Genomic DNA, 288,358 nt, shown 5'->3' with positions numbered 1-288,358 from the left:
AGATGGGTTCTTGGGAAATAAAAGCAGGCAGCAAGCAGGGCTGGAGGTGGAGTTGGTACCTGAACTGAGCATAGCATTCTGGTGGGGGAAGGTAGGCATCCACCATTTATTGACTACTGTCAAGTATTTACTTGACATGATTTCATCTAATCTAACAATCCCATGAGGCAAGTCAACTTGTCATTTTGTCATTCCTTTTTTTTTTCAATCAAGAAACCTAAGCTCAGAGAGGCACAACAACTTGTCCAAGATCACACAGCTAGTAAACGCTGGAGCCAGAGTTTGCATCTAGGTTTTACTGGTTCTGAGTTTTATGCTTTTTCCTCTAGAGTCCAATTGATTCCAGAATTGGTTAACATCAGTTTCACCCAAGAAGAATTTTGAAAATACAAATTCCTGAAGCCCATCCCTAGAAATTCTTACTTCTAGGTCAGGAATGGGACTAAGGAATCTATATTTTTAAAAGCCTTGATGATTTTCCGGTCAGGGAAGTTTAAGGACTCCTGGTCCATTCCAGAATGCTGCTCCCATATCACAACAAGACAGGATGGTTATTGTGCCTGGGCCCAGTAGTCAGTGATGCTGGGGTGGGGGATGGTGGGGCACACATGTGAATCTCACACAGTGCACGAAACCCCACAGTTGGCCCTTGCCAGTTCTTCATCTCATTTCTCCCTCTCATAGGGTCAGAATTGGGGAAAACCAGCCAATTAAGAAAGCTACTAAAACAAAAAAATGTAAATGTAACAAGATAGAAGAAATTATTAGCAAAACTCCTTAGAGAGAACTGTGTTTATGGTTGAAAAGAAGAAGCCTCTTGGGATGGGGACTGGGACCACAGAGGAGAAGCTGAGGGGCCACCAGCATTCCCCACGCCCCACTGCTTTTTCTCCAGGCTTAGTAAACTTCTCTAAATTATTTAACAAATATATTTTAAAATATTGGTTTGAAGAGGCACAAAATCACTGACCAGGCTCGTGCATCCCTGTATTTTGGTACTGCCTTGTCTCACACCATCTCCTCACATTACCACTCCTCTCCTGCAGGTATCTGCACATCTGTTCCCACTGCTTAGAATACTCATCTGCTCTCTTTCGCTTCTTTGCCTTCACCTATCTTATTCTTGTTAGTTTTTCAGCTCTTGGCTGAACAATTTCTATCTCAGGGGGGCTTCCCCAACTTCCAGTTTAGGGACCCTTAGTGAATATTCTCACAAGCCCCTATCATAGTATTCATCACATTTCATTGTCATTAGTTATCTAATTGTCTGTTTCCCCCTAAACGGTGATCTCTGTGAAGGCAGGGACCTTTTTGTCTTGACCACTGTTTTCTCATAGTTAGTCCAATGCTCATTAAATTTTTACTGAGTGATTGAATGATCTGAGAGTCTGAGGCTATGTGGATAGCGAGCTCCTCTACTTAGTAGGGTCGAAAGCTGGGACTGTAACTGTGATCAGGAACTTCAGTTTATAGAGTACCTAACTTTACCAAAGCTCAACCTTATCCATATTATGGTGCCAAGAATGTGAGAATCAGGAGCACAAGGTTCATCCTTTGGCCACTGGCTTAACCTCTTCATCTCTCAGAGCTTTTCCGAGTAGCAAAGTAAATTGGAGGAGAGCACTTTGAAAACAAAACAAACATGAATCCACATTAGTGGAGATGTAGAAGACATTGGTCATATTTAAAGGTTTGTGACTGGGATGAAGGGGCTGCATTCTGGTTCCCATTTTTCCCACCTTGAGCCATACGTCTGGTAGAGTCAGTGCAGGCCGCAGGTTGGAGCCCCTCATCCGCTCCCACTCATCACCACTATGATCTGGTTGATTCATAAAGTTTATAAGTTGCTGCAAAGGAAACAGGAGGAGGAGAGAGCACAAACTGGCAGCATTTACTGGTGTAATAATGTGGTAGATCTGTCAAAAATACTTTCCAGATTCCTCTTTCTCTAGAGGATAATTTCTGCTAGTATTTTGAGATCACAAAATTAAATACCTGTACCAGAACTGCCCTCTCTAAGCTGACAATGCGAGAACTCTGTCTCAGCTTCTTAACATGAGAGCTTTGAAATAATAGCTGCCCTAATGAAGTACCATAACATTTTAGGACAGCTGTCAAATGGGGGTAAGAAAGAAAAACAAAGATCCCTACAAAAACTAGGTAAAGAATTGGAAGTAGTGTTGCCAGATTCAGCAAATAAAAATTTCTGGGACAATATTTATGTTAAAACTATTTGTTGTTTATCTAAAATTCAAATTTAACTTCGTGTCCTGTATTTTAGCTGGCAACCCAAATGGTAAGGCCTTCTTCTTCCATTAGTTCTGTTCTAATTATTCTATAAAGGAAAAATAAAGTGTTGTTTTGTAGAACTATTTATTTAGTAATATTTAAAGCATACATTGTTTAAGTGCTTTGAATATCATTATTTATTTCCCTTAAAATTACATTTGCTTTTAAAATAGCCAGTCTTTTCCCTCATCTTTTACTATAGAAGATTAGAATTTAGTTTACCTTTTCAAATCTTTCATGTATTGGGATCTAATGTGTTTTAACCTTAAATCAAAAGGAATTTTTTTTAAATTCAGTTTTATTGAAATATATTCACATACCATATAATCATCCATGGTATACAATCAACTGTTCACAGTACGATCATATAGTTATGCATTAATCACCACAATCTATTTCTGAACCTTTTCCTTACATCAGAAAGAATCAGAATAAGAGTTAAAAAATAAAAGTAAAAAAAGAACACCAAAACCAACTCCCCCATCCCACCCTATTTGTCATTTAGTTTTTATCCCCATTTTTCTACTCATCCATCCATATACTAGATAAAGGGAGTGTGATCTATAAGGTTTTCACAATCACACTGTCACCCCTAAATCAAAAGGAATTTTATCATTATTGGTTTTGTAATTGTATTATAGTTCAATAACATGTATTACCAATATTATCTGAAGACAAATTTAAAAAAATCACCATCTCACTCAGTGGGAAATCTTGGGCATTATGTGGAGTAAAGAGTCAAAAGACATGGAAATTATTCCTTAAAATTGTGACTAGCAACACAGACAAAATGCTGGAAAGTGTGGTTTTGCTTCTTTCTTGTGATTGGAGACCAGGATAAACCCCTCAAGTCAGTGTTTGTTGGTCCTAGAGCAGGAAATTTCAAGATCTGTGAGCTTTACTCTTGGGAGATTCCAAGTGCTACTTTCAAAGGAGTAGGATAGCTGCTACTTCTCTGTGGTTGCCTTGTATGATAAAGATTTCTCTTCTTTCTAACAAATTTATTTTCTGATTTCAATAGCAATCCTTTTGTTTTAAGAGAGACTGTGTTGGAAATAGATAAATGTACATAGAATAAAATGAAATTAACCAGAAAGAAAATTAAAATTTTACATTATTCTATTATCCCACTAACTAGAGATAAATACTGCTAAATAAAAATACTGACAATGCAAGGTTAAAAAAAAAAATGAATCCTTCAGAAAAGTCTAAAATGCAAAGCAAAAGTCTCCTCTTCCCTCTCCCCATTCTGTCCTGCATTCCAGAGATATTGAATTTTAACACAATAAGATCATCATTTATACTACTTATGTAGGTATTTCCTGTAAAAGCCACTACTATAATATTGCAAGTTCAATCTTTGGGAAACAGATTCTGAGAAGATTTGTGTGCAGGAAGTTTAGTTGGGAGTGCTTTCAGAATCAATACATGAGGCAGAGGGAGAAGTTGAGCTATGATGAAACAAAGAGAGATCTGGGACTGAAGAGATCTGGGACTGGGATGGCTCTTCAGTATTGTCCCAAACTGAGGCAAGGAAGCTGAGCAAGATCAGTCATTGGATGCAAGCTACTGCCAGTAGGTAGCATGTCTTTCAGTAAGACAGCACTCTTTGGTCAGGGCAAGTCTGAAAAAGTGACTCAGCTGAAAGTTGTCAACACTCCCAACAACAGAGGAAATGAATGCCTCAGTCCTGAAAAAGGTGGAGAGCTGGCAATCTGGGGAGTATTCCACAGCATCCAGTACAAGTAGTGTCATTGGACCCACAGGGAATGAAATGTAATCTTATCACCAAACCTTAGCAGCTCAAGGGACAATATCTCAAGCACCAACTTTTAATGGATTCTTTTAAAATTTCATTTCAGCTTTTTTCAATTTTTGTAGATCATATTCATCACTATTTCTAATTTTTGTCCTCTATATTGAATTTCCTTTGAGTTTTGGTGGAATACCTCCTGAAGTAACTTTTTCAAACTTGGTATGTAAGTGGTCCAACTTCTGAGTCCCTTGTTTGCCCAAAAATGTCTAGTCCAAAATATCAAATTGTTTAGCCCTCACATTCCATGGATAAATTGGCTAGCTATAAAATCTTAAATAAAACCATGTTCTCTCAGAACTTTGAAAGGCTTTGTCCTATTATCATCTACCACTGCTCTTGAGAAAAATGATGTCAGCCTGAATCTCACTGCTTTATGGACAATACAGTTTTTCTCTCTGAAAGGTTTAGAATTTTTTATATCCTTATAGTTCTGAAATTTTATCAACATATATCTAGATTTGGGCCTTGATTTCATTCATTCTGTTCAGCTATCAGTGGAATTGTTTTTATTTTACTTTTTATGGAAAATTTCAAATGTATTCAAAAGTAGAAAGAATATTATTATGAACTTCCATATATCATTATCCAGCATCAACAATTATCACCTCATAGCTAATCTTACTTTTCTATACCTCTACTTATTCCTCCCACCTTCTCCTACCCTCTGAATATTTTAGAGCAAACTCCAGCCATTTCATTTCACTGGTAAATATTTCAGTACGTATCTCTAAAAAGATAAAGATCTTTAAAAAAATCCACAATACCATGATTCCTAAAAAAACCAACAGCATTTCTCAATATCATTGAATATCTAAAGAGGTTTCAAATTTCCCTGATTGTCTCACTTTTTTTTATGTTTTATGAACTCTATTTTTAACAAATATTTACATAAACAATAAATGTGGAAAGCTCCAAGGTCCAAAGGGAGCAGATGAGCTCTTACAAAGTGATTTTTGGGTGTGTTCAAACCCATTGTCATTCTCTAAGAGCACTTATATTCTAAAAGCAGCACAATTAGCCTGTTCTGCAGGAACCTAATCTTGTTTGCATAGGATTGTTGAAATAGTTTAAGATTTTGCTTTAAAAAATCCAACCATGGAAGATGATGACAGTCTGGTATATTCAACATGCTATAAAAAATATTCATTCTACATATCCAAATTAGGAAGTCTTCTTTTTAAAATACCCTTCAGGCTTCCAGACTCCTCCTTCAATTTTCACTTTCATGTAAGTGCCAAAGAGCATACAGTAGACAGTTGCAGCAACTCCAAAGTAATCAGTCTGGTAGTTCCATGGTTTCTTACAGAGCATCTCGATACACTGTTTCACCCTTTGCTGTAAATGTAGCTCCTTTTGGAAAAAGCTTCATATCTATACTCTGAACAAGGTCAATCAGTGCCAGACCAGCAGATAAATCATCATCTCTACTGTCCTGTTCCAAAAGTCTGTTTCCAAGTAGGAAATTGTCTGGCTGAATGTCCCCATGAACAATTTTGCAGTCATGAATTTATTCTACCATGTAGAGCATTCTGATAGCAAAAGAGATGATTAGAGCTTGGGGCATCACTTTTTCAGGTGTATTTTTAAAGAGGTTAATGGCGTTTAATAGTGGCCCATAACTGACGAGTTCTCCTACTAATACACTGCCATTCTGGAATAAGTGGGCAGAATAGAACTTGATAAAAATGTGCTGCATACTTGGCTTGAGTCTCTCCATCAGCTGGGTCTAATGTAGATTTCCCAGGGGTGAACAGATTTTTGGAGTTTTAAAACAATTTTCTGTTTACTTTTTTTATTAATCTTATCTTCATGACAGTAGCTTCATGGACTTTAGCAAAGGCTTCTCCAAGAAGATAAACAATGCAGACCAGAAAAGAACCAATTGAAATTCAGTCTTGGGCTTGATGGCTGAGAGTCTATTAATATTTGGATAGGAGCTCACTGGTTTAGAAAGCCCAGATAAAAGTCTGGATCCACTTATCATCCCACGAGTTCTCAACAACGAACTTTGGAGCATCTATTTCCAACTGAACTATTTTGCATCTGCTCTTCTTGGAGCCTACTACTGTCTTCTGGTGGGTCCTCTGCAATGGCAAGGCCAGTGTCTGTGAGTTGACAAGCCTCAAGTCTCTGCTTGGCCCCACTGATAAGTCTACCACCTGCAGCAGGTTGGCTCAAGGGTAGGACTGCTGAAGATACATCTACAGGGAACACTTGTTCAGGGATTTTTTTCTTGAATTGAATATAATTTTCTGGTTTTTTGAGGGCTCTACCATGTTTTCTTCCCAAGAATCCAAAGCCACATGGGTAAACTGTTTGGCTATCACATTTTCTTTATCTTCTAGAGCTTGCTCTGAGCCTGCTGGAAGCTTGTGGAATGGTGTAGATGCAAGCTGCATGGCGGACATGAAGTCTCCTGGGCCCCTGGGACTGGGGCCCAGGGTGTTGTTGCAGCATACCGTGGAATTATCCCCAAACTTTTCTGGGTGCAGCGCTTCATTTGGTTTTGAAGCAAAGCTGCTTATAGAGTGTTCTCCAAAGGTCCTAGCTCCCATGGGTTTGATTTTAGGCTGCTGTAATCCAAATCCTTAATTTTCTTTGTTTCCATCTTCAAACAAAGGAAAAGCAGATGACAAAGAAGAGATAATCTTGATTTCCCAAGCCCCAAAAGACTTTGCAGTTTTTTGAAACTGGGCTTCAAATGCATCTTCATTTTCATCTAGAAATGACCATTTATCTTTGTCATCAGAAATATCAGGAAGTGTAGGAGTCTGAAACACAACCATGATGAAACCCAATGCTTCTTTTGTGTGGGCTGTGGGTGATAGCTGCACTTTGGATGGTGTTGCTTGAACTGTTCCCAGCGATGTGTTGAGTTACATGAAGAGAATTTGTGCTCACAAACCTATGGGTTTCACATAATTCTTTTATCACTGCTCCACTCTGTGACTTGAATTCATGAGTACTTTTTTATTCACAGATCTGGCATCCTTTCTGGCCACTGTAAATACGGAGTCTGTCACTAGCTGGACTGTGCAAGGAACAGGAAGAGAAGCACTCTGGATGGTGGCTGGGAACACCAGAGCAGAATCAACAGCATTTGCCATAGGAAGGGTACTGCGGAAGTGTCTCTCTGGGTTTCTCGTCCATTTTCATATAATGTGTGTCTTCATTTACCCATTGTTCATGCTTTCTCCATTGATTATATTTCAGACTTTGTTTTTCAAAGAATTCTGATTCTCTATAAATTAGCTGCTCCTTGCAATACATAACAACTTGCTGAACATCAGCTTTGTCTGCCAAAGAGGGGTGCACAGAATATACCGATTTGGAAATCATGACCATCCTTTGTTCCATATTTGACTTTATCATAAGCTGAAGATATCACTCCAGAAAGTTCTGAACCATGATTCTTGGAAACACAAGCTGAGTTATTTCCTGGATTTGATTTTGACATTATCATTTGGTTTAAAATCTGAGCATAATTCAGAGGTTCTGAGGTTCTAGCTTGAGCTGTCAAATGAGTCTCAGCAAATAACCTGTACTGTTGATGCAGTAACTCTTTAGGTTCCTCCTGGTTTTGAATTCCCCTTTGAAAAACAGCACTGGCATGCTACAGCTGTCCTGGCCTTTCAGGTGGCTAGCCCAGGGTACATACAGGCATGACAACAAGGTCCCAACCCCATGGTACTCAAAAAACTGATGACTGTCACTATTGCACTCAGCAAATTTTAAGCATTAACTGATGAATCTTGGGTCATTGTGGTACATCTTCTTATCTAAAAATTCCTTCATTAAATGTTCTAATGGAATTGTTAAATATTCTTTATTCCCAGGAAAATTCTTTTCTACCCACAGCATGTAACTTTCCCATTCAAGTGGGTCTTCTCCCTTGTAGCTCCACATATGGGCCTCAAACATTTGCATGCAGCTTTTTGGATGTTTCATATGCCGGTCACAATTTTTTTTAATAGTTTCCTTTTAGTTTTTTACTCACATTTGAATGAACATGAATGCTTTTTTGTTGTTTAATTAGAGCAGTTGTAGGTTTACAGAAACATCATTCAGAATTTGAGTTCCCATAAACTGCTACCCCCCTAACACAAACAGTTTCCCCTATTAACAGTTTGCATTAGTGTGGTATTTTTGTTTCAATTGAGGAAACAATATTATTATAATTTCAAATATAGTCAATAGTTTACTTTATGGTTTACACATTATATTTTCAGTTCTAAGGGTTTTTTTTTTTTTTTCTTTTAATCAAAAGTCAAATATGATCCATTTGGAGAGAAGATGGTGGCATAGAGAGGAGTAGAAGCTAGTTTGTCCCGCTGGAACAACTAATAAACAACCAGGAACAACTAGTAAATAATCTGGAATAACTGTGGGGGGACAAACGTGACTGTGCACTCATCATACACCAACCTGAATTGGGAGGAATGCCTGAGATCGCAGCATGAAATCTGTAAGTAAAAACTGCAGATCCAAGCTAAGAGCCCCCTCCCTCCACTGCCCAAACTGCAAAGCATCACGGTGCTAGAGAGCAGCACTCTTCAAACAAGCAAATATAGCTCAGCTGAGCTCCAACTGGGGTTTTAATTAGCAAACATGGACTGCTCAATACAAGATATGAATCCCCAACAAGCAGACAGAGGCTTTTGGTGATGACTGACCTTGGAGAGCAAGAGGGTGGCTGTGGACTGGCCCTGAAGGGGGCTTTCTGTCCCTTTTATCCCAGCTCAGCAGAGAGAGCATCAGCCATTTTCAGTTTCCAGCACTCTGTCCCAGACAAGGGTGGAGACAGCACAGGCAGAGAGTCTATTCAAATGCTAATGACCTCTCCCTGGGGGGGTGGGTATCTTCCCTATGAGGAAAGAGGTACGGCCCAGCTCTACTACCCCCCTTCTATTCAGAACCAGACCCCAGAGCATGGGGGAAAATAGCCATGGGCCACATCTCCTTACACCATTCTGGAGTTACAGGCTGACAGGCACCACCTGCTGGGCAGAAGTGATTTGCGGTCTCACAGGGTGTACCAATCTTCTAAGACACCCTCAGGGAAACCAGATACTATTCCCTCCTTCCAAGACCTGAGCCCATTCTGGTCTGGGAAAACCTGGTTGGGGTAACCAAGGAAACTAGATGTCTAGACAACAGAAAACTACAACCTACACTAAGGAAAATGAAGTTATGTCCCAAAGAAACAAACTTACACTTCAACTGAGATATAGGAATTTAACAGCTAATACTAAATCAATTCAAAAAGTTTAGGGAAGATATGGCAAAAGAGATGAAGCATAAAATGAAAACACTGGGTGTACATAAGGTAGAAATCGAAAGTGGGAAAAAACAACTGGCAGAATCTACGGCACAACACAAGAGATGAAAGACACAATGGAAACATACAACAGCAGATCTCAAGAGGCAGAAGAAAACACTCGGGAATTGGAGAACAAGGTACCTGAAAGCCTACACACAAAAGAACAAATAGAGAAAAGAATGGAAAAATATGAGCAACATCTCTGGGAACTTAAGGACAAAATGAAATGCAGGAATGTACATGTCATTGTTGTCCCAGAAGAAGAGAAGAGAAAAGGGGCAGAAGCAATAATAGAGGAAAATTATGGAACCAAGAAGTGCAGTGTACCCCAAACAGAATAGATCTGAATAGGCCTACACCAAGACACTTAATAATCAGATTATCAAACATCAAAGATAAAGAGAGAATCCTGAAAGCAGCAAGAGAAAAGCAATCCATCACAATCAAAGGAAGCCTGATAAGACTATGTGCAGATTTCTCAATAGAAACCATGGAGGCCAGAAGGAAGTGGGGTGATATATTTAAGATACTGAAAGAGAAAAACCACCAACTAAGAATCCTATATCTGACAAAATTGTCCTTCAAATATGAGGGAGAGCTTAAAATATTCTCTGACACACAGACAATGACAGAGTTTGTGAACAAGATACCTGCTCTACAGGGAACATTTAAGGGAGCACTGCAGACAGAAAGGAAAAGACAGGAGTGAGAGGTTTGGAAATCAGTTTTGGGAGATAATAGCACAGCAATGTAAGTACACTGAACAAAGATGACTGTGAGCATGGTTGAAAGAGGAAGGTTAAGACCACGTGGGACACCAGAATGAAAGAGGAAAGATAAAGACTGGGACTGTGTAACTCAGGGAAACCTAGGTTCAAGGATTGTAATAAAAGGTACAAATGTGTTTTTACATGAGGTATAACAGATGAATGTCAACATTTCAAGTTGTTAAAAATAGGGTGGGATTGAGGGGAAAATACAATCAATGCAAACTAGAGACTGTAAGTAACAGAAATATTGTATTATACTCCCTTTAATATAACAAAGGCAATATACCAAAGCTAAATGCATATGGGGGTGCATAGGGGAAGGGTATGGGACTCCTGGCATTGGTGATGTTGTCTGACTCTATTCTACTTTAGTTTCATGCTTTCTTTCCTTTTGTTGCTTTCTAGCTGTCATGTTTTTTTTTCTCTCTATCTTTATTTTTTCATTTTCTTTTGTCCCTCTAAGTTCTTTGAGTCTTCCTCCTTCTTTGTGGAAGAAATGGAGATGTCGTTATATAGATAGTGGCAATGGTGCTGAATATATAAATATGTGACTGTGCAGGGAACCAACAATTATTTACTTAGGATGGAATGTATGGTGTGTGAACATTTTTTTTGACACATTTTTTGAGACAGTTTTCTGTCTCAAAAAAAAAATGGGCTGATGAAGAAATCTTGAGGGCACTATATTGAGTGAAATAAGACAGACACATAAGGACAAATATTGCAGGGTGTCACTGATATAAATTAATTATAATATGTAAACTCACAGACATGAAATACAAGTTACCAGGATATAGAACAAGGCTAAAGAATGGGGAGCAGTTGCGTATTATGAGCAGAATGTTCAACTAGGGTGAACTTAAACATTTGGAAATGGACAGAAGTGATGGTAGCACATTGTGAGAATAACCAGCAGTGCTGAATGGTGTGTGAAGGTGATGGAAATGGTAAGCTCAGAGTCATGTAAGTTACCAGAAGGAAAGTTGGAGGTTGAAAGATGGTAATGTATAAAACAGTGAATCTTATGGTAGACAATGTCTGTGATTAGCTATACAAATATTAGCAATCTCTCTCATATACTAGAAAAAATGTATGTGTGAGAAGTATATCCAATTTTTTTCACGTGTTTATCCAATTATCTCCATAGATTTCTTTATAGATTTCTTTACCCCGAAGACTTATATTTTTCTTGACTCAGAAAAATTTTCTCCTCATTTTTGTTTTCCTTCTTTACTTCCTCTCCTCCTCTTCCTTCGTTTATTCGTTTCCCCTCTATTGTCTCTGGGCTGAAAGATGTCGAACTTCCTGCATCTTTACCCTATATCCTTTTTCTGTCTCAATTTTATCTCATATTTTCTATTTCTTAGGTTTTCTACTTTGTGTAACAGCAAATTTCCTTGTGTTCATCTTCCTGACCACCAACCCAATCTTCAGTTCTGTGTATTTTGTTCTTCAGACATTGGAATGTTAGCTATTTTTAGTATTTGTTGAACTTTTAAATTTTGAAAATATTTCTGATTTCCTGGCACTCTATGTTATCATCTTTTGATTGCTCTTCTTTTCATAGTAGTCTGCTTCTGTTTAACAGATTCAAGGTTTTCTTGACTCTCTCTGATTATGAAAATTATAATTTTTAAAAACTTTTTATTTTGAAATAACTATAGATTCACAGGAGGTTGCAAAGAAGTGTAGAGAAAAGTCTTGTGCACTGTCTCCTAAGTCCCCTCCAATGTTAACATCTTATATAACTATAGTATAATATCAAAACCAAGAATTGGACAAACCATTCAGATTTCATCCATTGGGTGTGTGTGTGTGTGTGTGTGTGTGTGTGTGTGTGTGTGCGCGTGCGTGTGTGTGTGTGTGTGTAGCTCTATTCAATTTTATCACGTGAGGCCTTGCATAACCACCACCTAATTAGAATTTTAAAATATATTTTTAGCTCCCTGAATTATCTTTCTACTTTCACCTAAGTGAACTTTCAAAGATTTTAGGTTTTTTATTGTGGGTAAACACTAGTTTCCGGCTTTATACTGCTTGCATGGAAAGGGAAAAAGAGGAGGAGGAGGGATCCAACCTATTCTGTTATTCCAAATGAAGTTTTTAAAGTAATGACCTTGATTAGTGCCTCAAGGCTTAATGTTGGTTCTCAACTTGGGCCTCTTCCAGGGCTTCCTAGGGAATGACTTGAAAAACATTTGGTAATTTATGCTAAAAATTTTCTTGCTCCGTTTTCTCTAGTAATCTTATCCCACCTTTTCCTCTAATATTTCTTGCAACTTTCTGGTCTGATACTGGCTCCTTTTGTTGTTTTCTAGCACAATGTATATTTGTAAATATGAATTTTAATGATAATGGGAAGAGATGAAGGTAGATACATGTGTTCAGCCTGCCATTTTGCAGCAAATGCTTCTCAATGCCGTCTTAATTCAACAAAAAATCAAATGCTAATTTCTTTTTTTATTTATTTTTTTATTTATTTTATTTTATTTTTATTGAGATTGTTCAGATACCATACAATTATCCAAAGATCCAAAGTGTACAATCACTTGCCCCTGGGTACCCTCATACAGCTGTGCATCCATCACACTTAATTTTTGCTCAATTTTTAGAAACTTTTCATTACTCCAGACAAGAAATAAAGTGAAAGATGAAAAAAGAAAAAAAGAAAAGGAAACTCTAATCCTCCCCTATCCCTAACCAACCCCCCTCAATTGTTGACTCCTAGTATTGATATAGTACATTTGTTACTGTTTATGAAAAAATGTTGAAATACTACTAACTGTAGTATATAGTTTGTAATAGGTATATAGTTCTTTCCTATATGCCCCTCTATTATTAACTTCTAATTGTATTGTCATACATTTGTTCTGGTTCATGAAGTGATTTCTAGTATTTGTACAGTTGATCATGGACATTGCCCACCATAAAGAATCAGACAATACCACCAATGTCAAGTGTCTAACATGCCTCTCCTATCCCCCCCTCTTATCTGCATTTACCTTAGTATATCACCTTTGTTACATTAAAGGAAGCATAATACAATGATTCTATTAGTTACAGTCTCTAGTTTATGCTGATTGCATCCCTCCCCCAATGCCTCCCCGTTTTTAACACCTTGCAAGGTTGACATTTGCTTGTTCTCCCTCGTAAAAGAACATATTTGTACATTTTATCACAATTGTTGAACACTCTAGATTTCACCAAGTTACACAGTCCCAGTCATTATCTTTCCTCCTTTCTTGTGGTGTCTCACGTGCTCCCCATCTTCCTCTCTCAACCGTATTCATAGTTACCTTTGTTCAGTGTACTTACATTGTTGTGCTACCATCTCCCAAAATTGTGTTCCAAACCACACACTCCTGTCTTCTATCACCCTGTAGTGCTCCCTTTAGTATTTCCTGTAGGGCAGGTGTCTTGTTCACAAAGTCTCTCATTGTCTGTTTGTCAGAAAATATTTTGAGCTCTCCCTCATATTTGAAGGACAGCTTTGCTGGATACAGGATTCTTGGTTGGTGGTTTTTCTCTTTCAGTATCTTAAACATATCACACCACTTCCTTCTTGCCTCCATGGTTTCTACTGAGAGATCCGCACATAGTCTTATTAAGCTTCCTTTGTATGTAATGGATTGCTTTTCTCTTGCTGCTTTCAGGATTCTCTCTTTGTCTTTGACATTTGATAATCTGATTATTAAGTGTCTTGGCGTAGGCCTATTCATATCTCTTCTGTTTGGAGTACGCTGCGCTTCTTGGATCTGTAATTTTATGTCTTTCTTAAGAGATGGGAAATTTTCATTAATTATTTCCTCTATTATTGCTTCTGCACCCTTTCCCCTCTCTTCTCCTTCTGGGACACCAGTGATACGTACATTATTGTACTTTGTTTCATCTTTGAGTTCCCGGAGACGTTGCTCATATTTTTTCATTCTTTTCTCCATCTGCTCCTTTGCGTGTAGGCTTTCAGGTGTTTTGTTCTCCAGTTCCTGAGTGTTTTCTTCTGCCTCTTGAGATCTGCTGTTGTATGTTTCCATTGTGTCTTTCATCTCTTGTGTTGTGCCTTTCATTTCCATAGATTCTACTAGTAGGTTTTTTGAACTTTTGATTTCTGCCGTATACATGTCCAGTGCTTCCTTTACAGCCTCTATCTCTTTTGCAATATCTTCTCTAAACTTTTTGAATTTATTTAGCATTAGTTGTTTAAATTCCTGTATCTCAGTTGAAGTGTACGTTTGTTCCTTTGACTGGGCCATAACTTTGTTTTTCTTAGTGTAGGTTGTAATTTTCTGTTGTCTAGGCATGGTTTCCTTGTTTATCCAAATCAGGTTTTCCCAGACCAGAACAGAGGGAAGAAATATTCAGTATCTGTTTTCCCTGCGGGTGTGTCTTAGAAAATTGCTCCACCCTTTGATGCCTCAGGTCACTGTGCTTTTCTGCCCAGCAGGTGATGCCTGTTAGCCTATAATTCTTGACTGGTGTGAGGAGGTGTGGCCGTGTTCCCCCAGGCTCTGGGGTCTGGTTCTGAATGGAAAGGGCCCCACCCCTTTCCTTCTAGAGAAGACAGAGCCCCCAGGTGGAGGTCATTAGCATTTCAATGGTCTCGCTCTCTGCTTGTGCTGTCTCCGCCCTTCCCAGAGTCACAGCCCTGGAAACTTAAAATGACTGGGGCTTTCTCCACTGAGCCGAAAAAGAAACAGATAGTCCCCTTCAGACCCAGTCAAGGCGACCCTCCGGCTCTCCCAGGTCAGTCGTCACCCAAAGCCTCTGTCTGTTTTTTGGGGCTGCCTACCTGTAGTGAGCAGTTCACGCTACTGAAAGCCCCAGTTGGAGCTCAGCTGAGCTGTATTCGCTTGCTGGGAGAGAGCTTCTCTCTGGCACCACTCGGCTCTGCAGCTCGGGCTATGGGGGAGGGGGTTTCCCGACCTGGTTCCGCAGGTTTTACTTACAGATTTTATGCTGTGTTCTCGGGCATTCCTCCCAATTCAGGTTGGTGTATGATGAGTGGATGGTCTCGTTTGTCCCCCCACAGTTATTCTGGATTATTTACTAGTTGTTTCTGGTTTTTTGTAGTTGTTCCAGGGGGACTGCTTAGCTTCCACTCCTCTCTATGCCGCCATCTTGCCCCTCCTCTCCCAAATGCTAATTTCTTACATCAGATATTGTTTCCAATTGTTTTATGCCCGAATTCCTCAATTAAGAAATAGATTTAGAAACCTAAGAACTTGCTTTTGATTGCATATCATACTTACATTTATTTACATAGGAGCTACACTGTGCCAGGAATGTTGCTGCTATGATCTGCTGTTGGCCTTCACGCTCAAATTCTGATTCTTGGCTACATAGCTCAACCTACCATGGCAGTAACAATAGGAAGTGTCTGACCTCCCAGATAAACTTTTTCCTTAACCCTTATTTGATAGATGGGTCTTTCAAAAGGTTGGAAAAGGCATATCTGAACTACAAAGCTCAAGTCATGATTTCTGTGCTTTCAGAGTCAAAGTGCATAAAATACTCTTAATCTTAATTTAATCCGGGAAGACACGTTATCGGATAAATGGAATACATTAAGATAAAGCTGTTCTGTTGGTATGGGGAAATACAGGTCTGGGACCAAGGAGAAAATTCAAGGAAATGGTGCATGGATCAGGAGGCTCACCAGCTGTTTTCATTCCATCAAATGATCGAAGAAATGTACATGCACTTAAACTGAAGCAGAATACTTTACAAAGAATTTCCTGGAAGAGTGAGGATCTTAATGTAGGAGATAGTTTAATAGCTTCCTCTAGAATTTGGAAAGGTTTGCCCATATATACAGGCCATAGATTCTTATCTGGGAGATGGGTTCAGTAGCTAACAGCTTCTCGGTGTACTTTCCAGCAACAGGAGTCAGTAATTTAGTGTACTTAAGTAGGGATTTCCCTGACATTTTTGCATTGAATATGAGAATAAATAGGTAATAGCATATCCATGTAACTTGCTAACATGTCATTTAGGCTGCCTGAGGGCTGCAGTAAATTGTCACCTTTTAAAGTGGATACACAAATGCTAAGCATCAGTGATAAGATCATCCTGTGTTTTATTATTACTCTTCCCTTCTGGTGATGAGAAATGAATTACTCACAAGAGGGAAAGGTGTATTGGCTTAATAATTTGTGATTAGATATGCCACACAGCAAATGTGAACTTCCCATTCCTTTTCATTTTTTTCCCCAAGAACAATAGAATCTCATTGTTGTGTATTGAAATGATATTAATGATCTTGAATCACCAAAATATTGTAAACATGTTGACCACAATTAGAATGCAAACAAATTGAGACAAACTTGTTCTTGTAACAATGACAACCAGACATCCCTGCGCAGATCTGATATGGACTTCCTTGCTGACTGCCAAAGGGACAGCCCCATGAAAAGGACATTAAAGACCAGAACTCTGAGGCATAAAAAACAGTGCAGGTGCCACTCCTGTGAGTGTCGGGTAGAGGCAGATTGACACCTAGTTGCTCTGGCTCCTGGCTTCAACGCCCCTGCTGTGCTGCAAGGCTCACTGTCATCCTTACCACGCAGCAACCAGCATCTCCTGCTCAGAGCTTTGGACCCTTCACTAACACTGTGTCGGATCGGCTCCCAAGACCTCTCACTAAAGGTATCTGCTTGCTTTGTGTCAACACCTGAGCCAGTGGACTTTTGGGACTCCCGTGTCCTCCTCCTTTAAACGTGTTGTGTGCCCTCAACCTGGTTGTCTGTTGGTTGTACCGGTAGCGTTGAGCATCCAAACCATTGGTTGTGCCAAATCTGCTCTTGATTTGCGATCATTTCTCAGGTCATTTTACAACAATTTTACAGCACTTACATGACACTCATGAATGTAAAATACCTACTGGAATTAAGTGCAAGTGAGAATAAAGCAAAGGAATAAACTAGTGGTTGGTGACTATTCTATTGTTCTTTCTTAAAACAGTACCAAGAGACAGCTTATAATAGTGATATTAACAGAGGGCTTGTTATGGACTACTGTTCTAAGCACTTTAACAATAATAGCTTACTTACTACCTACAATTCCATGAGCAAGATACTGTCATTATCTCCATTTGAGGGATCTGAAACACAGAGATTAAGTGATTTGCTCATGGTCATACGGAGAGTACTAGGTACTATGCTAAATTGCCCTTAATGAATTACTGATTTCCTGACTGTATTCGAGTTTGTTCAATATTGTGTTTCCAGGGAAGACTCAATCAGTTTTTGAGAAAACATGGCATTCAGTTCAATTTCAAATTAGGAAGAATCTTTGGCTTAATTCCTTACTCTCTTAAAGTCCCTCAGAGCCCTTATTTGGATAATTAGTTGCAAACAATATCAATTATATGTAAGTGGACAAATTTAATTACTACAGAAGAACAATTGACTTTTTTAATTATCATTGATTGCTCAGTGGTTATCTCAGTGTAAAGACTGGTACATTCTTAATCTTGAATTTAATTGGTTTATTAAGTCATCCAAAGTTGACACCAAAGTAAGAGAGGTGAATTTTTCCCCTGCTCCCTTTTGTTCTCAATGAAAGGTAAACACCTTGGCAGCAGAAGACCTTCAACAACAACAATGATAACAACAACAATAATTAAATTATCTGTACATTTTCGGAGGATTTTCTCACTTTTTATTTTGGGGGATTTATTAGATACAGTGATACGCTAGTTTTCCTAATGATGAGGACAGAACTTGCCATATTAGATGTCTCACTGAATGCTGGCATTTTTAATCCTTTAAGTCAAATGTTATTATTCACAATGAAGCCAGTTAAGAGCATAAGGATTATTGGAAATTGACATGGATTTAGAGAGATAATAACTGAATTCTACTCTTTGATCTATTCTTACCCATACTCCTTGCCTCAGTGATAACTGGCTATGTGATTTTTTTGTCTCAATGTTCTCATCCTTAAAATGAGGATAATTATATCTGTCTTACTTACAGCATGGGCAAAGTCTATGACAGTGTGTTGCAAAAACGTTAAACATATATAAATTCAAGGATTATTTTATTTAACATAATCTTTGCATTGTTTTGCTATAAAAATATTGTCTGGCACTTATTGTATCAGTTATCTATTGCTGCATAACAAAACTACTCCAAAACTTACTGCCTTAACACAACCATTTATTACTTCTTATAAGTCTATAAATCAGCCAGGTGTGTTCTGCTGGTCTGTGACAGTCTCAGCTCAGCTGTGCCTAGTGAGCTTGCTTATGTATCTATGATTAGCTGGTGAATCAGATGGTAGCTGGTTGATCTAGGATGGCCTCAGCTGGGATATTTGGCTGTCTTTCATGTGGTCTCTCATCCTTCAGCAGACTAGCCCGGGCTTGTTCTCATGGCAAAGGGAGAGTAACAAGAGAACAAGTGAGTATGCATGAGTCTCTTGAGTCTTCAGTTCAGAACTAGACCCCTACATGTCCACGACATCTACTGGCCAAAGAAAGACTATATGTGAGTCCCAATTCAAGGGTTGGAGGTGCAAATAAATTCTGCATCTTGATGGGAGGAACTGTGAAGTCACATAGTATGGAGGGAAAAACTTAGAGCCATTTTTGTAGTCAATCCACCACAGAAATCGAGTCACATATTCAATGTAGAAACTTGATTGTTTTTATCTATTTTACCATGGCAGTGATTTTTGACATTTTCAATTTTTAGGTTACTGTACTATGTATCTTTATATATTCATAGTCATGGCTTGCTGCCTATATATAACTTAAAAATTTTCAATTATTGTGACCAGTTCTTACCTGGAAAATCTATTAGATCTATTCTTACTTATTTATGAACCCTTATTTGCTATATGAGCATTTGCATAAAACAATAAAACAACCAGAAGTTCTTATTAAAATAACTGTTGAACTCCTGGAACTTAAAGGGACATGACAATGTGTTTTGCCCTCCTGGATTCTCTTGCACTGACCTGATGAGTGCACTTCACTACTGGTCCTATGAACAGTCATAGTAAATGGAGAATTGAGATGATATAAATAGAAAATTCAGATCTCCAACCCTGCCCTTGAAAAAGGAAGAGAGGGATTTTGGTTTTGTTTTATTTTACTTGAGCTGGAATGAGCCTGACTGATGTCTAAATTGATTAAATTTCCTGAAAATGTTTTTAACTCTCAAGTTCATTTAGATTTAGGCATTGGGTTGAGGTTTGTCTATAAGATGCCAAACATCTGGATGATTTTTCTCAACACTGCCAAATACACTTCTATGTGTGGAGGAATGTTCCAGCTTTTGCATTTACTTGGCATCCTATATATGCTCCTCAACCAGATTCACTGCACTACCCAGGGTAACTCTAGAAACTTGGAACCAAAGGACTTGTTTCTCATTAGGTTTAATTCTAAAAGCTGTAAATATGAGTACAACGTGCACTGGCAATATCCTGTAGAGTCTAACATCCCCTCTCTCTGTGTTCACATTATGTTCAAAAACTTCTAAAGCATATTGCCATAACATTTTCTAAATCACTGTATTGTACTTTAATGTTATATTTGGCAAACACAATCTAAAATATAATAGCTAATAGTGCAAGCTCATTTTATTTGCATATCATTGTTAACCACTTTCATGTACTACTTACCAAATGTGTCAGATTATTACGATCTATTTAATGACTTAACGGATGAGATACATTGTTCTTAAATTCAATTATACCCTTTGCACCCCTGGAATTAAGGTCATGTCAGCATTTCTATTATATAAGTGCCTGGTTTTAGCAGTTTATTACAGAGCTATAAAAATTGGCTTAAGACTCAAAACCTTAGTAATAAAGATCACTGCCTGAGGGATTTTTTCCCCAAATTTAAAATGTATGATTTTTTTGTGTGCATCTCTTGTTTTCTAAATGTTTTAGGAAAAATTCGATTAAGGTTCTTATATAGCAGAGGGAAAATTCTTTCATTTCCTGTTTGCTTTATAAGACTAGGCTTTTCTACCTTGCTGAATAATTATCTCTCAGACAACCTGGCTTTTAATACAATCTCTGTTTATTGGTTGTATAACCTCGAGCTGTTGCTTAGCTACTGTGTACCTCAGTTTCCTCATCTGCAAAATGGACTGTTAATGGTATGCAATTCATAGAGTTGTGGTGAGGATTAAATGAGTTAATATTTACTGTGTGCCTGGAGTCATACACATTAATTGCTCAACAAAGGTTAGCTTTTATCATTATTAGATAGTATATTTATTACAGATCCATTCAACATTAGAGAAACATCTGCAAAGAGCAAGCTATTGAGGTGAGATTTGGCATTCACAGGAAGGTATGGAAGAGGCTATGGCTTTAAGACAAGTGAATCAAGTTATCTTAATGTCAATAAATTGTTTTTTAAAAGAAATTATTATTTTCATCATTCATCTCTTGATTTGCTTAGGAAAAGAACAAGATTTCCTTAAAGTAGTTGTATTGGGGAGCTCATTGGCCCTGCAGTGTTAAAACATTCCTATATGCATTGATTATGAAACACTGTAGGCAATTCAACGCAGCTGTATATAAATTTCAAGAAGCTGGAAAACTTTTCCTGCAGGCAGGAAAAAAGCCACTCCCTTATGGTCTATCTTCTTTTGAATAATTCACTGAATTCAATTTTATGTTGACCAAGGGCTCAATTTGTTCATGAATGACCTGCAGGGAAATTCTTCTCTAAAAATTGGAAAGAGGCTGATCCATTGACAGGAACTCTGCTTTCCCAATTCTTGCACTCACAGCAGAATCACTAATTTCTTAGCTGCCATGACCTCCTGTTTCTGCAGGGGCAGAGCACTATGTGAAGGACCCCACACAGGGATACTGCAGCTGTGTGATTATACATGACCCTGCACACAGGTGGGTGGATGCCCCCACACTGTGTGATGTACCATATTGCAAAAGATTCTGAAAAGTAAAATAAATGGGATAGGATCCAAAGCCCATTGAAGGATTTTAATTAATTTTTTAGGGACTTTTATTTCAATATACAACACCTGAACACTGAAAATTATAAATCTGAATTTAATTAATTGACTAAGTTTTCACCTCTATTAAAAAATCTTTTGGCTGTTCTATTTGATCTGATTTGGGATGAATTTGTTGTGTTTCTCCCTGACATAATACAGACGACATTCATACAACTACAATCTGTTGTTTTCACTGTGTCCTTATACAAATAGAATCCTAGAGCTGGAAAGTCCTGCAGAACTCATTTGGCCCTGAATTCTTACAAGTGAATATCAAATGCTTCACTGCTCTGTTCACTTGATTTCCTTTTCTTTTCTTAGGGAGAAAAGCTCCACAGTCTCCAATGGGCAAAAGTCTAAAAGCTGAGAAAAGGTTATTGTTTAAAGTCATTGCCAGGCAGATGTCCCAAAGTTAAAGGAAACTAAATGAACAGAGAAGACCCAGAAAAAACTCTGTAAAAAGTGGTAAGTTTGTACAGAAAAACCACCTAAGTACTGCTCTATTCATTTCTTTCAAATATGTAAAAAGAAAAAATTCAAGCATAGCTTAAAATAACCCTGAACTATTTGCTAGTGAAGACAAGCAAGGTAGTTGCCATTCAGGATTCAAGATAATAGAGCATTTATGATCTCATTGGCTGTCAAAAAAGAAAGTTAGAGAAATGTCAAATTTCTTTTGAAAATTCAGTTGATGGTTAGAAGAGAAGGCACACCATAATTGATCAGGAACCTCAATGGTGGTATGACTTCTGAATAAATCTGGCATATATCAGTTGACGAGAGATCATCAATAGCAACTATACAAAGGAGATAATGTTGTTCAGTGATCCATGTTATATCAATACCAACAAGAGATTAATGCAGAGTGGTGATACAGTATCTTGAAAAGCCATTACTGCTGTTTTAAAAACTCTACTTAACCAAATTAACTGGGGAAGTGGTCAGTGTAGATAATGAGCACTTATTTTTTTCTTAAAATATCTACTGCAGGTATCATTCAACTGGAAAGTAAAATGCTGTAGTTAAAACAGAATCATTTACAATGGAGTTGGAGATGAAAGCTCTAAAACCAAACAAATGTACAGAAGACTGCTCAGAGCCCTCATGGATCGTGTCTTTGTGAATGGCACCCCCTGGAGCTGGGCATCTTGACACTACAATGCAGTAATAAATTAATCAAGGAGCTTAATCTTTAAGTTAAATGTCTATTGATCAGCAATGAATTATTATTAATCCATTCAATAACAGGCACTGTGCAAGATGATAGACAGCTTGGTTAATTTGAAGAGAATGCAGACTTTACAAAGGGATAATGAACTGGCTATGAAATCTGAAAGATGTTTTCAATGTTACAGTTGGAGAGTCAGTGATATTGTGCTGCACCATAATATTAACTAAAGAAAAATACCTAATCATAAAACAAGGGACAAGTTAATATATGTGCATCAACCTTCCCATCCCTTCACTGTGAAAACATTTTCATCCTTTTAATCCCAGCTCAGATGACCCATGAAGCTCTGTGAAGCTTTTTTACTCAAAAGGGCAAAATTAATAATTCTGTGACTCCAGAGTATGTACATATACTTCTAGTACTGCATTCATCCCATTGTATTCTGATAATTTGTTTATGTGTTAGTTTCTCTCTCATTCTCTCTCTCTCTCTCTCTCTCTCTCTATATATATATATATATATATATATATATATAAAATGGGAATTCCTTGGGACCATATCTTACTTATTTTTGCAGTCCTGGGCACAAAGCACTTGCGTAATAATGTGTATTGAATGTGTGTGGTTGGTCAATACATTAGAATGTGTACATGAGAACATGACTGTTGGCCAGCATAAGCATCTCCCTCCCAACTTGGTAGTATATTTCATAGAGAGGCAGTTTGGACAAGGAGTTGGGGACTTAGAATGAGTTCTTGCTTCCCCTCCTTGCCAGCTATATAACCTTGGGTGATTATTTGACTTTAGTGCCAGAGCTCGCTTATGTAAAATGAAGATAATCAACTATTGCACTGGGCTGTTAGGCCAATGAAATCATGTTTACAAAAGCACTTATAAATTATAAAGTGCCATATATCAATATTAATTACGATTTATGGCTTCATCTACCAGATGAATTTGTGGAGTCTATTTCTTCTTTTCAGATGTGATCCTCTGCAACACAAGTCATAGAAACTTGTCCCATTTGTTTCCCCATTTTTTGAAGTAATTTAGAATTCTAATGCTGCTCCCACCTTATCCTTAACACAAAATTCACTGCCAACTATAAATATAATGGTGGTAAACTCACTTCTTTCTGTTACTAGCCCCGTTTTTGGCCCTGGCAAGGTAAAAAGTAAGAAGATATGGTGAAGAAATTCTGTAATGCAGAATTTGCATGATAAGAGAAATTTGCAGTTTGGCCATATTTTTTACACATCGTCTAAATATTTTCCAAATCTTTTGGACATAGCGATTCTTGATATGTATCCTTAGGAAACACCTAGGAATGTGTGCAAAGAGTTATCTGGTAACAGTTAAAAAAATCTAAGTAGGCTTCCTAAATTTCCAACAATTGCCAGTCAATTTAAGAATTCATGGTACATACATGTAATGAATAGTGTGTAACCATTAAAAATCTCATTATAGAACAATACTTAAAATACAGGGATAGGTCATGCTACAGTATTAAGTAAAGAAAGTTACAAAACAGCATATATGATATTACACCAATTGAGTAAAAATAATACAGCTATATACATATATAAAAGAAAAACAGTGAAGGTATACAGCAAAATGTTAATGGAAATCTTTGGGTGGCAGAATTATTAGAGATTTTAATTTCTTCTTTGTACTTTTTTTATTTTATCATTTTTTCAGTGATCATGTATTACTTTTATAATCAGGAACAAGATATAATTAAATAAAAACTTAAGTATTTCTCCTCCAAAGAAAGCACAGTAATGAACTCCGAAGTATTTCAGCTATGAACATAATATAACTGGAAATAGGGAGGACCATAAAAAGTAGTCACTGGAGGCTAATATTTGAATGAAAAACCCAAAGAGCCTGTTTCGAATCATGTTGACTTTCACATTGCTAATATAATTAAAGCAAGTAAATCAATTGGGCAACATGCCACTCACCCTTCAGACACACGTCACAGCTGTCCGCACGCCCACAATCTTCACCTTGCTCACTTTTTACAGTTTTTAATATGAATATCAATCCCCTTTTTCATAAGCCTAACATATAAATGCCACAAACCCACTGAGGGATTTCCCCAGGCTTTATTTTAGGCTCCACAAGATAGGATGTAAAAGAGACCTTTCTTTTGTAAAGCGATTCTATAATTCTGTCCAATATCCATCATTTTCAAGACCAAGTAATCATATTTAATAGATCCTAAATTACGTTCTGTCAGGCAAGGATTCCCTTGATGATATTAACCAGAGAGGAGGACTGACAGTCAGAGACCAGAAAGTAAGACATTGTGCTACAAAGGGCTTGCAAGCTTTCCTTTGCATGGGGTCGGCCTCGCTGTGGGTCAGAATCTGGGCCTCCATCACAATCCTGGGCTTTCCCTAAGTTAACCACAACCAGCCCCTGATTTCCTGTCCTAAAGTCACTTAAAATTAAATTATTTGCACATTTTTTGACCCTTTCCTTTGAGGAAATTGTCACTGTTAATTTATTTTTTACAGTAGTATTCTAGTGCAATAGCTAGATGTATAAGCATCTGCTTACCCTAACTCCATTCTAGCCTCTTATAGGGAAACTGAAAGAGAAAATATGAATGATGGGAGAAAGCTGTAAAGATGCCATCATTGCTTGTGCTTGTTAATATGCATGTTAAAAAGTGTAAGGCTGGAGATTTTGATAGGAAAGATTAGATTATAAGATCAAGTGTTCCTTTGGAAGAGGTTGAAATTTTGGTCTAGGTTTTCACTAGAAGGAAATGTTCCCATCCCTCCTTCTTTGAGTATCTCTATTGCAGTGACTTTTATTTTTGGGATTTTAAATCTCAAAGATGAAGGTATTTAAAAATAAGTATTTTCCACAAATCAAACAACATTTAGATTTTTGATGCTTCAGCTATCAAAATAATTCAAGCACAAATCCTTATTTTAAACTGAATCTTCATTCAAAATCCAACCATTGATTTTGCTATGTGCCTAGCCCCTACTGGTGCTTTATGTACATTAACTCATTTCGTTTTACAAAGACGTACAGATATTTTTATCCCAATTTTAGAGATGATGGCTACAAGCCAACAGTTTCCTTCTCACTTCTAAAATCTCAGGATGGCTTGAAGGCCAACAGTTGGGCTACTCTCAATTTTTGATGATCTGTCTCATCACGTAGTAATTGGCTGTTCTTGTTCTTGAAAGTATTCCCAACCCAGTTGCTCCAAACCTCAATTTAATGCCCATCAAAATGCAATTCTCGCCTAAAGAAAACTGTTACAATACTGAAGAGTAGAATAGGACAGAGGGGATAATGGTGGTCAGTGTTTAACATTTTAGAATAAGAAGTGGGATGATGAGCATAAGACGGTAGAAGAAAAGCAAAGTAAAATATTAAACCATTGTCAAGATAGTTGCTTTAAGATTTTGAAGTACAAAAACATTTTACACAAAGGGACAGATTATGTCTGCTTTCTGGCCTTCATTATTTCTGGCAAATTTTCTTCTCTCCATTTTCATGTTCCTCAGGTTTCTCTTTCCCTTTGTTCTTCTTTACCAATCATTTTACTTTTACTCACGTCACTTCCTTCTTACTTCTGTCTTACCATCACTCCTTCTCTTATCCCTTGTTTTTTCCCCTTTCCTATGCCTAAAAAAGAGAAAAAATAAAATGAAATAAATCCAGCTCTTGCACCTGCCCTTTAAATGTAGTAAAACACAGGTGCAAAAACTGAAGGGAGGAATTGGCTGGTTTCATGATTGTTTCTTCCATCCTTCGTCATCAACTCCTCTCACTATTCTTTTCTTCTTTACTTCCTCCTTTCCAATAAGTCACTTCCCTCTTTGCAATAAATCACCGAGGTTAAGATTTAAAAGCCCTTTACCATATTCTGATACACTACAGTAGTTTAATTTTCATGTCGGTCTAACCCAAATTGGTTTCTCATTGACGGAGCTCAGCTGCTACTTCCTTGCCTGCTGTGTCTGCTGAATGGAAAGTCTCAGTAAAATCTATACTATCATTTATTCTACTGTGGAAATATTTAAGAAGGCTGGTATGGGGTGATTTCTTAATTTTTTTTTATCATAATACAACTATTAGAGTAATGAAAATTTTAGTTTCCCTGGTAATGAGATTAGGTCCAAAGGGAATGGTTTTTAAAAATCTATCAGGTAGTGAATTTTGATGAATAATTTTTTTCTGGGCTTGTTAATATATTACCTACCTTCTTCTCAGTGCTATTATATTTTTTTAAAGAGTTGGTATTTAAAATCTTGTAATGGAGTTATTTTTAAAGTTTCTATTGTGTTAACATATGTATATTTTCATCATTTTCAAGTGTATGAGTCAGTGATATTAATTATTACACTTACAATGTTGTGCTACCATCACCACCATCTAACACCAAAACTTTTTCATTGCCCCAAACAGAATCTCTGCACCCATTAAGCAATAATTCCCCATTCTCTCCTCTCCTCTAGCCCTTGATAACCTCCAATCTACTTTCTGTCTCTGTGAACTTTCTTATTTTAAGTATTTCATATAAGTAGGATCAGACTATTTGTCCTTTTTGTGTCTGGCTTTTTTAATGTAGCATAATGTTTTCCATTATCCATGTTGTAGCACGTATCAGAAGTTCATTTCTTTTTAAGGCTGAATAGTATTCCATTATATGTTGTATATACCACATTTTATTTATCCATTCATCTGTTGATGGACACTTGGGTGGTTTCCACCTTTTGGCCATTGTGAACAATGCTGCTATGAATTTTGGTGTTCAAGGATCCGTTTGAGTCTCTGCTTTCAATTCTTTGGGTTATATACCTAAGAGCAAAATAGCCAGGTCATATGGTAATTCTATGTTTAACTTTTGAGGAACCACTACATTATTTTGCACAGCAGCTGCATTAATGGGGTTATTTTTAAAATGATTTTTCTATATGCCCAACCATATAATGTCACAGATTACATTTTTCAGGGAACTTTGATAACATTATCTATTTAATTCTCATTTGAAACAACAGACACTTACCAAGCATTGTGATAGACATTATGGTTCAGATGAGAAGTTGCAATCTTTTCCTGGAGAAGTGATAATCAAGGTAAGACTCTGAAGAAGGAACAACGTCCCAAATTTCCTTTCATTTTAAGGGGTGAGGGCCTTCAGGTCCCTCTCTTGCTCTCACTCTTCCTTTCTAACACGACTAAAATTCATGTCTCATTTAGAGACACATCTATATTCTTTTCTTTCCTGTCTTCACTTAGTGAACACATCTAACTGCAAGTATGTGCCACATTTCTATTTTATGTGTATTTTCTTCAACTGGAAATTGGGAGGGTAGAGAGGCTCTTGCACAAGAAAGTTGTTTGCTGAGCAAATCCCTATGTTTGATTAGCTGTGTTTTGAGGGCAAAGGAAGAGCTTCTGACATATGGAAGAAAATCTGAACACAGAACACTGCTTTCTTACCTATAAGTTGCATAGAAAATACCTCATCAATTTTCTAACAGGGATTCATTCCTTTTCTTTTCCCTTTGATACATGATATTTGGAGAAATTTTGGACTTTATTTAGTTTTACTTATTCAAACTCTCTAAGGAGGTGAGAATAGTGCTCCTTTTTTTGTGAGGACACTGCCTAAAGAACTCTTTTATCTCATGGCCTGTTCCCCAAACAAGTTAGAAGAATACCTTTCAATACCAATTTTATTTATGATGTATTTGTTTAGATGAAATGCTTGCCCTACTTCTAACCCTCTGCTTCCAGCAGTTGGGCTGTCTACCCCACCTGCTAGCTTTCCTTGCTCAGGAATCAAGATCAAATGCAGGCTATTCAGGGGCCAGATGAGGAGCCCCATGTCTGTTCCGAGTTGGTTTTCTTGTTGGATCTACTAGGATTGGCTTTAGTCATTTTTCTCATTTTCTACGGGCTGGGTGTCCTGTGAGGAAACTGACAGCTGCTCAACCTCCTTTATGCTGACCACGTGCCTACACTGACCTCTCCAGGTGCCTCTTGTGAGGTTCCTGCTAACCATCTGCTCTGTGCCTGCACACCTGGTCTCTATTCTCAGGTGTCTGTGCTGTGTTTGCCCTGTGCTTTGCCTCTTGGGCTGATGTTTTGTTTCATATCTTGTCTCTTAAAACAAAACAATCATACTTTGGCCATGAAATTCTGTGTAGATCTTTGACTCTCCCCAGACTCTGAAAGTCTCAATTTTTCCCAGATGGTTTCAGCCTTACAGGAAGAGAAAGTTAGATGCTCTTTACTGGAAAAGGATAGGATTAATCAGCTTTTTAGGGTCAGCAAAATGAGATTTATGTAAGAGCCTTGTAACTACTCCAAAATGCATGAAGAAAGCCCCTCTGGATCATTTTATGCAGAGGCCAAAAGTTCCAGGAACCTGGGATCCTGGGATAAATGTCCAGGATTCCTTATAGCCTTTGTTTATTACTAAATTCTCTCTGTAATGTATGTACTCCTTGGCAATAAGTGAAAGTGGGAAAGGGGAGAAAAGGAGTGGTAGCTTACCTCCACATCATCTCTAGCTGGCTCACCAATGGCAATCATACTTTTCTGCATAGCCCCAGGCAGGCTAGCACCACCCTCGATATGCTGAGGGCATCAGTCAGGGTCCCGAAAGGAAAGAGAAGGCACACTCAAAGCAGGGTTACTCCGGGACTTTTAACGGAAGAGCCTATTTGTAAGGTGGTAGACAGGTTTAAGGGAAACAAAGGATGGTGAAGTAACCCAGGTTATCAACAGCTGGGAGTCTTTACCAGCCCCAGGCTTGAATGGGCAGGGGGAGGAAAAGTTTTCAGAAACCTGAGAGATAGCTGAAAGCGTCAGAGAACACAGCAGGGCCGGGGCTGTTCTTTTGGACGGAAGGATCCATGGCAACCCTTTGCGTACAGAGAAGGACTTTTGATGTCCTCCTTCTCCTCCCATCCTCAGGTCTCCGCCCGTCTCTTGCAAGTGCTTCCGCTGGGTGAATGTAACTGGAAGGCCGAGGGGAAGGAAGCTGGGTGAAGCAGCGAGCGGAGGTCAGCTTCCCAGGTCCCAGAGCAGGACTGGGAGGGGTGGAGACTGGGTGGGAGGAAGCGGATGCTGCAGTTACCTGGTGCACTGGGTAACTGAGCCTTAGCTGAGGTTGTCTCTTTACACAATAAGAGGGCTGTGAAGTGCTGAGAGAAGTATGGCAAAAAGTCTCTTTGAAGCTTACCCAACCATTTTATTTTCTGTGAATATGCATTTTTCTAAAATAGTCAAATAACATGGTAGGTAGTCCCATATTGTTAGGGTCTCCCTGGATCTCTAACTTGCAGAATTGTCTTAGCCCTTCAGACTCCAGCTCCTCTGTCTTGAGGAAGCTGTTCCAGGGGTAACTTCACTGGTGACTAAACTGCAATTTCTTTGATACCCTTTGTGGCTGTATTTCTTCCATAATGTGTACAAAGCCACAAACCAAATTCTCCTTCACTCTCTTTCACTGGAGATTAACCTTCTTTAGGAAACATGTCTAATAATCATGGGAAGCTTCAGAGAGATTTCTCCCTCCTCTACCACCCTGACACACATACTCCTGTGGAGAATTTAAAAATAGGGTTGTTGTTGCTGTTTTATCTTGGGAAATAGAAATAGACCTCCCAATAGAGCGAGAAGCTTAGGAGTTCCTGAGCTGAGAGGCTGGAGACCCATCTAGATGTGCATTTATGCAACTTTATGATTCAGCATTTTTCCTAGAAATAATTCAGTGAAATTCATATACGTGAGCTCCCAAGGAGTATGGGCAATGTTCTCCAAGCTCCAAATGTAAGTTCTCAAAATAATATAGAGGGGACAACATCGACAGCAAAGGATGTTACTATTTTTCATGCATAAAGTTCTTGAATTCTGGGTTGAATGGAGTTTTAGCCTTCTGTAAAAAGCATATTAAGAAAGGAGACTCTTGGAGATGGTGGCCTCTCCTTCACAGTGTGACACAGTCCCACTGCCTGCCCCCTCCAACCCCCTGCAGACATCTGCTCTGGGGAGGGTGGAAACCGAGCTCTGTGGTTGCCCAGTCCATGCTGGGACTTGCCTGCTGAGCCTCAGGAAGTATTATTCAGCCATGGAGGGTGATGCGCACTTAGGCTGACCCCTTGGCAGGAGCTGTGGTGAGAACTGCTTTGTAAACTGCTCCCAGCCTCCCTGGGAGAGCAGAGACCTGACAGGGGCTGCTTGCCCAGGCCTGAGGACTCTTCCCAAAAGACAAGGTAGCCTTGGAGCGCTACACCAGGTGCTAAGCAGCACATTCCCCATGACTCAAGGCGCAACTAATGTTTTCTGCACTCTTGGTTTATGGGGTTTGGTGTTCATGTCTCTGCTGGAGTGAGGGTGACCAACTTGTCCTGGTTTGCCTAGGATATTCCAAGTTTCATCACTGAAAGTCCTACATCCCCTCACTCGGTCATCCTACTTAGAATCCTGGACTGTGGGTGCAACACATCTGAGAGACGGAACCACCAAAAGTCAGCTCTCCTCTAGGAATTGAGTCCTTTGGGAGTGTGGCTGTCACATTACATCCTTGTCCCATAAGACCTGTAACCCTGAAGTACTTACCCCAGCCCCACAGAGCACTTTGGGTTGTGAGTGAGTGAGGGTGCAAGTGAAATAATGCAAGTTAAAGCCTTTTGTAGCTTATAACACACTACATAAAAATAATTATTTTAGTAATATCAGGCTTTTCTTTACTGCCAACCCCTAACCCTGAGCACATCTGAATCCTTTGGTTTTGGGAAAGAAAAAGAACTAATAAATATTAATTCAACACATTAAATAACAATTTGATACAATTAATAATTATTTAATATATTATAATAAATATTAAGTGCCTCATGGGTCCCCTGAACATTGTGCTCAGCACTTTAAAACATTACGGCTTTTCTGTGGAGAATGCAGGGGTATTCGCCTACCCCACCTCCATGGTTGCTAACATGACCACAGACATAGGGGACTGGTGGTTTGATGGGTTGAGCCCTCTACCATAAGTTTTACCCTTGGGAAGACGGTTGCTGCAAAGGAGAGGCTAGGCCTCCCTATATTTGTGCCTAAGTGTCTCCTCCTGAATGCCTCTTTGTTGCTCAGATGTGGCCCTCTCTCTCTGGCTAAGCCAACTTGAAAGGTGAAATCACTGCCCTCCCCCCTACGGGATCAGACACCCAGGGGAGTGAATCTCCCTGGCAACGTGGAATATGACTCCCAGGGAGGAATGTAGACCCGGCATCGTGGGACGGAGAACATCTTCTTGACCAAAAGGGGGATGTGAAAGGAAATGAAATAAGCTTCAGTGGCAGAGAGATTCCAAAACGAGCCGAGAGGTCACTCTGGTGGGCACTCTTACGCACACTTTAGACAACCCTTTTTAGGTTCTAAAGAATTGGGGTAGCTGGTGGTGGATACCTGAAACTATCAAACTACAACCCAGAACCCATGAATCTCGAAGACAGATGTATAAAAATGTAGCTTATGAGGGGTGACAATGGGATTGGGAAAGCCATAAGGACCACACTCCACTTTGTCTAGTTTATGGATGGATGAGTAGAAAAATAGGGGAAGGAAACAAACAGACAAAGGTACCCAGTGTTCTTTTTTACTTCAATTGCTCTTTTTCACTCTAATTATTATTCTTGTTATTTTTGTGTGTGTGCTAATGAAGGTGTCAGGGATTGATTTAGGTGATGAATGTACAACTATTTAATGGTACTGTAAACAATCGAAAGTACGATTTGTTTTGTATGACTGCGTGGTATGTGAATGTATCTCAATAAAATGATGATTAAAAAAAAAAAAAAACAAACATTATGGCTTTTAATCCCTTCTATCAATCCTCTGAAATAGTTATTCTTATTCCCAGCTGTCCCTAGAGTCGATTTCATAAGTTCGGAAGCCCTCTTCTCTTCTGGTGTAGACTAGGAGCTGATAAAAACAGAGTAAGCCCATTTAAATTAGTAGGGCATGCTCTCCAGGATGGGCCTGTTATTTTGCATATCAACATAAATCCTGTGTGAATACTTTTAGCTAGCAAGGGGCTATTTTACTCTGGGGCCCAAACCTGTTCTTGGTGGCCCTGCTCAGGCCTTGGGGTCTGCAGTCTGGTGTAAAGCCACCGCCAGTCATCTGGTACAATCCTGCATCCTGAAAGGCCACGGGAGCTCGGGCTCAACAACACTGTGATATTCATTTGAAAGCTCGAGTTTCCAGAAAATGTCAACAAAAATATTGTGCAGATGTGATAAAAAGTAATTTTCTAAAATATATATTTATATATACATGATATGGGAAGAGTTATTGAAGACAGTCTATTACCTTATTACATTTCCATCAACTTTTTATTTATTTATGATCAAGTTGAAAATTTTTCCCCAAGATTCATCTTTTACTTTTCATTGAGTTAAAGTGTATTCTTAAAACTACAGAAGTAAAGTTCACTTCTTATCACTAAAGGTCATAGGTTTTCCATGATGCTAGCTTTCTTCTGATACACACATTTGATAGAACAATTAAAACATAATATTAAATCAGCTTCCACTTATCAAGACACATTGTTCCCTCAATGCACATGAATTCCAGGTCCAAGACACCAATTTGCTCAACAGAAAGAATGTGAAGGGAAATCTTTTACTCTGTAATAGCAGCCAAGTTGGAATTACTTTATCCAAAGTAGAAATTTCTCTCCATTAGTCAAATCAAAGTGCTCAGAGCTTTCAAAGAAACCAATTGTCCATATATGTGAGGACCCTCATGTATACATTTAATACCTTTCAATGAAATTTCTTAGCTACACAAAGTAGTAAAAAAAAAAAAATCTATCTATCTATCTATCTATCTATCTATCTATCTATCTATCTATCTATCTATCTATCTATCTATAAAATCTCTTCCTAAATGTTGTTAAACCAGATTCTTAGACAAATAGATTATAAGCCTGGGTCAGTTTTATTTCAATCTAGCCTTTAAACATGCCAATTCAAGATTCTCTTTGGGGATTTTATAGGAAAAGTGAATGGTTAATCATTGTTAGACTGGGTACAAGAAAAAATAATGTCTGGTTAAAGATTATTAGGCTATCCATTCAGCTGGATAGGTAACCCTGGCTTCCCATAAGTCCTTAACCTCATTGAGGTCTATCAGAAAATTGCTGAAGCATTTTAACAGCAATGCTAATTATTTCCCAGAAGGAGGTTGTGAATTATATCATGCAAAAAGTTCTGCCCACACCAGGTTTGGGACAATTTTTTTGTTCTCATTGTGAATAAAACTTTTGTGCCAAAAAATTATCATTCATTTATTTTTTTTAAATAATAATTTTTTTTCCTAATATAGATTTAAGGTAGCCAACCCTTTTGGAACAAAGAGATCCAATATTTCTTACTTAAAAGAGTGCTGCAAGATTTGAGAAACATGGAAGTTAGGCAAATGCTACCTTTCTGAGAAACAGTGTGATTGCATAAATGGAAATAGCATGAAAGTAAATTGCAAGTGTGATTTTAAAAGAATGCCAGCAGACTCTGGATCTATCTACCAATTTATAGGAAGTACATTGCAATGAGCAATATCCAAATGTAGGAAATTCTATGGTACCAAAAATCTGGTATCTTCAACAAATAAATTGCAAGGAAAAGAGGAGGGGAGGGGAAAGAGGGCATTAGAGATGAAAGGGAAACCTACACAAGACACTTAAAAGGCTGATCAATCACAAAGTGTGGACCTTATTTGGATTGTAATTCAAACAAACACAAAATAAAAAAAAATCATGGCATTCTTAAGGCAGTAGAACTTTTACTGGATATTTGATGAGATTAAGGAAGGAATTATTCATGTTAAAATTGTGATCATGCTTAAGGCAGTAGAACTTTTACTGGATATTTGATGAGATTAAGGAAGGAATTATTCATGTTAAAATTGTGATCATGTTAAGGTTATATTTTAAAAAGAGACCTTATATTTTAGAGATAGTGAAAATTTTGCAGATAAAGTGATATGATATCTGGAATTTGCTTCCAGATAATACAGGAGAGAGGGAAGAGGGTGAAATAAGATCAGCCTGAGTTGAAGCTGGGTGATGGGTACGTTGGAGTTCATTATATGAGTGTGCTTACTTTTTACGTATGTCAGGCATTATATTTCATAGAAAGTATCAATAAAACGATGCCAGCAAGATTGGCTTTCTGAGCTGTCAGTACTTTCATTGCTGTCCTGGTCAAACTCCTACTCTAGAGCCTACAGCCCTACAGTCACAGGGGAGCCCTGTGCACCAAAAGTAGGTTGGGGGCAGCAATGCCGATTTACATGTGCAGACATCACACCATAATATATATATGTGAAAACTGTTCCATTAGAGCATAACATAATGGAAGGAAAAATTATGACCAGCAAAAAAAAAGAAAAGGCTGTCATTTTTCTGCATTGTAGTGGAGGGGTAGCACTCATCTCTCTAGAAAATAAAGACTTTGATGGGGTTTATTGGTTGTGGATAGAGAGGAAGGAAATAAGTGAGGAAGTGCATGGTCCCAAATCTGGTCTGGGATGGAACTGTTTTGACATAGGCCTCTTCTGGGAATAATTAGCATCCTTAATTACATCCTTGAGAAACTTTGCTGAGACAAAGACCTTGTCCACCTAGCTGACAGTCTGGAGCTTGATAATCTTCAACCAGATGTTTATTCTTTTTTCTGTCTACATTCTTCCTCTTCCTCCTTGATTTCTTTCTTCTTCTTCCTCTTCTTCCTCTCTTCTTTATCTTTTACCCATTCTTCTTTTTTTCTATAAATGTTTCTCCTGGACAGAATTCTTGATTTCGCTTCCTCAGAGCCCTTTGTCCTGGCAACAAGCTTGGAATGAAACTGATATTTCTTTTAATTAATCATTCTCAGAAGTTGCTTTAATCAGTTTTTTTTAGTCACATGGAAAGAGCTAAATTGTTCATTGGTACATAATAAATGACAGGAATGATGGAGTTTCTGGTCCAGCAGCTCAAGGTGTAGAGGGGCTGAGAAAAAGAATATGGAGAGAGAATATGGGACCCTGGAGGGATACAGCTGGGGAGAGAGACCCAAGCCCAACATTCAACTTGACATTCATTTCTGATTTGTGTTGTTACGACTGCTCTCATTGCCCATCTTAGTAAATCACAATCCCATCCTTCTAGTTGCTCAGGCCAAAAGCCTTGGTTTCATTTTTTCTTCCACTTATTCTCTTACATCCACATTTGATTCATCAGAAAACTTGTTGGCAGGCAAAATGTATGCATAACAAAACCACTGCTCACCACGTCCACTTCAGGGCACTGGTTCCAGCCACCAGTTCTAATCTGGGTTATTGTAACAGTTTCCAAACCCATCTTCCAGCTTCCACCACTGCCTCATTCAGTCTCCTTTCAAACCAGGAGCCAAACACAAGTGAGACGCTGTCACTTGTCTACTCTGAGCATTCTAGCTCCAGATTAAAATTCTATGTGTGATCTCTCAGGTCCTACCATAGGCTTTACCTCTCAGGCCCCATGAGAGAACATTGTCCTCCTCACTTCAGACTTGGCACACAGTCAGTGCCTTACAGTTTTCAGGGGGGGAGTTGCAGTCAAGGACTCAGCCCACCCCACTTCCCCCAGAAGGCCGGTCGTCCTCCTACACATACCTGCATTCCTGGTCCGGGTACCTCCATTGGGAGACCTTCTTATCCGGGACCTTGTCTGATGCACTTCTCTCCACTTTGACTCACTTCCTTTCTGCTCCCAGCCCTTCCCTTCTCTCTACCCTCTGGTCCACAGGTCTAGCCTTTTGTTTGGGCCTCCTTGATAATGAGACCATTTCCTTTCACTGTCTGCACTGCATCCACCTAATCCTCACCTATGTGTGGGGAAAAATGGAATTTTAGGGAGCAGGTGCCTCTTTTTACTTCTTGCTTGTACTGCCACAGTAAGTAAATAAAGCCTTGATTGTTACTTTCAGTTTGGCTTGTTGTCCTAATTGACCACCTTGACTCCTGATTGTTCAACATACTCTAGATGGCTTCCTAATTCACTCTGAGTAAAAAGTTAATGTCATCACAGTGGTCTACTGGCCTGCACAGTCTGCTCCCCACCCTAACCCATGCCTGTTGCCCCTCAGAGCACATCTCTGTTCTCCTCATTCATTCCCACTACGGTCGCATTGGCCTCCCTGCTGATTCTGAACTTTACAGGCATGTTCCCCGCTCAGGCGCTGTGTACTCGATCTCCATCTGCCTGGACCTTCTTCCCAAGCCACTCCAACTGCTCTCTTACATACTGTAAAGGCTCTTCAGTGAAGCCTCTAGATTCTTCCATTGAAAAAATTCACACCCTCCCCTCAGTACTCTCCATCTCCCTTCCCTGTTTTATTTTTCTCTTATACATATTATTATCAGACACACTATATAGTGTCTTATTTATTGTATTTATTGTCTGAGTATTTCCACTGGAGCGTAAGCTCCACAAGGGCAGAAGTTTTTGTCTTTTTTGTTTTCTGCTCTATCTTCAGGACCTAGAATAGGGCCTGGTCCGTAGTAGATGCTCAATAAATATTTGTTAAATGAATGAATAAATTACCAACACTAATAAAATCTGGCATGTATAACACGCTTGTGTGAGTGGTGTTTGGGGGAATGAAGCAAAGAGGCTGAGAGCAGGGCAGAAAGGGTACTGGATTCAAGCGATGAGATAGTGGGCTAATACCAAGAATTTAATGGTAACAGATGTTTCAAGTGACAAGTGACAATGGAATTTAGGTCCCTGGGAAGCCTCAGGGAATCTTTCTGACCTTTCATCATAGCCTGAGTCATTTTATTGGGATATTAAAATGAAGGTGGCTATAGAAGTTTGAAAATGTTTGAGACCATCTGGTAACTTTGATAAAATTTAAAGTTACATTTTACGGAAAGATTAGACATACTTTCTAATACTAGACATTTATATACCTTGGATTTTCTTAATTTTTTTTCTCAGAAAAAAGTTTAAATATTTGAAATAAGGCATCTGGAAATCCTAGTACCTACCTTAAATGGGATAGAGATATTCAAGTTTCTATTCCAGATCTGACAGAGACAAAACACAACTTCCAATGTTGAAACTGTTGGGCATGGGTATGGGGCCTTCTGCATTGGCCACTTCTTTGGGGACCCTAAGCGTGGAAGGGGCAGATGGGGAGATACCCAAAAGGTAGGTGGAAGGGGCTGTGGTGGCAGGTGTGGTCCATCCCTAGAACAAGGCTTATTTCTACATTGGCCCAGTTGGCCAGCAGAGGCCTGAATACAGTGGGACTCATAGAGGAAAGCAGTTATTTTAATTGGTAGTAAGAAAAAGATAAATGGAAAAGCAAAGCAGTTCTAATACAAAAATAGAGACAATACATGCTTCTGCCCTCTCTTCAGCCCTTTTCATTAATTTCCCTGTGGTCAAGGCAAAACCCAGCATGCCCCTCCTCCCTACCTACCATCCCCCAAATCTTTCAACCACAGACTGTCATTTTTGAGTTTGCTGCCTACTCCCCCAACCCTTCCCACATAACCTTTTAAGGCTTCTCTCAATGTTTAATTTTGTCTTGTATAAAAATATTGAGGCTCACATTTGCCACAGGTACAGCACTGCTAGAGCTGGCCATACTGCTGAATAAGTATGCATGGGTGCAGAAATTCAAAGAATTGACTGAATATTCTGTGTTTATTTTGGGCAGTCATATCAGGGTAAAAGTGGTGGCATTGCTCAGGTGAACAAAGAGGGAGGGCTTGAATTCATTCCCCTGGGGCCCTGTCCAGCTTCCCTGAATCCCTGAAGGTCTCCAGAAGTGCCTGTGTATCCAGGAGGAACACTGATAATTGCTAAGGGTGTTGACAGACAAGCTTGCTACAGGGGTGACAGAGGCCCTTGGCACTGGTATGTATGGTGTACCTGTGCATGTGTCTGGGAGGTGGGGAGGAGAGGATGAGCTGAGAAGAAAATTGACCTTTAGCTAAGGGCAGCACAGGTCTGGAGTCCAAATGAAATTTGTGGGTAGACCTCCTCAGGGGTTCCAGCAAGACCATCAGCAAGAGTGGAGGTGAGGTCTTTAGGTAGCCAGGAAGCACCACTGGCCCCTGGCTAAACTTACAGAGACACCAGAGGACAAGTGACACAAACAGCAGAAGCAGCATTTAACAGGGCAACAGCAACTGGGTGAACAAACAACAAAGTCCTGCAGACATCCTACCCCTGGACCCACCTACTATGAGGATTCAAGGTTGCTGGACAAATAGCCTAACTCCATTTATATTCATGGATTCACTTGCTGTCTTGGAGAGAAGACAACAAGGGTGGGGGGTGGGGTGGTGGGGGTGGTGGAAGACTGAACAATTACCAAGTACTTTCATCTAGAGGGTAGGAGCATCAAAAAGAAAAGGGGGCTGGAGACTCTAAATGGTTGCACTGGACCAAGGTTTAAATCAGATTGGACCTTTAGTTATTTTTTCTCCTTGATACTCAGTAGTTGGGAGTTGATGAGGATGGTTCTATCAGTTTTAGACAGACACCACCTTCTTCACCCACCTGAGCATAAGAGTAAGTTGCACCTCCCAGTATGTACATGATTGTAGGTACTCCTGTGTATAATCAGGTCACACATTTAAAAGCATCTGGTGCAGTGGAAAGAGGGTGGGCTCTGGACTCAGATATATCTAGGCTTGAATCTGGCTCATCCCCTCTACTCCCTGACTGTGGGAACTTGGGCAAGTTATATAATATCCCTGAGTCATGATTATCTGTAAAGTGGGTTAAATATTATTTACCTTGGGGAACTGCTCTTAAATTAAATGGCTTCATGAACATAGAGCCTAGTGCAGGACTTGTCATACAGTAAATACCTAACATGTCAATTTTCTTTTCTTCCCACATTAAATAACTTTCACACTGATAAATGACAAATTGTTTCCTAGTTAATTTAGTCCAATTAACTCCCAATAAATTGACTTTATTGTTTGGCAGGATCATCCAAATTAAAGTACTGGTATTTAAAAAAAGCATACCATTTTTTTTTTTTTTTTATGATGAAAAAACTTATATTTAGAGTTAGCTAGCTGGACTTAGTTTAGAGGATCCCAATTTTGTTGGCAACAGCCAAAGCATCATAGTCAGGAGCTGGTTGAACATATACCTTCTTCTCTCCATCGGACATGATGACCTTGGCCACATCAGTGTCATAGAGCTTCTTCATAGCCTGTTTGATCTGGTGCTTGTTGACCTTGACATCCACAATGAACACAAATGTGTTAGATCTTCATTGCTGGCTCGGTGGTAGGGGGAGTTGATGATGGCATAGCAGTCAAACCTGTTTCTCCTGGGGGTACTCTTCTAAGGATATCTGGGCTGTCTTTGGAGTCACAGTGTTGTAGTTTGCTAATTTGCCAAAGTGCAATAGACCAGAAATGGGTTGGCTTTTACAGTGGGGATTTATTAACTCACAAGTTTACATTTCTGAGGCTGTGAAGATGTCCAAATCAAGGCATCAACAGGCAATGCTTTCTTCCTGAAGACTGGCTACTGGCGATCCTCAAGGCACATGGTGATGCCAATTGGTCCTTCTCTCCCAGGTTTCATTACTTCCAGCTTATGGCTTCAGTGGCTTCCTCTCTGTTTCTTTGATTTTTCTGTGTTTTCTGTGTGTCCTTCTCTCTCAGCTTCCCTGTCTGTCTTCTGTGTTTCTCATCCTCCTATAAAGGACTCCAGTAAGAGGATCAAGACCCACCTTGAATGAGGCAGTCACATCTCAACCTAAGATCCTACTCACCAGAAGATCCTACATACAATGGGTCCACACCTACCATAGGTCCACACCCACAGGACTGGATTAGCTTTAAGAACATGATCTTTCCTGGGGCATGTACAGCTTAAAACCATCACACACACAAGGTGTTGGGCTACGGAAGGTGGGTGATGTGAGGATCTCATTTTACGGCCATGGATTCCTTTCAGCACTCCCTCCTTGGCCTTCAAAGCCTTTGAGTTGGTTTCAGTTTGGGAGGGGCAGGGTCTTCCTTCTTCACGCTCCGTGCCATCTTTATGAACCAGTTTTGTATTTTAACCCAGTTCCAACTATGATCTGCAGATGTCTTTGGGCATCTTCCTCAGGGCACAGCAATGGCCAGAGAAATAACAAATGGCTCAGCCATTTGTCTTAATGATAAAGCACAGGGATTGGTGTGTGAGAAGGGAAAGTGCTGCTCTCTTTTCTCATTGCCTTAGTCTCCTCAGTGCCCCACCTCAGGGAGAGGGAAGGAGATGTCCCCGAAGTTGACCCTTACAGACCACACCCACTCCCAGAGCTTTACGGTGGGTGTGTAATAAAAGAGGGCATGCCATGGAGCGTGGGGGGCCAGTTAGATCCTGGAGGTCCTCCTGGTGCCCCTGCCACTTCAACCAGGATGGGAAGTCAGGGCAAACACCTGGTTTAAAGCTGTTTACAGAGCATCTTCCACAGGTACCTGCTCTTTTTCCATAAGTGATTTGACTAGTATGATTGACCTGGGTAGCAACCAGCTAAGAGAGAAATTTTGTCACATCTTGCTGTTTGGGACTAAACATTTAGCATTTGTTTTAAATGACCCAAGGAACTCAAAACAAAAGTAAAGACCATTGAAAAGGTGAAGAGAGAGGATTTAATAAATCATTTGAGCAATATTCTTAAATGACATTTTCCATTCCATGAAAATAGGATTCCCCATAAAATGGATACAAATATATGTTCATGAATTGATGGACCTGGCCTCTCCTGGGCTACATTTTACCTGGCATAAAAGGCTTCCAGTAAATAATGTAATATGGGGCAGCAGTGGGTGAGCAAAGAGAGGAGAGACTGAATCTCCCTTCTTTATTCCATTTCATCCTGAAGAGGATAAAATTAAGATTTGCTTTATTTTGGGGTCAGGGCTCTGCAATTTCTTTCTGACAAATGATTGAGACAATTTGAATGGAATATGGTTTGGCTTTTTACTTTCTGGATTTTCTCAGCCCGTTTTCTTCTTTTCTTTAGTCCCCTGGAGCTTACGACTGACTGGCTCTCATGAGCAACCTTCAGTAGATTGTAAACAAGTCTCCTTCTCTTCATGGGGTTATTATGCATCTGTTTTTATTTGCCCTGCTATTAGTTTATGGCAAACTGCTGTGATCAATAGCAATCATAGAGGACGAGAGTGAGACAGTATCTGCGTGTTCTGTTTATCCTCACCAGAGGATGATACTCCCTTGGAGACTCACATGGGAGCCAAAAACCTCAAGGAGTTTGCTAGGGCAGAGATATCTGAAGTCAGGCAGGGGATGTGAAGGAAAAAGACATAACATTTGCAAACATAGATGAAGTAATAGGATGTTGGATCAGGAAGGAGCCCTTAAGTCAGGGAAGGGTGGAATATGGATCAGACTCAAAACTGTCTTTGGGATTGTTTGGGCTTGCTTTCTGTAGGGTCTCTTGTTAATAGGTAACCATATATCCTGGTATGCTCAGGTAGTTCTGGTTTATGCCTGTTGCCTGGAGCAGTTATAAATAGCACCCCCATTCACTCTTAAAAGTGTCCTGGTTTGGATGATAAATTATGTTGTCACTCCACCTATTCATTTCCATAGACATTCCATCAGAATCCCAAAAGCTGTGCTTGACAGTCCAGTAAACCATATACATAAAGCTTCATAAAGACCAAGAAACTGGTCTAGAATTGGACGAGAGTTTTCTTGGCGAGGCAGTGGATTTCTCAGTTATTACTAGGTATTCAATTTTAATCATATCCAAATTTCTTTGGATCCTTGCTTCCCTTCTTTCCTTCTGGCTAGAAAAGTGTCATTTTATAGCTATTACTCTGTAAATAGCTTGTTTCTAAAAATGTATTCAACTATATATTAATAGACAGCCACCTTTTTTCAAGTTTATGGCCACTACAAACAATGTATACACATATATACTTCAATTTACTGCATTTATTTTTGTTTCCTCATCTGTAAAATGAAGAACTCGTAGGCTTGGTGGGAGGATTAAAGGAGATAATGCTTAAAAAGCACTTAACATAGTACGTTGTACAGACTAAGTATTCAATAAAATTGGCCCCTATTATTATTATTATTTAAATATTATTGATTCCATGATTTCTTTGTCTTTCTCATTCCTGAGCCCTTTGACTAGCTGAAATGAAGACCCCTTGTGGGAAAGCCCGTCCTTTCAAGTTCACAGGCAGGGCCATTGCATGTCTACATAAAATGCCTTCCTGAAGTGTCACTCAGAACCTCACTGAGGGTTCCAAGTGAGGTCCCCAAAGTTCATTTGGTCTATAATCTTCCTCATTCCCAATTTCAAAGCAGATCTGAGGATTTATTCATTTATGTAGGGGCTGAAATGCCATTTTAATGTTGCCACTTAGACAACATCAGACTTTTCTCTCATCTCTAAAGTATAAAATTCAAAACACCTACAGCAATGGGTCTGTGAGAGATGGGAGGATGAGAGTGGTCCTTCAAAAGGATGCCAAGCAGGATGTGATGGAAGCAGTGGGCCTGACACTATTTTGACATGAGGTTTGTTTGGAGGGATTCCTGTAGAGACTGGCAGGGGACAAGGCAGGGTGAAGAACTGTCTCAACTTTTATGTTTAGATAATATGTTTTTCAGATGTTCTTCCCAGCCAGAAATTGTCAGTATGATAAAGAGACAGCTGTCTGACCTCAAAAGAAGGTGACCACCTGCCTCCTAAATAACTCGCTGCAGTCCTGGGCTTCCAAAAGGAGCCATCTCTGGATGAAACCGATTTTTCCTCTTTGCTGTTTTTTTTTCTTCTTCTTAAAAGCTTTGAACAACATGCCAAAGGATAAGAAAGGATGGTTTTCTTCAGATGTGCAAAGCTTCCTAGAAGATGAAAGATCTAAAACGCTTCTCCACCACCTGTCCTGGGGAGGCAAAGAGAAGACTTGACTTCAGATGAGAAAGCTTATCAAGTGAAAATTCTGCTCATCAGAATTTTCTTTCCAGTTCCCATCCTACAGAGGCACATCTTGACAAGCTGTAGAGTCTCTCCACCAACTAAAAGCAAAAAGCAACAAGACAAACTAACTTGAGGTGGGGATAAGTAGGACTAAGAGTTTATGAAGCTATTAAAAATGAAGAGACAATGCCAATTTAACCCAATAAAGAAATAGAAAACAGGAGACACAAGAGAAAAAAGAAGAAAGATAATTAAGACCTATTACCCATGTCTAATCTTTGTCTACTTTTAGAAGATTGACAGAATTTAAAACAAGTAAAAATGATAATATGGACTAAAAAAATAAAGTTAACAAAACAGATCAGTAGGTAGTTACTGGATGCCTACTCAGTGCAAAGTCTCTCTTTTTCAGGGCCATTAGAGTGACAGCACGGATGAGTTAAATCCACAGTCACTGAAAACAAAAATTGAGCCTTTAGTTTTAACTTTTTCCTCAACCAGAGACTCAAATAAAGGTAAAAGGAACCACTAGAGCTTCAAAAACTTTCTTTCCTCTCTCTGTACTAATGAGTTATGAAAATGGCTATAGGTAAAAATGAGGAAAGGGAAAACCAACAAGACTCATTGACTCCATTGGATATGTCTGTGGAAAGACAAAGGGGGATGGAAATGAACTGTGATAGCTGCATTACAAAAATTTGCATTAAATGCTCACAATAACCCAGAGAAGTGGAATTTGTATCTCTGATTTATGGAAGAAGAAATTAAACTTCTAAGTACCATGGTCAAAGTCACACATCTAGATGTGGTAGGGGCAATATGTGAACAAAGATCAGAGGAGCCAATGTATTTGCTGTCCAGCGAGCAGACATACTTGCTCCATAATCTGAACTGAGATTGAGTTGTGAAAGATTCTGCAGGGTGGGGGCCAGAACTGGTGCCCAGGCAAACCAGAGCCACAGACCCTCTGGGGTCATGGTGGAGAAGCCAGGGAGGCAGTTCTCCAAGGCAGGAATGAAGCACATGCAGCAAGGAGACACCAGGGGCTGTTGAGGGATAGGTGTGTGTGTGTGCAGCATTTAACAACCACAGATACATAGACCGCTTTCCCAGACGCAGGGAATGAAAATCTCTAGGAGGTTTTTTTTTAAAAGAGCTCCCTAGGGGATTGTTCTGTACACTAGGGTTGAGAACTTTGAACTAGTTTGAGTAGGATTCTGTTTTTTGGAGGGACCTGACTCTGACTGACCCCAAAGTCCTGTCCTTTCTACTACAGTACATTGCCTTTCCTTAGTATAAAAATGCCATGATTATTTCAGGAGAAAGGTAGTAAAGAGAAGGAGAATGCAAAGAAGGAATCTCACCTGATGGCTTCTCCTCCTCCTAGACCAGCTAATTGACACATTTGCTTTAATTTTTGTACAACGTTATTAGATTTGCTGCAGGAATGGAGAATCTCTTCTCTTGGGGAATTGTAAAGAGAATACACAGCCACCTACTAGCACGATTCAAGTGCAAATCCCTCTGCCTGGAAGAAAATCCATGAGTGTGTCTTTCAAGCCCGAGCCCCAAGATGATCATTGTAAGACACCACACCAAGTTCTTTACTGTGTGTTCTGCCTCCGGGACTGAGTAAAAGGAGACATGCCAGGCTCATTCTAGAAAATGCGAATTCTACACCTGAAGAGAAGAAAATTAATTGTGAAAACTAAAATTTTCACTTACCTACAGCCTTCTGAGGAGGATAGATCTTAATGAGGAGTCTTGGTTTGCTGCGTGGGGTAAAGGGGGTGGGGGATATCATTTTGGAACAAAGGAAAGAGCTAAATTGTTTTGCATAAGAAAAGGGATGTGGGGAGGGGAGAGGCTAGACTGGTTTTCAACCTTGATTTCACATTAGAGACACTGGTGGAAGTTTAAAACTAGGACACTGGGGCCTCCCTCTCGGAGATTTGATTCAATGAGTCTGGGTGGGTCTGGCATATTTTTGAGAACCACTGGTATAGAGAGAGGAAGATCAGGTGGTTGGGATTTCTTGAAGTTTTGTTGTGCTATAGAACATCTCTGTCTCTCTAGAGCGTTTTTCAGAAAATACAGAATAATCATTAACACTTAGGAAGTTTGAGTTTGTCTTTTTTTTTTTATGCAATGAAGTATCAAGCCCAGCTTCAAAGTGGGTGTAGAGGGAAGGGTGTGTGCTCATGTGTCTAGGTGGCACTCAGGCAAAACATCTGTAATAGTTCCAAAGCAACAAGGAAGGAGAGGGTTGGTAATGCCCTAAGTGGACACAAGCTGTTAGTGGTTTTGTCCCTTTTAAGTATGAAAATATTTCCAAGTACAGATTTTTTTTTGTAGGATAAAAGTACAGCACTCACATTCCTAACAAGGAATTCTAAAACCAAACAAAAACAAAAGCACACAGCAAAGTGAATACCAACGGAAAACCATCCTTTCCCCTTGACTCATGTTTTGTCTTGGACATTTTATTATTCAGGAGCTGTAGGTGGTTTGTACATTCTCCAGACCTTTGTTTCCGGGACTTGAAGCCTGTCACTGCTCTTCTGTAGAGTTCAGATGGAATGAGGGGCTGTGGAACAGAACAGGATCGATGCAAGCCGAGGCCAGTACAGGATAGCTCCCCCAATTCTAGTGGATTTACAGGTGAAGGATCCCTCAGTTTTTAAAGATGAAAGTGAGATTAGAGCATAGAAGATTTCATTATGCCATCCATGGGGAACTCTGACAAAATATTCATTAGTAAGAGAAGTTGAAAGCTTTGAAAAGCAGTGCTTTCAATTTTTGACGTTTTGTTAGAAGGCTTGATGAATGTACCAATGAGGATAATGACACAGTCACTCATTCAAGATAGTTTTACAGAACATTTAATCCATGCCAGGCAGTGTGCTAGGCACTAAAGATGAACTAGTCTTCCCCCTCATGGTCAATTTTATCCTCTCCAGGCTTCATTCCGTTTTGCATTTTTCAAAACAAGCCATGTACAGCCAAGTTTGCTCTGTCACTTAAAGCCTGATACAGAGATGCTGATCTGAGGAATGTTGTATTCAAGGCACCCTCTTCTATCCAGGGCTACATCAGCTTCACCACGTATCCAAAATAGGGCTGAGGTTCCTGCTCAGAGCATTGAACCTAGAGTTCATGATAGAATTTTCCTTCTTGAAGAAGAGCTTAAGTCCTACTCAGTTCTCCTTAGTAGTAGCCAAAACAAAGCAAATGAAAAATTCTCCCACAAAGTTATTAAAGTCCACAATAATAATATACAAATTTAATAAGAATATAAGATTTATATTAGTCACATTACTGTTTTCACTGTTGGCCTATGATGATATATGCAAAGTTCAAGTAAAAAACAGGTTCTCTTCATTTAAAGGAAAGCGAAAGTAAGAAATCAAACCAAAGCATATCTGGAAAACCCAATTTGCTAACTCTTAGGCTACAAAACTAAAACTGAGCCAGAGGCCAAAATGATATCTTGGCAAGCTAAAGTCACATTAATCTCTGGAAAGGAGTATGTGTATGGGGCATGGGGTGGGGTGGTAGGAGAGGGCTGGAGGTTAGGAAGAAGGCAATGATAGTCCTTTATTGAAAAGCAAATGGAGTCAAATCAGGGAAACCAACAGAATCTTAGGTCCACTTTTCCAACCTCAGCCCAACTCAAAGCAAATTTGCCTTGTCATTTTTCAAGAACATTGTCTAAGATGGTGGCTTGTTTATTTATGTCCTAGATGTACGGATTGACTTTCCTCCCGAAGGCCTCTCTGCTAAATTTAAACATGGTTTAGATCTCCTCTTCCTGTCACTGCCACCTAGCTCAAGAGAGAGAGAGAGAGCTGTGTGGTCCTGCTGTGCAATAATAATCTTTCGCAAGTGTTTGCAACCCTATTTGACACATTCATTTATTCTTGCATATTAAAGCATCTTTCTTGGAGAGAGGAGATTGACAACAATTTCCAGCCAGACACAGTGTGCTCTTTCTTCTTCAGTCTTGTGTTTTTCTAATTGCTCCCTACTCAGCCTCTGGGGTCGATTATTTTCCTTTATCATCACCCATGTTTCCTTCTCTTGAAAAGCTACTCATCTAGGTGGTTCTCCATCTTCCGGGCAGATTCAGCTGTCTTTCGCCACAACTTTGAAATCACAAATCAAATGGTCTTGTTTGCTCAATAAGTGCTCTTCACTGAAAAAAAAAGCACGAAGAAAACAAATGAATAAATGAAGAGGTTGAGCAGTCATCCGGAAGGGAGCTGTATATCTTGGGAGAAAAGGTCAGACTTTTCCCAAAAGGATCATGGGATTCATAGAAGGAAGTATACTACTGAGGTGGCTAAATTTGTTTCCTTGAATATCTTAAATATTGATAATAAGATAGCCAAAGTCATTCTAATTATATGTGTGTGTCCTTGTGTGATGGCATGGCCCAGACAGAGTTATCAGTAAAGACCCTTGCATGGCAATCAAGCACTCTTTCCCTGATCTGTGAAAACAGCCACCAGTAAGATTCACTGTGTGATGATTTTCCACTCCTCTCTACAGGGGCTCAGACTTCTATTGAGTAGAAGACTTCTAGAATTCTAGTACATTCGTGGTTGGGTCATCCGGCCACAGATTAAACAGCATGTGTGTACATGCTTGGGAGAGAACTGGCCACTGCACTGCCTGATTAATCTTCATCGTCATTGTTAGTTCGATATGGGACTCTGAGGGCAATGGGAAACTCATGTGGAGAGCCGCCTGCCTTGTGAAAATGTCATTCCTCACTTCTCCTAGAGGGGATGCCTGGGCCACCTCTGCAAGCCTCTCCTGGTAGAAGGAACATTCAGGTAGAACCTGAAGTGGGCTGAATTAGTAGAAGATAGAACAAACAGAGACAACAGGAGCTGATTCTTCAATAGAAGGGTTATTGTGTATCTGGGATATGTTTTATCTTTATCTCCCCAGCACCTAGAATAGAGCCTGACACATAAGAGATATTCAAGAACTGTTTGCTGAGTGACTGAATGAATGTGAATGAATGCTTTAAATGGCACTGCCAATGAGGACAGGTGACTTGGCTGCCTCGCTGCACAAAGCTGATCTTTTGAGAGAATCCTAGGCCTCGTTCAGCTTTCCATCAAGTTAACAAATATTGAATATCTCCTACATGTCGCTTAGCGCTCTACCTGAAATTATTGAGTTCATTTATTATATGAACCTCTTTCTACCTGTGCCCCCACCAAACTGGGACCTAGAATATGAGCTCTAGGTGAGCAGTGACCTGTTCTGTCCTGTTCACTGCTGTGTCCTTAGCTCGTAGCACAGAGCTGTAGAGATGGGGAGGAGCCTTCAAAATGTGGCAGAACGAATTTTCTGCCAGTGAAGATTTCCCAGCTTGCAAATGGCTCCGATTTATTACCTGGGCTGAAACCCAGTGGTGGCTGGGGGAGGTGGCTCTTGTGTTGGGCTACCCTCTCATCCACTCAGCTGTCTCTGCTTCCTCTCCAGCCCCTTGCTGATCCTGCATCCTGCACCTCGTCCTTTATTAGAGCTGATAGAAAAATTCCAAAGGTTCTCCGTATTTTCTCTAAGTTCAGTTTTTTAAGATATAGAGTCTGGCATTGCTTTACTTTAGTCATTTCTGCTCTTACCATATTTCATAAAATCCATAAAATGCTGGAGGTTAAAGGTGCAACTTTCCTCTAGTAGAAAAATGCTTGACTAATGCCTTTTGGCAAAACCATTTTCTTTGTGCTGCTGGAATAGGATGGGTCTCATAAACTTCCCAGACTTCAGGCTAGAAAAGAATAACTCCTAGACTGAAGGCGTCTGCAAGAATTTTCCCAGGCTCCAAAGGTCCTTTATTGGACAGTTGCTTCCTGAGCCCCTATTCTGAAACTGACTTTCTCTTACAGGAGAGAAAGCAAGAGGGTAGAAGATATTTGTGTAGCACCTACAGTTTACAAAGCTTTTCCATATGTTATCTCTTTTAATTCCTTGCCATCAAATTGTGGAAAATGTGTTATCCTAGTTTTACAGATGAAGAAATAGAGGCTTAGAGAGGGTAAATAACTCACTACAAGGAATGGAGTTGTCATTCCAATTCAAGGCCTCTAAATGTGAACCTGAAGTTTTTTCCCACATCCAAACTATGTCTTACATGGGTTTCTGGGATTTGCTATGATGTTGCTGTTGCTTGTTTCCTAACCACTTGCCTGTGGACATTATGGTTCTCCAAATTTGCTAAGCCAGTTCACAACTTTAGGCTTTTGTGCAATGTTGTATCTATCACTGAGAATAACTTGCCCTAACCTTTGCTTATTTGTTTAGGTAACTCATATTCATCCCTTAAATCTGAACTCAAGAGAGATAGTGGAGCTTAGGGTTAATAAGAGTAGGCTCTGGAGTCACACTATCTGGGTACAAATCTTAGACTTTTTAGGGGCTATCTGACCTCTTAGTGCTCAGTTATCCCATCTATACCATGGGGAAAATTAAAATGTATATGTTCAAGGGCTGGCAAAGAAGAAATGTAAATACCACATTGCTCAAAGTACACTCACCTTGCTGCTGCTACCCTCCAATTTAGAACCCCATTACCAGTCTCTCTCACTTCTCTAGAATTGCCTTTTGATCCTCCTGGGGTTTCCAACCCAACACCTATCCCCAGAGAGAGGAGAGAGAAGGAAACATGAAGGAAGAAAACAGAGAGAAGAGAAAAAAGGATAGCATGGAGCAAACGGAAAAGATTCAGATACAGAGAAATTTTGCCAGTTGAAGGGAAAGAAGAAGGAATATTAAAGTAAATGTATAAATATCATTGGGGGAGGGTTGGGGAGAAAAGAGAAATAGCTAAAAGCGGCACTGCCTGTCCTGGGAGACATGTCCTGGCTCAGAAAGATCTGCTCCAAATCCGGGAACCAGCATAGGAGTCTGGGACCCAACTCGGTGAATTTGAAGGAGTAGAAGAAAAACATGAAAAGAGCTGGCTTATGAAGGAAGAAGGAAGGATGACAGGAATCGTCTCTGTATAAATCCAAGTGGCAGTTGGGATGTATTTATGTTTTAAGGATTTTTTTAAAGGACAACAGGCTTTTTATACACTTTTTTGCTTAGCAACAAGAGTCACAAAAGGCATGTGTTCAGTGATGATGTCAGTTGCTCAGCTCATTAAAAGATTAAGTGAAACACTGATGACAATTACACAGCACTGAACACTTTTGTCTGCCAAAATGTGCCTTTCAGTGTAAGACAAAGTGGGTCAAAAGTTCGTTTTCTTATTTTATTTCCTCCTATCTCACTGTTTTGATGGAGTTTCCTTTCGATGGAAGAAAAGCTCCCCTTTCTACCTTTCTCTAAGGTACCATTCATTCATTCATTCACTTACCAAATATTTTCTGAGCCTTTACTATGTGCTAGGCACTGTGTTAGGTGGGAATATGGTATTAACATTCCCATTTTACCATGAGTGAACAGAGATTTAGGGAGGTTAAGCAACTTTCACAAAATTCGTACAAGTGCAATTAGTATCTGAACAAAGTAATCTGATTCCAGAGCATGTGCTCTGCATAAGTAGAGTTTCAGTTTAGATCATCCAAAAGCTGAATCTGAGCGTGCAGGTAGGATCATTTGGGAGGTGCTTGGGTGGACAGTAAAGACTTTCCTGTCTGGATTGCATCCCCTTACCCACTTATTACTTTCCATGTTCTAAACCACCATGTCACTGAACTGAAGTAGATGCAGGCACAGATCAGGAGTTTTGTGTTATAAAAAAGGTGTCCTCCTCTACTGCATAACTTTGCATATAGTCATTTTCTATTTATTTATGGTTTTACACTTCTAATTTTCAAAAATTCTCTGAATTATCCAATCTGTATTTAACTTTTGGGTAAACCAACAAGAAATGCAAAAATGATACATTTCTTTCCCTGAGGAGTACTTCGGTAATAATTATATATTTGTTTAACCAGGTGAGTAACACCAAAGGAGATTGAGTTGAAAATATGCCAATTTTGATTATTTTTTAAATAAAAATGTAATATATGGGAGGGAAAGCACGTATCTTCAGAATTGTACTTATTTACAAGTTAGCATGCTAAGCAGGGTTTTTAGACCACATTAGCCTCACAAACAGTGACATCAATATTCATATGGCAATTCTAAGTAGCAAACTCAATCAGTTGTCAGATCAAGAATACTTTAGGCTCTATTTTCCAACTCCAAATCTGCTTCTAAACCAAAATGAAATGGTATAAGAGGTAGAATAAAAGAAAACAGTACTAAATTCTTCTAGAGTTGAGATTTGCCACTAGTGAGCTATATAAGCTTACACCAGACGCTTATCTTTTAGCTTTAGTTTCCTGGTCTGTTAAATAAGGCAGGGATACATGATATATGCACCCCCCACCCCCAACACTAATTGGCATAAGATTCTGAGCTAGTAAATTCTGAATGGGAAGCAAGTACCTAGAATTGAGTTGTCTACTCTTTATGTTTATAGTTAAAAACAAGGACTTTGGAACCTGACAGCTCTGGGTTTGAAACCTAGTTCTGCTGATTGTAAGCCTTTGGACTAGTTGCTTAACCTCTTTGAATATCTACAAAATGAAGATGATAATACATTCCTTTCCATCAAATTTATACATGCTCAATTCTCTTCCATTAAAAAAAAAACAACAACCTTCTTTTGACCTGACATTTCTTTCCTGCTATCACCAAGTCTCTTGCTTTCCTTTCACAGCAAAACTTCAGAAGAAGTGTCTACAATATTGTCTCCACTGTCCCATCTTCCTTTGACCCATTAGCCTATGAAAATCTGTCTACTCTTATTCCTTCCACTGCTACTGTTTTCACTAAGGTTACCAATGAATGTCTTCTTGCTAACTTTTCTCATTTATTTCTCAACAAAATTCAGTGTAGTCAACCACTCTCTCCTTCTCAAAACACTCTCATCCTTTGGCTTCCAAGAATTTGCCTTCTGCCTCCTTTTCTCTTCCTTCTCAGTCTCCTGTGTGGGCCCCTCTTCTGCCTCTTAGATGTGTTGTTATCCCATAAGATATTATCCTAGGTCTTCTTTTTTTTCTTTCTCTCCAAAATCTTCTGGGTATCTAATGTATTTTCTTGTCGTCAAGTTCCATCTACCATAAAAGTTGATGACTCCTGAATCTTTACCTTTACTGCAGAGTTCTTCTGAGCTTCAAATCCATGCACCCAGCAATACCCATCATCTCCACTTAACTGTCCATAGACATGTCTCACAATATGTCCAAAATAAATCTCATTATCTTTCTGCCCAAATTTGCCCCCATATTAGTGCCCCTATGTTAGTGATGGAACTACCATCCACTCAGGGGGTCAAACCAGAAACCTGAGCATCATCCTTTTCCTTCCATTACCCTCATCCCCTTCAATCAAACGAGTCTTTTTGACTCTCCCTCTTGAATATCTCTTGAATCCATTGATCTACTCCATCTCAGTGATTGCTTTCTGATTCAGACCACCATCATCTCTCATCTCGATTACTACAACATTCTCTTCATTGATCTCATTGATTAGTTTTGCTGCCATTCCTCACACTACAGCTGAATTGATCACATCATTTCCCTGCTCACAATCTTTCAACAGCTTTACATTGCCCTCCAACTAAAGTTCAGACTCTTTACAATGACTGACAAGGCCTTTTGTGATGTGGATGTCACTCATATCTCCAGCCTCATTTTTCCCTCCTCTCCTTGTTTTGTCCCCCCAGGGGGCTTCTTCCAGTGCCTGAGACCAGGCATGTTCTCTCCCATCCCTAGGCATGTGTGTACTTGTTGTTCTCTTAACCGGAAAACTGTTCTCCAAGCTACATATGTATCACCACCTCAAAGCCTTCCCTGATCCACCAAGCTCCTGCTAGATGTATTATCTGTATGCTCCCCTCTGTATTTGCAAGAAGTTAGACGAAAGAATTGTTATTGGATGCTGAAGACTTAGATGTTGTCCTATCATTTGTTCATTCATTTAGTCATTCAGCATATAGTTTGTGAGAGCTATTGTGTGCCAAGCAACCATGCTTTCAAGTTTTTGGAGATTTATCAGTAAAAAAATACAAAAGGTCCCTGCTACTATGAAGATTACATTGTGCTGGGGAGAGAAAGTAAATAAGCAAACGAGCAGACAAGATAATTTCCAAGAGGTGATGAGATGTATGAAGAATGATAACGTACTGGGTATCTCTCTGTGGGAGGCTGGAGGTGGATTAGGGCTGAAAGATAGGAAGGCACCAGCCATGCAAGGAAGTAAGGCTAGAAACTTACAGAAGGGTGGAACAGTCAGTGCAAGTTGCCATCCCATGCCTTTCCAGTGGGTCCCCAACCAGCCAGTGCCTGAAGTGTAAAAGAAGCAGCCAAGATTCCATAGGTCACTCCAAGGACCAAAGTCAAGGGATTTATTAGGAAGGTCCCAAACTGCACTTAAGTATAAGGGGACATCACAGAAAAATAAGTGACGAAAGGAAGAGGCGAGCCATATGATTTTTTTTTTATCAGAAGTTATGCTTTTGGTAAAATGTCATTTTTTTTTTCCTTCTTGAGATTTTAAAACAAGGTTGTCTTAAAACTGGATACGAAATCCAAAACGGCAAGAATGCAAGCTTAAGGGACTTGCAATTGAACCTTGCGCTTGTGCTGATTGGCCACTAGAGGGCAGGATTGCCTATCAAATGCACCGAAAGAAAGTGGTGCGGACTGTTTTAGAGGGAGAAAATCAATCCCACTCGTAAATCTATTCTCCCATCTCCGTTTCCCATTCTTCTCTTCCTTCCCCATAATTCTACCCCTTAACCTCCTACTGTCTTTATATCCACGAACACAAGCTCAGTGTTCTGGCAAAGCTTTACCTTTAGAGAAAAACCTCTGACTTGTTAGGAAAAAATAAAATCCTCACAGTTCACCCATTGAAGATACTTGGATACTTTCCCTCCCCGTAGACCCTTTCAATGGGCAGCAACCGGGATCTAAGGGGCTTATGGGGCAGTGGTTGGTTCATTCTGTCTAGTTCTTCAGGATCAGACCTATAGTTCAGCAGAAAGTTTAACGTTTTTAGCCTAGAGAGCAAGGACGTTTGTTCCTTCCGTGTGTTGTGAGATCTACTGTCAGTCGGCAAGATGGGTGGCGGCAGAGGGCTTCTGAGCCTGAGGGGCCCGGGGGGCGCGACGGCCTTGCTCGCTCCTTCCCCAGCAGCCTGAGCACCTGCGTCCAAGTTTCACACTCCTTGTGCTTGTTTTTGTTCTTAATTGAGGTATTTTCTGAAAAGTTGTGCAAGAAAATGGGTTCAACAAGAGAAGAAAGGGGGAGAAAGAGACAGCAGAATTTTAACTGTAGCTACACAGGAAAAAGTGAGAATTTTAAAGCTCGTTTATAAGGAGGACCCTGCTTCCTTCCAAAGAGGGATGTGAGACATCATACAGCACAAACATGTATTACTGTGCATCTAGGGTAATTTATTCATTTAAAATATATTTTCTGCACTCCTTTATGTGCTAGAAGCTAGGGGTATACAGGTGAACAAGACATACATGGAGCCTACTTTTATAGTTTGTGCTTTAATTAAATAAGGGTATACATGAGAGCAGAAATCATATAAGGAAGCACATGTGTGTTGAGGGCTGGTTCAAAGCAGAAAGGAATCTTAAATAAATATCCTCATCTCTGACACACTCATGTATCCAGATAAGGAAATAGTGGCTCAAAAATATTTTTACAGATCCAGAGATGAAACAATTAGTTGATTCAAGTGCTAAATTTTGCTCTGAGTAAATAGGAAAACACCCCAGGTTACTTAGCTTTCAGCATTTGATAAAAGGAAACAGAATAATCAGGTAAGGGAGACTTCTTTGGGGGGAGAGGCTTTAATTTTTTGAAAAAATGATCATATGGATCCTTATATGACGGATGCTGAGGGACAACGAAACATTCTTCATATGCTTATTTTAAAATGGTCAGCCGTTCATGAAATTTAACCTTATAGAATTGAGTTATATTTCAGTAAAGGCATTTCTGTGCAGGGTTAAGCTACTACATAGCCCAAGAATGTTACTTTCTTGAGTCTAATTTGTCATAGGGATAGAATCAAAATAATCTGGAAAAATGTTTGACTTTTTTAAAGTCCAGAATTGAACAGCCACTCAGCAAGTACAATTACTGCAACAAGTCAGTGGAAACCATGCCCTGCTCCCAACTAGGATGCTGGGGCCAATCAGATCTTTTCTTAATAACAGGTTTCTAGGCCCTAAACTTTCTGTCTAGTTGCCTCAACATCCACTTTTGGCTTAAGTAGACTTGTCTTAAAGGAGAGAAATAGAAGGGAATACCAGTAAGAAAGAGATCAGGAGGTTTGAATATTGTTGTCTATCTTACTTTTCATTAGAATATAAACTCCTAGAGCTGGAATTGTATCTTGGATTTCTGGTTCTGCTGGTAGCTCACTGTGCTCAATAAAAATTAATCCATCAATCAACAGGACAGAAAATCCTATCCTGCCAGAAGCAATCCCTCGTGTTTGTCCCATACAAAGCCAACTGCAGTGTTAGGGTGTAATGGAGACAGAAACTAAGGAAAGTGGCAAAAAGAAATTTCCTAAAACATGAAATAAAAAATGAAACTGGATGGGAAGAAAAAATAGGTAACAGTGAAATAGTCAGGGAGAGCTACTACTCAATTCAGTTTTTTCTACTGTCAGTCCCTTTCAACTTATCCTCAGTGTACAGAAGTTTGACTACAGGGCTGACATCTTGGACTGCCTGCGTTTCCCTTTCCAGGAGATGCTGGTCAAGGGGACACGGTCCTTTGTCCTTACAGTTCACCCAGAGGCCACTCACTGTGACACTCCCAGCAGGCTTGCCATCTGCCACCGGTACCAGCACATCAGCCCCTGAGTTGCCCTTGCTCAGCCTTGCCTGGTCAGACAGCAGCAAGAGGGATTAGTCTGGGAGCAGATGAACAGGAAGCTGGGAAGACAGAGGACTAGTGACTCTAGAGTGGCAAGATTTGGGGAGGAAGGTGAGCCAGGCAAAATGGAAACCCTTGCTGTGCTGAACCTCTTGAGAATTGACCAAAACTTTGAGGTTTTTCTCCAGACAGAAACATGTGCATATGCACTCACAATTTTGCATATAATTTTATGGAACCCCGCCTCTATTACATACAAACACACCTCTGTCCTAAAACTTACACTCTAGAGGCCATGGGCTTTTAAATCCTATGGCAATTTTTTTTATATTTAAAGACTCTTTCTTTTCCTGATTATAGTCTTGAATGTTTCAAATACAATAGTTTTAGAAGCAATTTCTAGAACATTAAGAAAGGTCTAAATGGAAAATGACAAGGGTAAAATCATTGGTGGTGGATGTTTTATCTCAGGTGGCAAAGCACACTTGGAGGTTTCTGCATATTCACTGTCCTAGTTTTCTGGAGCTGTCGTAACAAAGCACCGCAAACTCGGTGGCATAAAATAAGAAGAACTTATTATCTGCAGTTCTGGAGGTGAGAAGTCGGAAATCAAGGTGTCTGTCAGGAGGGATATGCTGCCTCTGAAGGGGTGAATCCTTCTCAGCCTCTTCTGGCTTCCAGCATTTTCCAGTAAACCTTGGTGTTCCGTGGTTTGCCACGGCAGCACTTTGACCTCTGTCATCAAATGGCGTTCTCCCCTCTCCTGTCTGCCTATCTGTCCAAGTTCCCCTCTTCTTATAAGGACACAGTCATATTTGATTAGGGCCTGTGCTAATCCACGTTATCCTCATTTTTACTAATTCCATCTGCAATGACCTTAGTTCCAAATAAGGTCACATTCTGAGGTACAGGCAGTTAGGACTTCAACCTGTCTTCAACCCATAGAGCTCACTTACCTAAGAATAATTTTGTTGGAAAAAATAAAAGGTTCTGTTTTTTTTACCAAATTCCAGGGGGCCCGAATCACCTGATATTTGAGTATTCAGGGCTCTTTTGGGGGAAATAACACACACACACACACACACACACACACACACACACAGGAGCCAGAGCAGTTTAATCCATCTGGCAGGCTCATGCACACTGACCTGAATGGAGGGTACAACATCTCCAAGTCCAATTAAAGACGTGTGAGCCACAAATCACACATTCTTCAACTCATTCAAAAAAGGAACATGAGGCTCATTCTGATCTTTTCTTGAAGGGCACATCTAGGGCCCTTGGCTTATCTGCTTTCCAAAAACTGGGCACAGAAGAGGTTTTCATCTAAGGACAAAGGGCTACGGCAGCCGCGCCTGGACAGCCTGCAGCCAAAGACACAGGAAAGACGGGCCACCTGCCCTCATGGCGTGTGGGGGAGCAGAAGGGGCAGAGGTAACAGCTGACAATGAGAACGTGTGGAAGGAAGTGGGGCGAAATCAATAAAACAGAGATGAAAAAATAATGTGCTCTCCACACCATAAAGGAAAGCCTTGATGAAGGCCCCAAGTTAACTCCCATAATGCTTTCAGGGATTAGAGAAACGACACTGTCAAAATGCAACATTAGTTTTCTGAAGCCTACAGGCTGAATTTTATTTATTTAAAGTTAACTCCCATTATAATAATAAAAAAAAGATAGCATATTCTACATCAAAGGGAAAAAAAATTTTCCTAATGTGTCCATTTCTCTTCTGAAGTGCACGAGCTGTCGCTATATGCTTTGCGGTGTTTGCCCAACTGTGCTTGCTTTCCTTTGCATCAGAAAATGCACCGTAAACAGACTCAAGCCTGGGTCTGCTGCTTCTTGATGCCAAAATGGCAATTGTTTGATTTGTGTGTGTTTTAAATGCATTGTTAGTTTTAACTAAGTTTTGTATGTGCTCTAGGAATGATGTTTCAAAGCAGGAGAGAGGTAGAGGGAGGGGGAGAGGGAGGACGAAGGAATGAGAATCATAGATATGAAATCAGTCCTTGGTAAATTGTACAGAAGTGTGTGAACTGCAAGCTGTCAAGAGGATTGGGCTGGAGCAGCCTTTGGGGAAATAATTCAGTCTTCTGTGCTGACCATTTCATCCCCCTCTGGAGTTTTCAGGAGGTGGCTGCGTGGGTCAGCTAAGAACTTGACCTCTTGGTGAGGACAGCACTGCCTGTCAACCAGCTTCTGGATGTCATTTCCACGGCTGTGAGAATAGACTAAAATGACCATGTTTCTAAATTGCTGCTCTTCTCACTGTTCTCCAAATATATCTTGCTCACTCCTGAGTCTGAGCTTTGGCTAGTTCTCTGCATGTGCAGAAGTCAATTTTAGTATAACATGGTGGCTAAGCCCATGGACCCTGCTGTCTGACTACCTGGGTTCAACTCCCTGCTCTGCCAATCACTAGCCATATGGCAAATTGCTTAACTCTGTGCCTCAGTTTCCCCAACTGAAAAGGAGGATAATAAAATTACCTACTTTACAGGGGTGATAGGAGGAATGAGTAAGTTAATTTATGTTAGTTGCTTAGATAGTATCTGGTGCATAATAAGGTCTTTATTATGCAGTGTTTGTGATGATGTTGATTGCTATTATTATTGTTATTTTTCTGGTAACAGCACTACAATTTTTTTTCTCTGGGAAACCACCCCTTCCCTGATCTTGGTCTGACAATACCTGCCTCTGTTCTCAGGGGGTGCACATAACCCAGACCCAGGCAATCAGTGAGTTCCACCCTCCTAGTCATGGTCATCTATTAAGGAATGGGAAAACGATCTAAGTTGATCCAATCAGGGTAAACAAGGAGTTTGTTTAGAACTATTGGGAAAGAGAAGCTGCCTTTTGTGCTGAGATTGTTAAGAGTGTAGGATATAAGCCTGGGGCTGTTGGTGGAGACCACGTGGGGTCAGTCAGTCTGAGATGGAAGTCAATGCAGAGGAAAGCAGAGCCAAAAAATAAATAAAGAAAGAGAAACCAATTTAAATTTTTGGACCACATGGTCCCACTCATGCCTGAAGCCTCTGCACCGCTCCTTCATGCATAAGCCAGTTTGGATGGAGCTTTCATCCTTGGCAATCAAAAGGCCCTGGGCCTTGAATGATGGATAGGATTTCAGTAGGTAGAGATAGGTTGTGTTGTTCAAGGTGCAGTGCAAAAGTCACCCCTTCTGGAAGTGATGAAGTGACGCCTTCTTTTCTAAGTTCCCGTGGCTCCTACTGTCAGAGCAAACCATTTGGTATTTAACATCCACATTAGAAAGTTTATCATTGCATATGCATTTACTCCATCTCTCATCTATGGATCCATTCCATGTTTTACTCTTTGGTGATCTCAATAGCCACTAGCACATCTGGTATTTTGCAGCAAGCTTAACAGATATTTATTATTTGAATTCCTTGTATCATCTAATGTCCATCAGAAGTGAATTACTTGTGACTTTGGCTACCCTAGTAGACCATGCTTGAAGGAATGTAAGCATTGGGAAAAATGAAGTAGACGGGAGGTGGGGCAAATGGGGTTGTATTGTTCACATAGGAAACTTTCAAAGGAAGGGCATAAGGAAAGAGCAGCAGAAGAATGTGGACTTTGTTTATATGCATCCCACGTGCCTATAAGGGTTATAAGAGCAAGGACGGAGTCTATTTTTTAAAACACTGCTCTCAGTGCTTGGCACAGTGCCTGACATACTGTTTGTAGGTGCTCAATAAATACTTGCTGAATGAATGTTGAATGTTACTGTGCAGGGGGCCCAGGTCAATTACTAAACCTATATAAAACATGTGAAGGAAATTAATTAAGAAATTGCTAGTTCTATGAAGCCAACACCTTCCTCCCATTATTCTGAGCCCTTTCTACCATCACCTCATTTATCCAAATTGTAATAGTAAATAAAGCCATTCCTAGGATGACAGATGAGGTGTCATGACAATAGCATGTTTGGAATTTCTAGGGCTGTAGGAAAAATGAGGTGAACTCCAGATCACACAAGGAAAGGCTTACCATCAACAGACTGAGTGATTGGAGGGGTATGAAATCAGAATCACAGATTTAGAAAAAGGTACAGTTATTGGAATGTTTGATATATACACAAAGAATTCTGGGTTTTGATTGGTCTTATTTTCTTAGGTAGCATTATGTAGTATTATTTCTACAGTAGCTTTATGTACTATAAGTTGAAGAAAATACAAACCACTTTTCTCCTAAATTAGATGATCTCTTCCACAGCACGCAGTAATACATTAGTCATCCCCTTTTCCAATCCAATATTTTTCCATCCACTCATTATTCACATGTCAAAATTATTACCCTACAAACTTATTTTTAGTATGCCAATGCTCTCCTCGATATCATCCAGTTGCTCCTACAGCATAAAATCCAAGCTAACCCATACAGCAAAGGCCTTCAATAGTTTGATCCTGTCTTGGTTTTCCAGGCTGTTACAACAAGTACCACACAGTGGGTTGACTTAAACAACATGATGTTATTGGCTCATGGTTTTGAGGCTAGAAGAAATCCAAAATCAAGATAACAGCAAGGCTCACTTTCTCCACGAGGTCTGTAGCGCCTGGGGCTGGGCTGCCACAATCCTTGGGGTTCCTTGGTTCATCTCTGCCTCCTATCACATGGCAATGTCCTCTCCTATCTGTCTGCTGTTTGCTTCAACTGACTTCCGGCTTCTATCTCCAGTGTCTTGATTCTGGTTTCTTCTCTTTATAAGGCCTCCAGTGATCTGTATTAAGACCCATCCTCATTCAGTTGGGCCACACCTTAACTACAAACATTTTCAAGAGGTACTATTTACAATGGGTTCAAACCCATGGGAATGTGGATTAAGATTAGGAACATGTCTATGTTGGGCACCTAATTAAATTTACCACAGACCCCAACCCAACTTTCGATAAACTTTTCAATTGTTCCTCCATCCAAGCCTCTAATCCAGGCATCTTTTTGTTCTTTTTACTGTCCTTCTTACTTGCTTCCCACCTCTGTATTTCTGCATCTGTCAGCTGATGTAAGCCTGTGTTTTCTTTTAAGTAATAAGTAATATTCCTTAACCACTTCAACTGAAGATAGCTTTCTTTCCTTGACTCCTAGAACGTTTATGGTCACATCACTTATTCCTTGCAGTGCCTCAGATTATTATTCTCACATGTGAGTGTGTCTTACATCCTTCACTATGGATATCTGTACTTCTTTGCATTTTGCTTTATGTATAATACAGATTATTTCAATGATTGTTATGGTAATTACTCAGGCAATACACATTTAGGGCCTTTCACTGTTCATGCCTGGAGAGGTATTGCTCTTTTTCAGTTAGTGATGTCAATTACCATAAAATTTTCAACTTTATAAATACACCTCATGGCTGAAATTAATCAGAATTACTTTCCAAATTTTCTATTTCTAAAGAACTTAATCTACTAAGAGCTTTACAAAACAGTAAGAAAAAGACCAAGTACCCATTAAAAAATTGAAATAGGATATGCAGAGCGTAATACAATATGCAGAAGATAAGCTAATGAGTGAATAAAAAGGTGCTCTTCTTTACACAAAATTAAAGAAGGGCAAATTATAATGTGATTCCATTTCTCACTTCTGAGATTGATAAAGATTACAAAAGAATTGCCAGTGCACAGTGTGAGCCAATGTGTGGGGAAATAGGAACTCATATACACTGTTGGTGAGAATGTAAATTTGGTATAACCTCTTTGGAAGGCTATTTGGCAATATACATCAAAATTAAAATTCACCTAAGATTAGGCTGAAGAAGTCCACTTTTAGTAATCCTCCCTACAGATAAACTCAGATAGATGCACAAACATATATATTAAAAGATGTTCATTGCAGTGTTATATACAATAGCAAAAGACTACTTAATGCCTGCAATTCAGAGGATTAACCCAAGATTAAGTAGCAAGCTGTGGTGGTAGGTCAATCCAGACAAACTAACTCCACTCAAATGCAAGGCTTTACTGTGCCATCTGAACAGACCTAGGGCCATTCTCTTAGAAGCTCAAAATTCTTTACAGACATTGTTCTGGTTTTTGGTCAGAGGAAAACATTGTTAGAAATAAGGCATAAACATTACTACAGTGATGAAACAAGTCAGCAATACATACAGGACTAGAATTCCAATCTTCCTGACTCTCAATCTATAAAGTACTCTGCCATTTCTCATCTCAGTTTTGAGTCAACACATATTTATTTAGCTCATTTATGTGTCTGCAAAAAAAAAAAAAAAAAATGTCCTAATGAATTTTTCAGGTTGTTCTGATAGCTGCTCTGTTTTGAAGTATATCTGATGAATGATTTATATATTAGATTTATTAAAGACATGTCCATTACTTTGGGGTCTAGGGTGGATATTTAAAGGAAGAAGAATATGGCATATTCAACCCAGCTGCTAAGATTCCCCATAAAAACCTAAGGGATGGCCCAGCAGGGGAAGCCAGATAAAAAAGCTGCCCCAAGAAGGTGAGTGGGCTTGGTCTCTTTAACTCAAGATGCGGAAGCAAAACCACCACAGAAAAGAGTCTGGTCACTATTGCTTGTGGCTTAAAACTTCAAACTTCTTTTGCAAAAGCAGACAATAATCTCCTGCTTGGTTTGGCTTACCAAACTCCCACTATATTTGGACAAAATGTAATTTTCAAAATAGGATGCAAACACAAAAGTCATGGTGCCTGTGAACTTAGGAAGGAAGAATGATTCAAAGTACAAAGATCTTTCCATAACACTGGGCACATCAAATTCGAATTTCCTCCCAGGAAATCAGCTGTAGAAGGGGTACTAGATGGACAGAACATAAGGGTTCAATTTGCTCTCCCTGACTCTATTCTCTAATTTAATTTTAAGACATGCCAAAATTTTCTAGGATTTGGGGAAGGAAAAGGCAAAAATATTGCAAGAGCGCAAGATTTCAAGATTCAGCTCTGAAAGCTAGACTGGATCAGTCTGCCAAAAATATGAAAACATAAAAGCATAATAAATTTAGATAGTATATATTTCTTAGAGTATCAAATGGGTATCTTATTAGGGTATGCAGCTTAGAAGAAGTGGCTATGATTTAACTTGGATCAATGATAAGTTTTCCTATTTTAGGATTTCAGTGTTCATTTAGGGAACCATAGTAGCATGTAGTACAAACCCTTATTTAATCAATGCAGTCATTATTTGAAATAAAAGTTTTATTCAATCACTGTATTTTGATAGACTAGACTATTTCACGCGGGTAGGAGATAATGGATTGAAGAAAGTGTCCTTGAAGGAAAGTAGCTGCTTCAGATCTCTCTTACACATTCCCAGGAGATAGTTTCCGATGCTGTCAAGACTTCAGAAGGCTGGCAGGGACTGTGAGTCAGCCCTATGTGGTATAACAAATCAGCACATGAACCAGCTAACCATGTAACTGGTGAGAGGAAAAAATGAAATCATTCCTGCTTAAAACCTCTTGGTGTCATCTTTTAATCTATTTAGGGTGATTGGCTCAGCTGGGTTTATAGCAACCTAGCCATGTGCATGGTAAGGACTTTCTAGAAGCCATCATCAAAGTTAGTAACTCTGATTCTGAGCTCTGCAAGCTCCATTCGCTTAGTGATTTGTCCGTCTCTCTTACTGCTGGACAATTAGAGAACTAGCAGGAAAAACTCTTAGGAGAGATGACAGAAAGATTGAGAGACTTACTACAGTAGAAATGCACATACACAACCCAGATCTGGAAAAAATATAAGATACTGTATTTTCGAAGTCTGGTACATTTAGGTAAGAGGGAAATCAAGGCTTGTTAAAAAAAAAAAAGCCCATTTTCCCATAATTGCCTACAACTTTCTTTGAACACTGACAGTCTTCTAACACACTTTTGTGTTTTGGATGCTAGAACAGCCATCAGTCTAGACTAATTTTGATACTAACAGTCACTAAATCCTAAATTCTTCTGGCAAGAGGGGGATGGCTAATAAAACTCAAAGAAACAGTAAAATTGGTCCACATATATATTTTAAAAGACTTCAGAATTAAAAAATTAAATACATATTTGTGTACCCCAAGATCAAAGCCTCGCTAGTTAAAGTGATGTGAGGGTCTACCACTCAATTGCAAACATTCCTAAAATTTCAAATCTTAAAGGCTTCTCCCTCAAATACTGTGGATTTCTTGCAGCCATATTCTAAACACAACAAGACTGCTACAAACATCTCTAGGAAATGCTCTTTGGCAGTGGATTTGGGAAATTACGATGAAAAAAATACTAATACGAGTTGCATAAAAAGATGGTTATGCTATTTCCTGAACATTTAATAGTTATTTGCATTTATTTACACAAGCAAGTTGCATCACCATATTGATACAAACTGTTACTGTTAAAAATTTGAGTAAGTGAAAGGGAGAAGAAGAAAGGGGAGGAGAAAGCAATCAGTGGTTTGGTAAGGGCAGAACCAGCAACTCCTCCCTCCCAAAAACATTTCAAAAACTATTCTTTCCCCAGGGGTGATTTCAAATTTTCCCACCTTGAAAAAGAAAGGGAAATAACTATTGGTTAGGGAGGAGATCCCTTATGAGCCTTTCTTGAACTTCTGCATTATTACTCAGCACATGAGTCAAAGGAGGACAAGGACAGCTACCCACCTTCTGAAATAAGGCAGCCTGAGGTTCGACCGGCTCTACGTCCAGGCCACATTCAGCATTGCATCCACTAGGTCTTGCACCTGAAACTCAAATGCAGTGCTGAAATACATTGGATTGCATGTGACTGCTTTTTCTAGGTACAGTATGAGAGCGATTTATGGGAGAAGGAGCAGAAGTGGGGGAGTCTTGAACATACAGCGCACGGATAGCCTTCATACTGCCCAAGAATCCTCTGCCCACTCTGTACTAAAATGGAATCAGGGAAATTTGGTGAGGTCTAAAAAGACTCTCAGTCAACATACGGTACTATATTTTGTTTGGGATTAAGACCATTTTGAAATGTTAGCAAATCACTGTTTGTTTGTTTTTCCATATGAAAGGAGCCATTTATGCCAATGGATGTTTTGTGGTTCCTGAGGGGAGTGTAATCTGAGCTATCAGGCAAGAAGAACCCATTTGCATTCTTATCTAGACCAGAGTTTGTCTAGTTGAAGTGCCCAATATATGCACCTTTAATACTCAGGCTTTTAACAACTGCAAAACATACAAAAAGTATTACATTGCTTTCCCATTTTCGCAATGCTAGGAAAATGCTAGCTTTTGTACTTTCTTTTCCTTGGTCTGACAGTGGGGCTTGGCTTTTGACAATTTAAATTCTGTAAGAAAAGTTAGATTTTTGGAGCACTATTTTATTCACTTATCAAGGAAGCAGCACCTTTCCGAAATATATAGACTGGTGAGCCAGGAAGTCTGAAGGAGTAGATTTAGGTGCACAAGGGCCTTCTTTTGAAGATGCTCACCATATAAACAGTAAAGAGGCACAGAGTGTCTACAACTATTGCTTGTGAAGACATACCGGATAATGGGCATGAAAGTGCTTGGTAATTTGTTAAGTATTATGTAAATGCTAGTTATCATTATTGTTAGTATGGAGAACCTTCTAAGAATGAGAGTGAACGAAGAGGGGCATCATGGAGAAGCGGGGGAGCGGAAACCAGCCTGGCCACACAGAACCAACACAGTTTAATATGAATGTACTGAAGGTTGACTATGTGCCTGTGTGTACCAAGGTGAATAAGATAAGCTCTTTGACCCTTAGCAAATGTCAACATGATGCTGAAAGAACTAGGGATGCTTAGAAGAAGGTGATTACCTCTGTCTGTGGAAGTGGTGAGTCCAGGTTGCGGAGAGAGGGAAGTTTGCAAAGTTTTTATAAAAAGAAAGTGACATGTTAAGATTCAAAAATTGAGCAAGACTTTGCCATGTGGATGAGGTGGGGCAAAAGGATGACACATGTTCAAGGACACTGATATGTCAGAGTGTCTCATGTTCCTGGGAAAAAGCACACAGTGTGATGGCAGGACATAAAATACATGGGAGATAGGCTTGAAAAAGAGGTTGGCATCAATGTGTGAAGGGCCTTGAATGCTGTGTGAGGGGATTTGCACTTTATCACACAGGCAGTAGTGAATGAAAGCAGGTCGCTTATTATACTCTCAGCATTTCTTTACTTTCTGTTCTTATCTGTTTCTCACACTTTTATCTTCACACCTTTCCCCAGATTCCAAATGCCTTGCCTTCTCTCTCCCAATTCCCCAAGTCCCATAGCCAAAGGTCATCTTTTCTGGAGGCTTAAGTTATTTTTCCATTGACTCCATCCTTGAGAGGTAAATTGGTAGCCTAGACCTTCTGCAAACTCTGCCACCAATTTGACGAATCTCTTAGATCAAGTCATTCCTGCAATTTGTTAAGAACTGACAATGATGGTCATCCACAGAGGTCTTATCAGCCCAGTTGAGTTGGGGCCCCAAAAAACATCCACTGACTGGGTCAGTAAAATGTGTCTAAAATTGATGCACACATTCTCCGGCCTATTTGTTCTCTCTCTCTCTTTTTGTATATGAATTAACATAATATCTATCAATTATGGAACACAGCCAAACAGTTAAAGACAAGTTCTGAGATTAATTGGAACTGCATGCCATTCCTTGGAGAAGTTTTAAGAGGAACTTTATTGATTCATGTTTATATATCACAGGGAATAGTGAAAGTCACATTCACCCTTTATTCAAAATAAACCCAGGTCACATCTACTCAAATAGCTCTACTGAATATTCTGACTATGGTGGAGAAGCTGAAGGACACTGCTGAATATACTTCTGGTGGAAGAATGGGCTAAATATCTAAAGAGGCAGAAAAAGTCTTTTATTATTGTATTTTCTGCTTCTGTGTACAAACCTGTAAATTGGAAGTAAATGTTAATGCCTCTGATCTCTAATTCTATCTCCAGTACACTATTAAAAAGCTACCATTTGACCAGGAGTCAGTTCTTATTTCATTTACAAGTCATTCTTCTAACAGATTTTTTAAAAAATCCATTACAGGATTTTAATTATAGAAAGGCCATTCTTGAAGAAGCAGTATATGAAATGATTAAGAATAAGGGCTCTGGTGTCGGACTCTCCAGGTTCAAGTCCTGGTGCCTTAGTTTGTAACGACCTTATCCAGGTCATTTAAATCTCTTTGTGCCTTAGACACTCAACGTGAGGGTTAAATGAGACATTGCAGGTAAAATGCACACTTCATACAATAGTGGATAAAAATAATATGCTATATAAAAAAGAACATTTTTTGCTCAATGCTGGGCCTCAAAGTAAACTGGAAAAGCTTCAGTATACCGTTTGGCTCTTTCCACATGGAATGAAGTGAGTTGACAGGGAAATCATAAAGAATATACAACTCTTAACTACAACGACAACTCTGATGAGTGGGCTAGAAATGATAATGTTGACTTAACTGATAAACCACAAAGCCAGGAAAATAAGTCCTTTTATAAGTTTCAAAACCGTGGATCAGAAGAAGCTGGCTTTTCACAGCTCCAAGGGAGCTAAAAGTTGAGGGAGTTTGTGTTGACAGGGAATATTTTTGAAACGTTGAAGCAAAACATGTTTATACCTAGGCAGAAAAATTTGTTTTGGGTCTTTCTGCATGACAAAGGGGCTGTGAATTGCAGTATTACAATCGCTAGCCCAGCTTTGCACAAATTAGAAAAAGATATTGCAGAATGGTGTTGAGAACCGTTACTGTGAAGGGCTCCCTCCTCTCATCAGAGTGGCACAGCTATTGTTTGGTCATCTAAGGACTAAGCCAGCGAATCACATGGATCATTTCCCCTCTGGGTAAGTGGGTCACAGGTACCAGAACCAGTGTGGGTGTCTTCTTGTCCATCTGTTCTTCCAGCAATGTCTGGAACCCTAAAATGCAAAAATTTTAAAATACTGAGTTTTGGATCTTGACCTTGCATGGGGCAGACGCACAATCAATAGCTGTTGAATAAATTTATCTACCACTGCAAAGTCCATTTCTTTGGCGGTCAGATGGGGACAAAGCCACTTGTATCCTGTATGGGTTGGACACCCAGCGTCCACTCTGTCTGGTCCTGTGGTATGTTTTGTTTGACTCAGGAGTTCTCCATTATCACACCAAATGGAACTAATGTTAAAATATTTCCCAGGGCCCCAATTTTTTCATCTTAGCAGAAATTCTATTTTTAACACATTGAAAATAAAAATGACTTCTCTTGGATCTGGAAATGACATTCAGGTTAAAATTATTTAAATAAAACAAAGGGAAAGCTATTCTAAAGAAACATGTTAGCAAAGTCAAATGATAGAGGGCACTTGTTAACTAGATGATGTTAATCAGAGAGGTGAAGCATGGGATATTTATGGTACATTATAAATATTGAGTCTGAAGGAAATATTAAGTGTATATTTTCACTAATAAATAATAAAAGCACAAGAAGAAAACAAAATCCTTCTCACAATATTACCCAACTTATTTGTACAACAAAAATTTCTCATATGGCAGAATTTCCTCTTTAAACTGAGAAATTCTTTTGTAACTTAAACTGTCACGAAGTTGCCACATTAGACTAATGACCTTTAGTTATAATTGGATAATTGAATTTTAAATTGTCAAGAAAATGGAACTGAAATTCATAAAATTTGCTGAGAGAATAACTCTTTGATACACATTTGACAATCTGAAAAATACCAGAGTTTTTAAAAAAAAAAATGAACCTGCTTATTGAATTATCCAAGGGCAAAGCAAACACTTGAATATTCTTTTTAAAAGCATATTTTTCCCTCATGATCTCAGGATTAAAAAATAGCTCAGCCACTTTTGTTGAATTTTCAATGCATTTGCTTTGTCTCCTTTAGAGTAACATTTTATCAGTGAGTATTTTTACATGGCTCTTGCACCCAATATAAGGTGCATTTATAGTTAACTTTTTATTGTAATAACATTTAATAAGATACTTACTATGATGCCCAATCTTTAATCGTTAATTAAAACTGTGGAAGAAATAAGCAAATTCTTTAACTTGGGTAAAAATTTTAATGCATAGGAGTTAAATACTTTGAATATGTGTAGATTAAGAAGACTAACCATTTCTGAATTATTCCACATTGAAAACTGTTGACACCAGAAGGCAAGTATTGACAGAAGTAAGGCTGATCAATATTCAACCTCAAGGGTCAAAGAACTTCATGTTTGGTGCAATAAGCAACTTAGTTTAAGTATTATGGTGTTTCAGTAAAGTAACAATTGTTAAGGGTCAGGCAAGGTTTCTGTTATAAACCCTAATTTGGGGAGGCTTGCAATGTTCCAAAAGTATCCAAAGGCACCAGGTAGTATGATTTAAGCAAGATGATGGCTTGGAAATAAATAAAAAGAAAGGAAGTCATTACATTCAAAATACAGAAATTAAATTATTCCCAGTGCTTTTTCCATTCTCCAGATTCAAAACCCATCTTTTCTCACAATCTCCACAGATTTTTATGAAATCTCTAAACCCAGGAAGCTTTAGATGATAGGTAAATCTCTTTTGTGTTTTTAAATGGCTTGAAATCATTTTACTTTTGAAAATTATTTAGCATATGCAAGTAGGTTATAAATTATAAATACTACCAAAGGGGGTTCTGTATCTATTAAGTCAGATATGGTCCAATGAAATCTCAGAAACACCCTCTACACTTTCCACTTAGTTCTGTGTAGAACGTTAGTACCACATGGAAATCATTTTTCTTCACTCAAACATACTTGATCATGCTGCTTAATGAATTGCTTAAAGTTTGGTTTTTCAGCAATTTGACTTTTATGTAATTAAGAAATAGCGCTTTAATTATTTCCTTTAAAATTTATATTGGATACATCATGATTTGAACTGAAAAAAGCAAATAAAGTAAATATATTAACATTTTATAATAATAAAATGATGAAATAAAAAACAGGTAATTACATAGACACATATATTGCCTGGCCCGATTCCTTTATTGTTATCTTTAACATTAATAGGGTTAACAAAAAAAGTTTCAGATTATGGGATTTGGGCTTGAAAGAAAGGATGGCAGAGCTGAACATCAGGGGAGCCTGAGTCTAAAGTACTAACTCAAGTGCTTTCTACATATACTGAGCCGCATATAAACAAAACTTCTGACTCTTCAAGTCCTTCCTTGGGCAGACACTAAGTGCTCTGCCCTCTTGTGACCTTTCTTCTTGAATTTAGAATGTATAGCTACATTCAAACAACAGAAGTGGGCATTGATCAGTCAGGGAAGAAGCCATGCACTTTCAGTTTCCATTACATTAAACAAAATACTCATTAGTGCTTGGCATTTTCCCAAGCAGACACAATCTAGGTGTCCACTGAGGCCTCATTGTGCAGTTAAGAAGTTTAAAAAGACCTTCTAGCCATCAGCTAGGGACAATTAAGAAATGGGTAAAACTACTCTAGGGTAAGAAGGCTGGAATTACTGGAAACAAACACACACAGAAAATCAACTGCAAACTAGATAAAATATCTTTATCTTTAAGATCTGTTAGATATTCAAGGAGAGACTATCTCTGCTTAATAACCGTCACTCTTCTTAATGAAACCACAATGCACTTTACTATGGAAATATTTAGTCATATTAAAACCAAACCACATCTAGATATGTGGTTGAAAAAAGTCTGATGGAAATCTGTCATCACGACCTAATTGTTCCTACCATTTACCCAACAAGGAAACTAAGTGCTACTGTTACTAAGAGGTCCTAATAATGTCAGCTCTGAAAGCCGATTCCATTAGAACTGTTGAAACATGTTTTATTGCTAAACATCCACCCCCAGATTCAAAACAGCTTTTAGAAAATATTACTGAGAGCGACTGTTTGCATGCAGGTCAGACTCACTAAACTGTTTTCCCAAATATTTCCTTCCTGCCTGCCTTCCTGCCTTCCTTCTTGCCTTCCATGCAGCAAACATTTGTTAAGTACTATCTGTCAAGCACTGTGCCAAGTGCAGGGGTTACAACTGTGAGCAAGACAGACAAGGCTTGGGCATACATGAAGTTACAGGCTAGCACATGAAGCAAAAGCCTTTATGTGATCACGATTGTCATCGGTACTAAGGCAACTGTACTTGAGAAATCTTCATGAAATAAAATAAGCTAATTTCAAAAATAATTCATGTTACCTGTTCCTCATCACCTTCCCCCCACCCACCCAGGGTGAGGGTAGGGAGTGGGAAGAAAAGCCTTTCATGCAGAAGCTTCTCGTATCTTGAAAGGAGACATTTATCTTTCCACTTTAGCTGATACAAGCTAGTTCTAGGATCAAATGTGAAATATGAAATCTTTCTCAAAAGGATGCTGTGTAATCTATTTATAAGGAATGTATGAAAGAATAGGCAAAAGGAAAGAACATATGCTTAACATGGAACATGAAAACCTCCTTGAAGTTTCCACAACATTCTCCCACTGCCTTTCAACTCAACGACACCATTCTATCAGTACTTAACACAGATCTTTAAATCCCAGAGCTCATAATGCTTCCCAGATACAGCTGGATGGATCTGACAAGCAGGATGTAGTAGAAAACCTCACAGGGGATAAGGTTCCTAACAGTCAAGGAAGAGTTCAAATCCCCGAAGAGGTGCCCCTGGTGTGCAGAGCACTTAACCCTTCGACCAGTACCAACATGACTATTCACAAATTATTGATGTCCCTAAATCCCTGGCAGATTGCAGACAGTTCTTGTATTCACTGAAGCCTAAGCATATGGCCACTAATGGGATGGATTAAAAAAAATACATACACACATTCAGTCTTTGCTACATGAACGCAAAGCCACTGAAATGCTAGAAGGTGATTGAACTGGATGGAACACTGTTAAATACATGCTTAGCCTCATGTTATGGATCATTTCCATTGACATCTATCTGCAACCTTGGTACAGTTTAATTAAAGCTGTCTGGAACAAGTCTGCCCTCTAAATGATCGGCAGTGCAATGAAAAGGTGAAACATGAGGAGGCTTGAGGCCTTTTTTTGTAAAGCATTCAAATGACTGTCTCTGTGGTTAAGAAGAGCAGCAAGGAAGAAATTCATTTTCAAAATTAGCCAGTCATTAGACTTTTATACATGAAAAGGCAAGCTGCCTTCTGAGGTCGTCTTGGAATACTAGAATCGGAGTTTGGTAATGTCAAACTTAAAACTTCAAAATAGATGTACACAATTTTGGTCCTAAAGCAGCAAATACTACAGCAAAATTTCTTACTGGTAATTATTTTGCAAAATATAAAATTATAAAATTATAAAATAATACGTTTCTTAAAACAATTTTGCAACTAGATGGCAGGAACGTTATCTAATTTGATTTTATAGCATAAAGGATAATAGCATGGCAAATGGATAGCTTCAAACAATTAAAATACTGAATACCCTTGATATTTCCAGCAGCACTTGTTAAGGTGCCAGAGAAACAAAATTTTAAAAATATGGATCCAGGCAGAAGAAATGTGGGATATAGTTAAGAGATTGAGTATTAAATTAATTAATTATACTGATTTCTTTTCTATGGCACTTTCCCTTATTTATTATGATTCTATTCAAAGAGATGTAAATTAATCTATATTTATTCTTTCATACCAGAACTAGTTGTACCTTATAAAGGTGTCCAAAGGACTTTATCATCTTTTCAATATTTCCTTCACTGGCTTCTGCACACAAATCCAAACATTTTTTTTGTATCCATTTATATCATATGACACTGAGTTAAACCTTGTGCTCACCCCTCTGCCAAAAACAACCTTGACTCTGTCTTCCAGGGAATTTCCATTATAACATATTCATCCTGGCTGGTAAAAGGGTTAACAGTAGCATTAACAAAAAAGTACCTTTAAATTCACTTAGGATGCTCTTCAGGAGTACCGATCACCCAGTGGAGGATGGAACTGGAGAAGGTCTAACCAGTGGGAGCTAGAACAATGGAAGAATTAAAAAATGCTACCACTGCCAGAGATCTGCGTGAAGCAGAGAAAAGGGAGAAAAATATCCTGGCTTCTTGTCTGCCATCCTCCAATCTCCCATCAGTGTCTTCCATTGGCCAAATCTAGCCAGAAGCTGACAAGGAGCTTAGGAAATACAGCCTGCAGGGTCCATCTTCTTATGATACAGCGCAGAGTAGGGGAAGGTGAGGAATATTTATTAGAGCAAACAAGCAAATACTCAGCAAAGGGGCTAATGAAAAATAAGGTAACATTGTTATACCAGGATCCTATCATATAATGGGTTTTCAATACCAGGGAGAGAAGCTTAAACCAACCAGGCTAGAGGGAGTCACTTTAGGTTTCGGGAAGGGGATGGATATAATGAAATTGGCATTTTAGGGATGTGCCGGTTTGAATGTATTATGTCCCCTAGAAAAAGCCATATTCTTTGATGCAGTCTTGTGGGGCAGATGTTTTAGTGCTGATTAGATTGGAATCTTTAAGTGTTTCCTTGGAGATGTGACTCACCCAACTGTAGGTGATAACTCTGATAAGATAATTTCCATGGAGGTGTGGCCCCACCCATTCAGCATGGGCCTTGATTACTGGAGCTGTATATAAGCTCAGACAGAAGGAGCAAGCTTGCTACGGCCAGAGGGAGACTTTGAAGAATGCACAGAAGCTGAGATAGTAGCTGCAGATGAGAGAGAGTTTGAAGACGGCCGTTGAAAGTAGACTATTGCTCCGGAGAAGCTAAGAGAGGACAAACACCCCAAGAGCAACTAAGAGTGACATTTTTGAGGAACTGCAGCCTAGAGAGGAATATCCTGGGAGAAAGTCATTTTGAAACCAGAACTTTGGAGCAGATGCCAGCCACCTGGCTTCCCAGCTAACAGAGGTTAAAGACCCCTGGTTTATAATGTTTGAGGTGCTGAGGAAAATTCAACTGGAGATAAGGTACATGAAGATGACACACAGGAATGGAAATTTGTGATAAGTTGGTGCTGGAGACAAATATTCTCCATAAAAGCCAATCCATCTCTGGTGTTTTGTATTCCAGCAGCATTAGCAAACTAGAATAAGGGATATCTAGTCAGAGTATGAAAAAATATTTAAGGCAGGGAGTCCAGAAAGGAGGCAGTAGAGATTAATGATGGCCATCAATTGCTTGCTTCTCCTCCCTCCCCTTGAGAGGTGGGGTACATTTCTTCCCCTAACATGGGTTGGCTGCGACCACTTTGATTATTAGAGTATGGCAGGAGTGATGCTATGCCAGTTCTGAGACTGGCTTTTAAGAGGATGAGCAGAGTCCACATTGGTATCTTGCAGCCCTGAACTGCCATGGAATAAGTTCAACCATCCCGTGGAAAGGCCCTGAGATGTCATGGGCAGGCAGAGGGGCCCACCTGAATACAGGTGACCAGCTGTCCTGACCCAGGCATCAGGTATGTGTGTGCAGGAGCCTTGGGCCCTCAAGACAAGCCCAGCTGCCAGACAAATTCCAATGAGTGACTCTGGTTAATGCCACATTGAGCACAAGAATCACCCAGTTGAGTCTGGCCCAGATTTATGGTCCACAAAATCATGAAATACAATACAATGTTTGTTGCTTTAAATCACTAAGTTTTGGGGTGGTCTGTTTTGCAGCAATAGATAACTGGCATGGAGGCTATGCAATAAAATGAGCCTACTGTGAGAAGGCTGAAACTAGAGTCATAGTAGTAGGAATAGAGTAGCGGCACACATTTTTGAGAAAAGATCCCGAGTTTACCTTTGTGTTTATAATGGGTTGAAGCACTTTTTTTCTGTAAAGGGCCAGATAGTAAATATTTCTGGATTTGTGGAGAACATAGTCTGTGTCGCTACTACTCAACTCTGACATCATAGGGCAGAAAAAAGTCAGAGACAATATGTAGATGAATGTGTGTGGCTTGGTTTCAACACAACTTTACTTACAAAAACAGGTGGCTGGCTAGAGTTGGCCCACAGGCCATAGTTTGCTGACCCCTGGTTTATAATGTTTGAGGTGCTGAGGAAAATTCAACTGGAGATAAGTTACATGAAGATGACACACAGGAATGGAAATTTGTGATAAGTTGGTGCTGGAGACAAATATTCTGAAAGACGGACAAGGATGCCAGTTAACTTCCTAAGGGTGCTTCTACTTCATTCTTTCTTTTAAACATTAGTGGGCTGAGGGATTGCTTGAATTTAAGGTAGCTCCACAGAATCAAGGAATTTACAAACTGGAGACATGCAGAGGACAATATCAAACTGATTTTCAGATATATTATTAGCAGTCCTGGGTCTACTGTTAATGGTTTTCGAAGTTGTACAATTTCAACTCAATCTATTTTATGAGTAAGTTGGACTATCCTAAAATCATTTTTTTCTAAGCATGGCTAATACATTCTAATTTTTAATTTATATCACATTCATGACTTATTTGGACAATTAGGAGTTTGGTAACATTTCTTGCTCATATTTGAAGAGCATCTATAACATTAATCTCAAAGTATTTCTATCCCAAACTATTCTGAAAAGTCAATGGTTATTTTCCATAATTTATGATATACTGAAGGCATTTTATCATGCTATTTACTGTTATGTCATGGAAAAAAGTGTGACCTTTGAAGAAATAAAACAAGCAGTTTTGTAGTTCTCCTGCATATCTGTTAGGTTTATGGATATTTATTTTAGGCTTTATAAAAATTCGGTCAGGCAGCTAAACAATTTAGACTCACACAGCATGTAAATTCTATTAAACAAGGGCTCTTTGCCCTTTCACCTACTGCCCTATTTGCGGTTGGCACAGTGGTATAACCATTCAGAACAAACACTAATGGTCTGCTTAAAATCCTTAATATAACTAATGCAGCTATGCTCGAGGATTCTAGTGAATATTCAAAGGGGTTTTTTACCCATTTAAGGCAGAGAATGATTTGAACAGGTCTGTTTTTGGCCACAAAAAGAGAACCTGGTTAAGAGGTGAAACCCTCTTGTAGTTCTTACATTTGATGAAGCACAGACCTTTCCACATTCCCGCATAGACCTGTGACCTCAAGCCCTGGCCTTTAAACTGTGTTTTCCTCCTACAGAGCTAAATGATTAGTAAGGTCCTTCTATTAGATATGTTAGCAGTTTCTGCTAAAAAGAGGACTGTTCCTACATAAGCTCCTATGCAGGACCATCTGTTTAGCTCTAATGGTATTTTCTTTTTTCACCCTTGTAGCTTGGTTTCAAACTCTGTCTGGGACACCTGCTAGATGTGAAATGAGATTGGCAGGTCTCAGCCCATTTGCGGCTGGCTGAAATTTCCCATCTTCCTTTCCAGAAAAATGGTCCATAAGGAAATTAAGTTGAGAGAGTTAGATGACACACATGGATTCACGTGTAGGTGTACTGAAGGCCTAGATAATCTTCCTGTGTGAAAAGTATGATATAAATTCAACACTGGTTCATTGGTTCATCCTCTTTGCCTCTCAGCAGCTCTCTAGCATCTGAAGTCTCCTGTATTCTGAAGATGATGCAACTTTAGGGACTTTTTACTATTCTGAGCCACTGCATAATTTGAGCGGAGATTGTAAAGTAGCTTGAAATTGGCTGTGATTTGCTGCTTCATTTAAACAGGGATGGTGTATGAAAATAGTATAAGAGGTACATTTTCTGTGCTTTTGTACATTATGTAAATAGAACTTATGTCCCTATAAATAACCAATAGAGAATATTCATAGTTTAGGAGTAAACAGATTAGACTCCTTCAGACTATACATTACCCAAGAGAGAAAGCAGAATACCAAAATTTATTATAACCCAAGGCAATATTACCATAAAGTGGTATGTATTTTGATTTCAAAAGTCAATAAGTTCTTTTCCATATAAATTTAAAGCCACCAAAAATTGCACTGAACTTACTAAATACACAATTAGTTTCTTGTTACAGACAACTTCTATTGATCTAAATCTCGTTTGTCAGTATGGATTAATCAAAATCGTCAGGGATTGAGATCTGGATGGCTCAAGGGATCAGTTCCTGGGCTACAAGACTTTCACCCCCAGGTCACCATTTCCAATACTTATAGCAGTTTTAAGAGGCCTATTTCACAGCTGGTGTGAAACCAGTACTTTCAGCTAAGTCCTTTGTATATATTCATTGTCCCTTATATCCAAAGACATTACCACTTACTGTCTGAGGGAATATGCAATGTAAAAAGTTATTGCATTATCAGTGGTCCTAGTTGTTATTCATAGATATGTTTATATTTCTATACTCTTCTATGGTAAGCAATAGCAGTTGCTATCTTCCAGGCCTGCTGTACCTAGTTATAGAATATTTATCTCTGTATGACATTTTCCTGCAGACTAAACCAGTTGATTTCTGATTGGATGCCTGAAGCTATTACATATTCTTTCCTTTGTAGAATAAACTGTAGAAATATCCCTTTTCTAGAGACTGTATGTGCACCTCCTTCCTCTGTTTGCCTTTCAGCTCTTTTCTAAAGTACAAGTAATAATGTTCTAATCTTTTCTCATTACATACAAATTCCAGGTCCAGGTCCTTACTAGTAGGATGGCTTCCTTTAAGAAATATTGTCCTGGTAGTTACTGAGTTAGATGCTTATCCTTCACTCAAGGAGACTTTTAACCCTGACCTGGATATCCATAGTGGTCTGCTGGGTTGGACATATGCCCTGATCTCATCACTTGCGGTGAAAGAAACCCTCTGAAACCCTCTTCCCTTCAGCCCTAATCTGGCTGAAGTTCCCAAAAGTCTTCTTTGTTCAAGGTGAGCTAGGTAATTTTGTTTCCAAGATCTTTCTAGCTCTGTTCCCATAGGACTTTTGCAAAGGGCCCAACAACCCATTTCTTTCAGGTTTTGGTAGAAACTTTACTTGTGAAAATTTACTTGTACTACAAACATACTAGCCATTTTTAGCTAGGGGAGAAAGAACCCTGGCTACCCTGAATAACCAGTGATTCTAAAAAAGAGATTGTAGCCATCCTAAATCAATCATTTAAAGTTTTGCCATTTTGCTGGCTTTATTTGATTAAGATGTTTTCAATTTTTGGTTCTCCTATGAAACTATACATCTAAGAAGCCAAACATAGTGACTGGTAACTATAGCAACTGCTGTACTGTGAACTCAAGTTCATGGTTCTTATTAATAGAGAGAACAGTGCTTTCTGAGCTATTCTCAGAGAGAGCCCATGGTGATCTTTGGATGTTGTGTAGGTTCTCTACTACTGGGCCATGTACATACAATGAAGTCAGCTTGACAGAATGTCTCAATGATAGAATTGGCAGCTTTGTAACTAGTAATCTCTATGTTTGTGGCTACTGATTTTCAATTCCCATTGCTGTGAGGTTGGAAGTGAAGGTGTAGGAGATTCTAACCAAGCCATGCAATTTACTTCATGGATTCTAGATAACAGGAAAATAGCCCATGAGAGTTATCTTCCAATTGCAGAGTGTTGATCTAAATTGCTCCAAAGTGATTCTGAGGGCTTCTGGCCCATAAAGTTGGAGGTGTGGGAGGAAGGAATAAGATCCTTTCATTTCAGGTAAGTGGATGAGGTTGACCTAGATAAGTGGTTTTCTTCTCACTCCAGGGAAGGCGAGGTAGACACTTACTTTCACAGAACTTATGAAGTTGAAGATGAACCTAGGCTTGTTCTCCCTTAGAGTATCTACTGTTGCCCTGTGGACAGGCCATCAATAAGTTAAGTAAAACTGCTGTATTCCTGGGGCTTTGATTTCTTTCCAGTGTTCACATAGCGCCTTCTATACACTTCAATTACAGCATCATACTTAACTGCAATTGTTTACCTCATTTTCCTTCCCAATGGATAATAAGGCAGTAACCATACATTATTCATCTTTATATCCCTAGACCAAGTACAGATTCTGGCATATTACCTGCATTCAACAAATGAATGAACAGGAGAATCCAGAGAGGAACACAAGGTCTTTCACACTTCTTTCTAATCCCACTCTAATCTAATCTTTGGTGATGATGACTTAGAGATGGAGTCGTTCCATGTTGGTAGAGTATAGAGTATAGTATAATTGATAAGCACATTGACTTTGGAATTGGACAGATGAAAATTTGAATTCTGGTTCTGATAGTTTTTAGCTATGTGATTTTGGGTAAGACTTAAATGTCTTCATCTGCAGAATCATAATAATACTTACTACATTAGGACATTGTAAGGCTTAAATATGTTAACATCTAGTGCCTGATGTGTAAATTACATCATTATTATCATCATTATCAAAGTGACAAAGTTCATTCAAATGCTGCTGATGAGTCTAGGAGAGAGAGAGACAGAGAACATCTATAGCACTAAGTAACCATGACAGAATTATTGTTGCGGACAACACTAAAGAATCAACCCTCAATCATATGAACCTCATGGGTGGTTTGATTTACCAGGTGGCAATATATTGTTTCCCTATTATAATTTCCTTTAGAGAAATAAAATCTGATTATTTATTCAAGGGGATGCCTTTTTCCTTCCAGGTGGCCAAAAATTATGTGTGTGTGTGTGTGTGTGTGTGTGTGTGTGTGTATTTGTGTAGCAGGGGCTGATCTGAGCCATGTTTCCATATCTAGCAATCATGCAAGCAGAGAGGGAGTGGAGTGTGTAAAGTGTGGAATGCCAACACTGTGACCGAGCCAGAAAATGCTCCAGAATTCCTGGGGGAGGGAGATAGAGGGGAGATGAGGAATGGGACTAGAAATGCAAGGGAAAAGAAGCACCCATGGACAGAAAGTTCTGAAAGGAGCCTGGCATTGAAAGAGAAGAACTAATAGACCTAGGAAGGATAAGAGGAAACATTTTAGCTTAGACTCTTTAGCACACAGCAGCAGAATAGTACAATCTGTTAGAGAGTAGAGGTATTAAATAAGTAAAAATTTTCTGGAAATTAGACAATTCCTAGAGTTTAAATTTCTTTGGAGGAATGCAGTTATTTCATATTTACGCTTTCCTTCAGTTAGCATCTTTTACTTAATTCTAAGTCTCTCTCTGTTAGCTTTTGTGTGTGTGTGTGTGTGCACTCACAATTCTGCTAAAATAAATTAGTAACCTGGAATTACAAAGGCTCCATTTTTCTTTTGCCATTGGCCGGTTCTAAATAATCAATAAATAAAAGAACTCCACATATGCAGACCTTGATTTGAAAGGTATCCCGAAGATTTACAATATGCTAAACCGGGGAAAAACTTGGGAGTAATCAGCACAATACATTTTGCTCTCCATCATAATCAGTTTTTCAGCCTCCATGTCGATAAAACTTTTTCTCCTTTTTCACAATGGTTTACAACTTAAATAATTTAATACAACAGTTGTTATATTTTTATTGCAAGCTTATAAAACTGGTACCATAAGTCTTTTCTGTGCAATATATTACCAAAAAGTGACACCAGAGAAGGGGAATGGATGATTACTAAAACTGTAATTCAATCTTCAAGTTCTGAAGATGTCATAAAAACGGCTTCTGCTTTACTTGCATGTGGCAGATACTATCAGGATGCCTCAAATGAACTCTCTTTGGGTATTCAATCTCTCCTTAGGCATTATTTTATATACAATAAAAATAAAAATGGCAATGCAAATGCAACTGTGACTCAAGCCCAATAGTTCTTTTGTCAAATAGGATTTTCTTTTATGAAGTTTCATTTTAGAATTAATTTTGATAACAATGCCTGTCAAGCTGTGGAAATTGAGCTGAACCAAGTGAGTCTATTCCTATTTGAGCTGACTTGTAGGAAGTGGTAATTAGAAAAAAATGCAGAGATTTTGCTCTGTGCTAAAGAAAATCAAATTCTTCATGCTGCATTTTGCCAATCTGGTCACAAGTATAGGTGTGGTAAATAACATTCTATAAATGACCATTTTTCATATAGTTTTAAAGCCAATGTTTACCACTTTTCATCTTGCCATATTTGTTGTCAGGAAATAATTTTCTAATTCTGTCTAATTGCTGCTATGATCTGAAAGGTCTGTGAAATTAAATAACAGTTTCCTAAAGTGTTTATGAATAACAATGTTCCACAAAACTTAGGACTCCATCATGAAAAGAACTGTATTTCTTTTAGATAAAGAGGGTGGTCAGTTATTTGTACATTCTTGCTAACTGTCATTTAATGGACTTTTTATATTTATGCTGACTTCAGTCTAAGACAAAGAAGCACCAAATTCCCCAAATGTCTTCATTATGTATCCAACATGAAGTTCATCTACTGACAATACTGCAAACGAAATTTAAGAACTGTTATCTTTCTATTAAAAACGTCACTTTGCCTTCTGTATTAACACAGTACAGCAACACTTTACAAAATCCTTTTAAAATATTCCCAGGATGAGAATAAATTAGCTTCTTGAGGAAGGTGGAGGAATTGAACTTTTATGATATGGCTGCTGAGGGAGCAACACATACAGTTGGAAAGTGAAATTTTCCATTTATCCCACAGTCTGAGAGAGTGCAGGCGTCACCATGTGAATTTCTGCGTTTTGTCTCTCAGCCAAAGGAACCCTGGCCAGTTCCACGAGGGGTGAAAGGTCACAGACGTTATGCGATGGTGTTTAATTCTCACCACAACCGGGGCTGCTAATCACATAACATTAGAATGAATTATGGTGATTATAGCATGCTGAACACGGAGAGATTAAACAATAGCAACAGCACAACCACAGCTGTGATGGTAGTGATGAAAATGTGGTGCTTTCACGGCCCTGTGGTAACGGGTTTGATTGGGATTCTGAAAACCTTTGGTGAAAGACACTTTGCCCTTCCAGGTTACCCTTTTCTAAACCACCTCTATAATAAGTAGAATGACAATAACCCATTTTAACAGTGATGGAAAGAGCTCAAAACATTCTCCTCCAATATGCTGAGGTCCCACTAGTTTACAGGGTAAAAAATTCATCCAAGAGTCACAGCTTTACAGCTGGTCCTACTTTTTACAGATGTTGGTTTCTGTATCCTAATTTGCCCACTCTCATTTTACTCTTCTACATAATTAACCTCTGAGGTAGACTTCATTTTCCCTAGAAAAATTTTACAAATAATAAAGGAGAAGAGGCTACCTATTCCTCAGTGTTTTTTTTTTTTTTAATTTAAACTTCTAATTTTGAAATAATTTCAAACTTACAGGATAGTTGCAAAAAAATTATATAAAACCCATAAAGAGAACTCCAGTATACACCTACCTTCTGCCCCCAGACACCCAGATCCACCAACTTGAATATTTTGCTACATTTGCTGTATCATTCAACCTATCCATCTGTCTGCCTGCCTGTCTATCGATCTATTTGGCTAGCTAGGTAGCTAGCTATCTCTATTTCCTGAACATTTGAAAGTAGATGGTATACAGCATACTCCTTGAACACATAATATACTCCCACATACATTTCCATAGAACAAGGATATTCATATATATAGCCACCTTAATTTAAGTACAGTTATCAAGTTCAAGAAACTTAATATTGATACAGAGCTTACAGTCTATATTCCACTTTTTCATATGTCCCAATAATGTCCTAAGCCTCTTCTCCTCCATTATTAGAGGAGATCCTCCAACTAGGATCATGTATTGCATTTAATTGTCACACTCTTTTTTTAAATTGTGGAAACATATATACAACACAAACTTTCCCATCTCAACCATTCCCAAGCATACTGTTCAGTGGGACTCATCACATTGACAATGTTGCGCTCCCCTCACCACTGTCCATCACCAGAACTTCCCCATTATCCAAACAGAACTCCTATACCCATTATGCATTAATTCTCCCTTGTCCATCTTCCCCCACCCCTGCTAAAGTATACTCTGCTTTCTGTCACTAGAGTTGGTTTGCATATTCTAGCTATTTCATATGTGGAATCATACAACATTTGTCCCCTTGTGTCTGGCTTATTTCACTCAACATGATGTCTTCAAGGTTCATCCATGTAGTGGCATATATCAGAACTTCATTCTTTTCAAGGCTGTGTAATAATCCATTGTATGGTATGTACCACATTTTGTTAATCCATTCATTTCTGGGTACAATTAAATTCCAGAAAAGTTGATCATATATTTTGAAACAGGAAAAATCGGGCATTGGGTTTGGAGTGTGGTGAACAGAAGCTAACTTGGATTACTCTGTTACTGTTCAAATAATGCCATAAAGCAAACAGTCTCATATATTCCAATTGAGGCATCTAGGCCATTTTTAAAGACTTTTTTTCTTCTTAAAATAGGATGCAATGATCCAAAATGGAGGTAGTGAGGGTGTAAAATCTACTCCAAAATCTGAATCATGAAGAAAGAATTGAGCACTCGTCAGCACATGTCAGTGGAAAAAGCACCAAGCGCTTTTAAAAATATGTTGTCAAGTCCAACTGCTATGAGGTTGGAATAATTTGAAACTAGGATCTAGATGATTTTCTTGTGCACTAGTATCCTCTTCTGGCTGCTTTGATATTAACTTGGTGAGGCAGATTTGGACTAAACAGTGCTGGGTCACTAAGTTTGTTTAAAATGTTCAGATGACAAAAAAAGTTTGAATTGGGAAGATCCATAACTACCTAGGCAAATAGATATTTAAATGTACATAACTTTATTTGATTCTTAAACAACAATAGGTAATGATAATAATAATAATAGCCATAATAATAAACAAAACTAGCATAACTGAGCGGTTATAATCTGCCAGGCATTGTATTAGGTACATTCCTTGCATTATCTCATTTAATCCTCACAACACCCAGAGGTTGCCCTTTGTTATTATCCCTATTTTATAATGCGTAAACTGAGGCTTAGAGAAGTTAAATAATGAGGCTTTCTGAATTGGGCAAAATTTGGGCTCTACTGACTTTCAGGAACATGCGAGGATAACAAATTGATCATCCTGCTCTTCTGTGATTATTGGCTCTTAGCAGGACTGCAGCTTTAGGAATCAATATAGTGCATGAGTTCTATAAATATGCCCCTTAATAAGTTAATAAAACAGAGATATTCTCATTGCCTCTCCATCAAAGCTTCAGGAAAAAAATGAGAATATTAAATGCAGTAGGATAGGGAAGATCTGCTCCATTTGCTCTGGAATGATAATCTTTTACAAAAGAGGATTTTTATTATTAATTCTTTGCCTTCTGGGGATATTATAATTTTCTAGAATGTAGAACTGCCTTAAGCACAGTAATTTGCTGAGCTAGACTGAATCTCAAAATGTTTCAAATGAGCTGATAAACAACTGCTTAATTAGCCATTATTAGATCAAGTCTGTACATTACTGATATCCAGATGAACAAGCCAATGGATAGGCAAATTGTAGATACAGTTTTAAAAACTAAGACCCTGTGTTATATCTTTACATACTTTATAACTTGAACTTTAATGAATTAAAAACTACATTTCATTTTCCTTCTTTATAGAAATTCAGATTATTCTAGCAAATAAATCCTTAGAGACTTAATCATGAAGCACATACTTCCATGTATGAATAAAGAAGGATTTATGTGTTGAATACAACTCATTCTCTAAAACTGAATAGATGGTGGGGTTTTTCTTTTCAATTAAAGTTTGCCTCAAATCCATTGCTTTCATGAGTAGTGCTCTTTTATTCCCCTTTTGAATTCTAGTATTCTAGTTCAAGTCCAGAGTATGATATACATTTGGCTCTGATCATGAAAACAAAAGGTTTTGCATGCTCAAATCAGAAAAGGAAAATATGCTAAGTTTTTATGTTTAAACACACACACCATATTCAAGTGGCCAACATCCAGTTCAAAATGCATCCATGCTATAGTTCTCTTTTTTCTAATTTTTCAGGGAGTTGACACTGGATCAAATGCTGCTCTGGACCAGAATTCATTAACAGCCTAGGAGTTAAGTTTTTTTGTGTTTTTTTTTTTAATATTAAAATCAACTTGGCAGTTTTGACAGTTTAAATAAAGAAAAGAGAAATTTGCAGAAACGAAAAGTTCCTAAGCTGGTTTAATTAAAAAGAATTGTAGTTTGTGTTCTGAAATCGGGGGCCACAAAGCATAACTGATAAATATGCTAAATTATCTTTGAACAGACAGAAGGACTTCTAGAGACAGCAAATCTCTAAAGTTAAATAGTTGATACTTTGTCTTAAATGGTTTAGGTGTCTTCCTGTTTGGTGGACAGACCAAATAATTTTTTGAGGTTCTCTGCAGACCACTGATTGGCTTGCTTATATCTGTTAGTAATTCAAATGCCAAAGCATAATAAACTGTCAATTTGAAATTGTGCACTGGGCATGAGGCATTCTGTGAGCCTGGCTGGTGAATGGATTTATGACTAAGCAAAAAAAAAAATATTTTGACCTTTAATGATTTTAACAGCCTCCAAAACTTTTATACCCTTCTTATGCTTCCCATTATCACTGATCCTCCATCTGATGCCAACTAAGAACCTGAGGTAATATTTTATTGCTGTTGGATTCAAGTTCTGTGTTTTTACAATGACTATTTATCTACAGGTTGACTTTTTTTTTTTTTTCGCTTTGTCCTTAATTTATTACAGATCTTGGATCCCTGTTAATGTTCTTGTATTTATGTTTCTTCAACTGGTCCTTCCATTTTGGGAACTGAAATGCATTTTATTTGAGCATTTGTATGGTTCCAGAAATAGAATATTTATATCCTCAAAGTTAAAGTAGTAAGGCCACCTGGGCACCCAATCCAATAAGGAGTGCCAATCTCTCTCTCTAAAGGTGTGTCAGCTTTTAAATCAAGCAACCATGGAAATATAAGACCTTTGGTTCATAAGGTATCAGCATAATTGCTTTGGTGTTTTTCAAAGGCATAGTTTTTTCAAACTATTTTAGAATGTTCTGACTTTGTCAGGAACATTGTGCCTCTGTGCATTTGATAAGAAATCTTACCTTTATGTTTTGTATCTTTTTGTACTGAACTCATAAAAATGACATGAGTATTCTCCAAAGTCCAAGATATCTCATGAGGATTTTATTAATGAGCCTTTTAAAGTTACTCCCTCCCTAAAAGGGAAATTAAAATGGTATAGAATAAAAAGACATATGCACCTTAAATAAAATATGAGTTGATTTAAGACCCTGTAGCAGAGAAACTTAAGTAGATTTCAAATTTGGAACAATATATTGACACACTTCCAGAATAAGAATACTATTCCTAATTTGATTATACTATCACAGCATGTAATGCTACACACATTTTCAGAGTTAGCTAAATATTACTACAGAACTCTGGGATCATAAGTGGATGTCCATTTAATGCATAAATAAAATGTTAAAAAAAAGGTATCACTAAATTTTATTTCAAGTGTTTGCTTTTGCTCCATTTTCCAACACTGACATTATTGTACTAAAAGAAACCAGAGGTTTGCTATTAATGAAAGACATACAAAGCAACTTGTCTGGCATTTGATTCCTATACAAACTTTGAGGTCACACAAATGTATAACTTTAATGAATATTGAATATTTGGGCTAGACTTTTGATCTCCAAGGATCTTGCAATCGATGAACCAAAGACTTTATGATGGACAATATTTGTATTGTTACATTAAAACACTCAAGAAACAAGTTGAAATCACAAGTGACAATGCTATAATCGAAGGAGGAAAAAAGATCTCAACCATTTAAGTAAGTTATTTCCTTACAAATGTGGATGGAAAAAAACTGCAAAATAAACTACCAAATCAAGTTAATGGACCATGATCAAACTTTCATTTATTTCTGACTTGTATAAAGAAATAAGTAAAATGTACAGGCAACAGAAAATGTGAACCTAAATTCTGATGAACAAATTTCACAGTAGATAATCCAGCTTTTGTGCTTCTGCCATCAACATAGAGTTAATGATTAAGAATCAGAAGCCATGAATCACCAAGGAAAAATCAATGGACAGTTTCCAGAAAGAGAAGAGCACATGTGGCTACAGACATCCTGAACTGGAAACAAAGGAAATTGTGCAAGATGTTTGTGTTAGCAAGTAAGAGTTATTAAAAGATGGGTTTTGTTTTAACTATTTTACTAATGTCATACATTAAAAGATGAGTGTTGTTTTTGTTTTAACTATTTTACTATGCTAACTGTGAGGTTAATGACTATTTGTATTTATACTTTGCTACCATTGTACTAACTGCATTAATACTATTAAAATATTTGTGTTGAGTAATGAAAGTTATGTATTATTAAAGCACCACAAACAGTGTGGTAGGCCTTTGACAATTAAAGAGATATATTTGGAGATCTTTGTGAATCCCATTTTATCTGTATGGGAATGTCATTACTTTTCTGTTGATCGCTTTCTGGTGCATATCCTCCTAACATCAAGAAAACAAATTCAACTTTCATTGACTTTTCTTTCCCAATGCAGGCAACTATTGCTTTGGCTGGGGCATGATACTTCTCCATGAATTGGCTCTCTTTTGCTTTGTAGAGAAGATTCTGTGAATTCTTTCAAGTTACATATTTCATCACAAACAAATTCAACATGTCACTATTTAATCTGTCCACAACTTCTATTTTCTGGCTAAGAACCCTACTTCCCCAAATTCTTTGCTTCCTTTTTATTTCTATCAGCAGCCTATTTTTTTTTTTCTTCCACATCTTCATGACATTACTGTTGAAAACAATTAAAAAACAAAGCTGAATTGTAATGCAGTGCTGGACGATGAGATCTGACAGCTCATCAAGGCTCATTTACTGGTTAGGTGACACTGTTAAAAAGTATCTGTGATGCCAATCCTTGTTTTAGAAAAACAACAAATCACTGCTTAAATGAGTTCATATTTGCAAATTCTAAGAATGGTGTCCAACACATACTAAGCATGATATAAATGCTAAATATATATATAGTGGGTCTTTGGTGTGTCAGAATCAATATACAAAGATGCTCAGAGCTGAAATAACCAAAGCTGAATATATTGTTTGATTGACAAGGAGGAGCTACATCACTCAGACACAAGTTAGGGTGTCTTCCTGACTTGAAATTAAAGGGCTAGATTTCGGGCAAGAAGGAGGAAGTACAACAAATAAGGCAAGATTCTGAGTTCAGGTCTCTGGTTGGCCAATGCAGTGGATCGTTAATTCTTCTTTAGGATTAAAAGCTTTCAGGTTTTGTGGCACCTGTACTGAGAAACTTGGTTTCAAACTAGTCTGGGTAAGCTGCATAAGATTCTAGTGGATGTGCCTTTGCACATGCATAATCTCAAAATTTAGTGATTTACTTTTACCAGAAGTCACTTGAGAATAGTAAATATCATTAACAATTCATCTATAATTGCTGAGGGTGTATGCATTTTTTTACAATAAAAGTACTGGTAAAATAATGATGAGAAAGTAGGTAGAGGTTTATAAATGCTCCAATAAAATGGTGCTAGGAGTTATTTTTTGGAAGCTCGCCGCTGGGGTTTCTGAACTGAGCTCTATGTTTTGACAGACTAGTAAAATTAATAAGTTTCTTGGTAAGACCAGTCATGAAATTGCAGGAAGAATAGAATCTACTAAGTGGATTAAAATTATTTAGTTGAAATTGCAGCAGTGTTTTTGAGGGTTTAGTGTTCTTTCCATAAACTCCTGGAGTGGTCATTTTGTTTGTGTGTCTAGATCCCTTGGCTTTACTTCAGCTTCCTGAGTTAGTGCCTGTCTCAGAGCAGATGCTCAGTAAATATTAGTCAAATGAATAAACCAATAAATGAATGACCTGTCAAGCAAGATGGCGCCCATACTTCCCTTTATTCAACTCCAAATAGTGAAATGACCTATTTGTTCCTCTTAGACTGCTACTAAAAACAGTTTCATGGGGGAGAGGACTGCCACAATCACACAAGCCACAGCATATAAATTGATTTAAACTGGATATTTAGAAAAACAAAACCACCAAAAGTTGAAATGGTGGCATTAAAGAAGTAACTTTTTCAAGAAAGGTAAAATACACTTCGTAGAAGGAAAGCTTCCATGCGATCAGAAAGAGAATATACCATTTTGCTGGCTTTTTCTACATGAAGGGTTGTCCGGCGCTTCTCCGCCCCGCCTCGAGTCCTCGGTCGGCCGGCGATGGGGACCAGAGAGATAAGGGGAGAGAGGGTGCGGACAACGTCTTACCCGGAGCACTTGTGATCACTCAGGACTCGCGGTGGTAAAGCAGATAAACTTTTAATGGGACTAGGCAATCATCATCTTTACAGGTTCCACCCGGGGCGAGACACCTCGGGGGAGAACAACCTCGATGCGGCCGTCAGGTACGGCTCCTTGTGGGCTGTCTCTCCGAGCTTTGCCCGGGAACTTTCTTATAAACCTTGCGTGTATCCAATGGGCTAACGCCACGCACACAAGCATGATTGGTGAATACAGCGGGTGGTTACATACATCAGAAGCCGGAAGCAGGATGTGGGCGCCATCTTGGCACCACTCGATGGGCGGGGGGAACTCAAGGGCAGGCTGCAGCTTGTCTACTAGGCCAAATCCGGAAGGTGGCTGCTCACATCTCCCCCTTTTTTGTTTTTTATGCCCCAGTGTCTCCAGTGATGAATGTGCTCCCGTGGACCAAGATGGCCCACAACGTATTTTTTGGTGCTTTGGGGAGTCTGGACTAGGTCCCGGCCATACCAAGGTGGGACCTCTGGCACCGACCAGAATGCTCACTTCATATAGAGACCGGAGAACCCGTGAGCCGGAAACCACGTGGCCCTCCTTGCAGTACTCAGTCTCACAACTGGGGGACAGGAGGATTAGGAGAAGGTAGCCAGTGCCGAGGGCGTCACTAGGAGCCTCTGTGCAAACGCCAAGGGTCCCGTCTGGCCACAACTAGGACTCTGCGTAAGAGGTCCACCTGAGACAAAAATTAGGGCCACTGGTACCGAATGTTTATATACGAGATTTTTTCATATACTTAGCTGCGAACCTTACCCCCGAATGCCCAGCTTCGAGTGGTTGGGATGGGTGCTGGGCAGAGGGACTATAGTTATCAGGAGGGTTACAGGCAGAGGACATGGCCATCATGGCGGTAACACGTAATTGCTGTTGTCTTTGAAACAAACGCTCCAGCAAACTCTTAACAATGATCAAACCTACTAATAACCCCACAGCAAGAAGAACCCAGTTGGTCAGATTAGGCCAAGAGAACCAGGAGGGAAAAAAGGTCAATATTCCTGGCCCTCTTCCCGGTCTGCTGGGGAGTGGTCGACACCGTCGACATCATTTGGCCGCTCATCACGCGAGTTGAGGACTGGATCCAACAGGTCACGTTGGGGGTTTAACGACCCGTCAGGCTGCAGTTCTTTGGTGTTCTCAGGCGACTGCACGGTTCTCACCAATCTCTCCGGTACCCACACTGGTTGGCGTCCTGGTTCCTGGGGAAAGACACAAACAGAGCCTCTGGCCCAGCTGAGCACTGGGTCAGGACCTTTCCATTGCCCCGACAGAACATCCCTCCAACGGACCAGGCCTCTATGCGGAGGACCTGGGGTGGTATGTTGTAGGGCAGGCGTCATGGTTGATGCGTTTTCATTTAAATAATTGTATGTAAATAGGGCGGCAGACAATTGGGCCCTGGGGGACAGACCATGACCTATTCCCTCCTTTTGCTTTTGCAATAGTTCTTTAATGGTCCTATGCGCTCTCTCGATGACACCCTGCCCCTGAGGGTTGTATGGGATGCCGTGTTTTAGGTTAACTTCCATAACATCACAAAACTTTTGAAAAGCTTTGCTAACGTAAGCCGGGCCGTTGTCTGTCTTAAAGCAAATTTTGAGGCATCCTCAGGGTGAAGTGGGATAGAAAAGAAGCAATCTCTAATGTCTATGACAACAACAGGCCACCGCTCCGGCAGAGTTGAGAGAAGGGGCAACCCCATCTGGACAGGTCCTAGAGGCTCCATGCAACTATTTATGGCCCTCAAATCATGTAAAAGCCTCCACGCACCTGATTTCTTTTTGATGACGAAGATAGGGGTGTTCCAGGGTGACGTGGAAGGGACGATGTGCCCCCTCTCCAACTGATCTGACACCAAAGCATGCAATGCTGAAAGTTTTTCCTGAGGTAAGGGCCACTGAGGTACCCAGACTGGAGCCTTAACTTTCCATGTTAACTTTATAGGTGTAGGCGGGTATGCACCCTCAGTGGCCCCTAGGAAAAACCCAGGCCTTGTCTACCGGGGTTAGAGTCAGCCTGAATGGGCTTCACGCGCCCTTGCAAGGAGGCTCCCAGCCCCCTGCCCGGGACATATCCCATTCTATTCAGCAACTGTTTAGAAGTTGGAGAGTAACCAGTGGTTAAAGTCACGTCCATTTGAGCTAGAATATCTCTTCCCCATAACGAAACAGGCAGGGCCAGCACATAAGGCTGAAAACTGCCTTGATGCCCTTCCTCATCCTCCCAATGGAGAGTAATGGCGCTCACCATGGGCGCTGAGATTTGGCCGATCCCTCTGATGGTGTCTTCCGCTTGGTTCGTTGGCCAAGCGGGGGGCCAATCTTGCTGTCTTATAATCGACCTATCGGCTCCAGTATCTAACAGACCTAGGAAGGCTCGGCCTTGTACTTTAAGAGTCAGCATGGGTCGAGACTCTAGGGACATCTGAAGACCCTCAAAAACTTCTCCGGAGGACCCAAATCTTTTATTCCCCCTCTGTCCTGGCTTGCTTGGAAAGACTGAATGCAGGCTGGGCAAGAGCAGAAGCTGTGCCAACCTATCGCCCTCTGCAATGACCAGAGTGCCCTGCAGAGACTGCACCATAACCTGGACATTACCCGTGAAATCTGAGTCTACAACACCTGGCACAATTGTTAATCCTCTTAACGCTATGGATGCTCTCCCTAATATAAGCCCCACGGTTCCTACTGGAAGGGGCCCCCTGAAAGAGGTCCCCACCAATTGGACTCCCATAGCTGGGGTTAGCACGAGCCCGGAGGTGGCACGGAGGTCCAATCCTGCTGATCCGGGAGATGCGCGGGTCTGGATGGGGGCCGCATCGTCCGTTGGTGTGTTTGGGGGCCCACCGCAAGGGTGGACCCCCCTGCCCGTTTTTTGAATCTTGCTCAGGACGACCAGAAAGGCGTACTCCTTGCGCATTGAAGACTGACTTACAGTCCTCGGCGCAGTGAGGCCCCTTGTGGCAGCGGCCACACAGCCTAGTGACTGCACGTGGCCCGTGGAGATGCTGAACGGCAGGCGGTTGATCTTTATTGGGGCAGTCTCTCTTAAAATGCCCAGACTGGCCACAGCCATAGCATCTTTTTGGCTTTACCTCTAAAGCTCTGGGGTCCTTTGTGTTTACTTGTAAGGAGCTGGCTAACATAGCAGCCAGCCCCGCATTAGTTAACGGGCTGCCAGCGTCCCTGCAAAGCCGAACCCACTCTGTCAAGCTCTTTCCCTTATTCTGTGCCAGGATAACCTTGCACTCTTTATTGCATTGCTCAAAAATCATCTGCTTAACCACAGTTTCTGCAACCATTGGATCTGAGAAAATCCTCTCAGCCGCAGTCTGCATTTTCGCTACAAAATCTACAAAAGGTTCTGTGGGACCCTGGTGTATGCCGCTAAGCGAAGCCTGCGCCTCTCCTTCCCCTGTCAATTTTTTCCAAGCCCCTATGAAACAGCGAAAAATTTGGGCATAAACCTCCTGGGGGTATCCTGTCTGATTCTGGGCGTGAGCACCTTTCCCTAAAAGCATATCCGCATTCCACCCGCCGTGCCTTGCCACAGCGTTTCTTGCGGCTTGTTCCTCAGCTAACTCCTCAAACCACGCCTTCCAATCGATAAACCTGCCAGGAGGCAAGCAAGAGCGAGCCAGCTGAAGGATATCTGCAGGTGTATGATTTAGGGCGGAGAGGTTTTCAACCATATTCAGGGTGTAAGGGGCGTTAGGGCCGTACTGATGGACGGCTTGCCTCAGCTCCTTCAAGAGCTTGTAATCATAGGGTTCATGATTACGAGCTTGCTGATTGATAATGACTGGGAACATCTCGGAGGCTGGTTCGGGTTCATTGAGCAGCGGTCGGTAGCCGCCAAGAACGCCAAAAGGTCTGAATGTGGTAAAAGGGCTCCACCTCCAAAAATGCCTCCTATTGGGTGAAGGGTGCGGAGGGTCCGCGTAGTCGGGTGGGGATTCTGGGCATTGCGCGGGAAGGTTAGGGTATGTACTCGGCATGTCCGCCAGAGGGAGCCCTCTATAAGGGCCCTTTACGGAACCGCTGAAACCATCCACCGGATGCAGGTGCATCCTCTGAGGCGCAGCAGCCGTTGCTGGTGGGGCGGAGGGCCGCGTGGGTGAGACAGGAGGCCCCTCTAGGTCAATCAGCGGAGGCGCTTCCGGCCCTTCATCTGCCTCACTTTCAGATTCTGAGTCAGAATTATCAGAACTAGCACTCGACTCCGGCGGCTTGCCCTTATGGGAGCCCTCCACAGATGAAACAGACTGAGCCTCTTGGAGTGCATGTCGCGCCTGCAACAAGGCGGTAGGCGTAGTTAGGCCTGTGGCTGATTCTAACTCAAGTACTGCACGAACAGTCTCCCATATAAGGACTAGAATCGGGTCCAAACAGACACCCGTTTGGCGCGCTCGGTCTATATCACGACCAAGTTTCATCCAAGAGGGCAGATTAAGGCTGCCAGAACAAGGAAACCAGGGGGCAAAAGTGGCCACATCATCAAAAAATCGCTGGAGAGAGCTTCTCTTAACTGAGATACCCCACTGTTTCAAAAGGGTCTTTAAGGGGGTTAGTAGGGGTGAACTCCCGGACTGCCCCATGCTTGCAGCCGGCACTGTCTTGTAATCACTCGGAGAGCTCTTCCGAGTCCCCGGGGCTACCTGAACGCCCACAGGCCCTAGTCCTCGTATGGAAAGGGGGTGCTTACCTTCTCGCGGTGATCAGTCGCGGAGGTCAAACCACGGATCCCGGGAGCACGTCTCCGTCGGGGCGAGGGGAACGCAAATGAGGTTGCGGGTTCGAAGTTCCCCGTACGGGCCACCACTTGTCCGGCGCTTCTCCGCCCCGCCTCGAGTCCTCGGTCGGCCGGCGATGGGGACCAGAGAGATAAGGGGAGAGAGGGTGCGGACAACGTCTTACCCGGAGCACTTGTGATCACTCAGGACTCGCGGTGGTAAAGCAGATAAACTTTTAATGGGACTAGGCAATCATCATCTTTACAGGTTCCACCCGGGGCGAGACACCTCGGGGGAGAACAACCTCGATGCGGCCGTCAGGTACGGCTCCTTGTGGGCTGTCTCTCCGAGCTTTGCCCGGGAACTTTCTTATAAACCTTGCGTGTATCCAATGGGCTAACGCCACGCACACAAGCATGATTGGTGAATACAGCGGGTGGTTACATACATCAGAAGCCGGAAGCAGGATGTGGGCGCCATCTTGGCACCACTCGATGGGCGGGGGGAACTCAAGGGCAGGCTGCAGCTTGTCTACTAGGCCAAATCCGGAAGGTGGCTGCTCACAAAGGGTAGGTTTTTTTAAAAATGTTATCCTTAGGAAAATAAGAAGTAAAACTGTATAGATTAAAATATTGCACTTTATTAATTTAATTAAAAAATTTTAAGTGAGTGAATTAAGACATTATTTTTCTATTAAAGAAATGTTTCCATTTTAGGCAGGTTTCTCTTGCCACATGGTAAGTGATTCTTAAAGTTAGCTATATAGCCATTAGAAATTCCCCTCCCCTCATTCCTGTGTGGGCAATTATTACTTGAAATAGCTCTTTCAGAGTGATTATTATAAAATATAACTATCTTCTCTTGATCTATTGCTTTATTTATCTCATGTTAAAAGATCTTTAGAAACCTTTCTATCATTAATGGACAAATTCCATTTTACGGATACATCCATTAGTTGCTGAGAATAATTCTGATCTGAATTAAAGGATAACCATTTAAGACCACTAATTCGTATATTAAATGCTTAGGGTTGTACATTGTTAAAGACCTTATATCTCAAGACCCATTATTTTTTTTCTCTTGATAGAAGACAATAAATGAGATTTCAAATAGTGGATGATCTCTCATCTGGACTGGAGAGAAAGAGGGCTATAAAAAATAAGTACATTGAGAAATCTTTCTAGAGGGGTGTTGGGGTGTAAGGATCAATGTAGATATAATGAAATAAAGTATCATAAATCTCTGAGAAGAAGGGACACGCAATAAAAAGGAAATCATTCTTGGAAGATTACATCTCAAATAAGTATTTATGGAAAATGTAATATGACAAAAATTTCTTATATCTATGAAGTGTTTCTCTGAAGGATGGAAGTTAATTTGTTATTGTTCTCTTAGTAACTATTTTAGACGCAATTGAAATCATGAAGAGAATTTATCTGGTTTCACAAGGGGCAATATTGGAGAGGCAGAGAGAGAAACATGCCAATTTTTAGCAAAATTTCAATGTAGATCATAAACTCTCTGAAGGCAGGGACCAAATCCATCTGACTCCCCATCCTCAGAGCCTGAGGTAAATTCTGACAAGTGTTGTCACTCAACCACTGCTTGCTGAATGAATAACTTAAATTAGTACACGTCAGGTTTACTAATCTCTGTGGACAATCTACATGCAGCAAATGTGCTAAGTTTCAAAAGGATTTTGAGCCAGAGTGTTTGCAATTTAACATGTATTTCTTCACAGAAAAAGCTCCCCAGGATGGTGCTGGGGCTGGCAGACCAGCCCATGAAGTCATTTAATCCACAGTGTAGCAGAAACACTATACATTTGAAATGAACAAGTAGCAGAAAAAATACTGCAGCAATAAAACCGAAGAGAGAAATAATAAAATTGAGTAAAAAGTTTAAATTTTCTTGTCCCCTAAAGATTGAAGAGAAGCAGATTAAAGTATGCGAAGATGAAGAGATGTATGAAAATTGTCATGGAGAGACTTATACTCTCATGGAATGCAGAAGCTGATGGCTTTTAAAAAATTAATATGTAGAATTGCCCTTCAAAACATAATTCTACTTTTCCCTGTTAAAAGTATTTGAATAACACCATTCTAACTCATCAGCCAAGATTAAAGTGATTTTTTAAAATTCAAAAATGGAATGGTGAGAAGGGGAAAGAAACAAATGAAGAAAAATCAGTTAAACTGAACAACACTGAAAAAACATGAAAACATTGCAATCCATGTTAATCTAATACTCCCAGCGCTCCAGGTACTGAGGATGCAAAAACAGATAAAACCAAGTCCCTGCTCTCAAGAAACTTCAAGCATAGAAAGGGGAGACAAACACAAACAACTTAGGACAATGCAATAGTCATTATTAAGACTACGAAAAAGGGGACAAAAAAATAAGGGGACCAGGTACCTGAGAGGGGAAACAAAGGCATGTACTTTGCAGGCAGATGGAGATAGCGAGGACAATCCAGGCACAGGGAGCAGTGTGAGCAAATGAAAGTGTGCAGAGCATGAGGGCTGAGGTGGGAGAGAAGGAATGCACTTGGAGGGGGGAATGCAGGGGCAAGCCAGGGCTGGGGCAGGGAAGAGCTTCTGGGGTTACCATGTGAAGGAGCCTGACATCCTACAGATGACTGGACAACTGAGGAGGGTTTAAAGTAAGGGGATAACATGATCAAATGATCATTTTAGAAAGATCACTCTGGCAGCAATGTGGAGGATGGATGCAGGGGTGAAGTACTAGTGGCAGGAAACATGCTAGGAAACAACCAGGAATGAAAGCTGAAACTCAATAGCAGGACTAATTAAAGAGAGAGCCCGGAAAGCCTGAAATTTAGACTCTTGATGTTGTCTCCTAATGAGGTGACAACACAGTTATTGAGATTCATTGAAAGGACTGAACTTTCAAATATGCTACAAATTCTGTACTCTCATTTTAACGTTTCTTCAATTTTTAATACACTGGAAGCCTCAATAAATGGCAGGGATCTGAGTAATATCTACAAAAATAAAAACACACCCTCAGAACAAAGTGGCATGGTTTTAAGACCGAACTGGAGTGAAATAAAATATCACAATTTAGCCGTATATAAATTCAAACTCTAAATCTAATTTATAACTTCTGGGCTAAGTTGTCCTTGACACATAGAAAACCACAGAAAATACAACTTGTTTGAGGAAGAAAATATTTTGGGTGTGATTAGATCTGTATCCATGTGAGAGAAAGTGGTAAAAATGATAGAAGTATTACAGTATTAAGATGAGGGGAAAGGGTCTTCATATTTTTAAAGTTAGCCATTTCATTAGTCAAGGACACAGAAAAACTCTTCCTTTTTTGGAACATTTGACTTGACATTTATGTTCAATGCTCTGAGCCTCCTGTTAAGGATAATTTCTTTCCTCTTCTCCTCTGCCTCTGCATTGGACATCCCCTGGAGAGCCTTGGGCTCCAAGGGAATAGAGCAAAAGAAGCCACTGAGACCTGTGAGAATCTGAGATCTTTGTGGATGATTAGTTTACTTCATTTTTTTTTGCTGGATCAAGATAAGCATGGTTCTGATAGCTGATATTCAGACATGATATCATGCAGATATAGTGTGAAACCCAACTATTTAATAACTGAGTGCATAAATAACCTCAACATCCTTCTTTTAATACATGAATTAGGATTATTCAGTCATTATTAGCATGCTTTAAAGAATTCAAACTGTTTCCTCATCAGGGGTCAATTTCTTGACCTAGAATTCCTATATGGAAGATGACCTAGAAATAGTAATCTATGAAGCCAAGAAGTCTATGAAGCAAATTCCTCTGTAATATTTAAGTATGTTCTTTTCATTGATGTGTTGATTTTATCAGATTTTTTTTTGGGGGGGGGAAGGGAGCAGGTGGGGCAAGGGCAGTAAAAAAATAATGAAAAAAGAAACTTACAAATTAAGCAATAGAAGATCTTAACATACTTGACTTTTTGCTTTTTTTTTTTTTTTGGCAAGGCAGGCTCATAGCTCCCTTGATAGGAACAATGAAGGAATGTGTTATTGCAGACCATACCTAACTAATGTGTGGACCAAATTGTGTGGCATAAATTTTCAATCAGCAGTTTCATTTTCTTCCTGCCTTTTTTTTTTTTTTTTTAATGGGGTCAACATTACTTCTTGCTTAATTTAGAGAATGGGAGGGACTTGCCTGCAGAACAATTCAGAGTCTCAATATATTGCCTTTACCTTTGCATCAAACTTAAATAAAAAAGCAGAGCCTCCAAAATGGTTGCAATGAAGTCACTAGTTTCATGAGTACAGTTGTAGGCATGTTCTAATACCCCCTTCCTTCTTTTATCAGATAGTGATTAATTGGAAACTGACACGGGGAACTTGGGGTTTTATGATGAGCAATATGCAAGTATATATTAAACACCTATCCATCATGGTGGGAGGGTCTAATTTACTTTTTTTTTCTTTATTAGAGAAGTTGTGGGTTTACAGAACAATCACACATAAAATACAGCATTCCCATACATCACCCCACTACAACACTCGCATTGGTGTGGAACATTTGTTACAATTGATGATAGCACATTTTAATAATTGTACTGTTAACTAAAATCCATGGTTTAACTTAGGCTAAACTGTTTGGGTAGGGTATTTTCATGGATTTTAAATTTTTATTCTGTTAAAGTTATATGTACAATCTAACATCTTCCTTTTTATCACTTTCAGATGTATACTTCAGTACTGTTAATTGCATTCCCAATGTTGTGCTACCATCACCACCATCCATTACTAAAACATTTCTGTCATTCCAAATAGGAACCCTATACATTTTAAGCCTTAACTTCCAATTCCCTATCCCCATCCCATCCCCTGGTAACCTATATTCTAGATTCAGACTCTGTGGGTTTGCTTATTCTAATTGTTTCAAATCAGTGAGATCATACAATGTTTGTCCTTTTGTGTCTGGCTTATTTCATTCAACATGATGTCTTCATGGTTCATTCATGTTGTCACACATGTTAGGACTTCATTCCTTCCTATGGCTGAATAATATTATATTGTTTGTTTATACCACATTTCATTGATCTATTCATTGTTTGATGGACACCTGGGTTGCTTCCATCTTTTGGCAATTGTGAATAATGCTGCTATGAACTTCAATGTGCAAGTATCTGTTCAAGTCCCTGCTTTCAATTCTTTTGGGTATATACCTAGAAGTGGGATTACCAGGTTATATGGTAATTCTATACTTAGTTTTGTGAGGAACCTCTTAACTGTCTTCCACAGTGGCTGCACCATATAACACTGCTACCAGCAATGAATGAGTGTTTCTATTTGTTTTGCATCCTCTCCAGCACTTGTTATTTTTCATTAAAATTGCTGCCAATCCATTATTCACAATTGCCAAGAAATTGAAACAATCCAAATGTCCTTCAACAGATGAATGGATAAACAAAATGTGGTATATACACATGATGGAATACTACACGGCAGTAAGAAGGAACGAGGTCGTGAAACATACGACAACATGGACAAACCTCTAAGACATAATGCTGAGTGAAATGAGCCAGACACAAAAAGAAAGATTTTGTGAACTCTGTGAAAAATGTAAAATAAATATTTTATATTGTAGAATTTAGGGGACCTAGAGATAGATAGCAACAAGTAAAGGGGGAATGATAATCTAATAAAAAACAGATAAGCTATCAAGGGTACTCTCAATGTTATGGGAATGCTCAGGAATGATTAGGGTTTGCAAATTTTCTTGGGTTTGGGAGGAACATGTTGGAAGCAATGTAGTTATTTTAGGTTATTTGTTTTTCTTCTTCCATTGTTTGGTTATGGTTTGTTAATTCTCTTGGGGTATGGTAGGAATATGTTGGAAGCAAAGTAGTTATTTTAGGTTATTTGTTTTTCTTAATCCTTTGTTTTGTTTGAAATGCATTTTTTGTTATTGTTGTTTGCTTAATTTTTCAATGCATAAAGCTCAAAAAAAGTAGCTGCCAATCTAATGGGTGTGAAATGGTATCTCATTGTGGCTTTGATTTGCATTTTCCTGACGGCTATTGACGTTGAGCATCTTTTCACGTGCTTTCTGGCCATTTGTATATCTTCTTTGAAGAGATGTCTATTCAAATCTTTTGCCCATTTTTTAAATTGGGTTGTTTGTCTTTCTGTTATTAAGTTGAATGATTTCTTTATATATTCTGGATACTAAACCTTTACTGGATATGTGGTTTCCAAATATTTTCTCCCATTGTATAGGTTGTTGTTTCACTTTCATGGTGAAGTCCTTTGAGGCACAAAACTTTTTAATTTTGATGAAGTCTCATTTATTTATTTTTTCATTAGGTGCTTATACTTTGTCTAAGAAACCATTGCCTAACACAAGGTCCTGAAAATGCTCCCATAAGTTTCCTTCTAGGAGTTTGATAGTCTAGCTTTTATATTAATTTTCAGTTGATTTTTGTATATGGTATGAGGTAGGGGGTCCTCCTTTTTTTTTTTTTTTTCAAATGCAGATCCAGTTTTCCCAACACCATTTGTTTAAGAGACTATTCTTCCCCAATTGAGTGGTCTTTGCCCCTTGTCAAAAATCAGTTAGCCATAAATGTGAGGGTTGATTTCTGAGCTCTCAATTTGATTCTATTGGTCTATATGTTTGTCCTTATGTCAGTACCATGCTCTTTTGATTACTGTGGCTTTTTAATAAGTTTTATGATTGGTAAGTGTGAGTCCTTCACTTCATTCTTCTTTTTCAAGATGGCTTTGGCTATCTGGGGCTCCTTACTATCCATAAAACTTGATAATTGGCTTTTCCATTCCTGCCAAGAAGGTTCTTAGAATTTTTATTGGGGTTGCATTGTATGTATAAATTGCCTTGGGTAGGACTGACATCTTAACAATATTTAGTCTTAACAGTCTTAACAATCTTCTAATCCATGAACATGGAATGTCCTTCCATTTATTTAGGGCTTCTTTGATTTCTTTTAGCAATGTTCTGTAGTTTTCTGTGTACATCTTTGGTTAGATTTAGTCCTAGATATTTGATTCTTTTAGTGGCTATTGTGAATGGAATTTTTTTTCTTGATTTCTTCTTCTGATTGTTCACTGCTGGTGTGTAGAAACACTATGATTTTGGGATACTGATCTTGTACCCCATCACTGATTTACTTTTGGGTATTTAACTCACTGGGTATTCCCACTATTCTAAAATGTCAGATTCCTTATAACCCAAAAGCACTGAGGCTAACATATGTTGGAAGTAGTCCCTCACGTTAAGATTTCTTCCCATGAGTAGTATTCACTGGCCTTAGCCCATCTTTCATCAAAAAATCATGATTCTCTATATGGATTCTAGAGTCAAAGCATGAGAATTATGAATAAAATGAGAAGTATGGAATACTGAACAATTTTCCGTAATGCTGTATTCAACAGAGATATTTGCATTTAGATCTTTTCTCAAATTAGATCTCTGACATTCCTTTCTTGCCTTCTAGCATTTGCTCCATTGTCTATTTCATGGCTGGGAGAAAGCCAATTTCAAGGATCTATTGCATAAAGAACTATCTACTGAGACATATGATATGCCTTTGCTACAAAATAAACAGGAGTAACATGCCTTTAATATAGATTTTGACGATAAGAAATGAGACTTATTTGTCTCTAGCACCTTAACACTATGGAATGCAGTGGCAATACGTTTGCTGTTTATTAGTGTGGTTCCTTTCATGGTTCTGGGAGCGCATATTTTTCTTAGCTTAGTCTTACACTTCACCTTTACATATGCCTTTGCATTGCCTTCCAAAAGATGAAAATCTATTATTTTATAAGTTTTATAAATGAGAAGGACTTTTTATGCTGATACACAAGCCTCCTAGGTTCTATTAATGGTGGCATCATTCTCCTTGACTGCCTGGTTGGAAACTTAGCCATCCTGACTCTTTCCTTCTCTTCAAAAAATTCTGGCAACTGTCTTTCAAGTCCCTCAAATGAAGATCCCACTTTTGGGCTTTCATCGTCTTACCCTTTCTAGAGAAGTTATTCCCAAACTTTATCGTGCATCTGAGAAGCACACAGGAAACTCATGAAATTTAGATTATTGGCCCCAGTCTTAGATGATTCAGTAGGTCTTAGGGAATGCATAGGAAACTGAATTTTAATAATTTACTTAAATATAATCCAAGGTCCAATTTCTGAGAAATACTATTCTCTGTTGGGTCTTATAAATGATTACAAATAAAGCATCCTAGAGTTTATATCATGTTCTTCCTTTCATTCATTTCTGCATTCAACTATTTATTGAGGACCCACTATGTTTGCTTTTTTTTTCTGAAACAAAATGAAGCCTGAATTTATTCAATGGCTGCTGAAATTTCACCTGAAGTTTTAAACAGGTGCAAATCCACAACAGGAAAGATAAACACATTAGCTTTAATACAGCTAGAACATAATAAAAATTAATTCAGCTATTTTGGAAAAATTAATAGAAACAGAAAAACTGATTAAAGTATGCTCACTAAAATCCTGTCATCAGCACTTTTATTTAGTTTAGTATATGTTAGAATATAAATACATAACAATACTCCCTTTCTTCTCACGGGCAGTTTTTACATTACTAAAATTTGTAGCCAATATTTTATATAACAAAAGGAAAAAAATTGTAAATTATCAGAAAAGGAGCAACAATATAGGAAAATAATATATTTTACATAAATAACTTATAGAGGACAGTGACAATGAAAATTCATTACTCTCTAACTCAATTTTACAAAACAAAGTCAACACGTATTACTGCATTTTAAACACTGTGGCCCTTACAAAAGACTGTGGTCAAGGATGAAACGTTACCTTGGTATCATACATTGTTCTTAGTTCTTAACTGGAGTTGAGCTCCCTTTCATTGTCTTCTTTAGGTGATGGTAGTTTGGCAGGATTTTCATCAGGAAACCCAGCTGTAGTGTCTGGGGCTGTGGTTGCTCAGTCTGCACCCAACGAAGGCAGTCTGCGCCATAGATCACTGTGTTCTCAGGATGACTTCAAAAGTATTCAGGTTGCAACAGGCCCCAATGATGCAACCACTCGTTAATATTACATTTCTGCCTACATATGCTTTTGATTCAATAACATTATTATCTCCCATTTTCATGGCTTGGGAATAACAACCAACTTCAAACACACTGTTGGTGCCAATGATCATAGGTTTGGGTTCTGAATCTCCAGCATCCAGGGTGATATTTTCAGGGTGAGCATTTATAATAAGGGCCTGTTCTTCTATTAGGTTCCCTTCACCAATCACTATTGGCCTGGCTTCTGCAATAATTCGTGCTTTAGGTTGGATCACTGTCCTCAGTCCTATAGTTACCTCTCCCGATTTTACTTTCTACACACACAACTGCTCCAGGAGCAATCTTCACACTCTTTTGAGTCTTTTCCACCATGGTATGGTCTGGGTCTCCCCCACTATGTTTTAAACAGTGTTCTAGGTACTGGGTATGTAGCAGTGACCAAAACAAACACTTCTGCCCTCATGGAGTCCATAGTCTATGTCTCCCCTGGTTTAAGAACAGTCCTATATAATACACATTTTCTTAGTCTGATGTTGAAGATCTTATTTTACCTTGTCTCTTACTATCATCCAACAAGGATGTTCCCCTCCAGTCAGGCCACACCGACTCAATCTGCCTCTGGTCTTTGGTCCTATGATTCTCCACCATGAGGTTACTGCCCAGTGTTGTGGGCCAGGTATAGAGATGGGAAAGCAAGGTTCATTCATTTATTAAACACATATTTATTAAGAGCCAAGAACTGTTCTGGTATGTGGGATTCAATAGCGAACAAAACAGAAAGCAAACATACAAAGGGAAAAAAAGGAAATGTCAGACAAATGCTATGCACAGTGCGATAGTGACTTAGCAGTTGCTTTATACTGGGTAGCTAGGGAATAGAGTGATGTTTAGGTTGAGAACCAAATGACAAAGATAGTGGCCATGCAAAATTTAGGGGTAAGAGCATCACAGACAGAAGGAATAGCTAGTGCTAAGGTTATGAGATAAAAATGTTTGTAAGAAGAATATAAAGAAGGCCAGTGTGTCTGATGCATAGTGGGAGATGAAAAAGTGGAAGGTTGGGATCAGTGAGGTCCACATGAGCCAAATAACATAGGGGCAAGAATTTTGATTGTATTCTCAGTGGAACAAAATGTCACTGGAGGGTTTTAAGTAGGGGAATGATGTTACCTTGTCTGTTTTTAAAAAGCTCTCTTTGGCTGCTGTGTGGAAACTGGATTGTAGGGAGGCAAGAGCAGAGCAAGGAAACAAATAGGAATAGATGAATGATAGGTTGTAGTACAAGGAGACTGAAATGGACAGACTGGACACATGTTATAGGAACAGTGTCAAGGGGTAGGGTGATTGATTAGATGTGGAGAGTAAAAGAGAGGATTCCAAGATAATTTCTAGATATTTCACTTGAGCCACTGACTGGCTGGTCATGTCCTTCACCGATCAAGGGGAAACTGGAGAGGGAGAAGATTTGGGTGTGTGTAGGGGTCATCAGGAGTACAAATGGTGGGGGATGTGTCTGAAAAGATAGGCTGCTGTGACCAGACTGCAAAAGGCTGCAAAGAGAGATGAAGGAATTTAAACCTTTTTTGAATTGTAACTTAGGAAACATACTATGGCATTTGTGTGTGTAGGATGGGCTGGAAGGGGTAGAAACCAGATACTTGTAATAGGATGGTGGGAGTTGGAATGGGGGGGAGGGTTGGATGTGAGAGAGTGAAAAGACACACGAATAATTACAAAAGAGCAAGTGGGGCCTGGAAAAGAGTTCAAACAATATATAAACAGAAAACACAAGTGCTTATTTGAAGAGAGTAACAGTGAAATAGGATGAATCACATTAGGTTGACAGTTTTGGGAAGAGACACAGAGGGAAAAAGGGAGAGAGTATAATAAGCTGCAAGAGAAGGACTAAGTCTGCTTGAAAGGTAGTAATTAATCAGCTAGGGTTGGGGCTCACAAACAAATTGACTTGCTAAAGAACATTAGCTGAAAACAGAGGGCAGACTTTTTGATCTACATCTGGTCATTTCCTCTTCTAATGGCAAGAGCACTGGTGTGTGTGGCGTGTGTGTGTGTGTGTGTGTGTGTGTGTGTGTGTGTGTAGCAACCTCATCTACATTTTAGTGATCATGCATCTTTTCACTGCAGAAAAAAATTAGGCAATCTTTATTACTACGAGGATCATCTGACAGGCTATCTGATAACATTTTATGTACTGCTGCATATTCAGAGCACGAAGTACTGCTTTATAAAATGGGAAAATTTTACTCACCCTTGTGATTTCCATTGCCAACGAGCAGTGCCTGAAAAACAGGATGTTTGTAAAGAGGATTGTTGTCATGTCAAGGGGAAGAACTGTTGCTCTTTATGAGAAAACGTTTTCAGTTTCCTATTAATTTTACTTTTCTGACTGAATTTTCTTTTTCCACCATTGCAGGCTAGAACAGTAAGAAACCTCCATCTCTAACTTAGGAAAGCTAGACAGGGAAAATTATCAAAGAGAAACCAAGTGATGAAGTAGATCAATATACTTACCTACACTATGTTCCCTTATCCTTCATTTTCTATTTCTGTTGTCTTTACCAAAACCTCACCACTGAAGCTAACTGAATTAGAGGAATAACCTTTTTTTTTCTAAAGAACCAAAATTTGGCTCATGTCTGTCAATTTCAAAAAAGCAGCTGTCTCTTTCCTATATGAGCCATTCTCTGAATAAGTGATTTTTTGGGGGCTGGCAAGCTGAGGGACTTTGCCTTAGTCAATAGTTGGCATTATCATTAAATAAGAGGCAAATTAGTCACTGTGAATGAATTAATATCTTGCAGAACCAGAGTTATTTATGTGCTGAGTGATAAACTTGGGAACTGTTAATCAGTGTACTGACAGAATTTGTAAATGAGATCAATGCATCACTGTTGGTGATCTTCCAGGAGTGATGGAGGACAGAAATGCTGCCAGAAGACTAGATTCATTTGTTTGCTTGCTGCTTCCTTGTTTCCTTCGTTCCTTCCTTTTGCCCTCCCTCCTTCTTCCCTCCCTCCCTCCCCTTTCTTCCTTCGTTGTCTCCTTCCCTCCCTAACATATACTGAAGATCTACTCTGTGCCAAGTGTCAGAGATATTCTTAGGGAGACCATGTCCCTCACTTTTAACAATCCAGTAGAGTAAAAAATATGAGAAGACATCAGACATCATTCGAATACAATGTAATAAGTACATAATAAAGACCCATAAAAGTGTTTTTAATACAGAGAAAGACCCTAAATTGCCCTATAGGGGTATGGAAAAGCTTTACTGAGAAAAATAAACATGAGTTTGCCAGGTGGACAAGGCAGTATTTTAGGCAGAAGAAAAAATATGTGCAAAGCCATGGCATTGTGGAAAAATATAACAACTACAACACCAACATTTACTGAGCACTTATTTATGACAGGAACTATGTTAAGAGCTTTTCACAAATTAATGCACTTAGTCCTTACAACCACTCTCTGAGGTGGGTATTCTTTCCATTTCTTCTGATAAGAAATTGAGGTTCCAAATGGTTAAGGACTTGTCCCAAAGAAGAACTGGTATATTTAGAGAGTTGTAACCACTTCAGTGTGCTGGTGTGTGATGGGCATGATGGAGAATGTCAAGAGATCAGGCTGGAAAGACTGACAAAACAGACAGAGAGGTATGTGCAAATAAACACAGTCATATTACAGAGACGGGCTCAGGTCCATTCTTAGGAGCAGCTCTGTCCATCTATCCCCCTGTCTGCCCTTTCATCCACTTATTGAAAATATGTTACAGAAAGGATTTTAAGCAGCATAGAAACATCATACATAGAATGAGCAAAAATGAGGATGAAAGAAGAGAAAAGATGAGGGAGAGGACCTAATGGGGCTAAAAATAAGGTCTGTTGAGTAGACATCTGTGAATCTTGGCAGACACTGGAGCTGTTTTACATCTTTGTGTGGAAGTTAAAGAACCAAATGAGGAAAGAAGGTCAATTTAATTCTTGAAGTAAGCTGTAACTGTACCCATTGGAAAGGCCAGGAATTTTCAAAATAATGGTTTTCAAGTCATTTAATTAGATGGACATATTGGTCATAGAGGCCTTGAAGTTCTTTTTCTTATAGCACAGTTTTAGCTTGAAAAAAATTTAAAGAAGGTATAACCAGATGCCCTCCTTAACCAAGCACTCACAGAACATCTATCTTTAATAATTCTAATGCCTAAATATTTGCCAAGATAACCTATTAGTGACATATATACCGATTCAACTAAATAAGATAACTTGCTTGTTGGCTTATTTTTAAACCAATTAAATGATGCAGGCACCCAACAAATGTATTACCTTTGATTTTAGAATGGCTGACATGTAGAATTTCCTTTTGGTACTGATTAGGAGAGTTCCTTGTTCAGGCTACTCTGGGTTTGCAAGACTTAAATTGCATCAGCCAAATATTTTCTATTATAAGGGGGTTTTAATTGAATATATCCAGACATGGTTATAAGATTATTCAGAAGCAGGTTGAAAAGAAGAGAGATCAGAACACAAACCATGAAAAAGTTAACTGCCATGTTAAAAGATCATCCCAACCATTGCTAGTGTCAGTAATTGGACTCAATTTTTATATAAATATTAATAGGGATAGGATGAGGAGAATGGTCTATGTTGAGTTCATGTTTCTGGGCCCATAACCAATTCCAGTCCACAGAGGCAAAAATTAATAAATTTTGCAAATAATCTGAAATATCTTGGGGCAGATATCTCTATGAAGTGGTAGAAAGCATGACAGTGTGTCAGAAGTCCGTAGCGTAATAGCTGGGTCTACAGGCCACCAGTTCCTCATGAGAAAAGTGTCCTGAGTAATGGCTTATAATTGGTCAGGCATATGGCTTGTGTATGATTTAGGTGAACTGTCAAGTGGCTTAGTAAGTCTATAATTTGGGGGAACAGAAAGGGACCCTTTTAGAAAATGGGATAAATGAGACTCACACCTAGAGATACTATGCTCAGAGTCAATGAAAGTGTACAAGACAGCCTTTGAAGATGAGGCATCTCAGTTCAAAAAAATCACAGAGAGCAAAATGTCTTAACCAGGGACTTGATTGGGTTATATTTTCAATCAGCTGTGCAGTGTGAGGCCCTGACTGACAAAAGTTAAGGCAGTTAACTATGTTGGAACATGGGGAGAACTGAGAGCCAATCTATCAGTTGGACCTCCCCAATTCCTTTATTTATTTATTTATTTTTAACAATTTCATCCCTACATTGACTCCATCTAGAATCTAACCTTAAGGTCTAATGAAATCCAATGGCATGGCTCTCTGGGCCTCTATAGGTCTTATTAGAGCCAGGTTTTTCTGTGGTAAGGAAAGGTATATAAGAAGCTTCAAATTTTACAAAGTCAAAGCCACACTGGTTTAATCTTGTTTTTTTTTTTTTTTTTTTAAACTACTCAACAAATCTTGTCAAACTAGGTAACAGAAAAGTGAAAAGTGGGATCTGCATATGATATGAAATTTAATTTTCAGGTAAAATTGGTTTTAAAATCTGCTGATCTGTGGAAAGGGAGCACCTTCACCCTTAAGTTCCAGAGGTAGAGATTCAGCCGGTCCTTATTTAACGAAAGGTCTTCAGTGAAGACTGAAAGCCCCTCAGTCATGCCACTCTCAGATCCCCTGACCTCACTAGTTCAGTTATCTCATGCTCACAGCTCATATATGGACACGGCAGCAATGTCCAGAGCTAACCCAGGACAAACATAGTCACTTACCATTCAGTTGAAATATCCTTTCTATGGAGTGTAAGCAGCACAGAAGTTTGGGGCTGACTTCTGGAGTAGAGCCATGGGTAAAATCTTCTCTAGACTTTCCCAATGTACTGTGATTCAATTTATAGACAAATGAATCTGTTGAGGAATTTTCATTTAAATTTATAAATTTGCCTCCAGTGAAATGTTCCATAGGGACACAATCTTCATTCTTTACCAATTCAGGTAGCCATCAATGTCTGGAGGAACCAAAGTTATTTAGATGCTGTTTTAATATCTGGGCTACTCAAGAAAATACCATGGAATGGGCTGGCTTAAACAATGGGAATTTATTAGCACACAGATTTGAGGCTAAGAGAAAGTCCAAATCAAGGCATCACCAAGGCAATGCTTTCTTCCTGAAGACTGATGTTCTGTGGCTGGCTCCTCTGTCACATGGCAATGCACATGGTGGCCTCTTCTAGCCTCTCTTTTCTCTTCCAGTTTCCCTTGACCTTCAGCTTCTTGCTTCCTGTGGCTTTCTCTCTATCTGTCTGAATTTCATTCCACTTATAAAGGACTCCAGTAATAGGATTAAGACCCATCCTCTTTGAGATGGGCCACACCTTAATTGAAGTAACCTCATCAAAAGGTCTTACAATGTGTTCACACCCAGAGGAATGGATTAAGTTTAACAACATGTTTTTCTGGGTACATACAGCTCTAAACCACCACAGCTGCCAGGAGAGGAGACTCAGGGTGACCATTATGCACTACTTTTAAATATTTGGCAAGAAAGCTGTTATGTAGAAGTGGTACTACACTTGCTCTCCACAGCCATACAGTGGAATAAAATCCTAATAATCACAGCTATCCAGGAATAAAACTGACTACTTGGGAGGCTGTGAATCTCCCTGCCTCTGCCCCCCTCCCTGGAGACATTCAGGCAGAGTGTGGGTGATCAATTGGCAGGAAAGTCATGTGTCAGAGAGCACTTGGACGCGATCATTTGGAAGAATTCTCCAAACCTAAAAGTTCTAAGCTTCTTTAATGAGTATTTTTGAAAATTGTTTTAAACCTTTTTTTTTTTTTTTTTTGACATACAATCTGAGGAAGGGCTGTTTGCTGGAGGCAAAATGTATGCCTGTGTTTTTATAATCTTAAATTTTAAAATTGTTGAATTATTTTATCTTTCTTCAGATAGCTCCCTGGAAATAAATATGGAAATTTCCTAAGAAGCTGAATACTAATAAGGTTGTAATTGAATTTGGAATGTTAAGTTTTCTATTCTAGACATAGTTCCCTGAGGGATATAGAACCCCAAATTTGTTTGTTTTACCTTTTTATTATGGAAAAGTTAAAACATATAAAAATAGACAGAAAAGTATAATGAACCTTATGTGCCCATCACTCAGTTTCAAGATATATTAACTGATAGGAACCCCCTATGTAATAGACAGAGTAATGCTCTCACAATGATGTCCACAATCCAAATCATTGGAACATGTGACTATGTTAGGTTACATGGTAAAAGGGAATCAAGGAATTAAGGTTGCTAATCAGTGAACCCTAAACTGGGATTATCCTGGATTATTCAAGTGAACCCAATCTAATCACAGGAGTTCTAAGAAGTGAAAGAGGGAGGCAGAAGAGAGAGAACCAGCTAGAGGGCAATGTGAGAAGGGCTCAGGCTGAAGTTGCTGGCTTTGAAGAGGAAGGAATGAGGCTGCCTCTAAAAGCTGGAACAGATAAAGAAGAGTCTCCCCTAAAGCCTCCTGAAAGACGCCGCCTTGCTGACACCTTGATTTTAGCCCAGGGAGACCCATTTTGGGCTTCTGACCTGTAGAACTATAAGATAATAAATTTGAATTGTTTGAAGACACTAAGTTTGTGGTGATTTTTATAGCAACCATAGAAAACAAATTTCTAAAATAAAAATTAAAAAAAAAAGGCTGTTAAAGGTATGAAGAGAAGGAAATAATCCTTAAGGATAAAGGTAGGAATTTCTTAAAGGTATGAAGAGAAGGAAATAATCCTTAAGGATAAAGGTAGGAATTTCTTAAAGGTATGAAGAGAAGGAAATAATCCTTAAGGATAAAGGTAGGAATTTCTTAAAGGTATGAAGAGAAGGAAATAATCCTTAAGGATAAAGGTAGGAATTTCTTTGTGTGTGTTTTCCAGTAAAACAAGTATTTACAAACTGAGCAAAGAGAGTGATTTTATTTTTAGGGCTTTGAGTACAATACAGATTAAAGTCTGAATACCTGTAAAAGAGATTTTAATATATGCTACCAAAAGTTAAATAGATATTTAAATCACTAATATGATTAGTTTCATTAATCATTTACATGATTTAAACTTATTACTGTGATCTTTTGTACCAATTTTGTTAAATGACACATCTCCATTTCACAAACTGCAAATTAGATACTCTGGCTTATTTAAATGTATATATTATGAGTGCTCTTGATGGCTTTGCTTTATATGTCATTTATCATTCAATTTCAATAAAAAGGCAAGAATTAAGAGAGAAAAATTTATCCTTTTATAAAAGTTAATGAAATTGTTGATACTTTATTAAGACATGGTACTTCAAAAAAAACCAGAAGTCTATAATCATTTTCTTAAAACTTGTTCTCTAAATTCCCATTTATAGTCATAGGTTCTTTCTCTTAGACTTGATACATAAGGTATTTAAGTCCAAAACCTAGCCAACCAATCACCCAACCAATTGAAAGTCCCACTCTGCAAAATAAACATTAACAAAAATAAAACAAAATAAAATGAAACAAAAATAAAGCATTTAAAGTTTTTACTAAGCAGTCACTTTTGAAAATTGATGCAAATTGCTTCCATGAAATTTCTCCTTTTTTTTTTTTTTAACCTGGCTAGTGTTAAAGCAGAGGACAAAAGATCAATATCTAGATTACTGAAGTCATGTGTACTATTGAACCATTTATTTTCTTTATGTTTAGAATCTTCTCTCTCCAACTTATCAGCCATATGATACAGAATCTGGAGTGTAGTTTTATTAATATGTTATTATTGGAGCTAGATTCAACTGCAGTACATGAAACTGACAAATTATATTCTTTTGGAAAATCACAGAAGAAATGCTGTGGCAGCATACATTTGCTTTGAAAGTTTAAGTTAGAAACACAGACCAATAATATTGAGCATATGGAACAAAATTGAACACACAGACATACAACAAACTCCAAAATATCAGAAATACATATGAAATCTGACTTTCTAATTAATACCATCATTTTCAGCCTGTCTTTACATTCTTCCTAAACATTCTGATAAAGTGAAATATATAATTTTAAGAGTAGTCTCTAAAGTTGTTACTACCTAAACATCTTTCAAATAAAACATTACCTCGATTAATTCTGAAATAAAGTAATTCTATATTCTCATCTTGGGCACCTTTCACATGCTTTATTTAAATTGATTTAAAATATAGTATTCCTTTTAACCTAACTTGATAAGGAAAACTTTAAAAGCTCAAGAGGATTTATACTTTCTACCCAATATTCCTTCTCCTTAGGTTTCTTTCTCCAACTCCACCCAGCCCCCTAGCGCTTTCCTATCCTGTCCATGAATCATCTCTCACACATACTCTACTTTTCTAAAACATAAGATCTCAGTGAAGAGCTTTATAGCTATTCTAATGTAACTTCTTTTGCTTAACTTTCTCTTTTCAGTGACCATCACTACTGTATTCTGGTTTTAACTTGTTCCCCCTGACATCTACTTCCTATCATATTAACAATTTATGTTTGGCCAATAGTTTTAAAAAATGTGTGTGGGGATAATTGTTGAAATAAGCTCAAAGATTAGAGACTCTGTTTCAATTACCAAAAGGCTATTTTAAGAAGACATGCTTTGCCTACCTTAAAACAAGACCCCTTAATAGTGTTTAAAATAAACTGTGTCTTTCTTCATTCTCTGTTAGGGTCAGAGTAATTAATTCTGACGGAAACTCTAAAAAGAATTGGAAATAGCCAGTTAATTAGAAAATGTGAAGTCCATGGTTAGGAAGCCCATGTTCCTTTCTAAGTTGATAAACATATTTCAGTATGCCTACTATTACAGGGGCTTTTTCAAAGCAAAGATACAAAAGTCAAAACTATAAAAAAATTACTGTTGTACTGTGGCTTAAGAGGGATTTACCCCCTATGCAATTTATGACTAAGATTATCTTCTTAGACAGTGCTACTCAAATAATCCTTAATGTGAAATCAATGGTACTGGTATTCAAACATTTTCCTTTATATGGCTATAACTGTGTCCTCTATCATCTGACTGAGCCAACTAAAGTCATTTCTCTTAAGTACATCAACAGCTCAAGGGAAAAAAAGTTTTCTCCCTAGGGCTGGGGGAGGACTTTTGCTTTGCACTTTAAAACGTTCGCTCTGTTCCAAGAAGATATTAGGATCAGTTGACTGACAACAGGAAAAATTTTCCTGGCAGAGAAGGAAGCCAGAGGAGATTCATATGCAGACAAAATTTTAACTATCAGGCTGTTTGTATCCCCCATGTCTATTCTAATATGCCAAGCTGGGATAAATCAAATAGGCTCTAAAAATGGTAGATAAAAATGTGATTTCACAATAATTCTGGAGTTTTGCAGAATATCCATCTTAAGCATTTCTTTTTTCCCAAAGAGTTATTTATTACTGGGCAAAGCTATCCAACTATTTCAATACATGCACTACTCAAAGAAAAAAATATCCTTGAAAACTCTGCCATTTAAAAAGTGTTATAACGATACGACAGTTTTGCTGAAGTGCTCCTGTGAGTTTAAAGTGACAGGGACCCAGCATAGATGCCTGAAATCTGGTTGAAACAAGGTCAGATGATGTAGTGCAGGGCTTGGTGGCTGCCAGATTTCCAGCTGGCATCTCTCCTCAGGAGAGGTCAGGACTGAAGGGTCCTGTCTCGGGGTGTGGAGCCGCTGTGCCTGCAGATCCTCAGGGTTGCCAGTCTCTTATAGATGTGGGAAATGGACTTACGGCATAAATGCAAAGAGGCTAAGGACACATGGAAGTAATATCAGGGTACACGTCATGAAGAAAATGCCAGAGTTCTAGTTAGTGTTTCAGAGGAACTTTATAATCATTCAGATTTCCTTGGGTGAATTAGCAGAAGAGCTTACAGACACTCTCTTTAATCCAGATCACAATTTATATTATAAAAATCTCATAGAGAGTGGGAGAAACTCTGATTTCTCAGCGTAAGGGAACAGATACTTGACAGACTCTTCTTTCCTACTGCTAGACCCCCCTTCCCCCGCCTTTTTACCATCTCCTTTATTGCCTACGGGGACCTCACTTAAACCCCGGGTTTAAGACCTTTAGATTGGATCCTCTGACCTAGCTGTCCTTCCTTTGTAAGTATGAGCCTTGGGTTTTTTCTTACTAAGATATTTATTTCACAGTTAACATGAGGGGTGTAAATGAAAATTCAAAATGAAGGCACCCAGAGTTGATCCATGGTCTGCAAAACCCATCCACATTAATCTTTAAATAAACTTAGAATTAAAACATACCTAGTCTAAATATAAATTTTGTCACAGCAATACAAGGAGAACATGATTAAGTCCTACCCCATTCTTCCTGGAAAAGGCTCATTTTTTTAGAACCATTGAGAACCTTGAATTTGGTATAAACTGGACCAAAAAACTAACCAAAGACAACAACAACAAAAACATAGAAAAGAAAAGCTCCCAAGCACTAAGATGCTGTTAAAAAAATTCTATTCAAAAGGGTAAACTATGTAGAAAGACTTTATTTTATTAAAGACTTTATCTTTATTTTATTAAAGATAGCTTTATAAAGCTGTTAATTCCTAATTTAAGTTTTAGGTCAGAAACTTTCTTTAGAGTTTTAAAATTTAATTATATACTTTAATTTTAATATCGATTTATTTTCTCATTTTGGGAACTGTTCCCCAAAAAGCATTCCTTCCATTGCCTCTAGTAGATACATATACATAGTATTTTATCTGAAAGCAGAGGGGGTGGTTAAAATATCTTTCCATCTACCCTGGGAATTAGGCTTTTTCTCTCTGTCTCTTTTCTCTCAAAAATTCAAGTTGATTTATTTCAAACCAGTGGCAATAAATAGGAATTTTCCATAATTGTTAATCTGGGCTAGGAGGACCATACCAGTAAACCAAGAGCTTTAAGGGATAAAGACTTGAGTTACTGACCTAGTTAGAGCTGATGAAATGATTAACATAAAGAAAACAAAAGCACTCAAAAAAAATTTTTTTTTCTATTACGATGTATTGTTTTTACTAAATTTTGGTTTGTCTCTCCTTTTTCTTTTCTTAATACGAACTCTGAATTTTAAGTTTTCTGAGGCAAAGGTTTCAGTTACTATAACAATGGGGAGATAACACTAAATGTATGATTAAATATATTTTAATCTCCTTTCTTCTGTAGGATACTCATCAAAATAATTATTATTCTGCTTTTCTGCAACGTGTTCTTTGTAAAAAATGTAGAAATGAATAAAGAAGAAAAGCAAAATCACCTGTAATTCCACATCCAGAGGTAACCTCTTTAACATTCTCATGAATTTTCTATCAGTCTTTTTTCCCCCATGCATATGGCTCTATACTCATTGCCAGGTGATTCATTTTAGATTTAACAATGTAGAGGTGCTATCTTTGTATATTTGGCACTCACAGTGACTTTTGTTTTTCACTTTCCTAGTGTCCTTTAAAGTGACTCATTTTCCTCTATAGGTAAAACATACTGGCCTGGAGTTCACAAAGTTGGCTGACAGTTACTCTCCATCAGAGGAGTTAGAATGTGGAAATACTCTTTAGGGGCTGGATAGCTGGTACAGACTGGGGAGTCAGCTCCAGCTGTGTCCTTTAAGCTGGCAGCCTCCTCCAGAAGGCTCACAATGCACAAACTCAGAAAACACTTGTTACTGATTACCCTCTGCCTGTAAGAGAGCCCTCCGAGTTGTCAAAATTCTCCTGCCATTCTCCGTTTGCTGCAGAACAGTTCTGAATACTTACTAAGCAATTATTGACTTCATTAGAATACAGAGATGAAAACGGATGCAAGTTCTGAAGTAGTGACACTAGCCAGGTTGCCACCAGAATGGCTGGTGAGATCTCTATCTATAAAACTATTCATCTTTCTCTCTATCTATCTATTCACTTTTTTTGAGGCACAAAAAAACACTTCTCTCAAAGAGCTTCATTTTTAAATATAAGGAATGATTTAAAAACAAATAGCATAATAAAAAATTTAAATACCCTTCGAATTTGTGTATTATTTCATAGATGCACACCCAAATAAATAAAAACAAATAAACAAATGAACAACACCCTAAAACACTGAAAAGGCAAACATCAATATATATATAAAGGTTAGATGCATGAACAGATTTACAGTTTTGTGTAGGTGTATGCACATATGTGTGCACTTTATTCACAGTTTTATTCATTGAATATATATTACTTTTGTGACAGACAAAACAAAGAGAGCTCATGAAGAAGAATTTAAAAAGTTCGCCTGAGATAATCTTCCCTTTCGGTTCTTGAATATTTATTTGACCATAGAACATTTCCATAAAATGTAGTATCAAAATCTAAGACCATCAAGACAACTATTTGCTTAAATGTTGTGGATCCCTTAGACCTAGATCAAGATTTCCTTTTCTCACTTCTAATATTTCTTTATTTTCTCCTCCCCCCGCCGTTCTTGAGTACTCTCATACTCATACCTTTAAACAATATCTTTTCTTTTGGAAATTATGGGGAATGGGAGAAGAAAATCAGTGTATTATCTCTGCTTTATTTCAGTGTGATCTCATAAAGTTCCTTTTAACGTTCATTGACTTTCTGTATCTTCTTTCCTTCTCTTTCCTAGAATAATCCTGTTGATCTACCACATTCCAGAAGTACCACTAATGGTACTCTAGAGGGAGAAGGAGTCGGCAGTCTTTACAATGTCTGTCAGCAGTGTTTGTCTTGGCACTGACCTGGCCTGGCCATTAAAAAAATGGAGCCTATAAATTGTTTGAGCTCCTTTGTTTAACATGGTATTCATTTGGTGACTGTCCACTATTACCTTATCACCCAATATGTCACCAAGCAGCTAACCAGACTGTCCAGCCAATCTAACATGAATGTTAATCTGTTTCTAGATGTCGTGTTGCAATTGTAATCTAACTCTAGAAATAAAAAAAGGGGGATGACACCTTAAACTTTGTTTCCTGGAGGAAACAATGGTTAATATATGTTACATGTACAGTGGTGGTTTCACATCTATTGAATAAATGAAACTCTCAAGTGCTAAGGAGAGATTAACATTATCAAGCAAACATTTATATGGTGATTTCTCTATGGTAAGTATTGATCTAAAAGCTACAATTTTATCCGTGTTCAACAGATAAGGAAATTGAGGAGCAGGAAGGGTAGAGGACTTTCCCAAGGTCATGTAGCTCCTAGGTAACAGAGCTGGGATTTGAAACCAGGCAGTTCAGCTCCCGAGACGCTTCTCTTAACCACAACAATGCCACCCTTCTTCTGCATGTTATCAGTAAATAGTTGATTTTTCTAAAATTATTAAATGTACAGAGCATTATTTTTTGCATAGAGAATGCTAAAAAAGGTATGGGACAGTTTCTGCCTTCAAGGGTCTTCAATCTAGTTAGAAAGACAGGATAGACAATACAAAATTGTAAACAATTCCAGGCAGCAGAAGCTCTGATTAGGGAGTCAGACAAGTTCTTCAGGATTTTTAAGGTGGCCAGGCCACTAAAGGCGGGGGAAACTTGGAAAGCTTTCATAAATTTGGATTTTTGATAGCTGTAGACCAAAGATCAAGATGCTTTTTATGCTCTTTAAAGAAAACTATACAAAATATAGATGGCTTAAAAATACATCTGCAACTCACTAAGACAGATGGTCTGAAATAATTTGAATCATCTGTGGGTAAAGTGAGTACTTGATTAAACCCCAGCAGGTGAGTGAGAATTACTAATCTAAAACAAAGAAATTTAAAACACAATATTGTGCCATTAATACGTTAGAGCTCAAGTGATCGTATAATTCAGAAGATGCTTGTCTTGATGCCTGTAAAAGTGGGACATGCAACGCCCTGGGCTGCAAACAATTAGTCCTGCGTGTCACAGAAGCTTGGGAGTGACAAGATCCTTTGACAGCGCTGAACGATGAACCTGTGCCCAGGAGAATAGCAATCTAGAAACCGACTTGATTTAATACTTCTTTTTGTTTAAAGCAACCAACATTTCAGTGATCTTCAGTACTCCAGGGTTATATTTATCTACTCTTACTGTAATGCAATTGTTTCAGAAGAAATAATGGGCAAGTTAAATAACAAGACCAATGGCTCCTCAGGATAAATCAGAGTGAAGGAAAACGTAAATTGTTAAAAATTCTATATATCTATTCTCATCATCTCTTTTAAGTTAATAGTAAAATTATTTTCTTTCACTAACTTCACATATAAGACTCTACTATAGTTTGGCTCCCTATTTTAGCTAATTATAGTTATTCTCCAAATTCCATATTCTCAGTGGACATTGTGTCAGTTTCTTTTTTAACATTATTGTCTTTTATAGAATGTATTCAATTTACATATAGATTGAACATATACATTATATCTCACTTGATTCTAACAATATGGCATTATTATTTTCTCTCCATTTTTCCTACCATCCATATGGTTATCCAAAACTAGAAAAAGAATCATTTTCAGTTCTTTCCTCTCCCTTCCCACTTCACATCCAATCAATACGTGCTCCTGGTTGTCTCTTGCATCTCTTATAAATGTATACAATCCATAAGGGCTAATCATATATAGACCCAGAGGTATATATAATCCTGCTGAGACCAGAACTCAGGTCTTCTGTTTCCTGGTTCAGTCCTCTCTCTGATCTACTAAGGTACTTTTAGAGTGGGAGCTCTGTTTTAATTCTAATCTATCCTCTCTCAATATATAACTATGTGATAAACAAACATAAGCTCCTTTCAAACATAAAAAAAGAAATAGGACTATCAACTAGTATTGACGTATATAAAACACCACTGATCTTATCTATGACACCTAGCTCTAAATCTGTCATTCTTATGCTACACTGAAGATTTTTACTGAATGTTCAACATGCTTCCCTCTTCTGTCTCGGTGGAAGTCTCAGCCTTCCTTCTGCTTAGGTCACTCTCTCCATGTTTAACACCACTTCTTCCCAACTTGCTCTTTCCTTTCAGTCTATAAGTATCCTCAAGTTTCTTCCAACTTAAGAAACAGAACAAAAAAGAAAAAAAAACAAAGAAAATTCCCATGGTCCCCATAGCCCCCTCTAACTATCTCAGTCTCTCTTCTTAGTCAAGCTACTTCCAGGTGACGGCTGCGTAGGCTCTCCTCACTGCCTGACCACCACGCATTCCTCAGCCCACAACACAGGAGCTTCTGCCACTAATATTGCTATGACTACCATTACCTTTGTTTTGCCAAAGGAAATGGATATTTTTCTTTGCTGATTTTGCACAGCCCTTTTATAGAATCTGACACTACTGTCCTATTTACTTAACAGTTATTCAATTCTTTCTATGAGCCTTCTAATAAGTGCCAAGGAAACACAACAATGAAAAAAAAATGAAGAAATAGATTTCAGTAACAACTATGCTTTCTGTTTTTCTTTCTACCTCTTTGGTCTTTCTTTACTAATTTCTTTGTGAGCTCCTCTTCTTGTTTACCCCTTCAATGTTGTTGTAATACACAATAAATGTTGGCCAAACATCCTGCACTGTTTCTGGTGGCCTCACTCATGTGTGGAGTAGATAGGGGGATGCTTCTCCACCCAGAGCCCCTCTTCCAGGAAGGACAAACTACAGAGCTGTGGTGAGTACAGTCTACACAGAGCCTCTGGTTGTCAGGTGGGGTCAGTATCAACTGAGCTCCTTTACTCAAGGCCATGCCTTTATTTGCAGGCCCAGATGCAATGACTGAGTTAGGGGAAGTGTTGGGGGAAGTTGTGCAAGATGAATCTGGAAATTTTGACACACAAGAAAGCAAGGAAACTATCAGACTTAGGAGCCAAACTGAAGAGGCTTCCTCCAACTGGCCAAAGATGGGACAATTTGCCGATCAATCAGAGTAACAATGGCAATGATTAAAACAAATCAAATACATTAAAAATCCACAAATTCATAAAAACACGGAAAGAAATCCACAAAACCTCATTGTTTATATCTTTGGAGGATACTGGGGAGCCAACTCATCATTTTCAAAAATGTAAGTGAAGCATTTAACCTGTCTTTTTGGTACAAACTAGACCTCAGGGTAACCAAATAGTTGATGAAGGGAAGTTTCTCCTTACAGAATTATCCCATCTAATAAGGAACAGAATTAATGATTGATAAATAAATACCTAAGTGGCAGAATTATAATATCCTTGTTTTGTTAACCCTTCATGAAAAATGGATCAAGCAAAGATTGTCAAAAAAAATCTACAATCTCATTTGTGAATGCTACTGCTGAAAATCATAAACACAATATTAGTAAACATAATCCAACTGTTAATTAAGTAATAACATCTGTCTTTATGAGATTTACCCCAGAAATGCAAGAATGATATAATATTAGGAAATTAATGTAATTCATCATATTATAAATCTAAGGAGAAAAATCATATGAAATGAAAAGGCATTTGATAAAATTGAACAAATCTGAAAAAACTGAAGCCTATTCTTTTATAAACACTCAATACAAAAGGAATCAGTAGACACTTCATTAACTTGATAAAATAAATATATCTCAGCCCCAAAGCCAACATCTAACTTAATGAGCAAACACTGGAGATGTTCCCTAATGTCAGAACCAAGACAAATGCCTCCTATCATACTTCCATTCAACATTGACCCTAGGGTATCAGGCAATACAATTATATAAGAGGAAGAGATAAGAGGTATAAAAATTGAAAAGGAGGATGCAGAGCTACATTTTTTACAGATGCTATGGTTATCTACCTGGAAAACCCAAGAGAATCAGATGAAAAACCCCTCTAAATAATAAGATGATTTAGGAAGATAGCTGGTATTAAATTAATATACTGAAAAACAAAGGCCTTCATCATAAAAATACACAGAAGATATAGCTGAAGAAAAGAGCTCATTAAAATAGTAATAAGAAAGATAAAGCATTTTGGAATAAATTCTGCAAGAAATGCGTGAGATCCTAAGAGGAAACACTCCTGATACACACAAAAGTAGACTTGGAACAAATTTCAGACAAAAAAATATACTTATATAGGAAAGCTCAACAACACAAAGATGTTAATTTGTAAATTTAACAACAACCTTACCTACTCCCCCTCCAAAAACCACAGGTGGTGTTCCCCCTTCTCCCCAATACCAAACTGTACAAGCTAATTCCAAAGCTTTTTGGGAAAACAAACAAGAGTGGCCAGAGGAGAAGCAATGCAGGGAGACTCCACCTATCAGATATGGAAACAAACTATAAAGCTTTAAAAATTCTCATTCTGACATGTGAAAGGAAATCAAAATACAGGAATTCAGTATATGATAAAGGTAGCATCTCAAATCAAGACTTAATAAATGTTTGAGATTAAAAAGTAGCCATGTGGAGAAATACAAAGTTGTATCCATACTTTACCACTTTACTTAGTGTTTACCAGGATAAAACACCAAATAGATCAAATATTTACATGTAAAAAATGGAACCATAAAAGCACTAGAAGAAAATCCAGTAAAATTCCTTTATAAATTTGAAGTGTGAAAAAGCCTTCTAAATATTATAAAAAACGAGGATGATGTTAGCAGCTAGCACTTCCATAGCATGTACTATGTGCCAGTCACTGTTCTAAGAATTCTGCATATATTTACTTATTTAATCCTCATAATAACTGCATGAAGCAGGTACTATTTTTACCTCCATGTGCACACATAAACATAGCACAAAGCAGAACAGTATTAAACGTGCCTTGGGGAAGACAACAAGTTACTTTAGAGATTCAAAAGAGGGAGAGATGCCATTAGACTGGGGAAATAAAAAAAGGTTTAATAGAAGCAGCAGAAACTGAGGTGGGTCCAGAAAGATGGGAGGTGATCAGTAACATGACAAAAATATTGTATTAATCCTAATTCAGTTAACATGGGTCATATAGCCCATTAAGAACTTGAGGTCTAATTCAATTTTATGAGGTCTAATTCATATTTAAGATGCTTGAATGAGATAACTGATTATCGAATATTTTACAATGGTCAAAAATCATCTCAAAGGCCTCAGTCTTATAGGAAACTTAGGCTGAAATAAACAAGCACCTGAGTTTTATAACAACTGAAGCCTTGAGTGTCGGGGGAATGCACACAAGAACAAGCATCACTTCAGTTTTCTGCAGTAAACCACAATTAGGGTTAACTGTTCACAGACTATCATTGCACTGGAGTTGTATAAAAGAATTATTGCTGGAGTTAGGGTCGTCTTAGTGCTACCACTGCATGTTGAGCACAAAAATATTTTAATTATGTATATCCATCCATGTTAACTATGTATGTGGCCCAGATGCTTGTTCTCTACATGGCCCATGCATCTTTTAATGCAGAATACTCTCACTGGCTTTCTCAGAGGAGAATGAGGATCTGGTCCAATGGGAGTGTTATGACTTTTGAATCATATATGCTGAACCATTTTTCAAAAGGGACCAGAAGTTGGGAATTGGAAAGATTTTTGCAAATGGAGACAATGTGAATGCTATTTTCAATTGGGCCTCATGTCAGCAATTACTTTTCCTGAGGTGAGAGAGAGAGAGAGAGAGAGAGGGAGGGAGAGAGGAAATAACAGATCAGAGTTAGAACTGGAGAATAAAATCAGGAACTTGTTTCTTATCATATGGTAAGATTTAATAACAGGAACAACAAAACAGGGCTTGCAAATAGCAATTGAGAAGTTCCTTAGCTATTTGAACTAGTGATGCCCAATGAAAATTTTTATGAGCCCATTTAAGAATCTTATTTGGTTTCTAAACAGTACCTGCCAATAGTGAAGTACACAAGAACTCCACAGCTGTTATTCATAATAAGCACTTACAAATATAAGTGACCATGGATCATAGGAGTTTTAAACAAACACATGGCTGGAAGGCAGAGTTTGTGTTATAAATTCTATGCAAGGCTCTTAGAAATCTACTTACAGTAATCAGCAATCAAATTTAGCTGTTACTCCTACCTAAATATGCAAGCTTGCAATGAAGAACATGTGCTAGGGCCCTTACCTGGGAAATCACTGTATTAAAAGTATTAAAAATAATAAAGATGCTCCTTGAGAGATTCTTGGATTTATTCATGAATGATGATGATAAAGAGAAGATTAGTGTTTTTACTAAGAAATTAGAAACAAAAAGGAAGTCTTTTTTTCTAGTTTGTATTTCTGGCTCCAATATTATGATTTTTTGGGGGGGGGTGTTGCTTCAGAACATGGAGTTATTACTGTATCTTTCATAAGCTGATTTTTCAATTGCCTTCTCCCTCTCTCCTGCCATTCCTACCCCAAGAAAAACAGAAAAGGAATAAAAGCGAACATCAGAATATAACTAGAAAATACAAAAAAAAAGAATATAATTAGAAAGGAAGGAGTAAAAAAATTGTAACTAGATCAAGTTACTCAACTTTAATCCATGGAATTGAGTTTTACTTTCACAGTTGCCAAAATTTCTAATAATTCATGTTGTGATTTATTTGAGCTACTGGATTTATGCTAATTCTGTGCATTCGCTTAAATTAATGCATTGTTTGTAAAATTATATTCCAAAGACTACTCGAGAAATTAAAATTTAATGTGCATTCAAAACACATGGGGATCTTATTAAAATGAAGATTCTGAACCAGTAAGTCTAGAGTGAGGCCTGAGATTCTGCATTTCTAATAAGCTCCCAGTGCTGCTGGCCCGTGGACCACATTTTGAGTAGCAGGGATCTAGACTGGAAGATATTAGTCCCTTGAGATGCATCAAGAAAGAAGAGTTCACTAGTTAGTAAATTAGCAAGTACTGCATACTATACTGTTTCATCCTCTTGAAGAACCATAATTGACATCAGTATATTAACAACTCTGAAAAGTCTAAAGTCCTCTAAAAAGGAATCCTGTTTAGTTTTGTTTTGATCGACATTTATTTATTTACCATAGAATTTCCCCCTGCACATTTTTATTTCTATTTTTGGTAACACACTGAATTCTATGGGAGTTTGAGTTCTACTGGACACAGTTTGGAAGTCACTAGCCCCCAAAAGAGTATGCTCTGCTGAGCCCATTACTCCAAAATCTATATCCTTAGAAAAATTATTATATTGCCTTTTTTTTCTGAAATGAGTGGAAGGAATGAGAAATGATGGGCTCAGTTGTACTTAGTGGGAAGAGTACCATTTTCTTTTAGAACATATATTAACTCTTCTAAGACTTGGCTAGAGTGACACAGCAAAATATAACTCTGATTAGTATGTATTCTTTCACAACTATACATGATACCAATGATATAGAGGTTGGAAAACCTATGGCCCTCCAGCCAAATGTGGCCTGTGAAATAAGAATGGTTTTTACATTTTTAAATGGTAGAAAAAAATCACAAGATTTCATGATGTGAAAATTATGTGAAATTCAAATTTCAATGCCCATTTGAAACATATTTATCGAAACACAGCCCTACCCATTTGTATATGAATTGTCTATGGCTGCTTTCATATTACAGACAGAGTTGAGTAGTTGCAACAAAATCTGTACAGCTTGCCCAACAGAAAATATTTACTATCTGGACCTTTACAGCAAAAGTTTGTTAACCTCTGCCACAATAAACCAAAAGTACATAACTCTGAAAAGAGTAAAGGATAGAAGGCACATCTGCATTTGATCTATTATTTTTGTCCTACCACCAAAGTCTTAAATTACACATTTTTTTTTTTTTTTGAGTAAGAATCAGTAGGATTAGACTCTATCATTCTGCTTAGTGATGCCGTCGAACTAGAAAAATAAAAGCACAGGCGAGAGTCAATGTAACTTACGTTCAAGGCTTAACACCCAATAGGACCTTGTAACAGAATTTCTCATTGTTTGGGTAATCACATCATGTTTCTAAGAATTATGGAGCTGGTGAAACGGAAGACGTTTGGTTCTGCTGACAACCATGATGAGTTTACTATGTAAATTTGATACGAGGAACCGTGGAGAAGGGAAGAGCTCTGTAGAAGAAAGGAAGAACACTTTGGGCAGTCCTGGAGGAAGAGGGAGAGGCAGGGGTGCAGGTGGCGTGGGGAGATAAGGAGAGACTTTGGAACTCTGAATGAAAGGAAAATCGTGAGTAGCAAAATATGAGCCCCTTTAGGGGCTCAGGGCTCAAACTTTCACAAATGTTTGTGAAAACTAGGAAAGGGTGGAGTTTAACATTTGGAATGAGGCATAAAAATGCAACCCAAGAGGCAGAGAAGACCACAAAAATTAGCAGAAAAAATTAGGAAGGCACAGGGATTTCAAGGCTGCATAATTAAGTGATTCAAGTCAATCTTATCTAGATCTACAGAGGCAGGAAGGCCCAGCTGATATCTGACATATAATCAGTAAATATTTGCTGATTGGTGAGCTCACACAAGTTACTTTAAGTTTCCTCAACTGGCAAAATGGGGACAATAAAACCTACTTGCCAGAGTTGTGAGGATTAAATGAGATCATTCATGTAAAACATGTAACCCTACATCTAGCACATGGAAGGACCTCTAACTATGGTTAATATTACTGTTACCATTATTCTGATTCCATCATTCTCAGCACAGTCAGGCACGTGGCACATATACTCAAACAGGATCTGTTGAATATAAAGTTGAAAAGCCTTCTCGCCATGAAAAATGTTAACCCAGTGTAAAACAATGTATATCTTTTTAAAAGTACTGTGCTTTTTACATTTTGATTATGACTGAGGGGAACACCAATAAGACAAACTGCTTGATCTGTTATGAAATTGGGAATATTATAGTAGTAACTTCCTCTTACTTACAGTAGCCTTAACATTATCACAGCTATGAGACCCTGGAGACACACTGGCCCCATACAGTTGTAGGATATATCACAGAAATATCACAGCCCATTGATGATTACAATCAGACACTTGAAAGTTTGATTGAGACAAAGAGGCAAAGAAGACAGAAGAAAAAAATCTGTTCATTTCAGAAAAATGTGACGAAGGGAGCCATGTAAGGAAAATTTCTTTTTCCCTCAGAGCATTTCTGGAAACTGAAGGGTCTATAACTGGCTGCTTCTTCCTCTACATTTGAGGGCATGACAAGATTGAAAAGGAAAATGGACCTTTAGCTCCGGCATGCCTATGACCTTTAGCAGAGGTTAATTGAGATGGAAAAAGAAAAAGTACCAGATCTTCTCCTGAATGATTATAGTTCATATTTCCAACCATTTTTGCATAGTTATAAAGTATTAGAGCTAACATAAAAAGGGACTGGATTTATGAAACTCCCCATAATTCAAACAAGAGTCAGAGAACTATAAAAGTTTGATTCCAGATTTTCTTTTACCTTTTGTGGGGATGGGGGAGTGGATTGGGGTAAAGTATGGTTTTTGAAACATGTTCATTTACATTATTTCATTTGATTCTCATCACAATTCTACGGGGCAGGTAGGAATAATTGCTCTTCATTTTATAGAGAATCATATTGAAACTCTGAGAGATTAAGGGTTTCATCCAATTTCACACGGTTAGAAAGTACCAGAGATGGAACTATTCTTTCAACTCAGTCCACTGCTGTCTTGGTCCATGTATACCCAGGATAAAGGGCAAAGGAAGACTTGGCATCTCCAGGGCATGCATTGTGTTAGCCACAGGCTTCAACGTCCTTACACGAAACACATGCCAAGATGACATTTATTATGTTTGAATGTGCACATAAGTGACACTCGGCTTGAAGGAGACTGGGTTACATTCGAAAAAGGTAACCATAGATGAAGTTCAATCTGAATTATGTTCTTCCATGAGAAAGGCACTATTTTATGAAACATTACTCTGATTACTTTGAACCACATCACGTTTGTTTCATTGAAAATAAATCAATCCTACATTAATTTCTAAGTGTTTATATTTTCTAGGCATAATTTGAAATGTTTTAAATGAAATTTATATTGAAAGTTATAATATTAGAGTTACCTATATTTTGTCCCAGGTGTCTGATCAAAGTCCCTTCCACAGACAACAATCAGTACTTTATCTTCTTTCCGTACTGAAGTGATTCATATTCAAGACATTCTAGGAATCTGGAATGCTTAATGATTCTTGGATTCTCTCTTATTGAAACCCAGCCCAGATAAAAGGAAAACCATAAAATATTTTTCTTATGTTAAATTTATGGTAAATAGAAGCTTTTTTTTTTTTTTTCAATTTAAAAACACAAAAATTGGTTTGTGAGGCTGAAGTTTTATACTTGACTTTGGCCTATGTTGTACAAAAGAAAACTGAACATATGAATGGCCAAACTGAAAAAGATTTGGGAAACTATTTTTAAAGGATAAGAAACATTTGAAAGCATAAACATTTTCATTTTTAAACAACTGGAATGTTAACTTTTAAATTCTCTTATTTGGCGTAGTATGATAGAAAATAAGAGTTATATATTATTTTGTAGTTTAAGATTAAAAAGACATTATTAAACTTCCAACACTTTTTAACACTTTAAATAAAACTTGCTACAAATACATTTCAAACTTTGTGTATATGTGTGGCACTCTGGGTGGTTTTGGGGGGGGCACAATTATTTGAGGGAAATCTATAGGTGCACATAAAGACTAGGGAATGCAAATTCACTGAAGGTGTTTGAGAAAGGTTCTCTTTTTTACTTTGATTTGGAGACATGGATGATTTCTCTTGGCTTGGCTATTCTCTTTCCCTTTGTCCCCCAAATCCTATTTCTATTTGACACCTGATGCACAGGATAGTCCCACTGGGCCATGAAAAGAGAAATGTACATGTAGGTGCTCTGTGTCTGCAGAAACTGGGTGTTGACCTAAACATTTATTTATAAGGGAGATATCTATTACAGAGTTAGATCCTTCTGAGCATAATAGCTTAGAAATTATATCCAGTTAAAAAACCTGAATAGGTATATTTCATTGGAGAAAAGGCTTCTTTTAACTTTATCTTGGAGAGTTCAAAGATTGTTTTCTGAAGTAACTGACAGATATTGCTGTAATTTCGGGTTTGTAGATTGGATCCTGATTACCCAGAACCATTACACAATCTGTTTTAGAAGAGCAGTTTCTTTAGCATGAGCTGGGACTGTGGCTGAGAAGGATGAATACAGATCATTAGATCCTGAAAACATCTGGGAATGTTGCTGATGGTTGTATTCTTTTTCATCACCAAAAATTTTCAGTCAGTAGTTGTTCTAATTTTTCTGGTAAAGTGCATGTACCTTTCAGATTAATGAAGAGGATTAAGATAATTCATAAAAACATGTACTGAAGATATGACTACACCCCCACATCAAATTCAGAACTTCACATCTTATTGGCTCATTGCATTTTTAAGATCATATAGTGCAGGATTCTTAATCTTGGTTCATGAAACTTTGACATTTTTCTCAAAATATAAGTGTATGCATAAGATTTTGGTGTGTGTGTGTGTGTGTGTGTGTGTGTGTGTGTGTGTGTGTGTGTGTGTATGTCCAGTAGTTAGATCACAGCCTTCATCAGTTTCTCCAGGGAGGCCATGGCTACCTCCACACCCCAAAAGTTAAGAACCACTGACAACAGATAAGCAGATAGGCTTTCATGAGACTGCTGAAACAGCAGGTTGTAGAGATGATGTTTTAGCACTCCCTTCCTCTCATTTTCTGGCTCCTCTTTCAATCATGTCCATTATACCCAGTGTGGAGGTCCCTCTTTGGTCCTATGTTCCTATGTACACACAATCAAGTAAAGAGAGACATAACAGAATAGATGCTTCTATTGAACATCTACTCTTTAATTCTGAAGGTGTACACTCAGAATCTTCGTTGCCATTCCTGATCTCGTGAACTAGTTGGACAATGAAGAAAGGAATGGAAAAGTTTTCTTTTTCATTCTCCTTCTTAAGCCAAGAGACAGTTTCCTCAATTCTAGGCCTGAACATGGAGTTACAGCATTCCCTTACTAATCAGGCCCCTGAGTATACCCAGCAAAAAGCCCCCTCATCAGGTCTTCTAGATTTATAGTCTCTTAGCTTTACCTATTAAAAAAAAAATCACTTTCAGTCTTAGGATCACTAGGTAATACTTAAATATCAACATATACCAGCCCAGGGAGTATATCTTCAACTGCCTAGGCTCCAACTGTGATACCTTCTTATCTTCTATATTTCTGTGGTGATTGGTTATCTATTTCATGCTTACAGTTTGCATCCTGGCCCCTCTCAAAAGGGGGTAAAATGTCAGAAATGAGACAAAAAAGTGTGAGACAAACTGGCTACATTTTGAATGCAGTAAGAGCTCTGGTTTTTATATACCAATTATGCTCTATAGAGATATTCTTTCCCTTTGTTTGCTTTACCAGTATTTGAATTGTTACCTTCATCATGACTCTCAATAAAACTAACTTCACTAACAATTCTCATGGAATTAGGGAGTTACATACAGTTATATAATCTGAATCATTTTAAATAAACTTCCTTGTATGAATAGGTTATTCTTCAAAATAGTATATTCTTCAAAATAGGATATTCTTCAAAACAATAAGTTGTTTTGAAACTCAAAAGTACCAATGGTAATAACATCCATAATTATTTCTCTACAACTTGTGCTGTTATGTACTATGTAAGAAAAACTGATAAAAAGAATTTTAAAAAGGAGTCTTCAGCTGAATAAAATAAGTGAGAGATAGAACAAATTATACTACTTATGTTGGGAAAGTTATTTTTCAGCTTTTGAAGTTTTGAGTTAGAGCATGACTGAGAAAAAACTGAACACCTACATACCAACATACACAATGGGTTTCAGTTAGGGAAATTGGTTTTAGCAAAAGACAATTGGAAATAATAATAATTAAAAAAAATAATCCTTTCTCTCTACTTCTATTTTACTCACCTGGCAAAACTCTAACCCTCATAAATGTAATGCTCCACCTACTACCCTCCTACACCAAGTAGCAAAGGTGGCTGGGGAGAAAACACAGGCTGAAGTCATTTTAAATAGAGAAATGTTCATTGATATCACCTTAAATTTCTTTTCTCTGGTCTTAAATGGGCCTTCAGCAATCCTACTACATTTCCCTAGTCTATCCCACATCCTTTCCTTTCCCTCCAACCTCCAACACCTCTCCTCCTCACTATCAGCTAATGATTCTCCTCTTATTTCAAAGCAAATTAATAAATCAGAAGAGATCTACTTCATCTTCTCACTATCAAATCTACCTCCATGAACTCTGCCTTCTCTTTGTTTATACTGGGTAAACCATGTCCCTATATAAGGCTGACCCCTCCACTTGCACAATGGATCCCATTCCCTTGGATCATTCCAAGACTTCACTTCCATAATTATCCTGTATCTTCAGTTTCTACCTTTTGAAGGATCATTCTCATCAGTATAAACACAGGCCATAATATTAGAAACAATACTTCTCTTAGACCCTACATCCGCTCTATCTGTTGTCCCATTTCTTTGTTTTCCCTCGCAGTAAAACCTTCAAAATATTTCTGTGTCTATACTCTCATCTCCACCCCTTCACTCCCTTCTCTTGCCAATCCACTCCAATCAGGGCTGCTTCTTCATGGCTCCAAAGAAACCATTCTACCCAGGATCTCCAGCATTCTTCTTTGAGCTAAATATAATGGTCAGTTCTTACTTGACCAATTAGCAGCTTTTGACATTTCAGCTGCGTCTTTTTGGAAACATATTCTTCTTTCCTTGGTATCTGGGACACCATGCTCTCCTAGTATTCCTGTTACCTTAGGGGCCTCTCTTTGTTTCCTTCATTGGAATCCTCCAACTTTTTCACTTCCAAAAGGAACCCCAGTCCTTGACATTTTTTTTTCTCCTTCAACTCCCTACGCGATTTCATTCCCTTTTGAGGCCTTCCCCATTTATATCTTGAGCTTCAAATTTTCCTTGAGCTCTACTCTTACGTTTCTAACATTCTACTCAGTATTTTCACTTGGGTGGCTGCTGGACAAGTTAGCATATGTTGTCAAGAAGAGCAGAAAAGAAGCCAAAACACTACCTCCCCTTTGCCCTCCAGTGTGCTCCTTCCCAGGTTTCCCCATTTTGATAAAGTGGCACTAGTACTTATCCAGCTGCTCAGGCCAGAGAGCCAGGAGCCATCCTTGACCCTCCTTTTTTTTTAAATGCAGTTTTATTGAGATACAGTCACATACCCAAACAAACTATCCGAAGTATACAATTGCTGGCTCATAGTATCATCACATAATTGTGTAATCCTTGACCCTTTTTTTTAATTTTAAATTCAGTTTTATTGAGATATATTCACATACCATACAATCATCCATGGTGTACAATCAACTGTTCACAGTAACATCATATAGTTGTGCATTCATTACCCCAATCTATTTTTGAACATTTTCCTTATATCAGAAAGAATCAGAAATAAGAGTAAGAAATAAAAATAAAAATAAAAAAGAACACCCAAATCATCCTTCCCATCCCACCCCATTTTTCATTTAGTTTTTGTCCCCATTTATCTAATCATCCATCCATACACCGGATAAAGGGAGTGCGATGCACAAGGTTTTCACAGTCACACTGCCTTGACCCTTTTTAACCCTTACATTCCTCATCCAAATTTACCAACAAATTCTATCAGATCTTCCTTCAAAATACATCCTGTATTTTGCCTACGTCTTCCCACCTCAACTGCTACGGATGTAGATAAGACATCCATATCTTTAGCCTAAACTATTGCAAAGCCTTTCAACGGGTCTTCTTGCTTCCACTTTTCCATCCCTTTGCCCCTGACCCTAACACAATATTCTCTATGCAGTAGATCTTAAAAAATGTAAGTCAGAAAATGTTACTTACTCTGCTCCAAACCCTTCATGGCATCCCAGGACACTTGGAATAAAATTCAACTGCCTAAGTGTGAACTCCACAACCTCCATAATCTAGTCACAGTTTATCTTTCCATTCTTATTTCCTTCCAATTTTTTCTTTATTTGCCCTGCTCTGGTTATATTTGCCACTTCTTAGTACGCCAATCTTGTTCTTGATTCAGCGCCTTTGTAGGAGTTACTTATTGTTTATAAAACATGCTCTGCAGAGCTCACTTCCTCACTTCATCTTGGTCTTTGTTTAAATGTCACCTTCTTGACAAAGGCCTTTCTTGAGCATTTTATCTAAAATATGTACTACCTGTCTCTCTCTCTCCCTTTCCTTACTTTATTTTCTCCATAGCACTTATAGTAATATATTTGTTAATCAAGTCTCTCTTCCACCAGAATGTAAGTTCCATGAGGGCAAGATCTTGTTCACTAAATGAATCCCCAGTGCCTAGAAGAGTGCCCACTAAAGAACACATGCTGAATAGATACGTATTAAATGAATGCAGTCACAGTTTTCAAATGGTTTTCCAAGATGCATACATTGCTACTAAAGAATTTTAAAGGTTTGACTTCTTTTTCAAAAATGTCTTTCAATGAGAAGGGAAAAACCCATAAATGAATGGTCACAAAAGCCAAGGACAGTTCTTTGTAAAATGAGAAGCTTTCTAAGTGGCAAAGGCAGAGGTTTCCAGTAGAGCTTACCATCACGCTAAGTAGTGAGAAAAGTAAAGGAAAGGGAGAAAATTATATGTAGTTTTTGGATCCTTGGGTAAGTAGCAGGGTGAGAAAAGTTGGTTCTACTGCAACAACAATGATCTTCTCACCCCCATATCTTCTGAACTAGAGTGACTACATCTTATTTGGGCTTTACTGAAGTCTGTGCTGAGGCCTGCTATTGACTCCAGCAAGTAAGACCCATTGTTTGCTCCCTTCTCTCTTGGCTTTTACCTTTCCATGGAGCTCAGGCTTTAATGCCATTTAACCTTTCCCAGTCCTGAATTCCAACACTGCTATCTCCTCCTCCCCTCCCCACCCCCCCCACTCCCAGGAAGATCACAGTAAACATACCTTATGCAAAATCTCCCCAAATCCAACATCTTATCATATTTCTTACCTGGCCTTTATATTCTAAGAATGAATCCTTGAGAAAAAATAACCAGATATGTTTAAAACATTAAAGAAATGACCATGACTTTTTACTCAGCTGGGAAAATGTACTAATGCAAATAGAATAAACTAAAGCACATTTGATTTAATAAGCAATGGATCTAAGTAGTTTAACCCATCACAGTCTTAAATACAAACCTGGTCACTGACTGGATACACTTGGGAATAAGAATAAAAGGGCAAGCACCAATGTATTAAATCTAAATTGGTCAGCCATTCAAATGAGCAAACCCTTCATGGACTGAATTGGTTATGAGAGTGCACATCATCACCCTCTAATGACACGCTAGCACAAATGCTCAGAACAACTCATTCTTTCCATGGTTGCTAGGTTGGCCTTGAGCAGCAAAAGGCAACTGGATTTATTTTGTTGTGGCAACATAAACTAGCAATGCTAGGGAACAGAAGGCCTGCACAGAAAAGGAAGCCCCATTGTATACTATACTAAGCCCTCAAATGCCAACTACATTAAACCAGAAAGTGGTAAACGCTAACATTTTCAAAGAACTGTCTACTATTCATGGCAGAATCTATAAAAGGTGACTTTGAATAATCCCTTCCCAGCAAACCTGTAAAAGTTTTATAAAATATGCTGCAAAAATGACTCACAGTAGATGTAATTACTGTGCAACCTTGGAAACTGATGTAAAAAATTCAGCTGCCAGCATGTTAACGGCCACCTAATATATGGGTTGTTTGATTGGACTCTTTGGGCAAAACTACAAAATTCCTAACCTGTTGCTGCTATATATTTTATCAGGGCCAAATTTAGCTACTCTCATTTTTTAAAATGCCATTTCAGACATCACAGTGAATCAAGTCAGTGTTGCCTAATTGCTTGCATACATTACAATCTAATCCATTTCCCCAAACACTAATTTAACTAGTTATTATTTATTTTTATTGTTTGGAACAGCAGCAGAATTCTGATGCCTGAACTAAGGAACTCGGCAAAATCATTGCTTTCTTAACAAAAAACATAAGAAGCAGCAATGAAATTTCCTCCTCCATGTAGTCAGCAGCAGCAACGCTTTTCTATTTTTCTTTGAAAGTGTTTTCTTTCTAAATTAAGAGTTTGGCATAAAAATGGTTCATAGACCATATTCTATTTTCAATTATTTATAGTATTTTTGGTGGATGGAGACAGAAACCAAATTCTAGATGGATCACACTGCCATATTTTCATCATTTGGCCTTGGCTGGGGTGATTAGGTATATCTTCAGTTTAATAGCTAATGCCAACCAAACATGTCAACTATTGAAAGATGTCCTGCTTTACAAAATATTCACTCTATAACCATCATCATCATAGGTTTGGTCTTATGGGCTGTCACCTTTGGAAAATTGAATGTAAATTGAAATTCTGCAGAATTGGTTCTATGCTAATGTCACTATAGGTGTTTGCTGTTTAAATGTCCTTAACAATCAATCTTTTAGAAAAGATCCTGCCCCCACTATTTTTTGTAATGGAAGAAATCCACCCCTACCCCAAGATTACCTGTTTCATAAGTTTACATATATAACATTTTCTTCAACGTGGGGCCCAATCCAACAGTGGGTAAAAGAGTGGGCGATAATGAAATGTCTTCCTCGCGGTTAATATTTAGGACTGCCAGGATCAACCAATACAGTAGTCACACAAACTGAGTTCATCCCTCAGTCTAACACCTTCATTAAACATCCCCTCTTTACTTAAAGTTCAAGCGGGCAGAGATTGTGACTTACTGTGCCTTATCTTTGTACCCTTATAAATATTTGTTAAATTGAACTCTCAATTTTGTGCTGTTGTAACAATGTCTCATCTCATCACATAATCCACAGCAGAAAGTTCCGCTCCCTTTGATTTACCTATAGGGAACTACAATTAATTTCAAAGAATTTTAAAAAACCATATAAAAATTTGCCAAGAAGGGGAGGATTGGGGGTGAAGCTTTCCGGTATATGAATCACATTAAAGGCTCTCTGCTTTTCAGAGTTCCAGACTTGCTTTTCACAGTTCCAAAGTCCCTAAGTATAGGTATAAAAATGCAAATTGTTCTACACAATTTATTTTGGGTCCATATAAATATAAATAGATGTACAAAAATGAATTTGCCAGCATCAATTCAGTTTGAGGATTAGAATCTTTTGCTCCTAGTTTTGTGAATTATGAAATCTTAAACCTTTCATTAGCTTAATCATGTTTCGTTAAGCCATTCTGATCAGTAATTAAAAGACCGAAGTCTACTTAGCCAGCTAATTTTGGCCATGATTCTGAACAACCTAAATTTCAGGACTTTTACTTCACTTGTTGATAAAGTATTCAAGATTTAGAAAATCTTGAATTTCCCAGAAACTTGCACAGAACAGTTAAAGTCCCATATGCTTGCAAAGTCTTAACTATTATATATTTCATCTCAAATAATTTAGGGGCAGGGTTCATACAGTAACAGAAACAATCACATTGCTAACTAAAACATCACTGAAAACTTCTATATATTGGATTTCCTAATGTACAAGTCAAAATTTTAAGATGACAATGCAAAGTATTATTTCACTTTTGAACTCAATGGTTATGAATGATTTTTCCAGCTCAAAAACATTAACCACAGAAGTACAAGATCTTGCTTGAGCCTCCATTAATATTTTACAAAGTTAAAACATAATGATCTCCAAGTGTAACGAGGAAGAATGCAACAAGAAACCCTACCTTCACCTTGTTCAAAGTTCTTTAAAAAAATGAGGAACACTTGGATTCTGTTGTTAATGATCACACAAAAAGAATGTTGGAAACGTCAAATTACGGAACTCTTTCCCCAAAGAGCATCCCATCATGAGCCTACTATCCTGGGTCAATACTTTGGTAAGAAAGGCTGGGATATGATGGAGATTGAAAATCCTAAAACTCTCAAGCAGTAGGAAAGAGGAGAGTAAGGGAGATATGGCCTCATTTTGTAAAAGGCAATAGAAGAAATGGTTCTGATCAAGGAAGGAAACATTGTCCAGTTTTTAGAAGTACTTAGGAGCAAGAAGAGTTAAGAGTGTCAATGGAAGCAGACTCCCCTCAACAACCTCTACTTCCATATATGCCTGGATTCATATCTTTAGACTACGTTTTAAGAATTTTAGACAGACAAAATTCTATTTATTAAAGAATGTGATAGAATGAAACCTCAATTACATTCTTTTAAAAGCCATTAGGGGTCTCAGAGAATAGCAGTAAAAGCAACAGCAACAACACTTAATGAACAAACATGCTTTCACATGCATCATCTCAGTTGATCACTATTACCACTCTAAATGTGGGCAAGGTTAATAATTAGCATTTCCATTTTACAGAAAAGGACGCTGAGGCTTTCAAGAAATTGTTAGTTGTTTTCAAAGAACACTTTGCAGCTATCTACAATGTTTCCATGAAGGAAAGAAGTCATCTTCCCTGATGTGCTCTCTTTAGAAAACTTTCTGAACTGCATCAGTTGCTCAAATTTTGATGGAATTGTGAATAAAGGAAGGAAATGGGGGCTGCTAAGCATAATTTATCACAAGGTACTAACTTTCCCACACTTTCAGATGTCACACTAAATTCATCCCCAAATGAGTGGAATTTGGTTCTGAGGATCTGGTTCTAATTCTGTCCTTAGAGATTACACAGAGAAGCAATGCCTCTATTATGTTTGCTGAATGACAACAAAATATTTAAAATATGTTTGAGACAGAAAAGATTTAATTAGGTTTAGCTCAAAACTCTCTCACTACTTTTCTACCCATTCGCTGGACAATTTTATACATTATATGCAAGGTACTGGATAGGTAAGGGAATTACTTGAAATAAAATTTTGTTATTGGTAATTTTAAGAAGTTTATTTGTAATTAAGATCATTCATTTGGCCAAAACTTTGATTTCCAATGTTTAACACCGGAGTAAAGGAACTGATCTATACTTTATTTTCTCCTGAACTAAATGATATTATCCTGTGAAGGAGAAGAGAGCATCTTAATGCCTGACTGCTGCTATATGAACTTTCAGTATATTGTGTCCAGGAATATGCGTGCAGTAGTATTTCAAGTCCTCCTTACTGATAATTTAATGCTGCCTCTAAATTTAATGCCCATTGCCTTTTCACCAGAAAGCAGTTTTTACTGATGATAATGATAATGGTCATTAGGGCCCTGGAGACTTTTAAAAGGATCCAAGGATGAATGAATAAATAAAAACCATGATGACTCATCCTGCACCCAGTACCATTAGTATAATGCACAGCTCAGCACAATTTGTCTCCCCCACAAAACTGCACTATTTAAATATATGCTAAATTTCCTGTTTTTTGAAAAAAGGAATGTATTTTATTCAAAGAATATTATGAGACTATGGAATGTCATCAATCAAGTAGGGAAACTGCAAAAAGGAAATATATTTTATCAGGTTACTTTTTTTTTCCCTGAGACTAGTCCTAGTACAACTACAAGCTTCTGTTCATTCTTTCCTTCCCAAATGAGAGAAACTTGTTCTCTGCCACATATTGCTTGCTTTATTTTGTTTTAAATCTACTAAAGAAGGTCAAGTTGGATTGCCTTCTAATATTGCTTCAGGTTGAGTGGGGGAAATAGGATATGGGGATCTTAGAGCAGCGTGTTTTACATTAGCTAAAACTAATACGGATCAATTACTTTGTATTTATATTTAACAAAATGTAAATGTATACACCTGTCATTAAATATGAGTTACAGGTAAAAAGAGATATGTTCAGAATTATTTTTATGAAGAGATATAAAGTAAATATTTCCCCAAAACTAAAGTTGCCACAGCATGGTGTGTTAGGGTCATTTATGATGCATTTTATGTCACAAAGGATAAACTGTGGAAAAATCCCAAGATTACAAAAGAACTTAGTCATGTTACTAGGCATTGAGTTTATTAGTATAGTTTCTGTTCTTTTTTTCTTCATGAGCCCATTTCAAGCCCTTGATAGGCTTTCCAAAGGCATTTGTAGGAAGTAGCTACTTTTCTATTTTTTATAGATGTATTTTCCTTTTCTTCTTCCAGTAGAACAATGAAGGAGAACGCTGAACCAGAACTCAGATAACGAGGATTCTATAATTGACTATCCACTAAGGAGCCAGGTGACTGAATGTGGAATGGTGACCAGAACCATCTGTGACTTGCTTTCTTCCAATAAAATAAGGATAATAATAACACAGGGATTGTGTGATACAATTATTATTCTGTTTAGTCTGTAAAGAAATAATCACCTAAAAGACCCAGAGATAAAAAGTTAGCTACAGAAAGCTTCGTGCTTTAAATAGATTCAACATCTTAAAAATCTGCATTTAAACAAAAGATAAACTTTTCTTTAGAAATACTTGATATAGAAAACAATGCATTTTAAAAGCTAACTTTCATAAACTGTTCAAAGTACAACTGAATTTTCAAATATTGAATTCAAATGCCCCTATCAGAAGACCTGAGATTCAACTTCATTTTACAATCCTCTGAGGGGCTTGGCATACAATTTAGGCTAATATGATAAAGAAGTAGGATATCAAATAAGAATTGATGATTCAGAATCAATTCAGTCAGTCAGTCCCATTTATATAAGGCTTGTTCATTGAAAACAAAAACTTTCATTGGCCTGGGAAGAGTGACAACCTGTAGATGTTATTCAAATTGGAATTAACCAATTGATTGGCCAAAAATTCTGATTCTTGAGCCTGACTTGCTTGATGAGAATGAAATGAGCCTTTTGTTTCAGACATCTTGCATTGGTAGCCAGCCTCACAGTGAATTACGCCAAGTGTATATGGGTGATGTTTCCATCTCTTGAAAGGATGAATTAATGCTCTTTTAGTATAATGCTTTTGTAATGTGAATGGTGGAGCTCCACACTGAGTCAAAGCCAGTTTGGGGGATGAGATTTTGGTTATGTACATGTAAAGTGGAGTCAGATTTACATTGGGTTGTTCTAACTCCCTTAAGTCATCTCTAAAGTACAGTGTTCATGGTACTGTGCATGCAAATCTATTCACTAATATGTACATATAAATATATAATGTATATAACATGGTTTAGAACATAATAAAGAGGACTGTATTGCAGGAAAATAATACATTTCTTTAAGCCCTGCAGCCACTCTCTGGGTAGTAAGAGTTTCATACAAACGGCACGAGGACTGAGATAAATAGAGGGAACAATGGGTGGATTTACAGCTTCCAATCTCCCTTTTATACTCATTCTCACTGATTAGACTGGTGGCAAAAATCTCCCATGCTACTATGTTATCCTTTCCTCTCTCATTCTTTTTTTTTTAACCCCCACCCCCGCTTTGTTTTGACAAGAACATATTATGCAACTCCATAGTCTGTACTTACCTTTTACCTTTGTAACAGTTTCCTTACTTGCTTGCAGAACTTCAGCATTAATGCTGTCTTTTTTTGTAGAATATTTTAAAGCACAATGGTGCTGCTTGGTTTTCTTCAGAGTGTCTTCCTCTTGCTTGTACAAACAGAGTAATCAGGTCTTCCAGAGACTTGTTTAAATCAGGTAAGGAAATAGAAGGTTATGTCCATCTCAAAGAAATGGAGACAGATGCACTGGAAGCTGATTTGGACTCCACAGCATCACATTCAATTTGAAAACCCTCACATCTCTTCTTCAGTGTAAAATGCTTCCTTTTAAATGGCTCATCTGCCACTGCAATGACATGCCACTCGATGGCAGCATCTCTGGGGAGATGAGGAACTACCATCACCACCAGGATACTGTGTCATCCGCACTGCCATAATACTCATGTTCTTCCTAGAAATAAAAGAAAACAATCATGATGTTGATGTCAGAGTGGATTTGCTAGTATTCCAGAAACCTTATTAGAATAATTATTAAATAATTACATAGCAAAGAAATGGAAATAGGTTGAGACAAAGGTGACATATAAAGTATTTCAATTTATTAGCAATCAATTAATCGATAATTGTTGCCCATTATTACCAATACAAACTGGAAATCCTGGTATGTGTATCTGAATTTTGAATAGTTTTGGTATATATATTTTAATTTCTCTGGTCAAACCCAGTGAGCTAAAGGATATAAAATTATGTCTAAAAATGTATATGACATATATATTCAGTTTAACACATTAATTTAGAGCCCACATGCCACACAACTGTAAATGTCCATATATTTAGATCTATTTACCTGCACAGATATACTCATACTTAACTTGTAAAGGCTATAGTTCATCATTTGTAGTGATCTGGTTTGTGGTGGTTGTGCCTTTCATTGACAAGTCACATTTCAGGATAATTATAACTGACCTCTCAGAGATAGCTTACCATTTGTATACTTTGGCATTTCATAAAGACTTTTATGAGGAAAGAAGAATATTTTTATATCATAAGATGCAATTTGTCTTCTATATAAGAAGACCATCATCCTAACAACCATGATAGATAGATCTGTTTCATCCAGTTGTAGTGGATTTGTATAAATCTAGTCTGGTACTACTCTAGTTTAGCTATTGCAGAAATCCTGGCTGTAATAACATGATGCTTTAAGCAATTCAGTATGTTCAGAAATGAACTTGTTACCTTCTCTAACAACATATCTTCCTCATTTTAGGAAATGTGGTCTATCTACTCATTTGTCCAAGGCTGGAAAACGGTCTTGCCCTTGTCTCGTCTGTCTGTCTTAGCAACTTCTCTTTACCTCATTCCAAACAGTCACCAAGTCGTGTCATTTCTAACTCCTTAAAATCACTTAAATAGGCCTATTTCTCTGTCTGCTTGCTTTCACTGTAATTTAGGCCACCGTCATTTATACATTGCCTGGATTTCTGTGAAGCCTCCTAACTGGTCTCCCCAACTTGAATCTTCCGCTTAGATCCCTTCACACATCAGTCAGAGTAAACTTTGTCTAATACATAGCTGCCTTATATGTATATTTTAAGCCCCTGTCTGCTTAGAAACATTCAATAACTTTTGATTTAATGTCCAAACTCCTTAGTATGGCTTACAAGGCCTTTCAGGTTCTGGCCTCTATTCACTTCAACCATCTCTGCATGCCCCACCTCTCATTGCTGGAGTCACATAGAATTAATAGCAAAAAAATAAATAAATAATAAAAAAATTTAAAAAATAAAAAAAATTAAAAAGGAATTAATGGCAATTTTCCCAAATCTGCTCTCTCTAACCTCAGTTTTGAAATTTTCCCCTCCCTTGGTATGGAAAGTCCTGCTCCAACTCTACCTGGCTCAGTTGTGTCAACATTCCTGGATGTCAGACTTACCTTTCATTGGGAAAGTCTTTTCTGACCCTCCCATAGTCTTCTAAACACCTGGTGAATGCCCTCATTGTGGGGGCCCAGGGCCCGGGCAACCTCCCCTCCATAGTTATTTCACTTAGCCTATTTGACTGGACATTAAAAGTCATCAGACCTCCCCAGGGGAGGAAAAAACGATTTGTTAACAAAGCAGTGAAACTCCCCTCCCCTATTACTGTTGATAACAATCTCCACACCTTGTGTCACAAGACCCTGCCGAAATTCTGTTCTCACACCCCCCTTGTCCTAACCCTTATAAATCACTCCCTGGCACCCCCTGCCTTTGCAGTGTTAACTCCATCTTTCCCGACCCACTGCCACTGTGGAACCGTAACTTCTGTAAGTAAGTCCTATTAAACTCATGTCTGACTCTGTGCCTGGCGTGTTCTTGATTCTAGGGCTAAGTTGTGTTGTGACAATTGGCGAGCACAGCCAGGGAGATCGAAGAGCCGCTGGCCATAATGGCATGGTTTCTACAGGAAGGGAGAATCTGTTAGGGGAATCCCAAATTGTCTCATACCAATCATGTGGAGAGGGACGGCTGCCCTTGACGAATGGGGACTGCTGTGAGACTATGGGAGTAGGTCAAACCTTAACTGACCTAGGTCACACAAGCTGCTGTGTGCACAGTCTTCAAGGCCCTGGGGGAAGGCTCTGGGCCCAGGGCTCCCACACCCATCAAATCCATTCAGCATTCCACAAATATCTACTGGGTGTCTACCATATGTCCTGTTCTGGTTTAGGTTGTTAGGATACATTGCTGAACAGAAACAGAAAAAAATCTTTGCCCCCAATGAGCTAGCATTCTTCTAGTGTTATCATGGCAATTTATCTCTATATGTTCCTGACTATCTTCCTCACTAGAGGAAGGCGGATACTCCCTGAGATTATTGGATTATCATGATTGGCACCATATCCAAACAGTAAATACTTGTTCAATGAAATGAATGAATTAAGCAAACAGGAAGCAAAAAAATTTCAATACATTTCTTTTATCCTAGGTCATTAGTATACATTATTTTTTATGTTAGGGAAAACTTATTTAGAAGTAAAAGAACCCAAACCCTTTATATTATTTGGAAATCTGATTAATAGACATATGAACATTTCTTTAAAATTTACATATAATCCCTTCTCCCTACAAACTTACTTTAAATCCCTGAGTCCTTATATAACCTCTTTTAGTTTCTAGGTCAATCTGTCCATTTTCAAACTGAGTTACCATAATGGTAAAACCAGTATCAAAGACAGAAATACTACAGGGTCTTCTGAAATGGAAAAATAAATGTTTAAACAATAGCATTAAATATATACTTTTCATGGGTCTGGGAATACCTGAAGAGAAAGTTGTGTTTTTTTTTAAAATCTAAAATAGCTACTAAATTCCTAAGCTATCCTTCAGAACTAGAATAAGAATCTAAACGACAACAAAATCTAGAAACTCACAAAGAAAAGGGTTTTCTGATGTTTTGAAGCCTCACTGATTTTCTCTTTCTCTAGGGAAAAAGAAGACCACAGTAAGATGGACTTGAAAATTCAGCAGCTAATTACTTTCAAAATGTACTGATACAGGACAAATTTTTAAGGTGACATGTAGTGTTGGGGTGTCTAACATTCAGTATGGTCCCACAATTCCTTTACAAAACAAATATGATTAATATGTGATTTTAAAAAATTTTCACTAAGATTTATACTTTTTACCTTCCTTCTAAACATATGCACCTTTATTTAAATAGGTTTATATTTCCTTTATGCTTATGCTTTATGCTTACATACCTATGCTATTCTTTTTCAAAGCATTGTTGGTGGTTTCATTTTTGTAGAGATCACAAGTCCACTTGACATTAGCGACATATACTTTGCTGTGTGAGTATGGGTAATAGCCTTTTTTGTATACCAATTTGCTTACACTGCAGTCTATGCTGGTAATACTGTACATTGCCTGACCTCTGAATGGAAAAATAATAACAAGTTAAAACAGTCATTTTACCTGAAGTCGATAAGGCCATAACACACCCTGCTTTCAATTCACATGCTCAATTTTCATCCACTCACTCTCGACTTTGAGAGGAAGGAATAATGACAGGTTACAGGCACTTTATTTCAAAATTCACTCACAAAGTTATTGACAAGCATTTTTCACAGAAACAGTTCTTCTCTCTGACCCTCGTGAGCTGTTTACGTGAAAAATGCTCTTCCTTGTAGATTAACGAGAGTGGAACCTAATTTCATACCAAACATGTAGCAATTGCTTTAGCATCTCTGTTTTTAATATGAGAACAAAAATAGGGATAATTTCCCTCAAATTGCAGTCACTTCAGTCATAATAAAATCTCAGAGAGTACTGTTTGCTTTCAACTTTCATTAGGCAAGCTGGGACTGTTATTAAGGTACCAACACATAAAAGTTATATTAGCACTTAACAGAAACATAACATTCTCCTCTTGGAGATAAATTCTACCCTTGTCAATATAATTACGCACCAAGTGCCGTAAAAGAGTTTGAAAAGCTGAAATAGTGAAGCTTTGCACTAGAGGAAAAGAAATATCTTGTTCATTCAAGCTTAAAGGCCATTTTGATGGCCCAAGGTGCTAGGGTACTGTTTAGAAAATAAGTCTAGAGAAATTCTCTTAGGTCGAGTTAAACATTGAGATAAGCTTTCATGTATGTTTTCCTTTTCTGATTGTTAAATCAATGACTTTAAATTTCTGCATGCTTTCAACTGGCATTTCAACTGCAGGAAGAAGTATGAGAATTTAAGGCCATGATGGAATTAAATTACAGAGACCAAATGATAATCATCCTGTGTGAGTGACTGTACACACAGTACCCACGTATTCCAATTTTTTAAGTAAGCTAAGCACTTTTAAAATGTAAGGTATTGTGTATAGCATCATGATGGATGTTAAAATGAAATGAAATCTGTTAAAATGAAATCTGTGTGTATCCTTACTCTTATCACTGTGTCTTTTAGATACTCTAAAATAACTATCTCCAATTTAGGCCTAAGAAAAGTGCTGTTGCATTATAGAAATGAGGACTATCTCGTCATCTAAAGTGGAAAAAAAAGGAGGCGAGGGGCATCTAAAAGCCTTGCTATCTCTAAGACTAAATTTACCATCTTCCATCTTCTTTCCTAGCTTTTCAGAGTTCTTTATCATGCCATCATTTCACAGTTTTAATGTCTGTTAATGGGTCTATTGTCATTTGGATTATTTACCAGCTTCATTGCACAGAACTGTCTGTGTTTACTACCAAATTCAGGCCATATGTTTTCAGGTGACATGTGAAATATAAAAATGACTCCTGTCACTCTGCATTTCTAAGACACATCATTTGAACAGTACACGATTCTGTCTACAAATGCTGGGGATGAGGAGTATTTGGTTTAAAGTTATTTTGATAGGGTTGAATGCATCTGTAGTTGCCATTTTGTGTTATTATTCTACTAATTTGGGAATGCACCATCACTCAGCCTTTCCCAGAAGGTTAACCTGTTTTCATCCACTCCTCCTCATATCCCTTGCATTACTGTGATCCTAAAAATGCAAACCTATAGATACTTGCTGTGGCTGGACTTATGGGGAAAAAGGTGTTAAGTACATTTCTGCTGAGACTTCAAAGTTATGGGTTGAGCAAATATTCATTTGTAACCAAGTTTTACAAGGGTAGTTTTGAGAAAGACTTAAAGTATATTCTCAAATGGAAATTGCTCTAATTTATACTGAATATAAGAAACCTCAGCGTCTCCTTTCAGCTTTTGGTTGCCCTCTGAAATAAGACACACACACACACACACACACACACACACACACACACACACACATTTTTTTTTTGCCCAGTGATTTCTACAATGTTTACTTTACTTTCTTGGGAAAAATAATCTTGTCTTCTCAAATCAATACTTTAGTAAAATATTTTAACATGTATTTCATAAGTATTGCATTTAATCGACTAATGTACGTAGTTGTGTTGACCTTAATGTTTTCCCAGTTGTCACTCCAATTGATTCAGAGGGTTGATACTCAAGTCAGACAACCAAAGCTTGAATCCTGGCTCCACTGTTTACTGGCTGTGTGATCTTAGGCAGTCATTTAACTTCTCAATTCCCTCATGACATAGAGTTGTTATGAGAATAACATAGCATAAACATTTTTAGATTCATCTAGATGACTCCCTTATACTAGATACAGCTACATGTATTTATGCCCATACTTACATTCGTGTTCATGTCAGTGAACACCTAAAGTACTTATCAACTAAGGTGTTCATCTGGCACTAACACATGCAAACATGGACATTAAATATTGCTTTCATTTTCCCTGCATCCTCCATTACTGTCTTCAGATGCTTTTGTCAGTTTATAAAGATAAAACTTCTGCTTTGTAGTAAAAATCTACCATTAAGAAATTTTTAAAAAATTTTATTGAGATTGTTCACATACCATACAATCATCCAAAGATCCAAAGTGCACAATCAATTGCCTACAGTACCATCATACAGCTGTGCGCCCATCACAATAAATTTTTTTTCAATTTTTAGAACATTTTTATTACTACTGAAAAGAAATAAAAACAAAAAAGAAACTCAAATCCTCCCATATGCCTAACTGCCCCCCCTCCATTATTGACTCATAGTATTAGTATAGTACATTTGTTACTATTGATGAAACAATGTTAAAATACTACTAACTGTAGTATATAATTTGCAATAAGTATATATTTTTCCCTATATACCCCTCTATTATTAACTTCTAGTTATAGTGTCATACATTTGTTCTACTTCATGAGAAAGATTTCTAATATTTGTACAGTTAATCATGGACATTGTCTACCATGAGATTTGTTTTATTACATTCCCATGTTTTAACCTCCAACTTTCTTTCTGGTGATATACACGATTCTAAGCTTCCCATTTCTACCACATTCACACACCATTCAGTACTGTTAGTAATTCTAACAATAACATGCTACCATCACCCTTGTCCATTGCCAAACACTTAAGTTCAAACTAGTTAAACATTTTGCTCATAATAAGCAACTGCTCCCCATTCTTTACTCTTGTTCCATATCCTGGTAACTTATATTTCATGTCTATGAGTTTACATACTCTATATAATAAGTTCATATCAGTGAGACCATGCAATATTTGTCTTTATATGTCTGACTTATTTCACTCAATACAGTGCCCTCAAGGGTTTTTCATCAACCTGTTTTTTTTTTTAAAGATGGTTTTGTTCACCCACCATACATTCTGTCCTAAGTAAACAATCAATGGTTCCCTGTACAATCACGTATTTATGCATTCACCACCATCACCACTATCAATATAAGGACATCTCCATTTCTTCCACAAGGAAGGAGGAAGAGTCAAAGAAGGTAGAGAGACAAAAGAAAAAAAAAAAAGAAAGAAAAAAAATGACAAGAAGCAACAAGAAGAAAGAATTAAAGTAAAGTAGAGTAAAAGTCAGACAATATCACCAATGCCAAGAGTCCCATACCCCTCCCTTATGTCCCCCTCTTACAGGCATTTAGCTTTGGTATACTGCCTTTGTTACATTAAAGAAAGCATAATACAATTTTTCTGTTAACTGTAGGTTCTAGTTTGCATTGATGGTATTTTTTCCCCAATATCACCCCATTTTTAACACCTCACAAGGTTGACATTCATTTGTTCTCCCTCATGTAAAAACATATTTGTACATTTTATCACAATTGTTGAGCACTCTAGGTTTCACTGAGTTATACAGTCCCAGTCTTCATCTTTCCTTTTTCCTTCTGGTGTCCCAGAAGTCATCTTTGTTCAGTGTACTTACATTGTTGTGCTACCATCACCCAAAATTGTGTTCCAAACCTCTCATTCCCATCTTTTCCCATCTGTCTGTAATACTCCCTTTAGTATTTCCTGTAGAGCAGGTATCTTGTTTACAAACTCTCTCACTGTCTGTTTTGTCAGAGAATATTTTAAACTCTCCCTTATATGTGAAGGATAGTTTTGCTGGATATAGGATTCATGGTTGGTGGTTTGTCTCTTTCAGTACCTTAAATATATCACAACACTTCCTTCTTGCCTCCATGGTTTCTACTGAGAAATCTGCACATAGTCTTATCAAGCTGCCTTTGTATGTGATGAATCGCTTTTCTCTTGCTGCTTTCAGGATTCTGTCTTTGTCTTTGATGTCTGATAATCTGATTACTAAGTGTCTTGGCATAGGCCTATTCAGATCTATTCTGTTTGGGGTACGCTGCGCTTCTTGGATCTGCAATTTTATGTCTTTCATAAGAGATGGGAAATTTTCATTGATTGCTTCCTCTCTTATTGCTTCTGCCCCTTTTCCCTTCTCTTCTCTTTCTGGGACACCAATGACACGTACATTCATGTGCTTCATTTTGTCATTCAATTCTCAGAGATGTTGCTCATACTTTTCCATTCTTTTCCCTATCTGTTCTTTTGTGTTGGATTTCAGGTGTTTTGTTCTCCAATTCCTGAGTGTTTTCTTCTGCCTCTTGAGATCTGCTGTTATATGTCTCCACTGTGTTTTTCATCTGTTGTGTTGAGCCTTCCATTTCCATAGATTCTGCTAGTTGTTTTTTCAAACTTTCAATTTCTACCTTATGTTCACCCAGTGTTTTCTTTATAGCCTTCATCTCTTTTGTTATATCTTCTCTGAACATGTTGATTTGGTTTTTGAATTGATTTAGCATATTTCTTTGAAAATCTGTAATTGATTGTTTCATTAAAAGTGAAACAATATCTCAACTGTATCTTAATTGAGATGTAAGTTTGTTCCTTTTTTGGGCCATATGTTCATTTTTCTTAGTGTAGTTTGTAGTTTTTTGTTGTCTAGGCATCTGGTTTCCTTGGTTACCCCAATTCGGTTTTCCCAGAGCAGAACAGGTTCAGGTCTCAGAATGGGGTTATATTCAGTTTTGAGTTTCCCCAAGGGTATATCTTAGAATAAAGACAGACTTTCCTGTGAGATCTCTAGCTGTTGTGCTTTTCCTAACCTGCCCAGCAGCTGGCGCCTGTCAGCCTGTCGCTCCCAACTTGTGTAAGGTGTGGTCCCTTTAGTTCTCAGCTTAGGTTGTTTCTGTTTTGGCTGTTTTCCCCCAGGCTCTGGGGTCTGAGTTCTGAAGGGATGGCCAGCACTAGAGCTGAGCCCCATCTCCTCCCTCTTAAGGAAGATACACCCTCTAGGGAGTTATCGTCTGCCTTTGAATTGCTCCTCTGTCTCTCTGACTCTGTTATCTCCACCCCTGTCTGGGTCAGAGTGCTGTGAACTTAAAACGCCTGCGGCTCTCTCCACTGAGCCACTCAGGTTGAGAGAGACAAAAGGGAAAGAAAGCCCCCCTTTCAGAGCTAGTCCATGGCACCCCAGTTTTGACTGTTGGTCAGAAAGAGCACCTGGTTTTCTGGGCTCCCTTTCCCAGGGTACAAATGTTTCCTGGCTCTTTAAGGCTGGTCATCTCTAAAAGCCTTGGTCTGCTAGTTAGGGATTTGTCTAGTTTCTAGCTTGTATTCAGCAATCCACATTTATTAATTAAAACCCCAGATGGAGCTAGGCTGAGCTATATTTGCTTGCTCCAGAACTGCTGCTTTCTCTTACAGTGAGGTCTTATAACTCAGCCTGCCATGTGGGGAGGGGGCTCCTGGCGCAGTTCCGCAGTTTTTACTTACAGATTTTATGCTGTGATCTCAGTCATTCCACCCAATCCAGTTTGGTGTGTGATGTCTGGACAGTCATGGTTGTCCCCCAGTGGTTGTTCCAGATTATTTACTAGTTGTTCCTGGTTATTTATTAAATTCCACTCCTCTCTATGCTGCCATCTTGCCCCTCCCCCATTAGCATTTTTTAATGGAATATGACTTTAGTTTCCTAAGATACTTGATAAATTGAGATTATGACTTGACATTTGGAAACAATATTGCATTGGAGTAATGTACTACACTTTAACTGTCTTACACTAACAGGAAAGGAACAGAGTGGAATATAATACACATGCCCTTGTGCCATGACAAGTAGTGGCCACCAAATGAAAGCAAGACACTGCACAAAAGATTTTTACAATGCTTATATAGAGAGAAATAGTGGGAGAAATGAGTTATTAAAGTATGGCCATGCCAACCAGATAAGAACTTGAGCCATGAGAGACAGTACCTTATTTATTTGTTAACAATGACTCCCAAGACTCCAAGTTTTTTTAGTATTAATTTGCAGTAGTTCATTAGCATAGATATACAATAAGATATCTTTGTTAAATGATATTTCTTTATTAATCAGTATTATAAAGAGGATTATTAAAATGATTGTCCTTCTAAGTAAAGACGTGCATATTTGTGGCTAAAAATAAATCAATTACAACATGTACCACACTAAAGTAATGCTTTTAATTATAATTGTATTGGTTTGGAGGTCTAGTTTTATTTAATTTTTACATTTGTTTTGGGTGTATAGTTGTATAAAAGATACAGGTAGAGGAGTTTGTCGCTAGTTTTATAGTTTTACATGTATGGGTAGCATTATAAAAAAAATCATGCAGCCCAAACTGAACATCTATAAGAAACTTTTCTTACCTTCAAGGATAAAAAGTTTGAGAAATGCTGTTCTAGAGTAACCTGCTTTTCTTTGCAGAATGTTTCTAACCATTTCATTACCAAAAATAATATGCAATTTTGAATGAAAAAATCGAATACACTTGGTTTCTGTACAAGAACCAGGATAGCTTTGTGAGCGTAATTTGATTGACAAAGACAATGATAGTCATGGTGAGGATAACCGCAAACCTAAAGATGAAACTCCTATTCCCCATCAATAGGATGCACACTGATTTATACTGACCCACTGGCAATTTTCATCCAGCTCTGATAAGTGACATGTATCTGCTAGTTTCTATTTCCACCTCCATCATCTGAGCAAACAATCTGATTATCTGAGCAAGTTGAGGTGATAGACAAGGAAAGGACAGAAATTGTTGAAACAACCAGATTCTATAGCTATACAAATGACATTACTATCTCATCGAGAATAATCTCAGGGCTTATTTGCTCTTCCTAGTGTTTCTGTTTCAGTGTTCAAGCACAGGTTATAAGCAGTTGAGTATACGTAATTCATTAGTTCTTGGCTATAGCAAAACACTGTTGCTGCAACCTGACTATTTTCAGAGGTTACACATCACTAAAACCTTGGCACCTTTCAGTGGACCAATGAAACCTCCAAAGCTGAAAAACACTATCATATCTCTTCGATAAATATAAAGTATATTGGTGTAGATGCACAATGCAAAACAAAGAACATACTTCCTGAAGCTGTAGCTCACATTACTGAAAGAACTGAAACCCAGAAACAACTCCAGCTTTACCACCTGAGCCTCTGCCCTTGAATTGATATTAAGTAACCATCTCACTCATTATAGTCTTTAATCTCCCTTGCTGATATCTTTCAATTTTTAAACAGCCCTACTTTACAAATCATATCGTCTTTTCATGTGCTCTCCAGCTAAAGAATTAATTTTGCAAGCAAAATACCTAAACAGTAAGCATATTAAGAATGAAACAGGTTAAAGCTCATTAGCAGCAGGGAGCAGATGTAGTAAAACTCTGCCAGTTCCCCTACATTTCCTTCTCAGCAGGGACTGGGCACCAAGCTGTGAGTTAGTTCTATAGCACAATGGTTGGCTGCTGTTTCAGCAATTGTACTTTCCATTGCTTCAAGTATAATACTAAGAATTCACTTTGATTTTTGATTTTTCTTTGCAATAATAATGTCTAAAAGGACCCCACAGAGCTAAAATGTAAAGGTAAGCACCACGTGCCAGCTAATCAGGAGAGTATAAAATGTAATTGATAAGAAAATAATTATAGATTATAAAGTCATTTTGTCTTTGAAAATATTAACTTCTTGACAAACAGAGGTTCCAGAGTCTCAAAGGGATCAGTAGGTGCTTAAGTTAACCTTCTTGCTATATCATGTAATATCTCTCATTCATTATAATGATTGTTACAGGATAGGTAAAAGATAACTGTGTAAGGACCAAAGCAATGAATTGATGATGATATAAACCAAAAGCAAGTGAATTCTATTCCAAAAACACCATCTTACATTACTAACCTAGCATATCTTCCTTCATGAACAATGTTGAAATCCAACCATCTTTGAGGAAATACAGCAATGTCAACTAAATTAAGGTGCCTATAGATATGAACATTAGCAAGGCTTTATTAAAAAATTCTTTCTTGGAGATTAAAATAATTTCCTGGGGCTAAAAGTAGTACTTAGATGCACTAAAACACTGTTGGAGAGATGAATAATCAATATGAATTCACCCACTAGACTCTGGCTGCCCAGCATAGATTAAGTTATAATTTGTTTAGAAAAGTGAACATATACTGTAGAATCCATTTCATGTGGGTTCCAACAAATTAAACTGCAATAGATGTAAATGTAAAAATCAATAAATTTATCTGCTTATTCTTACAACTCTGTAAATTACTCAAAAGCTGACACTGTATGTTTATTTGCTGTGTTTGTGTAGATTTAGTTTTTGCAATGGATTCATTCAGCCAAGTTTGATAGACAGACCTTTTGAGGAGAATGACATTAACAGTGTTCCAGGAAAACTACTCTAAATCTTTCAAAGAAAGGAAAAGAAACTGAGTCTCTAAGAAGTCCGGTGACTGGAAGAGTGGAAATGCATACTTTGAGTATTCTGGGCTACTGAAACTCATAATCCTTCCACTGCAAAATAATAGGATTGGTTTCAAACCCTGAAGCAGAGCTAAACGTACAGGTAAGGGTTCAACTTTTCCATTCATGAAATTTCAAATGATAAAGTCAAGAGCATCATTATAGTATGAAGAAGTTGACCTTACAAAAAGTCCACTTATATACTAAAGGTGATTGATTGCTATGAATTACCTGGTCCATTTCCCATTGTAAAAGGAGGAAAGTTGGGTTTCCTGACATGTATTCTCTAATACAAACATTTTTGTGCATCTGCAGATGCAACCAGATCCCAAGAGCTTATATCACTCAGATCATGCCTTTGGAAATTTGGGTTAATTCTTCAAACTCAATAGGTTATAGGTAACATCAGAAGCTATGGTAACAGTCACCCAGGATTTGCTGTATGTCCTTCAAGTATGCACAAGACAGTGGATCACTTTGTGGACTCAGAACCTTACTGTGCATTTTCAATAGCCTGAAAGGCAACTGACCTCCAGAGAATCCATGGGGAGCCTAAGGTTATTCCACTGGAAAGATGGAACTAAAAGTTTCCAATGTATTCTGCTTTTAGGTTTCTTCTAGAAATTGACTTAAGAGGAATATAACTGAGTTGAAAGAGAATACACACAGACACACAAACATACAAATACATACAGAAAATACAGCTCCAATGTGGCAGAAAAGTCCAAATCACTTTAAAAAAATGGTGCTCTCTAATATTCTATGGGTATATAATACATGGACAACTGCTGACATTACATCTACCTTTTGGAATAATTTCATCTGGGCTACCTGCCATCCCAACGGAATATCCAGTGATCAAGTGAAGGAAAATAATAATAACTACAAAGTCCTTGAAAGCAGTCAGACCATCAGGATTGAAGTGATGTTCATCAAAATACAATTCTGCTCCTGATTGATCATGTATGAGAGACAACAACAAGACATTCAACAAGTGTGAGCATGTTGTGAAGTGTGATATTTTCAAACAGGTACAACAGAGAAATGCTTTAAAATTTCTACTGAAGCAGAGCCCAGAGCAATCTGGAATTAACTGTGGATGACCATGTCACTAGGTGACAGATCAGACTGGTATGCAGCTCTAAGAACAGAGTTGTTGTTCTTCAAAAAAAGCCCTTCAGGCTGATTACTGCCTAGAAAGTAGACTTGCAAACAGTGATGGACATTTCAGGTAGTAGCTACTACTAAAAAAATGACAATTTTCACATGAAAATATATGGGTGCCAAAAGTATTAGGAATCACAGAATTACAAAAATGTTGAACTGGACAAAACTATAAACATTGTCCAGTCCCCTCATTTTATGAAAGAGGAAACTGAATTCCAGAAAGGTGTGTCTGTCTTGCTCAATAGTCAGAAGCAACAGTTAGCACTTGACACCATGTCTGTGATGTCCATTATAGCCATAAACGCTACTCGTAATGCAGTTTAGAAGTATCATCTTTAACACAGAGGTGAAACCTCTTAAATGCGAAGGTGGGGGCTGGGGCAGAGTGCAAGGTATGAAATCAGCACACTCAGTCAAAAATTTCAAGGGACTGTTGACTCTGATGATGTCTTTGAATTTCTAATCCTGTTCTATGATTTTTAGTGCACAACAAAGGGATCTTTTGAACTTGAAGAAACCTCAGAAGTCAATTAGCCCAACCCTTTTATTTCAAGGAGTAAGAGCTCTTAAGCCGTCTTCACATAAATGACCCTCTTTGCTCTTTCTTTAAACACATTCAGTGATGCACATGGCAAGCTGAATGATTGAGGCTACTAGATCTTCTCCAGAATTTCCATGTCTACTCCTAGCAGTTAAGCTGTGCATTTATAGTGATCAGTTTCCTTGTTCCAAACCTGAATATGCTAGTTGTAGATGGTATTGGCTTATGCACTTTCAGGTACATGAGCCCACAGAATATGAGCGTGAAAAAAATAAAGTTGTTTATAAACTTAATATTTAATTCAACTTAAGTTGAATGTTTTGGATAGGTGTTATAAAAGCAAGCTGTTATCAGAACATTCTGTCAAGTTAGGTGTAAAAGGCTGAAAAAATGTTAAAATCTAGAAAAACACTGCACTCAAATAACTTCATAAGTGTCTTTAAGTTCTTGCTCCTTTAAAAAGAAAGAAAAAAGAAATTATTGATGATATATTATGAGTAGAGTTTATACAAGAGATAGTAGACAACTCAGATAAGATATGCAGAGACAAATCCTGAGCTCCACATCAAAAGATCAGTGGATTAATTATATTTATCTGTTTAAAGTATATTAGGGCATGTATAGTTCATTTCTAGTAATTCCCTGATTCGGTAAATTTTTTTCAGTCAACAGCCTAACTACAGGTCCTGATCATTTCAGGTACAAGAGTATTTGTTACCTAGCTAAGTTACATAGTTGAGATACAAGAATTTTTCACCACAATGCAAAAGAGATGATTTTGGCCTAAAACTTAAAAGAGTAGGGGTAGTGCTTTGGTCACTTCCACTATAATGAAGCTGGTCCTTCAGTTCATTAAATATCTCTTGAGGGCCTGCTTTGTGTTACTACCATGACAGGCATCTTGTGACATGATGTGAAAGGAATATGAAATTTGGACCAAGAACTGGGTTCAAAGCCTGTCTCTGCCACTTAGAAGCTGCGTGACCTTGAATTAGTTACTAACCATTTCTGAACATCAATTTCCTGATATGTAAAGAGAGGGACAATGATAATATCTACACCTCATTAAATTGCCTAGAAGATTAAATACACTAATCTTTTTAAAGAACATAGCAAAATATTTGATCTATAGTAGGTGCTCAATAAATATCAGTTTCTGCAAAATATATCATCTAGTTGCATCCTCATAACAGCAATGACAAGTAGGTCTATTAGCTGCACTTTATAATTATAATTTGGGGAGCCTGTATATAAACCAGGTCTGTCTAAAGCCTGTGCATTGTTCCACTACAGGATGCTGTCTCATTATGGTCTAATTTTGAGTAGGATTCCACTCCGAATGATTTATCCAGAATGAGCTGAAAGTGCACCAACAACAACTGAATAAATTGATGTAACCGCCAAGAATGAATTGGATAGGGTTTCTTAGTGGTATCCATCTATATGTTGGGGAATAGCTGCCAAATGCAATGGCTTAAATTTCATTAGTGTTCAAACTCAGCTACTTTGTCTTTCATCCAGCTTCCTGTTGGGTCCACTACTTTTATCGTGATTTTTTTATTTATTATATTTTATTATTTAAGTAGTAGGCATATAAAGCAATTGAATTAGAAGTTTAAAAGAAGGGGGTGGCAAGGGCACAGTCCTAGTTTTCATTTAGAATTCGTGATTGATTTTAGAGAACTACTGCTGCAGGATTTGAGGAAGCATTAAAAGTCTGGCGTCGACAGTCAAGGTACCACTGTTCTCACTGTCATTACTGTTCTGCCCTTTGCAATCTGAAGATCATTGTCATTGCTGGAGAGGATAGACGCAGAATAGGAACTGAACAATGATGCCCTTTTCTTTCAACATTTACCTTTAAGGATGCTTCCAAGCAATGAGACTATCAGCTGTTTGTTCTAATTCTTACTTCAAAAAGTTGCATTTAAATGACTTGTCCTTATCAAACATTTTAGCATTTTCCAGCCTTAGCTCAGGTTACACTAGTTTTTCTATCATTATTCTTATGTTTGTACCACAAATGTACCCTTTTTCCCATTTTTCTCACATTTCTTTAGTTTCTGAGATGAAATTATCTAATTTAGAGCAAAGCAAATTTAAAACTTGCCAGATTATTTGCTTTTAATTCTTTAGGTTTCCAATACAAGTATTCTGTGCTTTGTGTCAACCTATCCATTCTCTCCCATCATTTTCCTTCAACCCAACCTCTATACCAGTGAGTCCTCTTCAAATGTAATCCATTCTCACATTTTAATTTTTGCCTTATAAAAGTCTATTCTGGGATAGGCGGACTGGTGAGCTGTATGTTTTAGTTACTCCTCCAGGAAAGTAGGTAGAAAGCCAGCAACTGCATGGACTGGACACCACAGAGCAATCTGTCTTTGGGCATACTTCATACAACACTCATGAAAACGTGGAACTACTGAGATCAGCGAAATCTGTAAGTTTTTGCGGCCAGGGGACCCGCGCCCCTCCCTGCCAGGCTCAGTCCCGTGGGAGGAGGGGCTGTCAGCTCCGGGAAGGAGAAGGGAGAACTGCAGTGGCTGCTCTTATCGGAAACTCATTCTACTGAACCAGACTCCAACCATAGATAGACTGAGACCAGACACCAGAGAATCTGAGAGCAGCCAGCCCAGCAGAGAGGAGACAGGCATAGAAAAAAAAAAAACAACACGAAAAACTCCAAAATAAAAGCAGAGGATTTTTGGAGTTCTGGTGAACACAGAAAGGGGAAGGGCGGAGCTCAGGCCCTAAGGCGCATATGCAAATCCCAAAGAAAAGATCTCTCTGCCCTGTGGACCTTTCCCTAATGGCCCTGGTTGCTTTGTCTCTTAGCATTTCAATAACCCATTAGATCTCTGAGGAGGACCCTTTTTTTTTTTTTTTTTTTTTTAATCCTTTTTTCTTTTTCTAAAACAATTACTCTAAGAAGCCCAATACAGAAAGCTTCAAAGACTTTCAATTTGGGCACGTCAAGTCAAGAGCAGAACTAAGAGAGCTCTGAGACAAAAGGCAATAATTCAGTGGCTGAGAAAATTCACTAAACCCCACAACTTCCCAAGAAAAGGGGGGTGTCTGCTCACAGCCACCATCCTGGTGGACAGGAAACACTCCTGCCCATCACCAGCCCCATAGCCCAGAGCTGCCCCAGACAACCCAGTGTGATGGAAGTGCTTCAAATAACAGGCACACACCACAAAACTGGGCGTGGACATTAGCCTTCCCTGCAACCTCAGCTGATTGTCCCAGAGTTGGGAAGGTGGAGCAGTGTGAATTAACAAAGCCCCATTCAGCCATCATTTGAGCAGACTGGGAGCCTCCCTACACAGCCCAGCAGCCCAGAACTGCCCTGGGGGGACGGCACTCACCTGTGACATAGCACAGTCATCCCTCAACAGAGGACCCGGGGTGCACGGCCTGGAAGAGGGGCCCACTTGTAAGTCTCAGGAGCCATACGCCAATACCAAGGACTTGTGGGTCAGTGGCAGAGACAAACTGTGGCAGGACTGAACTGAAGGATTAGACTATTGCAGCAGCTTTAAAACTCTAGGATCACCAGGGAGATTTGATTGTTAGGGCCACCCCCCCTCCCCGACTGCCCAGAAACACGCCCCATATACAGGGCAGGCAACACCAACTACACACGCAAGCTTGGTACACCAATTGGACCCCACAAGACTCACTCCCCCACTCACCAAAAAGGCTAAGCAGGGGAGAACTGGCTTGTGGAGAACAGGTGGCTCGTGGACGCCACCCGCTGGTTAGTTAGAGAAAGTGTACTCCACGAAGCTGTAGATCTGATAAATTAGAGATAAGGACTTCAATAGGTCTACAAACCCTAAAAGAACCCTATCAAGTTCAGCAAATGCCACGAGGCCAAAAACAACAGAAAATTATAAAGCATATGAAAAAACCAGACGATATGGATAACCCAAGCCCAAGCACCCAAATCAAAAAACCAGAAGAGACACAGCACCTAGAGCAGCTACTCAAAGAACTAAAGATGAACAATGAGACCATAGTACGGGAGATAAAGAAAATCAAGAAGACTCTAGAAGAGCATAAAGAAGACATTGCAAAACTAAATAAAAAAATGGATGATCTTATGGAAATTAAAGGAACTGTTGACCAAATTAAAAAGATTCTGGACACTCATAGTACAAGACTAGAGGAAGTTGAACAACGAATCAGTGACCTGGAAGATGACAGAATGGAAAATGAAAGCATAAAAGAAAGAATGGGGAAAAAAATTGAAAAAATAGAAATGGACCTCAGGGATATGATAGATAATATGAAACGTCCAAATATAAGACTCATTGGTGTCCCAGAAGGGGAAGAAAAGGGTAAAGGTCTAGGAAGAGTATTCAAAGAAATTGTTGGGGAAAACTTCCCAAATCTTCTAAACAACATAAATACACAAATCATAAATGCTCAGTGAACCCCAAATAGAATAAATCCAAATAAACCCACTCTGAGACATATACTGATCACACTGTCAAACACAGAAGAGAAGGAGCAAGTTCTGAAAGCAGCAAGAGAAAAGCAATTCACCACATACAAAGGAAACAGCATAAGACTAAGTAGTGACTACTCAGCAGCCACCATGGAGGCGAGAAGGCAGTGGCACGATATATTTAAAATTCTGAGTGAGAAAAATTTCCAGCCAAGAATACTTTATCCAGCAAAGCTCTCCTTCAAATTTGAGGGAGAGCTTAAATTTTTCACAGACAAACAAATGCTGAGAGAATTTGCTAACAAGAGACCTGCCCTACTGGAGATACTAAAGGGAGCCCTACAGACAGAGAAACAAAGACAGGACAGAGAGACTTGGAGAAAGGTTCAGTACTAAAGAGGTTCGGTATGGGTACAATAAAGGATATTAATAGAGAGAGGGGAAAAATATGGCAAACATAAACCAAAGGATAAGATGGCTGATTCAAGAAATGCCTTCACGGTTATAACGTTGAATGTAAATGGATTAAACTCCCCAATTAAAAGATATAGATTCGCAGAATGGATCAAAAAAAATGAACCATCAATATGTTGCATACAAGAGACTCATCTTAGACACAGGGACACAAAGAAACTGAAAGTGAAAGGATGGAAAAAAATATTTCATGCAAGCTACAGCCAAAAGAAAGCAGGTGTAGCAATATTAATCTCAGATAAAATAGACTTCAAATGCAGGGATGTTTTGAGAGACAAAGAAGGCCACTACATACTAATAAAAGGGGCAATTCAACAAGAAGAAATAACAATCGTAAATGTCTATGCACCCAATCAAGGTGCCACAAAATACATGAGAGAAACACTGGCAAAACTAAAGGAAGCAATTGATGTTTCCACAATAATTGTGGGAGACTTCAACACATCACTCTCTCCTATAGATAGATCAACCAGACAGAAGACCAATAAGGAAATTGAAAACCTAAACAATCTGATAAATGAATTAGATTTAACAGACATATACAGAACATTACATCCCAAATCACCAGGATACACATACTTTTCTAGTGCTCATGGAACTTTCTCCAGAATAGATCATATGCTGGGACATAAAACAAGCCTCAATAAATTTAAAAAGATCGAAATTATTCAAAGCACATTCTCTGACCACAATGGAATACAATTAGAAGTCAATAACCATCAGAGACTTAGAAAATTCACAAATACCTGGAGGTTAAACAACACACTCCTAAACAATCAGTGGGTTAAAGAAGAAATAGCAAGAGAAATTGCTAAATATAGAGAGACGAATGAAAATGAGAATACAACATACCAAAACCTATGGGATGCAGCAAAAGCAGTGCTAAGGGGGAAATTTATAGCACTAAACGCATATATTAAAAAGGAAGAAAGAGCCAAAATCAAAGAACTAATGGATCAACTGAAGAAGCTAGAAAATGAACAGCAAACCAATCCTAAACCAAGTAGAAGAAAAGAAATAACAAGGATTAAAGCAGAAATAAATGACATAGAGAACAAAAAAAACAATAGAGAGGATAAATATCACCAAAAGTTGGTTCTTTGAGAAGATCAACAAGATTGACAAGCCCCTAGCTAGACTGACAAAATCAAAAAGAGAGAAGACCCATATAAACAAAATAATGAATGAAAAAGGTGACATAACTGCAGATCCTGAAGAAATTAAAAAAATTATAAGAGGATATTATCAACAACTGTATGGCAACAAACTGGACAATGTAGAAGAAATGGACAATTTCCTGGAAACATATGAACAACCTAGACTGACCAGAGAAGAAATAGAAGACCTCAACCAACCCATCACAAGCAAAGAGATCCAATCAGTCATCAAAAATCTTCCCACAAATAAATCCCCAGGGCCAGATGGCTTCACAGGGGAATTCTACCAAACTTTCCAGAAAGAACTGACACCAATCTTACTCAAACTCTTTCAAAACATTGAAGAAAAGGGAACACTACCTAACTCATTTTATGAAGCTAACATCAATCTAATACCAAAACCAGGCAAAGATGCTACAAAAAAGGAAAACTACCAGCCAATCTCCCTAATGAATATAGATGCAAAAATCCTCAACAAAATACTTGCAAATCGAATCCAAAGACACATTAAACAAATCATACACCATGACCAAGTGGGGTTCATTCCAGGCATGCAAGGATGGTTCAACATAAGAAAAACAATCAATGTATTACAACACATTAAAAACTCGAAAGGGAAAAATCAATTGATCATCTCAATAGATGCTGAAAAAGCATTTGACAAAATCCAACATCCCTTTTTGATAAAAACACTTCAAAAGGTAGGAATTGAAGGAAACTTCCTCAACATGATAAAGAGCATATATGAAAAACCCACAGCCAGCATAGTACTCAATGGTGAGAGACTGAAAGCCTTCCCTCTAAGATCAGGAACAAGACAAGGATGCCCGCTATCACCACTGTTATTCAACATTGTGCTGGAAGTGCTAGCCAGGGCAATCCGGCAAGACAAAGAAATAAAAGGCATCCAAATTGGAAAAGAAGAAGTAAAACTGTCATTGTTTGCAGACGATATGATCTTATATCTAGAAAACCCTGAGAAATCGACGATACAGCTACTAGATCTAATAAACAAATTTAGCAAAGTAGGGGGATACAAGATTAATGCACATAAGTCAGTAATGTTTCTATATGCTAGAAATGAACAAACTGAAGAGACACTCAAGAAAAAGATACCATTTTCAATAGCAACTAAAAAAATCAAGTACCTAGGAATAAACTTAACCAAAGATGTAAAAGACCTATACAAAGAAAACTACATAACTCTACTAAAAGAAATAGAAGGGGACCTTAAAAGATGGAAAAATATTCCATGTTCATGGATAGGAAGGCTAAATGTCATTAAGATGTCAATTCTACCCAAACTCATCTACAGATTCAATGCAATCCCAATCAAAATTCCAACAACCTACTTTGCAGACTTGGAAAAGCTAGTTATCAAATTTATTTGGAAAGGGAAGATGCCTCGAATTGCTAAAGACACTCTAAAAAAGAAAAACGAAGTGGGAGGACTTACACTCCCTGACTTTGAAGCTTATTATAAAGCCACAGTTGCCAAAACAGCATGGTACTGGCACAAAGATAGACATATAGATCAATGGAATAGAATTGAGAATTCAGAGATAGACCCTCAGATCTATGGCCGACTGATCTTTGATAAGGCCCCCAAAGTCACTGAACTGAGTCATAATGGTCTTTTCAACAAATGGGGCTGGGAGAGTTGGATATCCATATCCAAAAGAATGAAAGAGGACCCCTACCTCACCCCCTACACAAAAATTAACTCAAAATGGACCAAAGATCTCAATATAAAAGAAAGTACCATAAAACTCCTAGAAGATAATGTAGGAAAACATCTTCAAGACCTTGTATTAGGCGGCCACTTCCTAGACTTTACACCCAAAGCACAAGCAACAAAAGAGAAAATAGATAAATGGGAACTCCTCAAGCTTAGAAGTTTCTGCACCTCAAAGGAATTTCTCAAAAAGGTAAAGAGGCAGCCAACTCAATGGGAAAAAATTTTTGGAAACCATGTATCTGACAAAAGACTGATATCTTGCATATACAAAGAAATCCTACAACTCAATGACAATAGTACAGCCAGCGCAATTATAAAATGGGCAAAAGATATGAAAAGACAGTTCTCTGAAGAGGAAATACAAATGGCCAAGAAACACATGAAAAAATGTTCAGCTTCACTAGCTATTAGAGAGATGCAAATTAAAACCACAATGAGATACCATCTAACACCGGTTAGAATGGCTGCCATTAAACAAACAGGAAACTACAAATGCTGGAGGGGATGTGGAGAAATTGGAACTCTTATTCATTGTTGGTGGGACTGTATAATGGTTCAGCCACTCTGGAAGTCAGTCTGGCAGTTCCTTAGAAAACTAGATATAGAGCTACCATTCGATCCAGCGATTGCACTTCTCGGTATATACCCGGAAGATCGGAAAGCAGTGACACGAACAGATATCTGCACGCCAGTGTTCATAGCAGCATTATTCACAATTGCCAAGAGATGGAAACAACCCAAATGTCCTTCAACAGATGAGTGGATAAATAAAATGTGGTATATACACACGATGGAATACTACGCGGCAGTAAGAAGGAACGATCTCGTGAAACATATGACAACATGGATGAACCTTGAAGACATAATGCTGAGTGAAATAAGCCAGGCACAAAAAGAGAAATATTATATGCTACCACTAATGTGAACTTTCAAAAATGTAAAACAAATGGTTTATAATGTAGAATGTAGGGGAACTAGCAGTAGAGAGCAATCAAGAAGGGGGAACAATATTCCAAGAAGAACAGATAAGCTATTTAACGTTCTGGGGATGCCCAGAAATGACTATGGTCTGTTAATTTCTGATGGATATAGTAGGAACAAGTTCACAGAAAGGTTGCTATATTATGTAACTTTCTTGGGGTAAAGTAGGAACATGGTGGAAGTTAAGCAGTTATCTTAGGTTAGTTGTCTTTTTCTTACTCCCTTGTTATGGTCTCTTTGAAATGTTCTTTTATTGTATGTTTGTTTTCTTTTTAACTTTTTTTTTCATACAGTTGAGTTAAAAAAGAAGGGAAAGTTAAAAAAAAAAAAGAAATAAAAACAAGGAAAAAAAAATGATGTAGTGCCCCCTTGAGGAGCCTGTGGAGAATGCAGGGGTATTCGCCTACCCCACCTCCATGGTTGCTAACATGACCACAGACATAGGGGACTGGTGGTTTGATGGGTTGAGCCCTCTACCATAAGTTTTACCCTTGGGAATACAGTTGCTGCAAAGGAGAGGCTAGGCCTCCCTATATTTGTGCCTAAGAGTCTCCTCCTAAATGCCTCTTTGTTGCTCAGATGTGGCCCTCTCTCTCTGGCTAAGCCAACTTGAAAGGTGAAATCACTGCCCTCCCCCCTACGTGGGATCAGACACCCAGGGGAGGGAATCTCCCTGGCAACGTGGAATATGACTCCCGGGGAGGAATATAGACCCAGCATCGTGGGATGGAGAACATCTTCTTGACCAAAAGGGGGATGTGAAAGGAAATGAAATAAGCTTCAGTGGCAGAGAGATTCCAAAACGAGCCGAGAGGTCACTCTGGTGGGCACTCTTACGCACACTTTAGACAACCCTTTTTAGGTTCTAAAGAATTGGGGTAGCTGGTGGTGGATACCTGAAACTATCAAACTACAACCCAGAACCCATGAATCTCGAAGACAGTTGTATAAAAGTGTAGCTTATGACGGGTGACAATGGGATTGGGAAAGCCATAAGGACCACACTCCACTTTGTCTAGTTTATGGATGGATGAGTAGAAAAATAGGGGAAGGAAACAAACAGACAAAGGTACCCAGTGTTCTTTTTCACTTCAATTGCTCTTTTTCACTCTAATTATTATTCTTGTTATTTTTGTGTGTGTGCTAATGAAGGTGTCAGGGATTGATTTAGGTGATGAATGTACAACTATGTAATGGTACTTAAACAATCGAAAGTACGATTTGTTTTGTATGACTGCGTGGTATGTGAATATATCTCAATAAAATGATGATTAAAAAAAAAAAAGTAACCACAAAAAAAAAAAAAAAGTAACCACAAAAAAAAAAAAAAGTCTATTCTATGACTTAAGATCCAGGAAAACCCCAAACCTAGAATTATCTTCTTCTAACCCTGGAATTATTTTTCCTGGTTTTGTCTTCTCTACTGCATTTATTATGGCATTGATTATAATTTACTATATATTATATTTGCAAATTCCTTGGAGGCACCTTTGTAACCTCTCTCTCAAAAACCATTTAAATTTTAATGATTTTCAAGATGTGCCATCAATCACTGTTTAAATGAAGCAAATAAGCCAAAATATAAATTCAATATAATATGCCAGATTTTACTGTGTGAAAGACATTTTACATCCAACTGACTCACACCTCTGAGATGTATCTCCCTTGTGAGAAAATCAGCTAAGCCCCCCTTGGAGACAAGCCTCTTCTTTCTCTGCTGTACTCTAGTGTTTAAGTCTTTCTTTAAGCAGCAGTTCCAGGAAGAGAGATGAAGCACCATTCCATTCAAATGGCCATTCAAGCAACCACCGGTTTTGAAGGGCTTCTCTGTTTCAGGCATTGTCAATGGCATTGGGAGATCCCGTAAACATCTTCATTTCACAAATGGTATAATTAAGGATTAATGTGGTTAGCAACTTGCACAAAGTCACTAAAAGCAGAACAGGGATATGAACCAAAGTTCATCTCCAAAGTCTGTACTCTTCCACTACGAAGACCATCTCTGACAATCACTCCCTACCGCTGAGACAGCGGTGACTTTTGATAAAACTGGTGGGAATAATTTGCTTTCCTGATTTATGCCATGCCTTATTCCAGAAAGGACTTAAGGCAGGCGTAAAACACCATCATGCTCTCTGTTATAGTGCAAAAGAATGGGTTTTGGATTGTATAGTCCCAGTTTAAATCCCAGGACTCCAACTCGACAGTTGGGGGAAACCCATTTCCTCATAATAAAAGGGGATAACACTGCTTAACAACTAGTGCTGTTGTGAGAAGTACAGAAAGCAACATGTAAAGCTTCTGGCACAGTAGCTGGTGCAAAGTAGGGATCATAAATGTTAGTTCCTTTTCATTCAACCCTGTTCTTTGACCCTGACTCACCCCTTTTTAGGTGATAGCTGTCCCCTTTGAAGGCAGAGTAGCTCTATTTACTCCACACTGATAATGTTACCTTCCAGTTCAATTGTTATTCCCCACACGTGTGAGCAATTGTAATTCCCACTCCAACTTTTAGGAAAGGTGTTCAGTGACCATATCCTTCTTGCTGCATAGCATGGAACCATACAATCTGCTTGGGATCAACCTTGAGTACTGATCTTTATAGGGTTTATTACAGCTTCTTGATGTATACTGAGCTGCAGATAATTAATTGACATTACTTGATAAGACTACTGAATTTGAACATTTAAGGCAACTTTACACAACATGTATGCATCTGCAACATCAACATCATTCATTTGCTCACAGAACATTTATTGAGCACCCACTATTTGCCAGGTTCCATGCCATGAACATGTGAGGGTAAGGAATGAGCATAAGGCAGGAAAGGTTCTTGCTTTCTAGAAACTGCCACTCTTGACCTAGAGAAAGGAGAGTGTGAATGGGGGGGGGGAGGAGATAAATATGTAAATCAGTTCTTGTAACTTAGGGTGATACGTGCTATATTAAATTATATTCTAAGTTCTAGAAGAGGAAAGAGAATGCTTCACACATTTATAACACTCAATTCTTATCTTCCATCTCAAGATTTTATTGATGACAAGGGCAAATATAATGTGTATATTAAGAAAATATTATCTCTGTGATTAATACCTAAAACAGTAAAAATTTTGTGTGAAAGAGTATCACTGAAATAAAAAAAAAAATTCAGACCTCTCCACCTTCTAAGAACAGTGAAAAGGGAGAGAAATTGGGGCATTCAGTACATTTAACTTTGCTAAATGATCTAAACATTACAAAAAAGCACGGGGATTTTTCATTCAATAAAGAAAGCAAGTCATACCAGCAGACAAGCAAACCTAAGACGAACTAACAATATTTGGCTATTGTTTAATTTCTGCAATTATTGTTTAATAATAGTCATATGTAAATTCAGCTTCCCGTTTTTTTTCTCCTTTCAATTTTTGGTTCTCATTTATTACTCTAGATGATCATAGCAGTTATTCACCAGCAGGAGTGAAGGTAGCTGCATGAAAAGAATTAGAGTAAAGACTCCTTCAAAGAAGAATGTTCATCATATATACTTCTCAGACTAAGAAACTTTACAGTTAGAATGCTGCCACAAGTTTTGGCTTAGCAATCACAACTAGAGAATTAACTGGGAGTTTCTGAAATGCATCAGAGGAAATTATTCCACCTCATTGATGATGAAGAAAACATCATGGAAGGTTAAGTAATTAGTCAATGCTAAACCAATATGTTATTGGTACAATGACAGCCACTTGTGAATAAACTTTCAAAAAGGGAAGACAGAACACAAGAAAAGCATACCGTGATTAAGACAAAGCACCAAGGGGGAAAAGGAAACAGACACGGGTTCAAACAAGCTCTCAGCAAATGGTTTGCTACAGCACTTCCTTCAAGCTCTCATCTTGATGTTCTCTCTTCATCAGGAGTCTAGATTATAATTGACTTTTGCTCAGAGCAGCAGTATGACATAGTTCAAATGAAGACTCTGATGCCACTCAAAGAGGATGACAAGAAAACCTTGTTACAAATACTCATTTACTTGTTAACAGAGTTTTTCTATACAATTTTTATGTTGCCCTCTAGGATTCATTTTCATTTACTTCCTTCTAAGTTTCCATATCTTTTATGATAGACTTCTCATTCCAGTTGCCCTGAAACAGAAAGAGCCTGGGGTTTCCCGACTTTGGTGCTTTTAAGATATGCTTTATTCTCTGATTTTGAACAAAAGTTAAAGGAAAAGATAACACATGAGTATAGGGAGACCTGAAGCTTGACAGAGAATCCCCCTCCTTCCAGATAGAGAGAATACCCCTTCCTCATTACGAATAAAAGCCCAGAATCCACTGGCTGACATCAGTCCCTGAAACCTGAGACTTCTGCAAGTCATCAGAGTACACAAGAACCCTATAGTGTCTGCAAGGATTAAAACTACTTATAGCCAATACTAACCTATTTTTCTGGTCTTCCCTTTGTTCTAACACAATACACAGGACAGCTAAACGCAGCGCTAAATATATCATAACACAAAAATATCACAAATGAAACTAGATGAAGGTGTTAGAAATTCTGCCAGTATATGCCTTCATATATACTTTTAGTGAAGAGGTAGAAATCCCTAAGGTTTTGGCAATATGTCATTTTTTTTTGATCAATATTAATCATTTACTTAAGCAATCGGGAATCCTTGGTAGAGATTCTAAGCTTAATAAAAGGGGGTTTCTTAAATTCAGTAAAGTTCTGATACCCATTAACTAGAACTCAGCTTTATACCCGCCCCATCTTATTTGTGGGAGGGTAAGGCTAGTGAGGCACTTATTCTGGGAAAAGGATGAAATGACAAGGGGTTGAGGATGAGATATTAGCAAAATGCTCTCAAATTCTGAGTAGTTGATCCATAGTATAAATTTGTAACAATGTATGAATTCTTCCCTCTGAAATTCGATGGTGGCTTTCTGCCATGTTCAAGCTTGCTTTATAAGGCAGTTGACAATGTGTTGAAAAGAGGTTTGCTGAGTTATTTGTGTCCTCGCCTCTTTTCCCACACTACCAGCAAGTAAGTTCCTTAAGGGTGGAGATAGCATTGGCACTTAAATACAAGTTGAATGGACTTGAATTTATAGTTTTGTTTTTAAGAAAACTGTATTTTGAGCTCTAAGCAACCAAAATTCTGGGAAACTATATTCAGGTAAATTGATTATTATTTGAAAGTATTAACCATCTTCAACTGGATACCTTTTTAAATCAAACATGTCTTTGGGATTCTTGAATGAATTATCCACTTTTTTTTTTTTTTACTTTTAAATTTTTTGAAATTATACAATGAACTCATAACCTAGTTATTACTGAAGGTTAAATTGCATTGGACTTCTCCCTTCAAGGGCCGAAACAAAGAACTGCTAGACCCCGTCATAATAATTCTTGTGAACAGTCCTCTAAAATACAAGGAGTGTTAATACAGTAATTCACGGTGGAGCTCTGCAATCTTTAATGTAATAAAATACAACCAAAAACTCATATGACTGGAAGAATATTGCTGTCTAGTGTTGAAATGGATCATTTAAAAAATTGGAACTAAGTGCTGAACAGGGAAATCCACATAAAAATGGCAGCAGTAAAGGGAAAAAGCAGCTTTCATAAAGAATGTCAACATTTCCTTTCATATGGATGCTTCTGCTAAAATATGTTAATCTGATTACTTTGATTTACTGATTTTGCTTAATATTTACAAAAGGCCAATCATGTAGAATTTTACATCTCCTAGTAGACATTCCATGGATTTTTAGTATAATCCAAGGTCTCTTCTCTCCCTTTTCCCTGCCTCCCAAAAGTAAAAAAGCAAAACAAAACACCATACTGATGGTTGCGGCCAAGGACCCAGAAAGATATGAATGTTATAAAAATGAGACAGGGCAGTAATATACTACCTCTGTAAAGTGCAACTAGAGCCTGAAAAGGTGGTAATTAATCTTATTTTACACATGGAAAACATATACATGCCTGAAGTGTATGCAACCGATCCATAGTTTTAGGATTTCTAGGTATTTCACAGTATTATTTTTGAATTAAGGCACTTCATCAGGCAGTTGCAGTGTTTCACCCAGATAAAATAGGCACATGAAGTCTCTGCTGTGTTTGCGTAAAGATGGTGAAGACCAAGTTGCCTCTTAACAAATGAAATGGGAAACTTTTAAACTCAGATTTTTGCATTATTCACTCATTCTGGTAATAGTTATTAACCTTCTAAAAATAGCTGGGCTTCTCCTGAGCAACTAGTTTGTTTTTCATGGACATTAGATTCTGTTGCTGATTGCATTTCCCTTTTTGCATAGACTGCTAGAAAGCTCTGAGACAAATCTGACAAGCACATAAGACCTCATTTAATAAAACATTTAATACAATGAATTTTTTATTTTATGTGCTTTTCTAAGCTATAGAATATAGACTACTAGGCTCCTAATTTTTAAGGGTATAGATTGAAGCCAAAAGACCACACGTTTCCAAAATAGAGAATTAACTAGCCTCAATTCCTGGCAAGAAAGCTGTTTTTCTATAAATTCCAATCACATCATATGGTTTGGCACAAAATGAACTATCTATATGCATGAAGCTAATTGCTTAATAGCCCTACTAACATATGCTTTCTTAAAATATATATTTATACACACATACATACAATATATGTAGTTGGTGGAATCCTTGCTTAAAGGTCTCTGGGGTCTTACCAGGAAGTTGTAAGCAAACCAAGAAACTTGCACACAAAATTATTCATTTATTCTATCCTTTGAGTCAAAGACAATACTATTCATCTTGGAAAGCTATCTGGCTATTCTTTTCTTTAAGAGCAGTTTCTTCAGGTGAAGATATATGAAATGTGTTAAGTTTTTCCTAAAGGATACCAAGGCTATAACTGCTGATGCTTAGAAGTCTTTATCTGAAACATCATCATGGAGGAAGGTTGTCTGCTCTAAAGTGATTTTTACAAGTTGAATATAGGTAGTGTCCTACCGTACATACAACCAGGAAGCGATTATAAACATATAAATGCATTCCTATAAATAATAAGACTCCCAATACTATTAAGTATTTAAAAAACAATTTCTCTTCTTGACAGAAAGATGTAAAAAAGTTTAATTCTCTTGTTTTAAAAATCTCTGTCTTGGAAGCTCAATCATAAATCAAGATTAAATATCTTGGTTACAGAAAAATTGTCTCCTTCACAGTCTCATGAGGAAGGCAATGCAAATTGTATCACGGAAGTGATACTGTGTCTTCATCATTTCTGTATCACAAATACCTGGCACAGTGCCTGGAAATTAATATAAATTCAATAAATAAATGAATGAAATGATCAAAGACTGTTAGAGGCAGAACGCATTTTAAAGGTATTTCTCAAGAAGTTGAGGCCCCAGTTGGTTTACCTGCCACTTATTTTAACTTCTGACTAAGAAAAACAGTAAGGATTAGAACCCACATTTCTTGACTCCTAGGCAATAGTTTTTCATGTCACTACGCTATCTTACGATATAATTCAAGGATGACAGGTTACCAAGCTTTTATTTGGAGAGTCCTTGTATCATGTAAAAAGAATGAAGTAATTCATTTACAACACAAAGCAAAATGGCTGAATATAAACAATTCTGGGGGAAGAAGCACCTCTCCTAGGAGAACAGGACAATGCTCAGTGGATGGCTGGAGGAGAGTGGGATGTATTATGAAAGAGAAAAAAATACACACATTGCTCAAAATGAGGACACGAGGAACTGGAAAAAAGAAAGGATTTCTTATTGTACAAACTTTTCCATATTTTTTTCGATTTCCTTTATGAGCATTTCCATGTACTTGAAAATTATTCAAAAACTACACTTAATGTCTGTATTCCATTGTATCACTCCTTTTTTCTTCAGCAATTCTAGCCAAATCTCTTACCATTCATCATTGAAAAATCCATCCTGTCTACAGTATAGGGATTTTCTTTCGTATCTTTGGTTCAGAGAAATACTAATGTTAACTTCATGTTTATCTGTTCCATTCCATTGATATATCTAAAGGTTCTAGCTACAATAGTACTATACTATTTTAAATCTTGTTGATAGTTACTTGTCTTCTTGTATGTTTTCTTAGTTAAGCTTTGTAATTCCTTCCACACAGTAGTCTTGTGCAATTCTTATTAAAGATATTACTAGATATTTATAACTGGGGTTATTACCATGAATTTAATTTTCATCTTTCTCTGCTTCCAAATCAAGGTATCATAGATTGATGGAAATTTTAAAATATATTATTTATTTTGCATCCTGCCATTTTAATTACCTCTCTTTTTAGTTCAAGCAGCTTTTCAGTTGATTAATATGGGTTTTTCCATGTTAGAATGTGCTCAATATAAATATATGTCCCTTTATGGTAGGGACCTGAAAATGTATTAGAAAAAGTCATAGATTCAGCCCATTCCAATTATTCCAACTTTTCATATTCTTCTGAAATAAGGTGATTGAATCTTGAGAAATTTTAGTTATGTTTGAGATCTAAATTGTATGTCTGAGATTTTAATTTTGTTACATGAAAATGATAATTTGGCCTCTTTTTTTCCTACTACATCTTATATCAATTCATTGCTTTACTGAATTTTCTAGAACTTCCAGAATTATGTTAACTTGTAGTCCTATTGGTGGGGAGTATCTCTATTGTTCTCTAGGTACATTTGAAAGGCCCTTATCAAACATGAACAATGACTATTACTGTATTAATAGATCTCTAATGGTAATTGGAAGACCAAGAATGGTGGTTATATAGCAGAACTTCCATGTTAATGCACGGAGTTTATCAAATGGAAGACTTCCCTTTCTTTTTCTTTTTTTTTTTTAATTTTCTCTGTAACTTTTTAATCCACTGAAAATAATTCACAATTCAATACTTGCAGGCAGCTTCTTTGTTACTTTCTTTGGTCTCTACATCTTTAGGCAAAAATGGGTTGATCTTTAGTAACAAACCTTCACTTGTTGAACTACCAAGGAAAGCGCATACCTCAAAGTGTCCCAGTCTCAGTGGTCGATGCTTACAAACATCATTAATAATCGCTTGTGGATTGGCAGCTATCCGGTCACTTGACATACCCAGGGTTGGTATTTTGGTTTTGAGAATGTTCTCCCTTTCTTTGTCTACCTTAATTTCTTGTCCAGTTTTAAATAATTCAAGCATTTCAGGGATGTCATGGCCAATGGAATTTTGAAGAAGCTTTGGAATTTTTTTTTTTCCAGTTTCTTCTTTAATGGATTAAGTTCAGGCATTATTTCTGGGGCAGTTTACATAAAAGTCTGCATGAATTTCATCAGCCAAAATCTGCTAAATTTGCTCCTGCCAACGCAGCTCCATTTTCTTCTGCCATTTTAATCTCTGATGCATTCCCTATAAATACAGCAACTTTATTGATTTCTGAAGAGAATGGGTATGGAAAATTAAGAACATTGGCAAATGGTTCCACTTTTTTTCTTCTTTTCCAATGCCACATCGTGTCAAATCAAGAAAAACACCTTGCTTTGGATTAGTCAAGTCCAGAATTCCTTAAGTTAAGTGAATAGCTTTCTCCACCTCGTATATCTGCCTTGGATATAAGTGTTTTAAATAGACATCATCCTCAGGCTCCCTTTCTATATAGGGGTATGACTTTATTTTTTTCTATAACATCCTTTTTTTCATCTGATGCTTTTTCTTTGGGGCCTTTTTTTTTGTTTTCTTTGCAGGTTTTGTAACAGCAGCAAAATGTCTGTTGGGCACGTGAATGTGTAGAGAACAAGGAGAGAGATGTCTGATAAACCATCTTGAAAAGACTATGCTTCTGATAAGGTATCAAGACTACTGAGGGATCGTACAGCCCCTGCCATGTTGGCTACAATGAATTGTGTTGATGAAATTGGTCTTACACTTCAACTGGGAAGAATAAAGCAAAGGGAGACTTCCCTTTTTTGAGTAATTCTTAGGGTAAGCAACACTTCTTTGTTTCCCCCCAAAAATTGCTGGATTTATTGGAACGTTCAAAACAAGCTTCCACGTTAGAATTCATTCAACATAAATACATTTCCACTTAGCGTAGAAGCCTGCAACTGTATTAGAAAAAGCTGCATTATTTCAGCCTGTTCCACTGACCCAACTTATGTTCTTCTGGGACAGTGTGACCTAGCCCTGAGCAATCACTGGGTATGTGTTAGCTCTGAAACAGTTTCAGAATATCATTTAGAGCTCAATGAATTTTATTGACATTAGTATCTTTTTAAAGGATCTTTCTCTAAGACCACATGATACCATCCAATCTAATATAATTTCTAAATAAGCTTTCATTCACAGACTAATCCAGTTTAGCAATTATTATTATTTTTTAAACAAAAGAGAGGAGACAAAAACAAGCAGCACAAAGAAATAATTTATTTCCTCTTGGCTTTAACAAAGTCAATGTCCTGATAGGGAGAATGGTGCTAATATACCTGAGCATTCAGTGAGAAAGATGGAAAATCACTTATCATGCTCAAATAAAAAGACTGCTTCAGGGGAAAAAGGAATCTGGAAAAATCTTTTGTGGCTACATAGCTCTGCTGGGTAATTCTTTCTCACATTTGTGGGCAAATAAAGTGCTATTTTCCTCCCATTTTTCCATTATGGGAATAAAACGGAAACATTAAGAATTTTTTTTTTTTAAAAATATACATATCTCTGATTTTCTGTAGGTATATTGTAAACAGCATCTCATGCATTTCCAATGTATAAGTATTTAATTCAGATGCCTTCTCATCTTCTAAAATTCATTTGAGCAAATTGTGTTCTTTTCTATCAAAGGTTTCGTTAAGATTCACAAATAGAACAATATAAAATCATTAAAACAAGGCAAGGTAGTCTTTTTCAATCCCATTGTGGAACAATATATAAAAAAAGCAAATCATTTCTAATCATTTCTAGGGTGTCACTATACTCCATTTGACCTATGTTAAATATTCTCATTACAATTACTTCAAACGAATACAAAATCTCAATTTAATCCCAACCCTAGGGAAATGAAACAAACCAGCTCTGAGATGAAAGACCCAAGCTACTTAGTTATTTGAATGTACTGCATGTTCTCAACATGTATCATAAGCGAACCACATTTTAATAACTCAAATCATTGAACATTCAAAACAATATCAAGCTACCAAGTAAATGTCATAAACCTGATAACGCAGAAGAAATAAAGAGAAACATGCATAGTTTAGCTATTGAATTTATGATGGAGTACCACATTCATGTCAATATCTTTTAAAACTCTTCGCTTTCTCTTAGTAACATAACTAGTTTTATTAATTAATTAGTAGGAGATCATTTACAATAAAATCTAAGGCTAAGCTTTTTGATAATCTATTATCACAATTTTTGTTAATGTCAGCCACCACTTAGTACTTTAAAAATTCTACTTTTGCATTAATTATCTGAATCTTGAGTAGTCTTTTGAAGGAAATCTTATGTTATGTTTTTAAAAAGTAGGCCTGATGTCAATTAACATTTCCTTGACAAGGCGTAACAATATTGTACATCTAAATTTTATTTATTTTCCCTTTCATTGTTGGCGATTCCCTAAGCTTGAAAACATATTTTTCTTCTCTCTGATTTTACATTTGGCAAACATCAATCTTTCCTGTACTTCAATTTAAGTACCATAGTTGACAGGCTACTTTTGTTCAAGAACTACAGCTTAAACACTGTCGTAGTATACTAAAATTTATTTCTTTATTCACGGCCATGATCAACTGCCATCATCCTCTCCAGAAATCAAGTGGATGGCTTGGAAAAATTTTATTTTTTCTGATAAATTTGATTGACTGAAAGTCCAAATGACTCTGGACTAAATTTTAAAATTCATTGTGAGCACTCAATTATTTTCCCCTTTAAGAGAATTACATCTTTAAAGAAGGTTAGTTAGATAAGTAATCCAATGCTCTTAAAATATTTCTAAGAAAATTTGCTTACAAACAGGCCTTGCTTATCTAAAACACAATTTTAATACATTTAATTTGTCTTTTTAAAATGTAGGGCTATTTGAAATTCTTGTACCACAAATTAAAATTTGAGGTTTAGCCTCTCTATCTTATCCAGGACTGTACAATCCCTTTTTTGGTTGTACCCCAAACTTTGGATAAGAACCTTCATGAAAAAAACCTCCAGCAAAATATAGTAAAAAACGTCACTCATTCACTGTAAATGTAACCAAACAGCTCAGTTCTAAAACTTTTTTTTACTTTCCATCGGTAGAGAGATAAAACAAAATTTCTCCATATATACGAAACTTAAAATAAAAAGGGAGAAATATAGTCTTAAACAACATCAAGAGTGATACTAACAACACAAAAACAAAACAAAGGCAGTGTGGGATGCAAGGCAGTATGCCAGACTCTGGGAATTCATGATGTCAGTCATGAATGACAGTAACTTGATAAATTTATAACTAAGTGTAAAAAGTTTCAGTTTTAACACCTTTTCACATTAACAAATTTGCAAATAATAATAAAAAAAAAAAACAAAAACTCTTGGACAATGTGTCCTGATTTTTAATATGGAAAAAATGGTCACTACTCATAAAGAATTTACATTACTTTATAAATAAAATAGAAAACAACTTGGAAATACTATCTAGAGCCCCTTGAAGTATTTAATGACTTATTAGGCCTTCAGTAATAGGGTTTGATAGCATTTAAAAAAGAATGTCAACAGAGGCTTTGGAATGGCTAAATCTATCATTTTTAACCTTGCATTTGCAAAAATATGGCATGACTATAGGCTTTCAGTAAACACTTAAACAATGAAAAAGTATATATAATAAAAAGTGAAGTTCTCTTTCACACTGCATTTTATTTATTTCTACTAAGTGCTAATATGATTTTGAATTGATGCCAAACTTTTGGGAGGCCAATGCATTAACGATAATACAGCAGCAGTAACCCCACCTTTCAAATTAAGAAAATAAAATAGAATTAGAACCTGAATCACATCATTATGTCCTTATGTCCACAGTTATGTTATAACATAATTTTAGGCAATTTATTGAGGGCAGAAACTTATGCAATGGTGAAAAGAGTCTGTGGGAGACCCCATCCCTCCCTGCCTCCCACAGGACAAAAGGGGAAGAACGGCTATGGAATCTACCCTTCTTTCACATCTTGGGTTCTGCCTTTAAACTACTGTCTGCTTCAAGTATTTTTTCAGCTTTAAAATCCTCAAGACCAAAGTGATATCTTGGTGAGAAATCAGATAAATAATACAAAGCCTTAGAAAGAGAAATGCCCATCAAGTTAAAAAAGTAAAATATTAGCTGAAAGGCTAATTAATTAATTAATTAACCCTAAAATCGATATGATAAAGTGGATACATAATAATGAAATAAATTATTTAATTTACCAGCTATTGCAGGGATTAAAGTATTAAAATTTAGAAGTCAAAGTCCCTGTGCTATCATTATACAATAAATATTTGGAATATTTCCATCTATCAATAATGCCATCTGTCCTAAGCAATACAAATGGACTACAACCCATATGGCTCCTTTCCCCATTGATTACTTTGATGAATGAGGGAGCAAAACCACCCATAAAATCATCATTTTATATGACACTGTCATTAAAAAGATACGGAGGAAGGAAAAACACAAGATGATATTTAATTTGAAACTGTCAAGTCAATTTAGTAAAGTTTTAACAACCAACATTATGATCCTAAAAAGTATCAGCATGTGGAATAACAGTGTGCCACTCCTGTACTCTCCTAGTACCTACAAAGAAACCGAAGAACCAAAAAATTTCCGGAAAGAATATAATAGCCAATTATGATATGTTCTGATTACTAATGATCCCAATAAGAAAATGCTCAAGTATACTTTTAGGCATGAATAATTACATTAAAAACACTTTCCTTTCACTTTATAGAAAATTATAAAATGATCATTTAACTTCTAATTGTAAGTTATTTTTAAAGCAAAACTGGTGATAAATTCCTTATACCTTATAATTCTTGCTATAAATTTCAACTCAGCAAAATAATCTTTCCCAAACTCATTTTCTTTTCAGCTATAAATGTACTATCTTAGGACATCAAAAGAATGTCATATAATGATTCCATAGCAAATTATTATAAAAGGCACCTAAATTGACATGAACTAAGCAGGAAGCTAAATACCACTAACTGGAATACTCAAGTATTCTTTTTGATTTGGTAATCTGCATTAAATTTAGATGTAAGGGGAGTTTGGTTGGCATGCTTAGAAATTACCTTCATTTTTCAAGATCTATAAAGATGGCCAGCACTTATTTTGCCCACTAACCTCCCTGAAAGATATCCTACAAATTGTTTCCTTGGTGAAACACTTTCCAAATTGGGATTCACATCCCTGGATAAGTGAGAAGAAATACATTATGAATAAATATGTTTACTCGATATTAAAATTTAGGTTTAGCTTAAATAATTTAAAATTTTATGTCATCTTATTTTTAGCTTTCACTGAATACCAAATGAAGCCACTGGGGGAAAGTCTGTGAAATAGCTAAAATTTAAATGTGTCAGCCACAGCAAAAATAAAAATAAAGTACAAATCCAGGAAATATTTTCCCTCTATCAATTGAAGAAAGCAACTTTCACAAGAATTCTACAGACCCCAGGAGTCACTGGGAGAGCAAAGGCTCTCAGACATGCAGGCCTTAGATCCTTCTAGATTACAAGTGTCATAACCGAAGTAAACTGCAATTACCATAACCAAGGTAAGAGGCAGATAGTGCCTACAGCTTGTAAACTCCACCTTGTTAGCAGATGCAGCAATGAGAAGGGTTTTTCATGGAAAACAAAGTATCTCCAAAGCATGGATGGCCAAATCAGAAACAAGCAGCTGTGACCTCTGTGTTCCCGTTTGATCAAAAGACTCACTAACACCTCCACAAACTTGAAAGCACATAACTTATGAGAAATTTCAATTTTTAGCTACTATTACCTGTTATTGTGCCAATGCCACATGATTTTAATTGTATCTTGACAACATATTTTTATATCTGCCATGTAAGATTTCCTTCTTCTTTTTCTTTTTCCGACAAAAATTTCCAGCTGTTTTTGCCTGCTTTATTCTTCCATACCTGCTTTAGAATTACTGTGTTAAGCTCATTCCCTATGAGACTTCATTCTAATCTTTCCCGTTGTTTAAAGTTTCTTTCTGCAATAAAGAGTTTTGATTTTCTTTACACAGGACTGAAATTTCTTACAGTTTTTGATGTTACTGTGCATGGAATCATTTTTCCTTTTTTTTTTCTAATGGCTACTGCTGATGTTTAGAAGTTAAAGGATTTTTGCATATTTCCTTTCTATCTAGCAATCTTAATAACTTTTATTAGTTTTATTGGTTGTTCACATGAGTCTCATGGGTTTACTAGGTAGATAATATCATTTGCAAATAATAATTTTATTGCCAATATAGCTTTTAAAGTCAACAAAGAACAGATCCCAGTAAGTTTTTCCTGGGATAAATTCCAATGATCAGTTTACTCTATTATTTCCTTAAAATTATATTACTTTCTGATGATACAGTAGTTTAAATAATGGTGTGGTCTAAATTCAATATATTTAAGAAATTACTTTAGATGTCTGTGGGAGCTTTAAGGGTCACAACCCAAAACCAGGATTAGATCTCATGCTGAAAACTAGAAACGGTCAAACATTTGAGAAGAATGGACAGATTAGGGCCATTTCAAATACCTTTGCAGAAATAAGATAAAACCTACCCCAAGTGAACAAAATATCAGAAAGATAACCACCCTCCTCCCATTCCCAGAAAGTACAGTGTGACATATGGGTAGAAATGTTTCTAAACAGAGTATTTTTCAACATTTTTGTAAGCGCTATAAGCTGCTCTTAAAGAATTCTTAACTTATTGCTTTGGGGAATTAAGATAAAGTTAGTGATGACTATAACTTTCTATTAAGCAATTTTCTTTCTCAATTGTGCACAGCCACTTATGAGGCAGAACATAACAGCTCAATCAAACCTTATTATACCAGATTCAGTTCAAACCCCTATGAAATGCACTGAGAAAGGCTTGATATTGCCTGAAGAAAACCTTTTCATAAATTGTTCTTTTGCAGACTAGAAATAAAATGGATACTATACGTACCTTTTTATGTGTCCTTAAGTTCTTCTGCCAGGTAGCCTGAGCAGTCTCAATGAACTTGCTGCTGATTACGTAACAGTGAGCCATTAGGATGTGGTGAAGTCCAGTGTCCCTATGTGTAGTTTCCAGGATTTTCAGGGTGTAGTGTAAGGACACGGCAGCTTCTGTTTGTATTCCACCACTCACAAGCTTCATTGTACAAGGTATTAGTGCAATTTGCCCAGCAAGGTACATGACTTCTCCAACTTAAAACAGGAAAAGGAAATTAAGGTCCGAGATAAGAAAAGATACTTCTCTCTTCATTCAAGTTATTTCTCAAGTTCTTATTCAGCTGGAAAAATGGAGATAATACTTGCTTTGGTGGGTAATTCTGAGTATAGAAATAATGTACATAAAACATCTATTATATAGAGTTTAGACTCAGAGTAGGCAATCAATAAATGGTAGAATTGTTAATTCTGAATCAAGACATAGCCCCCAGAGCAGCAAAGGTGACTGAATTTATTCATGGACCCAATAAAACTGTAGCTTTGAAAACTTAACCACTGTATTTGTTTTATAGGGTAAAATTAATACAAGGATAAATAGCCATACACACTGGACCTTACCAGAATTAGCTCTCAGTATATGTGGTTAACACTTTTACAATACCATAACATATGCCCTAATTCATTGGACACAGATGTCACTAGGAGATTATTTATTCTTGAGAAACTTTTGAAATAAAATTAGGAAAAATATATTTTTCTTAGTTAGAAACTTTACAACTTGGTGTCCCTCAAGGGTAGCCCTGTGGGTCAGCAGGATGAGGAGCCATGGGCTTTGGGTCCTGCAAGAATTACCTCAATATGTGCTGTGTGGCTGTAGAGTTGAAAATGAATTTGCACCTTATTCATTTCAGAGACTAAAGATAGGTTTTTTGGTTCTTAACAGTAGATAGATCATAGTTTTCTGCATATCAGCCTCTATAATTGGACATGAGATATAATGAGACCTTTTTACAAAGCATCTGTTTCCGTTTTCTATTGAGGCATCTACTAGATCTTGCTCCAAAAGAGCAAGGAGGATAATAAAGTCTCTTAATTCTCTTCTGTTTTTTTTTTTTTTTCCCACTATTGGAAAGATAAGCATACAAACTGTTCAGTATAAATAAAATGCCAAATACAGAGAGGAGGTGAGTAAAAAATGTTTTTCTCCCCATTCCTGGGATGTGTAAATTCCTTAATAGAGACTTTGCTGAACTTTTAACACCACTTAAAATTCCTCAGTATTAAAGCTCAGTGAAAAGAAACTGCAGTGCCTGGAAGACAAGGCAATCAAACCATGTGACAGTCCCATATGCAACTCCAAATCTGTCCTCATAACTGTCTGTAGAGCTCACAAAAGAGTCACACATGTAGCTACTGGAAGAATATCTTACACAATTTGGCACACAAGTTCTAAGATTAGCAGCTGAAGAGGGGGAGGAGGAAGAGAGGAACATAATAGATTAACTGACACCCATCCACTATCTTTCTAAATTGTTTGGAATGTTAAAAATATTGTTTTGATCAATCTATATATACACCCTCAAATTTGAAAGAGAAATGCAAAGCATGTTGTGGTTGAAAGAACAAATGGTTTAAAAAGAAAAAAACACTATGAAATATATGTCACTGAACAAGGGAGTCCAGCCAGCTCCCAAGTGGCATGTTAACATGATGAAAAGCAAATCCAGGATGCTGTGAATCAAAGAGGCATGAGTCTATTTTTAAAGAGGTCTGTGTCTCCCCACCCTGTTTGCCAAGTGCAATTTTCTGGAGAAGCCCAGCCTCCAAAATAGGTAAGCTTCTAAATGTTCCAGGAGTTACCTGCCCAAAATTTGTCCACCTCCACCCCTGATATGGCCTTTGGCTCTACAGACATCATCCATGTTAATTACCAGACAAACAGAAGAGCTGTTCAACTAGTTCACTTCCCCTATTCTTGAACAGATTGTTTGAGACATAATATGAATACTAATTAATGATAAAATATCTGTGAGTGTTTTGAAATATGGACAAAGATAGCACTTGTAGAAAGGCGCCCAGATAGATCTTGTGCAACAAGCTCCACTGGTCATATGAAGGGTCAGGCTACAACTCGGAGATATGAGAGCAAAATTGGCAGAGCTTTTGGCTCCAATTCAGTGGGAAATTGTGGACAACTTTTTTTTTTTTTTTTTTTTAAGTGTAGGTTCCCTTTCTTTTTAACCTTTTCCCTCTGTTTTAAATGGGAAGAATTTAAAATGAAAACTCTTTTTACAGACAAATGGAGGGAAAAACAATAAGAATTTTGTTAGCAATCAACTTGACTGGATGGAGGAGCAAGATTCCAATATATTTGATCCAGGAGTATGGGTTCTTGCCTTGGAGTAAAAGAAATTTAAGCCAAGTTCGGTCTGAGTGCCTGGGGCTGACTTAGGCTTTGATTCATGGGGCAGGGGAAAGGTCACTTAAAAGAATATGATCCCTCTTCAATTTAATTCCCCTTTTACAAATAGTTGCTTAGTCTCAGAGAAATGTACCCATAGAGATACAGGAAATATAATTTTCTGCTAAAGGGCAAAGGATATTAACAGGTTCAATTATGAAGACAGTTGGAATAGTATTCTTTGTAGTAAGAGCCTAAGCCACTGCCAAACCATGTTATCTCTCCTTCCTTTTCTTCTAAAATTGAATATTGTACTTTCTCCTTAAAGCGTTTCTAAACTTGCCCCATGTGGCCTCAGAAATTTTACCCCTTTAACATACTAGTTTTTGTAGTCTCCTATGATCTTCACATCTAGCACAAATGATTAAACAGTCCTTTGTAACTCTTTGGACTTCAGTAATTGCAATGTATTCTAATGTCAAAGAACAGAGAAAAGGATTATCCAAAATTAAAAGTAACAACAAAATAATTTATATTTGACCTGAATATGTTTTTGAATTGAATTTTAATAATGGATGCATCAATTATTAGAGAAATTAATTAACTTTACTCAAAGAAATTAAAATATTTCATGAAAACTGATTTAGGAAAGAATTAAAGTTGCCCACAGTCTGTATTTCATGTTCAGCTATTCTTTTATCTCCTTGAGGATTAGATCTGGGATTCATACACTTTCCTTAAATTGGATGATTCTGACAGTGATTCAAGGTTTGCCATTTTCTAAACCTGCTTGGGGGCAGGAGAAATGATCAAGTATTTGTATTGCAAAGCTTTTCTTTGTATTCAACAAATCTAGAAAAAAAAGATAAGTCAACAAATTTGTAATTATCAAATGAGATGCTGTTAATAGTAGTTACCTAGTATGAGCAAAACAAGAATATAAATAAAGAAGAACCACAGTAAAGACAACTTATTGTGTATATGAATTTTTGTTAAACCACACATTTTTGTGCTTTTTACATTTATTTATATTTTTCTTTATATGTACTAATCTTCTCTCCCCTCTCCACTAGACTCGATGGTTAGTACTTGAGGGATATAGTGAGGCTTTTCCTAACTTTGGAAATAGAGATATGAGAATGTCTTCTGAATTAGCGGGAAAAATATACAAGAAGTCTAGGATTTTTTTTTTTTTTTTTTTTTATTCATTCTTAGTGTTAGTCTGAGCCCTAGACTTGAGACTTAATATTTTATACTGGGCCCCATTTCCCTAAAGCCATCTCACCTGGAATGTCTCCCCTGGACCACCATTTATGCCCCACAGAGATCCAAGGTTAGGTTCAAGCACCCACCCCCACATTCAGGCCCTCAGTTAAGCGCCAAACCCAGCTGAAGCCTTGAACCACTGAAGGTGAGGCAGATGATTAGCTCAAAGAAGAGAAGGGGCATGTCTTCTTTTTCTTCTGTGAGTCCCAAGGATCCCCAAATTGATGCTATGATATCCAGAAATACTAGATGTGGTTCAGTAACAGGTTGTAAACCAATTTTACCAAGGACATTCATAGGGCTACTGTGCATTTACCAAGAGCAGTCATAGGGCTATTAGGACTGTTTGGGTTTTCACTTTCTAAGTATCACAGGATTAAAGAGAGGTTTAAACAGTTTTATAAGAAGAATTGACATACATGCTTTAGGAGAACAACAGTTTATATCCTTATGTTTTACCGTTGCTCAGGCCCCAAATCTTGGAATCTTTGAATATTTTCTTTCTTTTTCCCTGCTAGGGATTCCAACCAGTTCTACCTTCAAAATATATCCAGAATCCAACCACTTCTCACCAAGTTCAGTGCTACCACTCTGATCCAAGATACTCTCCTTTTTCATGTGGATTACTGAAATAACTCCTTAATTTGTCCATCTGCTTCTACCCTTGTTAGTCTTTGCTCAATACAATGCCCAAGTGATCCTTTTAACACGTAAGTCAGATCAGGTCAGTCCTCTGCTCAAACCCTCCTGGATCCCCATTGTATACAGAGTAAGGGTCAACCTCCTTCCATGGCCTACAAGGCCTATGTTTCAGTTTGCTCGAGTTGCCAGAATGCAATATACCAGAAATGGACTGGCTTTTATAAAGGGGATTTGTTAGGTTACACATTTACAGTTTTAAGGCCATAAAAGTGTCCAAACTAAGGCATCAACAAGAGGATACCTTCATTGAAGAAAGGCCGATAGTGTCCAGAACACCTCTGTCAGCTGGGAAGGTATGTGGCTGGTGTCTGCTGGTCCTTTGCTCCTGGGTTGCATTGCTTTCAGTTTCTGATTCCAGTGGCTTTCTCTCTAAGTGTCTGCGGGTTCTTACTTAGCTTCTCTAAGGCAAACTCTGGGCATCATCTCTTAACTTAGCATCTCCAAACATCTTCTGTCTGCATTTTCAAGCATCTGGGTCTGTGTCAGCTCTGAGCTCTCTCTCTCTCTCTCTCTCTCTCTCTCTCTCCCAGAGCTTTCTTAAGGTCTCACCTTGAGAGCTAATTAAAACCTACCTTGAATGGGCAGGGCCACATCTCCATGAAAATAATCTAATCAAAAGGTCCCACCCACAATTGGGTGGATCACTTCTCCATGGAAACAACCTAATCAAAAGATCCCACCCACAATAGGTCTGCCCCCACAAGAGTGGATAAAAAGAACATAGTCTTTTTTGGGGTATATAACAGATTCAAACCAGCACAGCCTGGTACAATCCCTGGCCCTCTCCCCTTACTCTCTGACTTACCTTATGCTACTGTCTTGCAGGTTCACTTTGCTCCAGCCACACTAGTCTCCCTGCTATTTCTTGGACAAGACTCAAACACTCCCATTTTAGCACATTTCCACTGGCAGTTTCCTGGGTTGTCCTACCCCAGTAATCTGTTTGGCTAAATCCTCCACCTCCTGTCAGGTCTTTGCTCAAATGACACCTTCTCAATGAGCCCTTCCATGACTACCCTATTTAATTCCGACTTCTCTCCTATATCACCACCCCCATTCTCAATCTCCCTTATACTGTATTTTTGTCTCCTCCTGCTTGCATGTAAGTTCTGTGAAGGATGTATAGAACCTGGCATGTAGTAGGTGCTCAATAAATACTTCAAAAGCAACACTATGAATGATAAGGGGGGAGTTCTGCCAAGAGCAAATACTAAAAGTCATGGGAAACACTGTAAAAAACAGGGGAAAAAAATGGAATATCCTTCTACTGCCAATCAAGTTATGAATTTCTTTGTATAAACCAAAAGATTAAAATAAAAGTAGGCAATCCTTGCTGGCATGGATTTTCCAGATGATCACAAAACCAGAGAGAATAGGTAAGAGGTAGGCAAGGCAACTGCAGCTGTTGCTATAGAACAAAATGTGGTTGATAAAGGGGGTTAGAATAACAACTCTAATTGAGTGGAGAGCATTTGTATCTACTGATGATATTCAGAAAGCAGAACTGATGGAATGTGATGCTTGATGGGATGCATATCTGGGAGGTGGGGAGATGTGTGAAAAAAGAAAGGAATCTAGGCTGACTCTTGGCTTCTAGTTTGATCTAAAGGCACACTTTACTTGTAAAAGTGATGTGCTAAATAAAAGTATTTTCTCCTTACAATCTAACTAATGGAATCATCAGTGTTATTTGAATTGATAATAGAAAATACAAGAGAGAATGATGTTAAATTCAAGTAGGAGAGGATAAATAGAAAAAATAACTGAAACTGTGGAACTGTAACCCATAATATTCTTTGAAATTTGTTGTCTAACTACTTGTTAAATTTAACTTGGAAAGTTATCACCTCTATGTATATATGTTATATCCTACAATAAAAATATGATAAAAAAGGAAAAAAAAATGAAATGCTAACAAATGTAACTAGTTTATTACCATCCTACAAATACAGGTGTAATGCTTTATGATGATAAAAGCTATTGGGATAATAGGCAGAAATTTTAGATTACTGGTTTATAAATAAACTTTGAATTTTTATTTTCCTTTTGTTCTAGAGCAAAAATCCAATCTCCCATGTCAGCAATAGTGTATTTAAAAGGCAAACCAATGTCCTCATTATGGTGGGATCAAATGTGATTCTAACCCTCAACTTTGAGACTGAAGCCCCAGAGGCATTTCAGCACCTGTGTCCCCACCTTGTTCCAGCTCACTGCAATTATAGCAAAGTCACTTAGCAGGAGAAAAGTCTATACTGCAAAGAGATATAGTCATTGGTTCAGTCTGCTCTTTAAAAAGCTATTTAGAGTTTCAAGTACAAGCTGCTTGCTGAACAAAAATCCTTAGACACAATCATTCAAGGGATTTCAACCTGACCTCAAGTATTTCACAAAGGAATGATACACCATTTGTCCAAAGAGAATGAAACACCTGTTTCTAAGAGTGATTTAAGTCGATAAGTAATAAACTAAATCTTTGTTATGAATGCATTCTGGTGTCTGAATGACTATTGCCCTTTTGGAGGGCAAAGTGCACAAAAGATTCAGTGACCTGACTTGACAGTCAAATAACTACCATTATGTTCAGTCAATGTAAGTAAGCACCATGGACAATGTGCTAATTGGCTGTCTCTGATCAGCCAAGTGTACCTTTGACCTTAATGAGAACCTAATCAATTAATACTTAAGGCAATAAAGACCTCTTGCTGATTAAGTTATACAGAAATCATCTTTTCTAACAGGATTAGAGCTGCAAAGTGGCAAAATTTTAACTTAATATATGAAAATCCTCTCTTCTTAGGACACCCTTATTTAGTTAGGGTAGTGAAAGTCAACCTTGAAACATGCAATCTTTGATTCAAGTATGTTTAGAAGGTTTTTTCAACAAATAAATAATAATTTAATTTTTTCAGATACTAATTCATTAATTTAGTAATTTAGATATTAAAATGAGAACTTCTAATCTGCATATGAATTACATAAAAGTGATACGATTCTAGAGTTGAAAAAAATATGGTTTCTTAAAACTAAAGGAGTCCATATTAAAATTCTAGAGAGAATAATGAAATGTAATGGAATTGTTTTACAATTTGGATCTTTCAGCAATCTAAAATATACTATGCAAAGATAATAGTAGTTAGCATTCTCAGGGCTTCTCAAGATGTTACTACTGCTCTTCATAAAATATGGAAAACACTATTAAAATTTTTTACATCATAACAGAAATTGTCATTTTTAAGTAAGGAGTCTTTTTTTTCTGTAACTTGATCAATATAAAGCAGAACCCCTTTATGTGCTCTGTAGACAAGGTAAACAGTCTCTATCCTGAAATACAGCCATAATTTGTAGGATCTTCCAGAATTGCTTTCTGCTTACAATGTATGATGTCTGAGTTGGCAAAGGAACAAGTTTATCATTTTAGGTTAAAAATTTATCATTTGGACACAATGACTAAAATTTTACAATTCTTTGCCTTTAAAATTCCTCTCCTCCGAGAACAAGTTTTCCTGTTTAAAGCTTTGCAACTCTCTTGGCTCAGATGATACATTTGAAAATGTACATATTTTATATAGGAGAGGCGATACGGTTCCTTTAAGAAATACTTAAAAAGCAACAGCTGCAGAAAGCAATAACTGTTTCTGAGGCTTTTAATACAGATAAATATGCAAATATATCATATTATTTTTAATATACCAGTCTAACACAGTGTAGTGACTGAAAACAGAGCAAACAAACTCTGTGTATTTAGATTTATAATGAGAAATATGCACCTATCAAAACTGGAGTTATTGTCATGTTGTAGCGAGTAATAAAGTGTTTTTGGATGGTAAATAAACAGTGCTAAGTCATAACCAGAACACTGATCAAGTCCACAACGTAGCTCTTCTGACTATTACCATATCATCAGTATTGTTTTAAAAAGTAATTGTGCTAACATTCGTCTGCTGATGAATAAAACAGAGCTAATATTCAGTTGTATTTCTCAAACAATAAGGCAATTTTATATAGACCCTGGTTTCTAAAGGCAGGATGGATTGGGTTTCATAATTTAGACTAGCAATTCAGGTAATTAAATCAAGTTACACATTTTGTACAGAATCATTTAAAAAATCCATAATGGAGGCAGAATTAAATCCCACAGGTTCATTTAGACCTCACTATGCTAAGCTTTCTTCTAAAATTACCCACAGTGACTTCTTTCCCACATTTATTATGAAAAATTTCAAACAGAACAAAGAATTTTACAGTGAACAGCCATATACACCACCACCATTAACAGTTTACTATACTTGCTATATCACATTGATTTGATCATAATGATTTTTTAAAGATTTTGACTGCTACAGTTTACTTTTAAAGAATTAATTTTAAAAATTGGAAGAATTTTAGATTTAAAGAAAAGTTGCAAAAATAATACAGAGATTTCCTGTATATCCCTTACGCAGTCTCATCCCTCACCTTCATGGTACATTTGTCAAAACTAAGATACCAACACTATATGTTGCTAGTAACTAACCTCCAGACTTCATTCAGATTTACCAGTCTTTCCATTAATGTCTCCCTTTTGTTCCTGATACTGTTAAGCTGTCCTTTGGAAAGGTTGATCAATGTACAGTTTCATCAGCAGAGAACTCATTATCTTGAGATCTTAAGATCTCATTATCTTTGTTTCTAGCTTTAAAACATCATATGTCCAAGAATAGTGTGCCGGTTTATATATATTATGTCCTCCAGAAAAAAGCCATATTCTTTAATGCAATCTTGTAGGGGCAGAGGTATTAGTGTTGATTAGGTTGGAACTTTCTGATTGCTTCCATGGAGATGTGACCCACCCAACTGTGAGTGACACTTTTGATTAGGGTGTGACCTGTTGATGAGTGTTTCCATGGAAATGTGGCCCTGCCCATTCAGGGTGGGTCTTGATTAGTTCACTGGAGTCCTATAAAAAAGCTCACAAACAAAGGGACCTCTGAGCAACTGAGAGTGACATTTTGAAGAGGAATCGCAGCTGAGAGGACAAAACGCCCCAAGAACATCATTTTGGAGAACGTCATTTTGAAACGGAACCTGGGAGGAAGCAGAAGCCAGTCACGTGCCTTCCCAGCTAACAGAGGTTTTCCGGAGGCCAATGGCCATCCTTCAGTGAAGGTACCCTGTTGTTGATGCCTTACTTTGGATGCTTTATGGCCTTCAGACTGTAACTTTGTAACCAAATAAACCCCCTTTATAAAATCCAATCCATTTCTGGTGTTTTGCAAAATGGCAGCATTAGCAAACTGGAACAAATAACTTTCTTTTCATTTGTTCTGCTTGAGAAGTCTTTCTTCAATTCTGGAACATCCTCACTCATTATCTCTCTGAATACTGATTTTACCCCATTCTTCCTATTTCCTTCTTGCAGAGTGAAACTGGACATATTTTAGATCCCTCTTTCTATCTTTCATATTTCTCTCTTGTATTGTCCATTATTTTGTCTTGCTGTGATGCATTCTGGATAATTATTTCAGCTCTATTTTCCAGTTAATTCATTCTCTTTCTGCTTGTTTAATCTTCTGTTTAATCCATTCCCAGAATTTTAAATTTTAATGATTATGGTTTTCATTTCTAAATGTCCTATTAAAAAACTCTGCACACTTTTAAATAGTCTTCCATTTTTTCACACTCTTCAAATTATGTATCCAACAATTCTAATATATTAAGTTCCTGGGGTTCTTACTCTGTATTTTTGTTTGTTGATCTGATGACTCTTTGTAGTGCCTTGTTTGATGTACGTTATTATTTTGGACAGTGAACTAATGTTTGGCATGGCTTTATCTGTGTAACTCTTGTAATATCTGGGTTAAATGTACATTTTTTCAGAGAAAATTTGTGTTTGATTCTTCCAGGTGCACCACAATGCCAAGTTATTACCAATTTGTGATTATTTGAAATTAATTTATCTACTAGGGTTTCCTGGACCACCCTGATTATGAAACTTCAACTCCAACTTTGTATGAGGGAAAACCTGTGTGTTTGAATTCCCAGGGGATTATGTTTTGTTTTTTACCCAGGGCCCAAACCAAGACAGACAAGTTTCTTGATGTCTCCTTTTGCTTGTAAGCCTACTTTCTTAGTCCATCCTTTCACCGAGATTATAGTGCTTCAAGAGTCCTGGCTTCCTGTATAGTGGCCTCAGATCCCACTCTCTACCTTATGCCAGCTTCAAGGCTTTGTTTTCTATTCCTAATTGCCATTCAAACACAAGCATTTTGGTTACCATGATTAGCAAATCATTTCCACAGTTTCAGCTTCTGTTTACCAACTTCCTTTCCATTTGTTGATCCTGAGATTTCTTTTGCTTTCTTTGAAACTGATCACACATAAAAGATGATCCTGTCTGTCTTTTTATCCAGCATTTCTAGATGTGTATTTTGATATGTCCTTCAGACTACCTAGGGTTGCTGGAAATACAGGATGCTCAGTTAAATGTGGATTTCAGATAAACAAGGAATACTCTTTTAGCCCAAGTATATCCCAAATATTGCATGGGTCATACGTATATTAAAAGATTATTCCTTGTTTACCTGAAATTTAAATTTAACTGGGTGTGCTGGTTTGGACGTATTATGTCCCCCAAAATGCCATTATCTTTGATGCAGTCTTGTGTGGGCAGGAAATGTATTGGTGTTGATTGGGTTGGAGACTTTCCATTGTTTCCGTGGACACATGATCACTCAACTGTGGGTGAGATCTTTCATTGGATAATTTCCATGGAGCTGTGGCCCCGCCCATTCAGCATGGGCCTTGATTAGTTTACTAGAGCACTAGATAAGCTCAGACAGAAGGAGCGAGCTTGCTACAGCCAAGAGGGACACTGAAGAATGCACAGGACCTGAGAAAGGAGCTGCAGATGAGAGACTGAAGATGGCCGTTGAAAGCAGACTTTTGCTTCAGAGAAGCTATGAGATGAAAAATGCCCCAAAAGCAACTAAGAGTGACATTTTGGAGAGAAGCTGAAGCCTAGAGAGGAACGTCCAGGGAGAAAGTCACTTTGAAACCAGAACTTGGAGCAGACGCCAGCCACGTGCCTTCCCAGCTAACAGAGGTTTTCCAGACACCATTGGCCATCCTCCAGTGAAGGTACCCGATTGTTTATGACTTACCTTGAACACCTTATGGTCTTAAGACTGTAACTTTGTAACCAAATTAACCCCATTTATAAAAGCCAATCCATTTCTGGTGTTTTGCATTCCAGCAGCATTAGCAAACTAGAACACTGGGCATCCTGGAATTTTATTTGCTAAAACCGATAACCTTAGAATCCAAACTATCATATTGTTGGATATGAAATTCTGGGTTGTATCTTAAGTACAATTTTGAGAAATCATATCTGAGTGTGCATTTATTGAGTCATTATACATTTCAGAATATCATTTTTTTCCTCATGGGTATCAATTTGGCTGACACATACCGTTTTAAATGGAAAATTCTACAGACAAATGTTCCATTGTCTTCACATCTGTATGAAAAAATCTGAGCCCATAAGCCCCCCACCCCAAGTGATCTGCTATTTTCTAAATGCTTTATTCTTGAAATTTAATAACTTAAAGATATTTCTTGATATTGGCCCTTCTTTTCAAGTATGAAACAAATTGAACTTTTTGATCTATAGATTCAGGTCTTTTTTCACTCCCGGAGAATTTTCTTTGAATTTTTGTGGGTTTCATTTTTTCTGATTTCTTTTTTCAGCATATAATAACCATATGTTAACTTTCCTTTGTTTTCATCTACTTGGGTACTTTTAAATGTTTGACTTTTTACGACCTCTTATTTTTGGTGAGTTTTCTCAAACCTGTCCTCTATCACTGTATGAGTTTTCTACACTGCTGCTTCTAATACATGTACATTTTTTTTCTTGTGGTATTATTTTCTTATTTTCATCTTAATTTCTTTCTTCAGGTCTGCCACCTTCCTTTTCATCTTATTCCTTGTTCTATTCTCATATTTGATCTTATTTCATAAAATTCAAGTTCCCTTTTCACAAGACTGCAAAGCAGTTGCAAAAATTTTATATCACTTTTTGAAATGCATTTTCTTCCAAAGTATCATAATCTGTACCTGAATTTTGCATGTTCTGATTATTTGTTTCCTTTATTTTCTTTCTGGTGTGAGCAAAATTTACTTGATAGGTCTCATTTCCATGCCTCTCTCTGTGAAAAAGTAGTGGGCATATCTCTTGATTTTCTTTCCTGAATGCCTAGGCGCTAAGTAAATTCTCTGTTAGAATATACATAGTGGGCATATGCCAATCTTTAGTATTATTTGTTTTGTCTTACAGCTGTCAGAGAGAACAGGAGGAAGGGTCAGGGAATTCTGTTTCTGATAGTGCCTCCTTCATTCTACCAATGTATCCATAGAGTTGGGGGTGTTTGGTACTCTGGGCTTCACTTCGTTTCCCCACTTCATGGTAACCCAGATATTTTCCTGCGTGGTTTGCATATCTTGACCACACATTTCTTCCCCACCTTCTTACTCTGATTTTGTTGGCTACTGCTTGCTATTCCTGATCAAACCTATTGCTCCGTGAAAATTATTCCCCTTTATTCTCCTTCTCTCTTACTGGAGAGAAATGGTCAGGCTTGGTAGCCCTTCCACCTAGGGCTTCAGGTGACTGAAGTGAAAAGGTGAGGGACAGGTGCTCCCAAATGGTACAGTCAACATCTTTTTATTTGCCCTATTTCTACTCCCAATTTGTTTTCCTCCAAATTGAGGACAAAATTGGGGAGTTAGTTGTTTGTGTGCTTTTGTAAACAATTTCTTTCATATATTATCCCCTCACTATATTACTCTTTAGAAGAGGAATTCTGCATCGATTCCTACCATCTTATATATTTAAGTTGTTCTGTATTTAGATAATGCATTTTGATCCTTCCCTAGTTATTAGCATCATTCACACATTTTTTTTTTGTTTTTACTTCTTTTTGTTAATTTTTCATATGTTCTAGAAAAAATGTTTGTGAACCTATCCTTCTGTTGACTGCCATTTTCCCTCTAATTGCCCATTTTAAAGAAAGGCATACATCCTTGGTAAAGTCATTTTACTACTTTAACTCTCAACTTGTAAAATAATGGGGTAGGCCTAATGATCCATGGTGTCCCTTCCATTTTTATGATGACATGAATTGATAGATTATGTCCACTGTGATGTAAGCACACAGTGAACACTGAAGAGCAAACCTGGCACTCTGTACTTTGCCTGCCGCATATGCAAAGATTAATTTACTCCATAGTCAGTGACCCTATTTATGACTTCAAGTTTCCTTGTCTCAAAGTTGGTCTTAGATATGTGTTCAAACAGTTCTTGTGCAGAAACAGGTGGAAGGCAGATGCAGATAGAATATTAAATATAGAGGGGAGAGTATGAAAATTTTCCTCTGATTGCTCCCTTTATCTCAGTGAATTAAGGGCATCTTCAGAGGGTGAAGAAGGAGAGGAAAGTATTGAAAGTCTGGGATGAGAAGGGAAACTGTGAACTCGTTCATCAAGGAGTGTCAGAGTGAATGGATTAGGGACTATAATGAAATTACTAGATTAGAACTAAGTGTTCAGTTAGTAAATGCTCACAAACTTAAAGTGAAAGAAGTCAGCATGACTGTGGTTTTCCTTTAGCCATATTTAGCTGTCCAGGTGCAAGTGAAGAGGAGGTATAACTGGGGCTGGAATTTTGTCAGGTGAGTGTAATTGAAGGAGGGTGAGGGGGCAAGGCAGCTGAAGGTACATACACAGAGTGATCATGATAGACCATGAGCTTTATTCAGGCAAAGGAAGAAAGGGAGGCCAATAGGGGGCTAAGAAGCATTAAGAGATGGTAGGTTAATGATAGATCCCAGTGGAATCAGAGTACTACAGAGAGAGAACTGGAAAGATAAGGGGTGGGAGTCAGAGAACAAGATGCTTGAAATGAGATTATGGAAAAGTTGCTTTTATTGGTAATGATAAGCTTCCGTGTATGACCATGAGAGCTGGTGTCTGAGAGTGGAGAAGAGTAGGTAAGATATTGGAAGAACTGGCAACCTCAGAAGGATATTATAATCACCAAGAATTGACAGAGAACCTGGAGCTAAAATATTCAAGGAATCTGGATAATAATCCAGGAGTCTGTGATGATTCTGCAACATGTTTTTTCAACCAGATTTAAAAAGATGAAAAAGACTGATAGATTCCAGTATTGGTTAAGTATGGGAGTATGTTACAACATTTTCATAGGGCAGTCTGGCAATATTTATCGTAATTCTCATACTCTTTCATTCAGCAAGTCCATTGTGGAGAATTTACCCTACATCAACAGTTGCACAAGAATGCAAAGACAGTACAAGAATGTTGAATTGCAGAAATGTTTACAACATCAAAGAACTTAAATTCTTAGATGTCCATTAATAGACAATTGGTGAAATGAATTATGGTACTCCCATCAATAAAAAAAAATAAGGTAATCATGAAAAAAAAGAATGAAGAACGCTACATGTACAGACATGGAACAATGTCCACGGTACACCAGGAAGTAGGAAAAAAGACATAAAATGATATGCATGAGATAGTTTTTTGCTGTTAAAAAAGATATAAAATATTCTAGATTTTATAAGCTTGTACAGGTTCTAAACTAAGAAAAAAGTGAGGATATTTTAATATAAAATCTACAAAAGGTAAAGAAATGAGTGTTGCACAGAATGAATCATCAACACTGTCAGGGCTTTGCGGACTGTTGCAGTGGCTTAAAGAACTTTGGTCCCTGCCCTGGGCACACAAAGTTGGAGAATGAAAACTGCAGGAATTTGAAGTTGACCTCCAGCTTAGCTTCATCACTTGGCAGACTGAACACTAACTCCCTTGGAGACAGACATGGAGGACCTGTGCACAGACTCGGCCCTGTGTGCCCTCGGGCTGCACCCACCTCTGCCCACCCCACTCACTGCGCTCCAGCTGCTGGGTTTTCCCCTCTGTTCTTCTAACGTGCTGCATTTATTCCTATTTCTTGCCTTCGTGCTTGCTGTTTTCACTGCCTTTATGCTTTTCTCATAGATCTTTGCATGGCTGGCTTCTTGTCAATCAAGTCTCAGCTCAAACATTACCTCTTCAGATAAACGCTCCACTTCCCTGACCTCAAGTCATTCTGTTTTATTTTAGTCATACTATTTATTACAGTTGAAAAATATCATTTTTATTTGTTTACCTCTTTGTTGTCTATAATCCCCCACTGAGAGTAGGCACCCAGTGTGTTTTGTTCATCATTGTACTTCCAATATCCAGAAAAGTACCTGATACAGTAGGTGCTTAATATTTATTAAGTGAGGGAATGGTTAGGTGATAGACATACATCCTCACTCTTCTGGGAGGGGTATAGAAAATTCCTAGACATTCAATTTAAAAGGTGTATTTAATGGTAAACCTCTGTTCCAACAGAGGATTCTTTTGTTTGTTTGTGGGGGTGGGATGACTGGGAGATGGTGGTGATGGTAGTAATATACTCTATCCCATCCTTCACATACAACAGTGCAACTTCTGGGAATTCCTTCCCCCTCTTTCCACTCAAAACCAATTCTGCTCATTCAAATTTGGCTCACAACTTGGCTCAAACATAGTTAGGTTCAGAATACAGACAATCCAAATTACAATAATAACAAGAGAAAGGTGGCTATATATTAATTTATTTCCTAGCAAGTATTTTCCCCTTCTTCCTTTCTAATACTGTCTTGAATGTCCAATGATAGTGATTCTGCTCCTGGATTTAAGCTAGATCCAGGGATGGGCATGTAACCCAGGCTTAAACCAATGAACACATTGCATTTCTATGGCCTTATTAAGTGGAATGCAATAGGGCATGTGATCTAAACTGGTTCAATTTGAGTAATCCAGTATATTCGTTGGGGAAATTGGGAAATAGAGTCTCTTTTTTCTACTTGTGCTTGGCAAAACTTGGAAATTCTATGAGCATGAGGTTGCAGCTGCTGGGAGGCTACTTCAGAATGGCGTAAACCCAGAGGAATCAGTCAGGAGATGGCACTTGATGATGTCACATCAATGCTAGATCAAGCTACATCTCAAAAGAGATCTATTTGATTTCTGTATCCTAGAACCCAAATATTCTTAACTGATACTTAACTGACTATAGATCTTAAGTCAGGCTCTACTTCCATCTCTGGCATCTGGGAAACAGCTGATCACAGACAATGCCAGTGCTTTGCCCAGATTCCTTGTTTTTTGTTTCTGTGTACTCACCTCCCTTTAGTTTGCTTTCAACAGCCATACTCTCTTGGGCTACTGAAGCACAAGTGGCAGAGAGCTGGGAGTCTCCCAATGATGGTCTAGTCCAGAAGTAGCAAAGTCCAGTTCCGTTGCTTTGGTTGGGACAACTATGCAGCATAATGCATACCCCATTTGCCTGAGATGCACCCTGCCTGGTTTCCTTCCCTTTCCTGTCCTGCACTTCCTTCATAAATCACTCGCACACAAGTCACTATCTCAGGATATGAATGTAAGACATCCCACAATGTCAATGCAAGAATCAATGAGTTGGTAGAAGAAATCCAATAAAAATGTTAGACCTATGATATGAGAAGTTTCTCCTTTGCCTAAGCTGTATTGGCTCCAGAGAGAACAGAGCGAGCCTGACTGCCCTGCAATTTCACAGACTCTTTCTACCAAAAATTCAATTTTGAGTGCATGAGTGTTCTCAAGAAGGTACAATGTTTTAAAACTTCAAATTCATAAAGACTACTTACAGTATCTCAGTTTTTTTTTAGGTTTTTGAAATGGAGAATTATTTCTCAACTACTTGAATTTCTATATATCAAGGTCTCTGCTTTATAACATTATTCTTCTCACCGTGTGCTATATATATTGTGGCAAATTTACTGTCTGTGTTCTAAGAAAATATACTGCTGTTGCAGGATAGCCAACTTTAAAATTACTGATTGTGCCTTCAAAGTTTAGTTGTGGTATGAATATTTTCTTAGTTAAAAATGAAACAAAGGAAACTGTGACTAATAGTTTACTGAAATAACACCACCACATATGCTTAGTTTAATGTGTGATAAGATGGAATTAAAGAACAAAGTGCTTTCTATAATACCATTTATATAGAAATGCACAAGTTTCTGGCTTTAAGCTTTATGTCCTTAATCTTGTTTTATATGTATATTTACACACACACACACATATATATATATATGTATAAATGAGATATCACATATCTGAGGTCCTTCTTAGATATTGTCAAGATTATATACCATTCATGGAAAAATAATGATTACATTTTATAAAATTGGCTTCTAGGTTAATATACATGGTCAAGAAGTAAGAACTTTCAAATTGGATTTTGGTGAAAATTTTCAAATATGAATAATTTTAGATAGTTAAAATGTAATAATTATGGGCCATGGAATCTTATAAAGGGATTTGCCTTATTCTAATCATATGTCAGAAAACCTCAAGTGCTGCTGATAACAAGGGATCTACTATTTATATAAGTGGTAATGGTAATCTACCCACAGTTTTTTCATGTACTTTCTGTAGACTATCACTACCTGTCATCCGGTATAATCTGATGAGTTTAGATAAATAATCAGTAGTAGGAATATCTGCTTTAATTAAACATTGTAATCTGAAAGTCACTTACTCAATATTCTAAAGACCTGGATCTCTTATACACTGCTTTCCCTGACAACTCTGATGTATTCTGATAAGAAACACCATTCTTAGTTCATAGTGGACAAAACTGATAGATAATAAATGGCTCACCCAAATTACAATCACCTGGCAAGTTGCTGAGGGAACTGGACCTGAGAATTCTGAAAGTAAATAGTGAAGTGGCTAAGAAAGTCTTAGGGGAATTTAAATGAAATGCTACTTGTAAGCTGTATAAATGTTTTACTTACTTCTGATTTTTGCTAGTGGATATTATTTTCCAATAAAAATTAGAAATGTTTGCAGTGTAACATTTGTATTGTTGCAAATATAATATGCATAAGAAACATATGGGCTTTGGGGTTAGACCTGAGTTGAAATTTGAACTTTTCCATTTAAAAGCAGTCATCTTGGACCACCTAACGAATAAGTCTCATTTTTGTGACATTAACAAAACAGGGTTTCTGATATTTGCTGCAACATGCTGTAAGAATGAACTTTGAAACATTATGCTACGAAAAATAAGCCAGACACAAAAGAACAAATATTGTGTGATTCCACTTACATACGAGTTATCTAGAATAGGCTAAATTCATGGAGACAGAAAGTAGAATAGAGGTTATGAGGGGCTGGGTGAGGTGGGAGAGAAAAATAGGAAGTTATTGCTTAATGGATATGGAGTTTTTGTTTGGGATGATGAAAAAGTTCAAGAAATTGTAGTGATAGTTACACAATATTGGGAATGTACTTAATGCCACTGAATTGTAGACTTAAAATGGTTAAAATGGTATATTTTAAGTATATTTTCAATAAAGAAAAAAAAAAAAACGAGGTTAAAATACTTTCTCTGGAGGGTGGTTGTGAGGACTATGTAAGTTAAAGTATGGAAAACACCAGCTTATATTCAGCTTTCAGTAAATGATAGCTATTATTGTTGGTGGTGGAAAACTCATGAAATGAGAAAATTACTTAGGGGCTGAATTCTACCCTTGTCCCATAGCAATACTAACCAAAATGGGATGGTTGCTAAAGATTAATGGATTAAGTCCAGTTGGCTTTTATTGTTGTTGTTGTCATCCATAAAATTCAAATCAATAGCCATTTATCAAGTATCTCTTATACCTAAAGTATTGTTTAGGCATGCACTAAAAGAATTTAGAGATTACTTAAACTCAATTCTTACCTCCAGTTAGTTTACGGGATAATGGGGCAACAGATCAGCCTATAGCAAACTATAATATAAGACTAAGTATAAGAATGCAGTTTTTAAAAGAAATGGTTGTTTTCTGTTTCAAGAGGGGTAACAGAGGAAAGTGTAGGAAAGCAACAACTACCACCATTTTTCACTGTAACTCTACTTTTTTGAAGATGAGAAAGGGAAATCTTTGGTCATGCAGCTGACAAATGGCAGAGGCAGAATTGAAACCTTAACTGTGAAATCCCCAAGTCCATGCCTTCAATTTCTACACTTAAAACCACATAGTGTCTTGGATGCTGTAGTTTCCACATTGCACACAATGATGGATAACACTTTTCTTGTGTCCGAATAGATACATCAGTACATCTACTTGAGTTTTCCTTTACAGTTTCACTTTGATGCTAATCATTATATAGTTTTTCTCCCAATTTCTGGATTTGAAAAGCCAACCTAGAAAAAGTGACCATTACACAGCAAGTGAAATCTCGACGTCAGGATTGGGGCAAGAATTACTCTCTGTTTACAAAGTCACTCTGTGGCAGTAGCTGCCTTTCCCCACTACTGGGCAACATTTCATAAAGACATTTCAATATGTTTCCTGCTTTAATTAGCTATGCAAATAGCACACCACTTTCAGGAACAAATAACTACACTGGGAACTGGGCCACTTGGGCAGCCTATGCTCACATCTGCAACTCAGTAATGAAATTATCTTGGGTAAACCTTACAGATTTCTGAGATATTTTTATCTCTTTGGGAATTTGGGAAAAGACAATGTTGTCTACACAATTCTGTCACTTAATTCCATTCTATTTTGTATCATAATTATTTATGAACTAATTTTATTTGTCTTACCAATCTACAAGCTATTTAAAGGCAGCAGCTAATGTAATGCCTTTCACATGACCAATAATTATTGGATAAATGATTCTTAAAACTGAGATATTTCTAGTGAAGGTTTGCTTGCTTAATGCTTGCTTAAAGAAAAACAGGCATATTGGATAATAATTTAGTATTAGTGATGAAAGCTTTGAAGAGTAAACACTACGCTTTTAAGCTTCTTGAGGGCAGAAGTTGTCTGCAATTGTCAATTTTTTATGCCTAGATAAGAATGGGATATATAAAATTATGCTTAGTTAATGCTTTTGAGTCAATATAAAATAAGAATGATTCATAACGCAATTAACATTTTCCCCCCGCCCCCAAATTCCAAACTATAGGCTTTCTATAGCATTTGCTGACCTTGTTTCCTCCCTTCTGGGAAATAGAAGAGTCACTTGAATGACCTCTTCAAATGCTAGGGTTTCTTTATAGCATTTTAGTGTAAAATCTTTTTCTCCTTCTGAAAGCTGGAGGGAGCCTCCTGAATGATGTATTGGTGAGGTGTCCCCTGGACACACTGGTGCAAACACCATACAACCACTGATTGATGTGCTCACTCTTTCATGAACACATTCATTTTCTCTTCTCTAACTCATACAATTTATTCATCCCATGATGCATTGATGCATCTATTATCTCTTTCTTTCAATTTTTAGGCAGGTGAAAAGCAGAAAAGTTAACGCTTAGAAGGTGGTAAGACACGCCTATCTTAAGTAAAAGATCTGATCTCCCCATATATCCAGAAGAATATTTCCTGAAGAGTTTCGTTTACTCTGACTGACTACAAATTTAAAACAACTTTGGGAATGTGAAAGACTGTAGCATGGGATGGGGGACTGAAGGTAGAGATACCTGAGTTGAGTCAGCTATTAACAACAGGGCTGAATTGGGGAGAGACCATAATTCTGATTATGGTTCTGTCACTGCCTATGAGTTTGGGAAAGTCAAACTTCTTCGACCTCAGTTTCATTATCTGTAAAATGTAGGGACTGAACTTGATGGCTTTGAAGGCCCTTCCAGCTACAATGTTTTCTGATTCTAAATTTGCCCTTGATATGACATGAAGGAATCTGAGTCCCCTGAAAAATTTAGGCAAAAGTGATTATACTTTTGGGGGAAGGCTAATCACAGCACACATTGCTAATGTGATTTAAATATGAATAACATGGCCACTCAGGAAAAATATGTTCAACTTATAAAATAATCTATCATAGGACTCAGGATTCTATAAAGCCAGAAATAATTCTCAAACTCACATAGTCTAGGAGCAAATGTTTAACTTATGAATATTGCTGGGGTAAAGAGGTAAATCGGGGTAAAGAGGGGAATTGGGAGGGAAAATGGAAATTTGGTTTAAAAACCAGTTATCCTCTGGGTTTACAAAGGAGACAAATCTTTATCTGATGGGCAGCTGCTTTTACTTTGCAAAGTTTATTTCCATATGGTTTATCACTTTAGAGAACAGCTCTCTCAAATCAGGGAAATCAACACATTTTACCTTTTCATGAAATCAAGCATTTTGAAATGTTTTAACTCAAGAGCCTCCTACAATAAAATAATTTACATTATTATCTATGAGAAAATTACAATTATAGAAGAAGGCTTAAAAAATATGATCCAGGACATTTTCAAGTAAATGCTAAATGATTCTGAGGGATAAAGTGCATTAGTAGGTTAAAGCATATTGGTGAACATTTGTTTCTTCTTTTGTTCATTAAAATAATATTTGTTGAGCACTTAATTATCAGGCACTGTTTCAAATAATCTGTTAATTTTATTCATCCATATATTCTTACTAGAGATGACATATATTCAGACATTAATTTGCATATTCCAATATCAGAACTAGTTTCCCTTTGCCCTCTGAGCCCATTTCCCCATCAGGGTCTCCCTTTTGAACAGTATTTTTCTTCAAGGCTCTGTCTGCCTTTTACTGAGCAATGGGATTAGTGCCAGACTGCAGTAAGCAATTTGTTCATCCTTGGAGAGCACATTTGCACTACCCCATGATACAGGCATTTAAATGATTTTATTCGTTCACCTGTGTTGAACATTAAGGGGGTAAGTTTTCAGTCCAGGGATTTGGCTTTAAAACTCCAATTAATGTTAATGAGAATTGGTAATGAGCCCCTTCTTCTTAATTAGTGGCACCATACCTGTGACTGTAGGAGGCATGGCTCAGACATGGGGAGCTTAACGAGGTGATAACAAGGAGAAAATGTTCAAGCCTGGATTTTTGGTCTGGTCCATACTTTACCATGCAAACATACTTTAGGAGCTGATGCTTTAAAGTAAATTTATTACCTGGCTTTTATGGTTGTGTAGATCTTCCCTAAGAACAATCTGTCTTTTCTATAAAACTACCCTTGTTCCGAAGAAAAAGAGTGAGGCATAACAATCAAAAGAGCAATAATATGATCAGATTTGCTCTGCTTGTTCATGTACAGCAATTTTTACATTGAAACAAACTCATCTCTTGATGATTCTGTTTGCTTCAATTAAGGAATACCACAGTTTATAAACCTCATTCCACACCAAGGGGCAAAATTCCTTTCTTTAGGTGAAACTGTGTCTCTAAATATCATTCAGGGCATTACAGGGATGATTTAAGGAAATAAAAGTCTGACTTTTATAGCATCTTTCCTTGAATATTATATGATCATTATGGTATGTTGGTAAAAGCACACGTTTTGATCTTGCATATTCTATCTTTCTGAGCTGCTTCTTACTGCTGCAGCACATGACCTAATCCAGCAAGAATAAAATGATTGCAGAATAATAAAATTTTCACTGTACCTAGCAAAGGACATAAAAGTTGGATTATTGATTTTGTTTGAATGATGTGCTGTAATTTCATACACCATCAGAGTGGAGCACAAATCTTGACCTGCCAGCTTTCATTACTGGAACTCACTCTCTTGCCACCAAGTAACTTTTACATAGTCACAAGATAAATCTGGATTTTTAACTTATTGAAAATGAATCTTTTTAGCCCCAAGTAATTAACGGGAACTTCAGGACTGTGGTATATCTGATCTAAGGAAGGAGGAGGGGAAACACCTGAGTTGGAGACCTTTTATTATTTCTCTAGTTTGTAATTATCCCCCATGCCCAAAGATAAATTAACACACTTGAAATTACTAAATCTTTGGGTTTCTTTTCCCCTCTTGAAAAACTGTTTTTTGGTTCTTTCCACTGGTTTCACTGTGTTAGTTTAAAACATAGTAATAATAGAAGTAAAAACCTGTGCATCAAAACAAGAAATAAAAACAAGCTAAAAGATCAAAGTGGCCAGATCTGATTGTTATATACATCATTTTGCTTCTGCTGCCATGTATCTGTAGAGCTAAGTCCTAACTGATTCTAAAGAGGAAATAATGTGGATGGCAGTGCAAAACCAATGGCAAACAATGAAAAGGGCATAACGTAACAGTTTGTCAGTGACACAATCCTTATGTATAAAAAAATACATTAGAAGTTGTTAATGCATTGAATTGTGTCCCCCCTCAAAACACCTGTTGAAATTCTATCCCCAGTATCTTAGAATGTGACCTGATTTGGAAATAGGGTTGTTATAGATAGGCAAATTAAAATGACATCATACTGGAGTAGGATGGGCCCTTAATGCAATATGACCAGTGTCCTTATAAGAAGAGGAAATTTGGACAGAGAGAGACAGAGGGGAGCATGCCATGTAACTGAGGCAGAGAAAACCATGGATTATGAGCAACTTGCTGCCCGAGCTGGGGGAGAGGCATGGGACAGATTTTTCCCTACAGACTTCAGAGGCAGCAAGACCTGGCCCACATCTTGATTTTGGACTTCTAGCCTCCCGAACTGTGAGACTGTAAATTTCTGTTGTTTCAATCTACGCAGTTTGTGGTATTTTGTTATTGCCATACTAGCAAACTAAGAAAGAAGTCCATGTGTATTTAAAGGCATATGCTATGCAAGTGGCAAACTATTACTGACCTATTTGAGTGGTGAGTTTTGTAAAATAAAAACAATATATTACAGTAAGATTAGACTTTTACCCCATCTAGAGAAGTTTTGGACATAATTCCCATTAATGGTTATATAATTAAAGGGCAAACAATATTTAAACTTTTATGCAGAACAATTTTTCTTGCTCTAATACATCTAATGAAAAGATGCTTAAAGAATCACAATTAACAATGAATAAGGATGGAGAGCTTGTAGGGCTAGAGCATCTATAGAATTATAATACACAATTACAGAATTTCAGGCCTTTGGAATATTTTATAATTACTTGAAAAGGAAATGGTCCCTCTCAAGACAAAGGTTTATTTAGTGGTTGAGCACATTAGGATATGCTCCATATACTGAACAATAGGGTGGCCCACTTACTTTTAGGGACCCTGGTCCCTGACTTGATCCTTGAACAAGAAGCCTCTTATAAATCCCACTTATTCCTGTGTAAGAAATTTCTCTAGTATCTGGAGAAAAACTGGCATACTATAGGGAATTAGGAAAGACCTGTGATGAGAGAAAAATATCTAGATTGAAGAAATTGCATATTTAAATACAAAAAGGTTGTGGAATGAGAGCATTTTTCATAGTCATATGCCCTTTTCAAAGCATAAATTTCTTTCCTAAAAATAAATATAAATCTTAGAAATACTTAAATACTTTATATATGGATATATGGTATAAATCTACCTTCCTGTGGGTAACATGGACATGATTAGATTGTTTTATGTAAAATTCTTTTGGGTGGAATGGATAACTATTAAAAGTTTTAAGACCTTCTACACTCGTTATATTGGTTATTTTTTACTTCTCATCCCTGTAGGTAAGATTTATAATCTTGGTATTGCTTGAACAGAGTGGATAGGTAGAAAGTAATATGCTGCTTCAATTTGGGAGTTAAGAACTTTAAAAATAGCATTGAGAGTTCTGAATTTGGGGCTGATAATGTCTCTTCTGCTATCATTTAAATTTGTGTGGTATGTTAGGGAATGGGGTAAACTGTCACAACATAAAAATAAATTAAAATACAAGCACAGTTTGAGGTAGCAGGAAGAGCAGTCAACTAACTTCTAATAAAATTGTATAATATATAACCTAATAGCTTAACATCTCCAGAAAACTAGAGATTCTTGTGTCTTTGAAGAGAAGGTCATGACAAGGAGTCCCAAAACAGAGAAGTGGGGCTTATTATTAAAATAGATGATTATTAATGTACTCACCACATGTGAGGTGCTGTATAAATCAGAGAAACTCTCACTTAAGAAACATCAAATTAGGAATTTGGGCTTATTTTTCCATTAGTATTCATGTGACACAGCAGTTCAAATTTCTGTTGCAGGCCAATATAATCTAAAGGTTTTGAAGGTACAAGAAGTACACAATACAAAAGTTCTTACACATTTTATAACTAATATTGCTGACTATTTTTTGAATTTCTACTTTCAGAATAAAATCAGAATAACGGTGTTTCCACCACTCATTAAGTATCCAAAACCATTCATTAAGCATCTACTATGTGCCAATTGTGGATGGATCTGGAAATACAAAATAGATGCAGGCTTCAAGAAACTCAGAATGGGAAAGGAGAAGAGGAAAGGAAAGGAGGACATAAGAAATAATAAATATAAGAAAAATAATAGAAGTGCTTTAGGAGAGCCATGTATAAAGTTTTGAGCACACAAATAAGGAAGCAATTTTTCAGTATGATTTTTAACTTTGTATATGGCATTTTATATTTAATTTTGAAATATATATTACCCATATACTTTCAAGTAACTTAATGGATTAGTCACTTTTGACTTATTTTACCAGTAATTTTAATGAGTTGTGCCAAGCAATCCATACATACGTTACCCGTGAGAAGAAGGTCATTGTTATAAAACTGCTGGTAGGCTGTAGACACTTGGAACAATTCTCTTTGAAATGCTCAGTGTATCTATTTATAAAACTAAATTGAATCACTATTTCCACATCTTCCCAAACTTTACATACCAGTATTTTCCTTGGTTTCTCCATTATTCTATAATCCCCTCCTCCCAGCCACCAACTATTAAGTCATGGATTGTTGTCAATTCTACCTCAGAAATGTCTCTCTAATCCATGTATGTCCTCTCCATTGCCCCCGGTCACTGCCTCAGTTTATACACTCACTGAGTTTTCCTTCCTGTCTTCTCTCTTGTTTCTCCAGACTCATTATCAAGTTATCCTTCTAAAAAACACTATTCATGTCATTCTCATGCATAAAAATTCTCTATTTGCTAGGTTGTCTACAGGACAAAACTCAAACTTTAGGGTTTGTATACAAGGTCCTTCACACTTTGGCTCCAATCTACCTTTCTACATACCCTCTGTTTTAGTTTCCTAGGCTGCTCAAGCAAGTACCATGCAATGGGTTGGGTTAAACAATGGGAATTTATTAGCTCACGGTTTTGAGGACAGAAAAATATCCAAATCAGGGCATCATCAAGGTGATGCTTTCTCCCAAAGACTGTGGGGTTCTGGGGCTGCCTGCCAGTGATCCTGGTCCTTAGCTCCTCTGTCACATGGAAATGCACATGGTAGTCTCTCCGTTCTCTTCCAGGTTTCACTGATTTGAGGTGGGCCACACCTTGACTGAAGTAACCTCATCAACAGGTCCTACTTACAATGGGTCCGCCCCAAAGGAATGTATTGCATTTAAGAACATGGTTTTCTGGGGTACGTATAGCTTCAAACTACCATACTATGTTTCTGAGATCATATACTTTCCCTCAATCCCTAGACACACTAGTGCCTTTTACAAAAATAAAGCTGTTCTCTCTGGAATTTCACTACTCCTTCCCCTGGTAGTTTCCCAGATATCCAGTGACTTCTCAACTCCTAGAGAAAACTTCTGGGGTCTCATAGAGTTGAAATATATTCTTTGTCTTCAGCCCTCCTATAGTGCTTTCCTTTTTATCTTTGTAATTGACCTTACCATTTTATTTTTATTTTGTAATTTATTAGCTTACATGCATGCTTCCCCTCATTTATGTCTTATTTACTCATAAAATCTCTAGACTCATCATAATGCCTTGTACAGTTTACTGCTGCATATGCCTTGTACAGTTTACTGCTGCATATATATATTTGTATATATATATTATATACATAGGATATATATTATTTTGTATGTCTGTGTGTGTGTGTGTGTGTGTGTGTGTGTCTGATAAACCCAAATGAATAAAACCATGGTACTGGACTCATTCAATAATAACAGCACTAAAAATATAAATAATAATAAAAGCAGATACTTGCATAACACACTCTGTTCTAAGTGTTTCACATCTCACAACTCATTTAATCCCCAAGTCAATAGGTACTATTATCATCCCTATTTATAAATGAGGAAAATGAGGTCCAGAGAAATTAAATAATTTGCACAGGGTCACACCCATGTCACAGCATCTCTCAAATATTCATGGAAGGAGATATTAATAGGTTACAAGACAAACAAAAAAAAGATACTGTGTTCAAAACAGTTTGGGAAATGCTGGGTTAATTAGAGCTAAACAAGTTTCTTTATTGCAGAACTTTCCAGAGTCTTTACCAATGCCAACAAGCAATGTTACCATGTGACTCTCCATGAGGGACATATTTGCCCTGATTCTCTGGCCACAGAACCTTTTGGTGGCCAAGCATCTAGGGCAACTAGTACTCTATGAAGCACACTTTGGGAAACATTGCCAGAGAGTTTTTAAAGGTAGACACAATAAAATCTGTTACCAAAAATGCCTGCATGCCTCCTCTTTTCCTTTCCTTCCTCCATCCTTGAGATAGGTCATAAGTTCTGTGTTGCTGCCTAAGGGCAGAGGTAAAGAAATAAACCGTCTAAGACAGTAAAGTTAATTCCCTTTCTTCCTTCTCGCCTCCTAATTTAGATATTTTAGTTATATATTAAGAACTGTAAACTCTTGATAACTTTTTTTACTGGTGTTGAGTATAGTTCTTAATCTTAAACCATTGTATAAAGTTTTTAATCTCATAGCCATAAAACTATGGTAGCTTCCCATGTCCAATTTAGAAACGTACATTTGAATTATATCAACTTTCAAATGAACTTCTATGTGTTTCTGGAGGCAATAAGCACAATGTGTACAGGGTTAGGAATAAAGAGACCTAGGTCCTGAGTCTGCACCAAGAACCTGTGAGGTCTTACTATTTGCCTCAGTTTCCTTATCTGTACATCAAGGGTGTTGGAGTGGCAATCTCTCAAATACCATCTAATTCTAAAATTCAAATACATGCAAATTGCTCCTCACATTCACTGAAGCATAGAACAGAAAAATATTAATTAAATATCTAAACTACATAAATGGCTTTTTTCCTTTATCAGGAAGAAATGTCAGCTGATGAAATTAAAATAGTAGGTTACGGAAAGCATCATCAAGGGAAGTGGAGAACAGGAGGGAAATGGAATAAAATTTTTACTGCTTCCTTGGTATAGAGAATTTTTTTTAGGCTACAGAAATGGCAGATTCTTATATTCTGGTGTACAGGAACTATATGAATAAAACATGGCTGTGCAAATGAACTCACAACCTTATTCCAAAGCACCATTCGGGAATAATACGTTTAATGTCTCATCAACTTCCCCAGAAAAGTGAGAGTAAACCTGTGCACACAGACAAAACAACCATAACAAAAACCAAGGTAGAAATAAATCTGCTATGGGGAACAGATTTGATCGACATTTGAGGGTTTTCAAAACTCCAAGTAATATGCTAGTCACTTAAAAATATTCCCACATTTCTGCTTTCTCCCATCATTCTATGCCTTAAGATTCATCTGTCAACTTTGAAGCATTTTTTTAAGTACCCCTCCAAGCCTAAAAATCCAGACCACAGAAGAGCCCTCTTTGCTTTGAAACTATCTGATCAATTCGGAGATCATTTACCTGCAAGGATTATTTGGTGAAGCTAAAGCGGCACATCAACCAGCAGCATCTGAGGGCTGAGGCAGCAGAACGTCAACAACAAATTGTCATTGGCATTCCGTTTATGAACCTTCAAACGGCATCAGATCTCTTCCATGGGAAACCAGATCAGGTCAGACTAGAGCTGAATATTTCTTAACAAGCTAACCATCAAAAGAATTTACGTTTTGAATAAAAAGGCTATCATTTGTTGATTTGAATATCAAAGGGATCCACTGCAAACTCCCAGTCTAGAAAAACCTCCCTAAGCTACACTAGACAGGTGTTTAATAATCTATTATTAAGGCACTATTTTAGGTTACTCAGAATCATAAAAAATAGCTGTAACTGTGAAGCTGCAAATGGGACTGCACAAAGAAATGAATGCTATTAACATACTATTAACAATTCAAAAGAATGAGTTGACATACCAATCAAACTTGTTAATTGACTGTCAATGGCCTGTCCCTGAATATACAACATGACTGCATTATAGATTTCAAATGCTGACAGGAAGACAGTTCCATTTGCATTAGCTTCATAAACTGATCAACAACCAAACTGCCACATACATTTATAATGGGAAGCTGAATCATTTCAATATTCATGGAGCTCTGTAATTGTAAATTAGGTACTGGCAAACAATACAATACTGTACATACTCTAAAATATCCTAAATTTCATTGACCTACTTTCATTCTTTTTTTAAAAGACAGAAAAAAGTTTCATCTTGAAGTGATCATTACTTTAATTTATGGTTTGTGCCTTACGCAAAATTTGTTTGCAACTTAATTTGCAACTATTGTTTACAGTTGTACTCTAGAAGCATCACTGGTCTAGAAAATATGAGGTATAAAAGATGGTGTAAAGGTAATCTTTCCTTACTTGAGGTTTTGGAAAACAGAAATATGAAACAAGACGGTGTCATACTTTCTTGTGTGACAGACAAATGATGCATTATGACAAGATCTTTAGCAAATAAACATTCACATAATGAAAAGGTTATATATTAGTCCTGCCCTGGAGCTTCCTCAAATCTACCCAAATAGACCTGCTGTTCTGAAATCATACTTCAAAATCTTCAATCATCCATCAGTTTGGGAATCAACAGACTAAAAATGACTGCAGATGAATTAGGACTAAAGATTATGCTTAACCAAAGGCTTCATGATAAATAATTTGAAATTCAATAGTTATCAGCATGGAGATATTCCTTTCAATGCTTCTATGCCCTGTTCAAGGATTAACACTGCCTTCCTCTTTTTTTTTTTTTTTCCTTTTTTAACTGCTTCCCCCAGAGGTATATATTACCTTTGTCTCTGATATGTTCTTTGATCTCTATCTAGGCATCACTCCTCCAGTCACTAGAAATTGCTCTAACTTTGTGGAGGAATCATACATCTTTAGAGAATTCAAATATGTCTTTGCATATTTGGATGTGCCAGTTTACTCTCATTACCATCAGTAAAACTTGTACTAAAAATTTTTTGTTGATTTTGCAAATCATTCCCTATTGCTAATAATTAATCAGATGAGTTTATTATTTGAATGGCAATTGTCCTAAATAATTTGAATGTTAACTTTAGAAGATATTTCAGGTTATCAATTAGGGTTGGTTTTTTTTTTCCCCATTTTTGTCTAACTGAGCAATAATATACCTGATAAAGATAAGTGATACACACACACACTCACATACACATATACATACACACACATAAATGTATGTTCATATGAAAATATATGTATATAAATGTATCTATATGTAAATTAATATAATACAAAACATTTCTATGTAGATATACGCACATACATATGCATATATGTTTTAATTAAACTTTTTAATTTTAGAATAGTTTTAGAGTAATACAGAAGTTGCAAGGATAGTACAGAGGGTTCTTGTTTATCTGGCACCCAGTTTCCCCTATTTAAACTTCTTATCTTATCATTGTACTCTGTTGTAACCAGTTAACCAATATTAATACATTATTATTAACTAAAGGCCATATATTATTCAGATTTTCTGAGTTTTTATCTAATGTCCTTTTTATATTCCAGGATCCCATCCATGATACCATGTTATAGTTAGATGTCTCCTTGAGCTTTTCTAGACTGACAGTTTCTCAGACATTCTTTCTTTTTGTTCACCTTGACAGTTTTGAGTGGTATTGGTCAGCTATTTTATAGACTTCCCTTCAATTCTGGTTTGTCTGATGTTTTTCTGATGTTTAGACTGGGGTTATGGAGTAACAATCTCATAAGTGATATATTTTTATGCTTATCTTTGATGGTTATAAAGAAGTTCTTAAAATACAATATTTTGTCTGTTAGGAAACAAAAGGAAAGGCATTTAGTTATTGGTAATAATCTACAAAAGAGGCTGTGTAGAAATAGCAGAAAGTACTCCATTACTAACTAGGAATGTATTAGTAGATGTCAAGATCTGTGTTCACTCTAGGATTTAGCAATTTCTGGGCATGTCTGCGGGACTAGGTTAGGTCCACAGGGATCAATTTCCATGAGAGTCAGGAGGCAGGAAATGGGGGGGTGGAAGAACACACATCCTGACATAAGGGTAAGAGAGTAGAAGCTGGACAAGCTTGCTTCAAGTTCAATGCAAGCTCATTCTGTTTGTGTGTGTGTGTGTGTGTGTGTGTGTGTGTGCGCGCGCGTGTGTGTGTGTGTGTGTGTGAATGAGTGTGTGAGAGTGAGGGGGGGTTTGGGATAGTGGTGAGTTTGAATATGTCATTCCTGGGCTTTAGGGAAATAAATATGCAAAGAGTACATAAAGAAAAACTAAAAAGAATCTGTTCATAGACATTAGAGGCATTGGTGCTGGCTACTTCAGCACTGATAGAAAATGTCAATGGTTTGGTAGTGATAGGGGAGCATGTTGATGAGTTGGAGAAAGAGTTGGTTACCATTAGCATAAAATTCAGTGCCCTGTGTTCTTTTATTGTATGTTTGTTTTCTTTTTAACTTTTTTTTTCATACAGTTGATTTAAAAAAGAAGGGAAAGTTAAAAAAAAAAAAGAAAGAAAAACAAGGAAAAAAAATGATGTAGTGCCCCCTTGAGGAGCCTGTGGAGAATGCAGGGTTATTCGCCTACCCCACCTCCATGGTTGCTAACATGACCACAGACATAGGAGACTGGGGGTTTGATGGGTTGAGCCCTCTACCATAAGTTTTACCCTTGGGAAGACGGTTGCTGCAAAGGAGAGGCTAGGCCTCCCTATATTTGTGCCTAAGAGTCTCCTCCTGAATGCCTCTTTGTTGCTCAGATGTGGCCCTGTCTCTCTAGCTAAGCCAACTTGAAAGGTGAAATCACTGCCCTCCCCCCTATGTGGGATCAGACACCCAGGGGAGTGAATCTCCCTGGCAACGTGGAATATGACTCCCGGGGAGGAATGTAGACCCGGCATCGTGGGATGGAGAACATCTTCTTGACCAAAAGGGGGATGTGAAAGGAAATGAAATAAGCTTCAGTGGCAGAGAGATTCCAAAACGAGCCGAGAGGCCACTCTGGTGGGCACTCTTACGCACACTTTAGACAACCCTTTTTAGGTTCTGAAGAATTGGGGTAGCTGGTGGTGGATACCTGAAACTATCAAACTACAACCCAGAACCCATGAATCTCGAAGACAGATGTATAAAAATGTAGCTTATGAGGGGGGACAATGGGATTGGGAAAGCCATAAGGACCACACTCCACTTTGTCTAGTTTATGGATGGATGAGTAGAAAAATAGGGGAAGGAAACAAACAGACAAAGGTACCCAGTGTTCTTTTTTACTTCAATTGCTCTTTTTCACTCTAATTATTATTCTTGTTATTTTTGTATGTGTGCTAATGAAGGTGTCAGGGATTGATTTAGGTGATGAATGTACAACTATGTAATGGTACTATAAACAATCGAAAGTACGATTTGTTTTGTATGACTGCGTAGTATGTGAATATATCTCAATAAAATGATTTAAAAAAAAAAAATTCAGTGCCCTCAATACTGGGCATCATAAGTGTCAGAAACAACATGGGTAGGCAACACACCTTCTATAGACAACGTCAGCATAGCAACCAGGACAGAAAGGGAAAAATAATGGAAGCTCCATAAACAGCCAAAGAATACTAGTTTTTCATGTTTATGTAAGTGATCTCTTAGGAGTTCATAACATCTTTGGGAAGAATTTATGGGGCTAGATTTTACATAGGGAGGGTAAAGGGCATAGTCAGAGAAATAATTTTTGGATAGTTGCTTTGACCACATTCTTACATAGATTATAGCCAAAAAGCCCTGGAAGTTCACTTACATTCTCTGAGTTTCCATACTGATGAAATGGGGTCCAATCTACTTTGGAGACTTAGCTGTAGGAGTGATTTGGAAAGTATAGTGACTTCTTAAGTAAGTTCTTTGGGTTATATGCAACTCAGGCTCAAGAAATGGGATTTATTATACAGGGATACAAGAGATACTATTAGAAATAGAACCTCAGGAAAATGCTTCACATGTACTGGAACTAGAATCTTGTTCTGGACTGAAGGCTGTTATAAGAACAGCAGTAGTTCAGGGATCTCCCTTCTAGCATTCAAACATTAACATAAGTTATTTTCTTGGTTTCAGCTTTTGAGTGTATGTGCTTTCTCACTTCTCTTACAATTAAAATATGTAGTAAGCAATTCACCAGGATCTGAAAACTTTATCTATTGATTGAGTACACCTAAATAATTTGAATATGTCAATTTTAGAACATAAATGCAAGGAATAATGGGAACTCTATCAAATGGCTACGTAATACACTATTCCACAGAGCTTTTCTCTACTATCAGGTTCTCATGGACTCCAACTTTAGCTCTCCTAAGGCACATCATGGTTCCTCTTAATTTATGATATCTTTCAGCTTGCAGGTCTTTTCTGGCCCAACACATATCTTTTTGGCTAACATGTTATTGTTGCTTTTTAATTTGGACAAATCCACTTGATAAGGCCATGGGATTCCTGATGAACTGACTTCCCTAGACTAAAACACTATGATGATGTGACAGGTAAGGGGTGGGGTCATAGTCCTCCATAAGTTGTAGCCTAGAACTATTTTCCTCCACAAAGCTGATGGACAGGACAATTTCTTTTTGAAGGGAACAATGGACATGGAAGTTTCCAGGATAAGACATGAAAATGCAAGGATATTTTGTGGCCCTAGTCATATTTACAGTAAAAAAACTCCACTACATCAACACTCTAAATCAATACTCTGTAATTTGTTCCTCAGAAAAACAGAGAATTTTAGAGTTGGAAAGTTATTAGAAATCATTTGGTCTAACCCTTCATTTTATATCTGAGAAAACTAAAGTCTGAATTAAGTAACTGCTAGAGGTTGGAATGTTCTTTAGTAACAGAGTTAGGCTTAGAGCTTAATGTTGCTTTCTTCTACCCCAAGATTGTGCCGGTTTGTATATATTACGCCCCCCAGAAAAAGCTATGTTCTTTGATGCAATCTTGTGGGAGCAGATTGATTAATCTTTTTGATTAGGGTGTGACCTTTTGATTGGATGTTTCCATGGAAATACGACCAACTGTAGGTGATGACTTTGATTGGAAAATTTCCATGGAGGTGTTACCCTACCCATTCAGGGTGGGTCTAAATTAAATCATTGGAGCCACGTAAATGAGCTGATAAACAGAAGGAACTCAGAACAGCTGTGAGTGACATTTTTGAGAGCAACTGAGAGAGACATTTTGGAGACAGCCATTGAAAGCAGACTTATGCTAGCCCAAAGTTTGCTCCAGAGAAGCTACAAGAGGACAGAATGCCCCAAAAGCAACATTTTGGAGAACACCATCTTGAAACGCAACCTGGGAGCAAGCAGGTGCCAGCCACATGCCTTCCCAGCTAACATGTTTTCTGGATGCCAAAAGCCTTTCTCCAGTGAAGGTACCCTATTGTTGTTGCCTTACCTTGGACACTTTATGGCCTTTAGACTGTAACTTTGTAACCAAATAAACCACCTTTATAAAAGCCAATCCATTTCTGGTGTTTTGCAAAACAGCATTAGCAAACCGGAACAAAGATGTTTCAGAAAGTTTAGAGATATGTTAATGTAGCAATAAACTTTAATCAAGACAGAAATTAATTTTCTTTGAAACGTGTTCACTCTTTTTTAACCCATACTTGGACTTTTTTTTTTTTTTTTTTGCAGTTACTACACGGTTTCATAAAAGTTATTTGTTTTCGTTAGATGGTGAATTCATATACCTACATTTTACTTCTCTAATTCCTCTCTTCTTTGCTATATATGTACTGCCCTCAGCAATCCATATTCTTCCTTTCCTTAAAATTCTTCCCATGTGGTCATCCCTCCCATACTTTTCCCTCTGAATTCTACTATGCATGCTCAAATTTCTATCAAACCTCTGTAGAAGCAAGTGGAAGCCAGAGCTTCTTGCCACACTTCTCATAAAACCTTATGGAGCAACTTAGGAAGAGAAGGATTGTCTTGACTGTGAATTATTCAAAGTGGAGTTTTTCCCATAAATATGACTATGCACATACACTACATTTCCCACTAGGAGGAGCTGCCTTTGATACATATCCCATCAAGAAAAGAATATATTCCTATAATTAATGATAGTATTTATTCATCATGTGTAACATAAAAATAGGTAATAGGATTTTATTTGTAAAGCAAAGCTTCACAGGATCAATTTTTGAAACATGCTATCTCCCTTTTATATCTAGAATAGTGAACACACTGACAATTTCAAACAAGTTAAGTGAAATACAGAAATAAGTAATGTCACAATGCTTATCATCAGATTGTAGTCAAGAACTGCGAAGCAAGTTCCTTCCCACCTTCCCATCCAGAATATAGCCACTGAGCAGCCAATATAAGTCCTAAAAGAGCCACATGCTAATGTTCACACAAAATTAGCAAAGCTTCTTAGATGTCCCTCAAAACTCACTTTACTTTAATTATGGTTACACCAAGCTTCTTGTCTGGTTTTTCTGTCCAAAATAAGTTAGATATAACAAATTGATAGGAGGTAGGGAGAAAGTCACTAGACTCAGGCTCATAGATGATATCAAGAAGTGACAGAAAGTCATCTAATAATCAGGGAGGAAACTTAAGAACTACATAAAGCAAGTACAAATATTCAGAAATCCAAGCAGGGAAAAACAATCCTATTAACCTCAATAGCCCTTGAGAGAAATACTGTTTTAGAATAAAATAGTGCTTGTTAATGATGTGACCACAAATAAATCTTATTTAGCATATTGTTTTCAACATGCAAGGAAAAGTGAAATGTATTTTAGAAAAAATTTCACTAAAAATATTTAAATTAACTAACTAAAGTAATCTGAATACTCTACTTTATACAGAATATTTTATTTCCTGTGAATTTAGGGTAAAGTGTTTTTGCACAATGGTTCCTCAACTCACTTCAGCTCTGATGAAAATTCAGATATAATTTTCATTTATTTTATCTAGTTTCCTTTTCTCCTTTCCTATCTCAAGGGGAGAGTTCCTTTACAACAACTGTATTATCTCCTGGTTCTTATTTTTTAGCCTCTGGCCGCAGGCAATCCATTTGAGAAAGCTTCTCAATTCCTTCAGAGCACCCTTTTCTTTGTTTCCGGATGTACTGGGCCTAAGGACATCAATATGATCTGTAGAGGATTCTAGCAAAATTGTCACTTAGTGATGTTCATTAATTTTTCTTGAAGAACTCTAAGTCATTTCTTTCACTTTATATAATTTCTATATAACATTTAAACACCTAATGTCCTTATAGTTATTCATGTTTTAACTACTGATTTATGAAAAGAAATTCCCAGAAGTCATATCTTACCATCAATTAAATCATTTCCTTTTGGAAGTCATTTCTGCATACCCCAGTCCTTCTTGCCCCAGCTCCTACCCAGATGACTTAGTTTTTTCCTTTAATGGATGTTCCAAATACATTCCTTATGCAGTTTCACTAGGTTTTTATCTAGAGATTTTTATCCTTGCCATGCAGTTCAGAGATACAGCGTGCCTTGGAGCACAGTGCCCATAATCACACCACTTCTTTGCTGTCATGCAGAACTGGAAGCAGTCATCTAATCTGATATCCAGTATTACCCAGAGGTCTCTGCTGGCTGTAAGGGTGTTTCCCTCCTCCTCTTGAAGATCTTTTTCATTCTGTCTCCTAGTTCAAGTTAATTATCTTCATGATGATTATTTATGTTTACTATCTTCTCCAGCTGACACTGCATAATGACTCTTAATTCAGCATTTTCATTTTGACCATTAATATAGACCCAAATATAGATTTGGCTTCTCCAAATTATTAGATACTAACTTTTAGAAACTTCCTTTAGATCATTTTTAAATTAAGGGGAAAATAAAGTGAGCCAAAGTGAGAAAATGTTAATAAAGTTTCATTTCATATGCAGGGGAAGTGCTTAGGTAAACGGATGTCCCAGGATGGAGTAGTGACTTAAATCTAAAAAGTTGGTGGAAATAGAAAACTCCTTTGAATTAGAAAAGAATTAAAATTTTAAGTTAAAGTGGGCCAAGACACAGAATAGAATAGTTTCACCTGAAGTTGAAGTAGTTAAAGACAAGTGAATACTATGTATATTTAAAAGATGATATAATATAATAAAAAGTCCTCTTGAGAACATCTGCATTTGGCTACTGCACTCTGGTAATTTTGTTTAATACAACTAATGAATATATTAGAAAGACTATTTGTAACTCAAGATTCCATTATAGTCAATAAATTTACATAAATGTGTACCATTTTTTTTCCATTTCCTTAAAGATTTAAATTAGAATTATTACATGGTGTCCTCTACAGCCCCTCCAAATTTCCTATTTCAAAATGGTATCATGGTTTTTCATGTAATCTCCAAAATGCTTCAAAAATAAGATAAACTTAAGTTTCAAAAAAATTCTAATTAATTCCAATAATGATTCAGAATACATTTAATTCACATTCACTAATTTTTCCTGTCTTTTTTTACATTACAAAAGTGATTTTTAGATCTCTTCATGAATAGCCATTTATGCACTACATTCTTTACTTCCTCATTGCATACACATCTCTTTGTTTTCTTTTTAAATTTTATAGCAATCTTAACTAGGTACCTGTTTCAGTTTTTCTGGCTGCTAAAACAAATACCACACAATGGTTTGGCTTAACAACAGGAATTGTTAACAAAGGATGCCAGTAATCTAGAGTAAAGCCCAACCTGATCCATTTGGGCCACGCCTTAACTGAAGTAATACCTTAAAAGAGATTTTATTCACAGTGGGTCCAAACCTACCAGAACGTGGACCAAGACCAAGAACATGTCCAAACCAGGGTACAAAATTCAATCCACTGCAGTCTGCTATCTGGACCCCCAAAATACATATTCTTTTGCATGCAAAATATATTAATTCCACCCCAACATCCCCAAAGCCTTAAGTAATTTTAGTAACAATGCAAAGTACCAAGTCTCATCAAAACCAGTTATGGGTGTTGTCCATTCTAGGGCAAAACTCCTCTATGCTCTGTGAAACCTAGAAAACAAGTTATCTGCTTCCAATATGCAATGATGGAAGAGGATAAACATTCCCATCCCAGATGAGAGAAGCTGGAAAGAAAATAGTAGGAGTCATGGTTCCTAAACAAGACTGAAACCCAGCAGGGCAAACTTCATTAGATTTCAAAGTCTGAGAATCATCTACAGCTAGATGGTTTGTCCTACAGACCTGATGAAATGACAGCTCCACCCCTGCCAAGCGCTTAAGCAGTGGCCGTGCTCTCTCTGAACATTGGGGCGAAGCCCCACCCTTACTAAGCTTTGGGATGGTGGCCAGGCTCTTTGCAAATGGGGTGGGGGTGGGGGTGGGAGTTAGGGGGAGGAGGCGGGCATAGGCCCTACCATGTCTTAGCACTGGAGTGACAGCACTCTCTCTGAACAACAGGGTGAAAGGCCCATCCCCTCCAAGAGGTAGAGCTGATGGCCTGTCCCCTCCAAGCAAAGGGGAGAACTTGCTCTTTCCATGTACATGGGTGGGCCCGCTCTCTTGGCCTGAGGAGATCTTTTTGGTCGAGACCTCTGCTCTTGAAGTCATTCTTCCTTCAGTTTGTCCCTTCTCTGTTCCTTTTAGTCTATACTGGCAGTGGTTCTGCTCATACAAATTTTGCAAATATCTTGTTGGCTTTGCCTGCAGTTCAAGTAGATCCAAAGCATCAGATCATAGAACTTTCCACAGATTCTTCCTGGATAACTCGTTTCTAATCCTGACTTCTACTAAAATGTCTGACTGGATCCATGTTCAGCCACACCCTCTTTAGCAAAGTGTTCAATTAAAACTTCATATGGAGCCCTGTTCTCTGAGGAATCATATCCTGAAAACTGAGGGGGTTTCCTAATAGAGTTGCTTTTGGCCTTAGTCTCAGAGCAAACTATATGTATAGTGTGAGAATTTACAAATCATCAATTGCTGGTTCCTTTGTGCTTAAAAAGTTTCTCAGCTTATTCCTTCCCTTGCACATTCTACTAGAAGCTGCAAGGAGAAGCCAGGTTGTACCTTCCACACTTAGCTTGGAAATCTCTTTAGCTATGTATGTAAATTCATCCCTTACAAGTTCCACTTTGAATCCAACAAAAGAACACAACTTTGTGAAGTTCTCTGCCACAAGGACTGTCTTTATAACAAGGATTGTCTTTCTTCCAGTTTCCAATAACATGTTCATCATTTCCTTCTAAGGCCTCATCGGGTGTAACTTATGTCCATATTTCTACCCAGCAGTCTCTTTAAAACAATCTAGGTTCTTTCTATCAAGAACTCCATTATCCAATTCCAAAGCTGTTTCCACATTTTTAGGTATTTGTCATAGCAGCACCCCACTTAATGGTAACAAAAACTGCTTGTTTTCCTGTTGCTAAAACAAATACCATAAAATGGGTTGGCTTAACAATAGGAATTTATCGGCTCACAGTTTCAGAGGCTAAAAGGCTTGCTTCCTCTCAGGGTTGGTATCTTCTGGCTGGTTCGCAATCTTTGGGGTTCCTTGGCTTTTTCATCACATGGCAATGAATATGGTGGTGTCTTCTTTCTTTCTGGGTCTCACTGACTTCCAGCATCTGGCTGCCACCCCTGGCTTCATCCTCTAGCTGACTTTCACTCTTATAAAGGATTTCGGTAAACTGGATTAAAGCCCAACCTGATTCAATTGGGCCACACCTTAACTGAAATAACATCTTGAAGCGATCCTATTACAATGGCTCTGAACTCACCGGAATGTGGACCAAGACCAAGAACATGTTGAAATTGGGGTACACAATTCACTCTACCATGGTACTCTCCAGGAGTCTGCTATGAGATTACTCTGATGTTGTAAGTCTTAAAGTGGAAAGCTAAAATGGGAGTATCATGCAAAATGCTGCCTTTACAAACAGAAAATTAAAATTTAAACTTGAATGAGGCATATGCCTTTAAAATATTTGAGTCTCGGGGCATTTTAACTTGATATGGATAATTAAGTGCCAAAAATAAGATCTCTGATACTACGAGAGTAAAAAAAAGGACATGAACATTTTCTGATGAAAAAATAGCTCAATGGATTTGAACTCATTACTTTTATTTAAATTTATTTTTTATTAGAGATGTTGTAGGTTTACAGAAAAATCATGCAGAAAAAACAGGGTTCCACATACCTCCTCTCTCACGCACACTTTGCATTAGTCTTGTACCTTTGTTACAATTTAGGAAACAATATTTTCATAATTATACTATTAAATATAGTCCATAATGTACATTAGGGTTCATTGTGTTATACAGTAATGTTTTAAAAATTTTTTATTTTAATAACATATACACAACATAAAATTTCCCCTTTTAGCCATATTCAAATATATAATTCAGTAGTGTTAAATAAATTTACAATGTTGTGCCACCATCACCACCATCCATTATCTAAAAATTTCCATCACTCCAAACAGAAACTCTGTACCAATTAAGCACTAATTCCCCATTTCCTTCCCTGACTCAGTCGCTGGTAACCTGTATTCTAACTTCTGACTCTATGAATTTGCTTATTCTAATTATTTCATATTACTGAGATCATATAATATTTGTCCTTCTGGCTTATTTTACTCAACATGGTGTCTACAAGGTTCATCCGTATTGTCACATATATCAAAACTTCATACTTTTTTACGGCTGAATAATATTCCATTGTAAGTACAGGCCACATTTTCTTTATCCATCCATTGGCTGATGGACACTTGGGTTGTTTCTGTCTTTTGACAATTATGAATAATGCTGCCACGAACATTGGTGTACATATATCTGTTTGAGTCCCTGCTTTCAATTCTTCTGGATATATACCTAGAAGTGTGATTGCTGGGTCATATGGTAATTTGATACTTACTTTCCTGAGGAATTGTCAAACTGTTTCCCACACCTGTTGTATCACTTTACATTCACCTCAACAATGAATGAATGTTCTTATTTCTCCACATCCTCCAACACTTGTTATTTTCCATTTTTTGAATAGTAGCCATTTTAATGGGCGTGATGGTATCTCATTGGATTTTGATTAGAATTTCCCTAAAGGCTAATGATGTTGAACATCTTTTCATGTGTTTTTGTAGCAATTTGCATATCTTCTTTGGTGAAATGTCTATTCAAGTCTTTTGCCCAAATTTTAATTGGGTTGTTTGTCTTTAAGTTGATGAGTTGTAGAATTTTTTAAATATATATTCTAGACGTTAAACCCTTAGCAGACATGTGGTTTTCAAATATTTTCTTCCATTCTGTAGGTTGTCTTTTTACTTTCATGATGAAGTCATATGATTCACCAAAGTTTATAATTTTGATGAAGTCCCATTTATCAATTTTTTCTTTTGTTGCTTGTGTTTTTAGTGTAAAGTCTAAAAAACCACTTCCTAATACAAAGTCTTGAAGATGCTTCCCTATTTTTTCTTCTAGGACTTTCATGGTTTTGGTTCTTATATTTAGGACTTTTATGCATTTTGAGCTAATTTATATATATGGTATGAGGTAGGCATCTACTTCATTATTTTGCAAATGAGTCTTGTTTTCCCAGCACCATTTGTTGAAGAAACTATTCTTTCCCCATTGAGAGTACTTGGCACCCTTGTAAAAAATCAGTTGGCCACACAGACAAATATTCTTTACCCAGCAAAACTGTCCTTCAGAAATGAGGGAGAGTTTAATACATTCACAGATAAACAGAAACTGAGAAAGTCTGTCAACAAAAGATCTGCCTTTCAAGAATTACTAAAGGGAGCTCTGCAAGTTGAAAGGACAAGACAGGAGAGAGTAGCTTGGAGTAGTGTGAAGAAATGAAGATTATCAGCAAGGGTAACTAAAAGAGTAAATGCAAAACCCAATAGTACTGTATCCTTAATAATACAACTCTACTCTTCAATTCCTATAAGAGTCAAAATACAATTGAACAAGAAAAAGGCATATTTCCTGATAATGTATATGAATGGAATACTGGAATATTACTCAGCTATAAAAAGGAATGAAGTCCTGATGCATGTGACAACATGAATGAACCTTAAGGACATTATGCTGAGTGAAATAAGCCAGACACAAAAGGACAAATATTGTATGATCTCACCGACACAAACTAATAAGAATAAGCAAACTAATAGAGTTAGAATCTAGAATATAGGTTACCAGTGGATATACTGGGGTAAAAGAATAAGGAGTTGATGCTTAGTTTGTACAGAATTTCTATTTAGGTTGATTGTAAAGGGATAGAAATGGATAGTGGTGATGGTAGAACATTATTGTGAATGTAATTAACAGCACTGAATTATATAGGTGAATGTGGCTGTAGGGGGAAACTTTGGGTCTTACATGCTACCAGAATAAAAATTAAATGATGTAACATAGGACTTTATAACACAGTGAGCCTTATTGTAGATGATGAACTACTGTTAATAGTATAAGTCTAAGAATGTTCTTTCATGATGTATGAAGTAATATATGGTGTTACTAATAGGGTGGTATATTGAGAAAAATACAGCTAATGTAAACTATGGACAATAGTTAATACTACTATTTTAATAAACTTTCATCAATTGTAACAAAGGTAACTACTGTTAAAAATAATAGTACAATTACAAAAAAGTGTAATTGTAACAAGTGTGTTATACCAATACAAGATATTGGTAGTGGAGTAGTATATGGGAATCCTATATTTTATTCACAATTGTTCTGTAAACCCACAATTTCTCTAATTAAAAAAAATTAAAAAAAATCAATTGGCCATAGATGTGAGGGTTTATTTCTAAACTCTTAATTTGATTCCATTGGTCTATATGTCTGTCCTTGTGCCAATACCGTGCCATTTTGATTATTGTAGCTTTGTAATGGGTTTTAAAATTGGGAAGTGTGAGTCCTCCAACTTTGTTCTTTTTTTTTCAAGATGATATTGATATTTGGGGCCTTTTATCCTTTCATATAAATTTGATGACTGGTTTTTCCATTTCTGCAAAGAAGGACATTGGGATTGCCTTGAATTTGTAAATCACCTTGGGTAGAATTGACATCTTAATAACATTTAGTTTTCCAGCCTGTCTTCGTTGATTTCTTTTAGCAATGTTTTATAGTTTTCTATGCACTAGTCCTTTACATCTTGGTTATATTTATTCCTAGATATTTGATTCTTTTTGTTGTTACTGTAAATGGATTTTTTTCCCTTGATTTCATATTGTTCATTATTGGTGTACAGAAACACTACTGATTTTTGCTTGTTGATCTTGTATCCTGACACGTTGCTGAATTTGTTTATTAGGACTAGCGGCTTCATTGTAGATTTTTCAGGGTTTGTTTTCTATATATAGTAACATTACATTACATTATCTGCAAATAGGGAGTTTTACTTCTTCCTTCCCAATTTAGATGCCTTTTGTTTCTTATTCTTGCCTAATTGCTCTGGATAGAACTTCCAGAATAATGTTGAATAATGGTGGTGACAGTGGGCATCCTTGTCTTAGAAGATACGCTTTCATTATTCCACCATTGTACGACATTAGCTGTGGGTTGAACTGATTATTTTTGATAATTAAAGACAGCATTTTTCTTTCACTAGTTTATTACACCAATTAATAATAATACTCCACTTACATATCACATTTCATCCAGAGGTCTCAGAACATCTTATAAACATTCCATTAATCTTTTCAAGCCCCGAGTGTGACTATGATACATGGGAATATAATATGGATAGAAGATTCTTTTGTATTGTTTCTGAACTCATATGAGGATTATACTAAGAAAATATTTTAAATGGAACATAATGATTATATTTTTAATGGCCTTTTTTTGATTCCATGTTGACTTTCCAAAGAGAAAATTTACTCATATTTATCAAGCAATATTTTTTTATTCAAGGATAAAAGGAAGGCCACAAGTATTAAAATATACATATTCTTAAATGTTATAGCTTGTTTTTTCCTTTAGAGCAAGGAGCAAAATCTATTTCAAATAATTAAATGCAGTGCTCTTTAGAATGCTTTATAAAAAGCAAAGACTAAAATTTTGTACCGTTTCCTCAGTACTATCTGGTTCAATAGGAATTAGTTTCAATTTGACATTCATTTCACCCAAAGTTTTCTTTTCTCTACTACAGGCAATGCTACTCTTCCCCTTCAATATTTTTAAAGCTTTGCTCAAAATAGCACTTAAAGTTTTTACTCTGACTGAGCCAACACTTTAATATCTCTTCTGTATTATCTGTGGCTCTGTATAAACCATAATGGACTCTGATCCTTAGACCTCTCTTCTGAAAATGCTGGTTTATAAGTGTTTAAAACACAAAAAGGCTCACTATTTTTAATTTTAATTATGGTTAGTAAAGACATTCCTTAAGTAGATCCTATGTCTCCAATCATGTCACTGAACTTACCCTAAAGTTCAGTTAGTGGAAACCCAGCAGCAGTCACGCAGAATGGTTGTTAAATGAGATACCAGTTTAGCACAACAAAGCACAACACTCATATTCATTTGTGCATTCATCCATTCAACAGTCACTTACAGAATTAGGTACTGAAAATGCAGACATGAATAGGACAGTCAGAAGCCTAATCAAATTCCCAATATAATGTGGTAAGTGTACAAAGTGCTTTGGGAACACACTGAGTACCTAAACTCTGCTGTTTTGAAAAGGAGACATTTGGCCTCCAAAGGCCCATTATGAGCGGAACGTGAAAAGCAGGATTTGGAAAACTCTCCTGGGTATTCAGAAAAGACTGAATGAAAGTATAATATAGTCCAATGTTCATAATTGTTATTGAGAGAAATAATTATACCATTCTAGGTGGGCCATGCTGTCTGTAGTACACACAATGAAAAACAATCCATCACAGCTATTAGAAAAAAACCAAGCATAAGCTACAAGATTTAGTGGTCAGAGAATGCAAAATAACAGTACTGTTTTTGATTATAAATGCATTAAAATAAACTTAAATTAGGTCCAGAATATAATGAGAATAAAATATATTTAATCCTGAAATGCTTTGAAAAGGAAAACACACTAGATATCATTATTATGAAAAAGGAGTAAACTTTCAACCCAGCCACAGAAAGCTAAAATACTTTCTTTTGATAACTCGTACATTTTTCAGAATGTGCCTTTTTTTCTTGAAGGCATCCACAATCTTCCACATGATTCCTAAGTGTAGCCAGACTGAAATGACATTCTTTAGGCATTTCTTCAAAGAAAGGAATAAGATCTGACAGATTCCTTTGCACAGGGGGAAAAGGCATAGAAGGACAAGGTCTGGTGTGAATCTTAACATTACTCTCTCCATCTGCAGGATAGTCCTTCTCTGCTACATTATTACAGTGTTATAATATACAGCTTTTGAAGGTGTTAGTACCCAGCAAGACATTTCTCTGTCTTTTAGAAAAACTTGCATAGCTTTTTACTTTTTGGATTGAGGCTAATATATTATCTTTAAAAACAAATACACATATCCCCATAATATGTTAGAGTTCAGTTTAGAAATACAAATTTTCACCACTTGACATGTAAAATATGGAACCAATGGAGGAAGAAAAAAGTAAATTGACAAGTTAAAAAAATACAGCCTCTCTCTTATATTTCTGTCATATGACAGTTGGGGCATTATCAGTATTTTGAAGTAACATTAAAATGTGACTGAACAGTGTAACAAAACACCTAAATTGCCTCATTAATGTTGAAGTGTGTAAGTAGCTATTTCTATACTTAAACCATTTTGCTTACAGCTTTAACTGGTTGTCTCTGAATACAGACACTCCAGGACACATGTAAGGAATATATTTTTGTAAATGTGGGTGTAATCTAAAAATATATGGGCCAGAGTAATTTCTGTATAGGAAAATAATCATAAAGGACTTCATTACATCATTTGCAGAGTATGGGACTACTATAGAGTGATGCTTGCCATAGCATCCACCTCATAGTGATGGTGGCAGCCCACCCAGATGTTTATCACATACTGTGGACCATAACATTCTAAATATGATGCTTACAGGTTTATATAAAAGTTTTTAATAGACAATACAATCATACTATAGAACACATACACAGGAGAGCTATGGTAGCAGATTGAGAAAAAGAATACATGGTCAGGTTAAGTAATAAATTAGCTCATTGGCTTTGATTGGCTTTGTAGATGTAATAACACAATAAGTTGAGATATATAAGATACAGTGATGGACCAACTCCTGATCTCTAGCAAAGCAGGGATTACACTTTAAGTTTATTTTAGTTCTGAACTATTGGAGCTTGCATTATCAATTGATTAATATAAATTTGATAATGTACCAGAGTCCATTCTGATTGGTAAGTGCCTATTCAATAACGATTGCTAAATATTTTAAATATTACTTCTGATTGGTCTAAAATGTCTGAAGGAGGTAGACCAGGCTACAAACTTTTAACATGATCTTATTTTTACAAGTACCATATAGAAACAGTCTAAGAATAAAAACAGATACTTATTTAATCAATCATTAACCATCATTTATAAAAGTTCTCATATGGTCCTTTCTAGCTATGTGTTTCAATGATGTACTAGTACTATGCTACCACTTTGCTTGAAGGGAAACAAATAAATGGTTCATGCATAGGAGGAGTTTACTAAGAGTAAGATAAAAAAAATCAGAGAATATTGAAGTGCAAAACTGGACAGGAATAATTATAAAAATCATAAGAGTTTCAGAGGAATTTATAATCATTTTGGCCAGCAGAACTAGATTTCAATGAAGAGGTAAGTCATAAAATGGCCTTGGAAGAAAGCAAGGATTTGGATAGATGAAGGATAAGATGAAGCAAAAGTCAGAATCTATGAAATGAGGATGGGGAGTATAAAGTGCAGTGGGAACAACAACAACAACAAAAACTGAGAGCAGTGAAAAATAAAACTACCAGGGTCTTGCTTACAAAGAGCCTCGTAAAACTTTGGCAAGTGGGTAGGGAGGAGCTGCTAATCATGGGTGAGATGGCTGACTTGAACACAGGGCTAGATGCTCTTTCTTGCTTTTCTCCTGCCCCTGAAACTACATCTGTAAGACAGTTAAGGCCTTCTTGAGTCAGCTAGTTCTCTCTTTCTGCTGCTGTTTTCTCACTTAGCAGGGAGAAGAGGAGAGACTGCCCATCTCTCAGGCTGCCTGTCTGTTCTTCTCAATCCCACCAACACTTAGCTTCCCAGGAGTTATCTCAGGCTTGGTGATTTGTTCATGGCAATATCCAGCCTTTGCAGGAGCCTAATGCTCTGATAAGATCCCAATGCTAGCAGTACAATCAAATGGAAGCTAGGTAAAATAATTTGTACTTGATATAGTACATTAAAGGGAACTGAAGGGTTTTGAGCAGGAGAGTAACAATAATAAAACAGTGTTGCAGCCACATTTGCAGGAAGAACCAGGAAGGTGGAAATTGGAGTAGGCAAGATAGGAAGCATTTGCAGTAATTCAGATATAAGGTGATAAAGATGAAAATGGTGGGGATGTTGATGACATGACAAGTCTAGGGGGCATTTTAAGGAAAAAAAGGCAGGACTTGGTGACAACTTTGATACAGATGTGTTGATGAAATATTCAAAGGTGACTTAGGGGCCCCTATTTTGGGAACCTGGAAGATTTGTGATTTTATAGCAATAAGGAGAACATTGGAGAAGAATCCTTTTTTTTATTATCTTCTCTCAAGGGATATGTAGAAAAAAGTGAGTAAAGGTGAGATGACGACAAAATATCTTCTAATACCATATATATATTTGAAACATAGGATTAGAAGGCAGGAAGACATGCTACAGAAACTTAGACAGATGTGCTAATTAATAGAAGGTATTACAAACAAACAAATTAAAAACAAAACAAAGTTCCAGGAATTGGGCTTTGTGAAACTATCCGCAGTTAGGGAACACAAGGAGGAAAACAAGAAGAAAAATGAGGTTGACAAAGTAGGAGAACCAGGAAAGGCTATTAGGCAAAGGAAAGTGAAATAGGATTAAAATAAATACCAAATAGGTTATCTGTGAATGTAACCTTTCAATATGAAAATCACACTTTGGATTATACAAATTTCTAAGCAGATAATTATACTGATGGATCATTTAAACTAGCTCCTTAATACCAAACCCCAAGTCTTTTGCAGCTATTCAGACTCATCCCTGTTTTCTATAAAAATAGAAAGCATATTATGAGGCTCATCTAAATAAAATCCTTTCATTTGCTTTAAGACTATTCTTCTTGAAATCATTCCTCTCCAAGTTAAATAATCCCAATTTATTAAGACACTATAGTTTTTAACTCTCATTGCTGCTGTATGAACTCTCCCCAAATTTATTGTTTGCTCTTAGGATAAAATACCTGGTTATAGGGTCTGTCTGAATCTCTCAAAGTAGGGAGAGCTTATGTAACCCCCTGAAATCCTTAAGCACAATGACATGTTTAGACCAATTTAGAGAATAAGGCTTTCAGTCAACAAGAATAAATCCATTTTAATGCATTTCAGGACTTCGCTTTCTGTATTCTTTAGTTTTTTTTCACATTGTTAAGGCTGTGTTTCTAAACTCTTAAAAATGTTGACTAAAATACAAAATGCAGTCCACAGAGTCAGAACTGCTATCTGTTAGCAACCAAAAGAATGGTATCCATTGGCACCAACTAGAAAAATAAAAAATGTGAAAGGAAAAGAAACAATGACAATGAAAGCACTTGCCGTAAGTCTTCAGCCTGTGCTGTGCTGAAGTGGAAGGTCACTTTCAGAGAAACAGTATTGTGAAGAGAGTGCACCCAGTTCTGCTAACCTTGTCAGCTCTTTTGTTAAATTTGTACTGAAAGTTAAAACTAAGATAATTTCAATGGTGAACAGAAACATCTGGGCTTTGGTTCCCAAATCTTGGTCAGAGGTAGGCAGGGCTGAATGTTACAAATCTTTGCCAGCCTTCACAAATTGTACCTCAAATAGTATTAGGCTAACAATACAGTTGTAGCTATTTTTCAACAGTTATTTATATACAGTTTTTGAGCTTAATTAGTGCATGTGGTACATAATAATGGAGACTTTGTCCATCTTATGCCCTTAAGGGTATCTAGGAATAGTGATGTTATTTCTCCAAGACACTCTGATATATTGAAATACTAAATGTTCCTTTAAAATGCTCTTCTAGATGTAGGGGATGACAACTTCTTAGAAGGATCCAGTCACCACATTTTTACTAGAGTCATATTCTCTTGGCAAAAAAATGGGTAGAAGATAGCCAATATTGCTGAGCTTCTAACATGTGAGACAGATACATTTTCATTTAATTCTCATAGCAATTTCATGATATGCCAAAGGTCACATAGTTTGTAAAGTGGCAGAACTGTGAGTCAAAGCCAAGAGTATCTACATATAAATGTCTTCTTTACTTACTGGTTTAATCATATATAGAGAAGGAATTAAATTGAGGTAGGGTATGAACATGTCTTGGAAACCACTGGCAGAAAAACATAAGGTTTCATACAAAAGGCTTAGGTCAGTCAAACATCTTTCATATTATGACACTAACCCTTAATTCACACAAAGTCACCTTGCTGCCAAAACCACACACAGTTCCCTGTAGAAGAGGGATTCAAACAGAAATCCACTGATTTAAACAAACAAATATTACCCATCCTTTAGGATTTTTTTTTGTTTTGTTTTTGTTTTGATTTTCCATTGGATAATTTTCTTTTCATAATTTGAAGAAGAGGAGGAAGAAAATATATCCTTTGCAAACATTTCCTTGAGGATAAGAATATGGGCAAAAATTAAACTTGCCTCAAAGCATCTGAATCAAGATGCCATTTCATGGGAGAATGATAGGAAAAAAAGGTGAGTCAACACAAGGAGAGCATGATGCATGTATTTAAGAAGCTAGTGTATAAGCAGTATAGAGTAATATACAGTGGTCAATTATTGTTTCGCCCTTTAATCAATACCCTTAGGCACTATGCAGGGCTAAGAGACCCACAATGGTAGTAGAATTCTTTTGCTCAGATATGTGAGATGGGGATTGAGAGAATTGTAATACATAAACTATGGGGCTGAGGGGTGGCCAAATTCCTCCATGTGGTCTGAAGAAGAGGAGGCTATGCTGAAAGGAGATGGAACAAGAGTGGACACTCAGATAGAGGCAGAGAAAATTGAAGGGAGTCCCTGCTGGCTTCCAGGGGGTAGATTAATCTAGGGTTAACCCAGTGTTAAAGGGCATGGACTCTACAGCAAGATGACTTCATCATTCATAAGCTATATGATCTTGGGCAAGTTATTTTGCCTTTTCCTGCTTTTGTTTCATCATCTATGAAATGGTGATAAATAGTACCTACTTTCAAGGGTCATCATGAGCATTAAATGACTTAATAAATGTAAAATGCTTATAATAAGGCCCTGTGCCTAGGAAGCATGACATAAAACTTTGCTACATTATTACTACGATTCTAGTTCCTGGATCTAGTACCTTTCTGAGGGCTAGCCAAGTCCTACCTTGAGGTTCTCAGAGATAGCACAGCATTATAACAATAGATTTCCTACTGTTTGCTTAAATAACTTAAGTAGGTTTCTGTAATTGATAATCAAAGAGTATTATTAAGAGATATTGAAGGTTAGGATAGACAAAAGTCACTTGTAGTTGAGGGCTGGGATGAAAGTATGGAAAAGATGGGACTTAAGTTGGAAATTAAAAAAAACGGCTAGACTTTTCAAAGATAGAGAAATATAGATAGAGATACAGACAGAGAACTGTAGAGAAAATACACTAATAGCAGAGGCCATAGCATATAGTTATACATGTTGTGCACATCACAACAGCACACATAAGCCCTTATGGTAATAATTCACATGAAATGGGTATTCCATGTTGAGTTTTCATAGCTACAAAGAACTATTTACTGAATTAACTTAAACATACTAAATAAAAATGCAAATTTCAAATGTAAATATCTAGATAGTCAAATAAAACCTAAAGTATTATTTAGTAGTTAAAGTAAAAAATTGCTATTTTTCTCTTTTATGTTATGTTCAGTGAGGATGAAATCCTATGATTTTCTCAATTTTATTCATTATTCTCTTTGGAAAAAGTCGGTGGTTTTTTTTTTTTTTAAAGTTCAAGCTTTCTGAGATATCACAGCAAACTTGTTATCTCTTCTAGATCTTTGTTATAAGATAATTTACTATTTTTCTTTGTCTTCTACTAGTGAATACCTCTTCAAATTTAATGTTAAAATAAATAATTGCCTGTCAGTCCTTTGGTACCACTTCATAAACAATTCTGATTGACCCATCCTTTAGACATCAAAAGGGCATCTAGGTCTTGCTCTCTGAAGCAAATTCTTGTTTATAGGAGACCTCAAGGGTGACTTTCATCACTACTTTCTTTTAAAACTATAATCAACCATTTTGAAACAAAGTTACCAGGGTATATCCCCCCAAACAGCTCATAAAATTAATGACCCAGAAAAAATTGCTCAAAGACCATTATTTAAATACTCGTTGGCATATTTTGAGCTATATTAATTTTTTAAATTCAGAAAACATGTACTAATAATACATTTTTTAGTGTCACTGAAATGAACAAGATGAGCTATGCCTTCTGACCTGTGTGAGTGGAACTCATTTTGTTTTCTACGGCTTTTAACAAAGTCAAGGTCTCTCCATATCCATTCTTCTTTTCATAAAATTGGCCCACAGTTCAAGTGCCATCCGTTTTTAGGGAGACATTCTTGAATACCCAGACCAAGTGAAAAAAGCGCTCATTCATTCAGTCATTCTTTCATTCCTAAACACTTATTGACTATCTTGTAAGTGTCAGGTGTCCTAAGTTCTTAGAATGTACTGGTAAACAAGGCTGAAACACTCTCCTGCTCTTCTAGTGGGAAGACATACAATGATAAAAAATAATAATAATATACTTCAGATAGTGATAAGCACTGTGAAGAAAACAAAACACAGCAATGTGATAAAGAACGTCTCGGAGAGGAGGCACAACATCAGAGAGAGCAGTCGGGAAAGGCTGTTGGGAGGAGACATTTGTTCTAAGATATGAAGGAAGAGAAGCCAGCAATGTGAAGATCTAAAGGAGGAGCATTCCAGGCAGAGCAACAAGCAAGTGCAAAGGTGCTGAGGCAGGAGTGAGTTTGGTATGTTAGAGGAAGGGGAAGGTTTGCTTTAAGGGGTAGACAGAAGAATAAATCAGTGAAGGAAACTAAGAAGAGACTAGAGATGGGAGAATCCAGAGAATACAGTAATGCAAAAATCAGAGAAAGTATTTTATGGATGTGATGTCAGAGATGTTGAGCTGAAGGCTGAAAAGAGATCAACAGTAACATGAAAACACAGTTTCAGTATAAGAGTGACAGATGAAGTCATATTTTATTGCTTTGAAAAAAGACAGGGAGAAGAGAAAGTGAGCTTTTTTTTAACTTTGAATTTTAAAATAATTATAGATGCACAGGAAATTGCAAAAACAGTACAAAGATACTTGTTTACCCTTCATTCAGCCTTCCCTAATAGTGACAATATAAACATCAGGATATTGACATTGGTATATTACTATTACCTAGACTACAGACATTCGGTTTTCAACATTTTTTTCAAATTGCATTCATTTGTGTGTGTGTTTGTATGTGTATGTGTGTAGTTTTTATGCAGTTTTATCCTCTGTAGAGATTTGTGCAACCACTATCACAATCAAGATACAGAACTGTTCCATCAGGACCAAAGAACTCCCTTGTCCTATCTCTTTGTATTCATACCCATGCTCCACCCCCACCCCACTCCCTGTCCCTTTCCCCGGCAACCACTAATCTTGTCTCCATTTCTATAGCTGTGTCATCAGGAATGTTAAATAAATAGAATCATTAAGTATATAACTTCTTGTTGAGATTGTGGCTGTGAGTTTTAAAGAAGGCAATTTGCAAGAGGTTTGGTAGCAAGGAAAGGTGATGGGACCATAGCTTAAGAAGGAAACCGAGTGTAACAACTGATTTTTTAAAACTTTATTTTATTTTATTTTATTTTTAGCATGGAGAAGTTTGAACACTTTGGAGGCTTATGGGCATGAGGCGATGGGAGGAGAGAGGAAGGATAGATAACAGATGGAGCAATCCAAGGGTAGATAAGAAAGTACAGACTTAAGAGTGCAGAGTTAGTGTTGGAAAGGAGGAGTGGTGGATGCCTTTTCCAGAAACCATGCACCATGTCCAGTTTTCTCTACACACTCCAGTGACAGCGGATCCAGGAAGGCAGACTACCAGTCTCTGAATAACCTCTAGTCAAGGCATTATCACATGCAACAAATTGTCTTTTTGTTTGCTTGTTTTCTCTTGAATCCAATTCTTTATATATTATCTTCAGTTAAAAGAATAACTTTAGCATTTTTCTCAAGAAGATGCTTTATATGATTGCAGACAATATAACAATATTCAACAGTATAATAATATTTAATTCATTTTATTAGTTCCTGCTTCTCTAGGAAAATCAATTCTGTTATCTCCTCATATGAAACTAATTTTCCAGCCCTTTACTTGTTTTTGTTACTCCTCCAATATGATTCAGTTTCTGCACAAGTTTTAAAGAACCTCAGTGTTTACTTTTTTATTGGGTCCCTTCTTTCCCAAACTTGAAAAATACTGTATGATAAAAACGACGGTTTGGAGTCAAATAGAACTGAAGTTAATATCCTTATTCCATCCATTACTAGCTATGTGCTCTGGAAAAGTTACACAACTTCTCTAAAGCTCAGTTTCCGTACCTGAAAATGGGGATAAAAATATTAATCTCAAGGGACATCTAGGAGGATTAAATGCTAAAAAGTGCATACAGTGCTTAGCATCGTATGAGGAATATCCTGGGTCTCTTACAGCTTTGGGCCCTTGGTCCTAACCAGTTTCTCTAGTAGGTCTGAACTAACTTGTGTTTAAGAATGGTCCACTATTCAGTAGAGCCTGACTTCATTTATGTTTCTAATTTACTTCTGGGTCTTCTCCCATAATAGCCATGTGACTTTGGAGGGGAATGTCATCTTTTCCCGGCTCTTGAATCTATCACATTAAATCCTTTCCTGGTCAGAAGCAAACTTTATGTGTTTTCCTGTTATCAACTCTCCCCATTTCTCTTGGGGCTCCTGAATAACACTTTACTCAGTTGGTCCTTTGTTCCTGGGGTTGTGATAGGTTGAATTATGTACTCCAACAAACACATTCCCCGGTCCTGTGGGTGGGAGCCCATTGTAAACAGGACCTTTTGAAGATGTTATTTCTGCTTAAGGTGTGTCCAACAGAAGCAGAGTGGGCCTTAACCTGGATTACTGGAGGCTTTATAAAGAGAAGGTCACAGGGAGAAGTAGGGAGTCAGTGGAAACTGGAAGAGCAGTCACAGAAAGGAGAGGACAGTGCCATGTGATGATGGGAAGCAAGAGATACAAACCAAGGAATCTGACGATTGCTGGCAGTCAGAAGCAGAATGTTACAGTCTTTGGGGAGAAAGCAAGTTCTGCCGGTATCGTGACTTTGGTCTTCTCCTAGCCTCAAAACCATGAGCCAATAAATTACCATTGTTTAAGCCAAACCATTGTGTAGTATGTGTGACAGCAGTTCAGGCAAACTAAGACAGCAGGGAAAAAGTCTTCTAGAATCCCATCACCAACACTGAAATACATTTATATTTTTGACCTAAAGTAAATTTTTTACTTTTATGTTTTACCTAAAGTAAAAACAATGGTCACCATTTCTGGCAAGAAATATTGTTTGACTTTTTTCACTGGGCAGATAACATATATGTACATAGCCTCAGAAAACTTCTGAATTCCCTGGAAAACTACTTCTAACATCCTACATATATGATATATTCCATAAAAATGTAAGTTGGTGGTGGGAAGAACTAGTTCTACAAGTGTCACACTAGTGTTTCTTCTGGCTCTCAATATCTTTATAGTGTTTTGTTCTTAATCAAGCATAAATTTTCAGAAGCCATTAATCTTCATCCAGTTCATGGAGCCGATAGAATATAGAAATACAATTTTCTTTTCTGGACACAGTTCTGTTCTATCAACAGTGAACCTTTCCATTTCAAGTGTGATCTGATCATCTCCCACAGTCAAACTAGAGGTTTTTTTCTTTTGTTAGTTATTTCTCACTAATCAACTGCTGTGAATTTTCTGAAACTTTGAGAGCCTGATAATATCCCAACCTAATAAGCATATAGTATGAACTTATACATTCACAAATAATACCTTTCCCATATAATATATGCAAAAATAAATCCTTCTGAAGCATCTGTGAAGAATAAAATTACCATGAGTTTGAAGGAAATGAAGTGCTGCTTTTCTTTTCTTAAAGGTAAAATAACTATCATTTGGTTAAATTCTTATTCTGAAATACCCCAAGGAGCTTTATCTACACTACAGGCTAAAAGACTGCAAAATTTTTCTGGGCAATAAAAATGGTGGTTTAAAAATTAATGAAGAGCAAAAACAAAAGTTAGAGAACTCATTGTTTTATTTATTTTATAACTTTAGAATGATTTTATAGTATAAACTATAATACAGGAACTATAAATTCTTTTAAAACAACCAGATGTACCACTACTTTTTTGGGGGATGATGGGATTGGAAAGGTAAGAATGGATAAGAGAAGGAAGAACTTGCTTTTCCCCATAACCCTAGTAAAACGACATCAAGGCCTATATGGCAAGAGTGAGCCAGAAACAAGTACAAACAAGTACTAAAAGAAGGCAAACCTATAACAGATATAACACCCATAACAGATAGAAAAGGAAAATTCAAGGATAAGTATTCCAAAATTTATGTACATTGAGGTGCATTAAAGCATTAAAGATGTATACCATGGTGGAAAAAAACCTCAACTAGATCTAAAATAAGTATATTCAATTTCTAGTCCAGATTTCTTCTTTCTTAGGTCTTTTTTATTACCAACAGCTTTTCAAAGGATTTATAGTAGCCAAACATTCTTTTTAAGTAATCATTTCCAAACTAAAATTTTCAATAAAAATTAGTTAAGCAATTAAGCAATTAACTAATTTGATGCAGCATCCAATTCAGTGGAAAATTGTTTAGCTAGCACTCTTGTTTACTAAAGGAAGTTAACTGTTCTGAAATAGCTACAATAAATGTCATTACGGCACACTCTTCCTTAAGCTATGTTGGTTCTATGAGATTCTTTGCTGACTCAATCATCATATTATCTTTCTTTTCTGTCCCCCCCCTGCTTTATACTACTTGCTCACCATAGAGAATCCTAAAGAATAGCATTAGTAGAAGCAGCTATTGAAGCTGGGACAAAATGGAAAAAAAGATCCAAACGCCATTAATAATCTTTGAGGCATGAAGTTTGCTAAGATAGTAAAAGCCGACTGGAGAACAAGTACAGTTTGCTTCCTCAATTCACCTGTCCTGGGCAAAATAAATCACTTTATTAGCAAATACATTGATGATTTGGTTGAATGATAGACTACGTAGACAAAGAACCACAAACTAGACACCTTCTGTTAAAAAAGGATTACCAAGAATTTTGGTGACACAATACCAATGCATTTTCCAGGCAAGCACAAGGAACCAGATCCAATCTCAGTGTGATGATAGCATGTTAATAAGCTAATTCCTTTAGCTACCTCTTCATTTTCTGAGACTCATTTGTAGAGTGGCAATGACATTAACTCTGGACGAGGCATTCTGCCCAATAAATACTTCTTGATTAAATTTATTGATTGGGCCTTCTCTTCTCATTCTAACATTCCATCCCTATTAGAAATAAACTCTCCCTTGATATCCTTCATAGGACATAGTTGGGGCACCATGAATAGTAAGACCATATGCTAACTGAATGGACAAATGACTAAATAAGCAGGTCACAAGAAATTAAGAGTTAAACCAGTATTGCTAAGTTAGTGGTTACCAGACAGAATAACAGAACCCTAAAGCTTAAAGACCTTGCAAAATTTGTCAATGTTATCTACATTAACCTGCTTATTCAGTTTAGAAACTTGTATAAAAAATATAACTAAAACCCTTATTTTACTAAACTTTCGGGAGGTGGGTGGTGAGATATAACATAGATGAAAAAATTTCTTCATTATCTATCATAATTTTCTGCACATAAAGATAACAGGATTTTTTTTTTTTTTTCTCCCTGAAGATTATCTAAGAGTCCTATGACTTTGCTATATGTGGAAAAATGCTAGACAGGTTCTAACCAAGGCACTACAAACAGATTTCCTCTGAGGAAAGAAATTTCACAGAAGTAACAGGTGCCTCTGATTTGTACTGTAGTATCCAGTGAAAAGATAACAATGGAAAAAAATATTTAAAATGTGGCATAAGAGAATAAAAATGGAGTCTACAATGGCAATTCTTAAATATGAAATAAATATTGTACAGGATATATTCACTTATAATCACAATGCTGAAACTGAGCTGAAACATTACAACCCAGCAAACAGGGTCCATTAAAAAATCTTTTTATGAGTCAATATATGATATATTGAGGAAATAATGTGCATAAAAATCTAATTTTTGACAATTGACACCATATAGCAGTTATTATCTCTGATTAGTAAAACAGTTTGTTTTAAAGCAGTCAGTTCAGAAGAATACAGACAGGAGGGCAGGAGGGCAAAGTTTAAAACATACGAGGTTTATATAGAGAGCTATTATTTTACAAACAACAAATGATTTAAAATGGTCTGAAGTAACATTATTCAGAGTCACTTTCATGTTATAGAACTCAATAAATAATATATTTTTTAAAACTTCACACAATTCTTCTTGATCTACTTGTAATTGTATGGCATTATTAGTTTCATGTGTATCATGAAATACACCCAGATACTGGGTGCTGAAGGATTTATTCATGTTGAGCTGTGCCCTAAGGTAATCTTAGTTTTCATAAAACCTAATTCTACAATTATAACCATCTGAGAAAATGAGTAGCCTTCCTATCTGACACTAGAGTAAGAAGAAACATTTTTATTATGAGCCTGATCCTAGCAAGTGATTATTTTTTCATTTTCCTTGAACTCCTTATACTTATTTTTTTTCTCATTAGACCCTCAACCCACAAATGTTCAACTGTCATAAAAAATCAGTGTTACTAAACCACCAGCATTAGTCTTTTGTTTGAAATATGTAAAGAAAGACAAATAAAGGAGTTATTACAAAATGTCTTTTTGGAGTAGAGGCAGATATTGAAATGATAAATAACATATACTGCAAACACTACTCTAATGTTCTTGGGTAGAAGAAATTTCTAAATATCAAAGACAGTGGCATCACTGTCAGGTGCTCCATAAATAAACCATGGTCAATTCCTGACATTGGACCTTTTATTCTTGCTATGCTATGCTAAATAAGCATGCTTCCCTTGCCTGTCTGAATTCTACATGCCCATTTCCAGAAATGCTGCCACAGATAAGCAACACTGTCATGTTCGTTTTGTCAACTGCATGCTGATTATCCTTTCCTATCTGCAGTTTGGGAACATAATCAAGGTCAGAAGCATCTCTTAGAAAACCTTTCCTAATGTGGCTGTATTTGATAATTTCTGTAAGGTGCTTCTATCAATAAATTTGGCAGGAACACACATGTATTTTTCAAGATTTTACTCTTAGACCATGGAAAAAGGCTTTGAGAATTTAAAACCAAAACAGAGAATGAAGTTACCCTTTGTATGTATTTTCATTTAATCACTGAAAATGTAATTTTGGAGGATGGCATACCGAATTCTTTGGGATGCTTCCACAATGACCCTACTTCCTCTACCTTCCTAAAATCTTCCTATTTATTTTGTTTTATTTTTGACAAATCGCTTATGAAGCATTTGCAACTGACACACATATCACAAAATTATTTCTGCCAAGTTTCCTCTGTGACCTGCCCGTGGGACATGACATGCTCCAAGATGCATTGGTCTATCAACCCACATTTTTCCAGGACAATGCAAATTATGACAAATTCCATCATCCTGCATTATATGTTTCATGCTAATCTTACTAATTCTAAAGAGTCAGGAGGGCTTGCTGTTCGGCTGAAGGGCATACTGTCTGATTGAATGATAGGAAAACACTTGCCATCCTCTTCTCGCAATCCCAGCTGTGACCACCACTGTCCCACTTCTGCCAGGCAACTGCTCTTGCTGTGTAACTTTCATGCCAGGATTAACTTTACATCAACGGAGCTGTCTGACAGGAAACTCCACATCACCCACAAAGATAGTTCTACAGTCTAGAAAATAATAGGCACATGGGGGCAAAAGGAAAAGAGGATATAGTATTTTTACTGACTATTGGATACCCTTATTCATTTCTGGCTATTTAAAATAAAGAGTCAAGAGCAAACTTATTAATCATATGATAAATAATCAGACGGTTTCTAGACTTGAATGCTTTTGACTGGAAGTTTCTTGCTGCTGGATCACCACAAACGGCCGTCTGAGAGAAAGTCTTCCTAAGAGTGAGACAGCTAACCTTGAAGACAGTTCCTCTGTGCTTCAGAAGGTGGCAGTATTACTACGTGAAAGAAGCCAAAGGCCTACGTGATATTCCATGGCCACACCGCTGAAATAAACATGTTTAATTCCCAAAGAAACATATATTTTATCCGGTGGCATAATTTACTTATAGCATTAAAACTCAAACATGGAGCAATTTGTAGCAATAACCATGATTATGCTGTTAGTGGCCCAAATGTCACTGTCTAGATTAGGCGAAATGATACCTAGCACCAAAGAGCTTCTATGATTTATTTTTTATGATCACAGGTAGAACTTGCATGCTTAAAAGGCTCACCAGAAAACTGCCTTCAATAAATAAAAAAGGATGAAAAGATTGAAAGAATCTCATATTATTGTTCAGAGATGTGATTGTAAAAAAGCGTCACAGGAATGAGGCAAATTTTAAATCTGAGAAACACTACCGGGGAAAAAAAAAGAGGTAAATATCTCAAGCATTTCTAATGTTATATATTGGATTTAAAAATATTTGTTGTCAGAAAATGACTCACCTAATGGAATAGTAAATGATAATGTAACTAAACTGTTTTGTCTTAAGTATCTCCTGAAATGTCAGAAGAAAATAAGGCCTTTTTCACACACGTAATGCACTAAATCGATTCTTTAAACTAATTCTAGAAAATGCAACAAAATAAATCTTTTGATAAGTGCTAAGAATAAAATATCCAATTCAAACATTGAATAATTTACTTTTGGGGAGTTCTGGTCTAATGTGTATTTCTACCTGGAAACTACATAACATTATAGACCTTTTCCTGGCCATTTCTATACATCAAATTGAAATTGTTACTCATAATCAATGAAAAAGGAATGCAAACTGTTCTCTCTGAAGTTGAAAAAGGATTTTACAAGAAACACACATTTTACTAATGACTGAAATAAGGGCAAATTTGAATCAGCATTTACATCTGCACTTTAATGCAATGTTGCATAATTGGTTTAATGTTTTAATGAGTCCTTACAAAAGCTTAATAAGTACACAGCACAAATCGACATTAAAGTATTACTAAGAAGAGACAGGAAATCCTTTAGCTTTCTACTTTACTCCCAGTGAGACCCAAGCCCCTCAGAGGAATATGACGACGTGAGCATCGTTTCAGCAAAGGCACTGGGCACACCCTGTGCAGGCTGTGGCTTGTTGACATGAACCAGGGCAGGCAGACACCAATAATACATGAAGTGCGGTTCAGAGGCAATTAGGATCAGTTGTCAAGGCCAGGCCATTAATGAAAGAACATGTCAGAGGAGCTGGAGACTTCAATGGTTGAGGGCAAGAAGGCGATTTAGTGTGACAGATCGAGTCCTTCCAATGTCCTCAGTGGTACATGCTAATACCAGCCTTAACAACCTTTTGTGGCAGTGTATAATGCGACTAACATGGACTTTGATTCAGCAAAATGACTGCTGCCACTGTTAGTCTGTCTCATTCGAATAACAGCAAAAGCATTGCTACAAATAATTACCTACTTCCGTCCCTCCCTCCGCCACTTAATGCATCAGTCCTTTGTGCATGCCACACTGTTTGTCACTAGAAGGTTAGGGTGCTTCATGCTTTTAGTTTATGGGATACTTTTTTCTTTTTTTCTGGCACATATAATTCCAAAAAATTAATGGTAATGGATTTTAGAAGGTAAAATAAATAATTAAACCCCTTCCCATTGTCATGTAGTTAATATCAAAAGTTCCTAACACAAGTCAAATTTGTCTATAAGAAAACAGTGTCTACCATGTTACTCACAGGCAATAAGGGAAGTTACCTAAACTTCAAACGCATTAGCAGAAAATTAACCTAATCTTCAAAGAAGTGAAAGCAGAAGCATTACAGAAAATCACCTCACTGCCTTTTTCAAGTCTTTACAATTTGATAGTAATTTTAAAGAGAAACTTATATCCCTATTACCTGACAATCAACAATAAGTAGGAAAAATATATTAAATACTGGTTAGCAATCTAGATTATTGATAACAAGGGAATTGTGCTATTCTAACATGGTTCAGCCTACAGATTTTTATATTACGATAAAGTTCTACAGCATCACACTCAAATTGTTTTTACATATGGCCTTGGTTACTTACTAATTTTTGGTTCTTCTTTTGCATTTTCTGCTCATTTGAGGAATATATTTTTATGAAGGGGAAAATGCCTTTAACTTAATAGAGAAAAATGGCTTAGGTTTTCTCATAATCTTTTAATGTTGGCACCCCCCTCCCAATTTTCCAGGATTTACTTCTATCATCTCAGCTACAAAAGAAAATGTTGTGTTACCTTAGGGCTTAGGGCAGATAGCTTAGCCTTGTCTGTTTATGAATGACCAGACAGACATGAAGAAAGGGGTTTGGGTAGAGATTAACAAGAATCATGTTGTCAGAGTGGCATCTGCTTAGGAAATAGATATTGTTTTTCCCGGGTCTTATTTTTCTTTCTCTTCTAAGATATTCTTTACTTCTTTATTTCCTACTCACACCACTGTTCTCTTCTTTTGTTATGTTTGTTAAATTCTCTGTTCAGTTTTTTTTTTTCCAAAGACCTTAGCCATCGCCACTCCTTTCACCTAATACTTATTACCAAGTCTCGCTTCCTCAAATAAGCATCTTTCTACATTTTCAGACTTTTCAAAACTGAGCCCTAAAAAAACCACTAGTATTAAAAGAATTATCAGCATAAACATCTAAATAAATGATCATGCAATTCCAAAACACAATTTCTTAAATAATTTTTTATTTAAAAAAGTATTTAGGAAAAAAGGTTACCGTGCTAAAAATATATTCTTTATAGTGATAGCCAAATAAACACACTTCCCAAACATCTGGTGGTATTATTATGCTATCATTACATTAAAATATATTACAAATGTAAGTTCATCTATCTGGTCTTCACTGATAATAAATATCCTCTTCTAGTTCAGTAGTCCAAAGATCTACCCTTGGTGAGTCTGTAAAACATCTAACTTACGATCGGCCCTCCAAGTCTGGGTTTCTGTTGTGAGATGTATTTCTGCATCTTGATCTGAGAGTATTTGATACGTTTTTTTCCCCTAAATTTTTAGGGCCAATATGATAATGGAACTGATTCAGCTGGTAAGAGAGACTAGGTTTCAATATTTTATCAGGCCAGTCTTCATGACCCAGATATAGGCCTATTGGGCAAAAAGTTAATATCATTTAACTATCAAATCTATCAAAGAGAAATCCTCAGAAACTTCCCATTAAAAAAAAAAAAGAGCAATTTATTTTTTAAGTGAAAAATTCTTGAGATAGCCTTTAACACTGTGCTCAATCTTTCCCCCACTTTCTCATAAAATCTGGCATTTCTCATCTGTCATAATGCATTTACTTTGAGTATAACATTTTAAAGGTATTATTTTGTCTTCTAAAAAGTCAGTCCTAGAAGGTTTGTTTTCTTTTACAAGCATAATTATAACTAGTTTCTTCAATCATTACCTCATATTTTAATAGTATGTTGCCATTTGGGTATAGCTATAACCATAATAATGAACATGGGGTTCAAAGATCACTAGATACATAGACAGCATGAACCATTAGCAAGAAATATTCTACACCATGGAGATCACACATTTAAAAAAAATTAAATTCACTATAAAATCTGCTATTCTGACTAAGGCATCTTTCTTTGTAATTAACATAAATCGCTTTACAAAACATGCTAGTTTTAATAACAAATAGGGACATTTTACAGGAAAAATAAAGAATAGAACACAAATAAAATTATAATATGAATAATTTAGTTATCTCCTCATATCTCATAATGACATTGTATAGCTATAACAGACCTAAACCAGAACTATTTCCCTTAAAAAATAGGCTTATCTCCCTTTCTTGTATGCCATTGAAATTCATATCATCACTTTCACACAAAAAAACATAATTAATCCTAGTTCTTTCCAACAGTCTGAGGGGGAGAAAAGGAATCCATGGTTTCTTTCTTTTATGTGTGTTGAGCCTTTCTGGCCACAAGGGCATAATTTAGTAAATTACTTCCTCCAAAATCTGGCCAGTGCCCTTTTGGCCTGAAGGAGTTAATGCAGTTGCAAGAGGTGAGTCACTGGATTCCTTTCTGACAGAAAGATGAGATTCAGTGATTTCTCAGATGTGTCCCACTCTGCTATTGAATAATGATCCAGAAAGGAAACACACACACACACACACACACACACACCACTTCTCACATGCAGGTCTTAACAAGACAAATGAAGAGTATGCACTGTAAATGCACAGAAGAGGCATATGTGTAAAGAATGTGATGGTGTTCCTGCCTGGTACAAAATTAAAATAAAACAGCATCAAAAATTTCCTAGAGGTGAACGAATCTTCAACTTTGTTATGACTTTTGCCCAAGATGATCTACATTTCTATTATTGTCTTATAAGAGCTGTCTTGGGTGACACTTGCTAGCATAAGGGAAGAGCAGTTCCCACTAGAGCTATGGCATTCCAAACTCTAGGCTCCTTAAATCCTACTTGGTTGGGAGGGAGTCCCACATTCCAGCCAGTCTAGTTGTTTGCTCCCGCTTTGACTAACTCCATGTCTTCCTGTCTTTGGCATGGTCATACTTCTAAAAGTGCCCTAGTTCCTGAATCCACTCAAAATGTGGCCAATTGTTTCCTTGCTTCAAAATGCTCCTATGCTACTTGGTATTCTCCTCTCCTTCATTCCATGTCCTACCCAAAAGCATCTCTTCTCTTCTTGGGTCCACCTTGCCCCTTAGGCATTCACAGAGCTGTAATCAATAGTTATTTCCAGTCAGGACTAGGTTCCTGCAGGAGTTACTTTCGAAATTGTCTCCAGACTTTTGCTGTGCCCTAAATTTCCATCTCACATCCCTCTGGTGATTATTACTATCATTAATAAAGTCTTTAAATAGGTCTCAGACTATTTAAAGACTGTTTTCAGACACTAGGCTCTCGGTATTTTTCCTTTAATCAACTGAGTCATGTCCATGAGGATTGAGTCGTAGACCTTCAAAAGGAGCCCCACTAGTTGCAACTTTAACAGTTTCGCCTGTTGGCTCCTTTAAGCTCTCTTTGCCTTTTTTTTTTTTTTTTTCTCCCTTCATCAACATCTACTGGTTCTGACCTCATTAATTCATTCAATTTATCTTTGCTGAGTACCAACGATATGCCATGCACTGTGTTGGAGGTATGACTGAACAAAAATAGGCAAAGTCCCTGTTTCATGGAGTCTCGTCTAGTAAAGGAGTCAAACTTAGTAAAATAATCCCACAAATGAGGAGAAAACTGCAATCAACATATAGATAAAGGTGAAGTGTAAGGTGTTAGAAGAGCTTGGTCAGCAAGGTCAGGGAGTCAGGAAAGGTTTCCTAAGGATGTGAGGCTTGTACAGACACTTGAGGGAAGGTGAGCAATTAGCTAGGTTCCAGGCACAGGGTGAGGTAGGTGCAAAGGTCCCGCTGCAGGAAGGAGCATGGTGAGTTTGAGTGAAATTGCCTTTCCTTGCAGTTTCAATCTCCCCTCCAAATGCAACAGCAGCTACCTCAGGATTTAAGGCAAGTCCCCCAAACTGCCTTGTACCCAAAGATGTTGTGCTTCCCATCTCAGACACCATCATTTCACCTCTATAAACTAGTTAAGAAACCTGTGAAGAAGACTAATACGGACTGATTATCCATCTTTCCCTACATTACCAACAAGTCTAATCAGATCTATGTTACTCTCAGTACAAGTCTCCTAAGTTGTTTTCATTTGACTCCATCTTCCAGTCTAGGATTTTGGAAGTAATGTGGTTATTGGTGGTGACAAGGTCAAATACTGTTCATCAAAGTTTTTGGACTGGATACAGGAAGTAATATGAATTTCAAAACAACCCAGTATGCACTCACATATATGATATGTAACTGAAAAACATTTTTAATGAAACAATGCTTACTTTACTGCATGCAATATACTGTAATTTTTAGTCTATTCTGTGTTGCTTAAAAGAAAAAACTTGGTTATAATTCATTAAATTGATTTTATGATCACTAATGGGCCCCCTCGACTACATGGCGTAGTTCACTCTACTACACATGAAGCAGCACAGTGTCGAAGTGAAGAGCCAGACATCTGGGTTCAAATTTTGGTTCTGCCACTTTCTGGTGAATTATTTATCCTTTCTAAACTGTGGTCTTTTCAGCTATAAAGAGGGAATAATAACAACGTCTACCTCACTGGGTTGTTGGGAGAAGTAGCTAATTCATGTAAAACCCACAGAACAGTGCTAGCACACAGTAAGTGCTGTGTGCTATAAATAGCTGTTATGATGCTCTTTGCCAAAGTCACTGGCAAAGCTAGATTCAAGTTATCATTGTTGTTCAAGAACTAGAAGGGGTGGGATGGGGGCTTGAGTAAGGGGTGAGTAGAAAGAGTATTCAAAAGAATAGTCAGGGAAGACCTCTGAGAAGATAACCCAAATGACAATGAAGAGCCAGCCATGCAGAGGCAACAGTAAGTGAGAATAAGCTTGCATGCTAGATGAGCATAAATGAAAGACAGAGTGCTGAGTATGATGAAAAATGGCCGGATATGGTAAGAGACAGGGCAGACAGGGGTTCTGTCATGTAGGATTCATAGGACACAGTAAGGAGCTTGGATTTTATTCTAAATTTAATGGGAAGCTACTGAATTATGAAGTCAGATTTACACTGTTAAAAGATCACTTTGAGTGCTATGTGGAGAATGAACTGTAGGGGAGGGAGCAAAAGGAAAAGTAGGGAGACCAGATGACATGGCCATTGTAAAATCACGAAGGTCACCTGGACTAGGATTCTGAGGACGGAGATGAACAGCAGCAAGTAGATTCTGAATGCATTCTGGAAGTAGAAGTAGCAGGACTTGGTGATGTGATGGACAAAAGAGAAAACATGAAAAATTCCTATGTTTTTGGCTTGAGCAACTCAGTGAATACATATGTTGTTTCCTGATAGGGAAGAATGAAGGAGAAATGAGTTTGGAAGAGGGGTGGGAATCGATCAGGGTAATAAACCATTATGTTGCTTATTGTCTTTTGCCCATGCGCTAAGTCTAGATACTACTCAAATAATTCTAATGACTGTTTCCTGTATTCAAGGTCCTCCGGGGCTTTACAAACATTTGGGGATGAAACGATCCCCTGGATTGTGAGCTATCTGTGCCTGTGTAAGGTACATATGGTATCATCACATTGGGGTCTGTAGTTTACTCAACTACATTACCTGCCTCACAGAGAACTATCAATATGATTCAACAATCTATTCTATTACCATCTCTCAGGGTATAAGTAAACCGTCTACTTTGTCAAGTGAAAAAGGGAGCTATTGATAATCTCTGGTGTGACCCAGGACTATCCCAGAAACTCTGGGACCTTTGGTCACTCCTTTTATAAAGCACAATGCTTTAAGAATGAGAGCCCAGGATAGCATCTGGTTTATTTAGCTAAATCCCAGGTGGTAGAATCTGAAGAGGAAAGTAAATGAAAATCATGAATTCTGTATCTGCTTAATGTTTTCTTCTTTGTTTTCATTTGGTTGATTTTAAATATATAATTATCTACTAAATTTTGTGTGTTTACATACCTGTGAATTGAATTTGTGATATATATCCAGATAATATTCTCATTTCATTACATCAACCTAAGTCATATATCAGGGCTTTAAAAATATAAAGAGGATGTTAGAGACTTATATCATCCACCCATTAACCACCCATTAAAAGAACAAAGAAACAAACACCAAGATAATAAAATTATAAAGATTAGAAAAAACTAATTCCAACATTTATTGTAGTGAAAATACAAAACATATCTTAATACTTTGTTAAAATGTATGCACACAAAACAAATATCATTTACATACAAAATAAGACTATCCTATATAGAACTAAGCCAAATAAAGCTGAAAACCAAATCTTTAATAACCAAAGTGAAAAGGTTCCCCCTAATGTAAATATATACTTGGGGATATTTATTTTCTCATTTCAGTTATCACTTTCAAAATACGCTGCATTTTCTTTGTAACCCATTTTTCATCTGCCCAATTACTAGCAATCTTTTTTTCTACTATCAAAAATGATCATTTGTTTCTTTATTGTAGTAGATAAAACATCCTTTCATTGTTTCAGCTCACAAGCTGTGCAGATCCACTGTTCTTGCCTCCAGCACTTCACATTATTGGTGTATTATTTCATGCATGCCCTACTCTTTTATCAATTGCTTTTGAAGTAATGTTAATAGACTAGAAAATTGAGACATTTATGAAGTATAGGCAGTGTTTATGAAAAAATCCATAAAATATGACACAGGCAAGACAAGATAAAAGCAGCATTTTAATAGATTATGGCAAAGAGATCCCGTCAGAGTTGACAACTGGCTCCTTCGAGATCACTAATTTTTATGGGATTAATTCTGTGGTATAAAAAATGAAGTTAAATGTCCTAATTAATCTGTAAATAGCACACACACAATTAAACCTTGTGGCCCCTTCTTGGATTGGAACTGCAATGATTTTTGAAAAGTAATTATCTCATGTTCATAATGAAGAAGGTTCTTCTTTTTTCATTTTTTTTCTTATGGCATTTCAGCTAAATATTCACCTCGACCCAAACTCAAATAGCAGCAGTCTTGTGATATGCAAGACAGTTCACACTCTGATGCGAAACCACACTGATTAGACTCATGAACTATATACTTATGAATGACTTATATACTAAATAATAAAATTCAGAGAAATGGTGCAGGAGTAAGGTGGTAGAAGAAAGCCTAGAGTTTCCCCATATTGGAGGAATTGTTCTCTGTTCCACATTTTATGGCACCCAGAAAGTGAATCAACTAAAGAGGTCCCTTCTCTTTTGGAAATGATAACATGTTGAGGCCTTGTCTCTTATATAAGAGTTAGAAAATACACTTGACCACTACTGTCTGGCTATTCTTTGGTGCTGTGCTGGGTGTTCAATAAATGTTGGTTCCATTTCCCTTTCTTTCTTTCACCTTAAATATTTGAATCTAATAGTATTTCTGGTAAGTGTATGACATTACCAATAAAATAGAATATGTTATTAAACAGAATATTTTTATAAGAGCCAATGTTAATAATAATGCATTTATGACTCACATTCATTATTTCACCTGACAGCAGCTCCAAAGACAAGTATTATTGCTACCACCTTGTTAAAAATAAGCAAACTGAGGTTCAGAGCTGTTAAAGAAACTACCTAAGTCACATATATAGTAGGTGATAGAATTGATTCTTGAAGTCAGATCTCCTAACTTCAAATCCTATGCTTTCTTCATGATGAGAATACTGTGAGGTTATGTCATTGCAATCAGAAATAATCTGTTGATATAGTAAACTATTTTATCAGTTTGGTGAAAGGAAAATTATTCAAATCAATGTGCTCTTAATTTAAAAAATGTTTAGTTACCAGTTATTTTTCATTTGGATATTCTGATTTTCTTGGAGTGGTAGAAATATAGTCATCCTTTGTAAGGAGGTGCAATTATTTTCTTCTTGAGTCCCATGGGAAACTCGGGTTCTGAAAATTAATCACATTTTTTCATTTATAGTTTATGGCTCTGGTATTAGGTAAACTGTGGTTATATTCTGGAGGATAACACTGCCATAAAGTGGCATAATACTATTGTGTTTGGGAGAAGGTTCTTTAAAATTGTTGTTACTTGGTAAAGTAGTATCACTATTAAGAAAACAAGTATTGGGGTTCTCACATATAACGGTCCAGTTTTCCAACTGCTTATAGTCTTGTGTAAATGGTTTAAATATTTCAGCTGAATTGATCATCTGATGTGGTTAATTTGATTTAATAACTTATTTATCTGTCGTCTAACCGATGGAATATATATTTAGCACTGGAAGACTCCTAAAGGCTAGCCAAAACCTCTCACATTTCACATGAGGAAAGAGGGACTCAAGGGACACTAAGTGATTTGCTCAAGATCATGTAAAATTATGTTGCAGATCCCTGACTAAAACTAATTACTTCTGATTCCAAGTCAATGTACTCTTCCAATAGATTACTGTTCTAGTTAGCTAATGCTGTCGGACTGCAAAACACCAGAGATGGATTGGCTTCTATAAAAGGGGGTTTATTTGGTTACACAGTTACAGTCTTAAGGCCATAATGTCCAAGGTAACACATCAGCAATCAGGTACCTTCACTGGCGGATGACCAGTGGTGTCCGGGAAACCTCTATTAGCTGGGAAGGCACGTGGCTGGTGTCTGCTCCAAAGTTCTGGTTTCAAAATGGCTTTCTCCCAGGACGTTCCTCTCTAGGCTGCAGTTCCTCAAAAATGTCACTCTTAGTTGCACTTGGGGTATTTGTCCTCTCTTAGCTTCTCTGGAGCAAGAGTCTGCTTTCAACAGCTGTCTTCAAAATGTCTCTCATCTGCAGCGCCTGTGCTTTCTTCAAAGTGTCCCTCTTGGCTGTGGCAAGCTTGCTCCTTCTGTCTGAGCTTATATACTGCTTCAGTAATCAAGGCCCATGCTGAATGGGTGGGGCCACACTCCAAGGAAATTGTCTCTTCTGAGTTATCACCTACAGTTGAGTGGGTCACATCTCCATGGAAACACTCAAAGGATTCCAATCTAATTAGCACTAAAATGTCTGCCCCACAAGATTACAGCAAAGATAATGGCGTTCGGGGAGGACATAATGCATTCAAACTGGCACAGTTACCTTATCTGATTTTATTGGACTATTATTCAGTAAAAACCTCGTCTATGCACAATCTAAGATTTTAGCACATCCTCTGATGGAACATCCTTCAACAGGTGAAACATTTAAGAACAGATAGGCCCAGTATTATAAACATGATTGCAAAGAGAAGTCCTAAACTGACAGAAAGAGAAAATAATAAATGGCACCTTTTTCATCTCTAAACTCTCTAATTCCAAGAAAACACCCTAAAGCCATTGCCTTAGGTAAAAAATATTTGAAATGCCAAATCTGGTTATCAATTCATCTCTATGTGTGTCAGGAAGGATTACTACAGTTAAGTATATTCTAAGCCTGTTTATACCCAGTCTTACTCCTGATGTTCCAATAAGAGTGCCTATTTTTGTTTTTATTTTTGAAGTGACACTAACCTGAGGAGAAAGAAAAAAAGGAGAGTATGTTTAAGCCGCTCTTCAAAGTTCCTCTCCATGAAGCTATTCTGATGATTTAAAAAAAAAAAAGGAAGCAAGCTGCAGCTAAATTAGATAGTCTTATCCTGACATTCTCTGAATACAAATAACAAATGGACTGGATGTACTTACAGATTTTGATAATCAAATTTGAAATTCTGCTTATTTTATATTGTTACTATGTCCTAGAATTAAAGAGACAACCAGTCTCTTTAAATATGATTAAACATATTGATGTTTTAATTTGATTGTTTTCACATCTTCTTGTGAGAGCAAATGAGGCAATCGCTTTGTAGGACACGGATAAATACAGCATGGAATTTTCATATTTTCATATGACCAACCCATGTAGCCAATAATGTTGCAGAAATGTGAATAAAGCTCTTTGTTTAGTGTTTAATAATACTTGTTGAATGAACACACTTAGGTATCTCTGAGTCAGGTAATATGAGGTTGGTTCTACTATATATGGTGCTTTATTTTAAATATCTTTAAAGGTTGCTCCTCTCTAGAGTGTGTAATTCTCCAAATAATTTTTAGTAATATTCCTTACACTCACAAAGTGTTCAATATCACTGAATAGAAAACAATGCCCATAGTATTATAGGTGGTAGAACTATTTTTCATGGCTTAACCACACACCATCACACACTCTGCATCAACAAAATTAACATTTTCCAAAGCACTTAGGTTTTCAGTTTTAGAACAGTCCTTTGTACTATCAATTACCACTTCAGAAGGTTCACAATTGATTTGAGATCTACCATCTCTGTACTTGCCACAAATCCCTCTGTGTGAGAGTTTGACAAATGCTGAGGCAAGTATAGAGGAATTTATAAATTCTTGGTTCTTGTGCTTAGGCCATTTAATAAATCTACCACAGATCTTACATCAACAGAATTCTACACGTATTTCTAACAAAGATAGGGTATATTTAACTCTTCAATTTTTATAAGAAATTGTTTTTTCACTTGCAACCATCAACCAGAAGACACAAAATAAAACAACATTAAAATAGAAATAGAAGATCAACATGATAAAAAAGAAACACACACATAGACCTCAACGATCAACATGGTAAATCAAGTTCCATAAGTTTTAAAATAATTATTATTATATTATTCTTATGCTAGGTGATGGTACTGTTGAAACAGTAAGCCTTTAACATCTGTGCATTCTGGATCACCATAAGCCAGCTGGTTCCTCTCAAAATTGCTCATTTTTTGTTCTTACTATGTTCTGACCTGGGCCCCTAGCTTTAGGAGAGCAATGTGCTTTCTGTAGCCAGGATATCCTCTTCAAGACTGTCAGACAATCTTGAATGATTGATGTGCAAGTCTGATGCTCTGCTATTTTTCCCTTTAGTAAGTCTCCAGTAAATCTATGGCTCATTCTATAAGAATGCTAATTAGATCTACTCTTACTAACTCATGCACATTTTTCTTGTTTTCCTGTATATTTGGAGCAAGCTTGAAGTTTATAACACAGTATGTTTCTAACATAACTTTTACAGTATTATGTATAAATAAAACACATTTCCACCAAGGGAAACAATTTAAGCAGTGAACTCAGCTGGCTCTCTTCCTTCTGGAACTGTACTATGCATCCATGTTGGATGAAACATGATACTAGGCCCACTGTGAACATTAGAAATCATTTACCTACTTGCTATTTACTCCTTTTTCCTACTATTCCTTATTATTCTTATCCTTATTTGGATCCTATTCCACCGCCTGCCTCATGATCAGAGATCACTAGGGTAGGAGGTCCTGGACTCCTTGACCTCTGAAGTCCATTTCAGGATCTGATCCAGGGGTCACTGATGGGAATTCTCATCTCACATAAGCCATGCCCCTTAATGAGTCATGGTCTTACATCAGTCAAAGCCCAAGCAAGGCAAGGTCAGGCTCTTTCAGGTTGTCAGTGTGGCTTCCTTGCTATAGAGATGCTTCCCCATAAAAACCGACCTCCAGCAACCTCAAGACAGTCATTCCAGACCTCTTGCCTTAACATATTGTACCTTTTCTCCCAACCTTCTCATCTTGGCTTTGAATCTCATGATTGGTTGTCCCTTTTGTGTCTTATACAACCTCTCATTTTAGGGCTTAGAACTGAGTTTCTGGCTTTAAACTTTTGCCTTCAGTTTTGACCATATCTGTACTTTCCTTTCAAATAGGTTACTTCCCTCCGTAAACCTCCCATACCCTATAACTACCGTGGTACAGAGCCCTGTAGAAAACATACCAACCATGTTCACCCAAAAGCAAAACCCAGACTGGGACAGGCCAGAAAGCAAAGACTGGGTGGATCTTAGCATGTGACTTATGGTAGACAGAACAGTATAAGAGCTAGGTAGATGAGAGGGAAGGGACCAACTCAAGGCTAAAGAAAGGTGGAAAGGAAAATTTAGACAACTTTAGGGCTCTTCCAGTTTAGCTGTGCACAGTACAGTGATTAAAAACTATTTACTACAAGTGATTTAAAAAGATGTGTTCTAGTATATTTGCATTAAATTGGCTCCCCACAGATTTCTTATTAGTGGCAAGAGAAAAGATAATGATGACACAGTGGACAAACTGGGCAATATTCATCAAAATTAACATTACCAATATGTGGCTGATGAATACAGTGCATCTCCATATGTGATGCCCCGATATCAACACAACATCGCTTCTGTAATATTCGGGCACAGAATGCATAAATTGAACCTATCCATGGAGAAACAGCAAACATATACAAAAAGAAAAAAAGAAAAACATAACAAAACAAAATGAAGAACATTCTGTAATTTTAAAAAAAGGGATTCTAGTCTTCAAAAATGTAAATGTCACAAAAGATAAAGAAAAGCTATATGGAAATGGTCTGATTAAAGGAGATTAAAGAGACTAAATGTAATATCTGATCTTGGACTGAGTCCTGTACTGGAGGGGGAAAAAATGGTATAAAGGACATCATTGGGTCAATTAACAAATTGGAATACAGATGGAAGATTTAAAAAAGTATTGTATTAATTTTAAATTTCCTTGTACTTAAAACAGTATTGTTATTCTTAGGAAGTACACACTGAAGTAAAAGGCCATAAAACTAACTTTCATAAGGTTCTAATATAATGTGTGTGTGTGTGTGTGTGTGTGTGTGTGTGTGTATGTATAATTTAAGAGAAAGAGAAAGTGAGTACACACACATTCATTTGATAAAGCAAACAGGCCAAAGTATCAACAAAAGGTGAATCAGGGCAGGAGGATGTAAGAGTATTCTTTGTGTTATTCTCATTCTTGTAACTTCTGTGTAAGTCTGAAACAATCTCAAAATAAAATAACAAAGAAGCAAAAACTGTGCTCTGGAATGTAAATATCTTCTACCATATACAGTCAACTATAGTGAGGGGGTAGATGAGACCTGAGGAAGGCAGGAGAATTTGGAAGGATATCCCTGAAAATTTTATGCAATAGATGGAAATCTCTTAATTTAAGTGCCTGATGGTCAAAAGGGAAAGAAAATAGTTGGATAATCCACAGTTGGAAAGGCAATTCCTATTTAGATAAGAGTGCATACATACGCCCACAGACAATTTCTTACTTCTTTATATGCCATAAACATTTAGAAGTTGAAATATTTTGTGTTTTATGGAGACATGTATAAAAAGTGACTTTGTGTGTTAATGTCTATTTTATTTGTACTTCTATACACTAAATGTAACAAATGTAACTTGAATGTCATCAAAGCAAACAAGAAGAGGACCAACACTATGGATAGAATTAATATGTGCTTATCTGGAAGTTAGTGGATAAAGAGATACTGCCAAAATAAACAAGCCCAAAGTGTGAACGGACATTCAAAGTACATTTTTGTGTTATTGGAACATCTGGTACTAACACTGTCAAGTTTACATATGTTCTCAAATACTTATTTATGTAACAATCAAATGCTAAGCATTCCAGCTGTACTTGTAAACTTTTTATGAACTGGAGTCATATGCACAAGCTCAGCCAAGTATACTCAACAGAGGGAAGAGCGTGAGGAAACTATTAACTCTCAAAACTGTAGTTTGATCGTGGCACAGCCTTTTGGCAGTGTCATGGACCAGTGTCTAGGATGAGAGCTGAGCTGCTGGCTCATGTGAGATTCATTTCATTCTAGTAGATCGAAGCAGAAATACCCAACCCAAGGGTCATAATCAGGATTTGGCAGCTACCTTCTTTGGACATAATTTAGTTATTCTCAAGAAAGAAAATGGTATGGAGAAAAAAGAAAATAGAGCAGAGGACATGATAATCCTAGAGCTAGCATAGGTAATCTGATCGTGGTAATACAGAAATTAGAAAGCATAGCATAAAAGAGGAGGCACTTTTGTATGACCATCTAATATTCCTCATGAAAATTAATTGTGAGAAAACAGTCTTCTTAGAAATGGAATAAATAACTGCCTTAAACCCATTTTAGAAAGTAAAAAGGCAAGAAAAGAGAGAAACAAGTATTTCCATGTTCTGTTTTTCTTCTGCTGACAAAGGAAAGCAGACATATTTTTTCCATGTTTACCTAATCATTTCTTTTATAGTTTTTAGAATATATAATACTGCGAAAAGAAACCAACACACCGGGTTCTTTATTTTATGAACAGAAGATCTCAATCAAGGTGATTTCTGTCTGATTAAGGTTCAAAGGACATATTTTCTCAGGGACAAAATATGCCCCCCCCATCCCCATCTGACTGGCAGGATTCTGACAGTTTCCTTTAGAATTAAACAGATGATTCACAGAGTGACTCATCGATCCTGAAGGGTGAATCTGTAATCAGTGTGATCTTGTATCTCTAACCTAGAGAAAATAATCACCTGGCCTCTCTCCCCAACCCTGGTGGCTTTCATACAGTGGCTCTCAAACTTAGCTGCAAATTTGAATAATCTGGGGAGCTTTTAGAAATCCCCAAAACATTCCATCCTAGACCAATCAGAATGGAATTCAAGCATCAGTATTTTTAACGCTCCCCTCTTGTGCAGCCAAGTATATGAGAACCCTGCTTAGAATAAGAATGGACATTTTTTCAGGATTGTGGGATCAGCTTTTTTTTTTTTTTTTTTTTTTTCCAAATTAACAGAGTTACTAGGTGCTCCCCATCCTCTATCTTTTAACTAGGCATTGGAAATTTGGGAGTTATAAATGCAATAACTGAACCTTCAAATGATCACCTCTTCTTATATCTTGATAATGCCTTAAGGGCAGATAAGCTACTGTATGACAGCAGGTATTTGGGCCTTCGAAGCCCTATGGCTTCCCCAAATTTAGCTGAAGAAAGGTGGAGCAAGAATAATTGATTTTTTTGCACTTTTGATGAGTTATGAAAAAATAGCAATTTTTGCCTGTGAAACTACACTGTGTAATCATGAATGTGAGGAGTGGATGGGGTGTAGATGTAAGTGGGAGCTTAAATCATAAGCAGCATATGCCAAAATAAACCTTTAAAAGTATGTTTTGATACGACAACTTGGATGAACTTTGAAGACATAATGCTGACTGAAATAAGCCAGGCATAAAAAGAGAAATATTATATGCTACCACTAATGTGAACATTGCTGGTGGAGAATGCAGGGGTGTTGGGCTTCCCCACCTTGATGGTTGCTGATGTGCTCACAGACACTGGGGACTGGTGGTTTGATGGGCTGAGCCCTCAATCACAGGACTTGTCCTTTGGAAGACTGTTACTGCAAAGGAGAGGCTACGCCTGCCTATAATTGTGCCTAAGTGTCTCCTCCTGAATCCCTCTTTGTTGCTCAGATGTGGCCCTCTCTCTCTAGCTAAGCAAATCTGGCAGATGAAATCACTGCCCTCCCCCCCTACATGGGATCTGACACCCAGGGGTGTAAATTCTCCTGGCAACGCAGAGTATGACTCCTGGGGAGGAATCTGGACCTGGCATCGTGGGATGGAGAACCTCTTCTTGACCAAAAGGAGGATGTGAAATGAAATGAAATAAGTTTCAGTGGCTGAGAGATTCCAAAAGGAGCCGAGAGGTCACTCTGGTGGGCAGTCTTGCGCACAATATAGATAACCCTTTTCAGGTTCTAATGACTTGGAAAAGCTAGCAGTAAATACCTGAAACTATCAAATTACAACCCGGAACCCCTGAATCTTGAAGATGATTGTATAAAAATGTAGCTTATGAGGGGTGACAACAGGATTGGGAAAGCCATGTGGATCACACTCCCCTTTGTCCAGTGTATGGATGGATGAGTGGAAAAACGGGGGGCAAAAAAAAAAAACAACCAAAAAACAAAAAACAAACAAAAAAAACACCCAAGTGTTCTTTTTTACTTTAATTGTTCTTTTTCACTTCAATTTTCATTCCTATTACTTTTGTGAGTGTGGTAATGAAAATGTTCAAAAATTAATTTTGGTGATGGACACACAACTATATGGTGGTTCTGTGAACAACTGATTGTACACTTTGTATGACCGCATGGTATGTGAATATTCTGAATAAAATTGAATTATTAAAAAAAGCAAGTTTTGGTGCTATTTGAAAAAATGTGGCATATATGCAAATCACTGGGCAACAGTATCAGAAAAATCTCAGTACAGAAAAACCTGTAAATCAGCTTTAAGAAGAGTGAACTTAAGTCCCAATCTGTCTAGACAGTTCTAATTTATGCCTATTGTCCCAGTGAAATTACTAATAGTACTTCTTTCGAATCTCAAAGTGCCCTGTTTGTATTGTAAATTATATTACAAGGAATTGGAGAGTTATTACTAAGCAGAGAATTCAGACAGGATATATGAATTATACAGTAAGTACTTAATAAATATTAGCTGCTATATGATTATTGTTATTAATTCACAAACAAGTTTTATAAAGACAGTCTATAATTATCAAAAGGAAACAAGATATACATCCCCAGACTTCAATCATATCTCTGCAACTGAAGATTGGTTTCTCTACATCCTCACAAGAAGTTATGTAGTCTTATCTTTGAAAATAGATGGCAGTGTTCTTACCTTTTTCTATCCAAAATATAATTCAAGATAATTACAAAAGGATTTATACCTTACAAAGGTCAGAGGAATTTATATAATGCAGAGATGCTTTTAATCATTACCAAATAGATGCCCTTTCTCATGATGATTAATCCAAGTTTAGCAATTTACATTCAATGTTTTGGAACCAGAAAGTTAAAAAAAAAAAAAAAAAAAGCAGAAATGTCATTTATATCTGCTTTAAGTACTGCTATCTGATATGTTCTTGTGTTTTGACTTACTCCAGAAGGAAAACGTGAAACAATGAGTAAATGAGTAGAAGTTACAAAGAGGCATATTTTAGCTTAACATAAGGATTTTTTAAAATAGAGTTGTCCAACAGAATGGATTGTTTCATGAAATTTTGAGCTCCTTTGCGGAAGATATCCAAATTGAGACCGGATGAGCATATGTGAAAGATGCTGCAGGAAACATTTCTGCACTGTGTGGGAGGTTAGCCAACAGTAGATGATGTTTAAGGTTGCTTCCAACATTAAATTTTATAATCTTATGACTATTCCAAACATGAATAACTACTTTAATGATACAAAGTCTAAAGCCTGATTGCAAAAATGAAAAAGAAAAAACCTAAAGAAACAAACTTTACTTAGGTACCCAGGGAAAGCAGACTATATGAAGAAGCTTATTTTTTTTAAGATGAGATAAAGTATATGTTTTTATGATGTGTGCAAATATTTTATAAAGTCTAGTACAAACAGAAAAGTATACATTTCCATGAGAGAAATGGCCTGAAGAGTAAGAATCATTTGCTGAATTACTGAAATGTACAAAACAGGAAGATTCTAGGCAGAAAGTCACTGAAGTACTGAGCAAGGTTTTCCTTGTCTTATAGTGCTAAGATGGAACTTCCAAGGAGGAGGGATTCTGATAAAAACCCCAGGATCTAAATTGGGAACCCAGGTGCCCACATACTGGAAGCAGAGACTAATGAGAGGCAGATTGAACATTACAAAATCTGACACCCAACCCCAGAACTAAAGTAAGGTAATCTGCCAACATTCTATTGGGCAACCAGAGATCTATAGAGAAAAGAAACAATATCCACAGTCACTACAGTTTATCAAACACAATATCTTGCTTTAATATTAAAAGAAACAACAGACAAGGCACAAAAGAGAACAGGAGAAAAAAGAGATCCACACATGACCCATTTATTGGAATTATCAAGTTGTATAAAAAGAAATGTTATCAATATATTTAAAAAGTAGATGACATGGTGAAAAATTCATAGATTCTAGAGAGCTAGAATTTATGAAAAAGAATCAGATAGAAACCCAAGGACTAAAAAATGCAATAACTGAAGTAAAGAATTTAATAGGTGGTTAAATGGCATATTAGAAGCCGGAGAGGGTTAGGGATTTGGAAAAAAAGCCCACAGGAAATATTTGGGCCAAAATGTGAATAAAAGGATGCAAATAAAAAGGCTATGATATGAGATTAGTAAAAAGGTACAACTAATTGGAGTCCCACAGTGGGGAGGAGAGACAGAAACAGGACATAAGCAATAATGGAAGATATAAAGGCAAAGAATTTCCAAAATGAAAGATACCAAGGTCCAAACAGGATGCATGCAAAGAAAACTAATCTTAGGTGCATGACAATAAAACAGCTGAAAACCAAAGACAAAGGACAAGAAAAAAAAAACCTTAAAAATAGACAAAGGGAAATAACATATATTATTTTAAAAGTACAGCATTAAGAATGACTGTTAGACTTCCCAATGGAAATAATGAAAGATAGACAATGAAATGGCACCTTCAACCTACTGAAACAAAACTATCATCCCAGAATTTTAACAGCAAAAATACCCTCCTTATGCAAACGTGAAGAAAAGACATTTCCATGCAAACAAAAACCAAATGAAATTGTCACCAATGTAACTTCACCAAAATAAATGCTAAAGTGAATTGTCCTAGAAGAAGGCAATGATCTCAGATGGAAACACAGAAATCCAGGAAGGACTGAAATACAACTAAAAGAGTAAAAATGTGGGAAACATAAATGAATATTAACTGTATAAAAAAGTAATAAGGGTGTTTCTTGGAATAAAATATATGTAAAGATTAAAATGTTTGATAACAACCCAAAGGATGTTCATATTTGGACTTAAAATATTCTAAGGTCCCAGCATCATCTAAGAAGTGTTGAATGTAAGAAATGATATTAGGCTGTAATAAGTCAAGGCTGGATGTAATATTCTTAAGGGTATGCATTAAAACACAGTAAAAGAATGTAGAAGTAATAAATCAATACAGGGGGGTAAACAGAATAATAAAGGATGTCTGAGTAACCTTAAATAATGCAAAGAAGAATACTAAGAACATAAAACAGGTGAGTCAAGCAGAAAATGGATGATAAATATAAACACAAATATATCAGTAATTACATTAAATGAAGTGCTCCAATATTTTAAAAGTGGATTTAAAAAAACCATGCAACTACACAATGCTTATGAGAGTCACTTCTTAAATATAAGGATAGAGAAAAGTTGGAAGTTAAATGATGGAAAAAGATATACCATGAAAACACTATCCAAAGGAGCTGGCGTAATTATTTTATTATTACAGTAGATTTTGTTTGTTTAAAGGAAATCCAGGGTGATGTCATGACCATGGCAATGTAAGACATCCCCAGTAAGGTCTTCCCTCAGAATCAACAAATAAAAGGATGGATACCACTTGATTCAAGCTCTGGTGGATGACGGACAGTGGAGAAGGAACCCACAAATGCTGAATCAAAGAAAACCAAAAATAACTTCCAAGATCTGTTGGAGATTTTATTCCCAGAGCTGCCAGTCTGGACATCTCCCCTTCATTTGCTCTGGCGCAGCTTGGGACTCACACAGAGGCAGCATGGCTTGGTTCCCTCCTGCTGCAGACGCAGAGTGACACACAGAAGTGTGTTAGAACCCCATGCACATCTAGGCACAGGGACCTAAGTCTCTAGAGACCTAGGGCAGAACCCAAGTGACTGACGGTGCCACAAACAAAATGGCCCCCAGAGAAAAACGCACACACACAAACATACAACAGGACTGCAGGAGAACTGTTGGCAAGAGGTGCATACACTCAATCTAGTCTCTGTTCACTGGACCACCTAAAAGCAAAATGGACCTTTCGGATTGACCCCCATCGGGATCCCAGGGTGGGATCCCCTAATGGGGAAGCAACTGGAGGCAGAAAAGACTCACAGAATAAAAGGGGTAGGGAAGATTGAGCTGCTATAAGACAGGATGGATCCCAGGAATGAAAAGTGCAAGGAAAAGTGTTCACTGATTGAGGGAAAAAATTTAAACAAATCACATGAGTTAGGGAGAAAATTCTGCACAAAAACAAATAGGATAGATTAAGATTTCAGGAGAAGGAAAGAGGAGAGGAAGCTTTTCCTGGAGGTGAAACAATTGCAAAAAAACTGCCATCCTAAAAACTGTACTGCATATCCAGGGCAAGAATCAGATGAAGAAGAGCTGAGAAAATCTGAACAATTAAACATGGGTTGCTCTACAGGTCCAAAATAAGTCAGACCAACTGTCAAAGAAGAGCCTTAACACAAAGCAATCCCTCTGGGCAAGAAGGAGAAACTGACATTCAAAGTTAACATATCAAAATAATCAGATGCCCAGACATCAGCAAAAAATTACAAGCCATACTAAAAAATAGGAAGATATGGCTCAGTGAAAGGAACACTTTAAAACTCAGAGGAGGCAGATTTTGGAACAACTAGTCAAAGAGGTTCAAACAAATCTCCTAAATCAATTAAAGAGATGAAAGAAAATATGGATATGAAGATGATGTGTGAGCAGAAAGAAGAATTTGAAAGTTTCAAAAGAAATATAACAAATTATGGGGATGAAAGTCACAATAAAGAAGATTAAAAATACATTGGAGGCACACAACAGCAAATTAGAACAGGCAGAAGAAAGAACTAATGAACTAGAAGACAGGACAATTGAAATCATACAGACAGAAGAACAGATAAAGAAAAGAATAGAAAAAATTGAGAGGTCTCAGGGATTTGAGTGACAGCATGAAGCATCCAAACATACAAATCAAGGGTATCCCAGAAGGAGAAGAGAAGGAAAAAGGGGCGGAAAGAATAATTGAGGAAATCATGGCCAAAACTGTCCAACTCTTAAGAAAGACATAAATATACATGTACAAGAAGCTCAACTTGCTCCAAACACAATAAATCCTAGTAGATCTACTTCAAGATACATACTAATCAGAATGTCAAATGCAAAAACTAAGAGAAAATTCTGAAAGCAGCAAGAGAAAATCGCTTTGTCAAATACAAGGGATCCTCAATAAGACAAAGTGCCAATTTCTCATCAGAAACCATGGAAGCATGAAGGCAGTGGTATGATATATTTAGGTACTGAAAGAGAAAAACTGAAATTCTTTGTCTGGCAAAACCATACTTCAAAAATGAGGGAGAGTTTAAAATACTCACAGATAAACAAAAACTGAGAGTTCATTAACAAGAGACCTGCCCTACAAGAATACTAAAGGGAGTACTGCAGGCTGAAAGAAAAAGACAGGAAAGAGTGACTTGGAGTAGTGTGAAGAAATGAAGATTATCACAAAGGGTAACTAAAAGGGAAAAATGAGAGACAGAAAAAAAAAAATGACATATAAAAACCAAACGATAAAATGACTAAAGTAAGTAATGCCTTTACAGTAAAAACAATGAATGCTAATGGATTAAATGCACCAATCAAAAGACATAAATTGACAGAATAAATATAAAAGCATGATCCAATTAAATGCTGTTTACAAGAGACTTATCTTAGACTCAAAGACACAAAAAAGTTGAAAGTGAAAGATTGGAAAGAATATATTCTATGCAAATAGCAACCAAAAAAGAGCTGTGATAGCTATATTAATATTGGACAAAATAGACTTTATATGCAAAACTGTTACGACAGACAAAGAAGGGCACTATATGGTAATAAAAGGAGCAATTCACCAAGAAGAAATAACAACCATAAATATTTATCCACCTAATCATAGTGCCTCAAAATACATGATGCAAACACCAGCAAAACTGAAGGAAGAAAAAGATGTCTCTACAATAATAGTTGGAGACTTCAATACAGCACCCTCAACAACAGACAGAAAATCTAGACAGAACATCAGTGAGGAAACAGAGATCTTGAATAATGTGATGAGTGAATTAGACTTAATATATATACACACACACACACACACACACACACACACACACACACACAGCACTGCACCCTTAAACAGCTGGATATATCGTTTTCTCAAGTACTCATGGATCATTTTCCAGGGTAGACCACACATTGAGTCACAAAACAAACCTCAGTAAGTTAAAAAATATTGAAATAATACTTTCTCTGACCTTAATGGAATGAAGCTGAAAATAAATAATGGGCAAAGAACTAGATATTTCACAAACATATGGAAGTTAAACAACACTCTTAAATATTACCAGTTGGTCAAACAAGGAATTGCAAGGGAAATCAGTGAATATTTCAAGATGAGTGAAAACTAGAACACAAAACCTCAAAACTTATGGGATGCAGTGAAGGCAGTGCTGAAATTCACTGCATCCCATAGGGAAATTTATAGCCTTAAATACCTACATTAGAAATGAAGAAAGAGCTAAAATCAAAGACCTAATTGCACACCTGGAGGAACTAGAAAAAGAACAGCATACTAATTCCAAAGCAAGCAGAAGGAAAGAAATAAAGACTAGAACAGAAATAAATGACACTGAGAATAAAAAACAATAGAGAGAATTAACAAAACAAGAAGTTGGCTCTTTGAGAAGACCAATAAAATTGACAACCTTTAGCTAGAATGAGAAAGAAAAAAAGAGAGAAGGTGCAAATAAATAAAATCAGAAATTAGAAGGGGACATTACTATTGACCCCACAGAAATAAAAGGGATCATAAGAGGATACTATGAACAACTGTATGCCAAAATATTAGACAACCTAGATGAAATAGACAAATTCCTAGAAATACACAAACAACCTATACTGACTCTACAAGAAATAGAAGACCTTAGCAGACTAATTATAATCAAAGCAATTGAATTAGTCACCAGAAAGCCCCAACAAAGAAAAGCCCAGAACCAGATGATGTCACAGATCAATTCTACCAATCATTTCATGGAGAATTAACATCAATCCTACTCAAACTCTTCCAAAAACTGAAGAGGAAGGAACACTATCTAACTTATTTTATGAGGCCCAAATCACCCTAATACCAAAGGCAGATAAAGATACTACAAGAAAAGAAAATTACAGACCAATTTCTCTTATGAATATAGTTGCAAAAATCCTCAACAAAATACTTACAAATAAAATCCAGTGGCATAGTCAAAGACTTATACACCATGATCAAGTGGGATTTATGCCAGGTATGCAAGGGTGATTCAACAAAAGAAAATAAATTAATGTAATACACCACATTAACAGAACAAAGGGAAAAGAAAAACCACATGATCATCTTGACACAGACAAGGTATTTGACAAAATACAGCATCCTTTCTTGATAAAAACACTTACAAATACAGGAATAGAAAGAAACATCCTAAACATGATAAAGAGCATATATGAAAAACCCACGGCTAACATCATACTCAATGGTGAAAGACTGAAAGTTTTCCCTCTAAGATTTGGAACAAGGCAAGGATGCCCACTGTCACTACCGTTATTCAATATTGAATGGAAGCTCTGGCCAGAGAAGTTAGGCAAAAAAAAAAAAAAAGAAATAAAAGGCATCCAATATGGAAAGAGAGAAGTACAATTTTCACTATTTGTAGATGGCATGACCCTATATATACAAAGTCCCTAAAAATCTACACCAAAGATACTAGAGCTAATAAACAAGTCCAGCAAAGTGGAGTGACACAATATCAATATGCAAAAATCAGTAGTGTGTTCAACTTTCATATGAGACCAAGGGAATAGATATCTATTTGGTACAGGATCTAAATTTTCTAAACGGTAGAACTCTACAGTCGATTTGTTCAAACACCACAATTGCATGGAACTTTGAATAGGAAGTGAGATACGGTAGGTTAGTATAGGCTGGAGTGAAATAGTGACACATCCCAGAGTAATTTGGGCAGATAATAAAAAATGTATTTACAGCCTTCCCCTCCCCAGCCCCGAGGATCTGGGGGAAGGTGTGGATGTGTTGGACATCCTCACCTGGACTGGTGTTGATGTTGTCGCAAACATTGGGACTGGCGGTTTGATGTGCTGAGCCCTCGAGCATGGGACTTGTCCTTATGAAGCTCATTACCACAAAGGAGAGTCTAAAGTTGTATGTAATGGTGCCTAAGAGTCTCCCCCTGAGTACCTCTTTGTTGCTCAGATGTGGCCCCCTCTCTCTCTAACTGAGCCATCTCCACAGGTGAACTCACTGCCCTCCCCCCTACGTGGGACCCGACTCCCAGGGGTGTAAATCTCCCTGGCAACGCAGAGTATGACTCCCGGGGATGAATGTGGACCCGGCATCGTGGGACTGAGAGTATCTTCTTGACCAAAAGGGGGATGCAAAATGGAGTCGAGAGGTCACTCTGGTGGACATTCTTATGCACTATTTAGATAATACCTCTTAGGCTTTAATGTATTGGAATAGCTAGAAGTAAATACCTGAAACTACCAAACTTCAACCCAGCAGTCTGGACTCCTGAAGACAATTATATAATAATGTAGATTACAAGGGGTAACAGTGTGATTGTGAAGACCTTGTGGATCACACCCCCTTTATGTAGTGTATGGATGAGTGGAGGAATGGGGATAAAAACTAAAGGACAAATGGGGTGGGATGGGGGGATGATTTGGGTGTTCTTTTTTCACTTTTTTATTCTTGTTCTGGTTCTTTCTGATGTAAGGAAAATGTTCAGAGATAGATTGTGGTGATGAACGCATAACTATGTTATCATACTGTGGACCGTGGATTGTATATCATGGATGATTGTATGGTGTGTGAATGTATTTCAATAAAACTGAATTTAATAAAAAAAAATCAGTAGTGTGTTTACACACTAATAAAGAGCAATCAGAGGAGAAAATCAAGAAATAAATTCCATTTACAATAGCAAAAGAATCAAGTACCTAGGAATAAATTTAACAAGGATGTAAAGGACTTGTACACAGAAAACTAAAAACATTGCTAAAAGAAATCAAAGACCTAAATAAACGGAAGGACATTTGTGTTCATGGATTGAAAGACTAAATATCGTTAAGATGTCAATTCTACCCAAATTAATTTTAAAAATTCAAAGCAATTCCAATTAAAATTCCAACAGCCTACTTTGCGGAAATAGAAAAGCCAAATGTCAATTTATCTGGAAGAGTAAGGGGAACCAAGCAGCCAAAAAAAGTCTTGAAAAAGAAGAACAAAGTTGAGGGACTATACTACCTGACTTTAAAGCATGCTAAGAAGCTACAGTGGTCAAAACAGAAAGGTATTACCACACAATTAGCTATGGAATTGAACTGAGAATTCTGAAATATTACCCTCACAACCATGGCCAATTGATTTTTGACAAGGCTGACAAGTCTACTCAGTTGGGAAAGAACAGTCTCTTCAATAAAATGGTGCTGGGAGATCTGAATATCCATATGCAAAAGACTAAAAGAGGACTCCTGTCTCACACCATATACATAATTTACTCCAAATGCAAGAACCAGGACTATAAAACTCCTAGAAGAAATGTAGGGAAGCATTTTCAGGACCTTGTGTTAGGCAATGGTTTCTTAGAGTTTACACCTAAAGCACAAGCAATAGAAGAAAAAATAGATACATGGGACCTCATCAAAATTAAAAACTTTTATGCATCAAAGGACTTTATCATGAAAGTGAAAACACAACCTACTAAATGAAAGAAAATATTTGGAACCCACATATCTGATAAGGGTTTAATATCTAGAATATATAAAGAAATCCTACAACTCAACAATAAAAAGACAAACAACCCAATTATAAAATGGGCAAAAGACTTGAACAGATGCTAAATAGCTTACCAAAAGATGCTCAACATCATTAGGAAAATGCAAATAAAAACCACAAAGAGATATCATTTTGCACTCATTAGAATGGCCACTATTAAAAAAAAAACAACAGAAAATTACAAGTGTTGGGAAAGATGTAGAGAAATAGGAACACTCATTCATTGCTGGTGGGAAGATAAAATGGTCAGCCACTGTGGTTATCATTTGGGAGTTCCTCGGGAAACTAAATATAGAATTACCAAATGACCTGGCAATCCCTCTACTAGGTATATACTCAAAAGAATTGAAAGGAGGGACTCCAACAGATAATTGCACACTGATGTTCACAGTGGGATTATTCACAATTGCCAAAAGATGGAAGCAACCCAAGTGTCCATCAACTGATGAACGGATAAACAAAATGCGGTATATACACATAATGGAATAGTATTTAGCTATAAAAAGAAATGATGTCCTTAGACATGTGACAAAATGAATGAACCTTGCAAACATTATGTTGAGTGAAATAAGCCATGCAAAAAAAGACAAATATTGTATGATCACACTGAAATGAAATAATTAGAATAGTAAAGTCACAGACTTAGAATCTTAGTATATAGGTTACCAGGTGCTGGGTGGGGGTAGGGAATCGGGAGTTAATGCTTAATTTGTACAGAATTTCTATCTGGGTTGAAGTAAAGTTTTGGAAATGGATGGTGGTGATGGTAGTACAACATTGGAGTGTAATTAACAGCACTGAATTATATATGTGAATGTGTTTAAAGAAGAAATTTTAAGTCATATATATGTTACTAGAATACAAATTTAAAGATAAAACTCAGACGGTACAATACAGTGAACCCTATTATAAACAACAGATTATAGTTAATAGTACAATTATAAAAATGTTCTTTCATGAATTATAACAAATATACCACACAAATGCAAGGTGTTAATAATAGGGTAGCATACTGGAAAATAAATACACCCTAATGTAAATTACAGACTATATTTTTTTTTAAAAAAGGAAATCCACCAGAAACTTCTAAATTTGCTTTCACATACTTTCAAATACATAAACCAAGAATTGACAGAACTTAAAGGAGAATTGAAACACATACAACCATCTCTCTCAACTAATGGTAAAGAAGGAAAGATAAAAATCAACAAAGATATAAAAGATCTAAAGAACATGTTTAATAAATCTTACTTAGTTGGCATATATGAAACACTGCACCCACCCAACAATGATCAAATACAAATTCTTTCTAAGTGAATGTAGATCATTTACCAAAATAGATCATGTGCAGGCCCTTAAAACAAGCCTCAACAAACCTGAAGAGACTAAAATCATCTAGAGTACATACTTTGACCATCATTTAATTAAGCTAGAAATCAGTAACTAAAAATAAGAACAAATATCTCTACTTCATACCATAAAGTACGAGCACAAAAAATAAAAATCGCTAGAAGTTTCCACAGCAAAAAACGAATCCAGAAATCACGTTAAACAATTATAAACCATACTGTAAAATAAATTTATATTTCTTTTAGATTAATTACCCAAAAAAGTATATAGTATGTGCTTTGAATAAATTTTTAGCTGGAATAACATTTAGGATTACTTTTCTTATCTATTTTTGCCTATAAATCAAACTTCCTCTTTCTAATTTTGTCAATATAGATACCCGGGGTCATCAATAGGATAAACATTTTCGTTGTAAACTTTGTTATTAAAAAAAGTGAACTGGTCAACTTACTTCACATATTTAGCTGACTGCTACAAAACAAGGAAACTGTAAGCAAATCTACTAACCTTGATGGACTGACTATATGGTCCAATGCTAGCAGGTGCCCAATGAGAAATACTCTGAACGTGTAAGATCTCTTTGGGGCAAGAGAAACCATTGTTAGTCTTCATGCCATTCTGGTAGACAAGGCAATCTACTGAGAAAAGTAGTTCTTCTGGCGACATAATTTCTACACACACCCTGAAAAAGAAATCAAATTTAAAAGAACAAGGTAATAAATATGAAAAGCTCTTCCCCCAAATCTTAAGATTATATTGTTGTGGTCCAAGGTAGACTAAATTGAATATAGCCATTTATCTCTTGACAATCCCCAAATTCTAGAGAAGTTATTCTAGAAATACAAATCTAAAAATATATCTATCTAGTGGTACTGCAAGGTTAGAGGGATGCTATCAGCATACAAAATTGATAAGGGATTTCTGGGAGGAATAAAGCCAATTGAGATTTCGTTTATTTCTAGGTCCCCTTTGTTTTGGAGGATCTTTTCCATCTCTATGGTGCTGCAGATTCTTCAGCTTTGTTGGTATTTGCCACCAATCTTCTCCTATTTGCTTTATACCTTCCAGAAATTCCCACTGCTGATGACACCATTCTCATATTTCTAAAGCTGCTATGAATTTATTATTGTTTTATATTTCTTCTGACATTTCAATAGAATTTTAGAAGGGAGGAGAGATAACAGTTGTCAAAATGTTCAGTCATCTCTCTTGAACCAATATACAAGTTTCCAAGTCAATTCACATGAATTATCTGAGCAATTAAACAAATGTAATATGATGGCACTTCCTAGTTTACTGAGATGGAGACCATGCAGTCTTAATTCCAACCTCTCTACTCCACTAATTCTTCAGTAAATTAACCCAGACTCTCCTTTTTCAATCCTGCTTCAGCGTAAGAAATAAACTCTTCCCTTCCCCTAACTGGTGCTTTGAGAGTGCCCCTTCTCATTTACTTTGTAGTAGCTTTCCTCTTTTGCATGTCTTGTCTTTCTCCTGTGGGCTCTTTTTCTTCTACTACAGTAGATGTTAAATCTTCTCTATCCTAAAAATATTTCTTCCATTTCACCTCCCTTCTACCCTTCACAGCACTCTCATTACCTCCTAAACCCAAATGCCAACAAACATTGTCCAACACTCACCCTCTCCTAAAGGAAATCTTCCTCAGCCTCCCATGGTCCTCCTCTACTGTGGTTCTTGTCCTACTTCTTTAATAACTCCTTAGTCTGAAGGTAGTAGGGTAGTGGGGGAATTTCCTTAATGTTGAGAAGAGAGAGTAGGAATGCCAAAGACACTGAAAAAAATGGGATGGAAAAAGATGGAAAACAGTGCTGCATACTTCACAGTCAAAGCCTATGTTCTTTTCTTGGTTTTCAACTGCAACAATGAACACTACTGAACTCTGACTCCCCTTGAAGGTGCCTTTTCTAGAATTCCAAGGTCTTACTTGATCTTGATCCTTTTTCTAACTCTTTAACAATTCTTCTTAGTATGAAGGTAATTATAGAGTGGGGAAGGTTTCCACAATATGGAGTGTAATCAGTAAGAGTGTCAAAGACTTTTAAAAAATCCTTGAAGTCTATCAGAAATTGGAAGGCAAAGATGGAAAACAGGATTAAGTCTGAGGTACAGAGCTGGAAGTAATATGAAGGGAAAGGTGGACCTAAACAGCCAGTTGGGGCACAAAGCAAAAATAACACCTGGGCTTCAGAACCACTGATGTCTGCTTGGGAAGCTGTAATCTTTCACAATTTTTATTTACACAGAGGAATGGCTGCAAATGCCCAGGTGCTTGAGCCCCTAATTGCAGAAGACCAGCTGTCTCTTTCTGATCTCATCTGCCTAATGAGAAAAGAGCCGCTGATCCTGGGTCACTGTCCTCCACTGGTTCAAGAAGATGGGGTGGCCTGACAATGGCTGGGTGCTGTTCACTGTGACCAGCTGAAATGTGTCTAGAGCAAGGCCGAGATCTTGGGAAAAGTACCATGCTCCTTGGTTAATGCTGCCATTATCTGACCATTCATTTACCTCATGCCTATTAAGTATAAAACATTCTCACATCATTAAATCACTTCATGTTTATCGACTTTTGATGGGTCTTGGTTTGTTTACAGAAGAATTGTTTTCTATCTCTAAGCTTGTCAAGGAAAAAGTCCTCTCCCCTCTCCTCCCCTCCCCTCCCTTTCTTCCTTCCTCCCTCTCTTCCTACCTCCCCCCTTCTACCTCCCTTTCTTTGTTTCATTTATCCCCCTAGTATAGTGTTCTGCCTCAAAATTAAATGAATATCTTTTTCTAGAAAATTTCCTATAAAAATGGACTTTTTTTGTGAAATCACTGGATTTTCCTTAAGCATTTTCTATTATACAAGCAAAATCATTTTTCTTTTCTTTTTTTTTATTTGATATATGTCAAAACAACTGGACAAGATAAGCAAATATGAGTAAATGTCCTAGTTAGTACTGTGTGGACAAAACAACAACAAAGCTCTTTGTATTCAGTTGTTTTAGATTGTGTCAGAAACCATTTATTTCCAGGTAAGGAAACAGGTCCATATTATACCATTTGAAAGTGTCTATAGACTGAAGGCATAGATGAGAACTGAGGGAGCAAGAGGAATGGTTGTACGAGTTGCACAAGCATTCCTTCTTTGCCTCATTATTAACGCCACTCTCCAATGTTAATTTTCCTTTGCCTTATATCCCTGAACCCCCTTACTTCTCAAGCCTTATCATGGACATGTATCTCTGTCTACGGACTACTGACAGCAGTTGGTTAAACAGTAAGAATAAGTAAATAAGAGAGAGAAATAAAAGAAATCAGCAATAAAAATCCAAGTTAGGGAACACAGAAAACACAAAAGTAGGAAACAACAACAACAGCGTATCAGTGGAAGGGGGCATGGTACAGAGCAGGGTTTAAAGCCAGAGAAACCAGAATTTGAACCTTTAGTGAGGATTAAATAAGATAACCAGGAAAGTGCCTGGTACCAGGGACCCAGGCACCTTGCCATTTCTGTGACGGTAATGGTTTCATACCTTGCAGGCAGGCAGAGTTTGAATGTGGTCTCATATGCTGAGCTTATAGCCGAAAAATCTTTCATGTTTTTCACATAGAGATGGACCAAATAATATCTTTCAATTCTAATCCCTTAGATTTAATAGCAGCTGCAAAAGAAAAGATATAATGATAAGTTTAGAAAAATTAAAACACTACTAAGAAAATTATGAATGCTATCTGAGTAGACATCACACAAAATAAACTCCATCACGATAATGGATAACTATGATTGCAGCATTTGGTGATGGAATAATGCAGGGGCTAGAAAATTTGTTTTCCATGAAGGGACCAGATAGCAAATATTTTAGGCCTTGCAGGCAAGAGGCAAAATCAAGGATGTGATGTAGAACATAAAAATTGTAGAAAATCTAACAAACTGTAGAAAACAATTGTTTCATTGATGAAATTCAAAACATAAGAATAATTGAGTACATTTTAAAAATGCACATCTACTAATGAGAGGAATGGAATTCTTTTTTTTACTTTTGGGATAATATTTTGCTTAATGAGGGCTTCCTAACATTAAAGTTTCCTAAAGTTTAGGTTCTCTAAAGTTAGAGGTGCCTAAAAGAAAAGCATTTGCTAATGTAAAAAACATTCTTGGCTTGGGGTGGTATAAAAACAGGTAGCGGGTAGTTTGGGTCTGCAACCTTAGTCTGCTGATTCCTGGAGTAAAGTGCTCTAGAGCATAATGTTTTGGCCTTTTTAAAAACTGAAGCATAACCATAAAGTTTAGGTTTCATGAAATCAATCAACTGCGACTCATCAAAACTTTTTCTTCATAAACTTCACATTAATAAAATTTAATTGATGAACACATTTAAAAGTGTTACCTATGGAAGAACAATCCATTGTTTTTTATTTTAGACTTAATACTTTTAATGAGTATTCTCAATGATTTTAATAGCTTACCTCTTAGCAAACAATAGCCAGAGGTAAGAAAGAAACTTTCCCAAATTTCAGGGAAAGCAAACTGATCTTACTTTTAACTTCTGAAACTGCTTGGAATCTCTACACTAAATCTGAGATTTGAACACTTCCCACATACACTTTAGACAATAGACAGTAAATTCTAGAGAGTTAAAATAAATACCACTTTCTTAAAGGTTGCTGACTGTATTCATATAGTTATCTCTTACATTCTCCATAGCTCTAGAAAATAATGAGATAAATCTTCATGGAATCAAGACAAAGAGAATTAACATGATAAGAGAAGCAAGAAGCCAGAAGAACCACATCTAAGGAGATTGAACATTAGTAGCAAAAGAGAAAAGGATGGTAAAAGTCTTGGGATGAACTAAATTCTGGAATGATCATAAACTTTTCAGAGCTCAATTTTTAAGAGAACTTGAGAGAAAATATGTCTTTAAGGGTGATCCAGTTAGAATTGAGAATTACAAAGAGTGCTTATAAGGTAACTGAGCAGCCGGTCATCAAAAGGAAGATAAAAGGATTAGGATGTAATATATAATACACATTTGAAACAGAAGGAAATAGCTAGAAAACAAAAATAATAACTTACAAAGAGTTCCATTTGAAGATGTTAAACTGCTTTTCTAAATCAATATTATTTCATTCATATATATTGAAAAATTAAGTCAAATATAATAACAAATTTGCCTCCTGTGTCAACAACAGTCATTTTTGGGATGCCACATCCATTTCTTTTGGGGGGTCACCAAATTCACTTATTAAGCAGTAACTGATTACATTTTTTCTTAATACATACTTACATTCTAAGAAAATGAATTAAATTTAATCTTAAAATCTAAAACAAAAAAAGATTTTACATTTATAAAGAGCTTCCTTACTGAAAAAATTATAAAATAATGGATCATTGGAAATTCTCATTCTGAATATATTTCAAAGAAAACTATACTGAGTATTTTTCTGAGTTAGAGTATAATTCTGCTGAAGAGTGGAGATTTGGCACAGGTGAGCTCTTGGCATTTTTTTTCTGTTTGGTGATTCTCTGATAAATTTAACAACAGCAGCATTTGCACCTAGGAGGCAGAGAATAGCACTAAGAGGCAAGAGATTTTAATCTCTTTACACATTTTCTGGTCTAGAAGTAACAAGAAAATGAGAAACTTTCCTCATTCACATCTGTGGTTTAAATAGTGTCTGACAGCTAATGAGAGATCTTGAATTGGAAACCCAGCAATTCTATTCAATAAAAATTCATACATATTTGCACCAATGACATAAATGTTCATGGCAGCATTAAATGTAATAGTCATAAAACAGCCCAGATGTCCAGCATAGTAAAATGGAAACAAAATTCTGGTATATCCACATGATAGAATATTGGAAAAAAATTAAGACAAAACCCAAATTACTAATACAACAATAAGGATGCACTTCATAACCATATTTTTGAGTGAAAGAAGCCAGACACAAAAGAATACATAAGAATAAATGCCAAATATTTTTATTTATCTAGAGTTCAAAATCAAGCAAAACTAATATCTGTGGTATTAATTGTAAGAATAGTGGTTACCCTCAGGAAAGTGGAAGGAATTGCAATAGGGAAGGGTACAATATAGAGGAGACCTGCAGTTCAGGTAATGGATCATTTAAACTGGATTTCTTGATCTGGGTAGTAGTTACACTGGTGGGTCACTGTGGAAATTCAGTAAGCTGTTCATCTGATTTGTGTTCTTTTCTGTATGTGTGTTATACATCAATAAAAAAATGAAAAAAAAGTTGTAGGGATTCCATGAAACAGACCGCCCCAATATTATTTCATTTACTAAAAGGTGACTGAACATACATATATCTTTCCACTTGTCAATTTGCAATACCACAGTAATAGGTTTTCGTCATGTCATACCTGTATTATTTAAACTTTTCTCTCATTGTACCTTCTATATCATTGCATTTATCTTTCTCCTTGGAGTTATATTATATCACCCTGATGGCATCTAAGAGAGTTTTTGGTGGGAATTTTAATCTGAATGATCATGTCTGCTAAAACTCAGGACAACTTCCTTGTATTTTTAAAAATTATCTCTTCACTACTTCCTATTTCTGATCTATGTATTTGAAAGTGGGACTTCTCAGATCTTTCTTCCACAGTGCTGAATTTTTCCCCATATATTCCATATCTATTTGTTCTACATTCTGGGACTTATCCTTGACTGGTACGAAATGACCAAATCAACAACCTTTGGAGCTGTACTGTATGCTTGTTCTAGTTTGCTAATGCTGCTGGAATGCAAAACACCAGAGATGGATTGGCTTTTATAAAAGGGGGTTTATTTGGTTACACAGTTACAGTCTTGTAGGTCATAAAGTCTCCAAGGTAACACATCAGCAATCGGGTACCTTCACTGGAGGATGGCCAATAGTGTCTGGAAAACCTCTATTAGCTGGGAAGGCACATGGCTGGCATCTGCTCCAAAGTTCTGGTTTCAAAATGGCTTTCTCCCAGGACGTTCCTGTCTAGGCTGCAGTTCCTCAAAAACATCACTATTAGTTGCACTTGGGATATTTGTCCTCTCTCAGCTTCTCTGGAGCAAGAGTCTGCTTTCAACGGCCGTCTTCAAACTGTCTCTCATCTGCAGCTCCTGTGCTTTCTTCAAAGTGTCCCTCTTGGCTATATGTAGCTTGGTCCTTCTTCTGATCTTATATAGTGCTCCAGTAATTTAATTCAGACCCACCCAATGGGCGGGACAACACCTCCATGGAAATTATCCAATCAGAGTCATCACCCACAGTTGGGTGGGGCGCATCTCCATGGAAACACTCAAAGAATTACAATCTAATTACAATCTAACACTGACAGGTCTGCCCACACAAGATTACATGAAAGATAATGGCATTTGGAGGGACATAATACATTCAAACTGGCACAATGCTTCTCAACATCTGGTCAGTCTCATGTTATATATAGTTGATTGCAAGGATCCAAACAAAATCTGGAAATTCTCATCAGTTTTCAGAGTGAATTAATTTATTAATGTCTTTGGAAACATCTAGATTTCCATAGAATTTTTTGTTTTCATTCAAATATTTTATATTTCTTAAAGTTTATGGAAGAATAAAGGGGAAAAAATGAAGACAATGCTCATGGATGAGTTTGAGAAGGATTTTTAACCTCTCCCTCCCCAAATCTTAATACAGTGGAGACATAATGTAATTAAATTGGATTTAAAAAAAAGTAAGATAAAATTCAAAATATAGCATGGTTTAAAATATTCTACTTAAGGATGATGCTATTAAGGTACAATAGGCATTAGACATGCCAGTTCCGATGAATGCCATTCAACTAGTTCTCTTACAGAGCATTTTGATTTTATGCCTGACTTTACAAATTTTTTTGGTCTTGTTTCAATGAACACATTTGTGGGACAACAGCCAAGAAAATATGCCACTTGGGGAAGGAAGGAGGAAACATTTTGTTTCCTTTTCTTCTTTAGAATTTTTGTTTACAGGGAAAATACAGAATGGTATAAAAAATCCAGACCTGAACAGTAGAGGTGACTTTGTCAGCATCACTTTGCTCCCAAAGTCAGTAGCTTTCTAAAACAGTGCTGTTGTCAGTTGAACCTCTTTAAGTTACTGCCACATTTAGACTTTAATAAAAAACTATTGTTTGCCTTAAGCAGAATCATTTTGTTTATGTATTGTTTGCTCAAGATGAATTTATTTATCAGTAAATTTATAAGTAAGGATTAATGTTCTAAAGTTATTTTGTCATTGAGTTGCTTTAAAAATACTAATTACTTTTACAGTAACTAATTAAAACTAAACGTAGCCCCAGAATTCACCTAGTAAGTATTTGCTGAACTTCAGCACTGGGAAACCATTGCTATTAGATGTAAATTGGAAGTAACTTATTTCATAATATATGACAAATTTCTACACTTAATTTTCTCAATTAAAATTTTCATAGCAAGGCAGGTCAAGATGGAAGTGTAGAGGCAGGGCAAGATGGCAGCATAGGGAGGTTTGGAATTTAGTTAGTCTTCTAAAGCAGCTGGTAAACAGCAAGGAAATACTAGTAAGCAGCCTGGAACAACTGTTTTGGGACATCCGTGACACATTATACATTAGTCTGGAATGGGCGAAAGGGCCAAGATCACAGCATTGAACTGTAAGTAAAGCACTCAAACTGGGCTGTGGAGCTGGTGGCCCTTCCTGATTGGCATGGCAGGCTGTGTTGAAACACTTCCCTGGGGAAAAAGAAGCAGTCTCTACTGGGAAAAAGGGAAGATAGCTCAGTCAAACTCCAACTGCAGTTTTAATTAACAACGTGGGCTACTGAATACAATCTATGAGCATAGACAAACCCAGAGCAAGCAGGAAAGGAACCCTGAGATGTCTCCCAGCAGAGAGAAGGCAGGACAGATAAAAAAATTAAAATAAAGAAATAAAAACATAGGCTTTTGCAGTTGGATGAGCTGAGAATACTGGAAAAGGGCTGTGTGCCAAGAAAAGGGGCACATAGAACCAGGAACCAATTCTGGCTCTTAACTGGTGAAACTGGGGGGCTGGAACTGGCTCTGAAAAGGGAATTTCTTTCTTTTTTATTTTTTTTCTCTCATTCTGAGTAGCTCATTAGAGAACACCTCAGGCATTTTCAATCGTCAGCATTGACCCAGGCAAGGGTGGAGTTAAGATAGTCAGAGAGAGAAAGAAAGAAGTCAAGTGAAAGAGATAATTCCCTAAAGGGCATATCTTCCCTAAGAAAAGGGGGGAAGGGCCCAGCTCAAGTGACTGCCGTCCCTCAGAGAATTCACATCCCAGGGCCTGGGGGTGGGGAGGAGGATAGAAACAGCTTAAGCTTGGCTTCAGACTCACCCCCAGTCCCTGGTGGGGACAGTCTGCTGAGAATGAAAGGCACCACATCTATTTACACTGGTAGGGAGCTGGGGGCTGACATGTGCCACCTGCTGGGTAGCATAGGAAAAACACAGTACATGCCTCACAGGAAAGTCTGAAAACCTGCTTACATCCTCCTTCTGAGACCTGGGCCTGTCTTATCTGGGAAAATTTGATTGGGGTAATCAAGGAAACAGATGCACAGATAACACAAAATTATGAGTCACACTATGAAAAAAAAAAATACAGCCCAGTCAAAGGAAAAAACTTACACTTTAAATGAGATACAGGAGTTGAAACAACTAATTAAAGATGTTCAAACAAATATGGTAAATCAATTAAAATATCAAATCAAATGAGTTGAGGGAAGATATGGCAAAAGAGATGAAGGATATAAAGAAGACATTGGGTGAACATATGGAAAAACTTGAAAGTTTGAAATAACAATTGAAGGAACTTATGGGAATAAAAGGCACAACAGAAGAGGTGAAAAACACAATGGAGACATAAAACAGCAAATTGGAAGAGGCAGAAGGAAGGATGCATGAACTGGAGGACAATACATCTGAAATCCTACACACAAAAGAATGGATAGGGAAAAGAATGGAAAAATATGAACAGGGTCTCAGGGAATTGAATAACAACATGAAGTGCATGAATATACATGTCATAGGTGTTCCAGAAGGAGAAAAGAAGGGGAAAGGGGTGAAAGAATAATGGAGGAAATAATCACTGAAAATTTCCCATCTCTTATGAAAGACATAAAATTACAGATCCAAGAAGCGCAGCACACGCTAAACAGAATAGATCTGAATAACCTACTCTAAGACACTTAACAATCAGATTATCAAATGTCAAAGACAGAGAGAATTCTGAAAGCAGCAAGAGAAAAGCATTCCATCACATTCAAGGGAAGCTCAATAAGACTATGTACAGATTTCTCCAGAGACCATGGAGACTAGGTACAGATTTTTCCACAGAGACCATTGAGATGAGAAGGCAGTAGTATGGTATATTTAAGACACTGGAAGAGAAAAACTGCTAACCAAGAATTCTATATCCAGCAAAACTGTCCTTCAAAAATGAGTGCGAGCTTAAAGTATTTTCAGACAAACAGACACTGAGAGAGTTTGTGAATGAGAGACCTGCTCTATAAGAAATATTAAAGGGAGCACTACAGGCAGATAGGAAAAGAGGAGAGAGAGGTTTGGAGAAGAGTATAGAAATGAAGACGCTCAAGAAGGGTAGAGAGAGAAAAAATAATAAAATATTACATATCAAATTAAAAACACAAAATGGAGAGAGTAGACATTATGTTGAGTGAAATTAGCCAGAAACAAAAGGACAAATACTGTATGGTCTCACTAATATGAACACACATTAATGAGCTAACTTTGACAGTTAAAGTTGAGAACACACTGGGACTGTATAACTCAGTGAACCTAGAGTGGCAATGATGTTGATTAAATGTACAAATGTAAGAATGTTTTTACATGAGGGAGAACAAAGAATGTGAACTTTGCAAGATGTGGAAAATGGGATGGTATTGGAGAAAAAATACAATCAATGCAAACTAGAGTTTATAGTTAACAGTAATATTGTAATATGCTTCCTCTTCCTCTTTCTTTGCAGAAGAAATAGAAATGTACTCATATAGATTGTGGTGGTGAATGCATAACTATGTGAATAAACTGGGAGCCACTGATTGTTTACTTAGGATGGAATGTTTAAAAAATAAACAGAGGGATACAAGTGATGGCGAAAATTTGGAGTGAGAGATGTACCTTATCACTGTTTGTGGTGAAGTAAGAGGGTGCAGCTCATGTGGAGGGCAGTGTGGTGGGTCCACAGGAAGCTAAGTATGGGGTTGCCATAACTGCTACCCTGTTATTGGGCACATACTTGGAAAAAGTGAAAGCAGGGGCATGAATGGACATTTGCACACGGGTGTTTACGGTGGCAGTATTCACGATTCACTATGGATGGAGGTGGCCTAGAAGTACATCGATGGATGAACAGAATGGTGAACTGTGGTGTATACATACAATGGAATACTGAGTGCCTGCAAGAAAGGATGAAGTTGGGAGGTATGCAACTAGGTAAATGTAACTTGAGGGCAGTTATGTTGAGTGAAATGAAAAAACACATTGTAACACCTCAGTAATATGGACTAACTATAATGTGCAAATTCTTAGAATTGAACCAGAGAACATAGCTTATCAGGGGAAGGGTTATTGTAATGGTTCCCAGACTGTAAGCTCTGAGTTGTAACAGTTATTTCTAAACTCTGAGATGCTGAGCTCTTTGTGTATAACCAGATCAGTGCCCAGAACTTCAGGTATCTGTGTGACACCTAAGACTCAGAGCCAGAGTTCAGAGGCTATGACTGCCAGCATTACCCCATACAGCAAATGTTTTAAGAGTCTGAAAACAAAAAGTGATCAGACTTCAATTAGAGATACGAAAAAATGGACTTGGTTAGGACTAAGGTAAATCAGACTAAAGGGTAAAGGATGATACTGACTGTCATTTAAAACTTTAACTTCAGTGTCAGACCAAAGGAAGAAATGTTTATTTTGGTGGAAAATCTGTATCTTCTGTAGCATGCTACATAATTAAATATGTATGGTCAATTTATTCAAATACCATAATTACATGGAACCTTGAATAGGGAGTGAGATCTGGTTTGTTTGTACAGGTTAGTATAAAGCCTCAATATATCATAGAGTAATTTGGGAAAAGAATGAAAAAGTATTTGAAAAGCCACTCTGAGGGACTGGGGAAAATGTGGAAATATTAAACTTACCCACCTACAGAATTTCTTATATTCTTGCAAGCATTGGGGACTACCAATTTAGTAGGTCAAACCCTCAATCTTGGGGCTTGCCCTTATGAAGCTTGTAACTGCAAAGGAGAGGCTAAGGCTACTTACAATTGTGCCTAAGAGTCACTCCCAGAGAACCTCTTTTGTTGCTCAAATGTGGCCATTCCTGCTAAGCCAACTCTGAAGGTAAACTCACTGCTCTCCCCCCTCCATGGGACATGACTCCCAGGGGTGTAAATCTCTGTAGCAATGTGGGATATGACTCCCTGGGATGTGCCTGGACCCAGCATCCTAGGATTGAGAAAGCCTTCTGGACCAAAAGGGGAAAGAGAAATGAAACAAAGTTTCAGTGGCTGAGAGATTTCAAATTTTGAATTGACAGTGATTCTGGAGGTTATTCTTATGCATTATATAGATATCCCTTTTTAGTTTTAGTGTATTAGAATAGCTAGAAGGAAATACCTGAATCTGTTTAACTGCAATCCAGTAGCCTTGATTCTTGAAGATGATCGTGTAACTATATAGCTCATATGGTGTTACTGTGTGATTGTGAAAACCTTGTGGCTCACACTCCCTTTATCTAGTGTATGGACAGATGAGTACAAAAATTGGGGACAAAAAGTAAATGAATAATATGGGGGTAAGGGAGGTAAGGCATGTTTCAGGTGTTCTGTTTTTTATTTTTATTGTTTATTTTTTGGAGTAATGAAAAAGTTAAAAAAAATTGATTATGGTGATGAATGCACAACTATATGATGATACTGTGAACAAAGACTGTATACTAACTCTGTTACTTCTGTTATTCTCAATGCTTCTAGCAGTTGCCTTTAAACATCAAAGATTTCTTCTCCCCTATCTCCTAAAGAATGAACATACACACACATTCACAGGAACCTGAGGAATCTGCAAACCCAGAAGGGAGAAATAAAGAGCTCCGAATGTAACTTTTTCACTTCTTTGTAATTTTGTATTGGGTTATGTAAACATTCTGTGGCTCAGTGTTCTAGCTCACCAAACTGATGTTGAAACCTTTTTTTTCTACTATTTATACCTAGCACTAAGGTTTTGTTTTGCTTAAACATATAACTTTCACTTTCATAGCAGCCTATTTTCCTAAGTCAGATATAATATCTTCCCTAATTTATCTGATACTAGTTGCAGCAATTTTGAAGTTCTTTTGTTTCCATGTTAACTCAGTCTCCCAAAAGGTTAAATCATTTTGGTTTGTTGAGTTTGGTGCCTCTCTTCTGTGCCTGTGTTGATTTTCATTAAATTTTTGGTGATTCCGTGCAATGTGTTGATATTTATAAGCATCTAGATTCCTGATTATTGCTAGCTTCAGTGTATGTTCTCAGAACAAGTGACAATCTTTTCTCTGAATGCAGGCTCTAATGACATGAGCTGTGGCCATGCTGCCAGGCCAGCTCATGCAGGTCACTTATCTTTTGGAGGCAAATACCCCTTTCTCTTGTGAGGCCACCCTTTCCCCAGATCTCTGTCACCAAATCCTTTTCTGGGAATCTCTCCGTCAGAAGAGATACTTGTGGCTCTGGTCTAGGGATAGGTGACAGATTCAGCTGCTTTGAGAGCAAGGCACTGATGAAATTACTCTACTACTTTTATATTAAATAACTGTCCAGGCAGACATAGCCTATCCTTCTAATTTTTGGTTACAAATGCCATGCTATTTGCTTTATATATTCCTAAAATTCCCAGATAAATAAACAACTCAACTCAAAACAAAACAAAACAAAACAAAACAAAAAAACCTTAACATGAGGTATATACCATGTTCATGAATTGGGAGTCTCAATATTATAGAAATCTCATTCCCTTCTAATTAATTTGTATATCTAATGAATTCCCAATCTAAATTCCAGTATTTTTTTTTTGTTGTTGTTGTTGGTTGAAATTGACACACTGATTCTAAAATTTTCATGAAACTGCAAAAGCTAAGAAGAGCCAAGATAATTTTCAAGACTTACTCTACTGGATAAGCTACAGTAATTCAGACAGTGTGGAATGAGAACAAAGAAGGTAAACTGATCAATGGAATAGAACAAAGAGTTTGGAAATAGGGTCTCAGTTACATGAATACTTAATTTATACGAAAGGTAATGCTGCACTGGAGACACAATTATCGTTTCAATCAATGGTGCTGACTCCATTGTCTACCCATATGGAAAACATAAAACCTGAACCTTTTTTCACTCTATACACAAACATCAATTCCAGGGGGACTGCATATCTAAATGTGAAAAGTAAACAATAAAGCTTCTAGAAGGTAACATAACACTTTTTTCATGGCCTTGGATTAGGGGATGTTTTCTTAAACAGGACACAGAAAGCACTAACCATAAAAGAAAAAGTGATAAATTGCATTACACTAAGTTAAGAAATTCTATTCATAAAAGATACCATTAAAAGAGCGAATTGACACATTATAGAATGAGAAAAGATATTTGCAACATACATATTTGACAAAGGTCTCATATCTAGAATACACAAAGAACTATTACAAATCAATTAAAAAGGATGGAAAATCCAAAAGAAAAATGGGCAAGACAGTTAAACAGGTACTTTCCAAAAGAAGATGTCAAAATGGCTGGTAAATATATGAAAAGGTGTTCAATCTCATTAGTAATTAAAACAAAGCAAATTAAAGCACAATGAGATACCATAAAAACAACCATACACCGCTGGTAGAAGTGGAAATTGAAACAACTTCTTTAGAAAACTCTTGTCAGTGTCTTATAAGTTTGAACACGTATGGACTTACACTATCACTCACTTTTACTTGTTTATTGTGTACCCTTCTAATATTGAATTTATTTATGCTCATGCATAAAACTGTGACAAAACATTAATTTTTAGCATTTAATTCAGAAATTTAACAGCTTAAACATTTTATATTTGTCCTTGAAAACAAGCACAAAAATATCTGTATAGCTGGTCTTTGCAAATAATGCTTATGGAAATATTAAGCTGTATACATAATTGATAAATCATTTTTTTACCTGTAATTTCTTTTAAAATCATCAAAGTGATTTTTGTGGTTATAACTACCTTGTTAATTTAAATTCTCCTTCAACTTAAAAGTCTGCATTGGTTAGATAGTTCATTTTACTGTAACATGAACCATCAAAATTTCCATGTACTAGGATGAAGTTTAGCTAATCATGTCTGTGAAAAATGGTATTGAGCACTTTTCCTCATTGTGAAAAAGGAAGAGGCTGTCATATCTGGTTAGATACTGGTTACATACTTGGCACAGTTTGAAAGCAACTGCCTCTTAAATAGCTAAGTAGGTAAAGAGACTGGGAGAGTCTTCCGGGACTAAAAGTACAATTCTTTGAACAGTCTATAGGGCCTATTTTTCCTACAAGAAACCCCATTTTAGTCATTAAACACAAATTTATAACACTGTTGTCAGTTGATTGTAAACTCTTTTAGGGCTTCTAAATGGGATACTGTAGAAACCATACATAATACACACTCAGTACATGCTTGTAGCGTGACTTATGTTAATCATTTTCTGCCTCCCTTTCCTGCCACTGTTTTCAGGCCCTCTGTGGCATCATACTCTCTCTTGCTTCTCGGCCTCACAAATGCCATTTATTGCCTCTGAAGGTAGCATTTTTCTCTCTTCTTTTCCTTTGCAACTTCCTAAACACCCAGAATCCAAAAATCTAGGTCAGGTACATCTCTCTCTCGCTTTCCCTTTCTCTCTAGCACTTATCTATTGTGTTTAATTCACGTGTATTTTCCCCAGTAGACTCTAAATCCCCTGAGTGCAGAAAATAAGTCTATTTTATTCTCCGTTGTAAATCCACTATCTAGCACAGTACTTGGCACACAGCATTTACTAAACAAGTATTTGTTGAATGAATGCTATGGAATAAACAAATTCTAAAATGTGTCTGGCCAAAAGGTAAAAAAAAATATTGGAGGAAAAGGTGATAACAGGAAACAAAGATTTAAAATTGTTTATCAAGAAAGATAAATGAAAATTAAGTCTTAAAAAGTCATTGTAAACTAGTGTTACAAAATGAGCGCTAAAAAATTAAAATGAAGAATCCACATAAACCACAATCCTTAATACTAAGATTACTTTTCTATAAACTATACCAAATAAGTAGGGACATTATATCATTATTCCAAGCAAAGATACTTCCTTAGGGGTCAGTAAAGGATATTAGAAAGTATAAACTGATGGTTATTAAGGAGCACTTAAGACTGACAAACTACGATATCAGATGATTACAATGTACATTAGCTATTATTAGCATTCAGAATGTATTGATTTCTAAGATTAAAATGCACAGATGCGATCAGGTAATATTTGTTTTTCTATAAAATATAGGGAAATGAAATTGTGACCAATGGGAGGGGTGTCAGCTTTCAATAAATTAATAACAGATGTATGCATTTTCCATGAACTATTTGCATTAAGAAATAACTTAGTTTTAATTTTAATATTACTTAAACTCAGTTATAAAAGTAGATTTCTAAACTCCTCTGGAAAAATTTTCTCTTTTGGGGTCAGTAAATCAATTAACCTTGCAAAGGGAAGGTAAAAAGGACTTCTGTATGCTACATTCTCACAGCATGAAAGAGAACAGGCAGAAGCCTAAGTGAACTGCTGATAGGGTTCAAGGAAAGGCTTATACTAGCAGATGATCAGTTCTATTCTTGCTAAAATTTGACAAAGAAATACACTGTGGTTTCTTCAGATGACAGCATCATAATTCATTTTAGCTCTCCTCTACCTTTTCATAAAAAAGGCCAAAACCCCACAGGACATGTGAACACTGACATTTTCTACCCAGGATCAAAAACTGACTATTTTGCCAGAAATTGAAAACAATATAGCTAAAACAGTAAATACACAGTAATGTGTTGAAAGAAATAGGCTGCTGGCCTGGCCAGTGACACAATCCATCATTTCTATTTTAAGTTCTGATGGATGGAAAAGATATATATATATAGTTTGGATTGGCAGACATCCATGCAAATATAATGAAAACCAAATGAATGTTAAAGGATCCCTTTGTATTAATTTACAGATTATGCCCCAAAGATTTATACTGAACACTGTGCCTTATAATGACAAGTTGGATTATAATTTTCTAGCTGATTTCCAGGCAGTTAAAAACTAGCTTAAGGGCCATCTAGAAGGCATGATTTCTTTGCTTTCTACAAAATACTAAAGCTTCCTTATCATTCTGTATTCAGTCAGGAACTCAGCTGCACAAGCCAAACGTAAAGATTTTATGGGCCAATTCATCATGCGAATTCGTGAACAAGAATACAAAACTACTCACGCAACACTAAGGGCAATTTCCATTTTTATGAATGAAAAAGAACCCTGCATAAACATTCTTTATTTAAAGTTTTAAATGAAGAAAGATGCAAAACAAAATGGGAACATTTTGTTTTATATGTCAATATCTTGTAAGAGGGGCAAAGCAAGGAACCTGGCTCACATGATTCCCAAGACAGCACTATCTCCTTTGCATTAAGTACATAAATGAGATTTATGGTCACTGACCTAATCTTGGATGCCAAAACGTACAGCAGGAACAGCTTTCTGGAAAACTTAATTTAAAATTATGGTGTTAACAAAAGTACTTCAGGAAGCATACAACACACCCAGCATACATACACACATGCATCTAAGAGTCCGACTACCAAAAGGAGCTATGGTTATTTGCATAAAGTCGTAGAATACATTTCAGAGAGAATTCAAATCCATGGGTTTTACTTTTTCTCCTTATCATCTCGATGTTTATGAATTTCCAAATAAATGTATATCCCTGGACAGTCAATTTTAAATCACAGGTAACCACTAAATGCCCTTTAATGCCGGATACGTACTGACTAAGGGTTTTAGGAGGTCTAGAAAAAAGAAAAGTAAACCCGTTAATTCCTTTTTTGAATTTTCAAAGTAGTTTCTTTGCTAAATACTAACTAAATTAGCACCTTGGAGAGAAGAAAAAGCTTGAGCAGCTGCTCTTATAACACTTTCTTCACTGAATGAGAGAAAGGGGGCTGTGATGCCACTAATCCACTGGTAACCACTTGGAGATTTTCCTGCACACACAGGTTCTCGACCTTGAACAGAAGGGCAAAAAAAGAAAATAGTAAATGAAACCTATAATAACAGATGTCAAATCAACACTTTCCTAAAACAGTCTCATAAAACAGAATTACTGGAAAAAATAACATCCTACAGGATAAAATGTCAAGTTAAGGAAACCTGTGCCTTCCCTTATCACTGGATTTTAACAAACTATGCATAGTTAGAGAAGGTAAACACGTGGTAACAAACGTTTTCAAATGATTTCAGAAGTTTTTACTTTCAAATATAGCTTTGAAGCAATGAAATACACATGTAAGGTATACATAAAAACATCTTCTCCCTGATACAGATATATCATGCATTGTGTAACATGTACATGGGGCTAAGTAGATTCCTAAAGACTACCGTTGAACATCTGGAATTAAAATATAGGATTCAAAAGAACACTGTGTTCTTTAAGTTATCTGAAGGTTCAGTTCTGAATGCCTATCTTAGTTTGGGTTGTCCCCCAAAAGTCTAAGATACGAACTTGGGGTATAGGAAAATTTTGGAGGTGACTCCCAAGAAGCAGAGTGAGGAGACACAGGGAATGAGACAGAGAAGGAGAAGCCAATAGTATTACTGAGTTGGTTACGACTCTGGGCAACTGAATATCAATTCTACTGGGGATTCTCTGAGGAACACTGTAGAATGTGCCTCGAAATTGATATCTGAAGGGTGTCAGGCTGGAGCATTTATTCACAATATCCCGTGTCCCATTAGTTGAGGATTGCTGTGGGTGGTCAGTTACTCTTCCACTGAGGCACCAAAATCCTGTGCCTCAGATGTCAGGTCACCTAACAAAGGCTGTCACTGTACTATGAATAAGCTCACAGAATGGAAGTTAGTAAGACTCTTCATTAATCTAAAGTGTTTGTGTTCTAAAATACAGTATTACTTCTATATTACAAAAAAAATCTTAAAATAATCTAATTCATAAAATAAATTTATAAAAATAATTTATGTGTCCATATAACCAATCCTATTTCCTTTCAAATTAAGATTTTTGCATGTGTGAGAGTGTGTATGTACTTTCAGAAGAAATTAATGTTAAAACTAGGCAAATATTAGTAGGATAAGTGAATAAAATACAGATTAAAGGAAAAAAAGTAAAAAAAAAAAAAAAACCAGGCAAAGAACAAATTAGAAATGTAAAGAAAAAGGGAAGTAGCCAATGATGTTAAAATTTTGAAAGAAAGAAGTATCACCTACATATATACTTAAGACAACTAATTTTCACATTGTGTCTATATTACAAAATGATTTTAAATTGTAAATAACAGAATTCTGTCAATTCTATTGTTTTTTATCTCAATAGAAAGCACTCAGGTATGGACTACTTTTACATTTTTCAGTTGGTTGGTTCAGCGTCATGAACACATTGTCTTAGCTGTACTTTTTAAAAGGCCCAATATCATAGTGGTTAAAATTTCTCAGGCCTTTGAGTCAGATGCCTATGTTTGAGTTTTCACTCCACAACTTACCAGCTGTGCAAAATGATGACAATGACAGCACTTTGTAACATATTCAGTAACTGGTAATTTAGGAGTAAATTATATGGTATATATGAAGCTCTCATTAAAGTGTCTACCTCATATCTGCTCAGTAATACTAGTGAGTATTATTGTTAATATTCTGCAAAAATTAGGAAGTAAAAAGTCCTAACAGCAAGCTTGTAATTATATGTGCATTTACATACAATTCCACCACAAAGCAAAACAGGAGTTAAAGAGAATATAATCAGGTAAAATATAAACTCACTGTTTTGTAGAGGAGGAATCAATGATTTCCAGATAGAAGTTGGAGTTTCATTTTGGTCTTCTTTCTCTGTTAGAACAGGGATGTTATCCTCATTATAGTTCACCTCACATGAGCAGTTACCCATAAACAGCTTGTCTAAGGATACCAAATGCTAAGGAAAAAGATACTAGTGAGCAGAATAAGAAATAATGAATCAAGAAGCTGAAAGAAGCTGAAATTGGATGGGCAAGTGCAATTTATATTTACTCAAGATAAAATATAAAGGAAAGAGTGAGAAGTTTATTCATTAATAGTAACATGCAACGTCTGAGAATGGCAACCAAGTTGATATTGGTCCTACGATGTGGTCAATGATCAACGTAAAGTGATAGAAGCCCTACTGCAATCACACAACTACTCGGTATATTACAATCATACAAAGTAAAAAAGGCATAACACTATAATAGCATAGAGTTAGGTTGTGACTTGCTCAAAGAAAAGGGGAAAATAGCATATATCAGTTAAAAGCAGAAGAGACAAAATATAAAAGCATTGTGTAAAAAATTCCAGTGGAAAGGTTGATCATGCAATGGCAGGCCAGTGTTAGAAAGTCACAGGTTAGCAGCATTAATATAAATGAGTCCCATTAAATTAATGAATTCATATATAAATTAATAACATTATGCAAAGCAATGAAGAAACTAAAGCATTGGACATACCCATAAGAAAATAAATTTATGTTCAATCTGGGTTAATTTGTGATCGCATATTGGTACAATGGATCTAAAATACTATAAGGATTTAATGGGCACCAAAAAGGCAGTAGAAGCCCTCTTAAAAAAAAAATAAAACTGTATTAGAGAAGTTGTGGGCTTACAGAACAATCATGCATAAGATACAGTACTCCCATACAATATCCCACCACTAACACCTTGTATTGGTGTGGAACATTTGTTATAATTTATGATAGCAGTTTTCTATAATTATTATTTTTTCTAACAGTAGTAGCCAGCATTTA

The 288,358-nt window shown here is 37.2% G+C and overlaps 3 pseudogenes; all 3 read right to left on the bottom strand.

Moving 5' to 3' along the window:
• Nucleotides 1–5,087: 5,087 nt before the first annotated feature.
• On the bottom strand, nt 5,088–8,053 carry LOC119532834 (annotated as a pseudogene).
• A 94,644-nt stretch (nt 8,054–102,697) lies between these two features.
• On the bottom strand, nt 102,698–287,375 carry LOC119532195 (annotated as a pseudogene).
• On the bottom strand, nt 171,510–172,689 carry LOC119532833 (annotated as a pseudogene).
• Nucleotides 287,376–288,358: the final 983 nt, after the last annotated feature.

The sequence above is a fragment of the Choloepus didactylus genome, chromosome 4 (genome assembly GCF_015220235.1).
Source record: "Choloepus didactylus isolate mChoDid1 chromosome 4, mChoDid1.pri, whole genome shotgun sequence".
Classification (NCBI taxonomy): Eukaryota; Metazoa; Chordata; class Mammalia; order Pilosa; family Megalonychidae; genus Choloepus; species Choloepus didactylus.
Note: the sequence above shows the minus strand (reverse complement) of the source record. Positions and strands in the feature narration are given on the sequence as shown.